Source organism: Perca fluviatilis, chromosome 10 (assembly GCF_010015445.1).
Source record: "Perca fluviatilis chromosome 10, GENO_Pfluv_1.0, whole genome shotgun sequence".
NCBI lineage: Eukaryota > Metazoa > Chordata > Actinopteri > Perciformes > Percidae > Perca > Perca fluviatilis.
In genome coordinates this window covers 30,438,548-30,726,905 of record NC_053121.1, presented here as the reverse complement: position 1 = coordinate 30,726,905, position 288,358 = coordinate 30,438,548, and the positions used below count along the sequence as shown (strand labels likewise).

The 288,358-nt window shown below is 39.8% G+C and overlaps 5 protein-coding genes across 15 annotated transcripts; 2 read left to right on the top strand and 3 right to left on the bottom strand.

Annotated features, from left to right (window-relative positions):
* Window positions 1–51,286: 51,286 nt before the first annotated feature.
* rapgef2 (Rap guanine nucleotide exchange factor (GEF) 2) lies at window positions 51,287–170,309 on the bottom strand. Of its 10 annotated transcripts, XM_039813644.1 has the most exons (30): window positions 169,642–170,309; window positions 135,728–135,798; window positions 131,877–131,939; window positions 121,000–121,083; window positions 108,713–108,788; window positions 106,317–106,484; window positions 97,478–97,495; window positions 82,264–82,395; window positions 76,679–76,856; window positions 74,974–75,110; window positions 73,917–74,075; window positions 73,092–73,244; window positions 72,248–72,412; window positions 71,862–71,969; window positions 71,556–71,759; window positions 70,137–70,245; window positions 69,387–69,663; window positions 68,139–68,296; window positions 66,642–66,882; window positions 65,608–65,991; window positions 65,286–65,497; window positions 62,866–62,989; window positions 62,396–62,419; window positions 60,807–61,030; window positions 60,119–60,286; window positions 59,331–59,480; window positions 57,478–57,679; window positions 56,850–57,379; window positions 56,038–56,447; window positions 51,287–54,296 (listed from the first exon to the last, which is right to left on the bottom strand). In XM_039813644.1, the coding sequence occupies exons 1-29, from the start codon at window positions 169,708–169,710 to the stop codon at window positions 56,074–56,076; spliced, it is 4,962 nt and encodes a 1,653-aa protein (XP_039669578.1). In that variant the 5' UTR covers window positions 169,711–170,309; the 3' UTR covers window positions 51,287–54,296; window positions 56,038–56,073. The 10 variants fall into 10 exon arrangements, with proteins under 10 accessions (XP_039669578.1, XP_039669568.1, XP_039669571.1 ...); XM_039813634.1 differs by lacking the exons at window positions 135,728–135,798; window positions 169,642–170,309 and having other exon boundaries at window positions 56,042–56,447; window positions 131,877–131,922; XM_039813637.1 differs by lacking the exons at window positions 135,728–135,798; window positions 169,642–170,309 and having other exon boundaries at window positions 56,157–56,447; window positions 131,877–131,922.
* A 1,407-nt stretch (window positions 170,310–171,716) lies between these two features.
* On the top strand, window positions 171,717–173,730 carry LOC120566929 (uncharacterized protein C4orf45). Its single transcript, XM_039813633.1, has 3 exons — window positions 171,717–171,780; window positions 172,554–172,783; window positions 173,668–173,730. Exons 1-3 carry the CDS (start codon window positions 171,717–171,719, stop codon window positions 173,728–173,730), a joined length of 357 nt encoding a protein of 118 aa, XP_039669567.1.
* A 4,768-nt stretch (window positions 173,731–178,498) lies between these two features.
* On the top strand, window positions 178,499–189,079 carry ppid (peptidylprolyl isomerase D). The gene is made up of 10 exons (XM_039813632.1): window positions 178,499–178,698; window positions 179,400–179,540; window positions 180,038–180,144; window positions 183,179–183,367; window positions 183,507–183,629; window positions 183,944–184,050; window positions 185,709–185,850; window positions 186,106–186,192; window positions 187,192–187,234; window positions 188,420–189,079. Exons 1-10 carry the CDS (start codon window positions 178,614–178,616, stop codon window positions 188,506–188,508), a joined length of 1,113 nt encoding a protein of 370 aa, XP_039669566.1. The 5' UTR covers window positions 178,499–178,613; the 3' UTR covers window positions 188,509–189,079.
* A 728-nt stretch (window positions 189,080–189,807) lies between these two features.
* etfdh (electron transfer flavoprotein dehydrogenase) lies at window positions 189,808–211,422 on the bottom strand. The gene is made up of 13 exons (XM_039813631.1): window positions 211,182–211,422; window positions 210,251–210,409; window positions 209,124–209,353; window positions 207,105–207,186; window positions 205,545–205,663; window positions 204,829–204,906; window positions 203,741–203,887; window positions 203,280–203,420; window positions 201,993–202,136; window positions 199,671–199,839; window positions 195,128–195,310; window positions 194,288–194,509; window positions 189,808–189,983 (listed from the first exon to the last, which is right to left on the bottom strand). Exons 1-13 carry the CDS (start codon window positions 211,210–211,212, stop codon window positions 189,820–189,822), a joined length of 1,869 nt encoding a protein of 622 aa, XP_039669565.1. The 5' UTR covers window positions 211,213–211,422; the 3' UTR covers window positions 189,808–189,819.
* Window positions 211,423–212,241: 819 nt separating this feature from the next.
* On the bottom strand, window positions 212,242–287,958 carry rxfp1 (relaxin family peptide receptor 1). 2 transcript variants are annotated; one of them, XM_039813630.1, is made up of 19 exons: window positions 287,881–287,930; window positions 287,664–287,790; window positions 281,288–281,425; window positions 249,381–249,464; window positions 242,536–242,641; window positions 234,538–234,609; window positions 233,678–233,749; window positions 232,305–232,376; window positions 231,931–232,002; window positions 230,212–230,280; window positions 230,020–230,091; window positions 229,751–229,822; window positions 226,845–226,916; window positions 225,533–225,604; window positions 225,199–225,270; window positions 223,561–223,790; window positions 215,966–216,376; window positions 215,534–215,752; window positions 212,242–214,696 (listed from the first exon to the last, which is right to left on the bottom strand). In XM_039813630.1, the coding sequence occupies exons 2-19, from the start codon at window positions 287,704–287,706 to the stop codon at window positions 214,299–214,301; spliced, it is 2,346 nt and encodes a 781-aa protein (XP_039669564.1). In that variant the 5' UTR covers window positions 287,707–287,790; window positions 287,881–287,930; the 3' UTR covers window positions 212,242–214,298. The 2 variants fall into 2 exon arrangements, with proteins under 2 accessions (XP_039669564.1, XP_039669563.1); XM_039813629.1 differs by having other exon boundaries at window positions 287,664–287,958.
* Between the last annotated feature and the right edge of the window lie 400 nt (window positions 287,959–288,358).

The window sequence follows — 288,358 nt, the reverse complement described above, 5'->3', positions numbered from 1 at the left end:
TTTACTAGGGCTGCTCCCTCTTAGTCGATTAGTCGACTAATCGGTTGTTTTGGTCTTAGTCAACTTAGATTTCTTTAGTCGATTAGTCATGTTTTATGCTTTTTTTCATGCTGAATGACTTATTTCCAAGAAACGTACGAGCACATCTCTGGTAAACACAAGAATTAAAGTGGTGCTTTTGCATGACTCTTTGCGGAGAATCTCAGATTTACAGATCTGTCGATTAAATCAACTAATCCATTAGTCGATACAATTGAATGAGTGTTAGTCGACTAAGAATTTCTTCAATTGAGCACAGCCCTAGTGTTTACGGTGAGTTGGATTTACTTTTTTAAGTGTTTGTTACTTACTCATTTTATACACATAAAATGTTACTGTTTTGGCCCTTGTTGCCGCAATGCTAATGAAGGAAATCTAAAGCAACACTAGTCCAATTGTCATAATTATTATCTTAAGACAAAACCCTGAAATAGTCTGGTGTACAGATGATCAAAAACTGGACTGGCAGTTCAATTGTGATGTTTGTTAAGTGTGCATTGTTTCAAAAGCCCAGAACAGAAGGGAAGATGGATTATCTAATCAGTATGTATTCTAATTTAAGCAATATTACACAAGAAGGTGTGCTTTTAGGGCTGCATGATGTGAAGAAAATATCTAATTGGGATTATTTTGACGGATATCGTGATTGCGATATTATTCACGATATTGTAGGGAATGATGACTTTTTTAATCACTCATTGAAAAACATTAAAATAAAAAAAAAAATATTGTAGTGTTTTATTTGCCAGGATCTGTACCAAACAAAGATTTTTTTCTTTAGTCTGTAGGATACGGTTTGTAGGCCGGACCGTCTCTGCAGAACAATACTTAATTCAGGAGTTTGACACAATTTGCTTTCAACAAATATTGCCCCCCAAATATGTGCAGCCTTATGTGCTTTAACGTCATTATTGGCATGACAGTGATGCATACGGACCTCTGCTTTAAAGCGCAACCTCTTGTGTAATATTGCAATTATACATACAACGGTTACCAACAAAATAAAATATATAATCGAACTGTATTCATATTGCGGGGGCAATGTGCTAAAAACCTTTAGTCCTTGGTGAGTCAACCTCTGCCAGCCAACTTAAGCTAACATCAGCTTTGTAAATTTCCCAAACTGATACCGCACATATAAAACACAAAACTGCCTTGCTAGCTCAGTTTGTGGACTTTCTTTAGTATTGTTTGAAAGTGTTTACTGTAACAGTCTGGATCCAAGTCCTACAAAACCCTGAACACATTGCACGTCAGAGATCTGGCAATTGGTGTGAATAATGATTGACTTACTGTGATGCGTGTGTATGTTTTATATATATATATATATATATATATATATATATATATATATATATATATATATATATATATACATACATACATACATACATACATACATATATACATACATATACACACACACACACACACACACACACATATACACATATACACACACACATATACACACACACACTGTGTGTGATTTTGCAGTTTGACATTTTTATAATCTTTTATAATCTGTGCTCTCTGCAATAAAGTATATTTCATTCACAAGTTCTGTTTATCTTCCAGTTGTCATAAGTTTTAAGATGGTGTTTGGCTGCCTGTCAGTTGAGAGGTACTCAAGTGTAATCATCGCAAAAAGCTGACATAGCCCTACTATATCACAATCAAAAGCAATTCCCTGCAACACAAAAAAAAGCAGTATGTAGATGTTGGAAACATTAATAAAAGCCGACAGAGGTGGCCACTGCAATACAGGATTTTGTTGAAGTCTGTAACATATATTTAATGTACAACAAAAACATGTTTTTGGTAATATCTTAAAAGGACATGTTAAAGTGTGTGTAAGATACTGACATTTTATCATACAAACATAAAAGATGACAGCAGTGAGGAAGAAACTGCTTATAAACTCAGGCCTTGAAATGAACTGACGCCGAGTCCAGAGAATGAAAGGAGTTTCAACAATGAGTTGTCAGGGTCTCAGCAGCCACAGTCTGTACTCTTCACAAATCATTTTAAAAACCTCATTTTATAAACCTCAAGGTTCTTCAATGTGGCCATAGCCTTTATTTTTAGACTTTAAACTTGATAGAATAGAACTGATTGTCTATAATTACTTCACAATAGAGGATCTTATGTGCATCCACAGTCACAGGGAATATGAGTGGTCCCCAATCTGCAATTTTCCCATGATCCTTATCTTTATTAGCTCATTATTTTCAGTGGAGCCAGCAGTGGCTGCTGATCTGTGGCATTTATCCGGGCGAGCAGAAACAGCCAATTAGTGAGAGCTTATCTTATCACAGATATGGAGGTGCAATAAGAATGAAATAGCACAGTAAATTCTAGCTAAACTATGATTTAAATTGCATTACTAATGTGTGTGTATATTGTTAAAATGTGGTATTGCAGTAGGGAGTAGAGCTGATTGCCAAATCTCTGAGCAATATACAGAATCTGATGCAACAATTATTTTACAGTTTTCTTTCATTTAAAGGGGTGATAGAATGCAAAACCGAGTTTACCTTGTCATAGTTGAGTTACGACAGTTTGGTGGGTAAAATAGGCATACATAGAACCTCAAACTCCCATTGACACCTCTTTCCTCTGCAAATCTCACAATTTGAAACTGCTGCTGAAAACGGACGAATCTCAACCAAGCTAAAAGTTGACGTCAACTCCTCAACTCCTACCTTATTTGGCTCTACCTTCTATCTTTGTAACGCCCCAAAATTTACATAGGCCACTGACTGATCTGAGGTCAGTTAGTCTTCTGAATAGGTCGCACAGATCTCAGAAATTGTTCGTCTGCTATTTCATTACTAAATTCACTTCTGAGACTTTATGCGAGAAATCAATTATGTAGAGCTCAAATATAGGCCGTTTTACTAAAATTGATGGCTAATTGCAAATTTTGAATGACTGTTCCAGACTTCAGGAGCTCCACAATCCCCCGTGACAGGCGGCGACTGCCTGCAGGGTTTGATGCCTTCCCGGTCGCACTCTCCCCCTTCACAGACCCGCTATATGAGCTGGGGCTCTGTCAGGATCTCTCACATGAGATCACACACTGTGTACTTTAGAAAGAAGAAAGTTTGGAAGTTTTTCAAGGATATTGAAAAGGAACCACGGTCGTAAATGCAGTGTTCCAGGCTGTAAAATGGAATACTGGCCCAGAGAAAAGGGTTTAGAACGTGTATATCTGACAATGGAGCGGGAGTTGTGGATCTAACGCAGCGGCACAGAGGACATGCCTGCAAGGCTTCACTCGCCGCTAAATTTCCCTGTGCTGACTAACTACAGGGTGAGTTGTGATTCCTTGGTGGAGGTTTTTTATGTCCCAAGGGTAACATTACAACAACACTAGTTGTAATGTAAGTGTCGAAACTTTGCATTTTGTCTTGGCTGTTTTAGCCGTGCTGCAGCCGCTGCTCGTGCCCGGGCATGTCTTACAGTACTTTTGGAAGTATGTCGGAGCTCATCTAAATATTCATGAGCATACCATATTTGGAAGAAAATCTGTCGTTCCAAATAGGGCCATATTCACAGGGTATTCACAGACCCATAGAATAGCACCTGGGCCATTTTCAGCCCAACCAATGTTACATACCCTATTAGGAGACCTTAATGAACAGTGTGAAATACCCTATTTAACCATTCTATCACCCCTTTAAGTGCATGCATAGAGGTATATTTTCTGAGATGTAGGCTATGGATGTTCCATCCCATAATATACAAATATTACAATTCATCATTCATCTCCACAAGTTTAACTGCATTAAAAGTCCCCGTACTCACTCAGAGTACTAATCTAACTCCTATAGAACAATGGGAAAACATTATTTCCATCGCTTTCAGAAGCACAAATCAATAGGTTTAAAAGACCAGACTGGTGAGAGGGAGTAAACTGGTCCTGCAGTGGTAAAGTTTCGGAGTAATAAGATGAGACTTAAAGCTGAGCGACTTGTCTCCGTTTAGATTCTGTCTCTCATTCACTTCAATTTCAGGATGCATTCTTTACAAATTCGAGGATGGGTTTCCTGTTTTATAGCTTAGAACAGTTCCAACAGATTCGTAGATCAGAGGTCACATTTGTTCAAGTGTTGATGCATCTTGTTTGTTGGAAATTAAGCCATTATTCTAGAGATGTGCCATCATGTTTGGTACAATAGCTAGGGCTGCTCCCCAAACATTTATGATTCAACTAATCAGTCGAGCAGCCCCAGGAGTCATCTCGCATTTTGTCAGTCAAACCACTTTTTCTTAGCTTTGTATACAGAGCAGTGCAGGATGGCAGGATGGAATGGAGTCTTGTCTCAAAATTACCTTACTGCAACACTAAGTGTGACTGTTTTGCGACCTCAACGTTCTCAGCTCCAGTGAATGTTAGCCAAGTTGGATAAACTACCTTTGAAGCAGATGCTAGTACAACTTCCTCTATGGCCGTCAATGTCAACAACACATGAGCAGCATGATGGCAGTCCCTATTCTACCGCCATATAGGTTTACACTGGTTTTTGTTTTACTTTGTCTTTAAACTGGGCATTCAAAGTCAAGCACCAAGTATCAAAATATAGAAACAAATACATCATTAATATGGTGAGCTATATGTACAGTACAGGCCAAAAGTTTGGACACACCTTCTCAATTAATGCGTTTTTTTTATTTGTTTGGAATTATGTACTTAAGAAAAAAGTGTGAAATAACTGAAAACATGTCTTATATTTTAGATTCTTCAAAGTAGCCACCCTTTGCTTTCTTTTATTAATAAGAGAAAAAATTAACCCTGACAAAGCACACCTGTGAAGTGAAAACCATTTCAGGTGACTACCTCATGAAGCTCATTGAGAGAACACCAAGGGTTTGCAGAGTTATCAAAAAAAACAAAGGGTGGCTACTTTGAAGATTCTAAAATATATTTTCAGTTATTTCACACTATTTTGTTAAGTACATAATTCCGCATGTGTTCATTCATAGTTTTGATGCCTTCAGTGAGAATCTACAATGTAAATAGTCATGAAAATAAAGGAAACGCATTGAATGAGAAGGTGTGTCCAAACTTTTGGCCTGTACTGTACAATCTTACTAAAAGACCAATTACCAAACCATTGACATTTGACTGGTTATAAAATAATTTTAGCATTGTGGGTTATACAGTCCTTAATCACAAATCTAAATATCTCTTCAGTACTATTTTAACCTATGTAAGAGGTACAAGCAATATGATGAGATTTTTTGCTCTCCCTTATAAAGACCGTTGGTTGTTTTTTCGTTGACCTGAATGCAGTTTTTATTTGTCTGCTTATTCTCAACGCCCCTACAAGCCACTCCAATAGTGCATTTGTTTCATCTCCACACATAAATGTGGGGTCATTACTCAACTGCTGGATGAGGATTTGTATTGAGCAAATAATGAGTTACCATGCTATTATATAGGCTTTGTTCAGTTTGTTTCTAGGCTATGTCATTTCATTTTGTAAGGATTTAATTTTTTTTCTCCAGTCATTTGCATTTTAGTTTAGTCAAAAATTAAAGTTTTCATGAGAACATTGACATGACAGGAGCTTTTCTGAAAGCAAGAATGGTTGTTTATACCCTCACCACTGCAAGATAATGGTTAGGGGCTTAGAACTGGTCCAAATTCAATATAAAAAGAACAAGCAGGATTCCACCGTTAACTGGAACATCATCCATTATATCCCACCTGCCAACCAAACAAAACAACACAGTCAGCAAAATGGTAAATTTGCCTTTAAAAAAAGCTATTTACTTCCAGTCTATGTTTGAAGTACTGCTACTTGAGTGCTTGAAGCATCTGGTCTAAACTGTGGGAAAATAGAAAAGGTACAGAAACCCCTTAAATGCTGAACATTAATACATTTATTCAGGCTCAACTGCAGATAAGACTGTTTAAAAGCTGTGTAGCCTCATATGGCTTATTACGGGGCAAATCCTGACAACACACTGACAACCTGTGCAAAAGAATCACGCAACAGAGAGTCTGAACAAACTGTACAGACCAACTAATATTCTGTTTTCATAGGGCAAAGCAATATGTGCTGATTTTACTAATACAACACTATTCCTTTAGCTGATAACAATTGGCTCTCCTTATGCTAATACCTTTTGTTAATTTGCATCAAAAGATTAGTTCAAGTTATCTGGTTCCCAATAAGGTCAATCGTGTCATTTTACAAGATTAGATTCTTGGTTGGGGATTATTTTATTGACCATTTGAGTGCTTTCCCTTTATTGACAACCAGTGTTGGTGTGGAATTATAGTTTCCCCTATATTTACTTAATTGCTAAGGCTCAGTATTTGTTTTGATGGTACAGACTGAAAGTAAAGCCAACAAAGATTCTGTTTGTATTCTATTTCTACTTGCACGTTATTTTATATTTGAAATCCCGTCAACGACTGCAAGCAGCAAGACCTTCGTAACAGTCAATGAATGTTGGACTGGGGTTACACGTCTTCTCAATAATTCATAATAACACATACAGTACAACCAAACTGGTATATCACAAGCAAGAACCTGCTATATTAAGCCAATGCTAGGGAATATGGATTTATTCAACAAAACTTCCCAAAAACGTCTCTAGACCGCACTGCTCAGATATTAACTTAAAGCTGAAATGGGTTACATTTATTTTGTCTAAATGTTGAATAGATTCCATCATCTGCATGGTAGAGTGTTGTTGGAAGTTCACACTGGCACATTTACTGTGGCTTTACTGCTGCCACTGAGTTATATTGCTCTGGGTTGTGTTTGGGTGGAATAACTTTCATATTGCAAAACATACATTGTTTAACTTTCATCACTTTGGCTGACTAAATTGGTTGGTCAAAGACATTTTTGGTCAACTGGTTAGCTGTTTACACACAACAGTGTGAAACAAAACCACAAGTGCAGCTCCGGATGCTCGGTCATCTTTAGACATCATTCAAATGAACTATTATCAACACTGTAGCAAGCAAATGCATTTTTACTATGATTTTTTATTTTTTACCGATTTACTTAATGGGAGGCAAGAGGAATGAGGTGTAACCTTTTTAAAGTGAAAAATAATTTGTCTGAACTGCTCCAAAATGTAATGGGACCTTTCTTGGGGCCCATGCTAAACCCTTTCACCATTTTCATGAAAATCTGGACAGTAGTTTTTTTTTTTTCCATAATCCTGCTGACAGACAAACCAACAACAAACCAACCAACAACCAAAAACATGACCTCCTTGGCAGAGGTTAGACATTACTGTATAACCTATGGAACTGTCTGCCAACCTGGAGCACATATCTGGCAAAGGAGTTTTTACAGTAGAGCAACCCAATTAATTTTTTGCATGTCTGATGTCTGCAGTAGCTGCCAACTGCTATTTAGGCATTACATTCATGAGGAAGACACTGTGCCCCTGTGTGTTTGGCCTATGATTGGCTGGCATCAGTTGGACATGTCCTATTACTACCACATCTGGGGAACTGGCAGCAGCAGTAGTGCAGCTCCCAGACACTGCCAACAGATTATCGTAAACAGATCTGAGCCAGAACAGCGACACAACTGCATAAAGCACATATAAAGGGATATTTGTACTGAATTAATGGGGATCAATGGGTACTAAAAACACAGACAGGCAGCATGAATACATGTGTGTATGTTCACAATTGCTCAGTGGGTGTCATTTGTCAAACTTTCAAACAAGCAAATAGGATCATAAATCTTGTCAGGGTAACCGTTCTCATAAACAAAAAAAACTTAGATGCCAAGGGCTTAAAGTTTCACTTAATTATGTGAGGGCCAGTTTTTATTTTTGTTCATCTTTTGATATGGGTGGGAGTTAAAGAGTGCTGCTTTTGGAAAGACGATAGGTTATATAAATGACTATTAGGGGGGAGTTTTAGAAATGAATGTTAATTACACCAATGCTCTCCAGATTCACCGTTTAGGATGATGATCCAGGAAGCCTGACAGAAGGTACTAAAGCCAAGCCTGCATGACGTACAGCATCACAGAACTGTAAAATGAAGATGAAAGAAAATCCTTCTGTATTTAGGAAAAATGTAATTGCTCATCTAACTTGGTGCTTCAAATTAAAACCTGTTCTACATTCTTTAAAGCAGGGTATCCAGAATATGTCTGCAAACGGTAAATTCAAGCTTTAAAACTGTTAGATTGCTTCTAGAACACTGAATACTGCTTAAACTATCAATTTATGTTTGATTAAAAACAATTTTGACAAGCAATACATATTTTGAGTAATTTCTCAGGCAAATATTTACAGATTCCAGCTTTCAAAAATGTGAGGATTTGCTGCTTTTCTCGGTTTTCTATTATCGTAATTTGTTTAGTGAATCTAATCATCTAATCTGATCATAATGCTTTGAGTTTCAGTGGTGTTAAAGTGATGGTAGCCGTGTCAGCCCGGAGTAATAAAGTTCTTCACAGGTCCAACATTTGGACCTGATCCAAAATGGAAACCTGAAATACCTATTCAAACCTGCCATGTATGAATTCATTTTCAAAAGAAGAGACTCGGTCAGAAAGAGACCAAAGCACAGTCAGAGACCAAAATAGCATGATGTGCCACCATTTAACAAGCATTAGCAGTTGAAACAACTAGCAACACATGCCATATTTCCTTCACTTCCCAATTAACACGACCAGAACTGACAGCTTGTCCACTCGGATTTTAAGACATATCGCGGACCTGAGAACTGCAGCATTTACAACTGGACTAAGACCAACGCAGTTACACTGAATTAATTTGGGTTTCACATACTAAGAACCGAGAAGACTTCTAATGAGCAACAGCACAATATCTGAGTAGCAAGTAGCAGAAAACCATACTACAATAATAGTGTAGTAATAGTATAGTAAAGTATCATATGATTGTAAGTGTAAGATGCTTTAAATTGTGTTCATCAAGTACTGCTTTTGTGAGCTCATAATACACAGTATGTGTGCTCATGTATGGTAACTGTATGAGGTTGCAGGCAAGCGGTCAGGTGTGTGTGTGGGTGTGTGCAGCTGTGTCTGGTATAAAAGAGCAACACTTCAAGTAATACTGGACAATTAATACAACAGAGGATTTATGTTTATGAACAGGAATTCTCCTGGTGTATGTCATGAGACAAAAAAAACAACAAAATAAATGCAAAGTTGGAAGAAGGAAACAAAAATCTTATCTCTCAGAGGTACAGTGGAAGTCTCATTAACAAATCTATTTGTAAACTTCCTAACCTTTGCTAGTGCACACTACCAGCATTGAAGGAGTGTACAGTGAGGAGTAGGTCCATTTAAAGTGGGTTCCCAGGAGCCTTGGAAAGTCCCCAGGCAGTGATTGCTTCAGCTAGACAGCAGAAGAAGTTACAGCTTTCGCTGGCCAGAGGCAACAGCAAAAATCACTACAACTGCAGCTGGACTGTCTCTTTTGATGACAACCACCCCAAACCCTTCGTCACACACACACTCTCACACACATACCCACACTTTGCCAACGTAGCCCATGGCTGTATGGACAGCGGCGCAGTGGGTTCAGAAGGGCTGTTCAGCAGGCAGCCTCTCAAATTCATGAAATCTCAAATTGTGTTGTTTTTCGTCTGTCACACTGGGCAGTGATGACTTCAATATCAGCTGTAGTTGAACACAACATTATGGTGAAAGGAAATCCCAAATACTGCTTTGCTAATGTTAAATCATGCAGTGGATGAAACATAGTTCTACCTTTCTAGTTACCAATTACAGTTAGTTGCTGCACATACAATATGATTATGGTTTGTTTTCCCACACACTTTATTACATGTGGTAAACCAAGTGACCGCATCTTCTGTTGTTTCATTATACCATGCGATTGTGCAACTCCCAGACAAAAATGTTATTTTCTTACATCGGAAAAAAAGCTGGAGTCTCCTCTTAATAAGGTGTGCCACTTTCATCATGAACTATTGTGACCATGAGCTGTGGAAAGATCATCGACATCCTTCTAATTACATCACACTTTACCCAATTCTAGTGCTGCTGAGTACCTGGGTGCATGCTGCACTTGAACATGAATGAAAATATAAGGTTCAATATGCCCTCGCTGCCCATTTGTACACAATGAAGCACCTGTACTGGTATTAATAATATTTTTCTATAACATGTTTTTTTTGCCCACAGTAATCAGTTGATAGAGGACCAGTTTGTGTTGTCAAATTCTTCCTACAAATATAATTGCAGGTTACACATATCATGTTGCCATATTCACAATGAAGGTATTTGTGAAAACCCCACTTACGCAGTTTTCACGAAGATCCTGGCATTGATCAGTTTTCGTATTTGGGATTTGTTCTTACGTAAGAACAGAATCTACGCACACTCAAGAGCACTCTAATGCACAATTCAGAGCCGACATGTTAGCGCAAATAAGTAGTTATACCGTTTGTCAGTTCTAATTTAAAACGTAATATTTCTCCCCTTTATAATTTTGTAACTAATTATTTTCATTATTTTACACATAATTATATGTTTGTTTGTTCTAGAGTGCTCATATTATGCTTTTTGGCTTTTTTTCTTTACTTTGTGTTATATGTTTTTGTGCATGTTCACAAAGTGAAAAAGCCCAAAGTCCACCCCAAAGGGACTTACCATCTTCCAAAGAAACCACTGTTCACAAACTGCTCCAAACAGCTCTATTGTAGTCCAGCCTTTACTTCCATAACAAACGTGCGTCACTTTATAACACACGTTATAAGGCTCGCCTAGCTGCTAGCGTGGCACGCCCTCATACTCTGCTTCTGACTGGCTAGTAGTCCTTACCTAGGTACTGCTCATGTGCAACTCCCAACAAAGACGGAATAGAAGGGAGATGCCTCACTCTGTAGCTAAAAAAGATAGCTCAACACACAGGGTGAAAAGAACAAAAATATGGTGTTCTTAGAAAATTAAACCATGTAAACCTATTATGGTACAACCTCTAAATACAATTATGAACCTGACAATGAGCATAATATGAGCACTTTAATAAATACAAACTACACTCACACTTCTGCTCATTTGTAAAGCACTTTGAATTTCCATTATGTATGAATTGTGCTAGGCCTATATACACACACTTAGTTTTGGGCCCTCCTCCGGATACAGCGTTCACTGCATGAGTAATTGCATTCCATGCATCGATTTTATTTGCTGCTTTGTATCCACTGCTGACGCTACGAAAAATGTCTTTTTTTTCCGCCAACTTCTTGCAGCAGTACCTCCACTTCAGAATTACTAAAGGTTTTTCTTTTCTATTGGAGTTGAGGCCTCTGCCGTCTTTACCACATCTTTGACATTTCTCTAAGTGTGCACATGGCCCTGCCCCTTTTATGGGAATTAACGGGGCGTTTATCTTTGCTAAATAGGAGCAACGGGCACAAGCTTTCAATTTACGAAGACATTGAGATACATCCTTCTAAGAACACACTTTTTCCACACACCCAATTCTGCTGTTTAAGAACAAATCATGAATCAGATGTGGACTTTTCTTAAAGATCATTTGTTTTGGGCTTTTCCACCTTTAATTTGACAGGACAGCTAGGTGAGAAAGGGGAGAGAGAGGGCAGGAAATCATCACAGGTCGGATTCTAACCCTGGACCTCTGCGTCAACGCATAAACCTCCAAGTATACGTGCGCCTGCTCTACCCACCCAGCCAACCCGGCCACAGTTGTATACTTTTCTTAGGAACTTTAAGAACAAATTTAAGAAAAAAACGTAGGAAGATATTGGTGAATGAGACCCAGTGTCTTAATACTGCTTTTAGTTGATGGTCAAAAACTATGATAAACCTTCATTCCCTCCTATTAGAGATATCTTTTTGAAAGCTTTCAAATACACAAACCCACTTATGAGATACATTGCTGGCAGCAGATGCTCCGAGGACTCTAATTTGCTCTATGCAAGTAACTAACTCTTCATAGGAGCTTGTTTTGGAAAACAACAATTAGTAATGTTTCTAGGTCAATTTTGTTGGTGATGTATTCCTACGTCTGTTGTTAATTAGCCAAATATAGACGACATGATATGTCAAGACCTGTCTAGCACAGCTCAAGGGGAATTTAATTGCTTTAAAAACTTTAAGTTATCTAAAGCATCAACAGCAAACTTAAGAATCACAGAGCAACATGTATTTTAATGCCCAACATTACAGAGACAAATTTATAGTAGAGATGCACCGATAGACTGGCCGGTGACTGGAATTGGCCGGTTTTCACGTGCTCGGCCATGACCGGCGACCGGCAGGTCACTCTGACATATGCCGATTTCATGCCGGTCAACGCTACAATTAACTTACAACATAAGTTATACGAGTTATAGTTCTCAAGGACGTGTGCAGACACGGACGCGACAGCACAGTCTCTTTTTCCTTTCTCTCAACTTTTCCGCCGTGTGAAGTGCGTACCCGCTCGCGATGTGAAGCGCGTATCCGCGCTATTCTCGCACATGTAGGGAACCTCGTGAATTAACCAGCACCATGTCAGCTGTTTGAAAATTCTTCAGCGCGTGTGCAGAAGATAACAAGTTTGCAATATGCAACACCTGCAAGGAAACAACACCAAAAACCAAAATCACTTTTTTTTAGTTGGATATTGGATGTGAAAAGAAGGAAATGGTTCTAACGTTGCACTTTAGATGTGTGTGAATTTCCCACACCAGGAGTAATTTATATAGTTCTATTTTATAGTGTTCCATTATCTGATCAAAAAATGTTCTATGGTCTGTGCAAAATGTTCGATTAAGCACAGTACTGCAGCGTCTCCTCCTAACGTCTACAGTACTGCAGCGTCTCCTCCTGAAAAAATATTTGTGTGTGCTGTAAATTGGTTAGAAAATATGAAATCGGAATCGGCTAAAATCAGTATCGGCTGGCCTAACTCAAAGAAAATCTGAATATGCCTATAAAGTTGTAATCTGTGCATCTCTAATTTATAGAACTTTTTCACCAAAAGGTTTCCCAGAATGCAATGCGTGGTGTAGCTCACTCACTGCGTGGGGTATCTCACCCCAATAATTTTTGCTCTCGCTCTTGTGACTGTCACTTCAATTCTTTTAAGAAGGGGACAGTGCAAATTAATAAAATGCATGATTATGCGTGGGTTAAAAAAAATGCCAGAATTAGCCAAAAGGTTATTTTGCATCTGCTTCCCCTGCTTTCTTGCTTTCATTAGTTACAGCTGGATGTAGCAGGTTCAGACATGCACTTCTGGGACATATAATACATCACTGAATGAAGTAGAAGTACCAATGCAAGATGAGGTAAAGTAAATAGAAAAGAAAAATCACAAAATATCACCATAAATTAACTCCTGGAATGCACATCACACATTGATGATATCACATCTGAGTAGCAGAGAGTGACATTTCCCTTTCAGGATGACTGCAGTGATATAATCTGCTCTGTGTTTTAGCTGACTAATGATTAATTTAGCCTGGCTGCAAGCAACCAGGATACTGACAAGAAAGTTTTGACGCTGCAGTTTTCTTTTTCCAAAGATTACATTTTCTACTAACGGTACAAAAACGTTTGTCATGTCAAATGACAAGGCCAGAACCCTCTTCATTTTGTCCAGGGACTAGTCTCTTGCTGGCTGACCTCCATGTATGAAACATTTTGTTCCAAAAAAACATTTACCGGAAATACTCTTTATTTCTCTTGTTAATTTGAAGCATTTTTTTAAACAAACATGTTGTATTTTTAGCAATAAACCCTCCATTTGTGGCCAGAACGGCATAAGTAAACACAGCTTGGTTCATACTGGTTGTAAAACAGCTTGAACCCAATACTCTGAATCATTTGAGTGTGCTTTTAATTATTTAGTCTCCAATCCTGGCTGCGGTCTAGTTGCTACTTGGCCAGAAACAACACTCTCAGAGCATGCAGCTGAAAAATAGGTTTAAGCCACTTATGGCTAGTGTGATGAATCTCACTCTTCACGTACTGTGTTGCTTGAAAATGAGACAGCAAGGCTTTAATTCTGTGAAGTGAAGGGGAAATTATTCTGAAAAGACGTGCCACATGAATGATTCATGGTGTTTTTAAGAAAGCCGTGCACTCGCTTAAGTTCATTTCGGTGAAAAAAAACAAACAAAAAAAACGAATGAGAGTGTAAGAGTGACTGATGTGGGTGGATTGGAGCTACTGACTTGCACAGTTTTGATATGGCAAAGTTTAAAGGGGTGATAGAATGATTATATAGGGTATTTCACATTGTTCCTTATGGTCTGCTAATGGGGTATGTAACATTACTTGGGCTGAAAATGGCCTGGTTGATATTTTATTGGCCCTTATGCATCCCTGTGTTTTGGCCCTATTTGTAACAAGAGCTTTTCTTCCAAATATGGTATGGTCATGAATATTTAGATGAGCTGCGCGCTGCTTGGTTGAGCCTTATCCCCGCACACACACAGAGACACGCGCTGATTGGTTGAGCAAATTGCCATACACACGCATTAGAGAGGTGTGCTGATTGGTTGAGCAAATCCCCAATACACACACATTATAGAAGATACAGAATCTCATATTCCAGACACTGCAATGTTTCGTTACCAAATTCACTTCTGAGACTTTTTTATGCGAGAAATCAACTAAATTAAGCTCAAATATGGGCTGTTTTACGAAAATGGATGGCTGATTACACACATGTCACGCCACTTAGCTATACAACATACCTAAATGTCTTATAAAGCTAACGACTGTGTCCAATTTCAAGTTAATGAATATTTGTGAACTGTAAGGGTTTCGTTAGCTGCGACTGACTGTCCCTTCAAGCCTATGTGTACAAGATTGCGGCTAGTTAGCTTCATTTTTGGTCGTAATTCGAGTATATTTACAGTTTTGAATTTCGTCACGCCACTTATACAACATCTAACTAAATGTCTTATAAAGCTAACGACGTTGTCCGATTTCAAGTTAATGAATATTTGTGAACTGTAAGGGTTTCGTTAGCTGCGACTGTCCCTTCAATCCTAACTGTATGTAGCTACAAATCACGGCTAGTTAGCTTCATTTTGGTCGTAATTCAAGTATATTTACAGTTTGAATTTCGTCACGCCACTTATACAACATCTAACTAAATGTTTTATAAAGCTAACAACTGTGTCCGATTTCAAGTTAATGAATTTTTGTGAATTCCAGAGGAATTCTAAGAGGAGGCTAGCTAGCTCTCATTGATAGAGCTCCATCCAGCCGCTATCTATGAGACTCATGGACAAGCGGCGTTTATTTCCCCAATCGTTTGTTTAAATAACTCAACACATTATAATTACACACATTAAAAGAGTAACTGGAACCTGTGGTAAGAGAATGCTGGCGTAACAAGCTCGCTGACCGCGCTTTCACTCACATACACCGGGCATTTAGCTAGCAGGAAGAGGGGAGTTGGAGGCCCTGGAGCTCTGTCAGAGCAGGCGTTTCGTAGTCCATTAGCCCAAACGGTGACTTTGCGCGGGTATGGAGTGCCGTGGGCTGCCAGCCGTGACTGAGCTCCATCTACCTCACAGCAGGCCGGGGTCTGTGAAGGAAGGCAGGCCAGGCGGCGAGGCAGCAACACAGGCAGCAAAGGCCTCTGAACTCCGACACAGTCATATTTGACCTCTACATAGTTGATTTCTCGCATTAAAAAGTCTCAGAAGTGAATTTAATGGTAAAATAGCAGATGAACAATGTATACAATTTCTGAGATCTAAACGACCTAGATTCAGAAGACTAACTGATCTCAGGTCAGTTGTGTAGCCTATGCAAATGTTGGGGAGTGACAAACACAGAGACTAGAGCCAAATGAGGAGGAGCCGCAATAGTTGACGTCAACTATGGGGCTCGTTGAGATTCAACCGTTTTCAGAGGCAGTTTCAAATAGTGAGATTTGCAGAGGAATGAGGTGTCAGTGGGATTTAGAGGTTCTATGCATGTCCTAGTTACCCACTAAACTGTCATTATTCAACTATGACAAGGTTAAATCAGTTTTGCATTCTATCACCCCTTTAAACAACGGATTAGCATCTCTTTCTGCTGTGACCCTTTAGCTTTCTTCATATCAACTCATATGCATAGACAGTACAGAAAAATACATTTCATTACATACTAATTTAATTATTCGATGTGATCTTGATGTTTTGATTGCAATAGCCTTAATTTGAGAATTGAGAGTAGAGAGAAATACAGGAAATGAGGAAACATGGCCAGTTAACATAATCCAGGCTGTGATTAAGTTTCTGATTAGAACTTAATCGGGAAACCAAATTAGTAGTATGCAAACATAATTTCTAGGAGACAGGGTTGCAGGACTCAAACCGGGGATGTTAAAAGTATTTTTTAGCCATGTTAGCATCATGGCTCTACGGATGGCAATGTCTGACTGTTGGCCGGTCAGTCATTCCGCAAACTTCAGACTGAAATATCTCAAAAGCTATTGGATGGATTCCTTTAACATTTTGCACAGACATGCATGGTGCCCAGAGAATGAGTTGGTGATTCTTGACATTTCCTCTTGCACCAACACAAGGTGGACAATTATGGCTTAGTCATTCATGTTCCCCTGAAGGATGATTTGTAATTACTTTTGGGATACTCTGACATTTCACTCACCAATGGCAAAAGAATGGCATTGCCGTTAGCACCAGTGATACTTTGGTGGAAGTACTAACTGTCAAATGTTAGCATGCTAACATGTTTAACTAAAATTGTGAACATGATCAATATGACACCTGCTTACATCAGCATCTTAGCATGTTAGTCATTGTGAGCATGTTAGCATTTAGTTTAAACCACTGTGCCAGTGCAGCCTCACAGGTCCAGCATAGCTGTCTTATTATTTTATAATTATGAAAATAATTATAATTCTGACTCAAACTCAAACAGAGTAATGGGACGACCTCTAGCTCACCCAGTAGAGTGTGCGCAACATGTCGAGTCCTTTGCAGCTCCCCAGGTTAGAATCCGACCTGCAGCCCTTTCCTGTCTATTCACCATCAAATAAAAGGGAAAAGCCCCCAAAAAACAATCTTAAAAAACAAAAAACTTGCAGAGTAATCACAATTTAATATTGCAAAATGTATTACTTTCCATCTCACAATAAGACTCCTCATAAGTATAACTAAGTATTCCATAACTTATAAAAGATTCATAAAGATGATGATAAAGAGGTTTACTTCCTCATCCACCACATTGCCAAGTATTTGGTGTCTGCCTACTATCACTGAACAAGGTGCCCATCAACAAGTCACATCACCCTAAAACTGTTACCAGGGCGTTTGTCAGTTTCCTGATGTAAAATAATTAGTGTGTAATAACCACAAAAAAAAAACATAGAATGCGAGTTGATTTGTTGAGTCATAAAACAAAGCACCACCCGGATCATACCAACAGTACTAAACCCTGGCAATGCTGGTTCTTGATTCAAATCACAATTATGCTATTTGTTATGTATTTTATTTCAGAAAAGTTCTTGTATGGTTGCTTATGTGGTGTAGCTCTAAACAGAAAGGCCAGAGAATATTATATATCATTGTTTAGATCTTTAAATAGGTTTGCTCTGCAAACATTCATTAATGGTGTCATTGACTGTAGACAAGACACCATCAGGCCAGATTTACACGAGTGGAAATAAACAGCATTAAAAACTTTTAAATGGAACTGCAGACATGAATATGATCAGTGTATCTGAACTGTCTTGTTGTCGAATGCCATTTTAAAAAATATTTTACACTTTTTCATCATCAGTGATTTCTTAGACGAAATACAGTATATTCAGAAATTATAAAAATGTACATGAACAAAGGAAGCTTCACAATGAATTGTTGTCTAACACAAGTCACACTATTACACAATCCAATACAATCGCACAACAAACTTTAGTCGTAAAATGACCTTATGAGTTGAATCAACACCTCTATTTAAACCAACATTTCACAATAGTACTGTAGTATCCATTGCAAGGATATCTTATTGGTATTTCAGTGTACTAAAGTTTTTTTTTTTTTATTGTGTCCACTCTCTGTATGTCATACATTCTTTATCCAGTTAAATCCCCGGAGGGAAAGCTGCCAATTTAATTTGTGTGCAACATCCTCGACAAAATTGTATTAAAAGTACAGCGTATTTAAAAGGAAATGGATGTATAAAAAGAAAAGGAAAAAGAGGCAAAAAAGGTTTTGAATAAACTTGTCTGCAAGCATAGGCCCATCCCAAATCCTCGTACAGTGAATAGGCCAAGTCCGTATGGACGAACACTAAAGCAAGCATCGTTTTAATCTGCGTAGACGCCACATTAACTTTACACACTCTGACCAACACCAAGAAAGTAGATCACATCACTCCAGTTCTGAAGTCCTTACACTGGCTTCCTGTTTACCAAAGAATAGATTTTAAAATACTCCCGGTAGTTTATAAATCATTAAACGGTTTAGGACCAATTTACCTTTCGAATCTGCTACTACACTATGAGACGCAGAGATCTTTAAGATCATCAGGGACAGGTCTGCTTGCCATCTCCAGAGTCGGAACAAAAAAGGGGGAAGCTGCGTTCAGTTTCTATGGTCAAAATATCTGGAACAAACTTCCGGTAAACTGTAGGTCGGCACCTAATCTCAGCTCTTTTAAATCAAGGCTGAAGACCTTTCTTTTTAACACTGCCTTTTGTTAATTCATTGCACTCCATTGTGAATTTACTCTTGTATTTAATCTACTTTTAATTGTTTTTAATTTTGTATTTATTTTTGTATTAACCGCTTTCAATTTGTTATCAATTTGTATTAATTTTTGATTGTTTTAATGTTTCATGTAAAGCACTTTGAATTGCTGCTGAACTGTGCTATACAAATAAAATTGCCTTGTCTTGAATCAAGCTTACAATGCCCTCATTTATGAAACGTTATCAATTTGAACGTGAGCGTAGGCTGCACGTCTGGTCTGAACTCGTGTATGCAAGTTTCCGAGTCAGCGTGGCCTTGCGGTGCAGCATATACTCAGTTTAACAGGAGGAGGAGAAGTCATCTGTTGATCACTTATCAGCAATGGCAGATCTGGCTCTTTTAAAAGACCTGTGGAAGACCGGTGGAGCGCTCCATCGGATTGTTTAAGGGCAGATGGCTTGCATCAGTGCCTATACACGGCAGAAAAAGTCTGCAACATTGTTTTTGGGGTTCTGCACAACATCTCGCAGGAAAAGTGGGTGCCATAAATGTCGCAATGGAGCCAGATGACCCGATGCCCAGAGAGCAGTGTCCAGCACAGCCCCAACTGGGGGCGATACGAAGGAGACTTTTAAAAGGTAGCCTATAGTTTTATGTTTGGCAATGATATTCAATACAGGAAACATGACGATGCACAACATTTTTATTTATTCAGGTTTTCATTTCTCTGTCGTGAACGATTTATTTCTGCCATTGACCGAGTTATTTCAGCTTGTTTTTCCAGCCCCTCTGCTGTCAGGAGACAGGGTCGAGGTGGTGGTCCAGCACGGGGGGGCGGAGGACACGCACTCTCCCTCACCTGTTGCCTCGTTCTGACTCATGAAAAAAACCGAGTAAAATAAAAGACACTGCATAAACTCCGCTACCGTATGTTTATTTAAATATAGGTACACCATGTAGGCCTAAGAGATTACAATAGAAGCCTGTATATTACTATTAGGACTATAGAAAATGTGTCAAGGATGTATAAATTAAATTAAACTTCAGCTGGAGTCCGATTTACTACGGCAACACTGTTGACCGCATCAGTGATCTCTTTCCATCCCGCATTCTTTCTACAGCCTTTAATACCAGTTTTCAGGCTGCCAAATAGTACACACATTAGTGCAAATGAACCTGAGATATCAGGGTTTCAATCTCCACCTCTGAAAAGTGCCGCTTCTCAGCCGGATTACGTCTCCATGTCGTAAATTGTAGGGGAGAGGCCTCAAAACCGAGAATATATTGGGGCGTGATATTTAAATTACGATCGTTTCCAGCCGCTGCATTTATCAATGTACGACCATTCTTACGCTCGGATTGGTGTGATACGAACGTTTCATGAATCACACGTGAAGCCTGTCGTAAGACGATTTCTGCGCTCATATCTGCGCCGTTTTCTACGTTAGGTTGATAAATGAGGGCCAATGAGTGCAGTTAGTTCTAAAGTATGGTGATGTGTGGCAGAAAGACTGAATGCAAAATACTGAGATACTAAGTAACTCTTTGTCTGTGTGTGTGTGTGTGGGGAGGGGGGACATTTATGCTTTTCACTTGAGACTTTTAAGGATGATAATTAGTAAAGTCTAAACCATTAAACCACTGATAAAGTCTTACCATTGCAAACATTAAAACACAAATTGTGAGGCACATTCAGAAGGTGATGAGCTCGTCTCAATATCAGCTTTATTTATCATCAGCAGAGAGGAGCAGAAAACAGAGCTCCTGCTGTGACAATGTCGCCTTAGTGACAGAATCACTGCAGTTACACATCTTATTAATAAGGCAACATTATGCACAGGGGATTACCATGGTGCTGAAAATGTTGGCATATTGGCTGCAGTGAATGAAAGTATAAAGTATGAACACTGACCTGGTTGAGGCCTACACAGCACATTCAATTATTGGATTGCTTACCATGAATGAAGGACTGTAAAATGGGTCAGTCATTGCAGGGAATGAGCGGTCCGTCATCATAGCAAATTTCGCTCAGTGACAACTTAGTGCTACGTAGCTAAACCTTAGGCCAAATGTAGACTCCTGCCATGTTTTGCCAGTCCCAGACACAATTTTAAAATCATAGAAATGTACCCAATCAGTTAGCATGGAATCAGCACTGGTGCCCGTATGATCGGTTGTCTAGTTTGAGTGGAACCCCTTGGAGATTCGAAAGAGCAAAAAGGGGGACTGAGGCTGGGTAAAGAGGGAGGTGTGAAGAGGATTATTGCAAACACACACACACCTATCTGCATATCGTTACAATTATTTAAATTGTAATTTTGAAAGGTTTATAGTTTTGTAGTCTGCACCAGCTTTCACACTTCACAACGTTCAGTGTACTCTCTCTGTAAGGACAAACCTAAAAGGACTAAACTAACCCAACGGTCCCAGTTGTGTAGAAGTACACTGTCCTATCATTGGTAGTATTAGAAAAATGACTACTGTTAGTTTACCCACAGTACCTACTGTTATGGGGGTAATGCAATGCAGAAGTGAATTTAGCTATGTTCTTATTTGATGTCTTTTGAGAGGGCAAACTAATGCTTTCATGAGTGTATAACTATTGAAATGCAAGCTGTTGCGATTATCATTACTTTTATGAGATTCATGGAGGCATTAAAGAAGGTAACATGGCACAAAGACCATTTGTAAGATTAAGAAAAGTTTGAAAAATTATAAAATAATGTGAAACCGACCAGATGGAAAGGTTTTCTAACACAATTGTATGCAAATTGTTCTGCTTTTACCCGCCTTAACCAGATGTAAATAAATCTTACTGTATAAAGCATGCAAATGTTTTCTGCCCTTAGAGCTTTAAAGGTCTAAGCTTATACGAAAAAATAAGCATTTCTTTCCTGTCTTCCAACTTTTTCAAGTCTATGGTGTTCCTTGTAGAACAGCATCAAAAATTAGCTCTGAACTTGACTTCTTTCTTAAACTGTATCCATGTTTGCATTTTTGACTACAGATATTTATGAGAGAACAGAGATTAGTGAGAACAGATTCATTTAACAAATCCAGAGTGGGAGAGTTACACCAGCCAAATCTTACCAAAAACCAAAATGTCTGAAAGTGGGAAATACATTTCTAACCACCGTTCACTATGTCCAGTAAAAATACAAATGTTGTTCCCTAAATTATTATGTAGAGGAGGTGGAAGAAATCTGGATCATGAGGACTGTACTTAGCCTACAGAGTATAGGTGAGGTGTGGGTGTTTGGAAATGTGGGAATGTAGGGACCAGATGGTGGCTACATGGTTTAATGACTATAGCCCTGCCTTGGTCTGGACTGCCCGTACAGGGAATTCTTCTAAGACAGGTTGGAATTTGCTGGGAAAGAAGGACCTGGAGATTTAGTCTAAACGTCCAAGATGTTCTTGTGGGTAAGGGATGCATATGAAACAATAGTTTTAAGTAAAACAACAAATGTCCTATGTCATGGCCTCTCTCTTATCTCCCAACCTGCTGGAAGTAAATTTCACACATACATATGACATACATTGTCATATTTACCATGAAAACGTTCCTCGCTTTAACAAGAGTGCATCCACAAATTAGTGTTGTAATTGGATTATTAGCTTACATTTGTTAGGGCACAGGAAGGCAAAGAGAGACACGCAGTGCAGTGTAGTCTTGGGGTCCTTTGTGGAAGGTGGCAGGTGGTGAACAACAGCTGCCTTCCCATGCTGCTCTGGTCAGAACTGTCCTGATCCAGCTGCCCTGTCGGTCTGCCTGGCCACTACGCTTGTCTCCTTTTCAAATAAGTAAAGGCATACAAAATACTAAGGCTTGACAAAGAACGAGAAAAGTTGACTGTGCGTTTGAGAAATTACCATCAGCAGAGTTTTTTTTCATAGCTTCACTGCCAGCCCTTCTTTTCATAGTTAAAATATCAGTGTCTTCACAAGTGGAGGTCAATAGATTCAAGTTCCTCATCTTAAATCTCATCTCTAACTAGACACTGCCACATCTTAAGGCAAACACAGTACCACCCCAATTCAAAATCCTAATAGGTCACAGGAGTTGTTGTAATGCCACCATTCGGGCTGGCTTTATGGACCTCATTACTCAGAACTTCCTTTTGGCACATTTAGTTGATATTCCACAAATCACAGAGATGCCCAACGAGGCCTGAACATAGTATGTGTGAGAACCTGAATGGATTTATCACTTCCTCAGTAGAGAGATCAGAGCTGCATATGTGGCTGTAGGCAATGTTTTGGATGGGAGAATGCTGCAGCCAGTGGCAGTGCTGGGCGGTATACTGGTTTATACCGTATACCGGTATTAATTTCCCAAATGATATGAATTTTTCATATACTGTAATACCGGTGCATTGTAGCAGAGAGCGCTATGGCCAAAGTAATCAGCGAGTGAATTGAGAAGGGAGCCCTGTTAACTGCGTACCCTTCTCACTCATGGTAGTAACTTTATAACACTACAATTAATAACCCACAACTAACTCTCTTTAACAGGATAAAACACCATAGCACACAACAATTTCTAACACTAATAATTTTACATTTACACCGCCGGAGGGCATGTTGGGTAACATAATAGCTGCTAGCTAGCCAGGTAGCATAACAGTCTTAAGATGGGAGAGGCTCCGGTCGCTACTGCACATTCAAGAACAGAGAAGAAAGTTAGAGGATGAAAAAAGACCGGAGATACACCAGAACAACGTTGCGCTAACGTTACTCGGCCGTGCTAAGGTTAAAGACATGTCACTACAAGCATACAGCGGAGCAACATTATGAACGCAATAACAATCCACCTACAGTCCCATTACAGACCGTTGAGAAAGACGGTAGAAAGACGGGTTCAGAGCAATGATTAAAACACTGGATTTAAGATGGCTGAAATATGTCCGCGAACCTACTAATATTATTCAAACACCGAAGGAGGCTGACAGCGGAGCTACGTTCAGTCGCCTACTTTTCACGTTTTTGTGATATTCTATGTACTCCTGACAGTAGAATAAGCCATTGTAAACCTATATAAAAGTCTTGGCCGAAACCGAAAAAGAGGAAACCAAGACCGAAAACCGAAACACTGAAAGAAATTATGCCAATTATTATTAGCATTGCATTTATGGCTATGACTGTGTACTAACTTTACTAAAATCAAGGCATTGCAATTGTATATATTAATATTAAGTTCAATTAAAAACATGTCTAGCAGAAATATGGCTACAATCTGATAGTCACATACAGTATATAGTAGCCTAAGAACAGAATAGCTTACCTATTGTTGTTTATTATTATTATTATTATTATTATTATTATTATTATTATTATTATTATTATTATAGGCACTTTCTTGCAGGATTTCACTGAACATATCAGACAACGGTGCAGAGAGATGAGTCTTTGTTTCTGCCCTCTGATCTCCTCCTGCGCTGGGCGCTGCTCCGGCACGTATGGCGCGCTCCGTCTCCACGCGGTTTCTCCGCATCCATCGCGGCCTGGATCATTTCTCGTGCGCCCTGCTTTATTTCCGCATCCAAGTAATGGTCTTTATAACGCGGATCAAGTACAGTCGCGATGAAGCGCAGAGGATCCGAATAGATCTCAGTGAAACGTGTGCTGACAGACTCTAAGAGCGTACTTTTCATTGTTTTCACTCTGTGGTCCGTCTCAACCTCTTTGCTTAGGAGACGCTTTGCAGGTGGAACGGGTACTGACACACGTGCAGGTCACGGTTTTCTATTTCGGCCGTATTGTTTCGGTGATAAAAGTATTTCGGCCGAAAATGCCTTGGCCGGATATTCGGTGCATCCCTAGGCAGAACCTTAAACAATACCGTAATAAAAATGTTTGGTTATACCGCCCAGCACTAGTGGCAGTCCCTGCATTTTCTGCGCCAGAGGCAGCATCATATGAAAGCATCCCTTGAAGGCTTCCTCCAAGGCAATTCAAAAGTGCATCTAATTCCTACCTTATTACAGCCACACACAGAACCACTCAACATCTGACTCTAGGTTCTCCAGCCAGCTGAATATAATATCACCTCACCTGTCTGATGGACCTCCTCTACTGTTAAAATATCCCCCCTTTTCACCTTACAAGCAGAGCCCCCAGTTGATACTCATCGGTTGTGTCAGAGCACAGAGGAGCTGCAGCAGTCACTTTGAATCAAAGGCCAAAATTCCTCACCCTTCATGATTGTCATTCAAAATCAAGGTAATTTATTTATTCAGCTCTTCATCACAGGCTTGTTTGTTTCAAAGGATTGGACAAAATTAAATTAAACATTAGGGATGGGTGATATTTCATAATTAGTCAGAGAAATCGTAATTGTCTTACAAAACTAGGCCAACACACACATGTCCAAGCAAATTGTAATTGGATACTAAGAAACTTTAATTTGGGTTATGCCAAGGTATTGAAAAATTATTAAAATTTGCGTCACAAGGTGGAAGCGCTGGAAACTAACTGCCAAATAAAAAGTTGGTACTTCACATCAGACAGTATTCAAGCTTTAATAATCTCAACTGATTTCAAAGGCAAAATAAACAGACATCTCTGTCCATGACTACATATCATCCATAAAAATATGACCGTCTCCAACCTTGGCAATCAGGATCATGAGATGGATCGGGAGCAAGTCAGATTGACATGCTCTTCGGAGGCTGAATTGGGATTCATGCTTCATACCACAAAAACAGCATGATAATAGCCTGGCCATAGGCCACCTCAGCTTACTTTATCAAAAGGGGTTATTGTCCCTTCTTAAAGTAACAAGTTCAACCTAATTTTAGCCAGCCCTTTTTGTCACTATGATAGAGGTTTGTGTTGTTAAGAGAGTCATTGATACTTATGGTTTCAGAAAGTTGAATTCCATGCACTTAATGCTACACTTTGAAATACATCCAGAATAAAACTCATACAGGTTTAAACAAATCGATAAAGGACACAAACGCAGATAATTTGTGTCAGTAGAAACCTTTTGAGGTCAGGTTAAGAGGATGGAGCATTCCTGCTTCCTGAAGTTGAGAAAAAAGCTGTTTTCATACTACAATGTACACAGATTCAGAAGTTGTTTTATTTAACTTTATTTATACCACTGCAACTTCTCAGTGGCTTACTCAACAAAAATCACTTTTAGTTTCTTCTACTACTGTGTCAATGCTGTTGATTTAAAGGCGTTACTTCCGGTCCACTGGCTTGTTTAAAAAAAAAAATAATGACTTTACTGGCAGTGTCAAACCAGATCAAACAAGCCGATCAACATCTCCCAATCAACTTTTTTCAAGTTTATTTCATTACTTTGCCCTGCTACTGCAGTACTCTAAACAGTGTGTCTAGGTCAAACACTGCCTTCTGGTTAGTCCATCCTCTAGTTCAGTACAGAGGATATAGATGAACATAATAATGGTCATGATGAGATTTTCATTGAACCAAGAGATAATACAGTCCACCAGCTAACAAAGATGTCAGACACAACAAACGCACATGACTTCTGGTGGCTGCATCCTACTTGAAATAAACATTTCCCAAGCATTAGCCTATGCCTGTTAAATGTCACACATTTAACAGAAGACTTTAGACTAGGGTTGGGCAATGTCCCCTAAATTGGCAGTCGACGATGTTTACAGTAAAACATCGTGATGGACAATGATAGATCGTCGTCGGGGCCGGGGGGGTAGCTCATATCTCTTTACATAAATATTTTTTTCTACTACTATGGGCCAACAGTTAACATAGAAACGATTAGACATACACGTAAATGCCCTCTGTAAATGGTGCCCTGCTGGTAGGTTTTACAACTTGACCTACTTTCATAAGTACGGTGCAGTAAAATCAATCAGATGTCCGTGATCTGCGTAACGACAGTACAGAGGGACGTTTGCCTTCAACAGAGCGACAGTAATAACCTAATATACCATCATTACTGAGTTTAAACTACATTCTCAGTTATGTTTGCACTGAATAACGCATTCAATAAACAGAAACATAACTCTTGGAGCGCACATGAACAGATGCGCAATATTAGCTCACACATAAAATAGCACCCTCGTGAATTAGCCTACTGTTGCTAACGTATATTCATAAATCCTGCATAACATCGTCCCGTACCTACAGGACCTCAGACTTACTTATTGATGCACGCACAGAGTGGTGTCGACAAACTTAGTCCAATGAGGGGAGAAAGGAAAATGGGATAACGTTCCACTTAACACTTTTTTCTCTCTCACTCGAGACCGCTGTGTCCAACGTTACTAGAAGGTAGAGCGAGCTACAACTGACAGGGAGAGAGAGAGAGAGAGAATGTATCACTGTGACGTCACAGTCCGTGCCGATTTTGAACAGCTCACTAGGAGACTGAAGGCAGGACACATTCAGAAACTGTATCTCACTCAAAACAGCATGGATGGATTTTTTTCAAAGTTTATATGTGTGTGGAAGCACCAGAGACACAAAAGAACACCCCAAATCCCAGAAAAAGTGATTTTTTCATAATATGGGCACTTTAAGACCGACGCACTTTCCCGTCCAGCGCCCGCGACTAGGATTAGTGTGTTTGACAGGGTGGGGGGGGCGTGGCATCACGATGGTGGCTCTCCATCGTGATGTCGGCCAGCCATCACGATGGACGATGATATCGCCCATCGGCACAACCCTAATTTAGACTATACAAATAAAGAGGATCAAACAAGTCCACAATGAATTAAGTGCAAGGCTTAATCTAGTTTTTCCACTTCGTACCACCATACACAATGTGACTGATATAGGAAAATGTTGCCATCATATTTCATGTCCAATATGCATTTTCAACTTGTATTTATCCAGTATGACTCACATCCATCTTATTCATGGTTCATACAGAACAACAGATGCAAGTTGTATAACAACTGAGACACTCAAAAATGTCTGAATCATAATGATGGAGAATACACACAAAACTTCCTATTAAGATCCTCACAGCGTTCCTCTTCAAACTATCTCTTCCAGAAGTCAGTGTGGTCAGCTGGGTCTCTGGGCTTTCAATTGGACCACTCATCGATTATAGAAGGTTGCTTCACTAATGAGCGAAGGTCAGACGCTCTCTTCATCCATCACTGTCTTCCTCGCCATCCTTTCTTTCCCGTGAGTTTCTATTCCCTTCTGCTCCTCTCCCATTGTCTGGCAGGCAGCAGAATGTGGCGTAAGAGGAGGACATGTCAATGTTATCAGCATGCAACAGAAGACAGCTTGGAGGGAGACCGTTACTTTCAGCTGCTGCCCCAGTGGCTAATTACTAACACTCCTCATCGGGTGGAACCCCGCTCGCCACTTTGCAAAACAAACCAAGCTATAGGCGGCCATTTTGCATGTTGGAGCCAACGCCTGTTTTGATTTTTTCGGTGATACTTTTAAATGTTGGACATTACTAATGCTGAGGAGCTCATTAGCAATGGTTCAGGGAAGAGGCCCCAATTTAGACCACATGAGCAAAAACCCCACTTGTGTTTATTATTTCCAGGTAAAATTACCATGTTATGTATAAAAGGTTTAAAGACAAGAGAAAACTAAACAAGAGCGTGGGGAAATAGATTGATATAGCACTAACATTTTTTAAAACCAATAGGCTACTGATAGATAATTACTTAGAAAACTTAACTTTTATTTAATAACAAAACAAACTTTTATTTTCTTTTACATTTTGATATGGATCCTTTACCTTTTCTTTAACCAAGAGACGTACTGAGGGGGGGCATTTTGTCAGTACTGTACTCTGTGGTGAAAAAACTACAGTATGTAATGGCAACACTGGAAACGGAAGGCCCATTGACTCTGCCACAAATGGAAGTTTTGTCTTCCTCTTGGCTGCTGCTTCTGTTTTGTGTCTCCCTACAGGTCCTGGTAGGCAGAGATAGTATTTGCCAGTCAATTCAAAATACATCGGCCATTCCTTCTCTTTCTCACTCCATTGCTGGCTCTCACCCTTGTACCACATATTTTCTTTTGCTGGTTTAGTTGCAATCATCCGCTCACTGATTGACTATTCTGTAAATAAAATAGGATTGTTTGATCTTCCCAGTTCAACAGTGTGGCCTTCTTTTTTCATGGCCTAAGAGCTGGGTCATGTTAATATATCTTCAGTAATTTGTACTTCAACTGTTTGCTATTCATCAGCGAACAAATATGCAAATTAGGGCTGGGCGATATGGAGAAAATCAGATATCACGATATTCTTGTCCTAATATCTCGATGTCGATATTGTGGCGATATTATAGGTTTGACAATTGGTGCTTATAAAAAATATCTTCACAATGAGATTTAAGATAATCTTCAGTAATGTGGATATAATGACTAAGTGTGTAAAGGTAAAAATAATAGAAGAGCTAGAACAGTCTGGTAACACAGAAAATGACATCACTTTACTTTAATGCAGCCTTTAAAACAAGGAAAACACAACACTTTACTTCTACGATTTCCAAAATCTAAGACAATATCTAGTCTCATATCACGATATCAATATAATATCGATATATTGCCCAGCCCTAATGCAAATACTGACATATTGGCAATAACCTAATACTGGCTACTTTTCTAGTGGTTGCTGTATACCAATACAATTTTTAGCTGCAATTAAATGGAAAATAAAAGGGAATCCTTCATATAAACATGTATGTTAACACACTACTGTACTGCTGACACCATTAGTTGATTAATTAATGGATTTTAATAAATAATAAATACTTTGTTTAAATACTACTATGTTTGTGAGAAGGAAATGCAAACTAGTTTTCTATGGTTTTCAATTCTTAAAATTAAATATTTAAACAAATCCCTAACTAAAAACATAATGTGAACATGTATAATAAATGCATTAAAAATACTAGTGGCAGTAGAATAAAGAAAAAGTATGGTATATGTAAAAACAAATAGCAGAAACAGTATCAAGTGAAATTAATCACTTGGTTAGATTATTGTTCAATACCTGATTGTAAGAAAGCTAAGAGATAAAACACATTGTATTCATATAGACAGAACAGCATACACAGTGTTATTGGAGTTCTAACAAAAACAATCTATTGAGCATTTAATAACTTAAATTAGTAAAGTCACAGATGCCATTAAAATGTTTTCAAGGGGCAATAACTTTGACATTTACTGCATCAGAGCACAAGCTGACTGTAATAAGGGGTTGCTGATCAATACCAATAACTCTCACTTCACCAGGTGCGATTTCACTTTCTGACCCAGGCTGCTCTTTTCAAAACAAAAGCTCTCTGCTCACTTGAATATTAAATGGACGCTTTACCATATTGGTGTCAGTTAAAGGCCATAATAATGTATGCACAGACGATGGGTGGGTTTCATCAATGTTGTGATTCCTGGATAGCAAAAGAAGTTGATTACAATTGTAGATCACTTAATGCCCCTTTGAAAAGTTAATGTACTCAGTGTTCCTTTTCAAATTAGAATTAAATAGAATACACAAGCACATAAAACTTAATAAGCCCATATAACTGTAATTCCAAGGACATTTAATTTTAAGGAACAATGCGTGACATTGATCTCATTGCTCATTTAGCAGCCATATCAGAGGGCCAGACTAGTATCTGATTCAGTTTCCTGTCATCTATTCAGATATATTCGCAGCTTGAAATTACATTAATCAACAACGGATACACATAAATGTCAATCAAAAGCCACATTTCAGCTCTCCATAAATATCTTTGTGGTACATTCAGGCAGCTGCTTTGTGAAATGTAAGAAAGAGCCCAGATCAATTGCATTTAAATCAATATGGTGAGCGGCAACAAATGAGTTTCCTCTAGAATGGATGTGGCTGTAAAGTTTTATTCCATAGTTAGTGTTTAAGCAGCAAACAGTTATTTATACCATGATTAGAAATGGTTTTCTATTTAAAAGGGACTATGGCACAAACAAGAACTGCTGCTTTATATTAATGGTCTATGGTCAAACGAAAAGTCTAAAAAAAGGCTTTTAACTTAAATACTTGCTTGCCTAGAGTTTCAACTTACTGTGTTTTATGTGGGTATTGTATATCAAGTGAAATCTACCAGCACTAGTTTCTTTCAACAAATTCTAACACTCAAGGCTCAATTTTGATTATTGCAGCCTCAGTATCATCTGCAGCCACTGCACCTGTGGTGCTTGTGCATTTGTCGTTTTTGGTTCCCCTGCTGCACTTGAAGTAAATTTCAATCCAGTGTATACTCCAATTGACTGCTTCCTTTATCTATTATGCGACTAACTTATTGTACAATCATGTGATTTGTCTTTGTTATGGCAAAGTAGGAGTGGGCAATTTGGATAAAATCTTGCATCGTGGGCGCCCGGATAGCTTAGTTAGTGGAGCGGGCGCCCATATATAGAGGTTTGCTCCTCGGCGCAGCGGTCGTAAGTTCAACTCCGACCTGCGGCCCTTTTCTGATGTCATTCCCCCCTCTCTCTCCCCTTTCATGTCTTCATCTGTCCTGTCAAATAAAGGTCTAAAAATGCCCAAAAAATTATCTTTAAAAAAAATAAATAAATAATAATCTTGCATCGTGACACACACACACACACACACACACACACACACACACACACACACACACACACACACACACACACACACACACACACACACACACACACACACACACACACACACACACACACACACACACACACACTCTTACTTACTTACTTACTTACTTAATGGATAAAACAACCAAAAAAGGGAAGTCTTTTTTTAGCAAATTGAATACCAGATAAATCAAGATACTTGAATCCTATCAAAATAAAATGAAGCATTTGTTTTCATTGATTTGCAACGGTGTCCACAATTATAATAGAACCAGAGATATAAAAAAGGCATTGCTACCACGGTATTAACGTCATAGCAACATTATTGATGACAGCCAAATTTTGTATCATCATATTTCCCAACCATTCCGCTAAAGTTTCAGTTATTTGGTTGGGTTGCTGACCACACTCACAATTCATATTGCACAGGCCACTATAACCCTTAGAAAAGTTTAACACAAAAATAATGTGTTTAACAAAATAAAATCCTTTTAATTCACTTAAGTGTTCGCATATAATATCTCTATAAAAGTCAGTAGAGAATCTAAAATGAATATGTTCAGTGTGCAGCATGTGAGTCATTAATCTACAGCACAGTATATCACTCAAAATACAGACCAAAAAAAATTTGTTAGTAACAATATGTATCCCACTGAATGTAGGTTTAGTATACACTGGATCTTTCATTTCATTTATAAAAAATTAATAAAAATAAAAATAGTTTTCATCAATATAATTTCATCTTAAAATGTATTGTTGCATGAAATAACTCAAGGAAGTTTATATATTGTTAGAAATTAAAAAAAGGAGAAACATTGCAATGTGTTTACAGTACATTAACAGTGAAACTCTTACATTTAAGATATATCTGATGGTGTCTACTGTGTTCACTTTCTCAAGCTGCTCTCAGCTCCAGTGGTAGCTTTGATTGGACTATGAAATACAGTAAGACAGGAACCTGCCAAGATAGTTTTCGACTAATGAAGCATGAGTGTTGTCCTGTATCCAGAAAAACAAACAAACTAGGGACAAAATGTAAACCATAGACACAGGGAGCTGTCAGCTGGTCAGACTGAAGTAAATGCAAAGAAAAAAAAAAAACACTTAATAAGAACTAATGAGCTCTTTTACACACTCCGTTTCTGTGCAATTTACCTCCCTTATAATAGTCACAGCTGGCAGCAGCAGTAAAGATTAGATATGCTGTTTTCCACATGCCTGCACCCACACTGACAGAATGTGGTCTACTTTTCTATTGTGGTTTCTACATTGGTATAGGCTCAGCAGAGGTATGCCGTAATCAAAATTGTGCTGGAAAGGTACCAAATCATATTTTGGATTGTTTGTCTCTCCAAGGGTGGAGGCAGGATTACATGCTGGCTGTATTAAACAAACAGGACACACAATCCCATGCCATTACTGCAGACACCCAAAAGGTTAAGATACATTACATTTTCGGGGCATGGCAATACATTACGCAGCAAAGCAGATGCTGGCTGCGCTTTATTTCTTCACATGACAATAATGTGTCACTAAAATATCTACTGAGATATGTGAGCCCATAGAGCTGTTAGCAGCTGTATGGGTTGGGACTATTAAAATTGGATCTGAAATAAAGTTGCATACACCGAAGAGATGAGTAAAAATGTCTTTTGCCTCCCACTTTAGCCCAATTTATTTTAGTAGTTTAAATTTGTTACAGATGGCAAAAAGTAATTTTAGTATTCCACAGACGGACTAAAACCTAGAGCATTTATTTCTGCTATACTATGTCTTTGCTATAACAATACATGTGGTTGTGTTCTGAATTCCTTAAAGCTGCACAAATCAATATTTTACATGAACAGTGGCTCAAATGACAATGTGTAATTTGAGAGTGACAAACAATTCTCACCCAATTCTGCAGGTTCCTCTAAGGTTACAAAATGTTTTAGAATCTTTCTGCAGTGGTTTCAGTGGGTAAACCCACTGAACATTACCAAGCAACAAACAGCAGACAGACACAGTTAGCAACCAGCTGGTAAAGCCAGAAGAGCTTTTAGCAACTAAAAAAGGGACAGATGTTTCCCTCAGAGTTGGTGAAGACAAAAAACAGAGCTAGAACGCATTAGAAAGCAATAACATGTCAACTTTTGTTTTTTTTCTTTTCCTGTTTTGACATTGTCCTGCTCCCAAATCAAACCAATGTATGCAGCTTTACATTTTGAGAAGTTTTTATTTAGAAGAAATTATTGTAGAAGTAGATAGGTTTAATTATTAAACTGGCAGAATTAGGACGTGAACTAACAGTTAGCTACTCGGATTAGGCAACCCCTTGTTAATAGCACAATTTGGTCATACTGGTCCAAGTCTATCCCTAATACTGTAAGTCTGTAGCATACAGGCTACTTTAGAGGCCAATATCAGCATGTGACTATCGTGGTCACTATGCTTCTATTAATACTAGTTTTTATTATGTAAATGTACACTAAAATACGATCGACAACACTAATCTTACACATCAATCTTTTTCTTTTCAGAAATTAGAGTTGTAGATTTATACATTTTGTCAGTTTTTCATAGGCACTGTTGAGGAGCTGACCTCCAATATGCCTGCCAGGCGGCAGACTCACAGGGACTCCTTTGCACATAAACTCATGACAGTTAGCTGAAGGCAATTCAGTCAAATATCAAGCTACTTAGGGCCCAGTAGCCATTAGAGGGGCATGACTTCATGAATCAAACACTGAGAAATTGAAAGGTCATAAGACCTGATACTAAAACACTAACTATGCCATCACCTCTTTCATGGTGGCACTAACAGGCGACCGTTTTTTACCCTTCAAACACATAATCCGTAAACGCCCTGTGAAGGTAGTACTGGGGTTTAAATTTGAGCATTTCTGACATTTTAGAGCCACATTACTGTGGTGTGTTGCATCTCTGGATAGTTGCGTTGAGGTGGGGGTTATAGAAGTGGCAGACGGTGGTGCTGGTAATTTAGACTTTGATTAGGGGCACACAAAGTTTCACGCTGAGCCTTGAAAAACAGATATTAGGACAGAGTCAAGGACCTGCTCCTTCAGAGGCCCCCTACCATTTGGAGCTACAAAACTCCTTTGTTTAGTGTTCTCAAACTGACCTTGAGTTGCAGAAACCAACAGATACCTTTAATTTAAAAGTCATCAAATCAAAAGAACTTTATTTTTCCCGTGACGGAACTTTGTTTGTGGTCAGGCACATTCAAACAACATCCAACAATACATAGGGCCCTATTTTAACGATCTAAGCGCACGGCGTGAAGCGCATGGCGCAGGTGCGTTTAAGGCGTGTTCAAATCCACTTTTGCTAGTTTGACGATGGAAAAAAAAGAGTCCGTGCGCTGGGCGCTTGGTTCAAAAGGGCTGTACTTAGTGTCTTCATTAACTCATAGGTGTGTTTTGGGCGTAACATGCAATAAACCAATCAGTGTCATCTCCAATTCCCTTTAAAAGCCAGGCGCATTTATACTTTGGCGCATTGCTATTATGATGGCAGATTTGCACCGTAAGGTTTTTATTTGCAATCTTTTGCATTTTTGTGTGCTGCTGTTCTTCCCTGTGTGTGTGTGTGTGTAACAAGCATAGTGTGCGCTGTGCATAAACCTAGGCGCATTTTACTGATGCAGTATTAAAACAATGAAATTCTACGCTACTGACTTTAGACCAGGTTTTTGTTGGTCAATGATGCGATCACTTCCCGCTGCCTTGAGATAGAACACACCTCCCTGTAAGACCAGCTCGCCCATGGGTGCAGGTGCATTTGCTATTTAAACGACGTGGGCGCTGGACGGGAAATTGACAACTGCGTTGGTCTTAGAACTAGCAAAGACATTTGCTTCGGGCTTTGTGCTGTGCTGCGCCGTGCCGGGTGCAAGATAAGGCCCATAGTCCGTATAATCCATCCAAGGTCTTCTGGAATCTGTGCACTGGATTTGACATGTTGCCTTCACTGCCTTTCTCAGATTAAAGCTAAAACAATCACCCATACAACACAAAATATTTCACAGCAGACTGACAGGCTTCAGACATGTTCCATTATTGTGGTCACTTCATTGTTTTGTTTTTTAATCCAGTCCATTATTTGATAAGAAATGGGAGTCACATCACTTGTGTCAATACAGCCTAAACAGCTGCATCATACTGACTGTTAATGAGTGAAGCTGGAGTAACAACATGCTCCTCGCTTCAATGGATTTATTGATGCAGTAAAGAGGCATATGAGAACATTTTAAGGAGAATTACCATTTGCTTTTCCTGCAGTTGTATGTACCGTAAATACTTTATGTCAGTGTCTATACCACTATCAGTGAATAGGCGCTTTGGGTTTTCATTTCAGCGTACACCGGTATTTTGGACCATTATTAAAAATGATTTGACATATGTCCAAAATGTCAACTTTGCAATTAGCTTGGCCTTCGTGCATTTTTACTTTATTCAGATGGTTTAAAATGTCAGCTCTCAATTCATACATAGAAATCATTCATTTGGAGAATAAACATGAAAAGCTGCAAAGCTTTTAAGGCTTTTCTATGACAGCAACAGGAAGACAAATCTCAAATACCGGCCATTGGCCGGGAATGCTGGAGTCAAGTTAAAGCTGATTATTCACTATTACAACTCAACATACACTTGCTGATATTACACATTTCTACAGCACCATGGATTAATTCCGAAAAGTTTTAATATTAATGCAAAATGGTTTAATGGATTATTACAACAACATGGGCACATGGCAATAGCAGTGCTTGAGGTTATGGTTACGGCCTTTGATCTGAGAACGAACACAAAATCTGATCTCTGGCTTCAAGATCAAATCTGCTCTTTAAATCAACAATCAATACCTTAAGCTGACACGATTAATGAATTGAGGATTGACTGATTAATAAGCTATTCTTTTTTTTAATCAATTAATCATTTGTCATTTTCTTAAGCAAAATTGCTAAACATAGTTCCAGCTTCTAAAAAGTGAGAATATGCAGCTTTTCTTTGTTTTATGTTGTTGTATATGGAATACATTTGCTGTTTGGACTGTATTTAAAAATTGCTTGGACAAAACAAGCAATTTGGAATAATGTAAATAATCATTAGTTGCAGCTCTACACAATACATCCTGGATGTAAATTGTTTACAGCAGAATATAAATGTAATTCGAAGAGACAATGGGCTGAGAGTGCAACAGGGAGGTTTTTTTTTTTTTCTTCCAGTGCCTAGGAAGAAATGTGGCATGACTAACATGAATCGTCTGTTCGTGTTATTACCTCATGCTTCCCCCTTAAGTCACCCAAAACATTAGGAATTACTACATCCCAACATGGTGTTAGTGTGCAGCCTTGTTGGTTTGGTTGTCTTACCAGAAGAAACTAAACAAGACCTTGTAAAATAAGTTTAATTTTTAAACTTTGCTATTATAGTACCAGTTGCATCTGCATAATTTGTCCAGAGGTTATCTAATCATTCTGTGTTATATTGTAGAGCTGGGCAATATATTGATATTACAGTGCCTTGCGAAAGTATTCGCCGCCCTTGAACGTTTCGACCTTTTGCCACATTTCAGGCCTCAAACATAAAGATATAAAACTGTAATTTTTGTGAAGAATCAACAACAAGTGGGTCCCAATTATGAAGTGGAACGAAATTCATTGGCTATTTCAAACTTTTTAACAAATAAAAACTGAAAAAGTGGGCGCGCAAAATTATTCAGCCCCTTTACTTTCAGTGCAGCAAACTCTCTCCAGAAGTTCAGTGAGGATCTCTGAATGATCCAATGTTGACCTAAATGACTAATGATGATAAATAGAATTCAGCTGTGTGTAATCAAGTCTCCGTATAAATGCACCTGCTCTGTGATAGTCTCAGAGGTCCGTGTGTAGAGAGCATCATGAAGAACAAGGAACACACCAGGCAGGTCCGAGATACTGTTGTGGAGAAGTTTAAAGCCGGATTTGGATACAAAAGATTTCCCAAGCTTTAAACATCCCAAGGAGCACTGTGCAAGCGATAATATTGAAATGGAAGGAGTATCAGACCACTACAAATCTACGAAGACCGGCCGTCCCTCTAAACTTTCAGCTCATACAATGAGAAGACTAATCAGAGATGCAGCCAAGAGGGCGCCCATGATCACTCTGGATGAACTGCAGAGATCTACAGCTGAGGTGGGAGACTCTGTCCATAGGACAACAATCAGTCGTATACTGCACAAATCTGGCCTTTATGGAAGAGTGGCAAGAAGAAAGCCATTTCTTAAAGATATCCATAAAAAGTGTCGTTTAAAGTTTGCCAAAAGCCACCTGGGAGACACACCAAACATGTGGAAGAAGGTGCTGTGGTCAGATGAAACCAAAATTGAACTTTTGGCAACAATGCAAAACGTTATGTTTGGCGTAAAAGCAACACAGCTCATCACCCTGAACACACCATCCTCATTGTCAAACATGGTGGTGGCAGCATCATGGTTTGGGCCTGCTTTTCTTCAGCAGGGACAGGGAAGATGGTTAAAATTGATGGGAAGATGGATGGAGCCAAATACAGGACCATTCTGGAAGAAAACCTGATGGAGTCTGCAAAAGACCTGAGACTGGGACGGAGATTTGTCTTCCAACAAGACAATGATCCAAAACATAAAGCAAAATCTACAATGGAATGGTTCACAAATAAACATATCCAGGTGTTAGAATGGCCAAGTCAAAGTCCAGACCTGAATCCAATCGAGAATCTGTGGAAAGAACTGAAAACTGCTGTTCACAAACGCTCTCCATCCAACCTCACGGAGCTCGAGCTGTTTTGCAAGGAGGAATGGGCAAAAATGTCAGTCTCTCGATGTGCAAAACTGATAGAGACATACCCCAAGCGACTTACAGCTGTAATCGCAGCAAAAGGTGGCTTACAAAGTATTAACTTAAGGGGCTGAATAATTTTGCACCCCAATATTTCAGTTTTTTATTTGTTTAAAAGGTTTGAAATATCCAATAAATTTCGTTCCACTTCATGATTGTGTCCCACTTTGTTGTTGATTCTTCACAAAAAATTACAGTTTTATATCTTTATGTTTGAGGCCTGAAATGTGGCAAAAGGTCGAAAAGTTCAAAGGGGCGCGAATACTTTCGCAAGGCACTGTATATCGATATCGTGATATGAGACTATATATCGTCTTAGATTTTGGATCGTAATATCCTGATATGACATAAGTGTTGTCTTTTCCTGGTTTTAAAGGCTGCATTACAGTAAAGTGATGTCATTTTCTGAACTTACCAGACTGTAACAGTTATATTATTTGCCTTTAACCACTTAGTCATTATATCCACATTACTGATGATTATTTATCTAAACTCTCATTGTGTAAATATTTTGTGAAAGCACCAATAGTCAACACTAGATTCTCGTTGCGGTATTGATAGAGGTATTTGGTCAAAAATATAGTGATATTTGATTTTCTCCATATCGCCCAGCCCTATTATATTGTGTGATTACCGATTATGTCATGTATTAATATGGAGTGTTAGACTTCGCCTGCTATTGGTTATAATAGCGACACAACATTGCAAAGAGCTTCAAAGCCTGTACATTTTGCTATCAAAAAGAAACAACCATCCCCCTCTTCACTGTATCCCTCTGAATAATCCAAAAAATAAAACAGGGTGCTTTGTTGTAGATTAATATTTAGCTTCACTAAATTAATTCCAGCTGGTTTGGAATATCGCTGCTAAATTGCTGATTCATTTTACAGATTTCAGTGACAAAAGAAGTTCATGGTAAATACTTTTTTTTTTAATCCATTTGTCCGATTTAGAGCAACCTCAGGCCGTTTCTGGTGTAAAGATAAATGCGAACAGTAGGTATGTAGGTACTTATTTAATTGTTGCTAGAGGACATACAGTACATAATTGTATTTCATCTTTCCTTCCTTCACCTCTTCCTGTCACTCTACTTAATCTAATGATGTAGAGTTCAGGTTTAAATAGTTCTGTGTAAGTATTATTACAGGCCAAGTTAAACTCCACTTTAACATTTCACAACCTCACATCAGAGAATCAAACATAACTAATTCTGATGATGATGCTGCGAATGAGATATTTTCTGAATGGGATATTTTCTTTAGTGCAATGTTGTGTAAAAGCAGCCGTCTAGATGCTAATGGCTCTAGATAACTCAAGTGGACACCATTTAAATGCACACGTCGACTCAGATATTTGTGGGCAGCTGGTGAAAATAACACAAGGCAGGATACAGGAATACTAATATCAGGGAGCTGATTGGCTGTTCTCCAGAGGCCGCAGAAGAGATATGGGTGGGTTGTGGCCTTCCACTTCCCCCTGCTGTATGAGAGGTCATATGGCAGCTGTGTGGAAGAGCCACTGATTGCAATATGAAGCTGCAGCTAAACATGACTGATGTTTGAGGCGTGTGAGAAAAGTGAAAGGCTTGTGGGGACATTTGGAAACATGAAAGCTAACCTCAACCTTTGCAGAAACCAGGATGTCCACTCTAACCATGCAATCATAGCACTGTTCCCATGTTTCCAGTCTGCTAAGAAAAAATACCTTCCATCCAGTGGATTTGCTATACTTTGTACTACTTGTGCGTATATGTGCTACATTTCTCACAGACTACTGTAAATCTGTCAAAACTTGATTTTAATGGTTGGGTGGTCATTAGATACGACTTCGTCAATTCCTCCTGGGGCCCAGAAGCATAAACATGAAAGGAACAGCAAGAAAGCATGAAGTATAGAAGGGAAGAGCAGACAGGGCCATTGAAATATGCTCGGCCTACAATTTCTGTATTACTATCACAAGCAGGAAAAAATAAAAAATAAAAATCACTTCACAGGACAGTAGCAGTACACCTACTGAATAAATCATTAAATAAAGTACAGCCTGTGTAAAACAGAATATATATATATATATATATATATATATATATATACACACACACACACACACACACACACACACACACACACACACACACTATAACAAATGAGATAAAGAAAATAATATTCATTCACATCTATTGGTCTCCTTAACCTAATACAGCACTATATGTGTAGATTTGATGTGCATTATTGACTGACCACTAACATTAAAGATAGGTTAAAAGGCACTATGTACTTGTTTTCATTATCTCTTACGCCATTAGCACCTTATTCTGTCATTAGCACATAGTGTGTGACTTTACTGTCCATAAACAGAGCACAATCTGTAGAGATAATAAATGCAAGGCAAAGCAAGACCAAATCTTTATTAAAATGAGCTTGTATTTTACTTCCAAGCCCTATGACACAAGTTCATAAAATTGGAAACACTGGTTTAGATTATTCTACCAACGATGTAGACATTTGAGCCAAATTGTTTTGTTTCAATTGCTTGAATCATGACACTCTGACTCATTCACATCATTCAGCCACTCCACATGGATGGAACAGACTTATGAATACAGAATATGCCCAGTTGATCTAGGCTCTGACTTCATCACTCCCCGCCAGCATAGACTCAGCAATGACTTTCCACTTAAAATGATATGACACAGAGAGCCTTATGACAGCCATTATGTGGAATCTACTGTGGACACCAGCTACTGTTCGGTCTGACCATTACCCAATAAAGCATCTGCCAATTGCAAGGAAAATATATAATCTAGTGAATCAAGACCAAGCTAAACCCAGCAATTAACCACATGTGCAGCAGAATAAGGGACATCTGCTATGCAGCAGATAATTCATAACGTATGCATTTTAAAAATCAAAAACTTTCATGGCTTGAAACATACCATGATAAGCAGATGACGGCCATCAAAACATGTCAATCGGTGTGGTTTAATGTCGCAGCAGCAGGAAACCAACAGCAGCTCAGTATTTTAGATGTAATTGTGATATCCAGAATAGTAAAGTTCTCTGTAAAATGTAGCTGAATATTAACGGTTTGGTGAAAATGGGAACATGACTACCTATGCAATGTGTGACAAAAATTTCCAGGAATCCAAATATACTACATGGACATAATTGTATGAATGTGCTGTGTGTAAGACAGTGGTCATGTTTGCATCGTAAAATGCCAATATGCAGCACAATATTAGCCTCTACAAGAGACAGAGCTTGCAACCAATTCCTCAAAACAATGGTGACAACTAGAAAATATGTAAAGTCAATCAAACGTGAGAATTCATTTCCACTATGCAGACAAACAGCATGAAAGCATCATAATGCACCTGCCAAACGACCATCAATGAGCTTAGCCTCAACAAAGTAGGGTCATTCATAATTAATACCAATGCAAACAGGCACAAATAGCAGAAGCAGCAGCATCCGAACAAAAATTGCCAGCTGGAAGACGCCAATAAGATAATTGACAAAAAGCACATCTGAAACAGCCAGCAGCTTCACAACAGCACACAAACTCCACTGAACAGAGCCAAAGACATCAACTGGCAATACTTATTTAGTAAAAGCAGCAGTTACTTAGCTTGTTGAAGTGAAGCAGTGGTCTATGGTGTCGCAGGGGAGTAGAAGAGCCATGGTCCAAATGTGCAGACAGCAGGACAGGAAACTCAAAACTTTCCAGGTTGAAAGTGCGCCTTCGAGGAACTTCAGCAGTCAAACAGCCATGATTTTACTGTCGCGGGTAACAGTGCAGCAGTGTGGTGGAGTAGCAGTACATATCTGTTCCAGTTAGTTCCTTATGAGTTGGCCGGGGACAGGCTTCCCTCCAGTATAGGCTTTTAAGCTTTCATGACTTTAAAATAGGCCTACAGCACCATACATGTATAACGTTTAAAAGATAAGTACACTGGAGGATAAAAACGTAGCCTACATGTATGCAGGTGGAGCGTTGATGCCAGTGGAGGTAAGTAGGCGGTGGTCAGATGCTAGCTAAAGAGACCGCAAGTGCAGGTAATTATGCTAAAGATGAGCACGGGCACGGCAGGTGGATTATCGCGATATCACGCGAGGATCGTGGATTTATCAAATATCATATTTCAAACCATCCAAGTATTTTGCGCGTCAGGTTCATGGTCAGGTTACGTGGCTAGCCAAGCAGCCAACCAGTAAATAGACATAAAAAGGGAGCTAGAGGGAGTAGAAAGTAGGCCTATTTTAAGTAGGCCTACTTGTAGGCTACTTCTACTTGAATATTTCCATTTTTTCTACTTGATACTTAATATTTCTACAGATGCCGTCCACTACCCCCGGACGGCCTGTACTGTAGGCTAATAGTTGTAAGGTAGAAAAGAAAAGTAGAATATGAGATTGTATTTATGATTTATTGAGTTCCAGTAAACTGCAGACATATGTAAAAATACCTTCGGGGGGGGGTACCTTCTGCTGGATAACACATACATGTAACATTTTGAAGTGCTTACTTGGCTATACAGCGGTTCAAAATCCAAAGATACTGAAGTGGAGTGAAGTCATCTAATCAACTAATTGATTGATCCTTTAGCCTATATGTTGAGGCTGCATGGGGCCTTTCAAACAACCACACAGCAAGAGTTTGCTGTTATTACACAAGACCAGTTACAACACTCACCTTGCACCTTGTGATGCTGAAGCAAAGGCTGGAGACGGTCTGTAGCTCTCAGCCCACCACAGAGGGGGTGGGAGATGTTACTTAAGATGGAGTTTAGTTTAGTCGTCATCCTCCCCTCTGCTGCTGCCCCCAGGCTGTCCAGAGCTTTTTCACACCAGTTTGTTTATCCTGCCTGCCTCCCCCGCTGTGGTGCTGCCTCTCAAGCACTCTACTGCACACAACAGAAGCTGCTGGTACAAACTGCAAAGAGAAAGATTGAGAATGTCAGTCAAATTATAGAAAGAGATGTTGAATGGTGTTCCTTATTATCTGTCCACATGTCCACAAGCATCCAAGTTTGTCAAGAAATGTAGGAACAAAGTGTGATTATGGTAGGAGAACATGTCTGCACATGCTGATGCACAGGTTATATTGACTGCTTAAATTGCCAGGGGGCAGTGTAGATATTGAGTAGACTATACATGCTGCTCCATGGGTGTATTGCTCCAAAAAAATCTTTCTACGTTCAACTCACTGTGCATAACAAACCACCTGCAGGCCTCTGACCTTTTAAGCAAACTTTTGTGCAACTTATTGTGCAATGAGTCAGCACTTTTTTTTTAATTTATGTGCATTATATAAATTTGATAAGTTTATGAAATTCAGATGTGCGCTGTCACAGCTCGCTGTAAATTATGAATTATTGACCATCTGTATGAGAAGCTGGTGAATTATGAAATTGGTGCATAATGACAATTTGGTTCAGAGGCAGTTTCAGCTCCACATTACTCCTGCATGATTACATGTTGAATATTGATTATTCAAAGCCTTTTTAAATGGCATTATAGAATAAATTAGCTTTGAGGAAATCAAGACTAACCTGGACTTGTTCTGTTCTAGTCATTGACAGAAAGTTGATCTGCTGTATTCACCGTGCAGTGCATGTTTTAAAGCATGTGTGGTCATATGAATAAAACAGGTTTCACACCACTTTTTATTGATATATTTATGCAGGTAATTGTCTTAAAGAAAAGCTTACTACTACAGCAGCATCACCAAAGGCTTATGTCAAGATAGCTTCAAAAATGGGCCATAGGACATGTTTCAATTATCTATCTATGGGTTAAATATATTTTAGGTGAAGTCATTCATAATTTTTACCATTAGCTTGTACAACTATTTGTCCCCAGCCCACTACTTCTCATCTAAAAGGACCACTCATAATAGGACCTGGCTGCAATGGTTTTTGGTGTCAACAGAGAGAAACAGAAATAGTAGCAGAACTAATGCCAGCTTTATGTCATTCAGAAAGAGCCTCAGATTAATATGATCGATTGTACTAAGAAGCAGTGACAGCCAGGCCTCAGTAATGTCCCTCTGCGTGGACCAAACTCTCTTTCTAAGCACTGACGGACTTGAAAGAGCCTTCTGATGTTTTGACCTGCGAGTTTACCTTTTGTCCATCCTGAACTATGTGCTCGTGCGTGACAGGTCCTACTTTTTAGATCTGGGCTCTCAGCGAATCCGAATGAATGAATGTCCATTGTCTATCCTGTGTTTGATTTTCTCTTTTTTTGATCTATGTTTGTATATTTATAACCCTGTGGTATGAAGCGCTGAGTGAAAACCTGGTTGTTTGAAGTAAAATAAATGTGATTTGATAGCAACCACACATCATTCAATTTTGTCGTAAATGCCTGCAGCAATATGTATTTGAAAAATGGACTTAGAATGTAATAATTGAACAATAATGTGACAACCCTCTACAGTAAATTAATTATTGGGATGGCTTGCTGGATAATTGCTTTATTAAAAACTATTACAATGTGTAGCCACACTTTAAGAGATGTAGTGACGATGTTTAATGTAATAATTCAGTTCATTAATTTGTGTTTTTCCTATGGTAAGTATTATTATATCACCAGATATAATACAATAGTATAGTGCTTCAAACTGTTGTGGACTACCACTAAATATTATTTTCATCATTGATTAACTGTGAGTTATATATTAGATTAATCAATTATTTGTTTAGTTTTTAACAGTTGAGCAATAGTCCAAAACACAAATATATTCCATTTTCAATGATATAAAAACAAAGCAAAGCAGTAAAGCCTCGTATTTGAGAAGATGCTTGACAAACAATGAACTCATCAATTGATTAACAAAATTGCTGTTGTTACATTTTAAGCGAAACTATGCATTTGACCAAATGCATAGTATAGCCACAGAGAAACATAAACACACCTGAGGATTGACAGGTTTTCCTGTTTATCCCCAAGTTGCGCGGTTTCAAATATTGACCAGCACGAGTGACCTCCCCTTATGTGGGCCACTTACCAGAGCTGCAGGACAGTGTGGAGGTGAGCCGACCTACCAGAGGTGGGACGTGATGTGAGAGGGGAAGTCTCTAATAGCCAATTACTGTTTCAGAAGGGAGGTGAATGTCAGCTCATTGTTTTGATTTCTGTCACAGCAGCTGGATAATACAGTATCTCAGCCTGGGTGAGAAACACTGAATACTGGATTTCATATGTTATTGCATCTATTAGGGATGCTGCCACCCATCAGGCACAGAGAGCAATTGACTGATATTGATTATAAATGACTTGATTTTAAAATTTGCATGTAAAAAAGGATCATAAAATAGGTGTCAAGCCCGGCGTTATTGCATTGGAGGTATGTTGCTGTAGCAACTGCTACTGGCAGAGTGCCATACTGACACTGCAGCTCATCCTAACACAGAAAACGACGATATAGGTCGATTGTTGAGCAGATCATAACGACCCATTATTAAGTTTACTGTTAAACAGCGACCTCTCGTGGCTGTAGTAATTATCGAGAAAGCAAACTAGGAAGCGAGGGGATAAAGTATAAACAAAGACAGGACTTTGACTCAGGAGACCCGGGGTTCATGCCCTGTGCGAAACTGTGAGTCAGCTGTCACTTTTTGAAATCAACAACGCAATAATGTCCGAACTTTGTTGATATTTATGAAGTTCAGTTTCAGGATGTTTACTATGTGTTTAAAACTGTGCCCGTTACGTTAAATAGAATGGTCACATGACTAAAATTTCCACCGCGGTCACATGTTTAAAATGACCACCGTGCAGCAGTAAATGGAACGGTCATATCTTTAACTTAATAATGATGTTTAATCATTATGTATGACCCTATACTCAGATTGGTTGACAGCATTACTGGTTCCACCACCTCCCTTGACTATTTAGCAATACATAAATCAGATTCACAAAAACACTAAAAATGTGGACTCTGAATACCATTCTTTGTTCCCAGTCTGACATCACACCAAGGTGAAACGCTTGGTGAATGGCTATTTCATTACATATTATAAACTGTGGACAATCGTAGTTTCATGCATTCACAATTATTCAGACATTCATATTCATATCAGACAGCGAAATCCAACACAAAACCTGGCAAATGATGCTTTCCACATCCCTCCTTTAAAATGGGTGGCTGGTGTAAATGTCACTGTGGATTATCACTGAAGTTATTAATAAATTAAACATGTTTGCTTACACTGCAGTACAGTCACATTCTAGGAGAAGATTAATAGAACTTTAATGATCCCCATGAAAAAAATGGATATTATGACATTAACATTTTTACTTTTGACATTTTTAACAGAGGGTCCCTGGATACCATTGAGATATTCATGTATTTTAAACTATGCCAAAACAAAACGTTGTCATAACTCAGTAGACTGTGCCCAGTTGTAAATTATGGGTTATAGACTCCTTAAACCATTTTTTTGCATTTTTAAATATCACCCCTCAGTAGGTTGAGACCTTTTAATCACATGCTAACACACTCAGCCAATGCATTGAAATGGAGGGCCAGCCTCTTCCCTCTGCATGCCAACTAGCTTATTGTAAGTCAGGTTTGTAAGTGAATCCATGGGTGGTGGTTCCCTTAAAAGATCCATTTGAATTCAGAACATCTCAAAGCATGGCTCTCAGCTATATTTACAGCTTGGATAGTGATCAAATAGGATCCTTCAGAGTCGATGAAAAGGAGCAGAACACATCAACACAAAAGGGAATGAGTCACTTATTGACTTTCATGCTTCCTACACATTTCCCATTACAAAAAAAATGTACGTTTCCAGCATTTAATTTTTTGACTGAATGTAACGCTTTTGTTTTGATATGTTAGTGACTGGACGGTACACTGAACATAGTTGGTTAGAACTGTGTTTTGCAATGTGATCTGACTGTGGCTCTACTCTACTTAATCTAATGTTAAAATGTATTTCTGATTCCACCTTCAAAGCATATTGTTGAACCCAATCTGTAAGTGCTTATTAATAAGGCACAATACTGCATTTATTAAATCTAAAAATACAGTCATTAGAGCAACAGTTCAAATTTTGCCAAATATGTTTACATGCTCTTTGCATAAGGTTAGCTAGATGACAAGATTAATAGCCTACCACTCGTGTGTGTAGGCTAAATGCCGCCAGCAGCCAGTTAGCTTAGTTTAACACAAAGACTGGAAACAGGGAAACAGCTTGCCTAGAAATATTGTGGTAGGCTACATAACTTCGCTTCTTACAATTTTTTTGTAATTTGTTTTGTAATTTAACAAACAGCTTTAGAGGTGCTGGCAGGAAATGTTGTTACCTTCGGATAGAGGCAGCTAGCCGTTTCCTCCTGTTTCCAATCTTTGTGCTTAGCCAAGCTAACCGGCTGCTAGCTGTAAGTCTATGGTCTAAAGACTAGGTGTAAAAACGAAATATTTCTTGGTTGAGCGTGCTAGCTGTTTCCAGTTTTTGTGCTAAGTGTAAAAACATCAAGTTGTGGTTTTACAGTGGGTGATGTACTATTTCGTGACTGAGCCAGGCTAGCTATTTTCCAGTTTCCAGTCATCGTGCTAACCCAAGCTAACCGTCTCTTGACTTCATATTTAGGCTAATGTACAGATATGAGAGTGGTATTAATCTTCTGAACTAACTCTCAGCAAGAAAGTGAATGCTTGTATTTTTTTCCAAAACGTCCAACTGTTACTTTAAATGAATTTCTTATTCTTCTCCTAACTTCTTGGCCTGAAACTGTGGTATGTGAACGTTGAATGCTCGACTCTGATCTTCTCCATATAATCCCAGACCTTTATTTTACTCCACAGCAGATCGCTGAGTGGATGTTTTCCCGCTCTGTGATTTGTTCTGCGTGCACCATGAATGAAAATACTCTCATTACTGCATGAGACGACAAGTTCGAGCAAGTCACTTCTGATAGGCAGCTGGGAGCAGTCGGGCACAAAGTTATTTAGTGTGAAGAAAGACACTGGGAGCACTGGGAGGGCCTTTGCTGAAAGATGTATAGATAGATGGATAGATAGACCATACATCTAATTTGTGAATAGTATAAACCCGGACATTATCATATAGCCTATTATAGAGGCAGAAAAAGAGAGAAGGACGTTGTAGAAAGACTGAGAGTTCTGAGGGTGATGAAGCTGTGCGGCTGGTTTTTGTTCCCTGGTTATAGGGAGGCTCTATCTTCTTATCTCTGCACGTTTGCAGGTGCTCTGTCAGAGGCAGACCTCACTATCTGTTAATCTACCACAGTTGGGAGTCGAGAGCCGGAGCAGCAGCAGAGATGAGGGAACAGCAGCAGCACCGAGAGCAGAACAGAAGAAAACGGTTCCTCTCTGACAAATAATGGCATATCCGAATACTTTGGAGACGCTTATCTTCAAAATACTGTAGGTGTTGTGTGGATTTGTAGTATAGATTTTTTTTTTTTTTAAGTGTCATAAGATATCAAACTGTAATGCTTTTTTTTTTATAGCGGAAATTTGTTACTGGAGGGTGGGATTCTGGTTAGAAAAGCAGAAAGCAGCTATGAATGAATCTCTGTTGTATGAAGAAATGGGCTTTTATTCAATTGAGGAAAATGTTTCATAATAGTACCTCTTAATGACAGCAGAAATATTTCAAATATAGCTGTATATTGGAGATTGTTTCCAACTAGATATCCCAAAGCTGAGAGAATCATAAAATGTAATAATCCAGGGTGAGCACCTGCAGTAACTAAAGGACTCCATGCTGACTGACAACAATGCAGGCTCTCTGAAAGAGTGTTTAGGAGTGAAACAGCATCAATCCCTTTATGAAACATGTTGAATGTGGAAAATCAAACAAAAATCTGCTCTAAAATGCTTCCCAGCTTCCTCTCACCCCCTAACCTTCACCGGATTTTACTACAGCAAATTACGCAGGAAAGCACCTGCAGAGTAGCATACAGCTTTTAGAAATCTTTTTTTCTCAGTTCTTTGACTCTGACAGCTTTTAACTGAATTGTCTGCTCAGGCCTGCTCAGCCCTGTGGAGTCCAGACACAGGCCGGTGAACGCTGTGACATCTCCACTCCCTTCAGCTCTAGTGCTGCTGCCTTCATCCAATTTACCATGAAAGGAATCCAGACAGTCCCATAATATAACCCAGGGCAGCCTCGATTGAACATGGTCGACAACTCTGGGCCCGGGCTTCACACACATAACCAGCCGGCTATCTACAGAGGACCATTGGCGGCCTGCTACCCCTTGATAAGACCCATTGCCCAGGGAAAGAGTGGACAGGTCCATCAGGCGGCATTTCATAGTGAAGAGTGCCCCCTGGTGCCTCTGAGGGCGCAGCACAGTTACAGAGCCAAATGAGTGGTAAACACATCGCCTCAAACTGTAATCAGGGGGCGGTTTTACGGTCGGACACAAATTGTAGCAGTGTTTCCTCTCTAATTTCATGCAGCGCTCCAAATCTATCCTCATGTCAGTCACAGCTATCTTTCTACTGCAGGCGACTGCAGTAAGTATATTTTTTTCTTTTCTTAAATACTTTAATGAAAACATGATTTGTCAATGTTAGAGAGGTGTTACAGAGGGCTGTTAGTACCTCCGTTTGTTTTGAGTGGAAATTAGAAAAACAAGTTATAAAGCAATGTTCTTGTCACTTTTTTACTTGCAGTGTTGACACCGCATGAATAATGAGAAATCAACGCAGCCCATTATAATCAAGCCCCAAGTTGCTGACTGAATAGATTACATTCAAAACAAGCGAGTGGTTTCCTGGTGTACGAAAGTATGTTTGACAAATACGGATTTTGATTCTAACCCTTAACCTGTCCTTTGTCTCACTTTCCTCTCTAGGAAGAGACAATAGACACACTTAAGCAACATGTGTTCATTTTCTTCTAGTGGGTCTGTAACACAAGAGATAATAACACTGCAAAAAGTGGGAGCTTTGGTAAAACGGCTCACCAAATCAAACAGCTAAACGCTTCTGCAGAGATCTGTCCTCTTCAACTTTAAAGATTTACAAACTAATGGAACGAATAAAATGTTCTGGTGCAGGGCAACAACAGCATCCCTGTAGCCTGTTTTGCCATTTTTGACATGGACAGATTTACAATAATTCTGAATATTGGCACACATTGCGTGTGAAAGACTGAGAATAGAAACAGAAATGGAGCAAGAGACACTGAAACAGATTTTTTCTACCGTTCATTTACCAGGCTGAGAGTTTGTGTGAGTGTGAGTGTGTGTGTGTGTGTGTGTGTGTGTGTGTGTGTGTGTGAGTGTGTGTGTGTGTGTGAGAGAGGGCTGCTCCCCATTTCTCATGGTCAGAGTGTGTATCATTTTTTTGGAGAGCGTGACAAATTGGGGCCCTCGGCTCTGTGATAGAGGCAGCCAGAGCCAACTAGCTTGCATTATTCATGAGGAGTGGGAGCTGTGATATGGCGTCTACTACCATAACAGAGCTACAGTCCAAATGTCAAACTGTACAAGCAAATACATTTCTCCATCTGCACCCACGTTCTGATAAACAGGAAACAAAGGCATCACGGCACCAACTAATGAAATGTTAACTGTTTTAAGATAAGAACACAAGTAGTGATCATTTTTTGAGTATGTTTAGACCAACTACAGACAAATAAACACAACCTGTATACATTATAATGAACATATTTTCAGGTCGTAGAGTTGTTTGCAGAGAAACAGCACACTCTTGTGGTGTGAAACCAAAATAGTACAATAATTTTCTAACAAAAGCATAAACCTACTTAATCATTTTATTATCTCAGTCTGCCAACCTTTGTTGCCAGGGGTGACACTTTTTTTTTTTTTTTTTTAAATCTAATGGTATGAATGGAAATGTATCCATAGTATATTAATCTTTAAGTTATTAAAAATATAAGTAAATATCAGCAATTACGGCAAAGAAATGAGCCACAAATTAAAAGGTTTTACTTGCAGCAGAAATAACTATAACAGCATGTATCCCCGAAACATGGCCCAATCTTTTTTTTTTTGTAATGTGTATGTAGCGCACAGCGAGTTGGAGAGATTGAATTTTATTATGAAACAGCTAATTTGAGAAACAAATGAAAAAATGAAATTGGAAAAGTAAAACATGGGAGCTGGGACTTGCACTATTCTCACAGCTCTATAATAACAAGACAACACAAAACAAGTAAATAAAATCAAGGGGAGACTTCAATATCTCTTTTTTTATTAATTCTGACACACTGTGGTCAGATAGAAAAGTATGAGAGTTACACTTTTCAAGTTGCTTCCATGACTTGTGCAAACACTAGACGGTATCTGGGGGGGGGGGAAATCCTCTGAAGAAAAAAAAAAAAAAAAAAAATTGGAAAAGAAAGACATTGAAATGAATAAGTGCATTTAAACCTATGTGTTGATTCTTTATGCAGTATTTATTGATTCCCAGCTTCATATAAACTGGATGTTGAGGCATAAACATAGTACATTTGAACAAAAATATAACCAATATTTACAATTATTGTATTAAAAATACAAAAACAACTGATACGTACTCCACCAATTGTCTTTTTAAAAGACATACAGGTCAAAGTAGTACAAGAAAGAATGAAGAAAAGAAGGTCATCACCAGCTAAATGTACATTTCTCACTGACATCACACATCAAACGGAGTAGCAGTTCTACCTACTACGCTTATCTTTATGCTTGTACATTTTTGTGCAACTTTTTGTTTTTCGAAGTCGGACTCGGCCCCGCTAATATGCACATTATCTTCAGAGTTGAATGAAAGTGAATGATGCATGTCACCACTGTATTACAAACAAATTATTAACAATCTATCTGCAGCCATTACAACAAAATTACAACAACAAAAAGAAACCCAGGAAATGATTAGTGTCTAGTCACAGACCACAGTGGAAAACACTGCACTCATTCATCTTTTTCTCAGTCTGTAGTTTCCAAGACTGATCAATGTGATCAGTGCGACTCAGTGATAGAAGAAAAAAAGTTACTTTTTCACAATTGGATTTCTAAGCGTACTGATTGGCAGCCTTGAAAAGGTTTTCTTCATAATGTCAACTTCTCCACCCGGAGTCCAAGATTAAAAAATAAAATAAAAATAAAACATAAAAATCTTCAGTCACTTCCTTTCATGGCAAGATACAGTGGAAAACTGGATGCAGGCGTTAGCGATTTACACACAGCATCTACGGAGCGGTTTGTCTGTAATAGGTGAGAGGAGTTTCGGGGGATGAATCTATGAGCACGACAGCAGAGGGAGAGGTCGCTCCGTGTGTAGACAAAAAGATCTACACCGTAACACGTAATGGCCACAGCAAGTCTGACGCCATGTGAAAACAATACAAAGAAAATGCTTGGTTCATCTTGTACTGAGTCTTAACATATTTAAAAAAAAAAAAAAAAAAGTCTTGGGGGGGAAAATCTTGAATAAGGCATTTCACTCCACTATTTGCTTGATTCAAGACTACTCTTGAAACAAGGTGATTTGTGATGGGAACAACCATGTAAAAGAAATGTATGCAATCATGGCATTGTAAGGCGCTTTGGACATTCACAAAATGTGGCATATGTTCACGTTGAAAAAAAGCCAAATCTGAATTTGTGTAATTTTTTTTTTTTTATCTTAAAAGGGAAATATGTGTGTTATAAGACTCTGTACAAGATCATTTGTAAAAGGTACATAGAGGTACACTCACAATTTACAGATGGCAGCTTCTGAAATACGCTGATGTGGGTTTGTGATCCCTTCATACCAAAATAAAGGAACGAGAGGCAACTTTTCTAATGTCAGTGAGTGCCCGCTTACTGCTCACAGTTTGTGCTATGACTCACAAGTTGCTGTGAGATTATAACATTTCCTGCCAGCGTCCATACCGCACATCAGCTTTTAATTTGGGCTTAAAAAGGTGAGGAAAAAAATCTTTTCTATTGCAGCTGCAGCTAAGCTTTAGTTACTTTGTGTAGCTCTGATGCACTTTTAGAGACCAACACGATGGTGTCCAACATGTTCGCTCAGTTTTCAGTCAATCACCTCTGTGCTTCTTGATATCATCTACAGGCCAGTAACAAAACCTTACACGTTCAATGTAACAGCAAGCAACATGATGAAGAAAAGACTTTGATATAACCAGACGAGCTCCAAAGTGGGATGACAGTAAGATATGGTTCACTCATACCCTGGTATCCAGATCAAATGTCTGGTAACATCTAGGATTGTGCTGAAAGTGCTATATTATTTTTTTTATTTTTTTTTTTTGAATTAATAGTGTTTTTGTGTATGTACTGGTACATAAAATGTATGTTGTGTATGCGTGTGTGCATGTAGGTATGTCAGTACACTGTGCATGTTGGTTCTGCCTACTGAGCTTTGATTTGAGCCAACACTTGATAAGCTTTCACATGTGAAACGAGATAATACTGGATTTAGAGTTCAAACACTCAACAACAGATAGGTTGTTTCAGTCCAGCCAGAGAAATGGGCTGACCTGGTTTCTCTTTTTTTCGGCCCCCAGAGTGCAATCAGTCAGAGAAAATTACAAAAAAAAAAAAAAAAAAAAAATAAATGAAATCTAGTGGGAAGTTGAAGAGTCAAGTCAATCGTGGTTTCTCTCGGTCTTCAAACGATAGTCTGTTTCCTTTTTATTTGTTCTGGTTTTTTTTTTTTCTGAAAGTAGAAAATGAGAAAGTGCAGATGAAGCTCAACACGTCTTGATGCTGTTGTGTTAACAGGTGGGTTGGGGGTTTTGTCACTGGGAGGAGGGGCGGTCTTAAGGAACCGCTCCAACATCTATGTGGTTTTGTGTGTTTGTGGCCAGGTTGACCGTCCTGGCACCAGTTAGGTTTCTGTAGTCTTTTTATTTCCAAAAAAAAAAAAAAGTGCCAGGCATTTTGTCATCGTCTTTGACCTTCTCTCCATCTCTTCTTCACAGTATTTTTTTTTTTGCATGCAGGGTCATTCAACCCCGTATGATGCTTTAAGGCAGGGGAGGGAGACGAGCAGAGGAATCCACCAATCAGGAGGGAGAGCCAAGTGGAGGAGGCAGGCACGTACGTAACTGATGATGAGTCCATTGGTCTGTCTGTCAGTCTCTTTAATCCTGCCCACCCCAAACCAGGGGGACTTCAAGTTACTGCAAAAGGACGTCCACGGTTGTCCCTCAGACCGCTGACACCTGTTCATCCTCTGTGAAAACAAACGACAGTGAAAAGGTTACATTGAATGTGGACATGCAATGTATGAACAGATTTTTAAAAGGTTAAAAAGTAGAAAAGTGTTTACTTCAGTGACAGCTGAAAACTAAAAAGAGCAGCTGCAGCAGTGTTCAGTTGGAATGTCAACCTGCCTTCTTATAGGGCACAAACCATGAATCGCGGATACTTTACTACCAAACATTTTCCCAGAGTATGCCATCATTTTTCCATGATCCATGTCAGTATGAGATATATATATATATATATATATATATATAATCAACTTGCAGGGACTTGAAACTTGACAGTTAAAAAGGAAATGTCAATTTTTTTCTGAAATAAATGAAGTTCAAAGGTATCTTATTGTCTCAGGGGGCTGAGCAGGGGGCTGTTTTGAACTCGCCGTTGTCGTTTCATATAGAGATGCACCATCATCAAATATATGACCCTGGATGTCCACTGGATGCTGATGTGTCACATTTCAGGTTGCACAGTTTCAGTGTTGACTTTAAGTGCACTGGAGCGTCTATTCTTTAGCAGCTAAGTTTGTGATATAAATTCGAGTTGACTTGCTGACATCTTTTATGTTTTACAACCATTGAATACCGGTTTGCAGCTCAATTAAATTGGGTGACAGATGTTTAATTACCCTACTACCCCATAATGTAATAACACATCAGTCATTCAGCCTGTCTTCCTCCCCCCCTTCCCCCTCTCTTTTCCTTCTTTCACCTTCTCACTCTCTTGCTGCTTACTTTCAAATAAGAAAAACTAGTTTTGCGGTTTATATTAAGACAAAGTCAGTAACAAATGAAATCCATCATTAAGTATACTTATCTCCCAATGTGAATTAATCTAGGCGTTCATATTAATTCACAAGTGAAGTTTGTACTTCAGAGATGCGAGTCTGTCGGGCAAAAAAAGCCCCCAGCCCATTAAGGTAGGGGTGGAGAAAAGAGACGTGTGAGGGGGAAGTAAGATGCTATGCTTCACATGTCCAGCAGACGTTGGCGCACTGAATAAAGGGCAGCGTGGTCACCTCCAGCAGAAGTGATGGAGCCGGAGCGCGACACAGCTACGTCCAGTGGACATTGGGGGTCAGAGTCAGGTACGCAACGGCAATGTTTTAATGTAAGAAACGTCTAAAAACTAATTGTCAAACTTCAGACTTGATTAGGATGTGAAAAACCTTTGGTAAAAACACTGGACAACTGCATGTATAAAAAAATAAATAAAAAAAGTGCTGCTACAATAACACAGAAGTCACTGTAGGCGAGTCAGGTGCGTGCTGGTGCAGGAGAATGGTGGTGCATGTTTTCAGGCATTGAGTTTGATTGCATGGGTGAGAGGATCCTGGGAGCACTGTGCCTGCTGATGGATGCTCTTCGGCACAGTGTGTGAGACGGTGAGAGACAAGAGCAGAATGTGTGGTGGCAGAGAAGTGGTGAGCTTCTGGTCCAACCAGTATGACTCATGCATGATGACATATTGTGAGATAAAGGTGATGGTCCCACTCCAAATAAACAATTCCCACATCATGAATACCAAATTCTCCGTTTTTGGTTAGGAACATTGACGGAGAATTGTAATCTGGAGTGGGACGATCCTACTGGTGCTGTGGGTAGTTGTGTGAAGGAATGGTCAGTCTCAGTCCAAGTGTGTGTTCCTGTTTACATGCAGGTTCATTGGAGTGGAGGGGGGTGGGGGGGGCAACCTGATAAATTAGTTTTTACCTGCCTTGGGGCCTGTTAACCCCCGTACACACACTCTCATGGTCTGGGAGTCTCAGGTGTATGCTGTGCCACTGGCTTTGGCTTCCTCAGAGCGATTAGTTTGGAAGACAAGGACTCACCCTCCTCTTCCTCCTCAGCTTCTTGTTCCTCGGCCGGTGAGCGTGTGCGGTGGAGGCCGCCCGTTCGCTGTTTGGCCCCCTGGTGGGCCAGGTGGGAGTCGGGCGACTGGGTGACCATGCGCGAGCGCTGCAGAGCCGTGGTGTAGTCTGGTGGCCGGCGGCCGGAGTGGGTCGCCGTGGACGTGGTAACAGACGGGGCCGGGTGCTGCGCTTCAGCGAGGTCGGAGATGGTCAGGGCGGTGTAGCCGGGGGGAGTTGGGGGAGGCTCCCGGTAACGGCTTTCTTTCCGCGCTAGAAAGACACAAAAGAAATTAAGATGAAGATGATGAGGGCACATTTAGAATACTAGTAGACTAATTTATAACATTTTTAAGTCTTTCAGGGGGGCATTTCCCCCCCTGATAGCAATAGCAAAGAAATGACCAGTGAGAAAGGAGGGATTAAATGCAACAAAGGTCCTGAGGCAAAAAATACTGCAATTACATCATACCTGCAAACTCAGAATCCCCCCCCCCCCCGATTCAAAACGGTGATTTTCGCAGAAAAGCAACTAGTTTGCAGGTATGTACATGGTGGGCATCCTAAACCCCCAGGCCTGAAATATTCTGCCTGAAGTATAACAAAATATGTTTCCTATAAAAACATCACCAATCAGCAATTAAAGCAACAGGACTGTAAAGAGTAGTCACTCACTAAGGAGGCCTTTACCCCCAGCGGTGATAGGTGATGGTGAGGGCCGGCCGAGCTGCTTGGCCTCCTCCGACCCGGTGGATGTGATGCTACTTGTTTCTGGGTCGGCGTTGACGTCCTTCCCTCCTCTCCTCTTAATGGTGCCAGTGTCTCCCTCAGAGTCCTCTCCCCAGTACGCAGCGGAGGATGAGGAGGAGCTGGCGGATGCCCAGCTCCCCCTGGCCTGGGCTGCCCACAGCGCAGCAGGCCCCCCTAATAAGGCCTCTGGTCCGCCAGGAGGGAGTCCTCCAATGCCCCCTCCGCCTCCACCTCCACCAAAGGCCAGAGTCTCCCAGCTACGCCCCTGCTGCATGGTCTGAATGTTGTCGTGGGAACCAGAGGAGCAGGAAGTCCAGGAGCCGCGGCCGCTGTCTGCAGCATCGAGGGAAACGCGGTCGCCCTGATCCTGGGTCAGCTCCTCCGAACTGGGGGAGGAGAGCACTGTAGGGCAGCCGGTGTAAATGCCTCGACAGTCCTGCATCGATGAATATGACCTAAGGAATGACCACAAAATAAAGAGATATTACTCAAGTTTGAAGGTCAGATTAACAAAACAGAACTTCACCTCAAAATAAACCACTTGAGTTCCTACCCGAGGCTGTACTGGTCGGGGTCGGTGGTGGCTCTTCGTTCCAGCCGCTGTCCTCCGATGTGCGATTCCCCGACTCCACCAGAGTGACGGAGTCTCCTCTCCTCCTGCGCCATGTCGAAAGAGGAGTTGCTGACGAGGCTGGAGCGAGAGGAGATCTCACTGTGACCGGAGTCCGAGTAGGCGTCTCCCATTCTGTTGTAACCTGGGCGAGAGAGGAAGAAATGTTCACCTATAGAGGAAAGGAGTTCTTAAAAAATGTATTTAAACCAGAGCAAGTTATTTTTTTTAATTTTTTTTTTGCGTGCAAAAAGTAAACCTCACCGATTACTTTCAAATCCCTAAAAGGAAAAGGATGATAAAGCCCTAAAGTGGCGCCCTTACATGATGACTGGGTTTCAACCACGTTCCAACACAAAGCTCCAAACTTAAAAAAAAAACTTAAAAAAAAATAACTTATGGTGGGTTAACTTTTTTCAACTCTCATAACACATCAAAAAATTGACATATCTTATCTCAGTCAGTCTTTTTAAAATGAGGCATCACACACAGACTGCGGGGATAATTGTAGAGTGGCATTTCCAAGTAAGCCATCCAGCTCTTTAGGGAACGTGCATTAGATTCTTACTGAAACAGCAGTTTGCTACAACATTCAGGGTTTCAACAGAGCGCTGAACAGTGTGGAAAAGTTTAGAGAATAAGCGTGAAGGGACTGGGAAAATATAGAGGAATCACTGGTTATGATTGCTGACACACGTAAGGACATATTTTCTAGTTATAGGCGACTGTCATTGTGGCATTTGCTGTAGCTCAGCTTTAAGGTTCGGTCGTATTCCCCAGCGACTATCAGCATAAATCACTTCAATAACCTCCTTAATCCTGTCTATACTTTTGAGTCTGACAAATGAGGGGATGTTTAAAGGAAAACGTTTAGGAGGCGTTAACTATAAAGATGTGGAGCAAACATGAGCCACTAATAGGTGACATGGTCTAAACTCAGGCCTAAGGGGAGACACATGAACTCACAGGACCCTTGAGGTTCCAGTTAAGTTAATTTAAGCAGCAGATAAAGCCAGAGTCGTGAAGTCTACAGTAAAACCACCCAGTCCAGCAGCTTCTATAGCAGCTTTTATAGCCAGTTGCATAAAGAAAAAGTAACATGTTGCATGCTTGCAAGTTTGCCACACTAACCTTTTGGGATACATTTTTACTCTTTTTGTAGCAGAGAACAATTTTAAGATTATGATAGTAATTATTTATGGTATTATATTATAAATATTTTGGTATTTTAATGTGTTTAGGTTATTAGGTTATAACTTCTGAACTGCAGGCCTTTGCACTTTAAAGTATATTGTTTTTACCCTGTCTGTCCTGTACCATGAGCACACCAAGACAAGTTTCTAGCAACATTTGTTGTAATGGCTATAGCGTTAACTCTAATGCTGTATAACCACTGACAGCCGGATCGACCAAAGATTTCTGTGAACCATCTATGTAGTGCTCAGCAAAGATGTTGCCAAAATCCTAAAACAAAGAATTATTAGCATTACAATTTAAAACGCAGGTTTACGGCTTCGATTAGTGTTGATACAGGTTTAATGCACCTGACTCAAGACTAGTTAGTGCCTTCCCATCAGGCATCTACCAATTTTATCTGTGGCTGCTGTGGTTTAAAGGGCAACATCTTTTTCTGACTCTGTGGCCTGCTAGTCACAGGATGAATACCGGTACCCAACAGCATATCTGAAACATAATGCAATGCATGCTGGCAGCCACCAGGTGGCGTTTGTGGCACATCATGACAGAAGGAAGGAGCCTGGAGATGGTGTGGGAAGGAGGGAGGATTATTGGCTTACCCTTCTTGGGTGAGCTCTGGGGGGAGATGGGAGGGGAGGAGAGCTGGGAGGAGGCGTTGGACACAGTGTCCTCTGGCTGCCTCCGGTGCCTTTCGTTCCCCTCCTCTGACAGAGACAGGATCTTCTTCAGAGACTGAGGGGAACTGGTGCCTGTGGATATTTACAAGAAGATGAGCAGAATTAGCATGAGGAAGACTGCCATTCCGCTCCGGGGGGGCTGGGATGCTAAACTGCATTGTCTGGATTTTTGTTTTGTATTTGCTTGTTGTCAGACAGCCTCCAGGTGGCAGCACTGTCATAAGGAAGCTGGCTCTGCTATTGTCAAATAGCAGGATGCGGAAGAGAAAACAGGGCAATGGCGGCACGAAGAAGGACGAATGCACAGAAGATTTATAAAGGCTTATTTTCACTTGATCCATAACAGCACTATTATTCATTCAGTCATTAAATATGATGTGACATGCCCCTCACTATAAAATACAAGTACAGTAGTAACTCTAGTGGACTGTACAGTTCAGTTGCTTGTAAGGATTGTTGGACATATTCCACAACAAGAATCATTTCAAACTATCCAATTAACTTTATTACTTTAAATGATACTCCAAGCAAACTGTCCCATGCATTGCGTTAACTAAAAAGATTTGTACACACTTCTCAATACAAATACCTTTCTAAAATATAACTTTTCAAACACAGAGAAAATGATAAAACTAAATCATGTATTAGTGTACCTCAAATGACTGGTTGTGGGAATTCTTACAAATCTCATTATTCCAAATTAATCTTACCAAAAGGTGGGAGATCCTTGACTGGCACTTTCTTTCGGGATGGGTAAAGGGCCACAGCGGGGACCTGCAGGGCCTGGTTTCCTTTGGCCAACTGGCCCCTCTGTTGGCTGGCAGCTCTGGACACGACTGGGGAGGTGTCTGGCCGTTTCCCACCGGCATTCTTGGGCACTAAGTTGGGCGAGAAAGCAAATTCCCATTACAAAGTTAGATCTGGATTTTAGGCCCTGAAACTGAAATGTGTATGTAAAAGGACGTACAGTATGAGAAGGCAGGAATGTCCTGTGAAATTTAAGAAAACAGCTGGTGACTGATAGTCAAAGCTGTTCAAAACTGTGTGTAAGGGTCTGTCTACCAATGTTTTAGCAGCAAGTAAAGTTGGCATTAACAATGAGAAACTGGCCTAGTGATTCAGTCATTTTTATTCACTGCCAGTGAGTCTTAAAGCAAGACACATTCATCCAGTGGTCCCACCCTTTCTGCGTCTGCTGTGAATCCTGGGAACATGCATGTGTCTCAAGAGAAGTATGCAGTTAAACAAAATAAAGAACTCAACGTTCAACTCTAATTACAGTATATTCTTGAAAAGGAGTGCTCTGCAGGGAGATAATGGGTTTATCTTATACATTATATTAATATGCCTACATCTGTTATGCATTTGTGTGTGTTCTAAGTTGTGTCACAAACTCACATGTACTGATGGAGGGTTCACACTGCACCGAGAGCGTCTGCAGACTCTCCTCGTTCGTTTCCAGGCTCAGGTTGGACAGGTACTGTTTGACCTTCCTGGCCATCTGGGCGTCCTCGTAAAGCTTTTTAGCGTTCAGAAAGGAGCTGCGTCGCACCCTCTTCTTGTGCCCGCCTGTCTGGTTGACGTCGAGCACTGCCGCATTGGCGCTACCCTGGCTTAGGGAGCTGGTCGCACACATAGGCCACCACACAGACATATAAACACAGAGAGGAACGCAAATGTGCAGGCACGAACGCAGACAAAGACGCACAAAAACAAATAGAAAGAATAGCAAAAGACTTATTAACATACTGCTTTAGTGTGAACATGTATAATTGTACAGGTAATACTACTGGGCTACACAGAGAGCCTGGTATTTCAACTTAGACATGCAGAGAGCAGCTTTAGGTATTTCTCTCAACTCCAAAACATTCCAGTCATTCCAGACAGCAGAGGGGGTTAGGCACGATGGATGTAGTCAAACAACAGGGCAGTAGAAAAGGGGAGTTCTACTAGTGTAGCACGATCATAGTTTTACATTTCTGTGGCTTGAGTCAGAGCTCGTAGTAGGAGTGGTAGTAAAAGCTTTACAGAGTCTCAGTCAATCGTACACAAAACAGTGTAAGTCCATGAGAAGTCACGTTTGTTCTCATCAGTGAAAATATATTCATCAGTTTTCATTTCCACAAAGTGTTTCTAATGTGGATAGTTTAAAATGTTGATTCTACGAAATACCGACTATTTACAATTTATGTTTGGTATTATGGGTGCTCATTTCATTCAATCATTTTGTTTTAAGTACTACTTTCGTAACTTGTAATTAAAACGTAGCACCTTAAGAGATTAAGATCTCGTAATTACAAGAAAACTCTCACAATTAAGAGATACAGATCTTGGAATTCCAAGATGCCTTTCTCATAATTACACATAATTACAAGACACAAAGTCATAATTACGAGATTCAGAATTCTTAATTACCAGAAAACTTCCTTTAGTGAACGCAATGTGCTTCCATATGCATCCCATTGAATGTCCAGTAAATGCTGTATGCACAGCGATGTCCAATTTGACCACAGGAATGTAAAGCATTATTAAAGAAAATACTGTATATCCAGAATCTCTGGCTGTTTGGAGCTTTGGTATACAGCTAAAACCTCAGACAGGTACAATTCTGAAACTGAAGCTGCATGCATATTGTTAGGAAAAACATGTCAAAAAAGGTCACATTTGCTAATGTAAGGCCGGAATCCAACATCAATAATATTAACGACTTGTGTGTTTAGGATATATGTATTAGTTTTAGTCTAATTAATGTTCACGTTAGGTTTACCGAATGTGAAATAGTCCAGTGTGACCAAATGTTAGCAAACGTTACCTTTGTTTCATTAAATGCACTATAGTTAGGGCCAGGCAGTGTTAGGGGGAGGATTCAACTCAAACTGGTTAATGGAAACAAGGTTTCAGAAAAGAAGAAAAGAAGCACGCAAATTGGCGGAAAAAAGGACCGTGGTGCAGGGGAGAGCAAAAGGTTGTAGGGTCACCAAACTTACCCTAAACTTCTCCATTTCTTCTTCCTAGAGGGTGCGTGCCATGAACAGAGAAGCATGGAGGGCAAAGGGTGGATGAATAGAGAGAGAAAGAGACAAAGCTTAGGACAGGAAAGACCACCAAGATCACAAAAAGAGAAGCAAATTTCACCAAAGACCCACGTGAAAGTCAGAGGAGAGGAACATTCAATGGTAACACCACTAAGAAGTGACACCATTAGACAAAGACACACTTTCACAGGAGCACTGTGCACATTTTATGCCAACAATGTGTATAAGGAAACAGTTGCCAGAGAATAGTTGCCAGAGGGAACAGCTGCTTGAAAGAAAAGCGTGATGCAGAAATCTTTTACTGAATCTATGTGAACCGGCTAACCCCAGAGTTTGGTTAGTCTGTGGAGTGCTGACTGGTCCTACAGAGAGGGTGAAGGATCATTTTCAAACTAAAATCTGGTTTTTGACAGGCGTCTTACCTGGTCCGGAACATGAGGGCCGGGTCCATGTTGACGGAGGCCATGCGACCAACGTGGCGAATTTCTTTGGCAATCATCCTCAGCTTCTCAAAGTTCACCAGGCCGTCCACTTTGGAGTCGTTACCTGAGAAATGAGGGGAGAAAGAAAGTGAACACCAATTACTCAAACATTACACAGCTGACAAAACTATTACCGATCAGGAGGGCTGCAGGAATAAAGTAAGTAAGTAAGTGAAGTTTATTTGTATAGCACCTATCACAGATAAAGATCACAAAGTGCTTCACAATAAAATGTTATACAACAAATTAAAATACAAGAAAATTTAAATACAAATAGAAAACATAAACAACCTTACAAAAAACCCTCGACTAACTAGTCTTCAATTGCTTTTTAAAAGATTCGACAGAATTCACACAACTTAGAGAGGGAGGTAAGACATTCCACAGCCTAGGAGCCACTGCTTGGAATGATCGGTCCCCTCTAGTTTTTAAATGAGCGCGGGGAACCACTAACAGCCTCTGACCCAATAACCTCAGACTACGGGTGGGAGTATGAAGCTGTATCGAGTCAGAGATGTAGCGAGGAACTAGACCATGCAGGGCTCTAAAAGTAAGGACCAGGATTTCAAATTGAATTCTATACTGGACTGGTAACCAGTGAAGTGATGCCAAAACAGGCGTGATGTGTGCTCTTTTATTAATGTGAGTTAAAAGCCTTGCAGCAGAGTTCTGAACAGCCTGGAGACGGTAAAGCTCCTTCTTACCTCAAACAGGTAAAGAGACTGTTAGAGTAATCTAAACGAGAGGAAATGAAAGCATGAATGATCATCTCCAACTCACCCTTTGACACTTAGGGCCTGATTTACTAACACTAGCGCAGTTTGCGCTGCGTCTGTTTATGCGAGTTCGGTAATAGAGCACGCTATGCTTCCACATTTTGCGTAGTATTTATCAATCAGCGTCTTTCTCCGCCCACTATACCGTAAATTGCGCTGTAGCAAAGCGGTACTTGTGCTATGATATGGCTGAGTGCAGACTGCGATATTCCCACTGCTGATGCTATGACTGTTTGAAATGATCCTGATGCCAATATTTGTAATGTAGGGAGGAGTTTAACAACTGCTGGAATGGGATGTGAACGCTGAGTGGGAGATTCAATGTCATCTTTGATTTCTTCCAGTAACTCTAATATTGCATGGCTGCTTGATCTGTAACGCTAAATGATGTTGTGTTCACTGACAAAGTGTGATTCTTGTGTTTAAAAATATATTCAGCCTCGCCTATGTCTTCGTCTTGCTCAAATTACTGTTGCCATTTCACCAGCGGCATAAAGGTCTACGAGGAAACTCGATTGCAGCTGGTTTAGACCTGCTTTTAAGAGGCAGAGAATTTCCCCCGCAGAATAGAGGCGCGCTCTTACTGACAGTCTTTGTAAATACCACGGAATATATAATTAGGTGCACTTTGCGCTTATTCTCCCACCTTTTTGGGTGGAACTCCCACTTTCCCCACGACCCTACCCGCGAACGCATATTGAAAGCGCAACTTGTCTCTTCTCGCTCATGTGGCAGACAATCTGCGATTTTACCCAAGTGCGCCCTGTTTGTAAATATGCCGCATCGGTTACGTCCGTCTTTGCGACCAATTAGCGCCTGGAAACAGGCGCAAACGGCTTGATAAATCTATCCCTCAGTGTTCTTAATTTGGAAATATTCCTCAGTTGGAAGAAACCGTTTCTAACTAATTGTTTGGAGTGGTGGTCCAAGGACATAGCTGAATCAAAAGACATGATCATAAAGACATAATACTGCCCTGCAAAGCCACAACTACAAATTTGGTTCAAATGAAGTGAGGACCATAATCTGACATTAGGTTTGTTATACCATAAAAAAAATATTACAGCAAAGAAGTATGTCTTTTCCAAGGAAACTGCAAAAACTAGCCTTTCAGCTAAGTTGGGTACATTTGTTTGAATGTTAATTGCACTGTCCCTTTTTAAATAAAATGATTATTAATATTATTATTATTTTTTTTTATAAAACAAGATAGCTAAAAGGACTTATTTCATTTTTTAAATACTATTTTTCCACATTGCATTCATTTCAAAAGCAAAAAAAAGTTTAGGCATGTAACAAAATAAACGACATTTCTGTTACACAGTCTGTCTAACTATCATATCATATCATATAAACTGTAGGGCAGTATAGCCATTGCACAGTAAAATAAATGGTATATGTACTTCTACTTACAATTGTTTTGATGTAAAATGTGACATTTATAATTTATCATATGGCTATGAAAACTATGAAGTCTGGAATAGATTCTCAGTCACTCATTAACTTACTGTAAACTTTACAAAATACTACCAGATTAGAGGAGGGATTTCTTTTATATAGACATATGCTTTTCATGCCATCTACCTTCATGTAGGAAGGTGAGGTCCTTCTTGATGACGGGGAACAGGGGGATGATTGGTGGCTGGAGGTTCTGATTGTTGAGGACATTCCTGTACTTGGCCATATTTCTTGAGGGGTCGAAGAGGTCCTGCAGGTCCCCGAACAGCTTTTCGTACTTGCTGGGCAGCTTCTCCCATGTTCCCCTCATTCTGGAGACTGGAGCCAGGTTCAGACCACTGTGAAGCAGGGAGGAGGAGGAGTGGGGGGGGACATATTAAGCATGGTCGTCGCGAAGTGGACCAAATGCATAAATCACTACACATGTATTCATTATTCCCTGTCTCACCTGATGATGGCGAACATGGAGTTGAAGTTCTTGCACTCGCGGCAGTGCAGGGCGATCTTAATGAAGTGCTTAACGGTCTTCATGCGTTTGAGCTGGTTGGGCTCCCGCGTCACCTCCGTGGCCACCCAGAAGGTCTCGTGGTTGATGGCCTCCTCGAAGCGCTTCAGGCTGGCCGAGCCCGTCTTGGAGCGCAGCTTGTACAGGTCGTCGATGTATTCGGTGGGCTCGATGGCACAGAAAAGTTCAAAGGCCCGCATGGAGAGCTGAGTGGCAACCTCCACTGTGCTGAGCTGTAACAAAGAGATCTGGCCTTCTCGCAGGAGGTCCTGAGCGTCCTCATCTGAACATAGCGTCTCTGTCTCCATGTTGCTCTTTAGGTAGTATCTGATGATAGGGGAGGATGCGGGGTTGGTTTCACTTAAATCAAGCAACAAGGCAAACATTTGCTGGTTTCAGCTTTGCTAGTTAGAGGATTTACTTATTTTCTCTATTTCTTATTCTAAACTGATAACATTCAGTTTGTCGAGTGTTTGACAAAACAAGCAATTTAAAGCCCTGACCTTGTGTTCTTCATTTTAAAGACTAAATGATCAATTAAGATTTTTTGTGGGCATTTCCGGCCTTTATTTCATAGGCGAGCTTAGACATGAAAAGGGAGAGAGAGAGGGGGGGAATGACATGCAACAAAGGTACGCAGGTTGGAATGAACCTGCGGCCGCTATTGTGTCAAGACTAAGCCTCTGTACATGGGGCGCCCACTCTACTAGGTGAGCTAGCCAGTCGCCGCAAGAAACTAATTGTTAATTGCAGCCCTAACTTATTCTTATTTGACCTTTATTTAACCAGGATGGTCTCTTGAGGTTAAAATATAAAAATATGTTGTTGTATCAGTGTCCTTGCTAAAATGGCAGCACAATTATGTTACAACATCAACATTCATGTTAGGAAGAAGAATAAGGAAAGGAGGGAAAACAATAATCCCGACATAAAAAGGTGGCACTTACAGTAGCACATCCAATTTAAGATGTTATTACCTGCCACTTAGTTGAATTCTGTCGGCTAGTTTAGACAGCTGGTCTGGCAACCGCCTCTGTTTGATGACGCCCTCAGGTGTGACGGATACTTCGCACAGTGAATAAGCCTCTGCTGCTGCAGTCAGGGCAAACTCCCTGATAGCCTGAGCCACAACCTCCTTCGCCGTCGTGTCCTTCCCGATCATAATGTATCGAGACTGCTGGTCCGCCTTGAAGACTCGTAATACCTGGTCCGACATATCTGGGGATGAACAGAACACATAATGAGGAGAACTGTTTATTTATCAGCGTTGTTTTTACTGTGAGGTTTTTCAACTCTCATTACGAAAGTAATGGCATTGATTTTTTTACATATATATCAGGTGCATATATTACAAGATATATCGAGAGCCATTCCATCTTCCCAGCATCTTTGGGATGTCACCCGCAAACCTCATTTCCCTTCATTTATTAGTTTGATCAGAAACACAACCCCACCGATCATATGACCCAAAATCACCATTAAATACAAACCAATACCCATGTGCCCTCAGAAAATTTAAAGGTCAGCAGTCAGCGCAATGCTGTTAGCCTGATTTGATTAGCATGACAAGCACGAATGCAGATTAACTTAGTTTACGTTACGTGTACAAACTAAAGTACAGCAGCTGATTAATGTCTGTAAGTCTGACAAAGATGCTGACAGCATTGACAAAAGCATGACTGTTCCAGGAGAAGCAGGAACACAGGGAGAGAAAGATACTCACTCAGTATGACTGGGACTGGAAGAACACAAACACCATGTGATAGACAGGAGTTAATGAAGATAGAAATACAGAAACCATATTTCTATCATTGGCTCTATACAGTTGGTAGGGTAACAGACTGTTTAGGCACCTATCCCATCAACATCTCTGGTTGGATTAGTCCATTACGGCCAGTGAGCAGGTCTTCTTTACAGCAATAAGGATTTACAGATTTGAAGCATCAATATGATAAGGTACCTTAATCCACGTGGTGTTTAATTACCCCACAAAGTCATTTATACCCGGTTATTTTATCTTCAAATGGCGTCTCAATTAAGTTAAGTTCATCTTTGACCTTGTAAACAGCAGTTGACAAACTGGGCTAACTTCACCTGCTGATGAAGTTCATGTGTTATGATCGAAAGCTACTACAAACAGCTACTAAACAGACATGTCAGCTGTCAGCTGGTTTCTCAATTGAGCATATCACAATCTATATCAGTATGATGTAACATAACATATCCATATTACCCCCTTAAAGGAATAGTATTCTATCATTTCATGTTTTAGGCTTCCTCAATATTAAAAAGTTGCAATTGCTGCTAATGCACATTAGCAATACAAAACTTTTAATACAGGGCATAATCATATTTTGAGGATCTTAATTGCCAATGAAGATGTCAAATGTTTAAAGGTAAGGAAATAAAAAAGTGATTTATTGCTACAAACTTGCCAGTCTCACATTATATCCACACAGCAATGTAATACACACCAGGCTGGTTGTTGAAGTCAAGGATGCGGTGGTGAGACTGCAGGAGGTCTGGGTTTGAAGACGAGAGGTTTCCACTAACGGGCAGAGCTGGTGCGATCTGTTTGGACTGCTTCATCCCCACAATGATGTCGTCCTGCGATTGGCCCACGCAAACGTCACTATGGAAACAAGAGGGAGAGCATTGGAGGGGTGAGACAGCAGTTCTGTCAACAAAAGGCAGGGGGCGATATTAGTGTTGGCAGGAGTAGGAAGCTGTAGACTCCTTTTTGGGTGAGCAATCCATAGACTATATTCTGCAAGAAATAAACCCTCTTTTTAGAAATAATATTTGGTGATGTGTGCTGTGGCAGTTTCACATTTGGGTCAGTGAACAGAAATATCAATCTGAAAGCTGAACCTGGTGCTAGATCATTAAAATTACAAACTGAACAAGAATCCCGCTGTCCTCAGGAGCTAGTTACAAAATACTCAGCATTTGCACACCTGAAAACTAAACTTTACAAACTTACTTTTTTTAATTTATAATTTATCTCAGCTCTCTACAATCAGAGTTCATGTTAAGAATTTGTATGAGCCTGTCATTATTCACAGTGGAGGCACCAGATCTCGCAAGGAATTAAGAGATATTCAGATATTTTTATAAAACATAATATTAGGCTTATTAAGCATAAGGGAAAGCGAGCATTGGCGCTACCACACACAGCAAAGGTCACATATTTTATCACTGGGGGGGGGATTGTTTAAACTTTCATCTGGTAACTAAACTGATAACGAGATGAGATGCATCAAGATCTGTCTGAAGCAGCTCAGCGGGTGATTGAGTGATTGAGTCAGAGCAGCACGTCGCAATGTCAGGAAAAACTTTCTGCGCTTTTACAAACTGGATAAGGTAGCGACAAACAGCCCAACATCAGTTCCAATCAGATGGGGATGTGTGGATCACTGCTTCCTCTCTGCACACAGCATAGAACCAATCAAAATCATCACATTTCCCTCTCTCTCTCATGCTTTTAGAATCCTTTTGATGTAAAACAATCACAGACCTGCTAGTGGGGCGAATAGGCAGCTGTGTGCAGTTTTCTGACACCATCAAACACAATTATATAGGGTACTTAAATGTTAAATCTCAAACATTTACCTCTCAGTGCCATCTAGAACGGTCAACATGAAAAGCTAGCTTGTGCAGCTTTACGATAAAGGTACACTTATTGCCCTGATAAAAAGTTAAAATCCACATGGTGTTATTACTTGTATGGTTTAGGAGGCAGGATGCTGGTGAGTGTCTTGTCGAAGATCTTCTTCAGTTTGTTGCGTCCTCCCACCGAGTTGGCCTTTGCTTTCTTGCTGACCTTCTCCAGGCCCATCACCTGCTCCACGTCCACTGCCAGGTCGGGGATGGAGTAGCGACTGGCCTTCTTGATGTCTCCGATCTTTGGAAGGTGGGGCGCACCGTTCTTTCTGTCATGTTCCTCCTCACCATCCAAATCGTGGTCTTGTTCTGGCCTGGTTAGCAGCTCTTTAAACACTGGACAAAAGGACAAAGGAGACAAACATTTGGTAAAAGGGCAAATTCTTTGTATTCAGTGATGGCTACTATAGGATTTCTTCCCCAGTCACTCACTCTCTATTCTTTCAGTCATAATAGGATTCTCTTTGTTTAAAGTATTAAGTTTGGCTATAATTGATTAAATAAATACACCAGTTCCCAAAGCACTTGGTTTGTGAGGTTTTAAAACGAAGCAATGTCTACTTGCGACCCCTCCTCACCGGTTACATGGATTCTACCAGTTGTGACCAATTCAATCAGAGTCATTTTGCTTGCTTATGCTATAGTTATTTATTTTTAATTCACAAGAAAAGAGCAACGATTTGAGAAAAGTCAGAAATAATTTTGTACTCAAGAAATAAGTTTAATCACCTTGCAACCGCTCACTCACCCCCCTCCCCTTTTTACAAAATGCTAACAAGGTGTGTCTCATAAATATGATGAAACCTTACCTAATAGGTTTGTTTTCACAGTTATGGACAAGTGGGTGTTGTTCTTCAGAATCTCATTGGCTTTGTTGAGCTGGACATTCTCAAAGTTCTGCCCATTGACCTCCAAGATCTGCAGAAATAAAAAAGAAGAAATATATCAGGTGCATTTGACCAAACAGTCCATAATATTGACCTCATTACTCTCTAATAACATGAACCAAATCTAAAGCTATGGCTACCTGGTCCTAAGATACGCATGTAGATTTAATAATCGAATTTCTGCAGTGGTGGGCAAGAAAAACCTGCCAGTAAACTACTCAATGTCTTTTCTGCCTCATTTGTCACAGTGTCACAATGAACTGCATTCCATATAGGATCTGTGCAGAAAGGTGTTGAGCCTTGAACTAATGTACAAATTCAGTAATGATCTCTAAACTATATATTTTATCCAGTGAACAAAGAGGCAATCCTCTGGCATGTTACACATCATAACATTTCGCCCAACACATGGTTTTGACATTAACGTTAATTGTCCATGTCACCTTCAAATTGCCTTAACAGTTTGACCTCTGTATGTGAGCCAGATATTTGCATTTTAACACAATCTGCTAACCAGCCTTCGCTGCTTCCTCTTTAGTGGAAGAGGAAGTCACCTTTGATTGTAACTTAAGTACAGGCCATCCTCTGTTGCTGTGGAGCCGGTTAACACTGACTTAGATGACCAAACGTCTGTTTTGGGATCAGCAGCGATTAGAAAGACGTTGCATGGAGTTTACCTCTAATGGCCTGAAGGGACTAATACTAAAGCTCGGAAATTATAAGTCCTGAGTGAATGATGATCGTAACTGAAGCTGTAAAAAAAACGGAAGGTGTGAGCAGGGCATGAGAGAGTGAATGCTTCCAAGGATGCCAGCTTCTCCGCTTCCTTTTTGGGGAAACAGCTGCAGAGGATGTTTGGAGTCAAGAGAGCTTAACTTGCATCCAGACACTCTTAAGATGGTTTCAAGGATTAAGGGACTTTGCTTAAAGCCCTGAGGCCTGCAGAGTGTGAAAATGGTTGAGAAGTCAAGTTACGAGGAGAAAGCCAACACAGGGTGCCTGCAGCTACTGGCAAGTTCAATTTAAGACTTTAAAAAAAACAACCTTTTAATGCAAAATGTAAAACCAATTTCACAACAAAAAGAAACTTCCAACATGAGAAAAAAAGATCAGTTCAAGTGCTGGTCTGTGACAAAAGTGATTTCTGCTCACAATTGTAGCCTAAAGACAAAAAATAAAAAAAAATAGAAAACTTGATTAAGTTGAAGGCTATGTGCAGCTGCATTTACAGTTTCCCTCCCTACAGTTGCCAACAGGAAGAGGAAATCCCAAGATTTTAACAAACCGCAGACACTTTCTTACAGCAGAAACAATGTATTCTGTCTGAGGAAGATATTTTACCTGATCTCCACGCTTAAGGCCGACTTCTGCTGCCTTGCTCCCAGGCTCCACGGCATCAATGAAGATGCGGAAACCTTTCTCCTGACCTCCGAGAAGGCTGAAGGCCAGTGGAGAGTCCCTGGAAGGCTTGGTCAGCGTCACCAGCCGTGGCTTGGCTTTAGCAGCACACGCTATATTTAACAGTCTGAGGTGCCCACACATTTTCTGGAAAGAAATATGACACGTGTGAGGAAAATGCAGTAAAGAGCATACACAAAATAATTTTTCTTGCATGCGAGTCATCCCTGTGTAAGTGGTTCTACTTACTTCTTTCTCCAGATTGTTTTCAAACTCTTCCAGAAAGTGAGTCATGGGAGGGTCACCCTCAAAGTCATTAAAGTGATTGTTTACCCACAGCAAGACTACCCGTGTAACCTGGAGCAATCACATCATCAACACGGGTTAATATACAGTTTACTGGTTGACTAGTAGTGCATGTATTATGTAGTTTACATCCTGACCTTAAAATGGCTATGGGTTCATGGAAGATCTCTGCTTAGGGGTGTTTGAGTGTCTACATTTTTATGCCAGTTGTCTATTCAATTATTCAATTGCATGTAATTGCAGTATATAAATAAGACATTCTGTCTCTAATTCATATTTAAATGATTTCATCAGTTCATGCAGATGTACAGTCAAACAAAAACCCGTACCTTGTCCCTGAGACTGGGGTCGTGGAACCACTCCAGGAGCTTCTTGCCCACGACCATGGGGCTGGAGAGGAAGGTCCTGTAGGTCAACAGGAAGTCCTCGATGTAGGTGGGGTCCACCACTGAGTGTTCCTCCACCAGGTGCATGGTGAGACGCTCTGATGTGCCCTGAGGTTAAAAATGATGGTGTAATTTGTTTAAAATACCCGTTCATGCAACTTGATTGGCTTGCAAAGATCTGTTTAAATATCTAGCAGTACTTAGACCAAGAATGTGGATCACATCACTCCAGTTCTGAAGTCTTTACACTGGCTTCCTGTGCCTCAAAGAATTGATTTCTGGTTTATAAATCACTAAACGGTTTAGGGCCAAAATACATTTCTGATCTGCTACTACACTATGAACCACCCAGGCCTCTCAGGTCGTCTGGGACAGGTCTGCTTGCTGTCCCCAGAGTCAGAACTAAACGGGGGGAAGCAGCGTTCAGTTTTTATGCTCCACATATCTGGAACAAACTCCCAGAAAGCTGCATGTCCGCGCAAACTCTCAGTTCTTTTAAATCAAGGCTGAAGACCTTTGTTTTTGATGTTGCCTTTGTTTAAATAACTTAATAACTAATTTCTTAAATTGCACTGTAAATTTTATACTCGTATTTTATCTGTTTTTTTAACTGCTCTTTAATGTTTTATGTAAAGCACTTTGAATTGCCCTTTTGCTGAAATGTGCTTTACAATTAAAGCTGCCTTGCCTTACTTATTTGGTTGGCTGTTGAGTGAATCTGGTCTCTTTTGAGCCCTCCTAATTCTTTTTTTTGAAAATGTAAATTTGCTGAGTGTTGATTTGTCACCTTAATGACGATATGTCCTTTCCTGGTGCCAGTGCGGTCCAGTTCGCGGTGTTCCTTCACCATAACGATCTCCCCTTCCTCTTCTACCTTCTGCATGTTCTTCTCCACCTGGTTGAGGATGCAGCAGTAGTCCTGCTGGGCTATGCACACAAACTGGACAAGACAAGATCAAAGAAGAGTTAAAAACAGATTTGACACATATTGACTCAAACTTAAAAAATATATTGATGCTACCTGCTTAATAGTATTGCAGTTACATGTATATTTGTGTTACTAAATCCCACTAATTCTTGAACCATCATTTGATCCGAGATCAGCAAATCTCCAGGAGAGCAACTGATTAGAACACAGATTAAAACTGATAACAGCTGATTAGAAAGACTGTTTGCATGGCAACTAAACTACTATCCCCACTGATAAATTATGAAAAATTATTTATCACTAATTAGAAGCAAAGATTGTCTCATCCCAACCGCTGAGCTCAGCTCCTGATGATTAGAAGGACTAAAAACATGTCATTGCTCTTTGCATGTGCTGGCCTATTTTCTTTGAAAATGATTGTTTCTTACATTTAAGTGGATGCTATCGCCCAAAGCAATTTGCATTGTCATGAGTACAAACAATGCCTGCATGAAGTGGGTCACAGTGGGATATATCATTATTTTTTTTTATTTTTTTTTAAACAGTGTTTTTCTTAATTTTGGGGATTTAATATCATAGGATATCAGGGTTCTTTGCAGGCTTTTCGCACTAAGATGCAGACGAAATTGAACTGCTAACCAATCCCATGATACTATGCAGGAACATTTACAACCAAGATCCTACCTGGCAGTCATCCACCTTGGTCTTCATCACGCCCTTCATGTATTCCTTCTCCATGGTTGGTGACACCCCAAAACTGTTCCCCATACATAGAATTTCTGTCCGGCCCTCAGGGTACGTCACCTCCACCGAACCGTTCAGAATCACCGACCACGAGTCAAGCTGGAGCCGAACAAACACGCAATTAAAGTAGTTCGGTGTTGGAAGAAAAGAGAACAAAAAGAAAAGCAACAAAATGTTGGAAAAAGGAACTGCAACAACAATAACTTTTTAGATCAGATTAAGTTCAGTCAATATTCCGAACAGCTGGTGTGCCTTAAAGATTCAAAGTTTTTTTTCAAAAAGAACATTATGCAGAAACTACAAGGGGACTGCTGCACTAACAGATGGTTTTTTACTTCCCTCAGAGGAATATAATAATAGCAATAGGATTATTAGAGCCGCCCAGCAAAACACAATCAGAATGTGAAGACGCAATCCAGTCAAAGTATTGTTACAAGTCATACACGCTTGATTGAAATAAAAAATATGTCTTATGATTTCTTATCCTTTATAAGGGATTAAGTGAAAATAAGGATGTTTTCAAGAATTCCTGAAAAGCTGACATTTAAGAGATTCACATATTTTACCCCGACAGCAACAATATGCTCATTGAACCCCTGCACTCTCTGTGACCAGACATTTAGTAAAGTGACCAGCCCTTCAAGGCAAGGTCTGCTCTTTATTGTTTGAGTGCATCGTAGCAAAAATTACAATCAAATTGTCTTCATTGTAAGTCATGTTGTGTCTTTACCACACAGAGAGAGAGAGAGAGAATAAGAATAAGTGATGCCTGCTTTAGTTGCCTAAGGGATCCTAGATAAGGGATGCTGGTTGTCTGCCATTCAGATTTAATAGAGCAGAAAAAAACATTAAATGGAAGACGAAAGATTCATTGGTGTGAAGGGGTGAGACTAAGGTTCAGTTCCTCGACAGACACACACATACATAAATATAATTAAAGGCAAGACAAAGTCACAAGACAGGGCTTATGGGTGCGTAAATATGCACCAACACACACCTCCTCTCCATCATTGAGAACGATGGTGCCGGCACGTTCCACCACAGCGAAAACCATGACGGCGCAGAGTTCCCTCCTCACTGACATGGTCATGTTGGCAAATGCTGGCAGTTGATGCATGAACTCCAGTAATTGCTCTGTGAGAGGGACAGAGGAGAGACAGCGGAGGAAGTGGAGGAGATTTAGAAAAAAAGAGCAAACAGAGTTTTGACACCCAGAGGAGAGAAAGAGGGCAGGCAGCGCTCTTGGCAAGCCTGCACTGCCCTCACATCCAGCCAATAAAGGCACGAGCTGGAGGTTAAGCATCCAAATGGATCACCACCACAGTGAATAGCCAACAGAGGAATCATTATCTGGAGAACAATAAAGCCAAATATCAATTCCATTGATATAACTTTCAAGGCAAGCCATTGCAGACACTAAAACTGAAACCACATTTAGTGCTCTGATCAAGTGTAATGGATCAGATCACCGAAATTAACAAAAAAATATATATACATATTTGTATAACTTGGAAGCATTGAAAATGACATTTAGGGCTAATCTGCCTATTATCTCCTTGATTACTCCAATCAGAAAATAGTTTAAAAAAAAAAAAAAATGCCCAAAGGACTTGTTTTATTTGACAAACAAACCCTATATATTTAGTTCATGAAAAAGACAAGCAACAAATCCTGACATTTGAAAAGCGGGAACTATGAAAGGTTTGGCATTTCTGCTGACTAACATGATTAATCAATTATTAAAATAGCCATTACCTGATTTTGGGTGAATGGCTTTAATATTGGATGTATTTGAGTGAAGGTGTCACCAAGGGAAATGCTATACATTATCTCAGGACATTCTGTAGCACCCTACTCTGAGGTCCAAAGTAGGAAAATACCTATCTCTCGCCATCTACCAACCAACTCTCCCCTGCTGGCTGGCCATCAGCAGTCTGACTTACTGGCTGACCTGTGCTTGGCATGGCAACAGCCTCGTGTGTGAAGCTGCGGAAGCAATGAAAGTTTAATGTGCTGGGAGAGGTGAGGGGAGAGGATGTGCCGGAGTGACCTAGAAAAGCCTGCTGGCAGAGGGAGGGGTGTACGAGGGGAGGGGGGGATCAGCGAAAGGGGGGAGGGGGAGAATGGTTGGCACTCATTCTCTACATCCAGTGCATCATCCTCCCCAAGTCCACATCTGTAGCTAAGCTTTGAGAGTGTGTATGTTTATTTATTTTATTTTTTTAAAACATGCCTATCATTATTATTGAAGTTGAGTCATAGCTTTAAGGGATATGATACTGCAAGCCTGATGTGGCTTTGAGAATTACTCGAAAGTCTACCTTGTAAATGAGAGCAGGAAAGCAAAATAGGCTTCAAACAAATGTAGATTTATTTTGACCGATTTAAATGACAAAGGTGGGTGTGGCTTTTACACAGCACCAAATTAATCTAAAATTGGGACAAGGAGTACTGTCCCAGCCGGCAACAACGTAGCTTGTGCTTTTTTACTGATATTTTTGAAAACACACCCGTTCTAAAGAAGTCTTGCAAAGACAGCACTCTCAGGCATGCACAAAAAATAGATTGGATATTTTTAAAGTAAACAATGCACGGCAAAATAACTTTATTCACAATAGTGCTATTCATAAGCAGCACGTATCTTACGAAAAGCTCTTTCAGAACTTACAGAACAAAAAAAAAAAACCCAACTGGGTGCTCACCTATGTCATCGTCGGTTCTGTCCATGGGGTCCTTCTCCAGGCAGTCCCGCACAATGTCACGGCTCATGAGGGGGTCAGACGCTCGCTCGATGTCCTCCTCATCGTCATCCTCCTCGGAGTCGACGGCGGTCTCTGGCAAGCCACTCAGGTCCATGTCACCTGGTTCGTTTTCTGTGGCCTGCAAAAGGCACAAAGACGAGGAATAAGTTCTCTGCGATTAAAGATAAACAAGGTGAGGGATTTGGTGTCTCCATCCAACGGAATGGAAAACATAAAACAACCAAAAAGTCAGAGTTCAGATGTCCATCTATAGCCACGTCTTTGAGCGAGACACCTACCTGAGTGCTCGTTACAAACAATGCTTTAGATCGTCAGCTAGATGTCTAAAAAGTGAATAAAAGGATGTTATCTGATGACCAAGCCAATGACCATACTCGTGTTTTTTTGTCAAAATGTGACAGTAAACTCACTTGTAAACAGCCAGTGTAAAAATAAAAAATAAAAAAACAGCATAATAGGGATGCAGAGGCAGAGGTTGCATATGCCAATACACACAGCTAAAATCATTTTACAGTACAAACATCAGCTGCGTTTCCAACAAACAGCAAAATAAAACAGAAGAAAGAGAGCCTCTGTAAAACTGCAGATTTGACCTATTTAATGAAATGGATTACAGGTATTCAGTACAGTATAGAAAAGACCGTTCGCTATGCATAGTAACAGGCTAATTAACTCTCAACTTTCCTCTCCTCTCCCCCTCAGCAAACTCCACCGCCTGCCTCAAAGCCAGATCCTGTTCTTTGAAAGCACAAGGAGGAAATATGTGCGGAGATGAGGAAAAATGAACCGAGATGAGGAGCGAAAGTAATGCAATTACTTGTGCAGGAGTGATACTAACAGAGTTCCTTCTGCCATCATCAAAGGAACTGTTTCTATAAATGACAGAAGTGCCATATTGCCTGGTTCATGCTCACACAACATGAAAAAAGGACTACAAAGCATCAGCCTTGCTACCTCGCCACAGTGTAGAAAACAACCCTTCTTACCTCAATATGGTGCCCAACCTCAAGCTTCTGAACAGAAAGAGAAGAAAAGGTTGCCTTTGCAAACTGTCCACAAAATCCCAGAGCCAGACGCATCTTCACCTCCCAGACTGTCAGTCTGCTTTGAATTTTTCAAAGCTCAGAGTCCCCGTGCCCGGTCCCTCACAGAAACCCTATGTCATCTCTCCACGCCACGCCATGTGCAAAAGGCTCATTAATGATTCAGGCCAGTGTCTGAGTGGCCATTTGGGCGTCACCGGCGCACACACCCTGGTGGGCGGGGGGCCGATGATCTGGTTGTACGAGTGAAGCTTTTTGGCAATGGAGAGTCACGGATCAAGTAAGAAGCAGTATACAATACAAGCCGTGTAGTATTTCTAGAGTGGATGCACTAAAATAGACGTAGTGTTAGAGAGGCTGTGAAAAATACTGACTTTCCGGAGCTGAAAATCTTAAAACTTCATCCATATAATTCAATAGTATTCCCTGAGCATTGCCCATTTTCTACAGATGGACAGAGGACACACCAGACCAGGTTCACCGCACTTGTTATCTGCAGCAAATATATATTTAAGTGAGGATGCATCTTCCTTCATAGATGCCACAGTGAGGTAATTTTATTTTGCATGGAGACATGGAGATGAAATCTGAGAGTGAGCACGCTGTATTTCTGGTTGCCTGTGTGGCTTTGTATCTGTGCACAGGCTCGTTTTCCTGTCATCTATGCATCAAAAATCCATCAATGGCGCAGTAAGCATTACAAGTCAGCAGGCAAGTCAGGTGTTGTTAATATTTCATCAGGGCTATTCTTGGATCAATGCTTTCAAAGGCCTTCTGAAGGACCAATTTCATGATTTATTCAGACACAAAACAGCGGCCATGTTGCCGGTGACGTGAGACTCTTCCCGGGGTGCTTCAATTGTCCAGGCCAAAGCAGGCTGTGGAGATTAGAGACAGCAGGATGGGCCAGTGGTTAAACTAGTCAATGCTTTACCATCAACAATCTGTACCCCTATCTCCAAGAAATTGAAATCTAATACCATATTTCTTTGTACCACCAAATTCCTGTGGTCTCAAGTGTAAAGAACCAGGCTTCCCCTGATCCGCTTATTCAGGAAGCACCCCCCAGTGAAGACCACAAACACCGCTTGTGATCTACTACGCCACATTATTAATTCTGAAATCTGCAGGGTGCAGCTTTAGCTCACCATAAAAAAAGTAATGTTACATAAAACAAACAGTTTGGTGGGAAGTCACGTCATGTACCCCAGGACTGTAAGGTGAGTTTGAATCCTTTTCTCCATGTTTTAATGCCTGTACATTTTATGTATTTCAACATATTTGTGTGCGGAGTCTGTGAATGCTCTAAAAGTATGTGGGGGGGGGGGACAAATATAAAGACAAATATATCCAACTGATGACGAGGGGTCACAAGTAGAAAGAAACTGCATGGTTTTAATTCATCAGAAGCTTTCTCTCAGCTAGCTGACTGCGGTTGAATTGAAACAAGGCTGCACATAACACATTATTTTCATTATTGATTAACCTGCCAATTATTTTCTCAATTAATTGATTTATCAAGGTCTATAACATGTTGGAAATGCCTCCCACAATTTCCCAGAGCCTAAAGGGCGACTTTCATATCGCTTGTTTGTCCAACTAACACTTCAAAACCCCAAAATATTTTGCTTACTAACATAAAAGTAAATAAAAGAGCTCATATAATACCTGTCCAAGAAGTAAAACAGATGTAGCACAAGCACACATACAAAGTAGATCACCAGTTAGCAGAGAAGTATGATCACATGGAGATTGAGACATGACAAGTTAAGGTGTTTGAATATATATATATATATATATATATATATATATATATATATATATATATATATATATATATATATCACTCAGAGACAGAGCAGCTGCTGCTACGAGTAGATTGAAAGCTGTCAAGAGTTGGGTCGAGAGCCTAAAGAAAAAGACAGTGTGTTTTAGAGAGAGAGAAGAGAGAGAGAGAGAGAGAGAGAGAGAGAGAGAGAGAAATCAAGAGACAGAGCAAGCAGATGGCTGCAAGACCAGGATCACAGACTGGGGACAGGAGAGCCTGTTCAACCTGACCTAGCCAGCCCCACCATGGCCAAACATATTCACACACACACACACACACACACACACACACACACACACACACACACACACACACACACACACACACACACACACAAAAACACACACAAACACACACACACACACACACACACACACACACACACACACACACACACACAAAACAGGCCTAACACGCAATTATAAAGCTGTATTACTGTAAACAATTTGATCTAATGCTCCAACACACACAAACACGAGCCAAGAAGAGGTCCAAATAAAACAAAGTGATTCTGACTGATGCCCCTGAGCACACTTACAAACACACAAATAGGCACACAGCAGGTGGCAGTATTAGGAGCCAATAGGGTGGGTGCTCGTGTTAAGAGGATTAGTTGCAGGGTTTTGGGGCACGTCGTCCACAGTCACAAGATTTTGTGTGTTCTTTTGAGCTGAGTCGTGTGTTATTTACCTCTGGGGGTGGGTGGGTACGATTGCTGCAATATAAAATTCTCTTTTCTTTCGTAAGTGTTACTTATTTATTACCTTAGTCACACTCTAACCAGAAAAACATATTCAAGTCTAATGATGCTCTCTGTGATAATGTAGCACATAAAAACAGCTCATAAAGCTCTTATTACATAGGGGTGGGGAGAAAAAATCAATACAGCATAGGCTCGCAATATTTTCCGTGGCAATACTGTATCAGTACACAGATGCCAAGTATCAATCTATTATTATGTATGTGTTGATCAGTTTGTCTGCTTGACAATCCCATTTTGCAACAATAAAATTGAAGTGAAACAAACAAAAAGAGAAATGCATCTTTTTAGATAAAACAGATTTTGGGAACATAATTTGAAATTGGGGAAAATTTGAAGTTGGGGAAAAAAGGTAATAAATTGCAATATGTCGCAGAGTATTACAATATGTTTCAAATCGCAATAATATCGTATCGTGACATAAGTATCGTGATGATATCGTGTCGTGAGGCCTCTGGTGATTCCTACCACTACCATCACACGAGATTGTACGTCATAGCTGGAGTCAGGATGTAGGCTGGACCACCTGCTCGCAGCCACCCGCCTGTCTGCTCGTCCCCCTTGTCTGCCAAGCATTTACATTCTTCCCAAATTGTCTCATCCTACTTAATGAGACTAACCTGCGGTCCCAGAGGCATATTTGTCATTGCACCAAGGAGAGTCTTGGAATTACTGATGAGCTGGGCTTCAGTTCAACCGTCTTACTTCATTTATCCACACAGGTTGGATTAGAACCATTAGCTGAAAGTTTATTATGCTCTACACTCGTTACCATGTCATGTTAGTTTTAACTAGAAAGTAAGCAAACAAATACACATGCCATTGTCAAAGGAAGTTAAACCCCAAAAAATAGATTGTCATTTGTTTCAAAAGTTTGAAATATGCTTGTTTTGCTTTGTTGCTGAGAGTAACACTGCATTCAGACACAATTTTTAGCCCGTAAGTTATGACTTTGAGTCACGACTCACGACTTGGTAGCATTCCAGGGTTCAGGTTAGGCTACCTAACGTTAACGTTAGCTAGTGGTTACACTGATGTTAGCTAGCGGCTACCTAACGTTGACGTTAGCTAGCGCTAGATGATACTAGCGATTTCTAGTCAGCGACATATTTTGGGCTTCATTTAATAAACATAACCTGTAGTAGTACACAATTGTATGTGCCTTGTTTTGATTACAATGTGCGGAATTACTTTACGTTGCCTATTTATGTATATTTATTTATATTTCACCGGCATCTGTACAGCATCAACAGGGGGTCGCCATTATTGTTTATGTGTGTGTGACGTCAAAAACTGTTACTGGTAGTACAACGATATGGTACGAGTTGACGGGTAGTAAGTTACGGGTTTGACTGCCGTTCCAGGGCACTTTCACGGGTAGGAGGTTGTGAAAACACGGGTTACGGGTTGCTTGGAACGCAGCATTACATGAGCAGTTTAAAACCACACTCATGTCTGTGTATAGTTTATAAAAAGCTAGAGGCGGCATGGTTAGCTTAGCTTCACATTAGCACAAAGACTGGGAACGGCTCTATCCAAAAAGGTTAAAAAATATATTCCACCAGCACCTCTACCGCTTATTAAACATAATAAAACTAATAAACACAGAAGTGTACAAACAACAAGCTGTGACTCCAGTCTTTCAGTTATGCTAAGCTGAGCTAACCAGATGCTGATAGCAGCTTCTTATTTACTTTAACTGTGAGCAAAAAAGACAAGAAAAGAAAACTGGCTGAAGAGCCACGACCCTAGCTAGACCGGGAGAGATTTAATCTCACAGGACCAACCTGTTTAGTGTTCGTCCGGTGATCAACCGGACCGTGACTACCACACCTACTGAACTATCCGGTGGAGTCCAAACTGGGGATCAAGGGCCAATGGGGGGCGTCCTTACCTGATAAATGTCTGACAGGCTGCTGCTTCCAGAGTCGCTGGTGATACTACATCCTGAGTGGCTGGAGGAGACGTGGGTCACCTGTGGGTGCAAGCCGTCGGCCAGGTGAAGTCTGCTGAAGTCTGCGGGGAGCTGTACATACACACACACAACATACCCACAGATGGTCAGTATCAGCCAGCTCAGCTGTCACCACTGGTCACTCACGCTAACACTCATGTTGGCTGGCAGCCAAGTAGCAACACACTTAGCAGCATGTTGTCCATCAGTTTGTCTGAAGACAGTGTAAAGAAAATGTCTTCTTTTTCTTTTCCTTGCATTTGTTTCCTATTTCATCATTTACCAGAGGACGCCGAGTCATTTCATTGAAGTGAACAGTTTTTTTTTTTTTTTTGCATGGAATTTTTTACAGGGACTACACAAAAATATTGCCCCTTTAATCTTAATTAGAAATAGCCTAAAACACTCTTCTATTCATGACTACTACGGATTATCTTTGTCTTTATTTCACAGCTGTGATTATACAAGGTTAACAGAACGAAACATATGAATTAGTCCCAGTGCAAAAGCTCAACACACAATTTCAAATCAAAGCTAAGAAAAAGGAGATGTTAATTACCTAATTCAACTTCCTAAGAAGCTGTCAGAAACGTATTAAGTTTAACACAACATAGGAGTGAATACAAAAGTCTCTGTCTTCACCCTCCCTCTATGTGTCAGTTAAAGAGCACACTAAATCCGCTGTCCATTTATCAAAAAGTCTTAAAGGGAGCCTCATGTTAATCGGTCTCATGAACTCAGCCTCATTGTCTAAGTGACAAACTAAAAGTTCAAGTGCTATAACATTTATGCAGCTCCTGATATTAGCTGTTAGCACTGGAACTTCCTTTGTATGAGTAAACCAACAAGAAGTGCTGCATACATCAAGGAAATTCCCCAATTAAAGCAGGCAACTCGCATAACCTAAATAAACACTAAGCGGAAAAGGGGGAAAACCCCTCTGAGTAATTAATACTGTATAAAGGAACAGAAAGCCCCGCTGTAATTAGCCATACTGTAAATGAGCCAACCCACTTCTCTATGGAGATGACCCTGAAATGTAACACATCAGAAAGCCCCCTGCTGACTGCAGATGATTAAAATAAAAACAAGTATAGCAGTTAGTACATCAACAGTATTTCTGTCTTTTTATTTAAGAAAATGCTGTACTGTTTTTATAGATATAGTATTAAAAGATGTTACAATACTTTTCAAGCAATAATGCCATACATTTGCAGGTGGCGACTTCTTAACTACTGTATGAGTATTTTTCTCTGTTTGCTACCATTATAAATTGAATATCTGGGGGGTTTGGACTGTTTAAAGCAAGGCCTTTTTTTAAATATTTTCTGACACTTAATTGAAAACAATTATCAATTACCTTAAAAAAAATAATTGGCACATTAATTAACTGTATACTACTGTACTATGCATCAACACTTTGGTTTGAAACGTGCTATTCTAATGAAATTAGAAGTTTTTTTAATTTTCAATCCTTGGGGAAATTCAACTATTAGATTAAATTGTACCTATAATGACAGTACATCTCAGTAATTGGCTATATGATGTCCTCTATTTAAAACATATTAACATATGTTTGATTTACAATCTGTAAATATTATGGTTTAAATTTAAACTGACCTTTCATATATTATTTTTTAAATGTGCACAATATATAGGTTAGCATTTTCAAAATGAGCCCATCATTTCTGACAAAAAAGCCACAGGGGTGAATTATGAATTTAATCAAACTGCATGAACTGGTTCATGGAGTGTATAGATGTTAATATTTTATGGCTAAATGTTTTATTTACCAATATATATTTGATACTCAGCAGGGAGACCGCCCTGAGCCGTTTTAACATCCACTTCTGGCTGTGGCAGATCATCAATATTAAATGTTTACACCTAAAAGTCAAATGTGGCTGATTTAACTAGGTTGCTTCATTCATCATATGATATCAGAGCTACATCTAAACATCTAGAGAGTAAGTTTAACAGTCTTTTACATGCTGTATGATTTCAGATGTGGATGGTACACAAGACTTTGAATTTTATTTATGTATTGTATGTTTCTTCTGGAGAGTAAAATCTTTTAACCCAGTGCCAGTAAATAAAGACCAGACTATAAAATTCAGAGAGAAAAAAAAACATTGCTCCAATAAATCCTGATGTAGGTGTGACATTACACAGATTGTGCAGCCTCTAGCCAGGTTTTTAGCTCTTCTCATCGGAGCTGTAAAAGGTAAAATGGTCTCTGAAGAAAAGTAGTCTGGGCGTCAGTGTCATCTGCCTCAAAATGCACTTCGGGCTGTAAATAACTACCCTGCCTCAGATAATTGGAGGGAAATTAGCCTCAACATTGGCAACACTATGAAGTCTTTCTTCAATGACAAATGGAATAGATTGGATAGAAATACATCTTGGGAGGTTCATTTGCAAGTAAATGGGTATGAGCCGTCATCTGCTCTTGAACATACTCTGAGAAAACGTCACAGCTTCTGAAGCACCCGTCTGCATTACGGCTTAATTAAAGAGTTCTGGAAATGGGTGGTTGAAATGGGTGGTTTTGCTGGCAGAATTATCATGTTGGAATATTGGAAACTAGCTAAGTAGTAATATAAAGGACTTCTCAATATTCATGATCTGCCCTTTGAGACAGAACCACAATAAAACTGAAGAGCGTGGAGGTGTTGTGGCACTGAATTGATTTGGCAGAATGTGTGACAAGATATTTGGAGATCCTTCTGAGCTGAGAAAATAAGAAAGATCTACTTGCAAAGCGCCTCTATGTGTCAGTGACGAGAGAGCCAGACAGTGCAGCTCCTGTGGCACTGAAGTGTGATGTGACTACACTGTGTCAAAGATTGCCATCACGTTTAATTATCTGGATGACTGCACTAACCAAAATGGTCGACCGGAGGGCCCAGTCATTCACTAACTCCCCTCAGGCTGCTATTTCCCATCCCCTCGTCTGGTCGCCTTCACTCTGAACGCCTCCAGCTGAATTCCACGTTGTTATTATTACCAGCTGGGCATTATTGTGTTAGTGTGACGAATCTCTTTGTTTGTAACTGTAGTGATAAAGCCTCATCACATTTGCTTCTGATGACTTCTGGGACCAAAACTGATTATGTCGCAGTTTATCACTCTCGTGTAATACAAACTTTAGAAGTGGAATTTATTATTACTGGAGTATTACTATTACTGGACATCTGTTGTAAGAGTGTTGTGGCTTTGAGGCCTTAACTTTATTGGGAGAGGGACTAGCCCATTTTTGGAGTTGTTGACAATCACAAAAATATAGAATATCACCAGCTTTATCCTTTCAGAATATAAATAAATCAAATTTAAAAACACCACTGCCCAATAGGAATCAAAGAAAATCTGTACAATTAAATACCTAATTTATTAACATATTCTTAACAGTTTGGTTGCACATTCAATGAATGGAAGTGCACGAGTAAATTAATTGAATATTCTCATTATTGAGAGTACATGACCGGTCCCTGTGGTGTCTATCGATATGGCCTTCCAACCAGCCACTGGAGTGGTCTGTATGTCAATAATAATACCCCCACTGGTTTCCATAACCAGCTAGAAAGGTCCCAACTCCTCCCAACAAACCCCCATAAACTACAAGCCCCTCCCCCTGGAAAGAAGGAGAGATAAAGGGAGGGCAGGAAAGAGGGATAAAGGGAGAGGATAATAAACACCTAATCCTTTCTCTCCACTCATTTAGGTCATCTGTCTGTCAGCCAATGAGCCAGCATCCATTCTGTCTATAAGCATGTGGGCCATTCTCTTTAGCCCACACCTCTTTAGCCCAATGGCATGCAAGAGACTGGGCCAAGATGGACACCAGCACAACAATAATGACACACACTCGTTGCGCTTTTCCAGTCAGTGGCACGACGACACAGCAATACATGTGCAGTGCGTTCTTAACCCAATACGATCTGCAGAGTCCGTACAAGCACGCTATTGCTTAAATCTATTAGTGATATGCTCACCACCAACCATAGCACGAAATTGTGATTTTTCTCCTACCTTATTTCGGTCTCTCTGCACTCCTTTGCTCCAAATTCAGTGCTCTCTCACAAACAAATGAAGTGAGCTCTGCAGAACCGCGAGCCTAAAATACGTACAATCAGCTGTCACAGGAGGATTAAGCGTCGCTCTAATGCTCAAGCCACAACACTCAGCTCTGCCTACATGTGAGCAGATGTGGCGCTCCTTAAATTACACTGTAGACCTAATGACCTAGATTGCTGGGTGGAAGCCCTGTGTGGAAGCGCTGGCTGGTTCTCAATCTCTTTACCGCCTTTATATATTGGGAGTGAATCTGTGCTAAACTAGATGTCCAATACTGTGGGTGGCCAAGCTCAGAAATGCAACCCTGCCTGGTGTACAAAGCATTAATGGGTCTTGAAAACACCCTCATATTTCCTCTGAAAGGAGCAAAATGTAAATTGTTGGTTACATAGGTTTAAATTACGGAGCAAAACACAACAACAAAATAATTTCTCTTTCTGATTTCAAGCATCTAAAAGCACCTGAAGATGTGCTGCTCCTTTCAACATTTCACATGTGGTTTTAACTTTGTCTACTTGTTAAAAAATGGAGAGCTGCCAATGTTGGAAGGCTAAGAGACAGCAGGCACATCCCAGAGTTTCCCCTGACCATGGTGACAGCTTCTCGTTTTCCTGAGCCTCGTGGATCAAGAGATTAAAACCCTTTCGGCAGGGTGTCTGATTAAATGGGCCTGATATGCTCTCTGGGCTTTCCCCTCCCTAGTTACAGCTCCACCAGTCAGTACCACACAGACCAGCAGATAGACAAGGGGTGATGATTACCTACAATGGAGAAATACAATCCACTTTACTGCTATTACAATCATTGCTGTTCCAGATGTCAATTTATTGTAAAAAGTAACTTCTCCTGCCTAACGAATGTTAGTGGATGCGTAACAAATCTCCAAAAAGTATGTTTGTTTATACAGTTTTCATATTACTGCCAGTGGTTAGCAAGATTATAAGGATTATGATGGACAAAACTGCAATTAAATAAAGAAAAACATGTTATATTAGTGGTAAAGAGAAGAGTTTCTGTGTCTAGTCCCCTGATTTAGCCCAGGAAGGCTAAAATATTTGGGCCTATGCCTTGAGTGCATAGACATTATTTCATTACAATGTTCAAAGATAAGGAGACAGCATTCATGGCCACACACTCACCAAAAGATAAAGCCATAAGTGCCCATAAAAACCTAATAAATCAACTTTAATTGTACTATGATGGAGTCAACGTGTGCCTTGTTGCAGTAAAGATAAAATGCAGCTATAAGAATGGAAATCACAGGTCTCCAGAGGATATAAGCAATCAGGGAAGTATACATATAGCAACCAATGGTCATGAGCCTACTGTTGTCACTACTGTAATAAGATCTGGTGGCTGTTATTGACTCTACCCATGGTGGGTTTCCCGCTGGGTTAAATGAATATTTACACAAGCCTCCATTTGTATGCTAAAAACATAAGAAAACAAAAATCAAATGAAGGGGTTAGACAGAGAAGATAAAACAGAAAAGAGACAGAAGAGGTAAACAAATCTAAAGATCTTCCCCCAAAAACAACAAGACAGCAGAATATATAGCTAATTTACACATGCTGAAAGATAATTGCAAAACAAGCCAAACTTAGATTATAGCACCCATGTCTCACTATATTTTATTTAATTGCTACTTGTGTTAACTTGCTGATTTGTCTGCTTGTTTTGTCTAACTTGAAGTGGATGTGTGTCAAGTTTTCATTGTGTTTTGGCTGTAAAAAACATTCTATCCTGCCAATAACAACAGATTTGCTGTTTTGCTTTGTTAAAAGTAGTAACCCTATGATAAATATTTTAAGGATATTTTTGAGTGTGTAGAGTAGCAACTCCTCACTTGGCCAAGTGTGTTTGCTAGAATCCTGGAAACCAGTCAAATCAACATTGAAAGATCTATTTCAATGAGGTTATTACTGAAATTACTTTAATACTATAGATTATTACAATCATACTACATTAGCAAGACATGCCAATTATGGTGACATAAAGGTATATTCAGCATCAATATACTATGGAGCACCACACTGTATGTAGTACCTAAAACCTTGTAAAAATCCCAGAGATGTTGATTATCCACATATAGAGTATCCTTTTGCATATTAAAAAAAACGTAAAAAAAATGTATTACATTGCATTTTTTTAAGTAAAATAAAATATAATTGGGTTTAAAACATGCAATTATATAGTTTTAGATGTTATGAAAAATAGCCTCTTAGAAAGAGATTATTGGGGCCCTTGGTATCCTACAGTATAAGGCCTGCCTGCTGCACAAACTGCCAGGAAGGCGGATGAGATATGTCATTAACAATGACATATCTATGACTATTATAGGAATATTAAGGGGATTTTTCGTTCAGCATCTGTGCTCTGTGAACCAGTAACCGTCTATCAGTGTGATTTACAGCCCTGCCTCTGTGTGTCTATGTGGTCCCGACTTGTGAGTGATGCCAGCAGCGCTGACAGCCGATCAATCCGGTTACCGTTCAAGTGCAGATCAGCTCAAGCCTCCGAGTGTCTGCTGGAGCTGCTTCCAGCACCACGGACAGCGCCACCAGCAGCAGCAGCACTAGATAAACTAAAGGGTCAAACTAGTTCTTCAGCTGTGAGGCAGAAACAGCCCCCCAAAAAATATCAGCTGTATTCCTGTAGTCATTTTCTGCTTTAAAGTAACTCGTTTTGCATCACGTAGCCTACGATAACGCCATACCAGGGCTGTAACAGCTCACGGAGGTGAAGAGGTGGGGATTTAGGGCAGCTTCATTTCTGCACACATGACATCACCTCCCGTCAAACCACCCTGATGTTTTGCTTGTGCAGATTTGACTTATCACCAATGCAAAAGACACCTGGCGTGATTCATTTCATGGGCACCATCCTAGGGACCTACAATCAAATATTGTCATCTCAGTGCGCCGTAAAACATAACGAGGGCAGAGACGTCGGTCGTTAAACACACATGTGCAGCGCTGGATGGGAGTGTGCGCCTTTAACCAAAAAGGGAAATTCTGTAAGAGCATCGATACAATATGCGTTTTTGAATGATTATTAGCAACACAGCCTACTGACACGGGCATTATATTTGTTCAAATACATTCAGCCTAACCTATTATTTTACTGAGAACGTGTCAGGCCTGTACGACGTACAGAGTCCTTAACATTCACGCGAGTGTGCTTGTGTCTGCGCGCGTGAGTGACAGCAAGCACATGGCGGCCGTTTCTAGTACAACACACTGACACACATCGGAGGCTCGACAGGGCAATCAGCAGCCTCCGGTGAGCCCGCTCGGGTTTCTGACGCGTCCTTGGCCTGCCCTGCGTTCATTCATCTTGTGGAGGCTCGATAGAAATCCGATGCACGTCCATTATACGGCCGGTAATCATATCTAGTGGGTCATAAATGAGGGAGAGAGAGAGAGAGAAAAAAAAAAAGAAAGATGAGGAGAAGACGTTGCACGTCGATAGGCTACTTACCGGGGTTTTATCTTGCTGGCTCGGGACTCCATTGCTGTCTGATGCTGCTAATGGTTTCATAATGAAAAAATGTTCACCGGGCTAAAATCTAACATCCCCGGACCTGCTCTACGCTACAGCACAGAGCCCCATCTTCATCCAAGCCGCCTGCCCTCTCCCCTCCCTCGGCTGCTCTGTCTCTCTGGAAGGAGGCGGCGGCTTGACAGTTTTGGGGAGTATCCGCTGTTCCTCGGCCTGATCACACTCTCCAAACCAACACCAGCTTCTGCGCTTATTCCAGCCTCCCCGCTGCTTCCCACAGAAATATCTTAAAACCAAAGAAGAAGGAGGAGGAGGAGGAGGAGGAGAGAGAGAAAAAAATCCTTTTATCCAAGCGAAGACGAGCCAGATTTGTTTTCTTTCCGTGCACTTGACAATCACATCTCCAGCCGGAGAACAGCGGCGCGCCGTTAATAAAGCAGAAAACAGGAAAAGATGAGAAAAAAAAATGGCTGACAACACTTTCACTCACGTTTGCTCCCTCCGCCTTCCTCTCTCTCTCTCTCTCTCTCTCTGTTTCTTATCTCCCTCTCTCGAAAGTAAAGCTACACACGCGCGCACACAAACGACTTCACGCACGATTACATTATTTGAAGACTGAGACGCCTGCAGACTCCACCGTGGTACTGTACGTTAAACCCAGCGGTTTGTTTGTAACGGGAGGGGGGGGTTGTGTGTGTATGTGTGTCAGGGGGTGGGGGGGGGGGGGGGGGGGTGGGGGGGGGGGGGGTTTTGGGGGGGGGGGTGTGGGGGTTTTTTTTTTTTTTTTGGGGATAAGGACCTCCTCCCTGCCAGACATTGAGAGCAGCCACTATGGTTGTGTCCCTCTGGAAGGCTTACTACACACCCAGCGCAGATAGAGAGATAGAAAGCGGAGAAGGGCGGATGAGAAAATGAAAGTGAGGAGGAGAGATGAGAGGGAGAGATGAAAGGAGGTGACACAAAGAGCAAAACGTTAGTCAAGAGCTGACACACAGTCGAGAGGTGGGAGGAAGTACATACAGTACATTCAAAAGGTAGATGGGTGATAGAGGGGTGAAGGGATGGAGGGAGGAGAGGAGCACGGTGCGGGTAATGCCATTATCACGCTCACTTCGGCACAAGACCGCGGCTGGAGCCGGTTGGCATAGTAACGGAATGGAGGAAAGCCATTTCCTGGGCGGGGAGACAGAAATGGAGACAGCAGCACTTCCTCTTGAGAGAGTGAGAGTGAGTAAAGGAGGTAGGCACACAGAAAATGGGAAAAGAGTCGCGTAATGTCTTGAGAAAATGAGTCAAAAAAGACAGAGATGAAGCTAGAAGATGGAGGAGAAAAAAAAGTATTCAAAATGAACACAGAGACTGGCAGCAATGATGTCACTCTGTCACTGTCACTCAGCTGGAATAGCCATGGCAACTGGCTGAGCACCCCCCCCACACACACACGCACACACACACATCCAGCCCCCTACACACCCTCCAGGGCTTTCAGTTGCTGTGGCGACAGAAGCAGCGAGACAAGGCAAAATGGAGGGAGGGGAGCCGTGTGTGTGTGTGTGTGTGTGTGTGTGTGTGTGTGTGTGTGTGTGTGTGTGTGTGTGTGTGTGTGTGTGTGTGTGTGTGTGTGTGTGTGTGTGTGTGTGTAAAAGAGAAGAGACACTAGAAGTGGCATTAGACCTCCACTTTAACTTCAGTCAGCTGTAGTACAACGAGCAGCAGCGTCACCAACAAATAAACAATACTGTACGTTACACCTTTCTGCTTTGTGAGAGCAAAAGGAAGAGGGAAAATGTGTATTCTGTGTGTGCTCAGGTGGCAGGCCATGCCTCTAGAGACTCTGGATACTGGATGCATACATAGATGGTCCCATATATGAAGGTCTCCTGACAGATAAGAGATATTAGGATGGCACTTTAAATGACAAAAAGACGTCACAGGGAACAATGGAGGGGTGTAAAGGCCAACCAAGACAATGAACAACAGAGCCGCTGCAGTATATATCCCCATCACAAAAACAACATCCAATTCAGTTCACAACCAAGGCACAAAAAGAATGAATATTACCAACTAGAGCTGTCATAATTTAAGCTTTATAGCTCACTTCATCAAGCAGTGTCACACCTCAAAAAGTAGTTGTCATTTTGTTGTCACACCATTTTTCTGAAATGTTGCTGGTGTCAATCATTTCTCTGCTGTCCCGTTCCATTGCTGTTATTTTCTTGTCATTTTGATGTTTAAAAAAATAAGACAATTCCCTTGAGTGCAATATAACAGTATAAAGCTGCAATACTTTGCATATTAAGAAAAAGGAGCAACTAAACCAAGCACCGCAACTACTACAAATATTTTTATGATTGACGATTTGTTTAAGTTATTAATGTAGTGAAAATGCCAAACATGTATTGATGTCAGCGGTTTTTTTCTATTTTATTTTATTGTCTATCTTTTAAGACTTTGACTGTGGGTTAGACAAAACAAGATGCCTAAAGATATCACCTTGGGTTCTGAGAACATCTCATGGGATTTTTTTTTTTTTTTTTACAATTTATTTGCCAATAGCTCAAAAATCAAAACGGGCAATAAGCTTTAAAAGAATCATGATGCTGAAACTGAGCTAAATTGGGTTTAAAATGTGAAGAAATTGTACAAACACCAGCATACAAACTCCCACAAATATAAAAAGTTTTGGATGAGTTTTTTGCACATTTTGAGCATTTGAAAGGTACATTTTTTTTTGATGTACGCAGACCAGTGAAGCTGGAGCTTTTTGTTATGCTGTATATCAAGGGCCTGGAAGCTCTGCCTCAGACAATGCCTAGAAAGCAGCATACTGTTTGCTGGTTTTGGAGCTGCTCCAGTCAAAGAAATGGGGAGCTGTGTGGGAGGAGGTGAGGGGGAGGGAAGCTGGAGACCCGCTATGACATCACCTCTCCTGCACCGAGCCATGATGTAATGTATCACCACAACAACAAAAAAAAGCTCAGGTGCTTTGCTGTGCAGCCTGTCATTAACGTCTCAGACAATCGCCAGGGGAGGGGCGAAGAGGACCGGGGCATCATTACATCACCGCGGCAACGGGGTCGTGTCTGGGGAATATCAGATCTTCCTGCCCAACCCCCTTCGCTTAAAGCTCTCTAGGAACAAACAAGCCAATTAATCTTTTTTTTTTTTTTTTACTGACTAATCACAAGCTAAACGTAAAGGGAGAGAGGCAATGGGAGCATCGATCTTAGAGGATTGTGACAGTGACGTGAAAACGCCACTTGAGAATAACAATGTACTGGTTGCTCAATAGCAGTGTGTGCTAAATGCACGAGGTGGGGGCGGTGCCTCATCTACCATTTGTAAACAGTCTGTGAACCCGGCGCGGGTGCAATTGTTCATTGCATTTGTAAGGTTGGCCATGTGATGCTGTTTTGCTTGCTGATGCGTAGCATTAGAGTCATAAAAACCTCATTACGCTGCTGGATGACACACCCGTGCACCAACACATGATACACACAGGCAAGTGTTTCAAGGGTGATAACAGAAAAACGTATCATTACATGGCAACATCTGCCATCTACCTACATTAACTCCTAAATTCTACTGGTTGCCATTTATGTTTAGAAATAGAGTATAAGCCCCCCAATTCACAGAGCACACAACCAGCAGAGCAAGATGAGATTTTTCTGCATATCGTCTGCATCGAAATCATAACACAGCTGAGATAGATCACTAAAGACTCAGTTCCTCATCAAGTATTTCAGCTCCTCACCCACAATTCTGTGTTGTGTGGGACATAAAAGCCACATTTCCACTGTATGGTATGGCTCTCCTCGAATCAACTGACTTTTTTTGGTACCAGTGCTCTTCATTACCTGCAGACTTGTTTTCCCTGAATATGCAAGTCTTTAAAAACTGGTCACAAATATGCAGGGTCATTTTTAGAATAGGTGAAAAAAAATCCTAAAACAGCTGGACACTAGTATTTAGCAAACGTTACCCATACAAGTAAATTGTGCATTTGTTAGGGACTATTTTCAGCAGCAGATGTTTGGTGCACTGGTGAGATACACAGACAATACTTGTTAGTAGGATCAATACATTTTTAGTTTTTCATGGAATTTGTTTGACAATAAGAAAAAGTGCTGCCAGTCTTCTACTTACAATTGAACATTTTACCACTGACAATTCTGCAGTGCAGAGGAGAAGATTTTCTAACCAAGTATACCAGGACATCAAGAACGCCAGAAAAAAAAAAACCTGCACTTTGAACATCTGACAGCTTGTAGGAACAACCAATCAGGATCCAAACAAACAAAAACTAAATCATATATCACCAGACAAAGAAACGTCCTACATCTGACTTGACAATGAGTGAGCCGGTAATGTTTTCAGTATCTTGCTCAAGAAGATTTCAATAGAACACGTGACTTCTCATGGACACACAGTGGCTATTATAAGATCAAACTCAACATACTCTGATCTATTGATCTGTGTCTATCCTTGTTCAGTGACTGTGTTTGTAAGCCAACAGAAGGCCTCATGTAGAGGAAATACAGCGCTCCTGACTGCCAGCTATGTGCATTAATCCTTGAAGTCAGTCCCATTACGACGGCTCTAAATAGCTTTGTTAGAACGAGAGAGAGATGATCTAATAAAGACTACATTTTCATAGCTGCTACAGCCCAAGGGATTAATTCATTTATCAAGCTGTTGTCACCTGCATGCTGCTCAGAAAATAATTTGGCAATAACACAGGCAGCAGGGCACGTTTTAAAGATTACACTTGTAGGTTCACAGGGGCGAAACATCTGTCGCTCCCCTGCTAAGGTGCATCAATCAAAAAAAAGTGAATGAAAAGAGAAGCTGTTGGAGAATACGTGGCAAAGTACGATTGTTGACAAGTGAGTGAAAAGCTGATCAGTAACTACAGGTTTCCGGTTAAGGTTATAGACTAACTGTGGAAGGTTATGAACTGGAGGTCTTTATCTGTGCAATGCTGGTGGGGGTGTGATCTTAGTGTATCAGTCAGCTACAGGGAGCAACTTTCACCTTTGTGTTTCTTGCCCAATTTTCCCGTTTCTGTCCTTTCCATATCAGAAAGAAAGGGAGAGAAAGGAAATCTGAGCTATGTTAACATCAGCATGCTTCTCACAATGACAATGCTAGCATGCTGATGTTTAGCAGGTATCATTTTGAATGGGACACATATATATATTGTAGCAACTTTCATGGCAACCCATCTATACAATAGTTGAGATATTTTGGTCTGGACCAATGTGGTAGACTGAAGGACAAACGGAAATCTCCATGCTAAAAACAGCTCCGGCTATATCTTCTAAAAGGCACTACAGGCCTTAGCAGAAGAAAAACGTTGCTCATATTTCAGAAGATAATTGGTCAAATGGAGACAATATGATAGTGTTGTATGATCTGCACTGCTTACTAAAACCACACAGGATGAAATCACAGTCTTTCATTCTGTTCTTGTCTTTCTCAACATTGACATGCATCCACCAAACTGTGCACCCAACATGAAGCAAGACAGTTCTACAATTTGTATTTTTAGTCTCATACAAAACATATTTTAACCCTTACTTAACCAGACAAGCAGAAGCAGGATCATTTGTAATACCTCAAGTATTTCCTGCAGCATCCAGCATTGTCTAACACCAGCTCACATTGAACAGATCAAACACTTCTGCTATGAGAGATTTTCATCAAATATAAGAGACACAAACAACAAAAAACAGCGTACTTTGTTATCCTCACCAAGCAGGCTCATTACCATCGAAATAAATGTCATCTGTCAACCCTATCTAAAATATTCAACTTGAAAAAGGTCTTTGAATGTCAATACTGACATGAAAAGCAAATCAAATGTCAGTAATCATGTTCTGTAACACTGGTTGAGAAATGAACCACAGCCAGTTGTAAATGAGTAGCTTGTTTCCCTCATTTGCACAAGGCACAATTTCAGCTGTGTTATCGAGAATGAACACTACCAAAAATATCTGTTCTATTTCCATCAAAGTCTGATATTTGGCTATTAATAACTATAAATACAGATATAGCTTTTGGTGTCTGTGCTGGGAAAGAGACACTTGGGTGTTCAATTTAACAAAACAAAGAAAGACACACTACAACTGAAAATAATGTCTTTACTGATTTAAAAATAATGTAAAAGCTGAAATGATTAGTCAATAGACAATAAATGTATTGGCAAGTATTTTAATGAATGATTCATCAGTCACTTTTAAGCAAAAATACCAATTATTCACAAGTTCCAGCATCTCAAATCACAGTAAATTAAATGGTTTTGGACTGTGTGTCTGGCAATTTGAATGGGTCTTTTTTTCTATTTTACGGCATTTTATGGAGAAAATGATTGATAAATTATTTTTGACCATTAATCGAAAATGAAATCGTTCGATGCAGCCCTAAAAAGCTCCTCTGAATAAATTTAAAAGGAACACCCAAAGATGAAGGAATGCAGGAAGCAAGAAAAGAAGAAAAGTGTACAATGAACCATTTTTCTTTCACCGCTACAGTTCCTACGTGTCTATTCAAAAGGCTTTTGTATCTGCACAGCTGAATCCGAGCAGGTTGTCACTAAGGACAGCTCTAAAAATAGGAGCACTGCTTTGCTGCGGCCCGAGAGTGGCAGGTTTGTTCTCTCTGCTTTCCCATTTCTCAGCAGGTCTGACTGCTCAACACCTTGAGCTCTGATCTTTTAAACCTCTTCCTCATCATCCATTTCTGCTCGGACACGGCAGGACTCCATGATGAAATACTGAGATATGATATATACTGGTTCCAGACCAATTGGGGAATGGCGATACTAGGTTTAGATGCAGCACAAATGGTGAATTCATCTTTGTAACAATTGAGCTTTGTTATGCTTGGATAAATGTCTTTCAAGGCCATCATAATCACAACACTTTAACAGGCATTAACAGCACCATGAGTAGATTGCCTCAACAGTGAGGCAAGACCCAACAGAACCACACCCACACAGCAGGAATAATATAATCCAGAGAGCCGAAAGACAGTCAATACCATTACCAAGCACATCAGCAGAGAGGCACGGTGTTTGAGATATGATGCACCTCAATCAGCTAAATTGTTGCAATTATCTCAGTTTACAGGCCCATAAGCTGTACCAGAGTGATTTTTATCGTTTCTCTTTCATCAGCCGGCGTCCATTCTCAACCAAGCGTGCTCATTTTTCAGATCAAAAACAGGATAATATGTATGAGCAGAAGACCGAGTGTTTTTAAAAGAAATTGATGTCGTTGCTGTTGAGGTAATACAATTGAGAGTGATGCAGGCTTCCCCCTGCGCCTTTATCAGCCTCAATGCCAGCAAATGGAAGGTGTTTATTAAGGGAGTCTACCAGAAGCTACAGATACCACAAATGGGGAACAGACACAGATAAAAGCACCAGCAGAAACACAAACACAGGCAGCTAGAAAATACAGAAAAGCAGAAAACACACACACACACACACACACACACACACACACACACACACACACACACACACACACACATACAGTAAACACACAACAAACAACATTGTTAATAGATACGGTACCTGAGGTTTATTGCATTCCTGGGAGCCAGGTTAAAGGAGAGAGCAATGAAAAGAAGCAGAGGAAATCAAAGTTATCAGACATGCCACTTGCCAGTCGAGGATGTGAGAAATTGCAGGTGAAAGCTTCATCGACATGTTAAAATGCAGCGTTCTGCACCAAACTGAGATAAAATGTCTATGTTAGACAAAGACTGAATGTTGCTGCATGTGACTGCATCCTATAAAATCTTGTGAGTCCAAAAACTTACATTATGCCTAGTGAGAATACCAACTTGTATTAATGACTTCCTATGGCAGACAATTCAACTCCTGTCAATGTTCAACCAACACCTTGAAACAAGTTTATTTGTACTGACAACAAATCTTATATCAACCTACTGGCAAAATCCCATTGTTCTGGGAGCAGATTGATTCATTTTCAAGGTGAAAATTCTACTTTCTAAGTGCTCTCATAGCCAAGGACAGGTAGGGAACATACAGATACGCACATTATTATTCTGGCTTGCACACACATGCATCCATTCAGCATGCCTCCAGATTACTGAACAGATCACTTTAACTTCTGAACCTCCTCATTACCACTGCAGGACATTATTCAACCTCTAAACAGACAATAAGACTCTGATTATAAGGTGTGATGTGGGGTGGTTTTAAAAAAATCACTTATCTTTTTTTCAAATTAACTTTGAAACCTCTGGCACAATTACCTTTAAACACGCGAGACAATAGTGGAGAAATCTCTGAGCCTTAAAGGTCCCATGGCATGAAAATTTCACTTTATGAGGTTTTTTAACATTAATATGCGTTCCCCCAGCCTGCCCATGGTCCCCAATTGGCTTAAAATGGTGATAGGTGTAAACCGAGCCCTGAGTATCCTACTCTGCCTTTGAGAAAATGAAAGCTCAGATGAGCCGTTCTGGAATCTTGCTTGTTATGAGGTCATAACAAGCAAGGTTACCTCCCCTTTCTCTGCTTTGCCCGCCCAGAGAATTTGGCCAACCCATGGGAGAGAGATATCATGGCTTTCAAACGAGAAAAGTGGCAGTTGGTCAAGGCCACACCCCCACCCTTCACCTTGCCCCCACTCTCTCCTCCTCAATAGCTACAGACACAAAAATGGCACATCCTAAGGAAAGATCATTGTGGGACTGGTTCTAGTGGCTGTAATTCTGCACCAAGGCTGAATTTTGGGAAAGAGACTTCAGATATAGTATTAGGGGACCACTAAGGTCTATATAAAAGCATCCAAAGAGCACCATGTCATGGGACCTTTAATCTCATTCCTCTACCAGGCATAATTTAAATTTAGCCCGTTTCTACATGAAAACAATCACACGTTGCTCGTTGCTTTGCCAGGTTAAATGATCCTACAAGAGATTCTATTTTTCAAATCAGTCAGCCAGAGAAAAGCTAACTTCAAAGTAAAGAAAACACTTGAATTTAAGCTCACATATACCAAGATAGTACTCTGCACTTTAGCTGCTTATGCTAACCGAGCTTTACGGGCCGGATGAGCTAACTCAATACACAATATTATTGAATGAATAGCTGGATATTTTGGGAAATACACTTATTTGATTTCTTGCCGACAGTTAGATGGAAAGATCAATACCATGTTAAAAAAAAAAGTCAGCAGCCGGTTAGCTTAGTGTAGCACAAAGACTGGAAACAGAAGCTAGCCTGGCCCTATAAAACCACAAAATGTTTTTATAATCTACTAATATAGATTTGTGAAGGGATTTAAAAAATGAGATATCATTTCTTCATTAGTGAGCTTTAGAGGTGCTGGTAGGCTGATTTGTTACCTTTGGGCTGACCCAGACCCTTTACGCTAACATAATCTAAGCTAACTGCCTGCTGGCTGTAGCTTTATAATATAGAAAGGAATTAAAATTGTAGCTCTTGTGCATTGAAAGTTCACTCTTCTGAATTGCAAATGCAATTCATTTCTCAGCCCTAATAGGTTAGTGAACCGTGGGAGTAAAGGGAGTGTGAAGTGAAGCTGTGCTATAAAGCAACCACATACAATAATACCCTGTGGAGACTGCCAATCTTTGCATTCATTTACTACAATTATATTGTTGTCTCAGAATCATCTCATACAGAGGTTTTATATTTAAATGTTTTAGTGCGTAACTTTTTTTTTTTATAATAATGAACGTCCGTTACTTTCAAGCCATTGCCAAATGAGTTGATACAAAGCTAATTAAGACTATCAGCTCCACACAACCCTCTATGGATTTCTCAGCATGGCTGTGTTTAGAAATTGGTGTCGTCCGGGGACTTTCGCGCGCAGAAACCTGTGTGAAAATAATTACCTCTTCTGAAGAGTCCATCATGTTTTTTTTTTTTAATCCTCCGTGTCCCCCTTGGCTACGTAGCAACTGTGTGAAGGGGGGGGGGGAGCGTGATCATGGAAGGTTTGTGTCACGTGGATGCACCGACAGAATTGTGGTCATTGCTTAGAATTCCACATGGGGGAGACCGAAACTACGCACTATAGCTTTAAGAGCTTTCAAACATAAAAAAATATTTTGTCAGTGAAGGCTGATCCTGGCTAACCAGCAGGCCGCCCGGGTGGAGGAAAAGGGTAAAAGGAGTATTGATTGTCTGCCTCCTGCTGCTTGTATAATTATATAACAGCTGTTTGGAGCCTTGGATGCCCTACTGGCCACTGAGTAAACCCAGAGAAGGAATATTACTCATGTGCTCAGAGAGTTTGGGGTATCTGGGGCTAAGGAGGAGTTTAAAAGAAAGAAGAAGAGACGAGAAGGGCCCTGGTGGCAGCCACGTCAACATTTTATTTCAAACTGAGTGACAGCACAAGGAGAAAATCTGTGTGTGTGTGTGTGTGTGTGTGTGTGTGTGTGTGTGTGTGTGTGTGTGTGTGGTAGCACAAATGGCTGTTGATATTAGAGTAAAAGATAGCATGTTTGAGATAAAGTGCAAAATTAAGAGGAACTGAGAACTTGAGCTTATGAGCCTTTGCGATGGAGAATACGCAAAGATCAAGTGTGTGTACACCACTGACAGATAGAGAGATAGAGATAGAGAGAGAGAGAGAGAGAGATGCTAGAAATAACCGCTGTCCATTCTGAATAAGGCACCCAAGTGTTAACCGACTGCTCTGAGCACACATGAAACGTGTTGAATCATAAACACTCTCCTCTTTCACTGCCCTGATTTATCCAGGACCCATATACGGAAACAGAAATGTATTTTTATATATCTATCCTAATCCTTATAAATTCCTGGATCTCTGCTTCTAATGATGGCAAACTACAAATGTAAGCTCAAACTGACAGCTGTGTTCATTTTCAGGCATTTTAGATATGAGCATCAGCTACATGTAAAACGTGACATTTTTCACATAACAAGATACATTTAACAAGAAGAAGAGCATAACTTCCTTCAGATACATGGAGATACAACTTCACTCATGGACAGAGACAGAGGTAAAAAAAATTTTTTAAAATGGACTATCCTACATCCTACCTTAAATCAAAAGCTTTCAATGTTTAGTGGTAGGTGTGGTCTTTGACAATAAATCTGACCAGTGCAATAAAAGTGTAGCCCAAACTGTCAACTTTTACCTTAGTATTTTTGCAAAGGTCTGCCTATTCCTCTGAAAATTCCACCGAAACACTAATGCAAGCTCAGGCCCCCAAAAAACCCTGCATTGTTGTAATTCAAAAACAGAAGCTTGTACAACTTCTGCCATGACTTCTGCATAAACCCAACTTTAATCGCTGCCAGCATTGACGCTGCCAACAGTGATTCACACAGGTTGGGTTTTGTGCTCATTGGTGGTGGCTGTTTTCCCGGTTGCAAAAACAACAGAGTCAATCACAGCTTTGTAGGCGGGATTAAGAATGGGGACTCCGGTGAGTTCAAAAAATGCGACTATTAACTATCAATCAACTATGGATGAGATTAACGCTGATACAGGTTGCTTTAAGTAAATTTACAGGAATGCTGTTACATTCACATATTTCTTGGACTATTGGCCTCTGTGTCAGCGAGACGGATACGTCTGTCACTATGGATTGTTCAAGGCAAAATAACATAATTTCGTAACCAGATAGTGGCTAACATGAACGCAAAGTCTTACTGAATAATCATAACAATAACACTAATAATATCAATGATGAAAAACTAAAATTCAATTAATTCTTAGGCTACTTCATAGATGCATTTCAGACAGACCCTTCATATCTTCTGGTGACCGTTCTTATCAATCTCCGTGACTACAACAAAAACAAAAGCATTTCTTTAGCATCTACTCTGGCTCTGAATAAGCCTTACAAGGGACCATGTATATGAGACTATTGGCAACAAATATTACAAAAAAAATATGTAATTGCCGTTTCATGTTGCCATTATGTTGTTGAATTGTGAAGCATGTTAATCGATTTCAAGAAAAGTTCAAGACAGATAGACATATTGAAACCTTAACCAGCCAATGAAACGGTCTATGTATCTAACAAAGACTATCCCACACTTATTCTCTCTCCAGTGATAACCAAATGAAGCCATTCATTTGCATGAATATAAGGCCAGACTCTGTACTTAAAAACGTTCAAGAAATAACTTGAATTATGTTTGAACCCTGAAAGCCAAATAATCCTCACTTCATACAGAAAATAGCAAGTGGGGGCCGGGCTGAGCTGTGTGTGTGTGTGTCAGCACTCCCAGTGGGAATTCCACCACTGGGTTACAATTACATTTATATTTTAGGTATTAAGCTGGCACTCTCCAGAGCAACTTACAATGACTGAGCATGTTCAGTGTGTTGCTCAGGGACACACAACTGCTCACAGACACTCTGCCCACAGCAGGGATCAAACCTGTGACCTTATAGTTACAGAACACTTTCTCACCAACAATGGACCTTTTTTCACAGCAGACATTTTGACTTGTCATAGTAGGAAAAGCACAGCTGAAATTGATAACCTTAACGATGGCTCAATTCCATCAAGTGTCCCAGTAAGCTATTTCAGTGAGTCAGCATGCACAATACCAGGGCCTCTCCTAAGTGGAATGCAGCCATCATTAATGGGTTTGAATACACCTGTGATTTTCCTACTGTGACATGTCAACATGTCTGCCGTGAAAAAGGTCTATGAAGGCCACTCGGCTACTGGCAAAGCATTAGCTATTTCAGGATCGAATGCAATACTAGAGGATGGAGGCTGTCACATCTTATCATGTTCACAGAAGCAGAGCTCAGCTGTTAAGTTTTAAATGAAAGTTTTCACACCTAATAATAAAATGAAGTAACCTAAGCTTCAAATAACCAACAATTTCACTTTGTTTCCTAACATGTTTTCTCTTCAAATGCAACGTTTGTAACGGAGTTCATTTGCTCAAGTACTGTAAGGATCATTTTGAGGCATTTGTAAAATATGCTGCATTGTTACTGAATTAACTACCCAACAATATGGTTAAAAGTAACAGCTACAACAATGCTATTAACATACAATATAAATGCATCAGTAATAATAATCCAATATTGAAATATTTACAACTCTGACCAGGGGCCACAATGTGTACGGCATGATGACTACTTTTAATTTGGACACATTTTGAAGATAATACTGTAGTTTTACCTAGTGACATTTTGGTTATAACAATTTTACTTGTAACATAGTATTTTTAATTTGCGCTATTTATAGCTTTACTTCAACAAAAAGATCTTCTTCCAACACTGTTTATTCTCTTTATACTAAGAAGGGTATTATGGTCTGCCAGCATCGTCCTGTCTGTGACAAGAATTAAGATAAAATCCAATATTTGAGATATGGCTTAAATAAAACAAGAGCTGAAATAATTGGTTTATTAATCAATCAGCATTAATCAACAACTTTGATAACTGATTAACAATTGAAGTCACTTATCAAGCAAAAATGCCTAGCAATCACTGGTTCCAGCTTTTAGCATCTTTCTCTGTTTTTTTTTTAGAATTGTACATTAAATATCTTTGAGTTTAGGACTGGACAAGACATCGGAGACATCAACTTGGGTTCTGCAAAGTTGTGATGAGCATTTTTCAGTATTTGATGTAATTTATAGACTAAACAATAAAAATAAAAATAAATCATCAACAGAGTCGGCAACAGAGTCAACAATGAAAATAATCATCTCAGCCCCAAATGAAACAGATTTGTCTAGAGTATTTCTCACGTTCGAAGAGCTTTAAAACCTTCAGATCAGTGGCTCCTCTGATGTTTTCGTACCTCTCATCACATCTGCCTTCATAGGAGTGACTAAGCTGAATAAAAACCTTGCCTGCTGGAGAGATTTCCTTTCTTCAATCCCAATTTTCTCCGTGGTGCATTTTTCACCTCCTAAATACGCCTTGGGGTAGGAGGGAGGAAAATCTGAGCAGTGCCTGGCATTCTAAATGCTGGAGATTAGCTTGCTATGTCAGCTTAGCATCCGCCCAGATTCAGCTTCAACGTCGCTCTGCTCCCCTCCACCCCTCTGTCAGCAGCAGCAGCAGCAGCAGCAGCAGCAGCAGCAGCAGCAGCGTACTGCACTCTTGTTAAGTTAGCTCCCTTCCCCTACTGTACTTCTAAGTGCACTCGAGCAGAGCCCATTTGGGACTGCTGGTTGCCATGGCACCCGCTCCATCCTTCCCACAGGAACGGTACTAGAGCGAGGAGAGTTGAGGGTGTGACAAGAGATGTCGGGCCATGCGAAAGTTCAGTGCAGTCTTTTGAAACAAAAACACAGCGAGTCTATATTTAGGAAACAGGGTGGGGCTGGAGGGAGGCAGGAGGAAGATGACGCTTGCAGCATTCCCCCCCCCCTTTTTAAGCGGGATTGTTGTACAATGTTCCAAGAAGAACTGGGTACACTGACCGAGCCCCCGCGGGAACGTCAGGAATGAAGGGAATGCAGTGAAATTGTGCAGAACAGGAAATGCTGTGTGTAACAACTGCATGCTGGGTATTTGCATCGTTAGTGTGAAAATGCTGTGCTTCCTATTCCCAGGGAAAGAAAGCACAGAGGGGAAGAGGCCTGGCGCAACGCAACGGGGAAACTAACTCTTTCTCTGCTGGAGTCGAATCCCTTCAAATGGTTAAAGTCAATACTCTTCCACACAAGCATGCACACTGTGATTGGATGAGGCTTCACACTGTCAGAGCACCAAACCCCATTTCTTCTTTCATTCCGTCATCCATCTATTTTTCAACTATACATAAAACAGAGTTTGCGGACTTGTCCAGGCACTAACATGCCAAAACAGGATTTAATTAGTAGTGTTGTCTAAGAACTGTTTCAAACATAGAGCATTTAGCACTGGTGCATGACTGTTGCACTGTTGAGTATGTAAATGAGAGTTTATAAGAATTGAACAGCTGTAAGACTCGTGAAAGAAGGCACCATCTGACCCCCACAATGTTCTCTTTTTTTCAACCTCTCTTCTTCCTCCTCCATTTCCTCTCTATACTTACTGTAGTTCTGATGTAAAAAACTATTAAATCACAATATACTGTATTCACATCGTCAACTGCTGTCCAAAAGAAATTGCCTGTAATTTTCCAAAGCAAGACAGTGCTACATTTCAGCATCATATTTTGTCTTCATAAATGAACAGATTATCTTTATGTAAATGACATCTTAATAGTGCTGGAAGTTAACCTGTAAATAAATGTCTTTACAAAATGGCACTACTAAAAGATATTCTTTTATAGCTTTCATTTAAATGTTCAACAGTCAGCAGAGATACACCAGTATGCATGGAGCTGTGCAGTTCTTTAAAACTGTGGTTTTCAACCTGTTTTGATTGTGACTCCATTATATAAAGCCATGCTTATGAGAATTGTGAGGTCAGAGGATGCAAAGTTGTGCACTACTTCACAAGACAGAAGCAAATATTAGAGGAAAAAGTCCAAAAACTGATTTTTATTATTTTCTACCACAAAAATCATCCTGCGACCCCTTTCATTCATCTCAGAACCCTTGTAGGTGTCCCAATTCCCACGTTGGGAACAGCTGCTTCAAAAACACAACTTTCTAGCTAAACTACTTTCTTTCTTTTCTTTTGGTTCAATGATCATCAACAGCAACATGCATTTGAGGAAAAGTTTAATTCTCTAGGGCACACTTTATCTGTAAATCCAAGGAATTGTTACATGTATAACATAATAATATAAAATACATGTTATATTATGTTATAGAACCATATGCACCTTGAATTTGCTTTGGAATATGCTGACATTTTAATCATCCTCATAACAGCAGAGACAACTTCAGACAAGTGAAAAAAACGAAGCATTGGTGAGGAGCGTGTTATGGTGCAAACGCTGAAAAGAAAAGTGCTAAAAACCTCAAAATCATTCACATCAGAAAGCTTTTCTGACAACCATGAGAAGCACAAACAGACAAACAGATTTTCGAAGTCGCACGTATAGCGCAGAGAAACTACAGTATTAAGGAAGCTTAACAAACTACAAACATGTATTACAGAGAGGGTAGATTGACACACTACAGCCAGCAGAAGGATGGGTAAAACAACAATTAAACACTATAGGGAGGACAGCTCAGTGCAAAGATTAGGAAAACAGGCACGAAAATGCACCTTTAGAGGACATGGGTACCCTTCCCCAGGAAGAAAACATAGCAAACTACAACCGAGGGCCAGCTATAGCCCAGAGAGAAAACACAAAGTCGTGAAAACAGGGAAGACACATGTTCAGCTACGATCTGAAGCAAGACTGCACAACAGGTTCTGAAGAAGAAGCACAACACACGAACAAGAGCTACGCTGAGCGCACAGCGAGCCACCGCAGCGAGGGTAAACACAGCACTGTAGCGCAGGGCTGCAACTCACCGTGTGGTATCCCCGGGCTATGGGCGGCTTTCCGGTGGGGTACGGATCCACGGTGTCGATGATTGTCTGCCTCTCCCCTTTCTGGTTGATCTTCCGAAAGCGCCGACGGGACTGTCTGTGCGAGGCTTGCCGCTGAAAGTACTCCTCATTTTCATCCATATAGTCCACCTGGAAATGATAGTGAAGGAGGGAGACAGAGTGAGGTGGGGGGAGGGAGTGGCTCTCTTCATCTTCATTCACGCCCCCCAAAACACACACACACGCGCGCACACACACACACACACACACACACACACACACACACTTCCAAAAAACCCAACCTCCTATACTCAATTTACAATTCCTCCCACCTCCACCTCTTCCCTGCCTCCCGCCCCTCTCGTTGCGTAAAAATAGAAGTGTGTGTGGGCTGCACACCTACGTCAAAGGGTGCTCGCAACACGAAAAGAGAGACAGAGGGAGAAAGAGAGCGAGGTATCTGGAGTGAGGGAGGGAGATGGTGAGATTGATTGACTAGACGGTGATGAACAGAGATGGAGTCTAATAGAGTAAAAGACGAGCTGATGAAATAGACACACTCTCAACTCTCGCCGTCTCGGTTAGATGTATTAACCACAATTAAATTATATGTTCAAACAAGATAAAAATCTATTTTTCCATTTTTAATGATTTGAAGGCAGGAAAAAAAATGAACATTTTCCAAGTGGAAACTGGCACAGAATGCCACTTCGACATAGCAGGGAGTGAAGTTATATTCTGCAGTTTTCTAAAGTATTATTGGTTAAATAGGACCACTCGGGTGCCTGGCGGCTTTGGGCCATGCAGCTGGAATGGCATATTGAAGTTTCTTTTTTTTTCTTCATCTTGGACCCATTCCTCCTCTCACTCGCCACTTTCACTGCGGCTTCACATTTCACATCGCGCAGCCTTTGGGATTACACCACAAAAATCTCTCTCTGCCGTACCAACTGCTGCCATGACAACGGCAGGGGAGCCTTGTGTGATCGAGAGCATAAGTGTGATGGTGTGTCTAATTGCAAATCGCAGAGCAACGCGCGCATGCATGTGTGTACAGTATGGACATGGGAGCAGCTTATTATTTCTTTTCTTTTGAAGTGATAGTTGCTTTGCTCATATTTGTAACTGCATGTGCGCATCATTCTGTGTGTAACTCAAACTTGCAGCAGGGGTGGGGGGGGGTTATCCATACGTATCTATATTTCAGCAGCACAAAACCCTCCTCAGTAATTACAGAGTGGGTTGGCACCTATTATAGAAAAAAGGGGTAAGTCCAGAAAGTGTCTACAGCGAGCAGAGGAGAGGGTGTTATTACTGGGGGTGTTTGTGAGTAGCTGATAAAGGCTCAGTTAACAGAAGCCCCTCGTTCTACAATGCATACTTATGGAGACACAGCAATTACAGGATGTGATGTGCTGTGGCTACAGCAGTGCCAACTAGTCGTTATTATATATAATAACGATACATGTTAAGATGATATACTGTTAAGACGTGGGTTATATTTCACGTCTTACTTTAATAAAAAAAAATAAAAAATGGCAAAGGGGCGGATTCGTATGTGCTAGAAATGGTGGAGAGTGAGTGTGTAGATGCATGCATGTGTGTGATTTTAAGGTGGCAGTATAATATGCTCTAAACCAAATCCAAAATGAACATAGAAATGGTCAGTCAGCCATCAAAATGGTCAGTCAGCCATCAAAATGGTGACACGTATTGGCTTTATTTGCCACAGTGTGCACAGTTCTGCTGGCTGAAGTAGTCACAGTATTTCAAACAGCTTTGTTCAGTCCCGCAACACACTGTTGCCTGCAGCCGGCCCAAAAATTATTTATCATGTTAATTGTGTTCTGTGTTCCTCTTTCAAGATGAATCTGTTTTAAGATGGATTTGTGAAAGTTATAAATGATAGGACACGTACACTTACAACCATGAAAATAGATTATAAAACACCACATTTTTCCCTCTTCTCTTATACTGTATCATCATTCATCTCAATCTTTCTGTTAATACAAAGTGTGGATAAGGATGACTAAATGGTTTTGGGACCAGTATTTATCTCTGGAGTTATAACAATTAGGCAATTAATTTTTCAAGGAAAAATGCAAACCATGTTTTAGTTCCAGCTTCTCAATTGTGAGGGTATGCTGTTTTTCTCTGTCTAATGTGATGTCAAACGGAATATTGTTCCAACTAGAGTTTGACACCGTAAGCAGTTAAGTGAAGGCCACTATGGTTTACAAAATAACAAAATAGGTTTTGGGGTTATAAGTGATAGAAAATTATCATTTGGGTGGGAAAAGCTTTGTCAAAATATGAATAACCATTCTCTTTCATGTGTTTGACACTTGTGTGCTAAAAGTCTGAAAAACTGGACTCACCACAATCATCTCTGAGGGTTCCAGGACGATGCACTCACATCCACGTCGCAAGCTGCCTGCTGATCGCTTCCCAAAACTGGATTGGAAAAAAGGAAAGGAATAAAGTGATGAGAAACACAATCTAGCACAAACATCTAATAAAATCGGTGCCGTCTTATGTGTATTTGAAATCTGTAAATGGTATGTTTCTTTCGAGTTTGGACTCTCTCACCGACAGCCAAGAGGCACAGACAGATCACTTAAATGTCTGAGTCTATAGGTAAGTCTCTGCCCAACAATTTAAATATGCAGTATGGAATTTCTGTATAAAATGTTGAACAGAGCAGCATTGAACAGACAGTTCCTCCTTTTAGCTGTGACCACTCCCACCTGGAGGGAAACACCCGCCTCTGGAAAAGTCCACTTTCGTGACATCACAGCTTGTACAGTATGCCTCGCTCCTAATGAGGGGAGGACCGGGGAATATTAAAAGCAGCAGAGACCGAAATGTCTAAAAGAAGGGCAGCAGCCATGGAAATTCTGAGCATGAGGAGATCCAACTTGTGGGTTTGGTGAAGAATGCAGCCCTTTGTCCAGCAACCGACCTCAATGCAGAGACACAAGGACTTCCTTGTTTGTTATTTTTAACATCTACATCTTTCCATTCAGAATGTGACCCACATCTCTTTGGTTTGTTGATTGCTTAGTTAGATAAACTCAAGTGACTCTAAAGAACAGACCACTGTCGAGTTTGTGTGCCTGCCTCGTGTTGCGCAGCGTTGTTTTGCATTATTTAGATTCACTAGCCGGGATTTTAACCAACAAGTGACACGTTCGTCTTTCTTTTTTTGGGCATTTCTTTGGCCTTTAATGACAGGACAGCTGAAGAAATGAAAGGGAAGAGAAGAGGGGAATGACATGCGGCAAAGGGCCGCAGGTCGGAGTCGAACCCCGGGACTGCTGCGTCGAGGAGTATACCTCTACACATGGGCGCCTGCTCTACCAACTGAGCTATCTGGGCACCCAGTGACACATTCATCTTTAAATTTACATTGAGTCAAGGTGGTCTGGAAGCGGAAAACATTTATTTATTCATGTTTTAGAGCTGAAATGATTATAACATACAGCATGCATACAATTGAACAAACTACTAGAACAACGATTAATCTGCAACTATTTTTTTTACTTATTTATTTCATCATTCATTTTGTATTTTCTTATTTTATTTCACACCTTCTAATTTCATTTCCATGTTCTATTTAACTGTTTTAGAGCTTCAACAAGTCAGTGATTTTTTTTTTTTAAAGATTATTTTTTCGGCATTTTTAGGCCTTTATTGACAGGACAGCTAAAGAAATGAAAGGGGAGAGAGAGGGGGGAATGACATGCAGCAATGGGCCGCAGGTCGGAGTCGAACCTGGGTCTGCTGCGTCGAGAGTAAACCTCTATATATGGGCACCCACTCTACCAACTGAGCTATCTGGGCGCCCAACAAGTCACTGATTATTCTATTATTGAGTCACAAGAAAATTAACTATTTTGATAATCAATTAATTGTTTTAGTCATTTTTTTAAGTTTTGTTGGTTCCCGCTTCTCAAATATGAAGATTTGCTACTTGTCTTTGTCAAATATGATAGTGAATGAAATATCTTTTGGACTGTTGGTGAAACAAAAGAAGCACTTTATGGACGTCTTTTCAGGCTCTGAGAAGTTGTGATCGGCATTTATCACTATAGTTCTTGACATTTAAAAGACTAAACAATAAATCCAGAAAATAAGCGGAAGATTTATCACCAATGGAAATGATCTCTAATTGCAGTCTTTATCCACGTGCCTTGGATTAACTAGCTGTTCTTTCTCAAGTTATAAACTGGGTGTGTAGAGGCCTTTTACTTCATTATGTAACTGAGACAAAATGAGTAACTGCAGGTGTAGAAAGTTCTCCTCGGTGCTCACAGTGAAGTGAGCAGGGAGTTCAGGTGTGTAGCTACCTGCGTCGAAGCTTTCATCAATCACACAGACAGGTGCGGACCTCAGGCACAGCATGGTTCTAAATGCTTTGGAGCCCAGGGCTTGTGGCTACATGTTGTGGGTGCAGCTTGGTCAGGCTGGAAAATAAATACAGCCAACTGCAAACCTGGCGATACTCCTGCCACTTCGGCAAAAAGCAAATAATGATTTGTGTGGTGCCTTTATTTTCTAAAAGTCCATTTAGCTTGCTTTGCTTTTCTCTTTCGTGCCTCCTTTCACAGACAAGCCTTTGTTGGGTTTTGTGGATTTTTTTCCTCTTTTGTCAGCTGTTGTGTTGTTTCTCTGCCAGGGCTGCAATTTTACTTGACTAATTTGTCAACTTTCTGATGCCTCTTGACTAGCCCTTTGTCAAATAAGTCCACATGATTACAGTCAACTTCTGCTGAGAAGCATAAACTGGAATCAAAGACAACGCGAGTGACTGAATTGGACCACAGCAAGCTCAGCGCATTAAAGCCAGTGAGGGGGTTAATGCTGATGGTTGCTGTTTCCTTTGCCCGAGCTTCAGTTTAATGCGTTTTAACGCTGCTTGTATCCCCAACATACACAAGCCTGAATTCCACCACAGGCTCAAACAGAGCTACAGTATGGAGAGCTCAGTATTTTCTCTCACGAGAAGACAAACGTAATTCTTTTGCAACTTATTTCCAAAAGATGATTTGTCAGCTGGGCAGCAGTTTCTCTTTTTCAGAGAAACGAGTGCTTTTGATCTGGTTTTACAGACATTTGGAGTCGGCACCAGCTCTGATCCTGTTGAGCCTCCCTCGGCTGGCTCTACTCTGGAAAAGCGAGTAGTGATTCCACCCATTACGCATCGCAAAACACGTTAGGCCACCAAATGCAAACACCAAAGTGACATGCTCAATCATGTTCCTCCATTACATTCCTGACATTACTAATCCAATCCTCCATTTTGCAGGAGGCAAATGCCACTGGCAATGTGAGATATTAAAGAAGGGATTATGGAAGTGGAGAGTGAGGGGGTGGGAGGGTTTTTCTAACAAACGTGTCTTGTTTGGAGATTAAAGCCTCCACTGCTCTATGACTAGTCCTGAGCAAATACAAAGTGTGAGATCTGCTGTGTGGGTGAATGCATATCAGACAACAAATGGGTCTAAAACGAAAATGTGATTCTCCCAGTGGATGCTTGGTTGTTTTGGGGTGTTGGCATCTTTGCAGCAATCAACACCGTAACACGTGCAAAGTTTGATCCATGCAAACACAGTATGTCATTTTTATTAGCTCTACTAATGCTGCCGAAATGTGTGTGCACAATCTACTTGCCATTAATAATTCAGCACCGAGACATTCAGGTCCACAAAATGATGTAAGGTTTGTGCTTTCTTTCCGGAGAACTACAGTGTGTGTTGGCTGACAAACTTGCAAAACCAGATAAGAAAAAGATAAGAAATGTGCCAGATGGTTGAACCCGTATGCAACTTATTTATAACAGAGCACGGCACGAGCAGAGATTCTCGCTGTCACACTCTGCACAGCAAAATACTGTTGTACATATATATGTGCTGCGTTCAAACCATTTTATATACCAATGTTAAAAAAATCTTTATCTCCACTTCACTCCATTGTCCCTTCAAGGGGAATTCACTCTGCAGAAGTTAGTAAAAATAAAAAAGACAACATGTGGTACATTAATAGATAAAGACACAGCACACAGACAGAAAACCCTCCAAAAACCACTCATCAAAAAAGAAACAACTTTGCAATATAAGAAAGGCTAGAACGTGACATAGCATTTATGTGAACATCCAAGTCGTAATTATGACTTTGATTTTTTATGAAAACTCAATATATTCAAATTGTCACTTTATGATATGGAAAGTAAAAACACAGAAATCTTTCCAAACCCATAAGACAAAACATGGTTTAGCTTTCATAGTTAAAAAGGTGAAAGCTAAACCCACTTCCTTTAAAGGGTGATTTTGACCATAATGCACCTGGCTTGTTGTAGCACTTAAAGATGACATGCAGAATTAAAAAACATTAAAAACATTTCATTTTGGCACGAATGTCTCCTTTTAGAGCTTGGCTGTTGACGGTGTTGCCAATAAAATTGGGTTTGTTACCTACTTTCAATCAATCAAACCTCATTTGCATAGCGCCTTTCATACAGGTATTGCAATCCAAGTGCAACTGCAAGTGCTTTACATGCAACTGACAAGTTAGTAGCAAGATAGTATACACATTATCAATAAAACAAGAGATTATTTAAATATCCTCTACTATTATCCTTTGAAAAGGTTTCCCAAATGTGCTGCTATCAGACACTTTGTATGAGCTGGTGTCAGACAGGCAGCCAGAATCTAATTTTCAAATTAAACGCTGAAGGTCTCTCTCAGTTGACTGACTGACATCTCCACTGCCTCAGTGGCCTCGCATTCCCCTCCCGTTATACAACAAGCTTGGGCGTCTGGAATGTCATTCCACATGCATCAACAGCATTTCACTCTCCGAGCCCATCAGCCCACCACCAAAGCCTAAGATCCATTCTGCCGTCTGACTGAACCAGTGCAATCCCTAATCTGCACCCAATGGTCTGATCTGGTAGGAGGAGGGTGGAGCGGGGGGCTCCTCACTCTGTTAATCTGTTTAACTGAGTAAGTGGTGAGAAGGCACACCGGCTTTTTTAACCCACCAGACCCTTAAGAAGGACAACGATTAAACTCGCTGGTTATGCAAGACTTTAGACCCAGCACGGAACAGGAGGGAAGGGGAGGTCAGAGGAGTTCTCAGGAGTGATTGTCAATGAAAACAGCATCCAGGCTTAAAAGGGTTTACCAACATCCCCTCTGAGCTGCAGTTGACCATCCAACCACCTCTCACCTTGCAAACATAAACAGAATTCCTTGGAGTAACCGCGTGGCTGCACCACACACATACCCCAAACCTTTGCCCCGCCACTTCTGAAATAGAAGCTGACACCAAAGCCAAGAATGTGCAAATGACTCGTGACTTTAGCTTCCCAAAATACAACTTCACTGACTTTGTAATGGCAAAGAGAAAAGGGCACTCGAGTTGAAGAGAGGGAGAGAGAGAGAGAGAGAGAGAGAGAGAGAGAGACTAGGCTAGCCGCTCGAAAACTTTTCCAAGACGTGCATCAATCAATCATCGCTGTATCTATAAACCATTTCTAACACATGCTCCCCACAGCAGGAGCTCTATCTTTGTTTTTCTTTCAAAGTTGCCAAAAGTCTTGTGTAACCCCCCCCCCCGAAAACATAAGGAACACACACCCCTTTTACTGGCAGCACACACTGCACACTGACAGATCCAAAATAACATCAACGTCGTGTTTCACATTCCAGACTTGAAGGTTTTACTGCAACCAGCTCCCGGCTCGGATACGAGTCAGATTTTTAAATTACAACCAAAAACACAGGAGGTTCTCGGCAGAGCTTCAGTGAGCCATACACAGGAGTTAAGTGCTGCTGTATTCTGAACACTCACCACTGACTCTCCAAACTGCTCCCAGAGTGACAACACCAGCAGATGAGATAAGAGGATCCCCTCTTCTAAAATATCCCCCTGTCGTTAGTCCACAGTCTGATAAGCATGGTCCAGGTCTCGAGACTTTGGTGTGACTGCGGCATATCGTCCTGCGCACACCCGAGTGTGGCTCTGAAAGTGTGTATGGATCAGCCTCTGCCCAATGGCTCTGCCCCCTTTCTCTCTCTCCCTCTCTCGCTCTGTGTAATGTGGTGGGTTGACTACAGACAGCCTTCCAGCGTACGACTCACTTCCTGCTACAGAGATAGAGTGAGTAAAAGGGTGGGGTTTGTGTTCGTGTGTGTGTGTGTGTTTGTGTGTGTGTGTAATGGAGCGGTGGGTAGTGGAAAGCCTCTGTCCTGCCTGTTTGGTAAAAGTTACTCATGACATTTTTTATAATGAATTCTGTAGACATAAATCAAGTTTGCCAGGTTTTTTAGTCAGCTGAAATATTTTATCAAAAGCTTTCTATTAAAAATTGAAATCATCTAAACCAAAGACACGATAACCCTAACGAGCTTCAGAGCCATGGAAGACATTATACAACTGTTTCCACAGGCTGTGTAAAAATCGGTGGAGTGCCCCTTTAAATCTAGTTACATCTGTGAGTCTTACATCAGAACAGCTCATGAACAAACTGAACTATTATGCACTGGTTCAGTTCAATTCACCCACAATGTTATGTCAAACCATCAAATGTTCATTTTGTACAGTGAAGCCAGATATATTTGTCAGTGGCCTTATTTTTCTGGCACCAGCACTCACGTGAGTCACTGTTGGCAACCAGAAAAGTTATTTTTAAATGTTTATCTCCAAAAAGAGGAAAACAATTCTCATGGCTTGCACAATCAGTTTTGTAATTATACGCGATTGTAGACCGACAGATTTCAACATACCGAAGGTCGCGAAAGTCACCACGAGCTTTCAATCCAAGTAGCAAAAACATGAAATTTGCCGTTATAGTAGGTGTTGTTTTCATCCATGTGAGGAGTTTAAAAAGCCTATTGCTGCCTGTCGGCTTCCACAGAACATACAGTACAGTATAAGAGCAATACTGAGAAGACATGAGTGAGATCTGTGTTTGCTTGATTACAGAATAAATTATCACTGGATCAGTTGGTCATCTAGTCATAGATGACTCTGCCTGGGCTGCTGCTGGCTGTCAAGAAATGATTCAATGCTTTACTGACCTTTTCTTCAAGCAGTTCACGCAAACAAAAGCGATGAGGCTGGCATTCCTCCGCTAACTTGAACCCTGGCTGCTGATAAGTGCTGATTCAGTTAAGAGTGGTGGTTTTTGTTAGCCAATATAAGGCTCATGATCAGGAAACTGTTCAGTGAATGACCGGAGGTAAAGTCCTGACAGCAGTCAACTGATAGTGATAATAAATGGAGGCAGCAGTATGGAGAAGGAGGGGGAAGTAAAAACCAGACCAGGGTTAATGAAGTGTATATCGTGGTGGAAGTTAAGTGTTCCACACAGTAGCAAGGTTATTGAAACTGTAACTAAAATATTTCAACATGTTCATTGCACATTTGAAAAATGGAGATCAAGAATGTGGTTGTTTTGGGGAAAAAATTATGACCGCTATTACTTGACATGTTTTGACTAATTCTGGTTCTGTCTATTGCTTCAAAAAAGTTGCTGAGTTGCAGGATAAACGCATCTCATTTTATGAATAATTCATTTTACAAATAACTCCTAACTCACTCCTACATTTGAAACTAGAGCTGGGCAATATATCAATATTATATCGATATCGTGATACGAGACCAGATATCGTCTTAGATTTTGGATATCGTAATATGGCATAAGTGTCTTTTCCTGGTTTTAAAGGCTGCATTACAGTAAAGTGATGTCATTTTACCAGACTGTTGTAACTGTTCTATTATTTGCCTTTTCCCCACTTAGTCATTATATCCACATGACTGATGATTATTTATCTAGATAAAGATATTTTGTTAAAGCACCAATAGTCAAAACTACAATATCATTGCAGTATCGATATTGAGGTATTTGGTCAAAAATATCGTGATATTTGATTCTCTCTATATCGTCCAGCCCTATTTGAAACTTTTAAAAAAAAGGAAAATGCAACCCCACGTTACCATAAACTCAAATGTTTATGGATTTAAAATCCAGAAAAATCACACTTATTTGACATAAACTTAACAATTAATGCGAAGATCAGACAACACAATACCAGCCTGATACGGCCCGACCGATGGATCTGGGGCATCTGGAAGGAAAATTAACGTCAGGTGCGACGATTGCTTATTTTTATCCCGTTTTAGTGCGTTATAGTGGAAGATGACAGACGCAACAAACAACAAAAAGACTAGTGTGTCAAAAGAATTGCCTCTTTCCATCTAGTTTGACAACTTCTACAACACGCTACTTGACAGACCAATAGAAGCACAGACAGCTCTGTAAAATATGGCGTAGCTAAGCGCAATGTTATATTTAAATTTCATTGAGTCAGAAGCATACCAAATCAATCATACCTGCGGCTACTTGTGTCACCCTCTGCACACACATGTATGTATACATACACACCGAACCGTTTTCTTTTCCTATGACACGGGATAGGCAAGACAGAGCCTGCCTTCGCTAATAAGTGATGATGAATGAATTGCAGGTTCAGCTTCATTCAAAAAACGGTTATAAACATTTGTCATTGGTGCTGCCAGGTGGAACAATCACGTCGGTCCCTTACGCCTCACTGGTGTATGTCATAAAATATGGCAGGCTATGAATGGTCTAAATCCAACAGCACCCTGCGGTGTCTGTCAGCCGAGCCCTGGCGAAAATGAATCACTCTGTGGTCGTCTAATCTGACGAAGATCATTATCATGTAGCCTGACCCTGGCCTGATTTACTGATTCCCTTTAATTACGTGTTTTACACAGCATGCATTTCTACAGGCTTTAAATCTGTCACCCGTTTACTAAGATGTATTTATTTGGGTTGTATTTGATTTCACGCTGGCCTCTGGCCTTAAATAAGGCACAGAGCTCCAGCTTCTTCACTTAATGACCGAGTCATTGCTCTTCCCCTGGATCACATCTCACTACAGCGACCAGTGATGGAAGGGGGAGGGGGGGCAGAGGGAGAAAAAGCACTGAGTGAATGATGGAGGCATATCAAGTTTTCAACCTTGCTGCCAGAGTAGATACGAGCAGCCATTTCTGGGTAGGGCCTGTCTGAAACCCAATTCCACCACATCTTTAAAAGCTTCAGGAAGTCCCGCTGGACTCCATTCAGTTCCTCGTGTCACAGCCAATTTCCCCTCCGAGCCCTCATCATTTCTACTTTTTCTTTGTCGCAATGGCCATTAAAAAACATTTAATGGCCATTCCAAGTATGAAGAAAGAAAATGTTGAAAAATAAAACTGAAAGTGATGTCACGTAGTTTAGAAATGGCACAATAGTTGAGGCTGCTAATGAGGAAATGCACACAACACGTAAACAACCAGTCAATATTCAAACATGTCACTTACTGATAAAATAACTCTGCCACACCTGTTTTAGCGGGAAGTGTAACAGTTATGTATCCTCCTGTGACGTCAGATGGCTTCCAGTTATAGATTGATGGTATCATACTACGCCGTTTTAAAGAATGTATCTGGTACTGTTACTGGTGAAAACAGTTAACACGAATGTTGTCATGAAAAAAAAAAAGGGTTCTTCTATTCCTTCTTGATTTAGAACATTTACACTGACATTCGAGTCGACATTGAGTTTCATGACCCAGAGGCCCTTGAAAACTTGAATCAGAATGTGTCATTATGAATGTGTCATTTCAAAAATGTCTTCTTGTCACTAGGGGAATAGGTCTCGCTTCATTTCCTCCCAAAGAATGATGTTTTTAATGAGGGAGCCATACACACCAAGGTCTGTGGTAGAGGCTAAGACTATACTAGAGTGCTAAGTAGAGTGCTAAAGTGTTCTATCTTTATCTTTTTACTGGACTTGCAGTATATCACGAGCCCTACTTAATATGAGTTTGCTGATAGTAATGCAAGTCCGTTCATTTTAATGAGTCTTTATATTTGCAAGCTGGGTGGGGTTGACACACTAAATTTTAGGCCACTGAAAGTACTTGATTTACAGTAGGTTATGGGAAGATTGCAGTCATGGTTGAAAGAAACCTACATTAAATGTGGGTGGGATATGGGATGCTGTTAGATACATCTAGATGCTGGAACCTTCAGTCACTTTCTTGACTGACAGTAGCTCAGGAAAGTAGGAGATGATTGTCGTTAGGTGGCTAGGTTAGGTTCAACTTATTGGACGTTGCGACCATGAACAACAACATCCTCCAGTCGGTGGGTCGGCAGTGGTGGCCGGTCACTGCCCATCTTCTCCTGTCTTCCAGCCCAGCACCTCCCGCCTGTTCCAGAGCCAACAAGAGGCTCTTTCCACTGCCTGTCAGCTGTCACTTGGTTGGTCTAGCTGTTGCTATGCTCCTTAACATTGTTCCTAAGACAAATTCTTCTGCGTTATATTGTGATTTAAGTGATTCTGATTAAAAGTTCTCAATGTGCATTTTTGTGCATCATGTAAGCTAATTATCAACCATATAGTCTCATGCAGCAGAGTGGACACAGTCTTCCTAGCAACTTATGCTTAGTAAACATTTTCAGAGCCCTCTCTTCCCCAGTGACTGCAGTTGGGCATTAATCTGCCAATACCTGCAAATCCGCTCTCCGGCATCCCACACACACATACATTTTCACCTTGGCAAAACTGAAGAGGTTATATTTAAGAGGGGAGCAGCTTTGTGGCACATTTCCAATCGAGTCTTGCGTTTTAAATGCCTCCCACGTTCATGTGAATCCGGAGAATGACCACAGCCGACCCTCGCAGTACTGCCGGGACACTAAAGTGCTCTCAGTGGCCGTAGGTGTGTGTTATGTCAAGCCTAATGGATGAAAAGATCATTGTTTTCGAGACACCCACAGATGGTTCATGCAACAGATCCACTTGTGAAATCACAGCTTTTTAACATTTGCGCCTTGGCTTCAGAGGTGGTGATCACTGCCATGAGCTGATGGCTGAGAGCTGGAGAGCGGAACATGAATCTTAAGTCCTCTGATGGTGTCGTAGATAGTTACTATCCATCATGGGGGAGGGCTCTGGTGACAAACTTGCTTTCTACCACATCTTTTTCTCACAGACTATAATATGTGTTTCTTAATACACCCTATCAGAAAAAAAGGGCTGGAATTATATGTAAATTAGGTTTAGAGTGACATCAAACACTTTTTTTAACCAACAAATACCCCCTCCAATGTTAACAACACAACAACCAAAGTAGTTGGCGGCTGCTCAGGACATAAATAATAAATTCCTGTATAACTCTTTCTTTTAAGTCGCCATATTTAGCATTTCTAAGAATACACATTTAAGAAATGGTTTGTAACCCACTATAATGTAGAGTAAACATGTCCTAATGTAGAGTTATAAGCTTAAAGAAAAATGTTCTGTTTAGTGTTTATGTTATTTTACAACTGGATGGGTCGCAATTCCACTAGCTTATTATATACTTTTTCCTGGAGAGGTGAGCATTTTCTTCGCTCGGTTTACTTTCTGTGTGTGTGTGTACCAAAAATGAATGCAGTGATATTTTAAAATTTTGAAAGCTATAAAGTTATTTATTTTTGTACATAAATCTGCTCATTGGGAGAGATGTATTTAGAGGCAGAGTAGCTTGCAATGCTAGAGTGTACTGTTGAGACTCTTTTCCGCACAGAGAGGATTTATGCAAGAGAGATCCTGAGAATTCTTTGTTTCTCTACAATTGCAGGTATGTGGGTTTCTGCGTGGCTATTTTTCAGAAAGACTGTATTCACTTTTTATTTCAAGATAATTTTATGTATAATTTTGTAACATCGGTGTTCATGTCATCTTCCTTCATTTCCCTCTTGTTCAGGACTTTTTCCTTGGGGAGGCACAGAGGGAATTTATGCAAGAGAGAACTTAAAGAACCTGTGAATGCTTGGTTTCTCCAGAATTGCAGGAAGGTTATGCTGATGCCATCTCTGGTGCCTTGCAAAAAAATGCAAAACACCAGCCCGGCATCCTTCTCTCAGCTGAGACTTTATTGATCCACTTGGGGATCAATAAAGTCTCTATCTCATCTAAGCAACTACACACTGTGTATGGGAAGCACTGGGATATCAGGCTTTTTTGGATTATACCAAGCAGTGGTAATTGAAATCATGTGTACCAATTAGCTGCAAAATATTTGAGATGTTAACACATTAACATTTTGTTCAGCAGTTTGACTTTTTTTTTTTTTAAATAAATTTGTTATTTTTCTGGAACAAAAGTTGCAAAATCACTGAGAAGGCAGCAGCGGTCACTTTCTCGTGAGTGATTTTCTTCTGTGACAACATAAATACAATTTATTTTTGTGATAGAAAGAGGAATTATCAGATTTATACTTTTCCTTTTGAGAAATCCACAACAAGCAGGTGTGCCCTTTGTAAACTTAACTCTGCAAACAATGTTAAAAAAAAGACAATTTGGGTAAAAGCCATTACCTCTGTTTACTCCTCTGGATAAAAGCAAGTTGATAAGAGGGGGAACAAACTTTTTTGAGATAATATAAATTAAAATTGGCTCTCTTGCGAGTGTAGGATTAGTTTTTATCTCCCTATGTGACTCCTCTAAATAGGCTTGGAAGGGTGAAAGCTGCTCGCAGGTTAGTGCCAAGATCAAGCCTTAAAAAAACGCTACCAGAACAAAAATGGCTGATGATCCTACCTGCTTCTGGGAAGGAACATGGACTCCTTGATGAAGACTGAGCCGGACAACAGGATGTACCAGCAGCTTCCGATGTCGTCAGGGCTGGAAGACAGAAAGAGAGACAATGAGCACAAGTTATCACAGAATGCAATGGAGATGGAGAAAATATGACTCTAAATAGTGCTTAGAGTAAGGAATTGTGTAAAATTGGCAAGATATAGGCCTTTACTTTGAAGGACAATTGTGCAATTTTAAGGCAATATCCATTCTTTCACGAGTATATACAATTTAAAAATAAATCTTGTGCAGGTACAGTACATGATAGCAAGTTAGTCATGTAACAAAATACTAATACTGATATGGAATACATAGTCTTAATTTAATTTAATCAACGTTACTAAATGATCAATTTCAGGTATAATTTTCTAACTTAATATATAGTATATTAGAAACAAAAGTACATATGTACAGGCTCTGCGACACACTGAACAACAATTATTTATTTATTTATTAACATTATGTTTTGGGCTTTTTATTTTTATTAGATAGTGCTAGTGAGAGACAGGAAAGGTGGGAGAGAGAGAGAGAGAGAGAGAGAGAGAGAAAAAAAAAAAAAAAAAAAAAAAAAAAAAAAAAAAAAAAAAAAAAAAAAAAAGGGGATGATAGGCAGCAAAGGGCCGCAGGCTGGATTCAAACCCAGGTGGCTGCCACCTTTCCTGTTCACTGTGCCAAATGCAGATTGCTGCTTTACAAAAAAGAAAGTGAAAAGAAGAAAACATGAGGGACAGAGGGACACAGAGAGAGAATGAATGAACTATGAATGAACTGAGGAATCATCACTCATCCTCCCACACCCATGGCCCTGCTGAAACACACAGACGAGGAAATTGGGCATCGCAGACAAAGTAAACTCAGACTGACCTCTGGATGACGTAGCTGCCTGTCAGCTTCTTACATGACTGGTAAACAAACACACAAGTACACATGTACACACTTATGCTACACTTTTGGCAAATTAATTTAAATTACAGAGACGTTTTCTTTTTAGACGTATTATGTGGCATAACTAGTGAACCAGAGGCCTTATTAAGGAACATCAAAGATTCTACTGAGGGGAGTTTGCCTCTAGATAAACAACTCACTGAATATGAAATTCAGAAATTAAATTAACACTTTTTAAAGGATGCCACAGTTTTAAAAAAAAAAAAAAAAAAAAAAAAAAAACGGTATCAGTTTTGTTTCCTTGCTCATCTATCTTATCTCAGGACTTTCATGGCTACCAGAGGGATTGCAAAGAGATAATCTCACAAGGCGGATATACACAGAATCTTCTATGCTCAGTACATGCAGGATTATCAAAGAGGCTGTGTATGTTAACCAACCGAGAACGTAAACAAATGCTGTGTACACGGATAGGGAAGTTAATGCTTGCTTTTATTCATATGCAACCAGCCAGAGGGCTCAAAGGATAAACATAACATATGCAATCTTCGTGCAGGTCAGTTTAAATATCACAGAGCAAACTGCTCTCTTAAAATAGCTGCGGAGTCTCATTTTTTCAAATATAGGATTCCTTGTGATACTAAATTGAATTTTGCCGTAGTTGAATACGGCAACAGTGCATGTTTTAACTAACATTTAGGTGTAGTTTTTAAAATTCCTTGATTGATAACATATTTCTCCAGGGCTGGGAATTTGACTTGAGCACTGAAGTTTCAGCACTGGTGGACAACAACAGGCACATCAGTAAACAAAAACTGCTTTAAATCTTTAAACGATTCTTAACAACCAAATCTGCATTATGATGGCAACATTTAGGATTCTTTTTGCTAGATTTTAGGATTTTAGGTCTCAGTTTGGTGCCTTTATTGCTTATTTCAGCATCCTGACTATTTTCACACAAACACAACAGACATTCAAAGTGTGTAAATGTTTGACTTATTGTCTTTTTTTTTTTTGCATGACTAATAGGAAGCTTCAGTTATTGCAGGTCTTTTAAAGTACATATAATATTCACAATTATTTTCATTATTCGTTATAGGACTAAGGAATAGGGGATTACGCTCGTTTGCTTTAGATGAGAGGATGAATACCGCTCTCATGTCTGTACAGTGTATAGAAAGCTACAGCCAGCAGCTGGTTAGCATAAGCCTGGGAACTGGCTCTGTCCAAAGGTAATAAAATAGGCCTACCAGAAGCTCTAAAGCTCAGCTTTATAAGCAAGCTTACTAACCTGTTATATCGTGTTTGTGTCATCGGTTATAGGGGCTCATGTGCCGGACTACTTCTTGACAAGGCGCTGTAAATTCCTGAAGTCTCTGCTGGTTGCCTACCAACCTCACAGAGACAATAAGACTCCAGGAAATAGTCTGGCACGCAGACTCCTGATAAACACGATGTAGCATTCTTACACTTCGGTTAAGGTTAGTCGTTGATGTTTGAATACATGAAAAGGTTTCTGACCAGCAGACTGGGGACTTTGGTAAACACCAACATATTGTGTTTGGGAAGCCGCCTCAAACTTACCTCCTCTCCCAAACTTTGAATTTATTTTAAACTATTATCAACACAATTATTTTATAAAAATGGATACAATATTTTTAAAACAAGACATAGGGATTCTGGAATTGTCATTATTTTACATATGTATGGATTAAAACTAAGATGATATAAAGTGTTAATTTGTCAACTTGAGAGGTGCCGGTAGGTCTTCAGTCTTTATGCTAAGCTAATTTTACAATGTTTTCACTCGGTTGTTAGAACACACATTACAGACAGGCCTGAAATACACACACGCTCAGTATCTATACATGCACTAATGGAGAGATGTCAGAGTGAGGGGGCCGCAGCTGTCTGTGGACAGGCGCCCCAAGCAGTTGGGGGTTCGGTGCCTTGCTCAAGAGCACCTTGGCAGTGCTCATGAGAGGAAGTGGCACCTGTTCAGCTACCCAACATGACATCATGACTTCACTTAAACATACACTTTCCTAAAGCCAAGTGGTGTGTTATCTGTACGCATTTTGAACTATCCGCGTGTATGTCTACGCTGTATACAGCAGACGGCAGTCTGCAAAGTCACAGCGTAAACATACACGCCACGTGGCACTTTCTAAAGCCATGTGTTATCGCGAGGCTACGTGTTATCGCGAGGCTACGGTTGGGTTTAGGAAAAGAAGAACGGGGTTGGGTTTAGGAAAACAACAAACGTGGAAAGGAAACATCACACGCGGGATATGATCCCCGCTCTCCTGGGTGAAAGTCCTGTGTTTTACCCATCCGCCACCCCAAACAACGTCCCTGTGCAGATTTTCGCCCTTTCATACTACTCGCTATGCCGTCAATTCACACGCAATCGCAAGGTAATGTAAGTCAATGGAGGCCAAACAGCGTTGATAAACACGCTAGAAAGTGATTATGCGTCTTGATAACACCATAACAACCATACTTTGGTCCGTCTGCCGACTTGAACCAGCGACCCTCCGGTTCCCAACCCAACTCCCTACAGACTGAGCTACTGCCACCCCCAATTTCATCAAACTTCTCATTTCCCCGAATATTGAACTATTTCTTAAATGGTAGAGGAAAAACATTATTTGCAAAAGTGTTAAAAAAAAAAAAACTGTTATTATCTTTGCTATGAAAGCACAGCATCAATTTAATGATGTTTCTCTTTGTGAAACCTCCATCTGTCTGTTCAGTAGTTGGCACTCAAAAAACGTCGCCTCATCACAGCAAAAGAACGTCTGCTCATCAAGCTGAAATCAGACCTTGTACTTGAAGGTGCTCTGGCGTTAATAAGGCAGCAGCATGTGTGATTATCACTGAACATTTTCGACTGGTCTGAGAGAGACTTTTTAATTGAAACCAGAGGGGAAAAGAAGAAGCAAAATCAATGACCAGCCAGACGTCAGCAAGGTGGGACTGGCTTTTGCTTACAGAAAGGCAAAGGATGGGTGCACTTATTACACACCCGCCCCCACACAGACACATATATTCACACCCAGCATCACTATGCTGACTGAGAACAAAGTCTCACCCCTCCTTCCTCCTCTCAACACTTTCCTTGCAGAACTAATGAGGCTGTAGACAGCACACCCTACTGACACAGTGCAAAGTCCTCCAACAGCATCCATTCTCCTTTTCCTTCTGCTGATCTCCATCCACCTGCCTCCAGACTTGTTCCTTCCTTTTATGGTTCTTCCTTGCATTCAGAGATGACTCGAATGAAATGCTCAATTATTAATTGCTGGCACGCAGATGCACCGAGCGAGGGGAGCCCCTCAAATGGCTGAGGGAGAGAAGATAGAACACCAAAAAAGTAGGAGACTCTTATGTGCAGCGACAGCTTGATTGAACTGGGTCACGCGTACTGGAAGCGGAACATCATCCACCAAAAGCCCCTCGGGAAGCCTTTAACAGCGGTCTGGTTATACGAGTGCCTTGGAGTTGGTGGAATGGGGGTAAAATAACACAGGAAGGGTGATTATAGCATCAAGAATTTGGTGAAATGGGGATTACATTTTTATGAAAATGAAAGGTTTTATTCAAGAATTAAATGCCCTTTCTGAAAATGTGAACTTTTGGCTGTCAAATGAATAGAGACATTCCCTTAAAATGTTTAACTTTTTACTTCATATGATAATTTGTCTAATATTAATACCAATCATGCTCAAGTGATTCTCTTTTTCACATGGGTGCACAGGGTTTGGACTGATGATGAACAAAAGAAGAGTGTCTGACAAGCGCATTCAGCGGGCCATTATAAACAAGCAGCTAAAAATATGACCATTTGAAGTTGTTGTTTTTACCATGAAACTCTCAAGAGACTTTCAATGTGTAGTGTTTTCACACTATGAAAAAAGCATTTATACCACTTTTGCAAAAAAAACAATTAATTTCTAAAACAACAAGGTTTCTGAGAGGTTACTGGGGACTTTGGTAAACACCAACATATTATGTTTGGGAAGCCGCCCCAAACTTCCCTCCTCTCCCAAACTTCCCTCCTCTCCCAAACTTTGAATTTATTTAAAAATATTATCAACACAATTAGTTTTATAAAAATGGATACAATATTTTTAACATTATTTTACTCAATATTTTTAACATTATTTTATATTTTTTCAGTAGTTTTGGTCAACTTTGCATTGATACTACTACCATTTACAGTCATTTATCCATTACATTCAGATATCGATATTGACTTCTCTGCTAAATTGTTGACTAGTTTTAATTGACTCTCAATTGCAGCAGGTGGTGTACAGGTGTTACACCTGACTCAGGTTGATTGGGAACTGTGCAGTTGTGTAATCTGACTCCGCCAGATGGATCGCTTCGCATTTGCTCGGCATATCCATCTGGGAACTTTCCGTTGGAGAACTTTTGGGAAGGGGCGAAAATACTGGTTAGCTGATTGGATAAACCATATGCCTATCACCACCTATGTTGGTGATAGACGGGCCAAATCAACCAATCAGATAAAACTGTTGCCTGAAACCAGTCGGGAGAAGAGCAAAAACATCTTTTCCTCCGAGAAAAGCCTCCAGTGCCGTTTTTTGCTCTTCTTTCAATGAAGGAATACTTTCTAATTCGGATAAAACTTGCGTGATAGCTGCGCCCATCTCATCAGTGGAAGCTGCCATGTTGTTTAGACTCAACAGTCGCTTCTCGTTGCGTCACACCTAAACCCGCCTCAAAACCAACGCGGATTGGTCGGTCGTTTGGTGAACGGCTCCAAATTTTCTCTTTCTCAAGATGCCAGACTGATCTGCGAGTGGAAAACTGGAGCTCACGAGATCAGGACGGTCTCAGGAGGCTAGCAGTTGTGCATTGTGACACTGAAAAACCTAGACAAACAAAATCAGCCTCATACCAGTTTGCAATCACATTTGTGTTATTATACATCCTACTAAATGCAAATATGAGATTATATACAGTATGCTTCTACTCAACTTCACAATTTATATTTATTCAATGTAGCTGAACTACTCCACAAACTTTGTATGCCCTGGCAACTGCACAAAGATATCTGGGTTATTCCTGGTTGGGAATCACTGCTTTAACACAATTAAGACAAGATCTGATCATAGTTAGATCTTTCGGTTTTCTGATGCACATTATTAAAAAGCTCCAAACTATGGATGGGTGTGCAGACTACATGACATGACATTTCGGCCATTTTCTACCAATTTAATGTGCCGCCATTCCAGATGCTTGTTAAATGACTAATGTCTTCATGTCAGCACTGTACATACTGCGTATACTGTAACTATATAAGCCGACTGGTCATTTGAATGAGGACTTTTTCAGTTCCATTTCCCACTGAGTTTCCACCTCATCTACCCTCCTGTGACATTTTTGAAGGCCAGCAGCTACACGGTGTCACGGGGAACAGGAGCTACATGGGTGGGGAGAGAAACAACTTTCCAACAGCTGCACAGGAGCTTCGCTCACTCTGAACATCGACCAGGGGTTAAAATATCACAGTTTGCGAACTGTTCTTCTTTAGTGTTGTCATGATACAGTATCACCAATGCTTTTTTTCTACATCTTTAAAACAAGAAAAATACCACTAAAAAGTAAAAAATAAAAATAAAATAAATAAAATTAAATGTATGGGTTGCCAAACCTTACTGCTGTAATGGTTCTAAGAAAAGGGTTTGTTTTTCTCTCCTGGCCACAGCTTGTTTGACTTGGACTGATGCAGTCTGCTGACCAGACAAATTCTTCTTCTTCCTCTTTTAGTAAATTTCGATTCAAACACATACGGGTAGCTCTCTGACTGTGAGGGTAAAATGGGATTTCAGCATCACAGTCATACAGGTGACGTGTGTAGAAGGTAAATTTCAGTTTTCATGGGCACACAATACAACCAACAAATTAAAAGAGTAAACGGGAATTAACCTTTAATTGTTGTGTCTATAGCTGCAGAAAATGAGAAGACATTATGCAATCAGTTGATCAAACTGCTTACTTTAATGGCGCTGACACACCAAGCCGATAATCGGCCGGTTGGACAGTCTGGCGAGGACGGTGACTAGAGTCTGTTCGGTGTGTTCCGTGCCGTTGTCCGTCCGAGGGGCCGTCGGCCTTCTTTTTGGCCGATTTGACATGTACAAGTCAGACTCAAATGACCCATCTGATTGGTAGAGTGCTAACCCGGAAACGGGGAGCGGAATGAGCGTGACTACAGTCTCTCAAAATCGGACGAAAATCTTTTAAACTGACCTTTGTTGAGCTGAAATGAAAACAGATTATAACAGATAATTCTCGCTGAAAATGTTTTCAGAAACACGTTTCGTGAACTATTTTAGTACAATATGAGATCATATTCTGAACAAGCCGCCATGACAGTCGGTCTTTGAAATTCCGGAGAAACCAGACCCACGTGACGCGTTCGTCCAATCAGCTGCCGGTTTTCATTTTGGGGCGAAAATACAGATTAGTGCCGCCTGCTATTATGGAGACGCATTACGTCTCGTTGCTTCGGTGTGTTCCAAGGCACTTTTTTGACCAACTCTGGTGAATTTTGTTTTTGATGATGATTTTTCATTAGTCAATTATCAAAACTGTTGCCAAATGCGGTTTTTGTTTTTCGGTGACTAATTGTCTCATTTTCTTCAGCTCTAACTCAATGGAAAAGGTATACCATTTGATATTTGATTCCAATGCCTGTAGTTTGACGCTAAAATAGAAATAAGACTCACAAACAAGCTAATTCTACTACTCCAGCAAAAAACAACAACAGCAAAAAAAAAAAACCTTCGCATTGCACATCTATAAACATGGAGTTTTCATTTAGACCACACAGACCAGTGGGGGTCAAAGGTCAAGGGTTGCATTGAAAGAGCTGACATGGAAGAGGGTAAATGCTGACCAGAAGGTACTAACCCTCTTCACCAGCTACTGTTTAATGTGCCAGGTCAGCCTCCATCTCAGGAGGGCTTTAGCACTATAATCTCTGGATGCTCTCACAGCATGGGGTGTTTTCAAGAGATATTGAGTGTGACTGTGTGACTGTGTGTGTGCGCACGCATGCATGTAGTGTTAGCACTCTAGCAATCTAGAGCCCCAGGCAGAAGAAAATGAGTACTGTCAGGGATAGTCAGAGTGAGACTGTGAGTGTGCGAGTCATTAACTAGGTCATTTGTATGAATCTGAGTGGTTTTATCCAACATTATGGGTGTTTGTATAATGAGAAGAAAAAAAAACAAATATGAAGCAAAGATTTAGTTTCATGTAAAATGTTCTTCTCCTGGTCTGGATGGCGTCTCAAGGGAGGAATTTCCAGAAAGATGGCTGCCATAGATTGCTAGCTTAGATTGCTGCTATAGATTAGAGAAAAGAATCGATGAGCTTCTCCACTGTAAGGATTTGATGCTTTTCTGTGTCTTATGTGATTGGGAACTAAATGTATTTTGGATCGTTGGTTGGCCAAAAAAGTGATTTGGAGTGAACGCCTCCGGCTTAAGGACAACGTGATGGGAATTTTTACATTTTTTTCCTGCCATTTTAAAGACCAAAAGATGAATTTGTCAATCAAGAAAATAAGCGTCAGATCAATCAATAAGGGAAATAATCATTAGTTTCAGCCTCAGTTTGGTCATCAGTGTTTCCTAAAGCAACCAGTGGGATTCCAACATTAGTTTGTCATATTAGTTTTAAAATAACACGACATTTGAGTATTTCAGGGACTCTCAGGGAAATATTTTGGAAACTGAATTTCCAGAAAATGTACTATATCAATTATACAGTATATTCCTTGGAATATCTAAATCACATTTACTCCCACCCTTGGGAATATCCTCCCTCTCTCCTTTGGTTTTTATCCCTTTGCTTCCACCCCAACACATAGGTCAGACAGTGTAGTTGAACTATGGGAAGGAATACCCCCTACAAATACAAATGTAGAATCTAAATGTTAAGTTCAACTTTCTGAATAGTCTCAATACCTCGGCCATTCATGATTACTCAAACCGAAACCTGACACTGATGTGTCAGCCTGTAGCTTTGCTATAAAAAAAAAAATGGTTTTCCTTCTAGGAAAAGAACTCTCTTTACAACCTTCTGACATATGACTCAATATACAGGCTATACTATTTTTACAACTTAATAGAGATACCATCACAATTAAATTCCCCCATTGACTTTTAGAGCCCTCGTTTCCCAGCAGATTACTGCCGTTGTTATAAATAGAAGAGGAAATGAAGGAAGGCTGTTAAAAGCACGTATTTTCACAAGAGAAGGTTGATTAAGATCTTGCACAGAAGGAAAGTCAATCTGATCTGCTGGCGTTTAACACCCAGCTCTCATCAGGAAGAGCCCTGACAGACTTTTTATAGGTTCACACATGCATGCAAGCAACCCCTACACATACAAACAGTTGTACCTACTGCAGACACATGCAAAATACATGAACCACAAAGTCAATAACCTGCAAAATGGCATTCCATTATTTCCAATTACCAAATAAAGTCAATGTTTCAGTTTCACTTATCTGCTCCTGTTCATTAACGCATGCTCCCTCGCGGTCTAATTTGTATGCTTTCCATTTTTATTTCATTTCATTTTGGGAAGTAGATCTAATGATGTTTATGTGTCAATATCATTACATTAATTTTCTCTGTGGCAACCAATGATGAGGAACACATTCATGCCAAAGTCCACCAGAGTCCAACCTAAGTCAGGAAGAGAAGAAGCGTCAGCTGATGCAGCTTTGACCCACGCCACCGCACTGGTCCGAATGAGGTATTAGACTGCTTCCGCAATAAGCACACAAAAAACAGTGTACATATTTAAACTGTGTGCATCCACTTTGGTGTTTTCATTTGCATACTTACATTTTGACATTTAGACTTGAACATCCAAGAAGGTTGGGCTGTGTGTGTGTGTGTGTGTGTGTGTGTGTGTGTGTGTGTGTGTGTGTGTGTGTGTGTGTGTGTGTGTGTGTGTGTGTGTGTGTGTGTGTATGTGTGTGTGTGTAGTGACTGGTTTAGGGGGACCTAGGGGAATCTTGCTGTAACTGGAGTCATAATGGTACCACAGCCTAATCTGCATTCCTATTGTTTAATCATCTCCCACACCACCGATGGGTTTCTAATGAGGTGTTGACTCTTCCCACACACACACACACACACCCACACACACGAACCAGGAGGCAGAGAAGGGACAATGCACCCTCTGTAGCCCCTCGGCTGATAACATTAATTAACAGTTTTAATCCTCACCATGGGTGTTCAGAAGACGTCAACATGTGACAGCAGTCAAACACTGTGTTCTCTCTGCTCACTACAGTTGTGGCAGCCTTTCAAAAAAAGGGTCCAAACACACTCAGAAGCTGTCAAGAATCTGTCAATACAGCTTTCCGATCATATTAACCCTCCACAGCACACAGCTGAAAGGAGGAAGCATATTAGCATTACCATTAGGGACTAACTAGCACTGAAGAAACTGCTTTTAGGCTATTATACAGTCTTTCTTTGAGGATTCAGTGTACGTACCGACTTATTGAATCAAGGTGAAATCAGACTGTAAATCCCTTCTAGGTTTGTTTCTCTCTCCAGCTGTGCTGTAGAGTGGTTTGGTGTGACATTGATACACACACACACCTTCATAAAAGGCATCGACTGACTGCTTCTGTGCTTTATGGACATTTGTTTTCATTTAAGTCACCCAGGTCGCTCCGTTGTGTGGACCCGAGATGCCTCCGCTCATCAATAACTCTGAGTAACGGCCCAGGCCAAAGTATGCTTTGATCCCACAGAACTGAAATACGGCTGTCCGCTGTTGTTTTTCATGTGTTCATGCGCCGGTAGAGATGTTAGTATTTAATCAAATATCATCAATAAGATCCATTTACACACAGGGGCGTCCACACCCGTGCGGTTCCTGGTACTTACTAGTATAGCACTTCGTTGGCCTCATGTCTCCTCGCATAACACAACGTCTCACATTCAATTATCCTACAGGGACAGAGAAAAAAAAAAAAGAGAGAGGGGGTGGGAAGAGAGAAGAGTGGCAGTCAGAAAACAATAGGAGGAAATAATAACTTTGGTTGGTTAGCAATGTAACAAAAACAGAAAACGAAAGGAAAAGATCCAGACATAGCTCTAATAAGGATGTAGCTTCAAGTACGAAATGCTAAAGAAATTCCAACCCATTTTTTTTTTTTAAATGCACCTACATTCCTCAAAATGACTTTTAATCACCTACAGTGACACGCAGTGAATGTGTGGCTGATAATAATTATACATAAAAAAAAATCGGAGTATAGTTTGGATGTGTTATTATTCTGATGCAGATTTTTGATGAGGAGAATAGAGACGTCACATTAACAGCAGAGCATGAGAGTATTGTGGTCTATTGAAGCTACTGTTCGAAAGGGGAGTCAGTTGTTCTGCCTCTTGTACAGTGGATTTGTCCTGGTTAGTTAAGTTTGTTACAAAGATGCCGTTAATATTTTATTGCAAAATGGCCAACACCAAAATCTGACATTTACTGCTAAAATGTCAGATAGTTTCTACTTTCTACTCTACTGTTGCAATGCTGTTAATATCTTGAAATGACATGGAATCAGATTGTTAACTATTTCATGGGCTATACATATATGGCATCATTACTGTTAATGAGGGCCATCTCAGTGTCTCATGAGTTAAAATAAAGGTCATTGGGGCGCCCAGTTGGTAGAGCAGGCGCCCACGTATGGAGGTTTACTCCTCGACGCAGCGGGCCTGAGTTGGACTACGACATGCGGCCCTTTGCTGCATGTCATTCCCCCCTCTCTCTCCCCTTTCATGTCTTCAGCTGTCCTGTCAAAGGCCTAAAAATGTCCAAAAAATAATATTAAAAAAATAAATAAATAAAAAACGGTCATTGATTGATTGATTGATTGATTGATTGATTGATGGTATAACCTCTTTTTTTACGCTGCAGCTCTTTCTTTTAGGTGTTACTTATAACATGTAGTGAGGCTGCTTTATGTTTTTATGGTGCTACACACCATAGAATACCCTTCCTCTTTATCTCAGAAAGGCAAACGTTCTTGTCATTTAATCTCACTTTTTTGGCGGTAAACTGTTATTGTCAGTTCTGAAGTTTTTATTTTAGCCATATTTAATTTTTCCCATTTGTTTTATTGTGTTTGTTTGTCATGTCTCATGGTGCTGTTGCCAACCTTTTTTTTTTTCCATATTCACTTTTATCGTTTGTTGTTAATGACAGCACTGATGAAAGGTTGGGAGACAGTTACTCATACACTAGTCTATATCCACAACTTTCCAAATTCCGCTGGATGCACGTCTTTCCTTCCGCTTTCTTTGTGTTGGAATTTTAAACTCCTGGATTTCTGAGGACTATGGTTAACTGCTCCTCAGATCTCTGCAGGGTAAATCCAGACAGCTAGCTAGACTATCTGTCCAATCTGAGTTTTCTTTTGCACGACTAAAACAACTTTTGAAGGTACACATGTTCCACCAAAACAAGTTCCTTCCCGAGGCTATTTTGCAGCAGCTCCGTGCGGAGCTTAGCGCCGCCTATGACGATTGCGATTGGTTTAAAGAAATGCCAATAAACCAGAGCATGTTTTTCTCCCATCCTGGAATGGTGTGTGGAGGAGGGTCTGGGAAAGCGAGACTACTCATTCACTGATAATGACAATTTGTTAATGAATTTGTTTTAGGACTGAAACAATTAACCTTACAGTCACAAGACTGTTTATGCCTCTGCTCCTAAAACAAGTGTAATTTATCCAGGTCAGATGAGCTTCCTCTGTGCAGCATCTTCTCTTCCTCAATCAGGCACAGACTCACTTTGTGCTCCCACTGCTCCCATTAGTGAAATGGTGTTTTGTTAACATGAAGTGAATCTGAAAATAATAATCATTTGAAAGTACTATCATTATTCAACCAAAGATTTAACTCATATTTTTCTCACTCAGTTCACTTGTAAGGGTAAATAATGGTTTGAATTTTTCAAATCAAAGATCTCTGATTTTCTAACCTGCTTCTCTCCCCCCAACATGAAAAGTGTAAAAAAAAAAATACAAAAAAAAAGTCATCCACATCAGGCTTTCCCAGGATGCCTCCAGAGAAGACAAATGCGCCTCAACTTTACAGACAGGCAACCATAGTAAACAGTAGCTGATCAAAACACAAAAGGCTTCAAAAATAGCTGGGGGCGGCCATCGTGTTGCAGCCCCCCCATTGCACAACGGCAGAGAAAAACAATCCCAGCTCTAAAAAACAAGTCGCTGTGAAAAAAAGATCTACAGAAGAGAGAAAAAACACATTCCTCCCAGATGAAATGTGGAGGGGAAAAAAAGAACTACAACATAATCCCATAGTTAGTGGGGTGGCTATAGCTGGCTGGGAATTGTTGGGTTTTTTTTAAGTTAAAAAAAGCAAAGTTGGCAGGGGTGGTGGATTGGTCTGTGGGACCACGGGGACATTCCTCAGGATCCAAACAGGGCAGGAGGGAGAGGGGTTGCTGTAGGGTTGGAGGCCTCTGACGGGGTCACACAATGGAATGTTCCAGCTCGCGGGTCATGTACTGCTACAGTGTTCCGTCGCCACAATAATCCACATGTATGCACACAAGGCATGCTGGGAACAGACTTCTGACATGCAGTGTTTGGAAAGTCTGCGCCACACAGAAAAGACTGGAAGGCTAACGTGGTGACAGCCAGGAGAGCAAAAAGGCAAAACCTTGTTTGGAGAACAGAACGGCATGTTCACATCAGGGCAGTTTTTGTCAAATTGAAGATTTTTATGTAAAAGACACACCTGGGATTTCAGTCTCAATCAAAAAAAATCTGCTTCAATAGAGAGAACGGCTCCATATGGACCCCATCAATTTGACTTTTACTGTGCGAATGAAAGTCTAGAGTCAGATATGGACTCCGATTCCAATAGAAAGTAAAAAGAAAACAACAGCAAGTGACAGATAAAAAGTGGGTTTTAACTAATGATTACATTCTAATGATTACAATCAAAATAAAAAAAAGTTCCTAATACCCAAGGTCCAAGTGTTCAAATTGCTTGTTTTGCAATCAGTCCAAAACTCAAAAGATATTTAAGTTACTATCATACTATCAAGAAAACAAGAGTTTGAGAGATTAGTCAATCCCCTTTCACACCTCTGCTCACCTGACCAAATGCTGTGTAACATAGGTGTGAATTTCATTTAGCTTAAAGGTAATGAAATGCCTCTTTGTGAAGAGATGGAGGTTGTTACATTTCAAATGATGTTAATGTGTACACACCTACAAGAACCAACAGATCTTCTCACTTTGTTAAAAAGAAACGTGACTAAAACACAGACTTCAACATTATCCATCCATCCATCTTCGTCCGCTTATCCGGTGTCGCGTCGCGGGGGGAGCAGCTCTTCAACATTAATCATGCTTAAAATGCGTTTAAACCAATCAGGAAAATGTATGTGCCAGTCACAATAAAAGATGGATTTCAGTCATTTTTGGCTTTTTAGCAGCAGATTTGCTTTGAAAAGAGAATAAAGTAATTAGGGCTGACGAGTGGTTGTAGGGCAGAGTGGCTGCTAGATTAGAAAACCAGACAAATTTCACCAGCATTTGTCTGGCGGCGCCGTGTTAATTTTTTCACCCCTGATTACGGCCGTTATGGAGCAGACACTGAGGAGTTGTCAGTGTTTTAATTTGCATTTGAAATTCATGTGATTGGAATATTAAGTTCTAAGTTATTTTAATTAAGTACCAGGAAAGAGTGCAGACACTAACCTCAGCTGGTGCTCTCGCAGGTTCGACAAGGCCTCCATCCCGTGGAGATACGAGTAGACAATCTCCAGGTCCTGAGGAACAGAGGGAAGGGGTTAGACACAGGAGCTCAGAGCGAGAACTTTAAAGCCACTACAATCAATATTTGTTATATGAACAATACATGAAATGGACTATGACTTCGTTTGTAACTGTTGATTCACTCTAACCACTCATCAACCGCTTTCCATCCACAGCATGTTTCATTGAAAACAAGCTCAGATAAACCTGCTATAGACCTCCTCAGCACCAAATGGCAGACAGACAAACTTGGTGAATACCTAATGAACATAGTGGAGCATTTAGCTGCTGAAGAGCAAGATATTTTGGATGTGTAAATAGGCAACTGTTTGCTAACAATTTCACCATATCAACTTTTTGAGGTGATCGTGCTGTATGTCATGTTGTGTTCACATCATGTTGCAATGCCAATAAGGTGGCCAAAATATCTGATAATGCATGGTGAAATATAACTATAGTTTTAATGGGATAGCACAAAACCGTCATTAAAGGATAAATCCGGCACAAAATGAACCTAGGGGTTAATAACACATGTGTACCGAGTCGACCGTTCTCTGGGATATGTTTTCATGCTCGTTGAATGTGACCAGTTTTAACGCAAACCGCTAATTAGCTTATAACGCTATTGTCGGGGCACGGGTAAAAAAGAAATCGCTATTTCTATACCACTAACGAGGCTCACAATAGCACCACACGTCCACGGTAGCATAAGGAGGGTCCCTACATGTAAACCAATGCATTGAGAACTTTGTAACGACGTGCTTGAGCTATGTTATTGGTTACTGCTACAAGATGGCACCCGCCTGTATACATGAACGGTACGGTCTTTCTAAACTATTCTTTTAATTACAAAGTTCTCAATGCATTGGTTTACATGTAGGGACCCTCCTTATGCTACCGTGGACGTGTGGTGCTATTGTGAGCCTCGTTAGTGGTATAGAAATAGCGATTTCTTTTTACTTTACCCGTGCCCCGACGACTAGCGATATAAGCTAATTAGTGGTTTGCGTTAAAACTGGTCACATTCTATTAGCAAGAAAACAAAAACAGTCGACTCGGTACACGTGTTATTAACCCCTAGGTTAATTTTGCGCCGGATTTGTACTTTAATCCTCGACAGGGTTGCCACTGAAGATTACTTTCATTATAGAACTTTTATTTATTTATTTATTTTTTTATTTTTTTTAAAGAAGAGCAGCAAATACTCAAAATGTGTAAGGCTGAAACCAATGAACATTTGGCATATTTATTTGACAAATGATTTGAAGATCAATCGTTTCTCAGAATTGTAAACTCATTTTCAGTCAATCAACGATCTGCTTAACACTCCTACTCAATCCCAATGAGCAAAACATGTCAACAAAAACCAACTCAAACGTAGCCCAGTAATGATTATATCGTCGCATTAATGCTTAAAATACTGATTATTCATTCTGAAGCAGACAAACTGGCTACTTATTCAACGAAAAAAAACATTTTACAAAGAGTAACACTGATTTGTGCGACGGAGCATTGGATTAGAGAGCAATAAAGCAACTCGCAGAGAAAAAAATAAAGGAACTACACTACACAACTATAAACTCCCCATTCAATTACTTTATCAAGTGACCCAGTGAGCGACTCTCAGATAGTTTGGCGTGAATCCAAGTCAGAGGTGAAACAAAGTGGCCCTCTCTGAGAGCTGGCAGCCAGTACAGCTACTCCACTGTCTATTGCTACACACTGGGGCACTGATTGTGTGTGTGTGTGTGTGTGTGTGTGTGTGTGTGTGTGTGTGTGTGTGTGTGTGTGTGTGTGTGTATTGCGGTGCAGGTTGCAGCTACTGGGATGCCTTTGTTGGCGGCAACTGGAGGTAGATGTGGTGACAGCAGAGTGGAGGGAAAACAGAGACTCTGTGTTAAGATCCCTTCCAGACATACACAAACACACACATGAAACCACATAGAATGGCAACCTTGTCTCTGGGTTATGTTTCTGAGAGCAGCAATCATGAGGTTATTGAAATTTTGATGAAATGTTGACCAGAAGAGCTGAATAACACTTTGTTGCTGCTGGTTTGGTGTCTCAATGTCTGTGTCAGAGGAGAGAATCCCTCCAGTGTTCGAAGCCTTACTATGGTTAGTTTGAGCTGATTCAAGAAATAGAAAATAATCAATAGAAACATCTGTAACACAATCAAATCAATCTTGTTTTAGTCCAACAATTCCCCCCAAAAAAAACTTGATGTTCAATTTAAGACCACTTATCATGAAACACTCAGCCACTATCTACAAACTGTAGCGTTTGACTTAAAGCCTGAGGAGTCCACGTCTGAAAAAATTATTATTAGTAGTAATGTTTTATACATATCACACTAGGGCTGGGTGATACGGAGAAAATCAGATATCACGATATTCTTGACCAAATACCTCGATATCGATATTGCGGCGATATTCTAGGGTTGACAATTGGTGCTCTAACAAAATATCTTCACACTTAGATTTTAGATAAATAATCATCAGTAATGTGAACATAATATCTAAGTGGGGAAAAGGCAAATAATAGAAGAGCTAAAACAGTCTGGTAGGTTCAGAAGAGTACATCACTTTACTGTAATGCCGCCTTTAAAACCAGTAAAAGACAACACTTATGTCATATCACGATATTACGAATCTAAGACGATATCTAGTCTCATATCACGATATCGATATAATAATATTGATATATTGCCCAGCTCTATATCACACCCTACAATGGATGCACGGAAATAAACAACATCCTACAACCAACCCGCAAATAAGTAACGCAACCAAAACACTACCTATTTGCTCAGCGTTGAAATGGTTAAAAGTTAAAATCAGAGGTTCCTATTAAAACCGACAAAGTGGAAAACATCACACTTAATAAAGTTGAAAAAAGTGTAGTAAAAGCTGTTACAAAAAAAAAACATGTAACTCTTATAGTTAACAAATATGTGACACATTACTACAGACTATGACTTAACATCCAAGCAGCGTTATGAAACTACACAACCGGCTCTTGGTCCCTTGATGTCAGCATAAGCGCTTTTTGTTATTTGGGTTTGGCCTTTATGAAGCGGACACAGAGAAAGAAAGTGTCCTCAGGGCTGCCTGGCCCTGTTACATCACACAGTGATATCCTCACTAACCAAATCCTTATGTTCTAAGTGTCTGTGGTCAGTGAAGCTGGCCACAGCACAGCGTTGCGCAGGGGCAATGTTCAGACACATAGTGCCACCTGCAGGGTAACCGAGGGACTGCAGCATCAACTGAGTACATTTTTGATATTGAGGGAGAGTAAATGGCACGTGAGACACATGTATGCTGAACTGCAAATGCAAATTAAAATGTCCTTTTCATTTACAGAAGGTTAAAACGGATGCAAACTACAGGTCGGAGAGCAATAACCTGGATATGAAGGTGACCATTCAGGTTAGTAAATGTATTTAACTGTGTGCAGGGGTAGAGCTGAATGATGACGATAAATCAATTACTTGATAGGCTCAGAATTAACTGGCAACTATTCTGATATTGATTCATTTATTAATTAAATCATATTTTAAAGCAAAGTGCCTGAAATGTAAGGTTCATTTGCAGGTTTGGTCGGATAAATCATGCAATCTAAAAAGGCATCAAAAGTAGACCAAATGATTTATTGATTCATCAGGATAATGATTGGCAAATTCATCAACAATTCTTTCAGTAAAAAAGCCCTGATTTACAAGTTGTTTTGGGTGCTACAAACTATACAGTATTCCTTACTTTAACCCTTGTGTGGTGTTCATATTTCTGTTACACAGCCAATGTTCCTGGGTCTGGTGGACCCACCACATTATTAGGCTTTTAAAATCAATACAGCCATAACAATTTATGAAAAAATACTTTACTTTAGCTCAATTACCAATGATATATACATCATTTATGGTTCATATTTGCCATTTACCCCTGTGAGATCACATTTATGATAATTGTCTTAGAACTTAAATCAGAACAGATGAAAGAGCTTGAAATGTAACCTTTTTGTAACCTTGTGTGGGAATAGCAGGTGTAGAAAGACAACATAGTTTCATATACATTTAAATACCCTCGGGTCCAGTAGTAGACCCGAACACCTCCTATGTAATCGTTTGTGTGTGTGTGTGTGTGTGTGGGTGTACCATGAAAATAAGTTATTTTTTTATGTTCTTCACAGGAAATGAGCCAAGGCCAATTAGTTTGAGTTAGAAGAAGTAATAAATAGCATACTTGACATTGAAAATGGGTCCCACAGACCCGAGCACCATACAAGGGATAAGGAGTCTCAAACTATTCCAGTAACTTTGAATACAATAAAAGTATTTTGAACTCACTTCTGGCTTTAGTAAATCTCCCTCAGAGACTTTGAAAACCTAAAACTAATGTTTAACTGAAAAGGAAACAACAGTATACATATGGGCCTACATACAACGTGATTACTATCTCTCCGTCGAGTGGAGAAGATGGAAAGAAACCACAGACAGACCAACTCTGGCTGTGGAAGGAAGAAATCCCCTAGGAGCAAGTCTCTAAGTCTCCAGACCGAAGGTCACCACTAGATGGCAGTGTTGCAGGGTTTCTTTTCCCCCCTTCCACGGTGACATCACAGGGAATAAAACAGCGCCACTCAAACGCAGCCTCACAGGGAGAAATATGCAAAACCATCAATTGTGGCTTCAGTCTCAAATATTTCAGATTGACTGTATGGAAAGAATGTAAAGGACCCCATCTTTTCCACTCCCCGGGCCCTGCATTTTCCGGTCGGATTTTCTTTCTTTTTTCTCTTTCTGGCCTCCTTAAAGATGGAGCCAAACACAATCACCACAAAGTGCACACGGGGGAGGATACATGACGGTTTTAGGACATGGACCAGATCATCAAATCACAACAAAAAAAAATACTTCACAATTTCGCTGACAGTTTCAGCGCTTTTTTTTTCATGTGCTTAAATTTGTTTATTTCTAACAATTTAACATTCAAAAAACAAAAGACCTTACATAGACTTTAATTATTCTCACAGCTGATTTTTTTTCTTTTGGTGTGCTTCTGCCTCTTAGTAGAGAGATCAAAGGCGGAGGATGTTTGATCTATGCTTTCAACATCACTTAGCCTGCTTCATATTCATTTACATCTTTGGCTGAAAGCAGGGCCAACAGCCTCCCATAGAACAGAAACAGGAAGGAGATCAGACCAAGAGTAGTGGGTAGCTATAACTAGGACATGCCGATGAAGGCTATAGCCAAAATTCTGCTCATTGTCTCTGCTGAATAAAGACAAAGCTTGTTCATAAAACAAAAACTGCTGGCTTTTGGAGGGCAGCTTAACCTCCTAGGTTACACCAGTAACACTGTCTAATCCCTCCTCTTTCCTTTTCCAAACTAATCCTTCCAAGAACACAGGTGACTCCCACGGAGGGAAAAACATACCAAGATGCTGTTCTTGATAAAACCTTGTGCCCACTTCAAAGCTGTTTGCGCACAACTACGAATGGCATTCTTCGCATACCAGTTACATACTGTCAAACAATCATCTTTGTAAACTTCCCCAGTTATTTCCTTGCTGCAACAAATATGTCATCGCTTTACACCTTTATGTGTGAGACTGGTGGTAGCAGTGCAATGCAGCCAAACGGACAGAGGCATTTCCTCTCCTGGATACAAATTAAACAATAGCAGGCATTGTCTTCCCTGTTTGGGGCCCAAACACACCGACTAAGACGTCCTCCGTTTTCCACCCATTATGTTAGGCCCCAGAAGGAGAGGGTGCAGTGTTGGGCCCGGTGCCAGCCTGTTGAGTGGCAAAGTATTCAGTAGGCAAAGAGAGGTCAAGGAAGTTGTGATGTTTTTCCGGCATTTTGTTCATGGAGACTTACAAGAAAACAGAAGAGCCTAAGGGTGCAGTGAAAACAAATACAGTTTCATGTGAAAAGCTATCGGAGTAAAAGGAAAGGATCAGTGACCTAAAGTGATAAAAAAAAAAAAAAGAATGTTGTTCGTTTTGCTGCATACCGACTGTTTGACATGTACGATGACACAAGGAAACAGGATTTATTTAAAAATTCAAATGTTCAAGATAATTTACTGCCGCATATGGCAAAGAAAAACAGAAAACAGTCACATTTGAGAAACTGGAAACAGTGTTTTAAGTTTTTTCTTGACTTAAAATATTAATCGAATATTAAAAAAACAGTTGCCAATCAACTAATTGTTGCAGCTCTGAATCTAAATTTAAAGGTCCAGTGTGTAACATGTTTAGTTGTTCATTATCAAAATCTGTGTTGCCCGTTCACAAACTTGTCCTTTTTCATGAATATTTTCCATTTGGCTTGAAATTTTACATGAACTGGGGTAGACGCTCCATATTCAAGCGTCATCTTGAAATACGTTAGCCGGTGAGGGACATACAGGACATACTGCTCCGCCTTTCGCGATTTTGCTGTCACATGATAAACTCACAGGTGCTGCTAAATGCTGCTAATGGGTATCGTAGCTTCCCGGCCCTGGCAAGTTTAAAGAAGGTTAACATGGAGGACCACACAGGAACAGGAGTCTTCTTCTTCGCCCAGAAAAAGAAAAAGGATATTGAAAAGAGCAAGAGACCGGCTTTTTGAAGCGTGAAGGCTACCGTAGCTGTAATACGTACTCTGAACTGTGTGGTGCGAGAGAGAGTTGATCTCAATGCTAGATGGGAGAAATTCCTACACATTGGACCTTTAAATGTAAAATAAATCACTATGAATTGCGTCCGACATCAACTGATTGGTCGGAGGAGTGAAAAATTCTTGCCACAATTTCCCAGAGCACAAGTTGACGTCTTTAAATCACTTGTTATTCTAGATAGATTCAAGACATTCAGCTTTCAATAAAATACCTATGTCAAAAGCTGCAAATCCTTACAATTACACAAATGATTGAATTGATAAATTGTCCTTTAATCAAAAGGTTGGCGGTTCAATCCCGCCCCCCATCGGTGTCTAAATGTGTGTGTGAATGGGTCAATGACAAGCAAATTGTAAAGCTCTTTGTCCGGTAAGGTATAGAGGTGTTATATAAATGCAGTCCATTTACCATTACTGTGATTTCAGTATTTGTTTTGATTAATTCAACAGCCCTGGATAACCCTAAACTATGAAAAGTGCCTCCGCTATTCTTATCTTTTAACACCACAGTGTCTGTTTGCCAGATAGGAAGCTTTCTTCTAGTCGGGTCCTTTCACTGCGGCACACATGGTCAATCCATTTATTCATTTGGCTCTGGCTGAGTGAAGATAGCAGACCTCTGCATGCATCTATCACCCATTGTAGACACACATCAAAGAAAGGGGCTGCAACCTTTCATAAACAATGGGACACTGTAGGAGAGATCAACAACAAAAAAGTCTCAGGTAGGGCGGTAAAGGACATTTCTGATGACCTAAACAGCCTTTGTATCTAATGGATGATCAGATACTGATATTTCAACACATCCACGAGTTTAGTTTCAATCAATACAAACTATAAATTTCACCTTTAATGTCTGCTGTTGTAAACTACTGTAAAAAACTGTTGATAGAAATGAGTATCGCTACCTTTTTATAGAGCAGTAACTCATACGGTAGAAATAATGATCTTTAAATGCGTGTCAAGGGACTGATGTAGCGTGAGGTTATGCTTTTATATCGTGTAGGAATGACCGATTAAGTGTTATAACCTCATAAAACCAGACACACGCTGGCTGCCTCAGTTATACGTTGCCCTCGCCTAGTCACCCAGCAGAGTAAATCAATGACCGTGTCTCCTTTGTTGACAAAATCAACATCTTCAGCCGTCTGCATTTGTACATGCAAAACCCCGCGCTTGTCGAGGGAATCCTTCTATCAAGTGATCCCAGTGACATGTTTGTCATTCCATGGCCGAGCTGCAAGACATGTTGTACTTTCAACTAACAAACTCTATCAGTGGAGGGTTTTATCTGCATTAATAATTTAAAAAAAGGGCTTGGGTGTGCATTGCACTGTAGACAGTTTCTTTAATACACAGGATGTAACACTGCACAAAGCTCTATAAAAAGACAATATACACTATTTAATATAAAATGATTAAATACTGATTAAATCGACCAATTGTTTCACATCTAGTTGCCACGTAAAAGTGAGACTACATAGTGGTATAAATCAAAATCAATACAATTTATCTAGGAACATTTCCTATCATTATCCATTAATAGCCCCATGCACTTAAAATCCAAAGAGTCTGTCTGCCAACTCTATTGCTATTCTCATTTAAGCCAACGGGGAGATAAACAGAGACAGTGAAAGAGAAACCAGGGTGGCTGCCTACTGTGAGGCATATGAATTCCTTCAGCACTGCCTGGCAACTTGTCTGAATGTGTTTTCACACTGAGTAACATCTCACTGGCAAATTGTGAAATTTGGCAAATTAATCCTCCCTTTTGTCCGTGGTGGCGGTCAGAAGAGCAGGCCTGTGCTCTGACGTTTGGGAGTCCAACTAGGACGAACCGTAGAGCCCGACACACTTTACACCATCAGCTACGTTTTCAATCCTTGTAAGCTAATAACAACTTCCTCATGTCTGTAACTAAATGGGAACATGACAGTGGAACATGGAAGTGCTGATACATTGCACAGATCTTTACTTGTGACTCAAAATAATGTAATTAAACATCGCGTTAAGACTGCAGTATTGACGACTGCAGTTTCCAGTTGGCGAGAGGCTGCATCTGGGGAAACAAGCTGCGACTTTCTACCAGTCGGCTCGTTACACCATCTCTGTCTAAGACGCTTACGACCTTGATCCCTGGCAGTCAGAGACGGAATGGCCGTTTTAATCACCGCACTTTGTGCGAGGAGGATTTGTTGTCTTCTGTTTCAGAAAATAGCTGCGAAAAGCACAAATTAATCCCTCGCGACTTGGGAGCCTGGACGACCTAGTTTTATAACAATTGCTCTCTTGTCACTGCGGGGGGGGGCTTTTCACTCCGTACCTTCACCCTCTGAACTTTACTGTGGCCACTTCAAGGTTGGAATCAAACAACGAGGACGTGGTGTCCAAAACCAGCTCATTAGGGTGACGCAACCATGATTAAAGAAATCCAAATGATAATTTCTGTCTGCACTACACAATGTGTGGATTTTATATATTACTTTCTCATTCATTGGTTAGCAAAAAAAAGGAGATTCTAATGCCTAACAATTTTTCATTCTAAAAGCAAATTACAACGTATTTCGGTTGAAGCAAATGTAGCCTCTTGTAATTAGGGAAAATATTTATTAATTTTTGTGCAGCCCCACAACACGGCATGATCCAGAACATTCCCTTTTGAAGGTTTGACCTTTTCCAGGTTTGCTTTTCCGCACCGACCCCTCATTCAGTGATGCGTCGGTATTCCTGGATCCTGTTACCGTGACAGCAGAGGGGCCATCTTGTGTGTCAGGCCGGGGTGAGGCATGCATTCCTCAGATGACACTGGCTAGATAATGTCTCAGTGTCCACACCAACAGACACACACATGCGGCCTTAGGAGGCCATCTCATTCGTGCCTCCCACCCCCTACTGCTCCCTAACCTATGGAAGGTACTATATGGCATACCAATGGAGTGGAGGAGCCATCTGGGTCCACTGATTAGGACCGTGCATCTGGGGGCCTGCTGGGACACTACCAGCCTTACAAGATACTAGGGCTGCAACTAACTGACTATTTTCAACATCAACTAATCGGCTAATTATTGTCTTGATGAAACAAACAATTGTTTTGTCTATAAAACATAATAAAAAAAAAAACACAAATTCTCCCAATAACAATTTGTAGTTTACTTTTGCATAAGACAAAAAGAAGAATTACTTAATTCAGGAATCAATTATAAATACAAAGTAAGTAATTGTCCGTTAATCGGCTAACAAATCAAGTGATTGGTTCAGCTCTAAAAGATATTGACACGCATTTGAATTGAGTTGCTTTTCTTAAATATTCCCTTTTACACACACACACACACACACACACACACACACACACACACACACACACACACACACACACACACACACACACACACACACACACACACACACACACACACACACACACACACACAGATTTTCAGCAGTTGCCCACAAAAAAATTATACGAAATAAAAAAGATTAAGCTTAAAGAAAAAAAGTTGTGAATGCCTCAAAGTACCTTTTAGTATAGGCCATTAAAACCATCCGTCATGATTGCTAAAATGTAATACATTTACTTGCAGTCACTACTATATTTACACTTACAATTATATTGATTAGCCGACCGAAAAGAAGAATTGGCAACTATTTTGATAATTGATTATTGGGTTAAGGAATTTTCAGGCAAAAATGCCAAAACGTCCTCATTACTAGCTTCTCAGCTGTGAGAATTTGATGCTTTTTTGTCGGTCTCATGTGAAAGTAAATTTGTGGGTGCTGGGTAGACAAAACAAGGCATCTGAAGATGACACCTGGGGGAAATTGCAATGTTGGCTATTTTCTGACATTTCATAGGTCAAAAATGTAATCAAATGAAACCACAAGGAATATAATTGTTAGTCACAGCCATAATTTACTTGACAGTAGATCAAAGCACACTGTCCCTCAGGACTTAGCAGGGGTTCATTAGTTAAACTGCTAAATGTCATTTCCATTTATACCAACCACAAAGGCACCTCTCATTTTCTAGATTCTCCACACTAGACTTTAATGCGTATTTGCATAGAATGAAATGTCAGTGTCATCAATGTCTGGCTGTCTAATAAAGAGCATATGGCTGCATCAGTGACTGAATAACAATTTAAATTGAGTGTTGGGGCATAATGAAGTGGACAGAGCTGCTGTATGAGGAGGTAAACAGCCTGTAGCCACGTAACGAGGTAAACAGACCACTGGGAGTCAGACAGCTAGTGTTGAAGGTTGGGAGGTCATGTTGCCTACGGTGCAGTATGTGCTAATGGCAATATATTGCATTATATTGTCTGTTCAGCACAAATGCCGCAGCATGTCTGTATCAGTGTGCCAAGTGGGACTGAGGAGGACCGCCCCCCTGAAGCAGACAAAACAGCAGCGACGGCAGTTTATTGCCAATGTGCACAACATTCATCATACACCTCAGGGGCCGCAGTATGATGTTCCACCAGGTGCCACTGTGTGGATGTCTGTCTCTGTTTGTGTTCATATGTGTGTGTGTGCATTCCCTTGCCTTTGTTTGTACATTCCCTGTGTTAACAGGGTGGCCGGCAGCTGTCCTTGAATCTGTATTGACAGAGAGTGTGGGATCTGCTGGGTATTTTTATCCATTAGCCTGTGTGAGAGAGCAGGTGGAGGCTTTGTGGGCTACAACAAGGTCACACGGTGACGAGCGCCGCTACGGCGCTATCTGTGGCTAATGTCGAGGTCTGAGCAACCCTTTTTACAAAGACACAGCATGTGACGATAGCCAAGGGTTTCACTGGCTCATTTCTAAAACACGACATTCATTCCTTGGGGGGAAAAAACAAAACAAAACATGAGCTGGAGTTAACCCTTCAAAAGACCTCAAAAATAAAAAGGATCCAGACAGAGTATCCGTGTCATCAAACCTGGAATGATGCTGCTTGCTGCAATCTAACAACTATTTATTCATATTTTGAACTGATGAAGAATGAGAGAATCAAGTAACGCTTTACAAACTGTTGATGAAAAAGAAGACCACGGTTTAAAAGTCCTTCATGTTTTGCCATGAGGGCTGCGTTAAAACCATGTGCCACCTAAATGAATTTGGCACATGCTTAGGGGTGTAGCGGATCACAAAAGTCACGGTTCGGATCACGGTTTGGAGTCACGGATCGGGTCAATTTTCGGATCAGCACAAAAAAGGGGGAATTTAAATGATTTATTAAAAATGTAATAACATTAACTTTCAACAATAATTACTTCTTTCCCCAGTAAATTGCATTTAAATGACATAAACAGATGAGAAAAGGGTATTTTACAATAACTTTGAATGCACCACGAGGGTTGACAACAGCAGTGACCAAGTGCTAGTTTGTGTTTTTTTAAATCCGCGTTAGATGCCGCTCGTTAAAAGGTCCCATGGCATGAAAATGTCACTTTATGAGGTTTTTTAACATGAATATTAATATTAATATGTGTATCCTGCTCTACCTTTCAGAAAATGAAATCTCAGATGGGCTGATCTGGAATCTTGCTCCTTATGAGGTCATAAGGAGCAAGGTTACCTCCCCTTTCTCTGCTTTGCCCGCCCAGAGAATTTAGCCCACCTATGAGAGAGAGACATCATGGCTTTCAAACTAGCAAAGTGGCAGTTGGTCAAGGCCACACCCCCATTCTCCACCTTGCCTCCCCCCTCCCTCTCTCCTCCTCAATAGCTACAGACACAGAAATGGCACATCCTAAGGAAAGCTCATTGTGGGACTGGCTCTAGTAGCTGTAATTCTACACCAAGGCTGAATTTTGGGAAACAGACTTCAGCTACAGTAATAGGGGACCACTGAGGCCTATATAAAAGCACCCACAGAGCACAATGTCATGGGACCTTTAGGCACCGGTGCCATATAAGCACCGGATTTTAACATGTACCGTTCACGTTAAGAGACCGTAAAAATGCATTTCACAAACTTTGCAATTCATCCGCGGTTCACATGCAATCCGAACCGTGAGTGCTGAGCCGTACGGACCAAGGATCAACTATGTTCCGTTACACCACTACACATGCTACACAAAGCTAATTAGCAGTCTTATTAACATTAAGCACTTGGTGTTAACTCAACAGGTTAAGCTAGCAGAGCACATGGCCCTCTCTCTTTCTTCCGCTCTGCCTCGGATGCTGAACTAGGTGCTGGACAAACAATCACGCTTCCACTGCCACCTGTTCAAAAGTGTTTTAGAAGAAGATGGGACTCTTTTTCTTTACAAGAAGGCTTCAAATACATCCAGCCATCCTACGACTTTCACTTCTACACAAGCTTGATGGAATTTATTGAGTAAGATTACACCCCTGAATGAAGGTGGGTGGCTGAAGTGGCCGGTGGAGCAGAACAACTTTGCAGTCACACACAAAATTTAAAAGCACTTAGGAGCTGCTGCTTATTTCCCACCATGGTCAGGCAGCTGGTGGACATGGTGACTAGCTGGAACAGGACTCAGGGAGGCATGGGAATGAGCTTAGCAGCACTTACTGAACTGCCTGCCAGTGTAAAACTCTCAAGAACTCAAGAACTGAAAGGCACTCGGTCTATTGAGCCATGCAAATTAGATGCATGCTAGACTGCACAAGTGGCATCAGAAAGTGAGTTTTAGTAATCTGTAAGAATTGTGCAGCTATTCAAGAAGATGCTGAATAATAAAAAGGTGTGCATGTTTCATAGAAATCAGAAAAAAAATTTGTCTTCACAGTAAGCATTTCAAAATGAATGCTAAGGGTTAACTGCCCTCTCCAACCCATCTGCTTCGATCAGTGCTGCAGCCAGCTGACACAGATTTGGAAGGGTATGCATACGTGTGTGTCTTTAGCCCAGCACTGCTACACTATGGCCCCCTGCCATGACTCTGACGTGACACAGACATATGTCATCTATGAAGAATAATGTAAAGAAACATGTAAGGGCCTCTCTATTTCCACAGAATAACAAAAATACTGAAGTTACTAGCTGGATTTTGTACCTGAGGAGGAGAGTTGCTCTAAGTTACGGGCTAAGAGAGGAAATTATTTATGAGGAGAATGAGGAAGGAGCTTGTGGTCAGCATTAAGGCAGAGCTGCATTGTTCGCATTACAAGTACAGAACATTTTCATTAATTCACTTAATATCAGTGGGATTTATACAAAGAACTGCACCAGCTAAGAAAGGGCGATTTCTTGCTTAGCACGTGTACTGATTACTAACTCAGACTCTGCAGTAAACACTGTAAGGACACAATGCTGCACTGTTGTCCTTGAAGGTAAAAACAAACCAAGCTGTCCTAAAAGTAAGAATTAACTTTCCTGCATTTGCCATTTCAATATTATCCAGATTGCATTAGTCACTCAAGCCACACTGACACAGGATCTCACAGCCATCTAATTGACACTGAATGATATGCTGACTCGGTCACACCCCATAATACCAGAGCACTGCCACACAGGCCAAGAAGTCAAAGCTATCAACAGCATCATACGAATAAATTAAAGTTCTGGGATTAGACTCTGAAAGTGTGTGATGAGGAAAATGAAGTTAAACACCTGCTCAGATACACCTGGTCTTGAACATGCCGTTGTTATTTGGACAGTCACTCTATCCTTAACATTTACCCAACCACCGCTGTTATTTCACAAAGCAGGTTTGGGCCACTTTTATTACCTGCAATAACTGATATTGCCAAATTGGGCCGCAGAAACAAGTTGTGAAGATGTGATTTACCCATCCTGCAATTACAGTGCAGTATGATGAATGTAATAAGTCCAATATTCACTGTCTCTAATAGCTCTGTTTTTGGTCTCTACCAACTCCTGATCAAAATATCTGGCTCTTAAGTGCTCTAATATGTTCAACAGCCAGTCACTAACTGTGTCTGCTTGCCGTTTGTTGCTAAGCAGGTAGGGAACAGTGGGTTTTTAAAGCCTTCTCACTGAAAACAACTGCCTGCTACAGCCCAAAATGACACCACAAGTGTTGTTTTTTCAAGCTGCTGTCTAACAACTAATATGCTGTCAAAATTACCTCTAAAGCTTAAGCACAGTCTGTTCTTGGATTGGATACCAGTGACATCTTTCATCCATATCTGGGCTGAACACAAGTCACAATTTTACACCAAAATCAGGGCCAGTATTTGTCACTGATGCAGACTCAATAAGGAACCTTCAGTCTGCAGCCTCGACACAGTCCATGATCACAGTGTTGCACCATGACAACCGCTGCTCTGACCACAGCCTTATTCAGAGTCAACCACTGTATCCAACTATAAACATAGCATTAGCACACAAACTGCATCCATCTACTATAGGTCTGCACAATTAATAATAATAATACATCCAGTGTTGGATTCTCAGTTTAGAGAGTGAGACAAAGATGCAATAATTGCCAATTCATAGAAAATGAAAGGTGCTGTAGGTAGGATTGTTAAGATCCAGGACTTCGCCAAAGAATTTGAACATCGACAACTTCTCATTCCCTCCCCCTTTCTGCTAAAGCCCAAATGGTCTCCTAAGCCCCTCCCCCCCCCACAAGGGAGAATGAATGCGTGTGCATAAGCAGTGATTGACACACAGTTTGACACCGCCCCCTGGCCCTGATTCGTGCATCTGAACAGGGAGCGGTGGATTTTTGCAAATCGCACTACAGGCTGTAGGTGGTGGCAGAGGAGCCAGATTTATTTATTTTTATTACCAGCTTCATATAGTTCTACTGGAACATAGGATCAGTTTCAGTAAATATGACAGAAAGTTAGTTTTATAAGTCTTACCTACTGCGTCTTTAATCATTTTCAAGTCAAGTCATTATAAGGGTCAAGATAAAATGCCAAATATTTGACATTTTCAGGTTCTCAAATGTGAGGATTTGCTGCTTTTAATTGTCATTAGCCTACATTATAGTTAGTGTTTTTAGGATTTTTAAATATTGTACAGGAATTTTTCACTATTTTCTGTTTTATAAACCAAATTATTAATTTGAAATAATAATCTGACCCTAACTAATTGATAATAGAACTTTGCAGCGCTAATGGAATATATGTCATATTTAAGATAAGAAATTTCAAATTTCTGCTTTGACAAACTTGATTTCTGGTGCATCACCAATATTGATTTAGCTTATTTTATAATAAACTATTGAAAATGGTTTATTAAAAGAGGATGTGAAAACAGCACAATAAATCTTAACATGTTTGTTTAAATGAAGACTAGCCTAACTATCATGATGTCTCAGGTAAACCACCACACTTATTTTAGCCATAAACATGCAGTCTTAACCACAACAATGGCTTAATGCGGATTTAACAGTGGATTTCTCTGACCAATACTGGACACAAAGGGTTCTCTCAGTTCTGTCATTGAACCTCATCGTAGCAGCTCCGTACCCGGGAACAAAGCCAACTGTCCGGCCAAATGAAACCCGCTCCATCTCGTTCAAACAAAGGCCTCAAAGAGGTGCAGCGCAGTAATCACAAAGTTACGCAACATCGTATAAAGATCAATTCATGAGAGCTCAAAGGGAAAACAAGGAGAAAAGGGTAGGGTGGATAAAATTGGATGGGGATGTGCTTTAATCTTCCAGGGGCAAATGGCTTGCTTGGTGGCCTAAATGATAAAAAAAAATGCTTGGTTTCAGCTTCCCCCCTTTTTTCTGTCCAATTAGCTTGATGCAAAAAGAAGCCAAAGGCTGGAGGAGAGTTATTAATGAAATCCCCCAGAGTTCCACAATGGGAGAAAAATAACACGGATTCCCAACTCTTGGGTTCAATAATTTGCTGTGTTCATTTGGTCGGTTTCCCCAACTGCACAGCCATTAATCCCATTGAAATGTTTATGGAATTTAATAATCAATCGTTTAAATGTCTGCTGCTTTCTCCTATGGCCTTCTGGATAAAGTAATTCCAGCATGACAATGCTACTCTGGCTGCTGGTTGCTAGGGAACAACCAGAGAAAGTCTTTCAATACGAAAACTGCTTTCACACAAGCTAGATTTTCTCTGTTAGGGCCTCAAGGCCACAGACACTCCCTGGTCACTAGAGGGACATTGGAGTTTGTTTGTTGCTAGGAAATCTCATGTAAAATCTGCAGTACTGTAATTTAGGAACACATATTGATGTTGTTGTCGCAGCATAAAAGGATGCGTTTTATCACTGTAAAACAATACCCACATAAGAGAAAGGACAGTCAGATAATGTTAATAGATGCTGTCTTGACAGGGACGTATTATTTTTTTGCACATTTGTCACTTTCACTATTTAAGTTAACTTATATTTAATGACATGCCTTTTTCAGTTTTTCCCCTGTGTGTGTTACTCTGGTTTTGTTCTTCATTTTTTTGTGCACAAGAAAACGGCTTAGAAAATGGTCACCTAAATAATACAAAATTACCTACATTGCCACTACGTCCTTTGTAAAATATACTGCATTGCACATGAAGGTCGTACAAAAAACATGTACTGCCAGGTTTAACAGACAAGACTGTGGCTCAAAACAAATCAACCTAAATCTATTACAGGCATAATTTGCCACATCAAAACATGTGCATGCATGATACTAAATATATAAACATATTAATCTAATATAAATTACTGTTCTCAATTTGGCAATCTGGTGCACTAAATTCCTAAATAAGGTTTAGATGCAACCTTGGCAGTGCCAGTGGTCTCATGTTTGGAGTGTTTCCAGAGGGTCTCTGGGTTGCAATACTATCGGCAAATGAAAATCATGTTCCCTTTGAGCTGGGAGCGAGCCAGCAGCGTTGCCTTTGTTCTATCTAGACAACATTGTCATCTATGCTCTTTCATGGTTTGCCATCACAATGGAGCGGGGTCTAGCACCTGCCTGTGTTAGGTGCTACTCCTCACCTTTTAATCTCAAAGGCTGTGATTGTCACACTGTAAACCTTCCATCCAAAAAGGAGACAATGACAGTGTTGTCTTCAAAAGCAAGTGACAAAAAAAACACTTCAGTCAATATGAGCTGATGATGTAGTTGGCGAGCTGCCAGTTAAGGTCACAACAGCTACAAAGAGATAGCGGTGCTGTGAGAGCCACTTACGAATATAAAGCCAACTCTTCCTCCTGCTTATACCCCTTTTACACCAACTATCAGGGTTGGGCTAGGGTTGTCTGATCAGGGTTTTTGACTATTTTAAGTAGGGATGCACCGAATATTCGGCCACTGAAAATGGCCCAAAAGGGCATTTTTGGTTTTCGGCCGAAATACTTTTCTCACCGAAACAATACGGCCGAAACTTTTGTGATGACGCAAACAGAAACCGCGACCTGCACGTGTGTCAGTACCCGATCCACCTGCAAAGCGTCTCCTAAGCAAAGAGGTTGAGACGGACCACAGAGTGAAAACAATGAAAAGTACGCTCTTAGAGTCTGTCAGCACACGTTTCACTGAGATCTATTCGGATCCTCTGCGCTTCATCGCGACTGTACTTGATCCGCGTTATAAAGACCATTACTTGGATGTGGAAATAAAGCAGGGCGCACGAGAAATGATCCAGGCCGCGATGGATGCGGAGAAACCGCGTGGAGACGGAGCGTGCACGGAGCAGCGCCCAGCGCAGGAGGAGATCAGAGCGCAGAAACAAAGACTCATCTCTCTGCACCAGATGAGGGGCATGCACCCTCGTTGTCTGATATGTTCAGTGAAATCCTGCAAGAAAGTGCCTCAAATAATAATAACAACAACAACAATAGGTAAGCTATTCTGTTCTTAGGCTACTATATACTGTATGTGACTATCAGATTGTAGCCATATTTCTGCTAGATATTTTTTTAATTAAACTTAATATTAATTTATACAATTGCAATGCCTTGATTTTAGTAAAGTTAGTACACAGTCATAGCCATAAATCCAATGGTACTAATAATTGGCATAACTTCTTTCGGTGTTTCGGTTTTCGGTCTTGGTTTCCTCTTTTTCGGTTTTCGGTTTCGGCCAAGAATTTTCATTTCGGTGCATCCCTAATTTTAAGATGAGGAGAACATTTAAAATTCCCAGTTCTAACGCTGGGTTTTTACAGGCAGTTTTGCCTGTAAAACTCCGCCACCCCTCAGCAAAAGGCAGACTAGTGAACATCCGGGCACCCACTGCCAGAAGTCTGTTCGGAAATGAATTGGATCGCTCCGCTCTGCTGTTGTTGAAGCTGCCTGTTTAAATCCTAGCTTTATACAGTCTATGGTGAAATTTATGTTGTTGTTTTTTCAAAGTGTGCGGCAAACATGCCCCAGTCATTTCCAACCAATCACCTCATTTGCCCCGCCCCTGCTGTTAGCGACCCAGGTTGTGTGCAATTCACATTGAAATCGACCCTAGTCTACCCTGATCAAACCCACCTGGCTACCCGCGTCGCGAAGCCGAGTAGATTGAGGAAGGTTACCCCATTCAAACACACAGTCTACCTGGGTAACCCTGGTACAGCCATCGCTGTGAAAAAGGTACGAGTACAATCTTGAACCATGTATTCATGTCCGTTGTGAGGGATTTGTGGTACTGCAATCTTGAAGGCCTGCTAAGGCTCTGTATGCACTATTCAGTAACTAATCATAGTTTTCTTGTGTTTAGCATCTGCACCAAATTGGTGCGCCCAGCTAGCCTAGTTTTGAATGGAGCTTTCCTGTTTACAGAGTTGCCTTATGATCCCACCCAAGGCCTTTCACTTCACTCAGACTAAAATAGGCCTAAGCTCCAGACGGACGGGGATTTCAGGCTATATCCTGAGGATGTTTTACAAAAGAAACACGGTGAACCATTGTGATCTTTAGAGACTTGTCACAAGTTAAGGTTTTCCCTTTCCTTGGCATCACTTAAGCTAGTCAAAAGGAAAAATACTGCAGAGGTTAGTTTTCCCCATTTCATTTTACATGTTTATGATCTTATGTTGGTTTTTTTAATGTAATTTAGTGTAATTGTAGATTTTTTGCAATCTGTATTTGCTATTTATTGTTTGAGTTTCATGTTTTAGCATATTGTTGCGTGTATTTTAGTGATTTTGAATTATTCAGATAAATAACCACTTAAAACCATTAAACCCCTTAAAATACATGATCACATAGATGAAAACTGGGACGTTTTAGCCCATTAAATGTTTCTTCAATAAAATCCAATATGAAAGCAACTATTAAAAAATGCCTTTAAATTCTCTAATTTATGGAATCAAATTCTTGGTTCTCTTGTTGCAATTATGAACTTTTTCAATATACTGTTCTATAAAACTAAGCTAGATGTTAGACTGTGACTCATTGGTTATTGGGCTATAATACAAGTCTTTGTTTAAGTCTACTTGGCATGAGTACAACCGCAGTTGGTACAATTTAGCTAAAACAACTATTCCCAGTGCAGCGACATAATAATTGCTGTGATTTAAACTGTTTTTGACAAGCAGAAGCTGGTTGTAACAGGGAGTCATTGTGTTGGGTCTGCACCAAACTTGTGGCTGGATTCAAAGCACCCGAGCCTATAGGGAAGCATGCATGAATGGCCTGCATCTTTCCCTCCAATTATAATCAAATACAGTCTTCACTTAGCCCAGTAATAACAAAGCCACAGGCAGTCAGCCCTACACAGGTGGACAGTGCAGTAAAAGCATTATATGAGAACGCTGTCCCAGTGTGAGTCAAATATTTTATGTGACTTAGAAAATCAACATAACAGCAAGTACTTACAGTGCAAAGTTACTCTAGAACATGACACAATAGATATGGTCACAAAAAGTCAAACTGCAAACAACAATCACATTCATCTATTTCATATTTGTCAATTCGGTCAAGCTCACTTATGATATTCCAAAAATGACTGAGTGATAAAACTATTACTATAAGAAAAACATACCATGAACTTCAAGTCACTGTGGCACTCAAGTTTGTTTTACAATGTGCAAGTATTATTTCTTTCTACCACTGATGGTGATTCAGCAAACTGAATTTCTTCCATGCATGAGGAGGATTTAGATTTCATTTTCTAGTAATCCTCTAAGCATAACATTTTTTTATGAGCTATACATTTGACTTCCCATATAGCATATTCAGTAGGTTTCATTAGAAAAGATAAACATATTACTCATCATTTAAAGTCAAACATTTCTTAAGAAATTCCTTAAATTATTTTAAATAATAAAAGGAATGTGTGAATTTAGGAATGTTTCAGTTACAATGGACTCAATTCCATTCACATTACTTTCTGTCCTTGGGTTGAATAATATCTCATCATCTTGTGTTTTCATTTCACACATACACAGCAGTGTCTGACTAATCAGCAGTAGTGAGCAAGGCTGTATAACTATTCATTCTTGACACAGAATGACATTAACAATATGCATGATGCAACTGCGAAATGCATTCAGGGGGGGCTGAGGTTTCACAGTAAATAAACTTGCAGGACCATCAGGATTCTGTCATTTTGACTAATGGTGCAAGGCTTCTTTGTTACTGGGATTGATTCTTGCCCTTTGTGCTGTGCTGTACAGTTCCAACTGAGGTCCTTTCCTCAATAATACAGTCTGATGTTCAGCTTTTTCCTGTGAATGTTTGGAGCTAATCACATTACTCACAAATAAGCGAATACTGTTATAAGAAGATTGTACTCGCAGTAGCCTCTCATGTGGCATTTTGCAATCCTATTTTTGATACTTGGCCTTTTCTCCATCAATGCTACATAACAAATAAGGTGATCTACAAACTAATCATGGCAAAAAATTATTATTGAAAATGGTTTGCTCTCAGCAGAAATGTAGAAATATAGGGCCATCTGGGGAAACGTATGGCAGTGGATGGCTGTTTGAGGTCAACCAAGGCAAGTGTCAATTAGCCCGGTCAAGGTCTGAGGCGCCGATGAACTAATTATGTTTAATAAATAATGCTGGGCTGTAACTGACATCACAGCATTTAGTGAAGAATTATTGCTCGAATGGTGTGAAAACAGCATACCACAATGTCAGAGTGAAATAAATGTCAACTGGGCTGAAAGGGGAAGGTTGCATCACAGGAATGAATGTTTCCACAAACATTTCCCAGAGGTAAGATCCCAAAATCTCTCTCTCTCTCTCTCTCTCTCTCTCTCTCTCTCTCTCTCTCTCTCTCTCTCTCTCTCTCTCTCTCTCTCTCTCTCTCTCTCTCTCTCTCTCTCTCTCTCTCTCTCTCTCTCTCTCTCTCGTTTAGTTCAGGCAAGCTAAGATAATTATCCCCTTCTTCCCAAAAGCAGGAAGCAGGGAGAAACTGTCAAACATGCCAGTTAGAATCAGATTACGTTGAGGCCTTGGGTAATAAACGGACATTTTCCCTGATGGGCAACGGAGGGACAGAGGGCTGCGGAGTTGGAAACGTGACCAGCCGCAGGTTAGACAAAGCCTCAGGGACCAATTACAAAGATAAGGTTTCAACAAGACATATATTCTACACCAATCTGCTCCACTGCGTGCAGGAAGTGGAACAACACTATTCCTAATCACTGATTTATAAATGGGGAAAACGATGTTTTGTAGGGCTATTTTCCCCCTTTTATGCTCTCTTTTTAGGCTGTCTAATAATGTTTCCACTGGCGGAACTTAAGGACTGCTGGACTGCTGCTGCAGCAGTTTTCACTTTTGACAACAGCATCCATTAGCACAGACATTACAGCTCGACACCGACTACAAAGTCTTCACAAAAGAATGTAACGTTAGCCATTAGGTCAAAGATGTCTTAGCTGAATGACATGCTGAAAAGGTTATCACAATAACTTCTAATCTGCCATGATCCCACACTTTCACTTTAAACACCACCCCTCGTCTACACTGTAGTGTGTACTTGTTTACACTGGAAGGGGGTGGATTTCCTTTGCATACGGACACACAATTGACTGGTGGAAGGAGATTAACTTTATTGCTTCAATCTGATTGTCTTAAAGGGTGGCAATTACCCAATGCTTGCATAAAGCAATGCCATTTTTCTTCAAACAAGGCCAAATGATGGATTATGGGAACTTGCAACTTGTACGCTTCCCATCCTTGTTAAGAGTTGTAAGTCGTGGGCGCCTGGGTAGCTCACCTGTTGAGCGTTCGCCCACATGTACAGAGGCACAGTCCTTGAAGCAGCGGCCCTTTGCTGCATGTCATTCCCCCTCTCTCTCCCCTTTCAAGACTTCTCAGCTATCCTATCAAATAAAGGCCTAAAATGCCCCCCAAAGCAAATCTTTAAAAAGTTGTATGTCATTATTAAAAAATGTTAAATGCTTGACTTAAGAGTGTGTTTATGTGTAATGCTATTTGTTGTGTTATTTGTTCGTTAGCGTGATGTCACCTAGTCATTTGGACTCCTGCCTCTTTACTACCTTTACGTCAAGGATGACAATAGGAATACGTCTTGGACTTTATTGTGTCATCATTTAACATTTGTAGTTGTGTGTGATATGATGTCACACTCCATGAAAAATTTTAATAAAAAATGTAACTGAACTAAACTCTGCCGTATGTTTTGTCATAAAATGATCAACAACATTATATTTAATCTGCAAGTAAGAGAAATCTTTTCCAGCACTATAGAAAACACTCCAAACACACACACACACACACACACACACACACACACACACACACACACACACACACACACACACACACACACACACACACACACACACACACACACACACACACACACACACACACACACACACACACACACACAGCAGGATATGTATGCCAACAGTCCTGTGTGAGTGACATCAAAAGGTGTAACAACACTGCTTACCTGAATACTTGCAAGTATATTAATATCCTAAAAAGGGGGAGATTGGTAGCATGCCATAGACAATACTGATATATGGGCAGCAAAACATTTGAGAGTAGTGCAGGGAGGAAGTCTACCAGTACCTCGCTGATGAATATTTTAAAGCTTTAACTCGCAGGTAGCAATCCACCAGAGGCATGGTGTTAATGAAGCTGGCTCCAGTTGCTGCAAGTGGACAGATATACGAAGAGCCGTATAATGCTAATGAGCCTGGCTGTGGTCCCATAGCCGGGTAGTAGGATGGAGACATAAGGTGCCGATGACATATTTCTGCTGATGAAACTTTTCTGATAGTAAACAGGTCTGCACAATACATTTAATTAAACAAAAAATGCTTTACTGACAACACAACCTACGCAAAACCTAAGCATTAAAGCATTCATTTCTCAATCTTTCCTTCCAATTAGTATTGAAAAGAAAAAAACTTTTTTTTTGTAAAAAGCTGTAAGCATGTGTAGCCCAACTCTTACATTAATCTCCAAATTAAAATGTCCAAATACAATAGCATTAAGAATGTTGTTAATAAGCAGCCTTTACAAAAACCCTGCCCTGATAGTGACCCTGTTCTTGCAACAGCAACCATCTTTAAGTGCCATTGTTGCAAATACTGTAAACAAGTATTAGCTGCACGGTGAACCCGTATACTGGGATTTAGAGATCTCTAATCACACAAATTAATCAGCTCTCCATCTGATCCACTTCATGTCTGAGCAGTTCACCGACAGGGAGGATTATACAGCAGATTACTCACCAGGGTGAGCCTGTACTGCGTGGGACCGAGGCTAAAAAGCAAATTCACTCAAAGAAGCCTGGGAGTTGTTTACATCAATGACATTACAACCATCACAGATATATATATATATATATATATATATATATATATATATATATATATATATATATATATATATATATATATATATATATATATATATATATAAAAAAAGAGAATTTCCTAAATATACTGATCTTTGAAAAAAGTACCAAAATATGTTTCAGATCAATCTTTTCTGTAATGTAGGTGTCACTTTTTCCAATGCTGGAATTTCCAGAATCTCATTTAGGAATGAAGCTCTTAATGACAGCCACAGAAAGTAGCGTAACTCTATAGCAGTTATGTAAATACTGCACGTCAGGAGTGGTTTGTTCTCTAAGCTCTCCAAGCAGCCAAGTGGGTCTCGGGCAAAGTTATGTAAAGATTGTGGCTGCTCAGTGGCATGAGGTTCTTCTTCTGCTGTGAAGGCCAATGGAATTTCTGCAGCCTCGACTCCAGAGCGGTTTTTCTTTGCTTCCAAAATATCTCAAGGAATGCGAACATAAGGAACTGAAACATGCCTTTGACATTATAATGTGTGTGCGATTCGGTTGCAACAAATGTACAGCGTGACCCTGAAAGCAACATCCTGGTCCATCTGATAAGTTAAAGGCTGGGGGCAATGCAACCCCAGGACTCCACATGATCTGTAGGCCATTTCACGCAGCCTGTTCAAGGCGGGACTGATGCGCTTTTACAACCGACTCGCCGTCAGTGTGAGTTACGAAGAAGGAATGGGGTACAGAGTTGTGTCTACAGTGCGCGTGAGCCGGTCTGCAACATTAATTAACCACGCGAACCCAACAGACCCACAAACTGCCAACTTTAAGCATTATAGGAGCACAATTGTCAGTAGAGAGAAGGACAGAGATGGCCGCAGCGTGTGTGTATGTTTGAGAGAGGGAATGAGCGAGTGGAAGAGAAGGTGGACTACTGCACGCAGGTTTCTGTAAGCCATTAGTAACATTGGCTACTCAAAACGCTGCTTTATCACTTTTTGACCTGCCTGTGGGTAGACTGGCGCATCACTGCTGTGTGTAGTTCCGCCCTGCCACCTGCTCCTTTCACACAGACGCTGGTTTGGCGCTGTTACGACTCTTTGAATACCTCCACTGCCGGCTCAAAGGTGCAACAACTCTGCCCCCCCCCCATTCTGTCTTTGTAACTTTCACACAGACGGCAAGGCGGCTTAAAGGCATAACAGTCCCGCCTTGAACAGCCTGTGTGAAAGGGGCTAGTGACCTTTTCATTTAAATACTGCACCAAAAGTACAAGTGGAAGATGTAGTGTTTGCTGTGTCAAAAAAAAAAAAAAGGCATGATTTTTCTTTTCCAAGTTTCGCAATAAATCAAAGCAACCAGAGCATGAATAACATAACCTGGAGTGAGCCCTAAATATATGACAGTATTGAAGATCAGAATATGAAAGCAGCAAAAACAGAGAGAAGACTGCAGAATAAGGAACTCAGAAGTCAGCATGAGGTCTCTCAAAAAAACGTTTCTGTAACTTCCTCTCACCCCTCTATTGTTTAAAAAGGAACAATGATATGATTGCGCTTAAGGATATCAAGGATACTTTTGCAAACTTCCCAAAACTTGCACCTCCTGAGGAGGTATCCACCTTAAACACTGTAGAAAAATCGTTTACTATTTGGCAGTGTATTTTCTTTTTCTCCATACTCCTCAGAATGTTGCAAATGACATATCATCTTGAGATACTTCTACCACAAGCACAGTTTAATCAAACCAAATTTGACATCGACTAGTAAATGGCAGGTTTAGTGACAGTTGCTTGAGCATTGGGTCCTATGGGTATTGACAAAATGCCAACATTTCTCTTTAATGTGAATAGTTGTTGGTCACTTTAGTGTGATATTAAGCTCAATAACCTTTGGGTTCTGAATGCTGATTGGACAAAACAAGCAGTTTGAGTAGGTCAACTTTGGCTATTTTCTGACATCAATCAAATACCTGGACGACTCATCATTCAAGAAAATAATCATAAGCTGCAGCCCTAATTTTGTGAAACAACACTTAATGATCACACGGGTAGAAATATTCTGCAGAGCAGACAGAACTCTCGAATGTCAATGCAACGCAGCCACAGATCGCATCTTTGCAGATCTCCAGCGCCATGATAATATAGACCATAATCAAGCAAGGAAGGAACATGATTACACTGACAAGTTTAGAGTTTTTTCCACCCACACTGAAACACCTCTAAACTCAAACTTGTATACTGGGAATCAAATCTGAAGCAGAAGGCGGCAAAACGCAAGGGAACACAAAGTCATTATTACTCAACACAATTATCATCCTAGATCGATATCAGGCATTCATGAGGAGAAACTGAGGCTGAAATATTGACGTTTTAAACTACATCTACACTTCAAGATGTTAATTCAAATATCCACCTACCGTCATCAGTAAAAAAAGCATATCAAATCAAACCAGTAGAAAAACACAAACGTTAGCCGACGTTGAGGAGCTTTAGCTCAGCTTTGTGCTCCACTGGTGTTAAATTATGCTTCATGGGGTGAAAGCCACAGTGTGTTTAACTTACTTGAATCTCAGTGGTGCATTTAAACACAAACTGCACTGGATTGGTCTTTTCATTATTAGATTTTAGCGAGTAACAGGCGCACAGGGCTACACAAACATCCTGGTGTATTGCAATGAGGAACCGTTTCTGGAACGCAAATGTTTTCTGGCTTGTAGTCCACCATGACACCAGACATTTGTCTGTACAATTAAACTGTAAACCATGAATGCCATCTTCCTGCAGTAAAGAGGTTAAATGTAACCTTTTCATCAGTTGCTCCCTGTACAGTCATAACACTGAAGAATCAATACTTGTAATAAAATATTTAATACCTTTTATGGGTCCGCTGACTAGCAGGCTGTGCTTTATTGCCATCATAATATCATGAAAAAAAAAAAAGCTGATGTGAAATTAAAAGCATGATGGAAATGAGCCAATCAAAAGCCGTGCTGGTATTCTGCGTGGGCATCATATGTTGGTGCATTTCTTTCTTTCTTCCTTCCTTTCCTGAAATCATCGCTGTATTTAAACTGGGAGGAATACGTCACTGACCGCGGTGTGTGTAACCACATCAGCCTGCACTCAGCCTCCACTTTCAACACAAGAATAACATGTGACATCATTTTACTTCTACAGGGTTAGCAATGCAGAGCGCTAGCAAAATGCCAAGGCAAGCAGCACCTAAATTTACAGAATGGATGGGAGTTTTAGAAACCCTGATTCGCCTGGGAAAATTACACCATTACGACTCCAGTAGAAAAAAAAAAAAATCTTGCTAAAGAAGTCTGCCTTACTTCTTGTAGCCAGCGGTGTGGAGTGTTTTTAAAATAGATGTTCACATGCTTCTGACGCCATGACAAAAATAGGAAGGCAGTCACAAAAACCACATCCAGATTCAGAAAATAAAAACAGCTTTGGGGGCATTCTGTTGTCGGGTCGTTCTTCCGGATTAAGTTTAAAAAGCATCCTGACGCTTTTCCTCTTCCTGCTACTTATACTGGGCAGGATGCCAAGAGACAGGGCAGCTTTGTGCTCATCAGTCATGTTACAACCTGTAGCAACTACTTTCTCTGCAGGTTTATAGTTACGTATACCTTCATGTGGTAGGGCTGTACAATTTAGGGTAAAAATGACAGTATTCATTAGTATCTCTGAAAGTGAATGTATTAACAGCCAACATTTAAACAAAATGGGATTCGGAAATATTGTCAATAACCTGGTTATTTTTCTTTCTGATATTTCAAATTGAATGCAGTATTACACTATTTCATATATAAAGTTCATATGCAAATGCATGCATAACTCAAGCTTTTAGAGCTCTGTATCATTCAAAGGTTATAATTCTATAATTCTTTAAATTGTTTATAAATTAAACGAGTCTTTATGAGGTTGATTATTCTTGACCCTTTTTATTTTTGTGCTTTTTTTTAATGTTCTGTAGACAAAAGGATCATTTGTTATTTTTTAATGTTTGTTGTTTTAGCTGGACTATTGAACTCCTTGCGGTTTGTTTCGAGTTTGATTAACGACCGGCTAATGGCAGAGATATTCAGATTCAAGAGGTTAAGGTCAAGAATATCAACTAAATGCCCAAAATTTGTTTTATCCCTTGTCTCTTCTAGTACAGTCACTGCATGCCTGCACTGATCTCCTGTGCTGGTGCAGAATATGTGGAAACAATGTAAAGTAGGCAGCTTGTCCCTCCAGCTACGTGACTTTGAAGCAGGGTCACCACAGCGGAGGGCGGTTGTTTGTGGCCTTTAGCTTTGCCTCCTGGCTAAACAAGAGGGAGCGATGTCCGTCTTGAGTGCAGCTACTTGCCGCAGATAAACAGACCAGCAAAAAGCAGAATCATTCATCTGTGCCAGTGGTGTAGTCTACATGATACGCAGGAATACGCAGTATAACCACTAAGAAAGCTCCAGGATTTTCATATACGCCGCTTCAAAATGTGCAATGATACACAACAACATATATTTGTGACAGAACTTTCACTTCAGATATTTGTATTCACAAATAGGGGGTTGAGTAACGTGACAGCAAACTAAACTAACACTGCAGAACACGCAGAGAGACTTTTCTCATCTTTCATCGACCCGCTCCTCGCTGAGCGCAGTGCGTAGTGTGTGTGCGTAGCGACCGGACCCAAATGCTCCGCCTACACTAACGCCAGTATCCTCCCTTCACCACACAGTTGAGACAAATATAAGTAGCCTGTTTTATTTTGTCCTCGTTGCTTTGGGGTCAACTTTTGGCCCGTTCTAAGCCAGGAAAAAAAGAAAGAAATGTGGTACAGTATACCCACTACAATACATTAGACTACACCGCTGATCTGTGCAACACGGACAGCCAAGTGTGTGCAGATTTAAGCATACAGAAAGGGACTTCACTCATTTATCCTTGATTAGGTGGTGCAGTCGTGGGTTTCCATGACCCACAGTTGAATGATGAGATGAAGAAAAGAAGAAAAAGAAATAGATGAAGAAATGAGTGCTGCATCAAAATATATAGTTCAAATCAGTGCACCTTTATGGTCCACAGCAATGACTTATGAATACAATAAGGCAGAACATAAACAAACAATACTCAATACACACAAATTACCCATCATTCCAAGTTAAAAACAGAGTTCAGTGCACAAAGAAAGCCCAACCCCGACCTAGTGACCTGACAAACAAACATGTCACTATTCGCACGTGACCTCCAGTCATTTGTAATAATTGCAGAGGTTGTCTGTGATCTTAATCCCGTGCGAATCGGTCATGTCTGTAATTTGTAAAGTAATAATTCCCCCGCAAATGACCTACCATATTTCGCCGAAAACGGAGGTCCTGTGATAATATTAGTCCCGTGCGAATCGGCATCTCTGATTTGGCCAGGATTTGGCGGGGCTTTTTTGTTTTTTTCAAGGTACCTATTTCCTTCTTTTGTGCCTTTTTATCCATCTTTCACAAAGAATGGAGGATCGTTGGAGTGTTTTGGGTGCAGTGTTTTGGATGCTGGGTCATGTCGCTATACATCATATACAATTTGCAGAAAGAGAAAGATGAAAACCACCACAAGTGCGAAGACAAAAAGAATGATTAGATGGCGATGGATGACATGTATAGCAGCATGCGGTAAGTATATCTTTTATGTTTGTATCATACATCTAGAGATAACGACAAGACATCTCCAAGCAATAGCTTATCAAATATAATGCACAATCAAGCGAGGGGGCTCACTTCATAATTAGAGGTTAATGTTACAAATAAATCAAGCGTAAAGCTTGAGCTAATAGATTTTAACCTGGTGAAATGTGTTGTTTTATCCATCTAATCGCACGCTGCTTGACCCCACCCGGAAAAAAAAGTGAGAGAAAGAAAAAGGAGAGGTCGCAGTTCGGACGATGACTGACTACCCGGTTGAGATTGTGTGCGTGTGTGTCCTCGAGATCTGACCACACACAAACACACGTAGCAGAGCTACCCACACCCATGTTTCTACTGTTGCTTAATGTCAGTAAATTCGAGTAAAATCACAGGCTTCGCTTATCCCGTTCGAATATGAAAATCAGACGTGGGTGGGTAATTTATAATTCACACAAAGTCCCTAGATAATACTTATCCCGTGCAAATAGGGCTATAGACACCACTTTCACACACAAAGCCTGTGCTCCGTGTTTGATAATGAACATGTATTCAAGCATTCATTTTAGATACTGATTAATACAATGGTCACAAATTAATGACCAATGGCCATCACAAGTTATCAGAGCCCGAAGAGATGCCTTATAACAGCTTATTTTGTAGTCAAAACAGTCCAAATTCAAGGTATTTCATTTATAATGATATGAAAAGTGATAAGGAAACAGCCGCTAAAAATGGATGAGTTGTATCAACAGAATGTTTGGTATTTCTACTAGATAATTCCATTACAGTGCATGTGTTTGATAGTCTGTACTGTCCTGCAAAATCAACGGTCATATCTTTGATTTATGTAATTTTACGTTTTAGCTAAGAATCTGCTAAAACATGACTATGCAGCACCTAAATATGGGCTCATACTAGTCCTGCTGCTGAGGCAGGCTCGCTGTCACTGTGTCGCCTGCAAATCTGATCATGTCTCCTCTGCAGTCATCTACAGAGAATAAAAAGACATCCCTATGGGGGAGGGGGGGGGGTGCTCAAGTGGAGGAGAAGCTCTTTTAAGATAAAACCCCCATGGACCTGGAGTTGATTGAGTCTACATGGTGAAATTCGTCATCCGTACAGCTCAATTAAAAAAAAATAAAAAAATCTTGTTGTAAATAGCTAAAATGTGTGGCTGGATTGGGTGAAAACAGTTGCAATGTGTGGGCTAATAGTTGGAAAAGGCACCATATAACCGTGTATAATGTTTTACTGTATAATGCTGATACATTATTGAATTTGGACATGGACATTTTGTCAAGGTGTCTTAATCATATTACAACTTCAAGCAGTGCTTTACAGAAAACAATGTGTCCGCTCCCCCTTCTGCTTCCTTGACTATCATACTACCTTATGTCCTTTGTACCCTGTCAAGATTCAGTACAGCTCCAGTTACAGTCCAAAATCATGCAAAGGAAACAGACAGAGCCATCTAGCTGTCAAGTGGTCAGTTATTTAACCTGCCATGTGACAATAGGGTGAGGCAGAGGGTCAAATCCACACTGTGGTCAGTCTTGAGCGATAAAGACAGATCCCTCTAACCGTTAGCTAATCTGACAGAGAGGCCCTGCCAACACCATTAGGATAAACTGTGTCAGCCAGGTACAGTAGCTAGACACTTGAAAAGAACACTGAGGAAGGTGCTGCTATTGAAAAGCACAGAGGAAAAGAACCACACAGGCACATGATATCCAATACCATGAAGATTAATGTTGACTGTGTAGTTATTATGAACATGTCTCTTTGCTCTTCTGCAGAACAATCACAGGAAGGAAAAAAATATATAAAAATCATATGGAGTGCAGTGTTTCCAAAGACTTTTAGGATATCACACTTTTGCCTCCTGACTAAATCATTTTCAAACAAAGTCATTTCGTCTTTGTCCTAGTTCGCCTCTCCATTCATTTTTCATAATTTCAAAGACTTGCTGGATGAAATGTTTGCATACTGACACAGTTCATACAGTATGCCTCCAGAGTGTTAAAGGATCACGGACATACCAGTATTTTTTTATTTATTTTTTTTACTAAATCTCCAAGTAGGACATATTTTATCCAAGCCTCAGTATCTTTTTAATCTGACTATTTTCCAGCTCACACATTCCAAGTACTTAGTTTCCCCTCACATATTCTTGTCAGGTTAGTAAAGTCTCACAAACAGTATTCAGACATTTTAGACGTTGATATGACACTGAAAACCTTTCTGATGTAAATTCTTTCAGATGGGTTAGCATGAAGAGGCAAGTTTTATCACAGGCGTTACAGACTGGCAGCTTTAAATCATATTCTTGCTTCCATAACAATGGAGAACACTAAAAAAAAATCTATTTAAATATGTGGATCATATCATCAAAGCTGGCAGCAACTATGTCTTACCAATCACCGGTTTTATTTATTTTTTTACACAAATTAGTGTGATATTTAGACCGTTTGAAGATGCCACTATGGGCTCAGAGCATTTAACAGTTATTTTTGAGATTTGTTTCATCATGTAGAAAAAACGATTAAGCAACTAATTGTCAGATTCATCAAAAATGAAAATGATCATTAGTTTCAGCCCTAAACAACTAATGCTTAGTCCCATTTTAGATTAGCATTGCTGCTCCTGATGCCAACCAAATTATGTATCCTAGTCACTGTTTCCATAACCATAATGACATCCGTCACTCGTACAAATTATAGCCTGCATAGAGCTGTAAAGACCATGGGCTTGTACAGCTAACAAGCCGTCGATGACACCATAATTGTTTCCTCAATGTCGGATAGACGAGGGAAGGCGGCTGTGCCACTAACTGTGGCCCGCTAGTTTAAGTGGTGGCCTATTGAGTGTCCATTGTGTGCGAAGCCTTTGCTGAAGCTGCATCCATCTGCAGTGGAAGCAGGGCTCAAATGAAATGATGCCATCTTCACAGCCATACCCGGATTTATTGACGGTATCATGCAAACCTGTGTGTGTGTGTGTGTGTGTGTGTGTGTGTGTGTGTGTGTGTGTGTGTGTGTGTGTGTGTGTGTGTGTGTGTGTGTGTGTGTACAGTGGCTCAAGTTATAACCACAGCCCACAGGATTTGAATGTTCAGAAGACTTAAAACTCCACACTTCCCAGAGGAACCTACTGGTATAGATTAAATGATACGGAGGCGATAGTGTGCATTGACAGCACTGAGCTTTAAAACAAGTAATAACAAAGCATTACTCAGTTATTTTCAGAAAAGCAATGGTACTGTCCAGTGAAGCCCTGCCCAGCAAAGACAAAACGACTTTAACAACGATAAACCTAACTAAGAAGCACTTATCTTTAAATGGTGTCCCAGTATACCAAAAATTAAAAAAATAAATAAATAAATAAATAAATAAAAAGAAATAAATGACGAGGGGTATCATCTTGTTTTGGTAGGCTGGTAAACTATTGGCTAGGTTGGGATTAGCCAGTCTGTGCCTCTCATTTAGGCTAGCCTACTCTACTTTTACCATTTTTCTATGGGTTTTATTTTATTTTATTTTTTTGCAAAATGCAATTTTGTCCTTAGACTGCGAAATTCACAAGGCATGTTAAAGCAGGATGCACAAACTTCTGCTAGTTTAGCTTGGATTCCCACCAAGCCTCCAGCTCCTGTTATGTTAAGTAACCTTGATTATCTCTGCTGATAGAGGGTTTAGCGGGATGTAGCTAGCCTATAGCCTATACGTAACACTGGAACAAGCTGAATGGCAACAGTTGCAAACAGAAACACTGCTACTTTGTTGTAGGACGTTACAAGGCAGTGGGTGTTGCAATGTTATAATGTAGCAATTGAGTGGTAAACACAGTAGATATCAGCACTTTGAGATAGCCTACAAATTACATTAGTAGTTATAATCATTAATTTCTTCCGACCTGTTGCGTCCTTTCAGCCGGATTCATCATCACAGCTTGCCGAAAGCTGTTATCCACATAGGACGCCATTGTTTTGGAAGACGTCGTCCGGAGGGAACTGAATTCCTTATCCTAAATAATTGTTTATAAATATCCAGCGCCACGGATATACAAAAAAGAAGTTGCTGTCTTGCTTTATTCTTGTCGCCTGTGGTCCAATGCTAGCGGATAAGCTGGGAGTGCCCAGAGCCAGGCCACGACTGGAGCCAGACAGCCGAGCAGTCTCCTCGGGGTGTCTGTCTTTCCGTTGCCCGAGCCGAAGCCGGCTGCCAACACCAGTCCCACCGAGAGAAAACTTGTTTTAAAAACGCGGCTCAAACTGTCTCTTTAGAGTTATTTTCCTTGTGTAAAAAATGCCCCTTTATTCAAGCAAACGTTCATCAAAGCCATTCCTTGTCTCTTCGGCATTCTGCTAGCGACGAAAAGAAATTACATGTAGGATCCAGCAAACAAAAAAAGTACAGTTATCCCGTCAACAACAACCTGGCGTCCATCATGAGAGGTAGACCCGAGTACACTCACTGATAAAATTCATTATATTAACATTTTTAATGGGTCTAAAAGTGGAAATAGGTCCGCCGCTGTGATCCGTTGTATGCCACCATGGTGACTGACACAGCAGAGTAAAGTCAGCCATAGTTAACAGTTACACTTCCTTGAAAGGTTTTCAAAATAAATCTCAAACTGTTTAACGTACAAAGAGACAATACAGGAAACGGGGTCTGTGTTAAATGCAATGCAATCCAACATTCTTTTGTGTTTTTTGCCCCAAAATGTAATTTTCTCTGCACGTATCAATGAAGTAAGCTACTATATAGCATAGCCTACAAAATGTAGCCTAATATAGCATACATGCTGGTCTTTTAGCTAAATAGACTAGCCTACACAAAACATTGGCTATTTTGAAAATTATGAAGGCTAAACAGATGATTTTAGTTGTGCATTACATCGAAAAAGTCGAATAAAACGGACGAATGCTAATTATAGCCTACAGAAGACTACCTGACATTCAATGAACTGTAGGCTAGGCTACTAGGTAGTCTACCATGCAACACAACGTAACATAATAATTTGATATCTGTTTTCGTTTATTCCTATAATCCGGTCAGTATTTCTGATTCAGTGACTCGAGTACTTACATCGTATTATGTTTGCTTACAATTATCTATATATGTTCTTCATATGACAATTTTCTTTTCTTCTTATTTTGAAGGCAAAATCATTTCATTTCCGGTTTAACAGTTGTGATCTGTGTTTCATTTGACGGAGATTTGTCACAAGGGGCGGCTCATGGGCGAGTCCATTTTACAAAAAAGAAAAAAGTGGGAATAGGAAGGGGGGAGTACAATGTGACAAACTGATGTTTTGGGACCACCTAGTGACCTAATAAGGTAATACACATTTAGATGGATACAAACCTGCAGGATTTGATCATAAATTGTTATTATATAGTTACTTAGTTATCCTTACACATTTTATCAGGAAAAGATGAAAGAGACACAATTTCCTGAGCATTATAAGCAGATTATGAAGAATATTATAGAGAATTAAATTGATGTAATTTTATCATTATCCCATGTCCAATAGGAAAACTAGATTTTGACAGTCAGCTGTATAGTGGCATTGAATTCACAAGTAAACTTTATATTGAGGAATTTGCTTTTTCAATGCAGTTCCATATGGATGCACAATGTGTCCAGGCCTTGTCTTTATTAGGCCTGCATATGTATACTATAACACTATACATGTTGTGCTGTTGAAGTTGTTTATAATTCAGTTAGGCTAATAAAATAGGATTGAGAACCATTTTTTAAAATATTTTTTTTATTTCTGCCTTCAGCAGAAGCACCCCCTGTTTTATGAATGTAACTAGGACACAACCACAACCGATGACGCCATGACAACACTGGTTGCATGACAACCGACCATGACCCCATGGACAGAGCAGACGCTGGGCTGAAGTTATCACCCAAGGGGGGGGGAATGTATATGTGTATCAAGTCTACAACTAATCTAAACATAACTGTCAACAAAATATGCAAAACAGTGAAGCAGCTGCAGGCGGGCCACCACAGCATGGACAAAGGATGATTTTTACAGGTAGGAGAAACATATGAGAGCATGTACCTCTGCATCATTCAACTGAGTGCAATTCTAGGGAGTAGTTTGTTCTAAGAAGTTGTATCTACAATATGCTGTTTGTTATTATAATTAGCCTACTACCAAAATAGCTAATTGGTGGGAAGGTCTGTAGAAAGAAGACTTCTATAACCCAGTTTCCTGAGATTATGCTGAAGACCCAAAACATGTTTAAATATGATGTCTAAGCATATGGTCTGTGTCCACACAAATATAATTGTAATTGGACACACAATGGTACTGTAACCAGGGCCAAAAGATAGCTAACATACTGCATGTGTAGATGTGTGTGCCTCTGTGAGTCTCTGTAATTGTAAAGTATGTTGTTTTGTACGCATTAGGGCAGGTCAGTGTTCATGTAGATGTCTACATAATTTTACGCTGCAATTATTTATGCATTACACCATTTAGAGTGTAATTTGCAAACATGTATGTAACATTTATGTAACTGCTATGGAAATGTTTAAAAAAAAAGAAAAAGGAACATCAGAGAGAATGCATGTTCTTAAAGAGTTTGATCCTTTGCTATAATACCTCTTAACAAATCACCTTAAGCTGAATACTGAATGGATGTACTCTTTAACGAATTAGTTTTTTTCTTTCTTTCTTTCTTTCTTTTTTATTAACTTCTCTATACTTCTGTATCTGTAGAATCTTAGTTGTGAATAACGGGTTCAGATTCATTTGGACATTTGCTTACCTTCTTTTCTCACACGCCCACTGATTCTAACAAGGCCCAGATGGAATTGGAGACTACAGGCCGAGATCAAATTATTTCCCCCGGTACATCGGTGCGGGTGCCTCATCACCTGAGGCCTCAGGTGACCTCAGTTATTTGTGCCAAGCTACACCCCATGCCCCCCCTCCTACGCCCAAGCAGAGCTATGTGGGGGAGGTTGGCTGGGGCTGGCAGTATAACCAGCTGTTGAACAGTGGGACGCTGCTCAGCAACATGCAAATTAAGGTATGGTGAAAATCCACCGCGTGCGTCTTATTTAAATGAGTAAGTAAAGGCATTGTTCCCCAGCTAAGGTGCTACAAGGTCACACTGAGCATTACTTTGAGAAAATGCTTGGATACGATACAATATGCAGGATTTTAATCAATGTTGGTATAAACAGTAGCACATTAGTAATACATGGCCAATTTAGCCGATTTATTGATCTTTTATTTTTTATTATTTAATTTAGCAAACATACCAGCTCATAACTTTTTTTTATAGCTAATCAGTGTTGAGTTGAGACTTCATGAATATTAATTTTACATGGTTTAGATGAGGAAAAACATTATTATAATTCAATTAAATGTTTTATTTAAATTCGGAATTATTCAAACACCATATACCGCAAAAAAAGACCAAAAGCAAATAAACAAACACTTCAATACAAACAATTCAAACATGTTTAATTAAGATACACCCCCCCCATTATTTATTTAATTATTTATTTTTTTTTGGGGGTGTTTATATATAAAATAATGAATATTCTTCTTCCCCTTTTATATAACAAATTATCCCAGAACTGGTAAAAATTTGCCTTTGCTATCACTCAACCTAGCTATCATCAATTCAATCTATTCATCAGCTTAACCCAGTCAGTATATTCTCTTCGAGTCTGACTCTTGCAGTGGCAAAGAATAATCCCTGCTGGAGTGATAAAGCTGTCAGTGCTAAATCTGCCTTAGATATTCCTATTGGCAAAATGTCACACATTCTTAACCAGGAATGTGCATTTTAACTTTCCTTCTCAGCACAACTACAGTTATCATAATGTAACGTGCTGGGTAGATGAAAGGAGATGACATTTCAGGGAAAAATTAAACTGAACTCAGCCCTTCCTTTTCTGACAGAAAACTGAGTTGCGGACAGCGTTGGAGGACAGAGTGACTCACAGGTTCCAGAACCAACAGTAAGACAGTGTTTGTAGTCCTCACGTTGCACACGTTGAATCCCTCAGAATCATATTACATGTGTGTGCTGGGTCAAATGGATGAGTTAGAACATCTCAGGTTTGCACAGTGTTGAGTGACTGCATTGTCGGTTATCTGCTTCCACATCCATAATGCATCACTTCCACTTTTGCAGGAACACACACCACCCCAAGCCGTAGGTAATAAATCAGCCAGACAGACATGGACTCAGTTACAGCAATGACACAAATACTGACCTAAACAAACATTTTGGAAGGTTTGTCTTCAACTTTATTGACATTTTTCATAAATAACACATATTTACAATTAACTACCTTTCATGTAATCCCTAAACAAGATGTAACAGTAAATACGAGATGCTCATTTCACACACACATAAAATATATATATATATATATATATATATATATATATATATAGCTAAACAACACTTGATGCACTATAAAATGAATAGGAGGATGTGGCTCTGTTTAGCTAAGCTGATCCTGATAAGTTGAGTTCGAGATGTCCACACTGCAGAATGGATAAACCCTTTTTAATGTCGTAACAACATTGCCTTTCCTCTGGCATCGCCCTCGTGCCAAACTGACAAATTTGGCCCCACTGTAAGGATTTATGAATGGCTAATACTGAAGAGTTAAAACTTAAAGCAAAAACTGAATAAATGAGTGGAGAAACATCACAAATGTAGATACTTCCATGTAAGGCACATGGGACGTGACTTTTGTCCTCAATGGTACTTTAGCTACAGGCTTTGTTGCATTTGTCCAGTTGATTCCCATAGACTTGACAAATCTATGCTAAGGTGCATTGAAGCTGTTTTGGTGGCCTTGTGACGGCCCAACAACTTCCTAAGACTTTTTATGGTGGTTTTTCCTTTAACTTGTGACCTGTGTGTACGTTTCCCAATTTTTCCCTTATTCAGTAATTTAGTTTTCTGTTCTCTTATGGGTATTACAACCTCATGGGACCACTTGAGACTGTGAGGTTATGGATTTTTATTTTAGTTGCAGAGACAGTGCACATTAATGTCACTGTCTCAGTATTAGCCAAACAGCCTGTTTGAAAGAAGCTGTATGACAAAAGTGATAAAAACCAGCAAAAGTCTAAAAATACAGTAGAGAAAGTAAACCAATTGGTAAGGCACACAAATAAGCTGGTAAGAAAGAAGCCTTAGCTGACAATACAGTGATGCCAGCATTGAAACGAAACATTAACCATCGAGACAAAAATAAAACTGGGGAGAGACAAAAATATTGTGACAGGCTATAGCTATGCAGAGAACAGACAGACATGCATGCAGATGCTAGTTAGGAAGACACTTCTGGCTGTATTTGAGACAGGTTTCAAACTCTCTATATGCAATGGAAGGCAGTTCCAAGTCTGGGCAGTTCTAACATAAACGGTAATCCGTGAGTGTGAATATGTCATAATAGTTATCAATTGGGCACATTGTTGAAATGGTTTGTTATTAGGCCCACAATCCCTCAGACATGTTCCGCGACACGTTTCCTGAAATCAGCCACTTCTATAACCACTCAGTCAGCACACACACTACACAATACAATAACATATTAATCCAGGTGAATCAATATTGTACAAGAGAACAGAAAATAATTCTTATATGGGCAGACACCAGGCTTTCATGGGTAGAAAAGGATTATACTGTATATAACCAGGAAAATGTTTAAAATACCCAATAACTGTGCATTATTGTTTTTAGACAAACAATAAGAATATATGCTGCAAAGGTAAAATGTGTTAGGATGTACTAACAAGGCTCATACATGATCTGATGGATAAGGGAAGAACTCAAAAACAAAATCTACTTTCAAGGAGAATTTGAGGATGTCCCACATGACAACAACAACAACAACTTGTTAACAACTTGCAACTCGTTAAAACCCAACCGATCACACTCACAATCACCAAGAATAAGTGATTCAAGGCGACCAGTCTCAGTTTAGGCAGCTACTTCATTTCTATGTAGCATCACACCCGCAGAAGGAGCCACATGCATCACAGTTTTGTAGATAGCTGTTTAAATATGCATTATCAACAGCATATAGGACCCAAGCTGTTCCACTATAGCATTAGACCCTTAAAGTATGCAGAGGCATACATAGCTGTAATACTGCTGACAACAAGCTACTCCAGGCAAACATCAGTCAAAACGTAAAGAGATTCTATGGTCTGATAAATGACTTTCTAAAGGCTGGCATTCTGGGATGTAGTTGCAATCCACATCTGTGTTGACACAGATCTATAAGCTGCACAACAAATAATAAAGGACAAACTGCAAGTGATTCCTAGGCTCTCGAGCCTCCCATCCATTACTTGTACAGTACAGTAAGTCTAAAGGGAAAAACAGGGACAGGTGCTCCCCCTTACCAGAGTCAGAAGGGGAGAGGTAGTTGGCTTATTAGTATCATGGATGGATAACTGAATATGCCTATACCAGGTACAGGCCCAGGAGCCCCTGGACCAGAGCCTCTGTATGTATGTGATTGTTAACATTTCTTGTTGGACAGTCAAGTTAACCACTACAAAGAAATGCCAAACTACCACAAAGAGACAAAAAAATGAAATTACTTTCACAGGCCACTCTCAAAATGTGGTTTAAGTGGTTACATTTTTCAAATTCCATCCTTTAAAAAAACTATTTTCAGTGCACATCCAAAGCAAAACTGAAAGTAGAAAACCTCTGCTAAGGAGGTGGACATAATTTTAAGTAGAATAGGTGCCTTTATCAGTCAGCCAGGGTCAAGTATTTTACAGTTATTGTTCTTTCTGTGAGATCTGCCAATTCATTCAATTGATATCACTTATCCTAAACTGCACATATTTGTAACAGATTTTCCTGATTTTAATCATGAGAACTACATATATGGGCGCTTTAAAGTTAAAAAAGAATGAGTTTCCTTAAAATAATAGCACTTAAAGAACACATTGAATGCCATTAGCTCTCAGTAATTCTCAAACCAAATCAATTGGTTGTTTATATCTTTTGGATATGTGAGTCATTGTGAAGGCAAGAACTAAACGACTCTCTGAAAAGTGACTCTGAAAGAACATTAAACAAATTCAAACATAACACACCCTGTATGTACACATGTAGGTCACTGATGTCAGCTGCATTTTGCCTGATTCATTCTTTGACAGTCTGTTTTGGTTTCCTCTCAGGAAGAACATGACGGATGACTCGCTCAAAGTCAACACCAAGTTTCACAGAGACAGTCAGTGCTAACTGCAGATGGCATTCTACTATCCAATGGAGGACCTGACTGTTAATGAGATGTGTGAAGTTTGAATAAACATCTTTTAATCTCTGTAACATGTTGACTTTATTACTAGTTTAATCTTTCACACCTTTCCAGCCTGAATGATTCAGGAGAAATTCACACGTTTTTTATATCAAGTATAGACTAGTATAGAGATTGTTTCCGTGCATAATTCTATACTGTGAAAGTTCATATTGAGTTCACTTACACTTATTGTAATTCACAATGGAATCTGATACGTAAACTGGGCAAACAAGGGTTGATTTGTCTCTTTGTCAAAGTTTTCACAATCTGCTCAGGGCAGCACAACATACAGTATACATATGGCACTGATTCATCCAACTGAAGATCATCACCAAAAATAACAGCGATAACCAAGTTGGTATTGTTTACAGTATCAGAGGTCCCTCTCCCCTCTCACAGCGTCACAGACCTTCAATTCCTGTATGAGAAGCACCTGTTAATCCATCCCCCCACAGCTAAAGCAATCTTATTAAGTCATGTCTGGTGCAGATAACTGTACAGATTGTTTACCACAAGAAAGACCACCAATTATCATGTAAAGAGCCACACAGACATCCATTTCTCAAGGTCAACTGCAATTTGTGGCAAAGCCATCACTATAATAGACTGGCCTCAATCTGACACCCGCCTGAAGGCATGTTGTGATGGAATGTTGTGATGGAATTCAGAGGGCATCAGTGTGGAAGGCCGAGTCAAAAACCTCTATTAATATTAATCACACCACTGTCACTTCATCAGCACCACTCACATTGTCTCCAAATGCTCTTGTATAGTTTCTATTTTGTATTCTGTTCTTATTTTAGTTTATGCACCTCTTATTTTCATGTTACTTTCTATACTTATTTGTATTTATTTTCTGTTGTAGCCTAGGCCTACTGCTGCAACAACAACCGAATTTCCCCACTGGGGATCAATAAAGGTCTTATCTTATCTCATCCTAAACCAGCAGTGGGTTCATATGGGTTACTGTTAGTTAGAACCTTTTAAAGTTAAACCGCTGATCCCCAACTTTTGGCGTGTACCCCCAAAAAAAACACATTGGAAAATGATCGTCTGTTGAATATGTCTATGCTAGGTCAACCCTAAATCTTGGAAGATTTTTTTTATTTCTCCTGTTTTATCTGAGGCACGAAGAGGTAGAAACATCCAGTTAAAAAAGCTAAGATTAGAAGAGCGTTGTAATTTGTGCAACATTATTCTTTAGATTTTAAATCCTGTTAATCAGAATCAGGAAACGCTTTTTTTTTTACTGGAATTTTGCTGTGAAAATTAAATTTTGGGGAAATTTCAATATTCGGTTTGTTGTTACCTTAACCGATTTGTAAAGCCAAGCATAATTTATTTTCTTTACCTCATAACAATGCTCATAACACCCAAAAATCCTTAAAGGCATTTTCAACAGATACTTTTATTTTGGAATTTGCTCACCGGAAGTTATTGAGTCCATTCTTCTTCGTTTAACCCTATGGTTTAACCTGCTCCAGTAACGTTACACCAGCCGGTCGGGTTTAGCTAGCTAAGTTAGCCGAAACAAGTGTCTGAAACCGCCCTGTCCTTAAAATGTCTCACTCAATACCGTCTGACAAGCCTTCAAACCCCGAAAACCCTCGCGTCTTCCTCGATGTAGTCGTTGGAGGAGAAAGAGGTCAGGACATTTTAATTTTAATTTTAGTTAACGTTACCAGTTTAACCGCTAACGTTAGCCTTTTTAGCTTAGCACAATCCGCCCGTTCTAGTGGCTGAAACGGATTCATTTATGCTAGAAGCTTCCAATAGCATTACACCTTAGAAAAAAAGACAATATGTAAAACATCGACATTAGCAGTTCGCTAATATTTAAAGTGAGTTAGCTTTGAGTCTAACAAATAGTAACGTTAATTTAGAGAGCTAGTAAACGTTAAGTTTAAACCACGTGTGTCTGTGTTGTCTAGAATGACTTGTAAATTTAGCTTTGCTGTCATAACGCTGTAAGATACCGTTCATGGTCATAGCGAAATCCTATGGTAATTGTATAGATAGCTTAATATCAGCTCAAGTGGTTTATTGATTACATAACTGGCTGCAGCCCAAAAATTGATTACTGTAACAGTTAGCCTGGCGAGGCCTATTTTGTCGGGTAGATGTAACGTTATTTAAGTCAGTTCCTGAATAATGTTACCTCAATATCCATGCTCCACTTTATCTTGCTTTTAGTACAGATAAAAATAATGATTTTATGTTGAAAGTATGTGATAACTTAGTCCATACTGTCCCATAGACTATACTGTGAGTTAGACTATACTGTAGTGTCTGTGAATAAACTTGTACAGTAATATTATACCATTTTTTTTCTTTTTCTGCCCACAGCTGGCCGGATAGTTCTAGAGCTGTTTGCTGATATCACCCCCAAAACTGCAGAAAACTTTCGGGCGCTCTGCACTGGAGAGAAAGGCACTGGGAAATCAACTGGGAAACCGCTGCACTTCAAAGGATGCCCTTTCCACAGAAGTAAAAACCCTCCACATCTTCATATAATGTGACATTTCAGTTTGAAAGGATACCTTGAGGTTTTAGTACACACACACACACACACACACACACATGTACAAGTAGATACAATGACATCCAATGCTGTGGGCCATTTGAAGAATTTGTAGTTACTTTAGTGGACTCGTTAAAAAACACATCTATTTCAGTTGTCAGTTCACCAAAATCCATTGAAATTAAAACTGCATGCTTGGCTAAATTATATAAGGGGTGAGTGGGGAAAAAAGTTAAACCAACCGCTGTTGAATATTGTTAAACTAAAAGGCACTTATTCATGCTTTTAAAGCATGAATGTCATGAGACCGTATAGTATATAATATGTAAAGTAACTAACTTGATTTTAACAGGCTTATTGAGCCTTTGGCTCTTGGCTTTTTAAATCAGGGAGTCTAAAGTACTATTGACATTCAGTCTGGTTTATCTGAGAAGTAATTTGGCTGGACGTTTGTTTTTGGCAGTCATCAAGAAATTCATGATCCAAGGAGGTGACTTCTCCAACCATAATGGCACCGGGGGAGAGAGCATCTACGGGGAGAAGTTTGAGGATGAAAACTTCCACTACAAGGTAAACTACTTTAAGGGTAACTACCGTTTTTTCAACCTGGGCCCCATTTCCCATGCATTTCTGTCTAAAAGACTGATGTGACCAAAAATCTTTGAATTTGGTCCAGTATTGAGCGAGATCGCAAAGACGAGCCGACGCGAACAGAGCTATAATGTAACCTAATGGGTCAAATGTATAATAATAATTTTTTATTTTTTTTTGCTACTGTAAGGCTCAGATTGTTACTAAAAGTGTCTGATAACATTATCGATCTCAGGACGGGACTTTTTGTCCGAAGACAGCGGTGTGGCGACTGGAACGCGCGACGAGAAAAAGGCGTCTGTTGTTATGGTGTAGTGATGGTCAAATGAAGCTTTGCGAACCACTGTCTTTATTTTCTGAGCTCACTAGATCGCGCTGTCTGTTGAAAGAAAAAGGTTAAAGGGGTGATAGAATGCAAAACCGATTTTACCCTGTCATAGTTGAATAACGACAGTTCGGTGGGTAAATAGGACATACATAGAAGCTCAAAATCCCATTGACACCCCTTTACTTTGAAACTGCCGCTGAAAACGGGCGAATCCCAACAAAGCTGGAAGTTGACGTCAACCTCCCAAAAACCGGAACCTTTGTCAGCCCATGGGTGTATTAAGAGAACAGTCACGCCCCAACATTTACATAGGCTACACAACTGACCTGAGATCAGGTAGTCTTCTGAATCTAGCTAGGTCACGCAGATCTGTTATTCCATTACAAAATTCACTTCTGAAACTTTTTTATGCGAGAAATCAACCATATAAAGCTCAAATATGGGCCGCTTTACGAAAATGGATGGCTATTTGCAAATTTTCTCCGACTGTGTGTCGGAGTTTAGTGCCGGTGTTGGTGCTGCCTGGGTTGCTACATCGCCGCCCTGACCCGAGCTTGTTACGCCCGCAATCTTTTACCGCAGCCCGCAGGTTCCAGTAAATCTTATAATGGGTATGTGTGTTGAGTTATTTAAACAATCGGTGAAATAAAGCCTCTTGTCCGTGAGTCTCATTGATAGAGCCGCGGTGAGATGGAGTCCATCAATGAGAGCTAGCTAGCCTCCTCCTAACTCTGACATTCACAAAAATACATTCAATTGAAATCCGAAATCGGACAAGTGTTAGCTAAGCTTTGTAAGACCTTGAGGAACCTGTAATATTCATGCCGTGACGAAATTCAAACTGTAAATATACTTTAGTTATGCGAAAGTGAGCAAGCTGCGATATTTCCCCATTGTAATGAATGGGACATATAGCAAGCAGCTGCTCGGTCCTACCAAAGAGGCCTTTGCGTTCATAAAAATGCCTTAAAATCAAATCGGACACAACGGTTAGCTTTATAAGACATTGGGGAATGATGTTGTATAAGTGGTGGCGAAATTCAAACTGTAAATATAATTTAGTTATGGCGACAGTGTAGCTAGCTAGCTGCGGTATTTCCCCATTGTAATGAATGGGACATATAGCAAGCAGCTGCTCGTCCTACAAAGACGCCTCGCGTCCGTAAAAATGCCTTAAAATCAAATCGGACACAACGGTTAGCTTTATAAGACATTGGGGAATGATGTTATATAAGTGGCGTGACGAAATTCAAACCGTAAATATATTAGTTATGCCGGCAGCTGGCCGCGGTCAGACTGTGTGGAGCTCCTAAAGTCCGACACGTCTTACCAAATTTGCAATTAGCCATCAATTTTTGTAAAACGGCCCATATTTCAGCTTTATATAGTTGATTTCTCGCTTAAAAAAGTCTCAGAAGTGAATTTGGTAATGAAACATTGCAGTGTCTGGAATATGAGATTCTGTCGCTTCTCTAATGTATGTGTATTGGGGATTCGCTCAACCAATCAGCGCGTCTCTAATGTCTGCGTATGGCAAGTTGCTCAACCAATCAGCGACGCAGCTCATCTAAATATTCACGACCATACCATATTTGGAAGAAAAGCTCTTGTTACAAATAGGGCCAAAACACAGGGATGCATAAGGGCCAATAAAATATCAACCAGGCCATTTTCAGCCTAACCAATGTTACATACCCCATTAGGAGACCATAATGAACAGTGTGAAATACCCTATATAATCATTCTATCACCCCTTTAAAGGAATGGCAATTCAGTGTGTTTTCAACCCTTTGTTGAACAGAGAGCGCCATCGAGTTGGCTCAGAAAATAAAGACAGTGATCCGCTAAGCTTCATTTGACCATCACTAGGCTACAGAAATTCTAGGCTGCTGTTGGCTAAAAGATTTTCAATGTTATGGCTCAATATTTGAATGATTTCGACAGTGTGGATGAGGTTGTTATAATTGGATGGCTGCCTGTATTCATTTTAGCCAGAGTTGGCTATAGTAGAGAGAGAGAGAGAGAGAGAGAGAGAGAGAGAGAGAGAGAGAGAGAGAGAGATCAGTGTTTTGTGCGGTCAATAGGCTGTAATACATCCATGGTTTTGTATTATCTAAAAGATTTTCAATAAAAACAATGGTTCGTATTTGCTCATGTCTCACCCTGTTGGTTACTGTAGAGGAGGAAACATTTTTAGATAACAAGAGCCTATCATTTCTGTACAGACTACCTAAACGCCTTTTTCAGGTTGAGGAAAAAAAACGGTAGTTACCCTTTAATACCATTATCTGGGTCCACTGCTAAAATATTTTCTACACTATTGCCTGGTTTCTTCATCCATCATGTTACCCATCACTCGTTGTTCATCATTGGTTTTTCGCTATACTAAGGAGAACAATAACACTTAATAAGTCAGACTATTTTACATATATCAAACAATAGACCTATCCTTCCAGGATGTCCCAGTGACTAATCTTTCTGAGGAGTATACTGGAATATTTGTCTCTATCTCCCTGGACTCTACCTCTATTGTGATCATCTAAATAGGCAAAAAGGCATAACACTTCAAACCTGTTTTTGAATAACATAGACATAATCAAAACGTCCATATTTGTGCATTTGTCTCTATGTGTCAGTAGTGCCTTCTTTTGTCTGTTGTAATCATTTATTTCCTTTTCAATGTAGCATGACAAAGTGGGTCTGCTAAGCATGGCGAATGCCGGGCCAAACACCAACGGCTCACAGTTCTTCATAACTACTGTGCCCACTCCACACTTAGACGGCAAGCATGTAGTCTTCGGACAAGTGTTAAAAGGAATGGGAATCGTAAAAATGCTGGAGTCTATTGAGACTAACGAGGACGTTCCTGTTAAGGTAAAGGTTTTCAGTTAAAATTTGTAGTGTTTAATTCCAAAATAATACATTTACAATTTTACAAAGTTGGCAGCTATTCTTACAAAGGGAAGTGCCAAACTGTAAGTGCTAAAACTTCTGCTAATGTCTACTTTTGCAGCCATGTGCCATAGCAGACTGTGGTGAGCATAAGGATGGGGACAGCTGGGGCACTGGACCAAGCGATGGATCAGGGGACACGCACCCAGACTTCCCCGAGGACTCCGACGTCGACTTTAAAGATGCAAGTATCTGTGATGTCTTTGATCTTCAAGGAAAGGGGTGAACTGTGGCAGATAGCAAAAAGCTCTGAGGGACTCTGTTAAAGGACCCCTTTGGCTGTTTGGGGAATGTGCACGTTACTTATCCAAAATCAGATGAGAAGATGCATGTTACATGTTAAGCATATTAAACAAATTGAAGGGCTTGTCCCCAAAATGAGGGTTGGTGGGCTTTTATTATACATTTGAGTCTGATTTGACCTCAAAATAAAGTAGTTTAGATAGTCTGCCATTTTGTTCACAACCGGTCAACCGGTTTCTTGCTGTTTGCTTTCAGGTTGACAAAGTTCTGTCTGTTGCTGAGGATGTGAAGAACATTGGAAACAGTCTTTTTAAGAATCAAGACTGGAAAGCTGCTGTCAACAAATATAGCAAAGCCCTCAGGTAATATACTGTGTCACTGCATATGACTGCAGATTATAATCGCAGACCTGCCAACCTTGAAAAACTTTTGAGTAGCAACTTACTGATTTATTGTCGAAGTTCTGGCTCAAAACACGGCGGCCCGCACGCGGAAAAAGTGTGCCATTAAATGTCAAATCTGTCTACATTTTAAACCCTATTACACTACTAATTATGTTCAAGTAGGCTACTTGAATTAAATAAAACATTTTATTTAAATTATCGGTCATATTTAATACAATTAATTGGATCATAATATAATCCAATAAAATGTATTACACTGCATAATGAGCTTTTACTTTTGGTACTTTAAGTATATTTTGATAATACTTGATGCTTTCGTTTTGCTATCAGTAGCCGATATCCCCGCTTGACATTAGAGGAAGGAACCCGACGCTGTGATTGGTCAGTCTTCTTTAGTTTTTTTTTTCCCAGCATGCTCGTGGCTGCCACGCTGTTTTAGCCGCCTACTACCATCAAGTGTTAGACTGAGACGGCTACTGCGCGTCAACTCAAAGCAGTCACCTGTTTTTTGCGTAGTTTAAAGTGACAAATCGTATCACCGTATTTTGATGTCAAAATGCGTATCTACTATGCAAAATGCGTACAGGTTGGCAGGTCTGTAATCGCCTTCATTCTATTAAAAGTGAGAATCTGAGAAGCACACCTTTTTAAAGCAACCATCCAAATTAAATAAAGTATTTCAGATAATCTACATACATTTAATAAATAAATATTACACCCAGTATCTGAAATGAACTCTGTGGCTCATGTGGTAGAGGCCGTGTGATGTCTGCTGTGGCGTAGGAGCCTCATCTTCAGGCATGTAGTTGATTATCGGTGTAGTTTATGGAGATGTACCGATCAAAAATAACCGTGTTAAATATTTTTTAACAGCTAAAACAGTGAACACGCTTAAATGAAAAGGGTATTCACTTTTGTCCATCTCCTAATACATAATGTCTTCCCGGCTTATGGCGTTTTTCCATTACATGGTACCTGCTCGACTCGCCTCTACTCGCCTTTTTTGGTTTTCCATTATGAAAAAAAGTACCTGGTACTAGCTAACGGGTACTTTTTTTTTAGAATCCACTCCGTCGAGGTTCCAAGTGAGCTGAGCCGATAACAAAAGGTGACGTGAAAACCTGCAGACTACTGATTGGTCGGAGAGAGTCGTCACTAATCACTGCGTCATCATTGCTAGCGACAGATGGGGGGTGTCCTGAACAAACCCGCCTTTTTTAAATAGTCAGAATGAACAAGAGTGCCTATGCCATTGTGTGCTATTTCAGGATTTGGCTACGGAGACGGTATTTGTTAGTAGGACTGATTCATTGTTGGTTTTGGTCTTTTAATGGGATTGGTTGACAATAAGAAAAGGATGACGAGCATTATTCTTTAAACAGAACCACACCTGTTTCCAGTGCTATTCCTGTTAAATGAAGTGCGCCTCTCAGTAGGAAGATGCATTTAAATACAGAAGTGTCACACTTGCAAAAAAAAGTAAAGATATAGAATGAAGAAACTGGAGGACAGAAACCACTTTGTGGCAGATTGCAGTCAAGCAACAATGTTTGCGAATAGGCATCAAACCGCTCCTACTCGATCACTAACAGTGAGTGTGATGTTTACGTGCTCAGGTACTTGGAGGTGAGTGGAGAGCTGCTGGAGGAGGCGGCGCAGCAGAAGCTGGAGCCCACCGCCCTCAGCTGCTTCCTCAACACAGCTGCTTGTAATCTGAAAATGCAGCTGTGGCAGGATGCTCTGGACAGCTGCAATGAGGTACATTTGTTAGTGGGGATGTGTTTGACTATTATTTGAAGCAAATTTCCCAAAACTGGCACTATTGATTTTTAAGCTACTGATAGTATACAATACATTTTGTACTTGGGACCCAACCTACCTAATCATTTTGGAATTATAGTTGAGTTAATGACAAAAAAATAAAGTCACTAACTAATTCAGCCAACCTTTTAATAAAACATTCAAGGAGGATAGCATTACATTTCTGCTGCGTATTTCTGTCGTGTCTTACAGGCTCTGGAGCTGGACCAAGCCAATACTAAGGCACTTTTCCGGAGGGCCCAGGCCTGGCAGGGGTTAAAGGAAAACAGCAAAGCCATGGTAACATCCACACAAGCGCCTCACACACACCAGTGTACATAATAAAAAAAAAAATGTACATAATTATTATTGTCTGTATGGATTATCTGGTTTGATACAGCATTATATCAGCTCAGGACTCTCCTGTTCACTATTGCCTATTGGACATATAGTTTGGATGTAGTAGAAACACGTCTTGTAAGCATTTGGCAGACAATAACTCTGCTTATTTGTCTCACTGTCACATGTCCTAGTTTGTACAGGACATACTCATAAAACGATGGATTGGAAAGTTTGTAAGCACACCAGAAGTGTAGGTAAATAACACTTGCCTGCTGGCTTCTGCTCTCTGCTGTTGTTGTTGTTATTGTTGTTGCTGCTGGCAGTTAGACGAGTGCTTAGGGCCGTCTACAAATTACAACACCGAAAAGAGATGCAACAAAAATATTTATTAATTTAATGATTAAATAAGGTAATGTCTCCAAACTTGCCTCAATTATAACTTGTCTCCTGCTAGTTATTCTACAGCACTTTAAAAACAAAAGTAAATAAATATTTTTGTTGCATCTCTTTTCGGTGTTGTAATTTGTAGACGGCCCTAAGCACTCTTACTGCCCGTTAGGTAGCAGCAGCAGCAGAGACGAGAAGCCAGCAGGCAAGTGTTATTTACATAAACTTCTGGTGTACTTACTAACTTTCCAATCCATCGTTTTATGAGAGCATAACCTATTTGTACTAGTGTAGAAGTTTGGTATCATTTCGGGCATTATTAGTGGGGTAATTTACGAGATACATCACTGGATCCATTAGCCCCTGCGCTAAGCTATTCAGCTGATAACGCTACTCTACGCTAACTCTCCCAATGTTAGACCCAGGTGAAAAAAGCTTCTGGGGGGGGTGTTTGGCTTGAGGTCATGGTGCAAAGGACCCTAGGGTGAAATTACTCCGAACCATCACTTTAAGTATTTAGAGCAGTTTGAGGTCAGTTTGACTCATCAAATTGTTTTCTGCATTTTTCAGATTGATCTGAAGAAAGCTCAGGGAATAGCTCCAGAAGACAAAGGTGGGCAGTGTGTCTTGGAACATTTTCTGTGTTTGTTTAGGCTTCAGCCCTGCCAAGAATGCTGAGAATATGTTTCTTCTTCTGCATTTGCATATTTCGATAATTTACTTTAGCATTTTATGCATAATCACATGTATTATTCAAACTTAGCATTCAAGCTCATGAAGAAAAATAGTCCAGGACTGCAGGAACGTCCTGTTTGTTTGTTGTTTACCTAATTGAACTTTTTTTTTTTTAGGGAATTGAGTAACTGTTCTGTATGAGCAGCATGCAACCAGAACATCATCATTCACAGTGTTCCAAATTATTACGTAAATTATATTTTACACTGATTTTCCAAATATTCAATGCAAATGACAGTCAGTATAATTTTCAAGTCACCAACCGTTAGGGTAAAAGTCGAATTTCATTGAACAAACCACCCATTTGTCATTTGCATAGACTATTTAGGAAAATCTGTGTAAAATATCATTTGCATAATAATTTGGAACACAGTGTAAGACCTCTCAGGAATGCAAATGAATCTAGAATTAAAGTTTAAAGAATAGAGGATGAGAATGGCCACATTAACTTCCAAAACTGTGATGATTTTTGTAGCCAACAAAAGCACTTTACCAGCTAAAGACAGACAACACTGCTTTAATGCTAAAACTCCCTCAGCTACCAGTGGGTGACATCTGATTTAGCTGCCATAAAAGGTTGTTATGGTTTATGGCCCAATTATCTGAAAGAACAGAACCTTTTAAGATTATTTTTCGGGCATTTTAGGTCTTTATTTATATAGGACAGCTGAAGACATGAAAGGGAAGAGAGAGGGGGGATGACATGCAGAAAAGGGCCGGTCGGAGTCGAGCCTGCGGCCGCTGCGTCAGTGTAAACTCCTATATATGGGCGCGTGCTCTACCAGGTGAGCTAGGCAGGCGCCCTTCTTTTGATATTTTAAGCAGCAGTTTTTGGGCTGCTAGCTAGGAGATAAGAGCTATCAGTGATTGTCATGCTTTGTGCCTTCAGGAGCAGGCAATCTTTAAAGTGAAATTGACAGTGCGCAGAAAAAACACAATGTAGCAAAGTAGACGCATGGACATCAAAACCAATGTTTGAAGTCTCAGCGCTCGAGATGAAACGGATGTAATTACATTTGATCCGTTGATTTCCTTGCTAATTCAAAGTGTTTTCTTTTGACAGCTATCAGCAATGAGATGAAGAGGGTTCATCTCAAAATCCAGGAGGAGAAAGAGAAAGAAAAGAAAATCTATGCCAAAATGTTTGCGTGAACATTTCACCTAATGATGCAATGAGTTTGTTAGTAACGTTTGTCAATATTTGAAGTCATCTCTACGTGGGAAGCTGCACTCCGATAAGGAGTCTGTAACCAGGTGAAAATATACAGTATGATTTGATGTTTTCAAGCGGCACATTTCTCACTGTCAGTGTTTTAAGGGAATAACTGTTGTAAGCTTTGGCCTGTCTTAATTCTGACAAGTGTCTTCACTGTAATGAATAGTTTGAGTGTTAGTGTGACGCACGGCTGACTCCACTGCTCTGAAAAAACTGGGTTAACACTGGCCCTTGTTCTAGGGGTTTGAAGTAGTTCAGCAAAGCAAAGTTGTGTATGTTTATATCGTTTCATGGTAGGGATTTTGATACCGTGCTCCTGGCCACATACATCCATCTATTTTTTATTTTGTTTTTTTTACAGAGGTTAAAAAAAAACAAAAGGGATAACAGTCAAGAGTTCTTTATTCATTACTGTGATATCATCTAATGATTTTATGTACAATACGGATTAAATGCTGTCCCAATATACCTGGAAGAAATGCAAAAATAAACCTTAATTTGAGAACAGCCTGTTTGCTTCTTCTATTACAGTTAATCAAGTAGTTTTTTCAAACACAAAAGAGACACTTTTAAACTATTTTAAGTGCCCAAAATGGGGAATCAGTGAGGCAAAAATGGCAAAATGTGACTCGTTTCATATATGGTCCTGTATTTACTAGGGTTGGGCATCGTTTGGATTTTAACAATTCTGATTTCAATTCCGAGTCTTCCTTTCGATTCCGATTCTTTGAGGGGTCGCGTTGAAACAGGTCACATGCCTATTTTCACAAATAACAGGAAAGTTTTATTTTGATTCAATGGTGGTTTGCAGTTTTACAGCTTTTTCAATGTAAAATAAAGCCACACTAAAGCGCCGCTTACTGTGCTCCATGGCTGCAACACACTACAGAAACCAAAACTTGCGCATGTTAAATTGGGAAGTGATGATTGGATTTGAAACCAAATCCTCCAAACGATTCCAAAACTATTCCAATGGAATGGTAATTTTTGAAACTATTCCGATTAGGAATCGGTTCTCGATGCCCAACCCTAGTATTTACCACAATTTAAAAGTTGATATTCCACTGTATAAGTTAAGTATTCATGTCTATAACAAAATGCAGTTGTATTATTAATATCTTTGCTTTTTTCTAAAACATTTTTGTTGTATACTTAGGCACATTTGCCATCACTGGCAAGTACTGCAACCCTGAATGATACTTTAGAGTTATCTTTCTAGACAAAGTCTTTTTTAAAAAAACCAAAGTTCACATTCCATTGTAGGCTGGTCCTCCGCCGCCTTCAGGCACAACCCAGTTGATGTTTTGGCTTGGGTCCTTGATATCGCAGGTCTTACAGTGGACACAGTTCTGAGCGTTTATCTGCAATCTCATCCCGTCTCCAGTTTCCAGGGGAACATACTCGTACACACCTGGGAGGGTTGGTAGAAATAACAAAAAAAAAAACTGGATGTGAAATATGTTATTTTTGTGTTCCACTTTCTCTCCTGGGCCCGTATTTATCAAGCTTCTCAAAGTGCCATTTTCAGTCTCAAGTGCTGAGAATTCTTGAAATTTACTCCTAATTTCAAACTGAAGTATAAAAGCAAGTTATCAAATTTTTTTAAAGCTAAGAATTACTCTTACTCCCAGTTATTTAAGAGGTCTCAAGTGGTTAGGAGTTGCCAGTAGGGGCTTGTGATGGCGCCGAGGAGACAGAGTGGGCCAATCTTTCAGGAGAGGAGGAATGTTTTTGAAATGTTGCACGACGAGCAGTTAATCAAACGGTATGTTGAGACAGAGCAGGCAAAATATATATATTGTAAAATCTAGGCAGCTCAGTTAACAGCATACATACAATTTGGCAAACACTTTACTTGAAGGTATCTACATAAGAGTGACATGACACTGTCATGACACATGAACCCTAACCATAACTTATGACCAAAACTTAATGACACTCGCTAAAAGAAGCGTAATGTCATAAACGTTTATGACATGTTCATGACAGTGTCATGTCACTCTTATGTAGATACTTTCAAGTAAAGTAACTACAAATTTGTAATGAGGACATGGTGGAAAACATGTTTATCTTTCGTTTCCAATGTGTATATCATAATGTATTCTCTTGAAAAAAAATTCTTTATCGTCAAATGTGTGTTGAATGTAAACTCTTAGGAATTTCGCCATTCAATGTGAATTCATCAGAATATTCTTAAATAAGGAAATCTATTCAGTGATTGGTCCATGCCTATGTGGAAAACCAAAATCCAGTTTGTGGCACAGCAAAGTGTCGTGAATGATCTCTAAGAGTGACACTTAAAACCATTGTGTTGACTTCGGGTCACATTGACCCGTTTTCAATTTTTGTTTTATAATCAGAAAATATGGGACGTAGAAATAAGTGCGGAAAATGTGTAGAAGAAAAATGTAACGATTTAAAACGTTGGAAAAAACAAACTGAAAAAAAAGGCGTCGAAAAAAAAGGTTCACGGTTGACGGGAAGACAACACAAGGGTTAACATATAGTCCTACACTTCACTTAAATTCCGACTGAGATGCTTGATAACTAACGTTTAAGCGCAGCTTTGAGCAAAGAATTTTTTTTATTGTCCTTTGTGTCATGGGGACTTGGTTAGTTTATTTACATTTTGTATCAGCCTGTCCTAACGCGTTCGATTGCAGCACGGTTCTCTGGGACCCCCCCCCGTGCCAGTTCATGTGAAATGACATCACGTAGTACACGAGGGTCAACACAACGCCAATGCAAAAACGTCAAATAAACTGAACGGGTCTCGGGGACCCGAGGGACAACACAAGGGTTATGTCAATTCTTAGCAGTGTAATTCTCAGAGGATTGATAAGTATGGGCCCTGATCAGGGTTTTTTTTTTCTTTTTCTTCCCAAGACATTAATATATGGGGAAATATCTGGAAATGAGATGAAGACTTTAAAAGCCACACGTATTTCATGACTTTGTGGTAATGTCTGAAGTTCTACCATGGACTCTTTACTGTAACATTTCTTCTGTGGAAAAAATACCTTGGTTACCTTGTTTCAAGCCATTCTAGCGTGGTATAGAAAGCCTACAGGAAGACTCAGCTCGATTTCTGCCAGTTCTCAAGCTAAGCTGTGACAAGCTAAGCTGTTTGAATCTGATTGGCTAACAGCTAGCCAATGACAGCCTGGCTGTCAGAATCCTTTACCCAGCCCAACTGGGCGAGCTCATGAATAGTAATGAGCTCAGGCAATATGATGTCAGACTGACCAGCTTTTGTAATTGGCCTGATTTCTCTGCTTATTTCTTTTCAGTGGCTAGAGCTGACAGAGGAGGTAGCAGTTCATTTTCACATTCACCACATAACACAAACAGAAATGGACATAACAGATTTGAAAAAAATGCAAGTAAAAACAATTTTGGATGGTAGGGCACCTTTAACAAATGCTGAGTACAATGAGTTCAGACTAATGCAGCTTTATTCACACAACAAACTTTCATGAAAGAGAGAACAGTTGACATGCACCAAATGTATATGCCAGGGTTTCTCTCCAAGAAAGGGAGATAACCATGTGTACACACCCCTACGAGCAGGTACCCATAGTGTCTCTACGACCATCAAAATAACTCCTCCTTTATACTTTTTGTCCTACACCTTTTATGGCCGATGCTCTTAATAGATTCGCACATTCCAATCTGTTCCTGTGGGTGAAGGATGTCCCCAGACTAACCTTCTGGTGTAGTACCCTACATACAAGATATGAAATGCACTTGAAAACCTGAATGCTGAAATATCCAACCTATCAGACGTGAACAAGGAACATTACAGTGTACAAAACACAAGTAATCAATGCAGGAATGGATGTACAATCATTGGTTCTCAGACGATACCTATGATAAAACGGAGATACCCTATAATTTCCAACCCTATTTTGCTCGGCGGTAAACAGGAAACCTGGTGTGGGAACTCTTTTCAGCAGCAGTGCGATGTGGACACATCTGAGCCTCCTCGTTTTAACCGTGGTATAAAATGAATGCCTCAATGCATTTGGTTTTAAAAGCTGAAAAGTTGACTGACTGTTGCCCACTACAGCAGCAAAATGTTTACATGAAAGATAGCGGAGTTGATTGTAGTCTGCTTTGGTCGTTGAGTGCAAAATGCCGTTTCACCGGCTCGCTTTTGAATTGATTTGATTGATTTCGCAGATGATTAAAGCAGCAGCGTGGATCATTATTGGTCTCCAAACACTTGTTTGAAATTGCCGATGACAATGGCTTTGGTCGTTGATTGCAAAATGCCGTTTCACCGGCTCTCTTTTGAACGTGCATTCTTAGATTGATCATGATTGATTTCGCAGATGATTAAAGCAGCAGTGTGGATCATTATTGGTCTCAAAACACTTGAAATTGCCGAGGACAATGGCTTTGGGATGAAGATCAATGTTCGAGCCTGATAATTTGATGCTATTTGCAAGTAAAGAAGACATCTAGGCGTCTATAAAAACGGGTACATTTAGTTGAGAAGTTAGTTTAAAAAAAAAAATAAGATAGTCATTAGTCCAGGTAACAAGTTCTACAGGATCTTGAGGACATATTTCATGGCAAAAATTGTAAAGAAGTAATTAAAACCTAAAATCTTTCCATACACTAGAGTGTTAATGCAGCTTAATTACCTCTGCCTACAGCACGGATTCGTCTGGCGACGTACTATATGCGACTCTAAATGAGTTGTAGAAGGTCAGGGTTGAAAAACAGTGAACCTACCCTTTAGGCTTTAAAAGGGAAAGTTATATATTCCAAAGTGTAGATAATATAACAGCGGTCACTTTTGCATACTCAAGTCAGTACACCATTTACAAATTTCTGAAAAACAAGTGGATTCATGCCAGCAAACAATGCTGAGCCCCTAACTAATTATAAAAAAGATTAACCTTCCAAAGCTGCAGTGTGCACTGACTTTTTGAAGTAATTGCTGTCCTGCTTCATCCAATCTCACCTGCTCTTTGTCATGGCTGACCTCTGTGGGACACAAACCGCTACATTTGTCCACGTTAGGAACGTCTGATCACTAAGTTTCCTCAGAATTCTAAAGGAAGCCAGGTGAAAAGGGTTCTTTGTCTGGAGACCTTGTGTTAAAACACATGCTCTCAGAAGGATTTAAATGATTGCAACTAATAACTAATTTCTACAGCAAACACTTTTTCTTTCTTTGCACTTTTTAAGTTTTGTTTTTAGACATTTAGAATTAGCAGCTGTTCCAGTTCATTACCTTCAGAACACAAGTAAGGTATTGCAATGTTTTCTGTTCTGTAAAAATGCAATTTAATATCTCTGCCAACAATTAGACTCTGCTGAAAATTAGGCTGTTGTCTGTAGAAGAACGTACGTGACCATGACGCATTTTCTCATTAAAAGCCAGCGTGTTCACACATGGTTGTACACGGTTTCGAATTTAGCAGAGACCTAGAAATTTAACAGCCGGCAGTTATGTTTAAAATCTTGAAAGCAACAAGAGCAAACAAGAAAGAGTCTGGAGTGACGCTCAATGTGAGAAAAGTAACTGACAATTATTCTGATTATGAATTAATCATCTAAGTCCCTGATCAAGCAAACATTCCAAAATTCCATTGTACAAGTTGCAAGGACAATAAAAAGGTATTTTATGTGGAAAAGATTGACTTTTCTCTGCACTGTAATAGACTGTGTGGGGGATGCTCTTCAGAGACCACCATGGCTTACCTGCAGGGCAGAAACGTTGCTCGGGCCCATCGTATATGGCCAGGTTCCTCTCGACCGGGACGCTGTCATTCTTTAGGGTCAGGTGGGGGGGCTGGTCCCCTCGTTGGTTGGTGCCACTCAGGGCCACAGAGGAGAGCAGGTCAAAGCTGATCTTGCCATCAGGCTTGGGGTATTCAATAGGTGTACACTCTTTAGCCGGTTTCAGCTGGTTGGCGTCAAGGCCTGAGACAGATCGAGCACAGACGATTAGGAAATGTAGAGTTTTTCTGCTGAGATAAGATGACCTCACACCTCACCTGAAGACAAACCCCTGGCATTGTGCTGTGCTGCTGATCTGCAGCAGCACAACTAAACCACATTGAAAGAAGCACAATTCATTGAACATATAGCTAAGGTAGGGATGCACCGAATCCAGATGTTTAGGGTTCGGCCGAATACCGAATCCACTGGTTAAGATTCTGCCGAATCCGAATACCGAATCCTACTCCCATCCTCAGTCCATTAACACAGTAAACACATTAATGAAGTAAACAACGTCTAGCAAAGCTGGCAATGGTCGTCTGGTTAACACACGTTTTTAGCGGTGACTGTCCTTCCTTTGCCGTACCTGAAGTTGCTGCATTTTGGCTGCCGTCTTCGCCTTCTTGTGACTGAAAGTACTGCCAAACAACACTTTTTCTGCTCACGAGTTCCATTTTCACTTTACTTTCTTCTTTCAATTTCTTTTTCTTTTTTTGTCTAATTTAGGCTACACCAGTAGAGCGATCAACAGAGAGATCCACTAAATGCATACAAATCAAAAGGTCTGAAGTTAGCACCAAGCTGTACAATGATACTGACCAGCGTGTTTGAGTGTCCACGGCTCTTTTCCTCGGAAGATCCAGTAGAAAACTCCAGTGTAGATCATGCCACCGTACAGGCCAAAGTAATTGTGGAAGGACGGCCGGATGTTTCTCACTGAATGCAGCTCTTTCCAGACCCACGAGTTCTTTAAAGCCTCAGTGTACTCGGGTACATGGAGTCCTGGGAAGATTTAAGTATTGTAATTTAATTTCTGCTCTGCCGTTTGTCATGTTAAATGTCTGCACAATTTATAGCACAAAGATTTATAAAAGAATGACAACCCATTTCCAGGAATTTGGCGGTTTAATCTTTTCCCATTGGAAAAAAGAATCCCTATGATAACCCCCCAGTGTAATTGGAGTGGTGGCAGACGTTTTCACATTTAAAACCCAAACTATCTGCACACAATACTACTAGGAGTAATGACGTCATTTGGGTGACCTAACTTTTAATATTTGTGTGTTTTTTGTTTTCCTGACTACAGACAATTTGTATTTTAAAGTCCATTCTTTTTTTTTGTTTGTCTTTGTACTAAATAAGTCACCTGCAAAAGGCTTCTTGACTGTTGTAGAAAGAAGTGGCTGATCTTTAATGCAATATCTACATTGTACGGTGGCCCTGAGAGGCCACAGCACGCAACAATAAGACAACACGTGCAAATAAGACAACACGCACAAATAAGACAACACCCACTAATAAGACAACACGTGCAAATAAGACAACACGCACAAATAAGACAACACGCGCAAATAAGACAACACGTGCAAATAAGACAGCACGCACTAATAAGACAACACCTGCAAATAAACCACAGCACGCACTAATAAGACAACACACGCAAATAAACCACAGCACGCACTAATAAGACAACACACGCAAATAGCCCACACCACAACGGAAGTGTTTCCAGGGGACATTTTTAAGTGATGCACATGTGCCTCAACCATTGGCTTTGCGGTACATAGACAGACCAACAACAGGACAATTTTCGCCATTTTATTAATCACTAAATTCACTTCTGAATACGTTTTAGGCGAGAAATGAACTCTTTAGATTTCGAATATAGGCAGTCTTGCATAAATCGTTGCCGAATTGACAATTTGTTTCAAAGTTTTCGGAATTGAGTAGCTCCATAAAGTGACGCCGACGCAAGCTAGCGCCTGCCGGGCCGGCTGCGCCTCGTCGCAACAGTCCTGCTCAGAGACCCCGCTCTAAGCTGGAGGTCTCTCAGACTGCTCTCAGTAAATAAGAGGCTTTTATTTCGCCGTTGATGGATTATTTGTTTAAGTATCACAACACTTCCATTTTAAGAGTAACCTGTGGTTAGCTGCATTTTCGAGGTTAAACTCCACAAGCTTTACAGGCTTAACAACCTCGCTGGCTGGCCGTCACGCACACACACACACACACACACACACACACACACACACACACACACACACACACACACACACACACACACACACACACACAAAAACACACCATAATAAAATGCTGAGCACCCTACATGTGCCAGACTACCAGTAGGCTACATTCATTTAAAATTAAACATAGCAGTTGGTGCTGAGTGGGCGTCTGTCATGGTGTGATTGGTTATGTTGGTGGAATTGATTCTTAATTTCCCCCGAAGCTGATCGCGGTTACGTGCCAGTTTAACTACTCATCTCATCCCTATCTGTATTTGTGAGAAGTGGCGCTGTCCTGAGTTGAAAGCCTATTTTACGGCTTTATTATCGAGGTTAATAGGTGTGTGTGTTCGCGTGGCCACTGTCCATTTCCTAACGTTCTGAAATGCAAACAATTTTTGACTCCTTTTTTTTTTTTTAAGCGCTGTGCCCGTGAGCACCCACTTTGGAAAACATAAATCCACACACACACACACACACACACACACACACACACACACACACACACACACACACACACACACACACACACACGGCAGCAGGCAGATGCGGGAGACTTGTTTAAATTATGACATAGGCTATATACATTAGATTTGATATTTAGCTCATACTTTTTTGTTGGTGTATTTTTTTTCTGATTTATTAGAAGTTGAGTTTCAGTCTGTATGATAAATGAACAGTTGTACATAAAGTGGTAACATGCTATGACATGTTATGTAGACTAAAGGGGAAACACCAACCTTTATAATTTCAATTGCTAATTTCCATCTGTTGTCCCTAGGCATTTACAGTGAACTACAATAATATATAAATGATAATTCCACATAACACGTAGGGACACCTAGGACACGCCAGTGCATAGGCCTACTTCTTTTTATAATTTAAACATAATCTAAAACACTAATACTAGTAGGGATCGCGTTCCACTCTTTTGAATAAGTTAGGGGTGTTAGAGCTAAACCATAAACAATTAAATTAAAGCTAATAATATATTAATTAATAATAAATAATTTAAACAATTCTCCTGAAGAGAAACGGGTATCTCTCCCCCCCGCGCTATGGCTGTGTGTGTGTGTGTGTGTGTGCCGATTTATGTTTTCCCCCGTGGGTGCTCACGTGCGCACGCCCTTCAAAAAAAAAAAAAAAAAAAAAGGTTTGCATTTCAGAATTTAAATAGGCTTTCAACTCAGGACAACGCCACTTCTCACAAATACAGACAGGATCGTGGGAAATTAAGAATCAATGCCACCAACGCTCCACTCAGCGCCAACTGCAATGTTTAATTTTAAATGAATGTAGCCTACTGGCAGTCTGGCACAAGTAGGGTGCTCAGTATTTTATTATTATGCATCTGTGTGTGTGTGTGTGTGTGTGTGTGTGTGTGTGTGTGTGTGTGTGTGTGTGTGTGTGTGTGTGTGACGGCCGGCCAGCGAGGTTGTTAAGCCTGCAAGCGCTTGTGGAGTTTAACTCCGAAAATGCAGCTAACCACAGGTTACTCTTAAAATGGACATGTGTTGTGATACTTAAACAAATAATCCATCAACGGCGAAATAAAAGCCTCTTATTTACTGAGAGCAGTCTGAGAGACCTCCAGCTTAGAGCGGGGTCTCTGAGCAGGACTGTCTGAGCGACGAGCTAGCGCCCTGGCAGGCGCTAGCTAGCTGTCGCGTCACTTTATGGAGCTACTCAATTCCGAAAACTTTGAAACAAATTGTCAATTCGGCAACGATTTATGCAAGACTGCCTATATTCGAAATCTAAAGAGTTCATTTCTCGCCTAAAACGTATTCAGAAGTGAATTTAGTGATGAATAAAATGGCGAAAATTGTTCTGTTGTTGGTCTGTCTATGTACCGCAAAGCCAATGGTTGAGGCACATGTGCATCACTTAAAAGTGTCCCCTGGAAACACTTCCGTTGTGGTGTGGGCTATTTGCGTGTGTTGTCTTATTAGTGTGTGCTGTGGTTTATTTGCACGTGTTGTCTTATTAGTGCGTGCTGTCTTATTTGCACGTGTTGTCTTATTAGTGCGTGCTGTGGTTTATTTGCACGTGTTGTCTTATTAGTGCGTGCTGTTTTATTTCCACGTGTTGTCTTATTAGTGCGTGCTGTGGTTTATTTGCACGTGTTGTCTTATTTGCACGTGTTGTCTTATTAGTGCGTGCTGTGGTTTATTTGCACGTGTTGTCTTATTGTTGCGTGCTGTGGCCTCTCAGGGCCACCGTAACATTGCCCATTATCAGCAACCATTCATCCAATGTTCCAAAGGCACGTTCTGTTTACTAATCTGATATCATTTTAAAAAGGCTAACTGAGAAAACATTGGGGAACCCTTTTGCAATTCTGTAAGCACATAATGTAATCTGAAAACTGTTGCCCTGGTTAAAAAAACAAACAATGCAACTGGGGCAACCTCTAGCTCACCCAGTAGGAGGGTGCACCCCATGTAGGCTGAGTCCTTTGTAGCGGCCCGGGTTTGAGTCTGACCTGCGGCCCTTTTCTGCGTGTCATCCCCCCATCTCTCTCTCTCTCTCTCACACCTTTTCTGTCTACATCCACTGTTGCTCTAAAATAAAAGGGAAAAAAGCCCCCAAAAAATAATCTTAAAAAAAAATAAATGCAACTGATCTCTGCTGGTATTCTGTCTATAATGGAGTGGAATGGAAATTTCTAAGTGACTCCAAACTTTTGACCGGTCGTGTACCTGCAAGAATTTGTCCCCTTTGGACCTCTGTTAAATCCTCCTAAAAAACTGATATTAAATGGTTTATTGCCTGACCTTTTATAGCTGACAAATGTTGCTACCTGGCATTCCATCTAGCCTTGTGTTTATTATTATGTAACTTCAGCGTAAATGTCATTTTCCCCATGAGGACGTCACTTTCTCTACACCTGGTTTCTTTTTTTTTTTATTATTTTTTGGGCATTGTAGGCCTTTATTTTATATAGAACGGCTGAAGACATGATAGGTGAGAGAGAGAGGGGGGAATGACAGCAACGGGCCGCAGGGCGGAATCAACTCTGCGTCCGCTGCGAGGTTTCTGAAATTAACTTACCTTGACAAGCTGTGACTCATCATGGAGTACCTGGAACAAAATAAAAACAGCTACTGTTGATGCTATTATGACTGCTGTACCGGTTGTCTCGGAATCCAGGCCCTCCGCAGTGAGTTTGGGGAAAATGGCCTCAGCCGCCAGCATGCCACTCTTCATGGCTGTGTGGGTGCCTTTGATCTTTGGGACGTTCATGAAGCCGGGGCTGCAGCCTATCAGTAGCCCTCCAGGGAAAGTCAGCTTCGGTATAGACTGGAGAGGAAGAGGAGAGAGTTCATGTTCATTTTTTTTTTTTTCATAATCAGTATGTCCACAATTCTACTGGATGTTATCAGCCACGAAGTAGTCTCGCTTTGCCAGACCTTCTTCCGCAGCGCTACAGAGGAGGGTCAGGCTAGTCACACAGCATTCCGGGATGGGAGAAAAACGTGCTCTAGTCATTTCTTTAAACCAATCTCAATCGTCTTGGGTAGTCCTAAGCACCGGGCAGAGCCACGGTGCCGCTGCAAAATAGCTTCGGGAAGGAACATGTGTACGTTCAAAGATTGTTTTAGTCGTGCAACAGAAAACTCAGATTGGACAGATAGTCTAGCTAGCTGTCTGGATTTACCCTGCAGAGATCTGAGGAGCAGTTAACCATAATACTCAAGTCGACCGGAGTTTAAAATTCCAACACCAAGAAAGCGAAACGGACATCCGGCCGAAAAGAGTGAAATCAGGCGGAATTCTCGGCGGCAACGGAGCAATCCCGGAAGTGGAACGTGGAGGATAGCCACAAAGCAATTATCACATGTGAAATCATATTATATATGTAAAGGTCTTTAAATTAAAACGTGTGGTTAGTGTCAATCAGCGAACAGTTGGCATTTTCTTAGATTAAATTTCGATGGCTCAGCAGCCTTCAGCTCATCCTGGACAATCCCGAGGCGTTCCCAGTACCAGGTGGGATATATAATCCCTCAAGCCTGTTTCGAGTCAGCAAATGGATCTCCTCCCAGTTGGACTTCCACTGGGGAGGAATCTAGCACATGGGCCAACTACCTCAAATTAGCTTTCAACGTGAATAAGCAGTGGCTGTGCTTACTCGTAATATGTTATTTTCAAATACATATTAACATGACACTTTTATTTTCAGTTAGAAAATTGAAACTACTCAAACTCCGATGTGTCATTCAGTATAACATCTGAATATACTGAAACAACCTAATGTTTTAATTTAATCATATTTGAAATCTAATCTAAAATCTTTGCCCAGCAAGAGTGATATTGCGTATCTGACAGATCAAAGGACGTTATCTATCCTTGCCTAAAAACTTTCACTATTAAAATGCAGTAATAATAAAATGAGGCTGACTGAGGACGCAGCAGAAACCAACACAGATTTGAGAAATCAAACTAACAATTTACAAAGCCTCACAGACACATTTGATGAATACAACAAATAAAGACTAAAAACACAGTAATTTATCAGTAGCACTGAAAACATTACAATAACTTGATTTAATTAGTAGCTGGTTTCTGTTGTCATTCTGCTGAAACAAAGTCGATTTGTTTGCTGCGTAAATTAGATTCTAAATGTAGAATCTGCTGATGGCTTTAATTAAAAATGAAAGTAGGAATACATTTAAACAATCCCTGTAGAGAAACTGGCTAGTTTAATGGAGTCATGCACAATAGTCTTCCCTGTATTTCACAAACATAAATTACAAAGGAATGTTGTGCTTCCTCCAGTGACAGAGCTGCGCTCTCAATCTTTTGACGCCTGCAGCTTGTCCAGAATGCGGCTGATAGATTGTTGCCTGGTACCAGAAGGAGGGATCATATCTCCCCGATATTGGCTTCTCTTCACTTGTTACCGGTCAAATATAGAATTGATTTTAAGGTAATGTTCCTTGTTTTTAATAAATTACATGGATTGCCCCCTTTATATATTGCTGATCTCCTTCCCCTACATCACTCCTCCAGGAACCTAAGTTTGTCTAATCAGTTCCTTTTAGCTATTCCACAGTCTCGGATGAAAACAAAGGGTGATCTTGCCTTCTCCGTTGTGGCCCAGAGACTGGAACAAACTTCCCATTCATATTAGGTCTTCCTCTACTGCCGAGATCTTTAAGTCTCGTCTTAAAACACATTTTTATTCTTTGGTGTATGATTTAGTTTAGGGACATTTGTATAGAAGTGTGTTGTTTGTATTATGTTCACTGTGTCTATATTTTTATTCTTTCTTTATTTTTATAACATAATATAACTTTGTACAGCACTTTGTTCAGCCTAGGTTGGTTTTAAAATGTGCACTATAAATAAATTGACTTGACTTGACATTTAGATTAGGTCAGCTTGTTTTAGGGTTCAAGCAAGTTAACGACAGGCATGTTTAATGAAAATGTGTAGCGTGACCTATATACCTGTATTCCTCCCTCGTTCAATGCCCTGGCTCCATATGCAATTCTGCTGCCTCCCTCCAGTGTGGGAGCTATGGAGGGATGATGTTTCCAGCGCTGGAACTCCCTAAAGGGGCTCAGGTAAGGGTTTGTGTAGTCTAGACCAACCTGGAGTTGGGGGAAAAAATGCCAGTTTAATCAAAGTCATTTAACAAAACAGGTATAATAAACCTAATAGACAAATATAAAGTAGGAAAAGGTTGAGTGATTGACTTTTCTGAAGCTATTTTGGCTTAGAAAAGAAATTAAATCCAATTAGATTTTCCATATTTCCTTTCCTACATCAATGTGACAAAACAGTGTATTTCTAGTAGTGATAAAACGGCAAGAACAAGGTTTTATTTCTCCGATTCACTGCTTTGTTCTAACGCCGCTCCCTCGCTTTAGTCACTCTCCAGCTCGCTCGACCATATAACGGCACCGTGCTCGCGGGAGGTCGTTGAGCCTCAAGTCTAAAATTGTGCCATTTCGACTACTTGACTGTTTGTAACTTAGAGAAAAAATGGATTATGGATCATTTTATTACTATAGTTCGTAGCGGACTTTACAAGCCGACTTCGCTATTGGCTGTTGAAACAGGTAACGTCCCTTACGTCCTAAAAACCAGCCTCTGGCATCTTGACCAGCTGAGTCGCAGGTGATGTAATCAGCTGGCTTGAGTCGAGCTGAAACGGGCCAGTTAAGACTGCTGCAACGTTCTTTGGTCTAAACTGGGTTTGGGATTACCTTGTGATGAGTTATAAATCTGAGGAAGCATTGGAAGACTTTTAATAGCTGGGACTGGGAGACTGGTGAAGAGACTAAAACATAGCTGAGTGCAAAGTTCTTTGAAGAAAACCAGTCCGACAGAACTCAAGAGAATCTGCGAAAAAACAGTGGGAGCGACCGGCTCAGTCCATGTGTGCAAAATGGCAAAGTGAACAGATTTAAAGCTGTAATCACTGTCAGGGGTTCTTCTGAATTTATGTGCATAAAATGCCTTTTTCTTTTAATTTATTTACAAAATATTTAAAAGTCATGCTTTTACCTTGTTATTATGGATTACTGCGAGTAGATTAATACAGAAACAAATCAATTTAAGGTTTAATTTATTTTTCATCAGCAGGATCAATAATCAACCATTATAATGTAAAACTGCCCATGACTCGCCTATTTACTCAGAAGCTCAAGCTGAGATTATTTACTGCTTGCATGGCACCCAGCCGTCACATCTGTTTATTTCATTGTCAGTATGTGTACAAAGCCACTCACTACAAAGCCCAAGGCAACTAGTGGCTCTCCTTCATTCAGGTGATACAGGAAGGATCCTCCGTATGTGTTTCTGTTCAGGGGCCAGCCCACAGAATGCTCCACTCTGCCTGGCCTCCACTTCTTCTCATCAATCACCCATACCTAAAAAACAGAGGAGATAAAAGTTATCAACAAGCAGAGGACTCCTTTAAATCTATCAATCCACACTTTCCTGCGGACACGGATTATGTTTGGCTTTGCTATAAAAGTGTGAGCATGCTATTCTGCTACTTGCATTTATGTTTTCTAGTGTGACTGAAATAAAACAAGAATTGAAAGTGTAAGTTTGTATGTGTAGAAACAAACATTACAACAACCACTTTGATCACTCTCCCCAGAATGGACTTTACTCAGTAGGAATGATCAGTCAAACCAGATTAAGGAGAAACCAAATCTTTATGTGGGCGGTACATCGTATTTACCTCCTTCAGGCCAATGGCGTAGGTCTGGGGTTCACAGTTCTCACGCAGGTTGAATTGTTTGTATAGCTGCTTGGCCAAGTGGCCATGACAGCCCTCTCCAAACAACGTGACTTTAGCATGGAGCTCCATTCCTCTCTCAAAGACATCCTGAAGCAAGTGAAGAACAGTAGTAGTAGTAGTAGTAGTAGTAGTAGTTAGTTGTTGTTGTTAGGTTAGTAGGGCAACAATCAATCAATGAATCACTTTTAATCACGTGGAGGGAAACATTTGGTATAATCAGACAAAAAGGAAAAACATTACCTGTACAAAATCATAAAATCCTACCTTCTAAATAATAATACCTTTATTTATAAAGCACTTTTCAAAAACAAGGTACACATTGTTTTTAAAAAGGTCCCATGGAATGAACATTTAACTTTATGAGTTTTTTTTTTTTTTAACATTAATATACGTTCCCCCAGCCTGCCTATGGTCCCCCAGTGGCTAGAAATGGCGATAGGTGTAAACCGAGCCCTGGGTATCCTGCTCTGCCTTTGAGAAAATGAAAGCTCAGATGGGCCGATCTGGAATCTTGCTCCTTATGAGGTCATAAGGAGAAAGATTTCCCCCCCCTGTCTCTGCTTTGCCCACCCAGAGAATTTGGCCCGCCCATGAGAGAGAGACTACATGGCTTTCAAACGAGCAAAGTGACAGTTGGTCAAGGCCACACCCCCACCCTCCACCTTTATGAGGCAATGGCTTCAGCTTGATGGTAAAAGTGTTCTTAAATGTCTGCTCATGTGGCCTCACACACAAAATCACCAGGACTAAAAAGGAGCATTAACAACTCCACCTCAGTACGAGTACGAGAAACAATTTCATTCTTTCTTTGAAGCAACTCCAGAATATGTATGCTTTATAGGTCAAAACAAGTGATCCTGTAGTTTTTCTTCCCTTAATATCTTTTCAAAAGGGCATGATGTATGCAGGCGATTCATGTTTATATGTAAAGAGTGGCCTATATTTGTGTACTTCATTAAACAATGAAGTAGTGACAAAGGGACTACAGCTGGACAGTATTATAAAATAAATGCTTTACTGCACAATACCTTTGGTGAGCCGTCTTTGGCGATGCCTACATCATTGGTGGCAATTCCTTTTACACTTCCATCTTCATGAAACAAAACCTTGACAAATGTAATACAGATAAAAGGTTAACACTAGCTGTACACATGTTAAGGGGGCACGGAACACTGGATTATATACATTTCGCCTTAACAATTGACATGTCCATTGATACAGGTTCAAATATAATCAGCCAATAATGAAAATGCCTGCATCTATGTATGCCTGTGAATGACTTTTTTTAACCCAGGATGATGGAAATGGAATACAAGGTAGTTATATGATTGTAAAAAACAATGTGGGAAAGTTTACTGTTTGACAGCAAACTGCAGAAACTGAACAAAGTAAGACAGAAATAAGAGTTTAAAGAAACTTCCTACCATTCTTCCATGAATCATCAACTTATAGTAGATGGTCTTTTAAAAGGTTTTTAAGTTTGATAATTATTATAGCACGTAAATCAGGCCAAATGGTACAATAAAAAAATAAAATAAAAAAAAGGCTTTGTAAAAATCAGACCAAAGGTGGCCGAGATACTGTGTTTCATGTACATATGATCTACATAGCCATAGTCTACCTACCTAACTACAGTGCATTTTGAGAAAGACAAAAAGGAAAAGACACAGGCAAAAAGTGTGTAAGATTGTATTGCATGCAAACCGCCATACAGTACATCAAAGAAATTCGAAGGAAGTCTTACCTCAGCTGCGGCATAACCAGGGTACAGCTCTACTCCGAGCTCCTCGGCCTGCTCGCCCAGCCAGCGCACAAAGTTCCCCAGTCGCACAATGTAGTTACCATGGTTCCTCATGGGCAGACCTACAGACAATGAGAAAAACCTAAAAATCCACAAACCAGAATCATACAGAGTGGTAATTTTCCCCCCATCTTTTTGTCAAGGTACAATTTGCTTGACAGCACGTTTCCTCGGTTTAAAACATTAGTGGTGTGGCAACCTTTGTGGTTATATTCAGACAGTGCCTTTGAAGAATGTTGCATTGTTATCTTGTAATTATTTTTTTTTTTTTGGTAAACAACAGGTTTGCTCCCTCCACACATTTCCGTTTTCCATTGACTGGAAAAAAAATGATGAGGACTGAAAATTCTCAATGGTCTCCGGTCAGAATGACCAGTGGAAATAATTCCCTCTGCACAATTTGAATTGTGTCAAAATAAGTTACAGTGATTTTAGATATTCCGTTCTATTAACAACTGTAATTATGTCAAAACCAATGAACAATCATATTTTTTCATTTAGAAATGACTGTAGACTGTGGCGTATGTGAAACAGGAAAAACTATATGTCGCGTTCTCTCTCTGATTGAATGCACAAGACTACCGTAGATTTACAACAAACGGAGATGAGCAAGCGGGAAAGTCAAAGCCCAAGCACTGGCGAAACAGGGAAATATTGTGAATTACTTTCTAAAACGGTGTAACGTAAATGAAGCCAAGAAATTGTCAGCAAGGACCAGTCTGCACCAGCTACAGCCCCTCTTATTAATGCCACAGACGCATATTAAGATAGGATTACAGCCGTCCGCGGTTGCGGATGCTTGACTTTGTCAACAGCCTGCGATGTTCATATTGGGATTACGGTGAAATCTATCTGGAGTGGGTCAAACTGGCCAAAGTAGCATGCATAAAACATGCCTCCAGTGTGCCAGCAGAGAATGGCTTCTCCCTGCGGAACTGGATCAAAACAGCACAGCGGCATCAGGCAGAGGGTTATGTGCATCGAGAGTTGCAGAGAGACACTTCTTTATAATTATTTTGATTCTAGTCGGCGCTGATAATTTTATGAGCCAGTTTGTTTGTACTGCAGTTTGTATTGTTTTATTTACTCAGCCTAGCGAATGGAAAATAGACCTATTTTAATTCAGATCAGCACAATCATGTGCATTGATTTAATTCTTTTGCCCTCTGTGCCTGTAGCAAGTAGCCTACATTTCAATAAAAATTTTATAAATCTACATCCCTTGATGGTATTATTCTTTATATATAGCCTGCCTATCTATTGTTTTTAAGGTCAATAAAACACTATTTGACCGGTAAGATTAAACCTTACAGGTCACATAACCGGCACCAATTTTGTTCTAGTGGAAACTCTGCTCTCCCAGTGGTAAATAACTAATATTTACAAATGTCCTTCTGATCTCTGATATCAATAACACACGCTCTCTGTGGGGCAGAATGTGTTAATGCCTTACCATACCAATGGTCACCATTATTATTCAAACAGAATAAAACAGGCTTTTACCTGGCAAAATGGGAACAGGGATTCTGTGTTTCTCCGTTAAAATGCTGAACACGTCTTCAGTCACTGGAGTGTTCATGGGTGCCTGAGGTATAAGAACAATGTGAACAATTGCTAAAATTTTGACTTGATTTGGGTGTATAAATACATGCATATTCCTTCATACATATAGCCAGTGTATGTACAGTATATGCAAATGTTGATGACTAATCTGGACTGTATTCCTGTGTACAGTATGTGTAGCAATGTTGGATAAACACGTAATATATTACCCAGCATATACAGTGCCTTGCGAAAGTATTCGGCCCCCTTGAACTTTTCGACCTTTTGCCACATTTCAGGCCTCAAACATAAAGATATAAAACTGTAATTTTTTGTGAAGAATCAACAACAAGTGGGACACAATCATGAAGTGGAACGAAATTTATTGGATATTTCAAACCTTTTAAACAAATAAAAAACTGAAATATTGGGCGTGCAAAATTATTCAGCCCCCTTAAGTTAATACTTTGTAGCGCCACCTTTTCCCGCGATTACAGCTGTAAGTCGCTTGGGGTATGTCTCTATCAGTTTTGCACATCGAGAGACTGACATTTTTGCCCATTCCTCCTTGCAAAACAGCTCGAGCTCAGTGAGGTTGGATGGAGAGCGTTTGTGAACAGCAGTTTTCAGTTCTTTCCACAGATTCTCGATTGGATTCAGGTCTGGACTTTGACTTGGCCATTCTAACACCTGGATATGTTTATTTGTGAACCATTCCATTGTAGATTTTGCTTTATGTTTTGGATCATTGTCTTGTTGGAAGACAAATCTCCGTCCCAGTCTCAGGTCTTTTGCAGACTCCATCAGGTTTTCTTCCAGAATGGTCCTGTATTTGGCTCCATCTATCTTCCCATCAATTTTAACCATCTTCCCTGTCCCTGCTGAAGAAAAGCAGGCCCAAACCATGATGCTGCCACCACCATGTTTGACAGTGGGGATGGTGTGTTCAGGGTGATGAGCTGTGTTGCTTTTACGCCAAACATAACGTTTTGCATTGTTGCCAAAAAGTTCGATTTTGGTTTCATCTGACCACAGCACCTTCTTCCACATGTTTGGTGTGTCTCCCAGGTGGCTTTTGGCAAACTTTAAACAACACTTTTTATGGATATCTTTAAGAAATGGCTTTCTTCTTGCCACTCTTCCATAAAGGCCAGATTTGTGCAGTATACGACTGATTGTTGTCCTATGGACAGAGTCTCCCACCTCAGCTGTAGATCTCTGCAGTTCATCCAGAGTGATCATGGGCCTCTTGGCTGCATCTCTGATCAGTCTTCTCATTGTATGAGCTGAAAGTTTAGAGGGACGGCCGGGTCTTCGTAGATTTGTAGTGGTCTGATACTCCTTCCATTTCAATATTATCGCTTGCACAGTGCTCCTTGGGATGTTTAAAGCTTGGGAAATCTTTTTGTATCCAAATCCGGCTTTAAACTTCTCCACAACAGTATCTCGGACCTGCCTGGTGTGTTCCTTGTTCTTCATGATGCTCTCTGCGCTTTTACACGGACCTCTGAGACTATCACAGAGCAGGTGCATTTAACACGGAGACTTGATTACACACAGCTGGATTCTATTTATCATCATTAGTCATTTAGGTCAACATTGGATCATTCAGAGATCCTCACTGAACTTCTGAGAGAGTTTGCTGCACTGAAAGTAAAGAAGGCTGAATAATTTTGCACGCCCACTTTTTCAGTTTTTTATTTGTTAAAAAAGTTTGAAATAGCCAATGAATTTCGTTCCACTTCATAATTGGGACCCACTTGTTGTTGATTCTTCACAAAAAAATACAGTTTTATATCTTTATGTTTGAGGCCTGAAATGTGGCAAAAGGTCGAAACGTTCAAGGGGGCCGAATACTTTCGCAAGGCACTGTACACATGGAGCACCTGATGTAACCATCCCTTATGTTATAAAAAGAGGGCATTTTACCAATCTATACTCTAAACTCAGAAATAGAGAATTGTTGAATATGACACTTACTCCTCGTTCCTTCCAGTCAGGAAAGAGTTCACTGAGGGCAGTGGGCTCCACACAGGCTCCTGACAGGGTGTGTGCTCCAATCTGAGAGGCCTTCTCCACAAGGCACACTCGCAGCTCCTTCTCATGTTCGTTAGCTAGCTGCTTCAGACGAATGGCTGCAGAAAGACCGGCAGGCCCTCCACCAACTATCACCACATCTGCCTCATCGGCAAACCTTTCCATTTCGATCCCTGGTAAAGGACCATGAGAAAGAAATATTGAGAACGAGAGAGGCTCTGCATTCTGATTTAGTTGGCAATATTTTTTAAACGATAGCTGCAGCTCTGTGCGGCACACCCAGCAAAGCCTTGCAACCAAACTGGCAGGATTAGGTAGGGTTCTATTTGCAGGGAAGCCAACCAAACTACCAAACTAATGACAAACTATGTGGTACCAAAGTTCAATAAGCAAAGGTAATACATTTTTGGGATTATTCACACGGATTCTTCACAGTGTGAAACACATTTTGGGGAAAAAAAAAAAAGTATGCTCATGGGTTTAGCTTGGATCAATCCTGTCAAACATTCCAGTGACTGCAAATCCACTCTAACATTTCTCTTTCTAAACACTAAAGGCCACAATTCAAACATATTATAGTAAAAGGAAAGGTGTAATGCAGGCTATATTTTCTTAACATATCCAGTTTTCAAGCACGTCTAACTAGCTTGAATAATTTTGTTGCAGGTATATCATAAGATAAAAGTGCACTGTAAGCAGTTTTAGTGTAGGAAAAACAAAAGTAGAAGTAACATTCCTGTACGTATACAAGCATCAACTTGGCTAATGAATCACACAGTTATATGAAGACTGGGTTACTTTTATTCAGTGTAAACATCATATTTCAAATATGGACAATAACAGGAGTAGACTCCTGACAGGGACACTAGAGTGTGGTAAAGATGGTTATTTATAGACTATGTTGTTATTGACATGACACAACACAGATCAAGCTACAAAAATATTAATCCTCTCAAGGGTGCCAGTGGATTTCTAGCCTAGATCATCTAAATGGCCAGACGAAATGTAGGTACTTATAACAACATCTAATTCTAACTTTGAAGTAACTTTAGATTAGTACAGTGTCTTACCTTCCCATCTTGAATCTTTATCTCGCGAATGGATGGTGTAGTGTGTTGTGATGCGGGGTGTTGACACCGAAGAGCATTTCCTTCTGTGTAATGTTGTGTACAGCTGAGGGGCAGCATGTTCTGTCTGTACAGTCTTCAATGCCCTGATACACTTGTGGGCTGCAAGAGAGAAAAAGGTCCCATTTAAGACCAGCTGAAACTGATAGGAATGTGGCTGTATACTAATTGTGGTCACTGGTATAGTTGAGCCTGATCTGGTTCCCAAATGTTGAACCACAAATGGAAAAGGAAAAATAAATACAAGCATTACAGGTTTAAGCAGGTGGCACACTAGCTATATCAAGGGGCTTCTTAAAACACAACACCTCATACAAACAAGAAAACGACAGATACTGTTAACGTTAGCTAATGCAGTGGAAATGAAAAGCAGCAGCTGTCACAGAGTTGCAGTAACGTTAGCTGAACCGCTAGCTAGCAGAGTTATATATGTATAACCACAGCTAAGTTGATTTCAAGTCCAAAGCTGAGAATAAACATAATCTAACACCTTCGATGACAAAACAATAAATAATAATAATATTGCTAATAACACCAGTATATTTCTGAAAAGCCATTGGATGTATAACCCAGGACAAGGACACTGTTCTTGTGTGACCTAGCTAACGTTATATGTTAGTTCAACTTTGACCTACATTTTAGCTTGATGCTAACATACATAAGCATGCTGGACTGTTTGCCTAATGATAAGGCTAGAATTTGTAGAAAGCCTAAAAACAAAGTTGTGCACAAAGAACACATATTCAGCACCCTAACAGGCTGTGGTCAGTAACGTTGTATAAATTGTGCAACGTTAGCGACATTTGACAAATCTGTCGGCAAAACAGCAGGCTCGCAATGTGCTAGCTAGTTAACAAGCCATAAGCTGACGTACCTTTAGTTGAATATCTGCTGGCTGGAAACATTATGTGTCAGCTCCAGCGGGATTTCTTCTTAAGCCAACCGAAGCGAAGTTGCGGTGTGGTGTCCTCACTTCGCTGTCAGTGAACAGTTTGTGTAACCCACTTAGCAAACAAATGTCGAGTCCTGATAGCTACCTTCCAAATCCGTCTCATAACACAGACATTCGAGCGCGTCCAAAGCTGCGCTGCTGCGCGGAGTGGTAACTGCTCAAATGTAGATCTCTACATTTCACTCTCTGGCCGAGTTATGGTGAATCCGAGCTGGGAACGTGTATGAATCAGGCAATGCATTAAGTAATCCCAGGCCACTGTACACCGGTTGTTTCCTTACAACCTTGGACAATGAATGGATGTATAAGGTGTGGACGTGTCTAGTTTAGGTTAGGTTTAGTATCTAAAAAATAATGAGAATCTTTCTCAAAATAATAGAATCTCAAATAATGACTTATAGCCTAGTCTCCAAATAATGACAAACTTGAGATACCAAGTCATTATTTGAGATAGGCCTACCAAGTCATTACTTTGAGAACGTTTCTCATTGAGATAGGCCTACTAACTCATTATTCGTAATACTATCAGTATTGTTGAGATAGGTTACTATCTCATTATTTTGAGGTTTCTCATTATTTTGACATACTATCTCATTGTAAAATATTAAGTAATTATTTTGAGAAACTAAGTAATTATTTTGAGAAAGTTTCTCATTATGACTTACACGATTTTTTTCATCACTGTGGTGGAAATGGGCTTTCAATTTTAGCGCACTGATTTCAAAGTTTTGCACATTCTTCCATGGCCAACTCCTGTTTTCAATTTTATAACCTCTATGGATATTGCTACTTTTACTTACAGTAGTAAATGATCTGAATCCTTTTCCCACCATTGTTTGCTATTCTAAATATGTCAAAATAATCAAGACACATTTTTACAGTGCTTCCTTTACTTAGAAAGTGTTTGCTTCAGTTTCAAAATCCAAACAGTGCCTAAACTAATAGGATAACCAATCTAAACCAAATAATAAACAAGTCGACATGCAGATACAAGGACTATTTATTGTGCACAAGAAAAACAAAAATAAAAAACTACCTTTGTAAGTAATTATAGTAGGACACAAGTCAATACAACAAATATTTAAACATACCTATCAATATTACATGTAAGCCTGCAGATACTATCAATATATCTCAAAGAAATTACTGGCTTCTTAGTCTTTTCAGCACGTATGGGAATGTAATGTTGACACAAACAGCACATACTATGAATTCACATATTCTAATAACTAATTTACTCTCTTGTAGTATGTTTGCTATACATTCCTACATTTACAATGTCTGAAAAGATCAATTTCCACAGGAATCATTAGTTCATTAAACAAAATATGCACAGAAGAGTTTATGGTCATTGTACAAATCTTCACTGTGCAGATCAGTGTAAAAAATGTGTCGTGTGGTGTAGTGGTTGGTTGAGTCCAAGTTTAAACCCCCAGACCAGCTGGGGAAATCTATTCTGCCCAAATTAAGTACATTCTTTGTGAATCATACCGGACATATCTCATACATTACATTCAATATTTCCATAAGATAATTTTTGGTGGCAGAGGCAACACAGAAAATACTTTTTTTATGGACTAAATACCAAACAGGTTGCATGTATTATTATCAATACAAGATTAAACTAGCAGCATGAAATGTATACTGATGACCATTCCCTTTTATAAAGAGAAATGCATAAAACTGGGTTGATTCACTCAACAATATTCTTCAGTAGACCTGTCCAGTGACTGAGGCTTCAAAGCCTCAAGCTGCAAATTTTACAGTTTTCCTTGACACATAATGTTCCCATAAGACATCCTTGCTCAGGGCCTGGAAAAGGCATTACGAACTACAATGAACTTGCTGCAAAGTTAAAAAGCAAACAAATACCAGTTGTGGTCTTTTTCAGTTTAGTGTAATTCAGATAAATAGTGAGCACTAGGCTATAAAGAGCTTTAAATACTCTCTATGTTTACTTCCTCGTGTGCTGCGATCTTAGTGGTTCCTGTTTTTGATGTTTACATAATCTACAATTACTATTCTATTTATAATTCTAAATTTTTAGGAACATCGTTGGAACATAACTTGTCGTTGCTGTGGTGTTTTGCAATGTGTCTCCCATACAATCCCTTTGCATTAGTGTCATCGGTACACCAGCATTGCACTTTACTGTCACTGGCTGCCACAACAGCATGGGCTGATTTACAGCTACTGGTATTATAATACCATGATAAGGTTTATCTTGTCCATATTACAAACAAAAAAATATTCTACTGTAGATATAAACACTTACTTTTTTATTTTTAAACTCCATGAGAAAGACCACAAGATGTGCCTAAAAAGCTCTGAAAAAAGCTGGTAAGTGAATCTTGATTTTTGTTGTTGTTGTCAAACTACAGTTTCCAAAGTCCAAAATAAAATGTACACACTCAACAATTAATTTTTTTTTTTTTTTTAGCATTCAACAACAATCTATTTAATGAGTCTTAGCCACAGAGGCGCTGGCAAAGGTTGGATTTGAACAAATTATTCTGTCTTTTATCTCAGTTAGAAGCTGTCCAAATTTTACTTGCCACTTTAATAGTAGATCAATATTCCGATCAGAATATGGACAGAATACTTTCAGAAAGAATGATGAAAGAAGCCCTCTGTGAGAAATTAAACTGAGCAATGAAAGCTAGTGAAACAAAAGCCAAACCATAAGTGGGGCATGGCTTCTGCTCTGTACTGATAGATATATTTTTGGAGCTAACATGTAGTCTTTATTAGAGGAGCTGTACTGCTATGTAAAGGTATCCACACTTTGACTTAATCCACTGCTGTGATGGCTGCTGCCCAGGAAAGACATGCATGCAGTGGAATTTCCAATGATAATAATGAATACTAATGCTGTTTTACTACAAATAAGAAATATGGGCACAAATCAAGGACTGTCCCTTTAAACAGTGTATTTTTAATTGCTTAAATGAATGAATTTGAATTACATTTAATCAGATGATGTAATGTTTTGATGAAATTACAAACAGCTCCATGTAGATCTGCTAATCCACATCCAGATCATTTGTTTGTGTATGTGTGGGTGGTGGGTGCTTGTTTCTTTGAGCATACTGACAGCACTATATGTTGCTTCTGGAATTGCTGTGTGGATGTGGTAATGTCATTGTATCCCTCATTAGTATTTTCCACAGGCGTGAGCTTAACTATCGTGCCTGTCGTTTCCAGCGGGTGCCCCGTGGCGGGGCCATGGCTGTTCTCCTGCAGGGGCCACATTTCCTGCCAGGTGAGCGACGGATGATGAGCTTGGTGACCGCTGAGCAGAGGCCTCCTTTGCCTGTAGTTAGCCCATACCTGCAGAATGGTCTCTTTGAAGGGCCGTGTGGTCAACGTGTAAAGGATGGGGTTAAGGGCGCTGTTGATGGGCAGAATAAATATGACCACCCAGGAGCTGATGGTACCTGCAGAGACAGAAAAGACACAGAGAGAAATAAAAACACAGCTGGCATATTGTCTAAAAGATTTTAAATTAACGGTTATGAGTTGGGAGAATACTTCAACATAAATTCCTTTAGTCAAACCCCTTTATATAATAAATGAAAACCCCTTTCATCCTAACAGGATACTAAGAAGCCACGGCTCACCAGGTTATGTATAAATTGGATTATGCACAACACTAATGGGTCATTTGGGTATGTACAGTGCAAACTGATAGCTGCAGTTAAATGCTCTTTATACAGTGAAAAGTACCTTTAAAACATTTAAAACCTAGTAACGATACCTGCTAGACTACTTTGAAATGTAATAACACACAGAAAATGCAATACTTTAAAGACACTCCACCACAAAAATCTCTTATTTGAGTTCATCTCCCTATAAGATGGTGGCTCTACAAAGTTAATACATAGGTCTTCTTCATTTCTGTGTCATGCTATTGAGTCATAGCTGTGGAAAGTGGCAATTGTTTTGATTTATTGGCAAAGCAACAGTTATTTGGAACATCCTGAGCATAGGAATCAACAGTAGGGAAGTGGATTATGCTGCAGTAGCTGTTGGAGAAATTTCTATGGCCATTTTGATGCATATTTTCTAACATGAATCTTGGTTGCCATCAAATTCAATTGCTGTGAAGCACACTACAGCTGCCGTTCCTGCGCAAAAGAGCAGGCTACAGGCGTATTTGATACTCAACATGCAGACTTTCAGTGGAGTATTCTTTTAAATACTCTGTAAGGTACATTTATTTTACTATTCCTTTATGAGTTTTCCTTGAAATGGTTATAGCACTTCTACTGTACCGGGAATCTCGACCTGCAGCAGTGACAGGATCTTGAGGATGAAGATGGGGATCCAGCAAAGGGAGTCAGTGATGACAATAGAGAAGAATCTTTTGGCGATGGTCACCTCTTTCTTGATGTGGTTGCTGTATTTAGTGGTCTGAGTCCCTGTTCTCTGGATGTTATAGAACATGCTTGCATAGGCTAAGACAATGATGAGAAATGCCACCAAGTTCAGACCTGCAGAGAGATATTTGGTTAGTTTCTCGCTCATATTTGAACTGTGGATGCACAATAATAACAAAGCTATAAATTCACCAGCATATACATACAAATATGCTCACTAAATAATGAGACTGTGCTTTTACAATTAGCTTTAGATAGTAAATAAAGAATAAAGAAAACAACAAATAAACACAAGAGAAAAAAGCTATTGCAAGAACAAATGCCCACCCAGGAAAATGACGATGGAGTAAACATGAGCCCAAAGGGTCTCTGGCTGCTCAGAGTGCAGTGGGAAGCAAACGCCATTGGTCCCATAGAAGTTGCGAAATAGCCCCTTGAACACCAGCGGCAGGAGGGCAACAATGAAGCCGAACACCCATATCCCAAGAAGAATGGTGACAGTTCGTCGCCAGCCAGGCGTCAAGTACTGGAAAGGGTAGACGATGCAGATATATTTCTCCAGAGTGAGGTAAGTTAGGAGAAGGACGGATACCTCAGTGGACAGCATGGCCAAAGAGCCAATGACCTGACACTGACTGCTATCCATCCAGGCCTGAGCATGTCGGTTGTACTCGCCGCGGAACTTCAAATCATATGCACCAATCATGAAAAGGTAGATGCCCATCAGCCCGTCCGCACCTGCAAGGAAGTAGAGCTGTAATTTACAATATATTAAGAATATCTCCAGTGTTGACTGTACAGATGTCTGGGTTAACTTCAAGGATACGTTCAGATCTAGCATACTATGACAGTAAGCGTCAGTGAGCCAATAAGCTCGCAGCATGCTTCTCCCAAGATCTAATAATGTTTGTGATTGGCTGTCTAACGTTACATGTCTAGGAAGGAGGCTGGAAAAACTCGTAGTAGGAGCTGAAAAAGAAATAAAAAGATTTGTGCCGTCATGTGTAATGTAATTTCTTTTGGATTTATAAAATTGGTATAAAAAAAGTGTTGTTTTTGTAAAATTTTTGAACGATAACAATGCCATTTCTTCAAGTGAGAATAGAATTAAACCAAGTATAACCCTACATGAAAAGAAAAAAAAGACAGCGGCCATCCAACGCACAAGAAAAGAAACCAAGGACAACCACGAGATTCAGCTAGGGCTTTATACATTCTGAACCGTTTTGATCAATATAAGTAAATTACAGCAGAGCGCAGAGCGCAGAGAGCATTGTTCTTTGTTTTCAAGAAAGAAAAACGGAGAAAAACAAACTCATTTCATGAGTATTGCAAGATCCAAGAAACATTCTGTACTAGGCTGCCTATTTGACATGCTCAATATTTAATATAGAGGCATACAAAAACAGCATACATTCAGAAATCAAAATTAGTACCCTCCTTGTCACGCTGCAGCGTTTGAAGTGGAATTTGATCTCAACAGCTCAATCATAATAATCAAACCCCAGCAGATGCATCTATATGATACATACACGTCTATTATCACAAAATATGAACTGCCAGGTCGTGACTGCAAAACAAGGGCCAGATGTTGTAGATGTACTTACTTCCAAATATGCTTTACTTCTACACACAGACCTTTCTATATAACAATTTGTCAAAGAGAATGAGAGTAAAAGGGGAATTTGGGCTATATTTATTTGGCTCATTCATCTTTTTAGCACAGCAAAAACGAAATGTGCATTAAAGAAAAAGACTTGTGCCAGACTTCCTGGATAATCTAGCAAGACCCCCACTAAAACAGCAAAATTCTCATTTTCAGATTTCATTTTTTGACTGTATTAAACAATCAATATACGTATTAATTTGTGAGCTTCAGAGGTACAGAAGGAACTTGGACAAAGGCGAGCTGCATCTCTGTTTTCAATGTTTATGCTAAGCTAACAGGCTGCTGGCATATTTACTATACAGATATGAGAGTGGTATTAATCTTCTAATGCAACTCTCGGCAAGAAAGGAAATAGGCTTATCAAAATGTCTTCGAAATTGCATGATTATATTCTGTTGTGAATAAATGTTGTCATACTCTAAGAAACATGGCAAAGACATGCATTTGATAATAGGTTTGACATACACATGGATATTTATGAATAATTGTAGACTAGGCATTACTCATGTGCGCATAATTACATGATGACAAAGAACAAGACTTATACAAGAGGGGTTAAGACATATTTAAGGGGGGTTTATTCTGTACATCTAGTGGAAAGACTGTATATACAGAGTTATCCTTTCATGCATAGACCGTTGGCTTTAAGGCTTTAAATCTACACAGATGTTTTTGAATCTGGCCCTGACCTTAAGTTAAAGTTTTTATACTTCAAACTCTAACTCCTTATATGGATATGGACACATAAATGCCCTTCAAAGAGCATAGTATACGCACAATATATATCCTCATTAAAGACTCGCCGTGCGAACATTGAATGGGACAGCTGAGGTGAGGCTTTGTTGTGCCTGAATGATTCTCAATTTTGAAAGCTGACACATACCCCTAAATGCGATTCAACGTAATATGTGTTTGCCTTTGTAGCTGCTTTGGTAATTGTTATTTAGTTATTTAATGTGATATACATGCAGTCTACATTTTTATACATTTCCCACGAGTACATCAAGGTGTAAAAGATTAAAGTTGACATGTGGTTAACTCAACAGGGCTCTGAGTTGAGTAAGAAAAAGGTAATCTGAGAAATAAATAATAAAGAAGGTGTTAGGTAAGAAAAAGTGAAATACAGAGAGCCTGGAAGCTCAATGTATGTTGAATTACCACAAACAAGTTCATTTCAGAAATAACCATTCTTTTACGAAAACTCTTGGCTTTAAACCACAATACCGGTGACTCAAATTTGATCTGCACGTCTCTACTTTGTTTACGACTTCCTTCTTTGTTCCACCACATTCATTACTGGATTAACAGCAACATTCAGACTCCTCCTGCTTGCACAGAGAGACATAATTCATTGTTATTATAAAGAAGCAAAGAATAAATAATATCTGAACTATTTCGCTCTTACTCTGTTTTTGTCTGGATCTCAGCCATAAGAAATTAGTGTGCTACTGAAAATCTACTGACATTCTACTAATACTTTTAAAAGGTCGACAGAAGCAAGTGAGCACCAAAATGAGATAATGAATAAAACTGCCATCCTCCGCTTGGCTTTTATTGTGGATGGAGCAGGAAAGAGCAGATATTCGCTACATCATAGAATTTCTGCTTTGCACATTCTGAGCTCTTTGAACTCCGCTGCTTGGAGACTTATAGTAAGTCCACGTAGGTCCTTTATACTTGACTTATATATGTTACATGTCTGAATAGGCATATTTCCTATATATTCTGTGCTTTTATGTTTTCTCTCTCTGTGCAGTTACTAGTCAAAGGAAATTATCTCTTTGGAATAAAGTCATTGATTTTTAAACCTGAATAGATCCATTCAATGGCTTTCTATACCAGTGATGTACTTTACAGATGGACGTGTTTGCGTTATATAGAGTTCTGCAAAAAGGACATATTTTCATAGGCCAACCTGGAAGTAATCATAGCCCTGGTTCCCTTTCTATTGGATTATTTTTTTGGGCATTTTAGGCCCTTCTTTATATAGGACAGCTGAAGACATGAGGGGGGAGAGAGGGAGAATGACATGCAGCAAAGGGCGGAGTTGAACATGCGGCTGCTGCATCGAGGAGTAAACCCCTATATATGGGCGCGCGCTCTAGCAGGTGAGCTACCCAGGCACCCCTTTTTCAATTGGATTTAAGGTTATTGTAGAAAATAAGCTCTGCGGCAAACAAACGTTTAATGAATACTAACAAGTTTTGCTAAGCAAGATAATCTTCACAAACGAACAATGCTTATATGATTTTTAAGCATAAATGCAATCGCCAGAAGTAAGAAGCTAACGTTAGGCTATAAATGAACTACACTCCGGTCGCACGACTTCAACTTCACCACCACTAAGCTTTCAACTTGTAATTTGATTTTGCGTATTCGCCCTGATGATGTTTAATGTCCCCGACAACATCTGTGGTCTCATTTAACCACTTGTTAGCAACCACCAATTTTAAGACATACAGATGCAAAATTCAAGAGTGGGGTTATTTACTGACGTATTTTATGTCATAAAACAAACGTGAAAATCCCTTATCGCTTATTTCAGGCATCTAACCAAAAACCCATTCCAAAAATCATTGACTTCGAGACGAGGAAACCGAAGTGCAAAAATGCTAACAAATTTCTGGGTTTTAGGACTCATCAGTGTTGGAAGAAATACACAGATCTTTTATGTAAGTAAAAGTAGTAATGCCACACTGTAATACTCTTTCTGTTACAAATAAATCCTGCATAGAAAATTTTTCTTAAGGAAAAGTTTGTAAGTATTAGCATCAAAATATACTTAAAATATCAAAAGTAAAATTACTCATTGTGCGGAATGGTCCATTTCAGAGTAATGTATGTTACATTATTGGATTATATTATATTATTGTATTATAAATGGCCCAGGTGCCCAGTGGATAGCACTGTGGCCTCACAGCAAGAAGGTTCTGGGTTCAAATCTCGGTCGTCCCGGGCCTTTCTGTGTGGAGTTTGCATGTTCAGCCCATGTCTGCTCATGTCTGCGTGGGTTTCCTCCGGGTGCTCCGGTTTCCCCCACCATCAAAAACATGTAGATTAGGTTCTCCAGTCAATGCCCTTGATCAAGGCACTGGCTCAGATCTGGAGTTGGTCACCGGGCTCTGTAAGTGGCTGCCCACTGCTCCCTTGAGGGATGGGTTAAAGTGCATAGACCGAATTTCGCTGTATGTGTATGTGACGATAAAAGTACCTTTCTTAATTATGAATGCATTAAAATGTACATCGCCCCTTCTGGTCTTGCCCTAAATTGACAACCTTCTGGGTGAGCATTTTTGACACCTTAAGCAGAGCGTTTAATCACACTGGCACCTAACCCTTTATCAGCCATTTTTGGCATTTCCCCTGACGCGGACCTCCCTGTTGCACTGAGGCGGGCCCTGGGGTTTACATCTCCGCTAGCCCGGAGACTGATCTTGTTCAACTGGAGGCTTGCCCGCCCCCCTACGCACGATCGTTGGATTAAAGAAGTGCTTGACAACTTGAAGCTCGAGAAGCTTAAAGCATCTATAAAAGGCTCCTTCTTGACATTCCTAAATAGATGGAACCCTTTCCTAGAATTAGTTGACTCCCTCAGCCTTTTTTCTCCCGACATGGAGGACTGAGCTGGGTCTCATTCCTACAGCACTCTATTCTATCAACAACATACGTGAAGTCAATTTCCTCCTATAACTTACACGGTGAGACCCATACTGCATGTTAATCAGAATCAGCCAAAAAGCCATGAGTGACTGCAGTTTATATAAATCCTTTACCTCTGCAGTGTCAGTGTTATTTCTCACCTTCTTATAATTATTTCTGTCTTTTCATGTCAGCACACACATCTAACCTTATTGCACACACTATACTCAGTAGACTGATTGGGATTACTGTACAACTGTCCATTTCAAACCAAAAAACTCCAGGATCTCTTTTCTGCTTTCTGCTTTATTTCCTATAGGACCTTCTCCTTGCAAACAATTTGTTACTTTAGAAGATGAAGCCCTGCAACAAACTCTCACAGCGAACCTGAATGCCATCACATACAGTATGTAAGCAGCAGATCAGGTTACATATCCAAACGCCACACTCACGCATTTATACTATCACCTAATTCATTCATGTAAAGTTGTTATTGCAACTTTCTTTTGAGTGTATATGCCATAAAAATAGCATAAAGAAAGCTACTTTTCAAAACTATATATAAACTTGGGGCACATAATGTATATAAGTCAAACTGACACAACAATACTGAATATGGATACATATGTATGCCTTTTATTATCTATCTTAGATGAATCAGTGAAAAGTGTTGTTATTTAATCAACCATAGACGTTATCCTTGAGCAGTTTCCAAAATAGGTTTCAATGTTTTGCTATGAATCATTTATTGGAGAATGTGAATCTTTTATTCAGATGGAAACTATCATATTTTAGAACGAGATTTCATTGTTTTGACATTAAAGGTCCAATATGTAATATTTGTACTGTAATAAATCCAAAAATGACACCAATGCCTCATCAGATATTAAGGAAACATGTTAAACTGAAATACTATCTTTTCTGACAACAATGCTAATTTCAGAATTTTTCTTTTTGAAATTTACATTCCGTGACGGGAATTTATGTTTATGTTTTGATCTGTGTGTTGTTATCAACGGCCCAGTTTGACAGCCAGGCTGGGTTGCCAGATATACCTGTAAAAACGTAAACCCAGCACGCTTCAGCTGTAACGGTAGTACAGCCATGAAAGCAGCAAACAAACGAACAGGATCAACAGAGATAGATTCTACCCGACCTAAAAAAAAGAAAACAGCATTTTTCTAACAGTTGCGTGACCAGAGACGTAACAACCCCCTGGTAAATATTGGAGATGGATAGAAGGATGGAGACAGCTTAGAGCCCAAAAGAACGCAGAATTGGCTTATTTCCTCCTGAACCGGAAGCATTAGCTTCAGGCTAATTTATCACAGCTACTAGGGGCATTTTTGTCATTTCAACATTTGTGTACTCACATTGAATTATATAGCGAGAGTACCGGAGTTGGTTACTTGCAAAAACAATTGAGACAGTAAAGTGATCCCGACTGGTCCTGGCTAACGCGCCCTTGCTTGCTAACCCTGCTTACTGCTAACGTTACCGGGGGACCAGGCAAGCCCATGGCTGTTTACAGCATGTAGCCTCTTCAGCGGCTGGAGCCGGACAACGGTGAGTTATTTTAAGCCACGAGGGGGTGTAAATCGGAAAGAGAGAGTGTATGAGTTTGCAGTGTGTTTAGCGATTGTTGCCGTAATTCTAAGCCAATGAAGTGTGTTCCGCGCGCAAGGTAGTGGTATATTTAGCGTTTCGTATTGTAATTCTAAGCCGAGGAAGTGTGCCTGACTGGCGTGTGGAGAGGACGGTGAGGTTGTTGTGTTTTTAGCGGTTCATACTGTAATTTTAAACCGAAAAAGTGTGTCTGTCAGTTGGTTACAGAGCCCCGAATGAGCACGGGCTTTTATGACTGTCAATATAGCCAGAATCTAACGTTAGCTACGCTGTGCTGTGGAGTAATGTCTGGCTATGTGAGACTAGCATCTAACGTTAGCTACTCTGCTGTGCTGTGAAGTAATGTCTGGCTATGTGAGAAAAGCATCTAGCAACATTGTTGTGAATGCTGCGGTCTCAGCCTGGCAACCTCCGTGAACTTCGAGTCTGGGCAGGAGGGGGCGGGGGAAACGACTCTCCAGTATTTTGAATTTGTACTGCAGTAACTATTTTAACCGCTAGCTGCCAGTATTACACACAATATTACATATTGCACCTTTAAGTCTTATTCATGAGGGTGTCTAAAAGTGTGTGCAATATGAAATCAGTGTTGATAAGCACATTGGGAACTTATTTCCCAACTTACTTCAACTTTCCTACTGAGTTTGGATGCCTGTTTACTTTACGATTAAAAAAAGTATTTATCAGAATTTGTCACTTCTGTAGTTGTATCTTCCATAATTCCAGAGACTATTGTCAGGTCTATAAACATAATGAAGTGCTAAATATAAATGTGGGTAAACTGTGAACTGGTGTTTTCATTAATTATAAAAATGTGTGTTTATGGATAGTAAATACCACACCCCCTCCTCCCTGATGACCTACAAAAATGGGATAACACTTGTTATATAATACTAGTAATAAGTAATGTACTATGATGTTAAAGAATATTCTATAAATAAAAAGCTAGTTTCTACTGAATCTCTCCTTTAAATGTATTGTGACTTACAGCAGAGAGAAATGATGCACATGGCATGGAGTTTGTTCTCTGATCGGATGTAAGAGCGCATGCAGATGACAAAGATGTTGCCGAAGCAGGTGGTGGCAGAGACCACCCACACAAAGACCCTCAGCACGATGTTGGCCAGCAGGTCCTCGAAGGACGAGATGCCATCAGTGTTGGGTTTGCAGCTGCGCACATGGGGAGCATAGCCGCAGTACTGGAATTTCTTGAAGTAGCTGTGATAATAGATTAAAGAAGAGTATCACGTTAAGCAAAATATAAGGGAGCCTGTTCATTTACAGCTGCAAGATTTTTACAGCCACACTTTTTTACAGGGTTTTTCTTTTCATTAATTGAGAAAATTGGAGAGCAGAAACAATGACTGCAAAAGCGCCAAAACAGAAGAAAATTTGGATGATATTGACTGGGGATTTGAATTTGAACTAAGGTTAGCATTGGCTAGTGGTGCTTTGAGCCAAATGCTAAAGTGAGCATGCTAAAACGCTTACAATGTCTATATTAACATGCTAATGTTAAGCATGTAATGTAACCATGGTCACCATCTTAGTTTAATGTGTTAGCATGCTATCATTTGCTATTCAGCACTAGGCACATAATACAGCTGAGGCTGATTGGAATGGCATTGCAACTGTTTTGTCATATTCTATTTAAGTATTGCAAATGTGGAACCGATGATGACACTAGAGGAAAGGTCAGGGGATCACCAAAGGCATTACAATTCTGAGGGGAACATGAAGGTCTGCACCAAACTTTATGGCAATCCTTCCCGTAGTTGTGGAGACATTTCACTCTAAATCACTGATGATGAACATTTTGTGAGAATCCATCCAAAAGCTGAAGAGATATTTCAGTCTGGACCAAAGTGGTTGACCAACTGGCCGACATTCCTAAAGCCATGTCAATAGCGTGGCTAAAATCTACGTACTACTTACTACTACTACTACTACTACTACTACTACTACTACTACTACTACTACTACTACTTACTACCAAAGAAGTAGTGTAACTTCTTACTACCAAAGAAGTAGTACCTTATGAAAACAGTTTACAGTATAATCTGATGATTATCCACAGTAACAGGGAGAATGTTTTTTGTTAAGAGATGTTGCTTTTGGAAAGGTAAATATCCTTTTTTTTAGCCTGTGAGCACCCCAAATTAATTTCCATTCACTTCCATTATGTTTCTGCAGAGGCAGAAATCCCAGAGAGAGACATCTCAAAATCTGGATATATAAAAGCAAAATTATCCATGGCTGGATAGATTCCCACCTGATTTAGATTAGATAAATATTATTTGAGCAAAACCAACCTCTTACTATCTTACTGAAACTTGAATGAAACTCTACAGCCTAAAAGGCCTAAGGGGAGATTACACAATTGTATGCAAGGCTGAAAGGGCATTGAGTTTCTCTGTTGCATCCTTTCCAGGACCAGCATGGGTGTATGCCGAGCTGTTTTACCCAGAGAGAAGATGGATTACACTAAGCTTGACTGACAGTCTCGATAAGGCTGCTCTTGGCTAACTACTAGAAATTTGTGTGAAAGGGCTACGGTCAAAATGACAGTCCAGACCAAATGATGAGGATTAACAGTACAAACATAAAGGCACAATGGAGTACTTACATATGTGTCAAGTATTTGAGAGGTTCAAACATCCTCCGTTGTATGTTTCCAATTTCTATCCCTTCTATGCTCCTAAAGAATTTAAAGACATATTGATTGAGTCTTAGCCAGGTGCCACATATAGAGATACAAATTACAGTATATTTATTAACTGTGCACTACTATAAGAGACTTCAAAAGCACAATAGGTTCTTAACAAATAGCTTTTCGAGTACTAAATGACAAACACGTCTACCAGCCCCGTTTTCATCACCCATGTTCATCACACACTGTGTTGTACATTTGCCATTCTTCTGCACCTGGAGTTATTCAGTGTGTAGCAACGTATACTTACAATGACTTCAATTTATACAACTTGTCAAAGTGGTCAACTTGGAGCTCCACAATGGGATTGTATGATATATTCCTAGAAGATAAAGATAAGAAACTCTCAATTAGATAACATGTAAATACATCCCATTCATTTATTGTTTTCTGCACATGGCCAGTTTCTTTCAACTCCCACAACTGCCTTGTACTACCTTCTGCTGCATGTCTTGAAGATGACATCTTATTATCCACCCACCACAATGTTGGGATTCAGTGCATTGACTGGCTACTACTTAAAGATATAATCCTTAACATTTTCATTAAATCCACTTTAAAATTCTATGTATGGTTTGCATTTCCTCACAAAACGGTAATTCATGTATTTTAAAAGCTGTAATTATCTCTCTAATAGTGCATACAGTGGCAGAATCCAGAATGAATAACTCACAGCATGTTATCCAATTCTCATCGATAATCTCAGCCTCACTCTTTACAGTTCACTCTCTACAATGAAACAGAACAGAACATCCTACTAAATGGGGTGAATGGTGCCTGTAGTGTAAAGTACTTTGAGTGGTGGCAAAGATTAGAAAAGTGCGACATAAATGTAGACCATTTACAGCCAATATAACCTGAGATTTCCACTACATGTGACACACATTTTTTTCTTTCAGCAGATGAAAGACTACTCCACAGCTTCGCTTTATTTCCCAAAGTTAAGACCTACTGGGTCTGGAATATTTAAAATACTTTAAATCCACTCATTATAAAGAAATATCTGATGATTTCATAAAATTAAGCAGCACCCAGCGATTGTACTTTGTATTTTTCTATCCTTTCTATCCTGTACAGTATGTAGTTTATATTTTTAGTTATTACGGTTATTCTATATACATATCTTCAAAGAAAATTAAAAAGAGCATATTGCGATCTAATTGCATTTGTATGTATATGGATGTATGTACTTGTGTGTGTGTGTATACAGTATATATATATATATATATAATATATATATATATATACACACACACTGTATACTGTATACTGTATATATATATATATCTCAACATGCTCAAATAAAAAAAGATTTTAAGGACCTGATGGCCACCATTTTGAAAATGGGGCCTTTCTTGGAGTCAAACTTTGGTAAACTTTTAGTATGTTTTTAAGTACATCTGATACTACTGTAAACCACTGAGAAATCTTTTGTTACAATTTTGTTGGGGTCAAGCCATATTTGCAGCTGACTATAAAAACAAAGATGATAATAATAATAATAGCTTTGGTTGTATATAGAACTGTATACATCCCGATGTATTTGTGTAAACAGAACTCACAGTTGGAGCAAATCCCCCAGCGAGACAAAGAGATTGGGAGGGATCGCCACCAATTTGTTGTTGGATAGATCCCTGTGCGTAGAGACAAATCCACATCAGTTCCCACAAAACACGTATTAATGACTGGGTATCTGAAAGATGCAAAGAGATCTTTACCAAAATCCAACCTCTGTAACTCTTGCTATGTACAGGGAACAGATTGCATGACATGCACACAGAAAACAACACTCCTGCAATAAATTCTGTCTCTATAACTTTATAATATAATAATAATAATAATAATAATAATAATAATAATAATAATAATAATAATAATATTAAAGCTGCGAGCAGCGATGGACGGGCCCTCGCGCCTCTGCGCGCGTCGGGGTTACCGGTGGACGCTGCTCCTTGCGACCGTGCATTTGCGCGGCACTCGGATGCCGCAAACCGTCACCAATGAAAAGGGAACTCCCCGCCAAGTTCAACGATACCTCACACAAGACTCTACGTCATACGGTTCATTAGCTGTGAAAGGGGGCGTGGCTAAAGCATAGGGGGCGGGTCCAACCATCACCAATTAAAATGAAGCCTCTGCTGAGATGAATGATACCTCACACAAGACTCTTCCTTAAATGGGTCAGCATGTATAAAAGGGGGGGTGGCTTAAACATAGGGGGCGGGCCAAACCATCACCAATGAAGAAGGAAGTCTCTGCTGAGTTCAATGATACCTCACACCAGGGTATACCTTAAACGGTTGAAACGTTATGAAAGGGGCGTGGCTTAAGCCTAGGGGGCGGGCCAAACCATCACCAATGAATAAGGCAGTCTTTGCTGAGTTCAATGACACCTCACACAATACTCTACCTTAAACGGTTCAAATGTTATGAAAGGGGCGTGGCCTGAGTAATGTGGCCCTGGTCATATTGAAGGGGGCGTCAGTATCACATGTAGACCACACATTCTGAGTTTCATGCAAATCGGATGATGTTTGTCATATAAGGCAGATTTGCTGTTGCCAGCGGGGGCCTATGACCAAAAGTCAATTTTGGCCTGTAGGTGTCCTCTGGCCTGGACCCTTGTCCATCGTGAGAAATTTCGGGCAGATAACGACAACGTACACATGAAGTTACAACAACTTCTTTGTTCATCGCTAAACACTCAAAATGGCCGCCACGCCACGCCCACACCGTCTGACGAAAAGTTTTTCTTTTAACAACTTTTCATCGTTAAGGTGTTGGGATGGTACAGACCAAGTTTGAAGTCCATCGGATGAAATCTCTAGGAGGAGTTCGTTAAAGTATAGCACCTTGACTTTTAGGCCTACTTCCTGTTGCCACTAGGGGGCGCTATGACTTTAAGTAAATATCGGCCTTTATTTGTCCTCAGGGTTGGACTCTTATGAATCCTGAAAAGTTTCGAGGTAATCGGACAACGTATACCTCGAGTTTACACCCACTTACTGTTTCGGCGGCGAAATGCACAAAATGGCCGCCCCGCCACGGCCACGTCCTATGACGAAAACTTTTTCTTTTAACAACTTTTCATCTTTAACATCTTAAGATGGCACAGACCGAGTTTGAAGTTGATCGGATGAAATCTCTAGGAGGAGTTCGTTAAAGTACGACATGTGGAAATGGCCAAAATCGCACTAATTTCGAACTTTGAGATCAAAATGGTGGACTTCCTGTTGGGTTTAGGGTATGGCTGTAATGACGTTTTCTGTACATCTTGACATGTAATATGTGTACCAAGTACGTTTGCGTGAGTCTACGTTAAACGCACTGCAGGCCCTCAATTTTTCTTAACTTTCTAGGGGCGCTAGCGAGCCATTTTTGTGCGCCTATTCCCGAAACCCTTAAAATACGTAAATGTTCACCAGACTTGATGCAACCGCCAAATTTGGTGAGTTTTTGAATATATTAAGCCCCTCAAAAAGCCAATTCATTTGACGGGAAAATAATAGAAGAAAGAAAGAAAGAAAGAATAATTCCTTCAGTTTCAATAGGGCCTTCGCCGCTGTCGGCGCTCGGGCCCTAAATAATTCCTTCAGTTTCAATAGGGCCTTCGCCGCTGTCGGCGCTCGGGCCCTAAATATGTAATTCACCTTTTTGATGCACCCACAGTTTTCATAAGTCAATGTACATGAACTTGCTATATTCAGCTTTGTGTTATATGTGTAAATAGAGATATCTACAACGATCATAGCTCCAGGAAAGTTTGAACTTTTTACAGTCACAAGGGGAAATTTTGACCTGACGAAAAGGTTGGAGGCTCACCAAAATAATCTTTATGGTAACACAAATCTAGACATAATATCTACAATCTGCCCAGAAGTTCAAAGATATGTTGTTATAGAACAAAGTGTTGGACAAACACACCCTCTAACTAAAACTTGAACAAACCAAAGACACAAATGACGATTCCTCAGGCCTAACAACTAACGGGGCACAAAAGAACAAATGGTCTTCATTAATAAAATGACATGTATTTGTTCATTGAAGTCTTTATTCTAAATGTGGGATCATTAGACTCATGTCCTTAAATGGTGTCTTTCGTTGCCTGCAGCTATGTATTTGACGTTTTTATTGCTAAGGACGTTAGTCTTAAAGCTCACACAGACTACGGATGTTAAAAAATAATTCCTTCAAGATCATTTTGGGGAAAATAAATAAAGCAGAAATCAGATTGGTCCAAAGCCTTCACAAACTTTTCTCTCGACAGTGTTTTTACTGTTTGTTCATGCAGTTTTTGTCAATTTTATTCTCTCCTGCAGATATTTCTTAAGTCACCATGTGTAGTACATCTTTAGAATAAGACACTTTCAAAATTGCCTCATACTTTAGCTTCTTATTGGCACATTCCTCAAAGTTGTGATACTGTTTCCTATACAGTTTGTTTACACAATAAAACAAATGAACTTACAATTCTCCAAGCTTTTGAAGGACAGAGAAAGCCTGTTCGTGTATATGGCTGATCCTGTTCTGCTGTAAAACACTGGAGAAAGGCAATAAATACAAAAATTAAAATCATATTACTACTTTTTTAACCAAATCCAATGAACTGCCAGCATTGATTACATGCATAAGCTTATAACTGAGGCTGATTTGCAAGCATCTCAAAGAAATTCAAGCAAAAGTCAAACATTTTAATTTGCCTTTGCAATGGTTTCAATCATGTAAATGCACACTTACAGAACTGTCAGCATACTGCACGAGCAGAATGAGACATTTCCAATGGTTTCAATTAGATTTCCCTCCAAATCCCTGCAAGCACATGTTATGAAATGCCCACAGAGAGGAAACATCAGACACATACCACACAACCCCCCCGCCCACACACAGAAAAAGTCATCAAAAGACATGTCATTTTGACATCCTACTTACAGCCAATTCAGTATCGGCATTTCCCGACAGATGTCATCCAACTCTGTCAAAGAGTTGTTCAACAAAACCCTGTCAATCAGTGAGACATAATGTAACAAGGTGTAGTGCATTTTCCTTCAATTCAATTTATAGAGTCAAATCATAACAGAAGTTATTAGTGGTGTCAACAATAATCGATTCGGCAATGCATTGCAATGCGGGGCATGCACGATTCAGCATCGATGCGGCAAAGTGCCATAATCGATTATGTCACTGTTTATTTTCTGGCCTTGAGTGGACAATAAAGTTGTGAAGTTTCTGTCACTGTGGCTCTGTCTGCTGCATCAGCACACGTCATACAGAGCGGCACGAAGCGTGTGAATGTTAACATTTCACATTTTCACCTCAGGTAATTTATAACCAATTAATTTGGATACAAGCGTTGCATTTTGGATTCTGAACAGCGATTCCGCGCTGCGCGCACACACAGCAGGGCTGAGGTGTGTGTGCGTTTACGCAGCACATGTAGCTGGAAACGTTACCGGGGATTATTTACCGACGATGGCGCAGATGAACTAACGCTACACTCGTTAGCCTACTGTAAGTAGCCTACAATAAACCCTCAATGATTACAGAGTCAATACTTATCAATACCCACCTACCTGTTGTACAGGCAGAAAGCAATATTTTAGTCTGCTCTGTCTGGCTGTCCACTCTCGTCCACCGCGCTGTGCAAACACAGCTCTGCTCTGCAAATGGCGACTTTACAAACAAGCTAAAATGAAAGATGTAGTTTGTAGTCTAAGTGTTTATCTTAATTCGCAACCAATCTTGAACTTTGGACAAACTCTTGTAAACGTAGCTGCTGTCTAACCATCCTCTCCGCTGGAGCGGTAAACCTATGGAGGTATTTAAAGACCAAAACAAATACATGTGGCTACTTAATATGCACGTGAATGACGCCGCGTTCTTTATTCTTGATGATGATGCCGGTTGTATTATTTAGCAACAACATTGTCTTATTTCAAGTGAGGCATACAGGAGGAATGCTAGCCTGCTTCTCAGTCCATTCATCATCACAGCTGCTGTTTTCCACAACTTTTCACTTCAGACTCTTGACAGTGAGATGTTTCCCTGACAACAGGCCTTTCTTTCTGTAAGCATTTTCCACCAATCAGGACACGGATTACGTTTCAGTAATCAAGTCTTTAACCATCACTCCTCAGTGAATTGCCCCCTAATCTGAGATCATTTTCTAGTTAAGTAGCCTCTCTAGTTATCATTAACTGGGGGCCAGTAGGGATTTTTTTTTAATGTTGAGACCTGCTCATGACTGATGAAAAATTTGCCTTGTGTGCAGTAGAATGTTGATGCATTGCAATGCATCGCAATGCATCGTAGAATCGAATTGAATCGAATCGTTACCTGGTGAATCGTAATCGAATCGAATTGTGAGGGCAGTGCCAATGCACACCCCTAGAAGTTATCACATATTTCATATAGAGCATAATACTTATACTTGCAATAACAGTAATAATAATAATAATAATAATAATAATAGACCACCCGCTATACAGACAAAACATTCCCCCATGAGCATGCACTTGGCGCGACGGTGCCTGTCACAGATCAACAAAGGCTCTTAGAACCAGAAAGTTTGATGATTTGAGAAGACATCACAGCAAAGCAAAACAAGAAAAAAATCTCTGCCATAGCATGAAGTATAAAATATAAACTCACAGTAAAACGAGGGAGTTCAGTCCTGAGAAGGTCATGGAGGACATTTCGTGGATATTGTTATTTTCCAGGATCCTACAACAAAAACACAGGAAAAAAAGCTTCATTTGCGGAATACTGATTCGGAAGAAAGTATTATGTTTATGAGTTATGTGTGATTTATCACCTGTATGCAATTAAAATAAAATAAAAGTAAGAGACAAAAACAAAAAGTTAGAGAACAAAAAACACTTTATCAGTAGGAATTATTTATCACAAAACTCGGCTTCTCTGCCTCAATCAATATTTACAGAAAGTAAAACATCCTTATATACTATGCATGCAGCATTTTTTATTCTTTTTTTGCAGAACTTTCTGTCAGTAGAAAATAAACATACAACCACTCCAGCTTGTGCAGGTCCTGGAACACCCCTGGCATCAGGGCAGATATCTTGTTATAGCTCAGATATCTAACAGAGGAAAGGTTTACCTGAAGAGGATGCTCTCTGAACTCACTGGATAAACTAATGCTACATTATGCTTTTATTGCATAGCTAAGTCATTTTCAAGTGTTGTAATTGCATTCCATAGATCATACGTATTGTTTCCCAGCTGTTTCTTTAACTGGTGACTATATGCAGTCTTATAATGTACATGTGCATATAAGCAAGCTCCATCTTTTAGTTTGTGGTTGCGTTAGCTGCATTATATTCATACTTACATTTATTTTTTGTGATATACTGTACATTCCATTTATCTATGAATCCTTTAGCAATTGTTACAATAATGTGAAGACAATACATACTGATATAGTAATGAGGAGGAAAGATTGTCGTTGGCTCACTCACTGTAAGGTTCCAATGGTTAACTCATTTTGAAAATAACCTGACTTACTAAAGCCATGATAACTGCAATCTTGCATTACTAGAACTAAGCATTTTATACATGAAACAAAACTAAAGCCACAGAAAAAATAAATAAGTAAATAACTAAATAAACAGGGAATGTCACTTCCAGACAGAGAATCATGGATACAAAGCCATCTTTCTTTTAGCCCATGCTTGTTCTAAAAAGTCTTCAAATAAAAATGTTTTATGTTCAAACAACCAAACTAACATATCTATATCCTGCATCATGTCTTTTACTTCAACTCTGGAAAATAATTGCAATCTTAAATCGTGCGATAATATGGACAATACAAAACAAAATGAACTACATTTTCAATTTTATGGAGATCACATAAATAACACAGTCTGTCTTCCTCACTAGTGCCGGACCACTATATACTGTATATAGCATCTCAGTCAGAAACGCTCACTCCAAGCAGTGGACTATTTATAGCAAATGGTTACACAGGTCTCGCTCGGAGAATACGAGCAGCAATGAGGATTCTGCCTAGAGAACTAAATTTTCCCTTAATACAAATGGATGGTAAAATATTAAATAATAAAGACGTTTGTGTGGTGGTGAATCTGCAGCATTGCCATTTACTGTTTTAGTGCACTTAATAAAAAACAGTGTCAGGTTATCACGGCCATGTTGCATGAATATGATTGGATGTTGCTCGTCAGGTGAGCCACACAGCTGTGAACAAGCCAGCGATTGTAAAGCATGAATGAAACAGCTGATGCCAACAAATTCCATAGCCTGAACATTTCATTTCTTTTTTTGTACATAACCTACATAGTATGATGTAGTTGTATTACCAAGGACAGCCTAAACAAGTGCTTTATTACTGCATCTTATGTGTTACAAAAATGAACAAACTTACAGTCTTGTGAGATTATACAGCCCTCTGAATGCGTGAGGACTCACATCTTGAATTCTGTTGTGTTGGAGATATCTATATAAAACAAGCACAACCCAGTTATGTTATTGTTTAATTTTTTTGTGAATCATTTTTTATTTCAAAAGAACAATGAGAGAAACATCAAATAACCCTTAAGCTTGTTGGTTTAATAATAAATGTAGCCCAGCTGCGATAAATTAGGATCTGATATCGGACAATCCAATCTGTTTAGTACCAGGATCATCTTGTATAGAACATACTGTGAGCTCAACAAACCTCCACTGACAGCTCTGTTTTGTCTGCGTATTTTTACACAGCTGGTGAATTAATTCTGTTGTTTATTTATGCATATCTCAGGGAAGTTTTCAATCGGGTCAAACCTTCAGAGCAGTGACTGAAAGCTGACAGTCTGGCACAGACAAATAGTTCCTGGTGGAGGATCAGACCTATTCTCCTGCAGCCACAGTCAGTGGCACTGTGTGAGATTGATAAACAACTTAAGTTGGCAATGAATGAATGTGTACGCTGAGGAGAGTAATCGCTTCTGGCAGTGTTCCCAGCAGTCCTTGTAGCGTTACACACTTTTTAGTTGTGAAAATCGTTTGTTGCATTTGTCACTCAAAGGCTGGTCATTATCTTGTCTCATTGGAATCACATGAAGGCATTATGCTTTAGTGAATGAACAGAGTAGGCTCCCATGCATGCCAATATTTCTCATGTATTATATATGGTGCTTTTCAGAACAAGAAAGAAGACTGAATAAAGGACAGTTAAAAAAAAAAGAACAAAAATAGGTAGAATATAATGTAAAATAAAATAGAATAAAGTCATAATAAACTCACAGTTTTTGTAGGCTCTGGTACCTAAAGAATGCGTTTGCTTTCAGTTTCTGAAGACGGTTCCTTTGTAGGGACCTGAGAGATAGAAAGAGGCTCAAAATCAGAATACGGAATGAGGTTTACACCACGAACGACAATCATGATTCAGTACTGCTGCATTTGAACAGCTGCCCAGCTCATCCCTTTAAGCCTGGTTCACACGGGACGATTTTAAAATTGTCGGCCGATTTTCCAATCCTGAGAGACCCCACACACGGCGATTAAAAAAACCAAAGGGTCTAACAGGTGTGGCTGTACAGCGTGTGCGCAGCACACGGCAAAATCAACACATCACACAAGAACCGATTTGACTGCCGAGCATTCTCAGGTCAGACGGGAAATATCGCAAAATCCCTCGAGATCAAACGCGACTTCAGAGTAAACAATCATGGCGGATGCAGTGGCGATAGTTTGTAGTTTGTTTTTAACTGAAAAAAAACGTTATCAAAAGAAAAGGCGATGGTCAAAGAAGTGGAGACAACGCGAGCATGGACTATAGACCACTTGCAAACACGTGACGACGCCATGACGGACGGCAGAATCACCGGAAGCACAAGCTAGTGTAGTCAGCCAGGCTTCTGTGATAATCATCCCAATAACAATCCATGGAGCGGTGGTGGTGTGGCTATGTCTTCCAGTTACTGAAGGCTAGCCTATAGCTTGCGCTTGGAGCAGCAAGTTCATCTGCCTATTGCCCCTCTGTCTGTCTCGTTCTTTCCAACTCTTGAGGCTAGTTCTTTGTCTGTATACTCGGATTCGAATAAATAAGGACGACCATATAACTCAAAAGGCTCTTCTGTGTGTTGTATATCTGCTATATTCTCCATAGTTACGTTACTCCAAGCTTCTTCCCTTGTAAACAAATCTCCTCTTCACTCTTCACACACTACGCTCCGATCGGCACACTACTGTTTACCTTTTCTTGCTACAACTAGCAGCTACTACTGCACTACTGTTTGTTTGTTTTTACGGGGGGAATACACTTCAATACGTGACACGACCTGTCCTCTGGAGGACATAGCCACACCACCGTGGATTGTTATTGGGATGATTATCACAGAAGCCTGTCTGAATACACTCACAGGACGGCAGCTAGCAGCTAACGGCTATCAGCTAGCAGGGCAAGCTAGCTACAGGCACGTACCGTTGTTCACTGGCTGAGCCGATGCAACTCTCTAATGGATGCCTGAACGCATCCCAGCTCTGGGAAATAATTCATCACACGCTAATCCATGCAGTAAATCACGGAGTGTCTATAATCAGTATTAACCACGCATAATGTAACATCCATCGTCTTATCTGTGATTCTATTCGCTGCTGATCGGTGGATATTTCGACAGCTAGCTGGTCGGCTAACCGGGGTAGGAGCTCCGCAGACCCGCGTTTAATTCAGTTGTTTGGCCTTTTTGAAGCTAGTTTCCGTGCCATGTCATCTTTAATTTAACCAATATTTTTTGTATGCGTGTTAAGTTAAATGATCAAGGGAACGGCTTACTTTTTGGGATATGTAGGTCAGTGAATAACCGATGATAGTTATGTGGGACCTGATAGCAGGAACAGCTGGTTAGCACAGCAGCTAGCTGGGTGAGGAAGTTTTATTATTATTATTATTTATCAGTCATTTAAAACAGAAAGGCAATACATACACATGCTTGTGTTGGTGAGGATTACTCTGCAGATTGTGTATGTGACTCGTGAGAACAAGAACAGCGAACCATACACAGTATATAAGCAGTGAACACGTTCTCGTTTGACTTGCCGTCCGTCTACAGAATAGCTCTTCCGCCGTCCGTCATGGCGTTCATAATTCGCGGGAGTAGAGTGTGACGTCACGTGCAAAGGGTCTATACTCAGCTACATCATGATATGGAGGTGAGTTGTTTTTTCTCATAGAAATGTCGTTACATACTACACAGATTAATTACCGTTGAAATACACGTTCATATAATCGTTTCCATGTACTCTGGTGGACTGCAGTTGTGGATGTAGTTATGCCCATCGACTTTATTGTATGCCACAGTCCACAGGCTGCGTGCTCGTTTGTCCCTGGGGGACACCACACACGAGGAGAAATCGGGCCAAAAAAAATCCAACATGTTGGATATCCCCGATTTGAGATCGGAGCGGTCCCGATGTCCTTCCGAGCAGACGAGAGCAGTCTTAACACACCACACACGGCAGGAATATCTGATCAGATTATTTTACGATAATCGGAGCAACCTTAAGATTGTCGGGAGGGGTGAATCGGAGCTAAAATCGGCCTAATTATCCTGCCGTCTGAACCAGGCTTAAAGTGATGGTTCGGAGTAATTTCACCCTAGGGTCCTTTGCACCATGACCTCGAGCCAAACACCCCCCCAGAAGCTTTTTTCACCTGGGTCTAACATTGGGAGAGTTAGCGTAGAGTAGCGTTAGCTGCTGAATAGCTTAGCGCAGAGGCTAATGGATTTGAAGTGTCTCTTAACATTACCCCACTAATAATGCCCAAAATGATACCAAAGGTCTACACTAGTATATATAGGTTATGCACTCATAAAACAATGGATTGTAAAGTTTGTAAGTACACCAGAAGGTTATGTAAATAACACTTGCCTGCTGGCTTCTGCTCTCTGCTGTTGTTGTTGCTGCTGTAAGACGAGTGCTTAGGGACATCTACAAATTACAACACCGAAAAGAGAAAAAATATTTTTTAATTTAACTTATTTTTTAAAGTAAGTGCTGTAGTATAACTAGCAGGAGACAAGTAATAATTGAGGTAAGTTTGGAGACATTACCTTATTTAATCATTAAATTAATAAATATTTTTGTTGCATCTCTTTTCGGTGTTGTAATTTGTAGATGTCCCTAAGGACTCTTACTGCCCGGTAGTAACAGCAGCAGCAGCAGCAGCAGCAGAGAGCAGCAAGCCAGCAGGCAAGTGTTATTTACATAAACTTCTGGTGTATTACAAAATTTTTACAATCCATCATTTTTCGAGTGCATAACCTATTTGTACTACTGTAGACGTTTGGGATCATTTCGGGCATTATTAGTGGGGTAATGTTAAGAGACACTTCGGATCCATTAGCCTCTGCGCTAAGCTATTCCGCTGATAACGCTACGCTACGCTAACGCTCCCAATGTTCGACCCATGTGAAAAAAGCTTCTGGGGGGGTGTTTGGCTCGAGATCATGGTGCAAAGGACCCTAGGGTGAAATTACTCCGAACCATCACTTTAAGATTGATCAAGGTTATTATTTTAGCATGTGGGTTTTAATTATTAAGTGTTAAAGTTTCTAATTAATGGGGTTTTTGAGCCCGGGAAAATACCTATTTAATTTAAAAGGACCATCTTAACCTTCAATTTATACAAGAAGACTGCAGAACATTCACAATCATGAGTCAATTACCAGAACATCCATAAACTAGTGCTGTCAAACAATTAAAATGATTTCTTTTTGTCCCATTATTTTTTCTCATTTTAATGCTTTTATCAACATGGAAAAGTGGCTCTGCTTGCTTTGTGCAAATGTTTTTTTATTGAAAACAACATTGGCATATACTGTAGTGTTCAATTTCACAGTAACATTCACAACGTTAACAGGCCTACATGCAGTAGCCACCCATTTAGCTATGGCTGCAGTAAGTTTGTTCTTAGTTGTGGTATCCATGTGCTTCTGTCTGAAGTCATCCATTGTCGCCTGGCTTTGACGAGGGGCCGGAGATTTCGCATCAGCTGTATGCTTGGCCATCAAGCGGTATTTCAGACTGGACGTGCTGCGACGATAGCTCAGTTCACAACGACAAAACACACACAGATCACGTTGGTCTTGTCAATGGAACTATTTGGCAACTTTATAAAAGTTAACTTTCCATTCAGAATTTCGGCGTCTCGTGCTCGCCATCCACTCAAAACGTAACGTTAGCTTACTACTCTTTGGCCGGCTCACAAGCCGAAACAAGTGTGTGCGGTGTGCCTGTTGTTTTGTTCCCGGTCTAGCTAGATCTGGTGTGGTGTTGTAGTTTTAGTTACTAGTTGTTACAACAGCATGTGAAAAAAAACTACAAAGTTTGCTAGGCCAAAAAGAACGTTAATCTCGCGATTAAAAAATGTATGCCGTTAAAATGGGTTTGCGTTAACGCCGTTAATAATGCGTTTAACTGACAGCACTACCATAAACATGACAAACTATCATCTCCTGGTCTTTATAATTCCATTTAATCATCTCAAAGTGACTCAGTTGATGAACACGTTGATTGAGCTGTTGATTCAAAAGCTTTTAACGGATTAAAGGCTGATTAAAGGTTCACACACTCGTCATGTCAAGCATTTGAAAGAGGTCAATTTTGGGACATTGTAAGAGTTTCTTAATGTTAATACTGTCTCCTTGGGCTGGCTGCTCTCTAACACTGTATGTGTTGGTCGACAGTCAGACGACTCTGGTCCATGTCTGTGCAACACTTAATGTACACTGAGGAGTATTGCTTATGCTTCTCCTACCAAAACACATTTAATTTATTACATTTTTACTTTATTGATCCCCAGGGGGGAAATTACTTTTTTTTTTTTCACTCTGTTGCACACTACACACAGGCCTGAAACACACACACACATGCTCAGGTCCTATACATGCACAAATGGAGGAAGACAGTGACAGCATAATGGTATTTAAAATTAAAGGTGTTGTATTTGCAAAGAACTAAAAACTGAAGTCCTCTGATAACAAATTGGTCCTGCGGGCCAATACCATTATGTGTAAACAGAACAGTGCATTGTGAAGCAGATTAATAGATGTCTGGGAACTGACTGTCGTAACTAAACTAAATGTTTATTATTGTTTTTTGTTTTGTATTTTAATGTTTCTAATTCACATAACACAGTAATCTAAGTCATTAATTTGACTTTGGTACTTCCAAGTTCTTCAAATTTTTCCTGAAGAAATCCCTCTAATGGAAAAGAAGTTATGTTTTTACAATTCTAGTACTACCACCATTTTTGTGTGCAAACATAAAAGCACATCAGTTACTGTACAATAAACGGAACTAGCTACATATTTCCAAGAGGATAAAAAATATTGGTAACTCTGTGACCTTTCCCGTTGAGCCACAATCATGGCAAAGTTTCAAATTTCATTTTATCACATTTGTGGCTCCAAAAAGGAGAAAGACTCCTGATTCTTTAGAGCCCAGCACAAATCCCCCTAGATCACGATCAGGCCACAAATTGGCTACTTTTATACAGCTATTTTGTCATCTACCCCGAGTCATGTTGCCTTTGAAAGTGACAAATAACTACGTAGATTACCAGCCCTGTAGAAGTCTGAACTCTACTGAGTGCTCTTTTGTTCTAAATCTAAATCTTGCTTTGGTCAGCTGCACTTTAAACTCACAGACATGCTCTTTGTAAATGTCTAGGCAATTTAGAGGTGAGAAAAAGTGAGCTGACTACAAAACATTATACAACCCAAATATGCCATGGAGCAAATGATGCTGTGCCAATGACAAAGCAGACACTTTGGAAGAGATAATGAGGACAGGCCAATCCCCAACGCCAGGTAATTAATGTGTTCTTAAATAACACATCGTGACCGAAAAAGGGTAATATACTGTCATCAAACATTGACAAACTTTGCAAAAACTACAGGGTAATATGCCCTTATAGGTCTAATTCATGTTAAAATGTCTCAAAATAATACATCTTGAATTATATACTATAGACACACACACACACACACATGGAGGGGTTGTATTAGTCACTACAGAATCATGTGAAATTCTGGCTTCAAGTATATGGAGGAAATATTTATTCATAATTCAAATTGAAAGTCCAAAGAGAAAACAAAGCGAGATGAAATTAAAAATATTATTTTTTTCATTTGGCTTTGGCTTTTGAATTTAATATTTGGCTTTTGAATTTCAATTTATCATTGGCTTTTAATTTTCATTTAATATTTGGCTTTTGAATTTCAATTTAACATTGGCTTTTAATTTTCATTTAATATTTGGCTTTTGAATTTCAATTTAACATTGGCTTTTAATTTTCATTTAATATTTGGCTTTTGAATTTCAATTTAACATTGGCTTTTCATTTTCATTTAATATTTGGCTTTTGAATTTCAAATTAACATTGGCTTTTAATTTGGACTTGACACATGTCAATGTAAATGAGGAGGCGTGGCCCAAAGGCTGGTGGGAGGGTCTGAAACGAAAGGGGTGCAGAGGCACCTTATGAACAGCAGGGGGAGCTGACTGCTGAGGAGCACACTGTTGAGCGTCTGTCTGCAGCTTCACCACCTTAGCCAGGCTTGGTCTCTTATTTCACATGATAGAAAATGATGATGTAGGCTAAACACAAACAACATTTCATGCAACAACCGTGAAGTTTTCATGTAGTTACTATAATTGGGCCCGTGTTAGTGAGGACTACATTAGGACTGTATTTAAAGCTGATTCTGGTTTCCAACTTCGCACTAGGTGTGTCTGTTTAAAACACGGACTCAGACAACTTCTTTCTTTTGATGTTATATTTAATTAAGCAACAGTAGAAACATGGGTGTGGGTAGCTCTGCTACGTGTGTTTGTGTGTCGTCAGATCTCGAGGACGCACACAATCTCAACCGGATCGTCATCGTCCGAACTGCGACCTCTCCTTTTTCTTTCTCTTTCTCTCACTTTTTCCTCCGGGTGGTGCGCGCAGTGTGAGGTGCGTGTCCAAGCTATTCTCCAACATGTACTCACAACAATCACTCCTGATTGACGGCCTTTTGTACAGCCCGTGTACTTTTTCAGACTTCCAGCTGACAGCGGTGTCTGTAAGCATCACTGGCCGGCCAGCAGGGAGGCGATCCCGGCCGCCACCAGCTGGCTGTCCCGTCAGACTGAAGCTTCTGACAACATCGGAGAAAATGTGCAGTTGGCCTTCAACGTTTGTAAAACTGCCCATATTCAAACTCTACACAGTTAATTTATCGCATAAAAAAGTCTCAGAAGTGAATTTAGTGGTGAAAAAGCAGATGGAAATTGTAAAAAGTTTCCAGTTGTTTGCTGCTGCTAATACGGCAAACTCCCGATCTAGATTATAGAATCGTTTTTTTTTTTTTTTTTTTTTTATAATTTCCATCTGCTTTTTCAGAACACACGTAGCAGAGCTACCCACACCCATGTTTCTACTGTTGCTTAATTAAATAAAAAATCAAAAGAGAGAAGTTGTCTGAGTCGTGTTTTAAACAGACACACCTGGGGTGAAGTTGGGAACCAGAATCAGCTTTAAATACAGTCCTAATGTAGTTCTCACTAACACGGGCCCAATTATAGTAACTATGAAAACTTCACAGTTGTTGCATGAAATGTCATTTGTGTTTAGCCTACATCATCATTTTCTATCATGTGAAATAATAGGCCAAGCCAGCCTAGTGGTGAAGCTGCAGACAGATGCTCCCCAACAGTCAGTTCCCCCTGCTGTTCATAAGGTGCCTCTGCACCCCTTTCGTTTCAGACCCTCCCCCCAGCCTTTGGGCCACGCCTCCTCATTTACATTGACATGTGTCAAGTCCAAATGAAAAGGCAATGTTAAATGGAAATTCAAAAGCCAAATATTAAATTAAAATTAAAAGCCAATGTTAAATTGAAATTCAAAAGCCAAATATTAAATGAAAATTAAAAGCCAATGTTAAATTGAAATTCAAAAGCCAAATATTAAATGAAAATTAAAAGCCAATGATAAATTGAAATTCAAAAGCCAAATATTAAATTCAAAAGCCAAAGCCAAATGAAAAAAATAATAATATTTTTAATTTCATCTCGCTTTGTTTTCTCTTTGGACTTTCAATTTCTCTTTGGACTTTCAATTTGAATTATGAATAAATATTTCCTCCATACAAGTAAGTCTCACTTGCTGCGACAGTCACAGCCAGCGATCGAGGCTTCCCGGGGATTGATTTAGCTTTACAATAATGAAAAAATAAAAGGTTATTTTCTACTCACATCATGGTGACATTTATCGCCACCACTGGGATGTCTTGAAGCTGTGTGCTGTCACAGTCCAGCTCCAGGTCTCGGCATTGGCAGAGCTCAGGAATAGCACCCAGCACTGGAGAGATTGAGGGGAGAGGGACATTGGAGCATATGTCAATCAACTGGTCATACTGTGCCAAAAGTGTCAACACTTGAGCTGTTTGTAAGAATTGCAACCCAGTCCTGCTGGAAGAGAATGTCAGTCCTGTGCTGAAAGCAGCAGAGAAAAAAGGAAAGCACAATTGATTAAGAGTGACTTGGAGGATGATCACAGGTTGGCAATACTTAATCAAATAACTAGGTTTCTCAAGATTGATTGTTAAATATTCCTGGGTTAAGCAAGCTTTAATTATATTTAATTAAATCCCAGTTTGGATACGCAAGATGAGTAGAAATGGAGCAGCTTGTTTAACTTTAGCTTTTCTGGCTCCAATGTAAGCAAATTGTGTTTGAGAACACATCAGAATTAGTCACAGGTGGAAGGTAATGAAAGACTCCCCTTTGATATGCAAACCTAGTTTCAATATACAGAGATTATTACACATTTAAGACAAATTATTTCAGGTAAAACGAGGTCTAGTAACTCTGAAAGTGACTCATTACAAATGTTGTGCTCCAGGTATGCCTAGTTAAATACATCCAATTTGCACTGTCTCCTAACGCTTAGAGATATACCAACACATTCTCATGAATGAAACTACAGAACACAAAGTAAATAATCCAGCAGTTTTAGGCAGTCATGATGCCATTTCTGTTTTTAAATCTCTGCAGCAGGGGCATCACACTTCGGAAGGGCTCTAAAGTACCATAATGTTCTTTTGAGTTGCTCATTAGGCCTTATTTCCTTAACATCTTAATATATTTCACCAACACGACATTTCCCATAAAACAGCAGTTATGATTTAGGGCAGGATTCTTTGAACACAACAGCCATTTACTTTTGGCGGTTAGAGGTAATCAAGAATGAGACAAAAACGATACTATATTTACTGTATGTGTCTTGAGTTCTGCATTGTGTATCCGCTGATGCAAGTACTGCTTTGCTACACTTAAGCTGAATGATTGTGTGAAAATAAAGTATGCCATTTAGGCACTACTTTTATGGGCACCCACAGTGGACATAAATGCTTAACTCTAACATTTTTATTGTAATACAGGACCAAAATCAGCTCCAAAATCATCACTCAATACAATATTATGAAAGCTCCTGGAAATAACAATAGAAAAGTGGAAGTCCTTGTAACTACATAATGATGCTGTGTCAATTTGAACTCATTCGCAAAATAATCTTGCTCTTTAGGTTTCATAGTTGTACAAGCATTGTGCTGCCATGTTGTTGGACATCTACTGCAGCTATGTGAAAAGAAAATAACAAAAAGGAAAATAGCAACATGCGTTTGTACAAATACAACATCAGCATTCAATGTTGCAGTGCCAGTTTAAAGTCATTTGAAATTCTGCAAATTAATTTCTTTTTTGGCTTTCAAAAACAGTAGTTGACACGCATTGTGCTGCCATGTTGTTGCATATCTACTTCAGCTTTGCATAAAATAACAAAATGGTAGGGAAAGCATATCAAGGTTAGAAAATAGGAACGTTTTTGTACAGATCTTACAAATCATACTGCAATGAAAGTACATCTCTTCAGTATGTATCTGACAAGAACATTTTTACTTAAAAAAAAAAATTTCTTTCAGGCTTAAAATATATGTTATGTGAGTTCGACATTAAAAGAAGATAAGAGATAAAAAGTGAGTGTAGAGGTCTCTGCTGAGGCCCACAACTGCAGTTTACACTACTGTCTTTTAGTGTAAGGAAAAAAAGGAATTTAGGAATACATCATTTAGAAATCCCCTCCATGAATAGCGACATATTTGTTGTGGAGGAGGTTTGTGTTGTTAGGGGCACAAGCTCTATGCCAGGTCACCCAAATTGGTCCAAGTGAGCCAGATTAAGTGCAATTGAAAGACCCCTCCAAATCAGCTTTGATGATGTTTTCCCTGAAGAAGGAAAACCTGGACCTACTCCTGAAACTAGGCCTGTACATATAGATAAATCCAGGTTTTTCGTGTAGACAAACTGCCATTACGGCAGTGGCCTCTTACTTATTAACCAATGTATTGGAATGTTTGTAGAGGATTTCCCCTTTTAAGGCCTTTTGCCCATAAATCTGTCCACGAAAATGCTTATATTTTGAAAATAAAGTCAATAAATGCCATTCAAATATAGGTTATAATCTACAAAATTTATAAAACGTCCAGTTTTCACAGAGGACTAGATGTCTCTTCTGTTCTGTGGCTTTTGGAAGTGGAGACTCACAACATAGTGAAAGCCACAAGCTTTTCCTGCATGAAACCAATTTTTCTTTCAGAAATCTCCACTGAATCCTCATGTTTTGAGGCCGACATCGGAACGACCAGGATCCGCTACAGACCGAGCGATCTGCCCATGGTGTACCGCCATTCGCATACCTCTTGCTAGATTGGTACTACATTCCACTTTTACAGTATGAGTTTTTTCTGATTTGTATTAAATGATGCCTTTCCTCTGATTATAATTCAAGAAATCACAGCACCTTCACATTGAGACTATGGCAGATGTAATTTTTTCCCCCCAATGCCTGATTGACAACAAATTTCAGACTGGTGCTGTGAGATTGAAAATCTTCCACATTCACACAGACCACCTTCATCTATAACTTAAGAAACAGCAAGAAGAAAGGAACAACATGTGGCTGCAGCCATGTGGCCTCAGCATCTGCAGGGGAAGAGAATGCCTTGACAAATTGATGTGTGGCTCTGTAAACTGGCTATAGCGACAGCAAAGGTCACCTTCTGTATTTATAGTAGTCAGAATGAGCAACCAGAAGTTAAGAGATAGAAAAAACGTAACATGGTTCACATACTGTAAGCTCAATAATATAATATATACAATGCACATAGAGGGACAAAGGTCTTCTTTTATTGTGCACATTCAAAGGATGGAATGGATTCTCAGTGAATGCAGCGTGGCTTAACTACTGTGACATTAGTGGGAGAGTCCAGAAACATGAGCTGAATTCAGAAGAATGTTTTTAACTGAGAGCACAAAATTCATAAAATGGCTAAATCATGGTCATGGCTAAAAACAAACTTGACAATTTAATGTCCTCTAACTTGTCTGAGTTTCCATGTTTGGGAATTTGTTATTTAATTTCCAGATGGCAATATGTAATTATGTCAACAATTAGGCCATGCACACATTATTCATCTTTACAAAGATCAATTCTGACAAACCAAAGGCCAATTAAATTTACAGCTGTCAAATAAAATGTATCTAATTGAAAGTACCTGACAAGCAGCATTAACAGACAGTAAATTGATTGTTACTTCACTGCATTTAACTTTCTAAACAAGACTTGATTGTGTTCAGTGGTGGAAGAAGTATTCAGATCCTTTACTTAATTAAAAGTACTTAGTTAACATTTTGGCCCATCCCACATGGGATTACAAGACACCACAAATTCACTTATTTAACAAACATCTTCCTGTCGCATATACAAATCATTCGGAGAAATACATGAATACAAATATAATACACATACATACATGTATATACACGTACACGTACACACATACACATACACACACACCACACACAAACAACAAATTCTCATCTACAATTCATCTCGATAAAGAGCCTTTTTCCTCTTCTCCCAAGCTTTATCTAGATAATTGGCTAATTTATAGGTTTCATATGTGGACAGCCATCTCAGTCTTTGCGCATCATCCATATTTACCAAGTCAATCTCTGCTTTTATCCTACGAAACAAAAAATCACGCTATTCACAATATAAAGGACAATAGAAAACAAAATGGAACTAATTTTCTATATCATTCAAACAATACATGGGAAAAATTCTGGGACCTGTAGAAAGGCATTTTCTATGGGCCCCTCTCCGCATCCACAGCTATTCATTCTAGCATATTTTTGGGCCCTCCTCTGGGTAATCAGTCCCCTTTCCCCCCCCCAGTCCAATGCCCCTGAGTATCTTCAGGAAAATGTACTTTAAGTATTAAAAGTAAAAGTACTTAATGTATGTACTTTAAAACTGGAATTGATCAAAAAAGTTCTGTCACTTGTTTAATTGGCTAATCATTTCAGCTTGACCTGTAGGCTGTTATATTGTTGGGTAGTTTAATTTATAATAAAACATTGTATTTTATAAACTACATGTGTTTTGTGTGCAAAAATCTTAATTTGAAAAGTAACTAGTAACTTAAGCTGACAGATGAGTGTAGTGGAGTAAAAAGTACTATATTTCTCTCTGAAATGTAGTGGAGTAGAAGTAGAAAGTGACATGAAAAGAAAAGACTCAAGAAAAGTACAAGTATCTCAAATTTGTACTTAAGTACAGTACTTGAGTAAATGTACTTCCACCACTGATTGTGTTAATGGGAAAATGTATATAAAATGGGTTTGTTAACATGCAAAAGTTGAGTAATAAAATGTAATTAATACAGAGGCCATAAGAGTCCATGGAGAACCTTCTGTCTTAATCTTTTCTCATTTGGCTTGTTATTGACAAATGTAATGTATTTTATCACTGTTAAATAAGTAAATAAGTAGAGCTTCATTGCCGCTTTTGTGTGAAGGACTATTGTAGCACAACACAGCCGCCTAACATCAACAAGTCAGCAGCGGGCATGATTGAAGGATTTGCTTATTTTCTCATTTCTTTTGCTATTTCATTTTAATACCTCGGTCGATATTTCATAAGTCATTTTCTATTTCTCCTCTGTCTTGGTTAACATAGTAGATACCATTGAGCTCCATCAGATCTGTGTATCGGATGGTCAAACAGCTTCGGAAACACCCTCACCTCACACATTTCCGAGCGTGGGGGAGCTGCGTCCAACAATTTCTGATATTGATATTGACCAGCTGTGCCAAAGTGAGAAACTAACCGTGTGTACAAATCAGGACAACACCATTAATGTTTTTCAGGAGAGACTGTAATTGCGTATCTCCCCCTCTATGATGGCCGGCTTTTCACTCTGCCTTCAACTGTGGCAGTTCGGAACAACTATGAACATGATATCAGTCAGAAAACATGTTGCACAAACTCATTCTTTTCTAGCATAACCCAGCACTTACTGTCTGATGGTTTGGATTGACTGGGCTGTGATTGACAAAAGGTTGGAATTTCTATGACTAAAAAGTTTGAATCTTCAGAAGAATACAATGAATCTGACAAGTTTAGGGAAGCCAAATTTTAGCTTTAGCTTTGCTTTCTTTACGAATAAAAAAATTGAAGCTCAAAGCTAATTTATTGTGAAGTATCCTTGACGGAAAATGTCTTTTTTGACTCCTCATTCATGGTGATGGATTACCTTAATGCTGCAAGACTGTAGTGTAAAAGCTGTTTGCAATTGAATGAGGAGGGAATGAGCCTGAAGGGGTTAGTTAAAGTAACTATGAGGAACTTTATGTTTATTAATGCCTTTGCCCGGGTCCGATTTTCCCCGCAAAGTCACAAAATGATTTACGGCAGGCAGACCGGCTCTATAGTAACACATTCTGATGGGTCACAGATTTGGTTGTAACACTGGGAAAGCCTGTGTTTGAGTATCCAGTGGTAAAAGGTCGCATATATATATATATATATATATATATATATATATATATATATATATTTTATAAGTTATTTCATCTGTTGACTGTTGTAGTTATGGCTGATACTGGGGCAGGGTCGTCCCAGAAAAAAAAATTAAAACGAAGAACAACTAAAAGCTGAAAGGTAGTGACAGAAGTCGGCTGGGCTTTCGACAGATGAAGACAATTAAGGGATTGTACGGTAAATAATTCAAAACCCTGAATTGGCCCTCTTCCTACAGGTATGTAATATGTCTATCTTATTCATAAAATAACTTCACAATGCAAGACGTGGTTGTACATTAGTAGCCTACATTAAATGACGTCCCCCTTCCATTTAGCGCCCAGTTTTTATTTATTTTCAGTCCGTGCTTGTGTTGGCCTACTATTTTATTTTTGTCCCCCTGTACTGGTGTAAAGCATTCTTTGGTTTCATGAAAGGAGCTATATCAATCTAAGTTATTATTATTATTATTTGTTATTATTATTATTACGTTGGTTGCTACAACAAACTCTTGCTAATGCTTTGGCTTGTCAAACGGTGACAGTGACACCCAGTTTAGCTCGGTTTAGCTCATGATACATCTAAAGTAATGCAGAAATGCAACAATGCATCGGTTCATCATTCATACCACAATCATTCATACCACAAGAAATAAAACTCAACATTTCACCGGTGAGTATGAGATAACACTGTCATTACCTCATTTATTACAAAATTGTATTGAAGCACAAATTGCAACACTCATATGTTTACTTGGACTACATAGTTTATATATTTTTCATTTATACTATGTATGTATGCCGGTTAAACATTTTTATTCTCTACTTGTATATATATGTTGTACATTGTTTTTCAAGTTTGCGTAGGTGTTCTGGTATTTTGATTTTATTTATTATTATTTTGTGTTATTCTGTGTGGATGTTGTGTGTCTGCTGCTGTAATACAGTAATTTCCCAGTTTGGGATTAATAAAGTCCATCCATCTATCCATCCATCCATCCATCCATCCATCCATCCAACCATCCATCCATCCATCCAACCATCCATCTATCCATCCATCTGAATGATTTTCTGTCTGAGCAAAACATTCATCACAACTATATGACCTCCTGGTAACATTAACTCAGTAATAGAGTGTTTTTAAATATGCAGTTTAGAAACAGAATAGCAGTACTTACAGCATACATTTGACTTGGTTCCAGTGTTATAGCTGGGTATTCCAAAATACTTGTCGAAAAGATGGGGCCATCCGTTATTATCCCCTGGGAAAAGAAAATAAGACAGACAAACACAGCGATTACAACCCAGAAATTATCTTTCAAAACCAGACATTTGTTATTAAGTATAATTTGAGGTAGTTCCGGTGAAATGTTCCACTCTGTCAGACAGTACAGTTTGTTCCTCTCGCTCCATGCTCTTTTATGATACACAAATCTTTTCTATGTGTAGCTGTATGCGAGATGAAGGCCACTCTGTTCCTTTAAGATGGCTATACTGTAGGTATATACACATTAACAAATATCTTGTGATTGGCTTTGCACATAATATAAGCAATTATAGACAAGATTAGTGCTTAGAATCACCCATTAATTAAATGTAATACTGACTGCTTTTGTTGCATTTAAACTTGTATTTTAATGTCCATTCAAATGTGTTAAATGTATCAAGGCAACATATAGGAAAGGACTTTAAGTTTGTGGGTGAGTCCCAGAAAACCAAATGTACAACATTGATTTTTGGACCCCCACCCCCTCCCCATAACGGTTACTTTTTGTAACTGACAATCCAACATTCATATCCTCTTTACATGGGGAGTTGCGAGCAGGGCGGAGGTGAGAAAGGAGTCAGTTTGAACTTCTCTCTCTCACTCTGTTTTTATTCTTGACACAACTATTTCTGTCACTTTTCATGGGAAAAACTGTGTGCAGCATTATGAATGCCTTCCAGGAGAGAATGTGCCATTAAGAGTCGAGCAGCGAAGCTTTTTTCTTTTGCCTGTATTATTTCTTCTTCTTCTTCTTCTTCTTCTTCTTCTTCTTCTTCTTCTTCTTCTTCTTCTTCTTCTTCTTCTTCTTCCTACGAAATCCATGTTCCCATGCACGAAAACTCACCAAATTGTGCACCTAAGTCCTGTCCTATTCTAAACTTAATCAGTCTGATTTGTGTGCTTATTGTGCTGATGGTGGTGCTACAGCAGCCATCTAAAATTTTTTAGATGAAAAAAATTCATAACACATCAGCCGTAAATGCTACAACGTCGCAACTAATGCAATACTGTAGCTCCAATAGAGCAGAAACTATGCCCTGCTGTTACCTTTTAGCAATTTTGTAGTCCATCACTCTACTTTTTGCAAAAAACTGCTAAACTTCCTAAAACCTCCTCCCACATGTTTGTTTCAATTGACAAACATGTGGGACAAACACTTCATCTTCAGACTGTCCTCCACAAATTTACCATTCAAATTTTAGCCCACAGTGCAATGGTTTACAGTATACAGTAGTGTGTACAGTAGTGTATACAAATACTGCAATTTCTTCCAAACTAAATCTTTGATGTTCATGGAAAAAAATTCACAACATTCGAAGATCATTGTAGATTTGGTGTGCAAAATATCAGAATTGTGTCCCCATCGCATTGCAGTCAATGCTAAATAGAGCTTTAAACATCAGTTTGGCATGTATTGATCTTTTTGAAAATAAATTACAGGCATCTCTATGTTGTCTTAACCAAGTACACAATTTTACAGCAGCTTTAAATTCTGCATTTTCACGCAAGCCTGCTCCTTATCTACTAGGTGTTGCGATGCCCCTTGTGACATCACCCAGATAACAGCTCCCTGAGATCCGAACCTACCTACGGCCTCAATGGTTCCGAGTTTGAGCACCTGGTATTGCAAGATGATCATACACATATCTAATCAGGCATTGTGCTGTGGCCTACCGCCCTGCATTTTTTTTATGTGTCTGCATTAACACACCTTATTCTGATTCAAAATCAGTCCAGTTCCTGTTTAGGAAAGTCATGTTATTTAGCCAACCCAGGCTGACTCAATACAATTTAGCCCAAATAGCTGGAGGATTTATTACCTTCGTTTTTTATCTCACTGAGATCAACGTTTGCCATTGGACCGGAAGATTGCGAGCTCAAAGCTCAACGGTCACAATGTCACATATTATACAAATTCAGCCACTGTGCTTTGGACAACTTCCCTGCAAGCTTAAAATGCTCGGCCCTGACCATTGCTGCGGAGCAGCTATAATTATACCAGTATTTAAACAATATTGTGCCTTGTCACGCATATTGAAACAAGTCTCGCGAAACCTCGAGGGTAAGTGGCGCTCCACCAAAGTGGAAGAATCCCGTCTGGATTGGCAAGAAAGTCTCAAAACCTATAGGAAGGCCTTAAGAAAAGCCAGATCAGACTATTACTCTTCACTAATAGAAGAAAACAAGAACAACCCAAGGTTTCTTTTCAGCTCTGTAGCCAGGCTGACAGACAGTCATAGCTCTACTGAGCCATCTATTCCTCTAGCTCTGAGTAGTGATGACTTCATGAGCTTCTTTAATGATAAAATTATAACAATTAGAGATAAAATTAATCACCTTTTGCCCTCAACTTCTAACAGTTCATCTTTAAATACAGGACCGCTAGAACGAACGACTAGTCCGGACATATACTTAGACTGCTTTTATCCTATAGACCTTCAACAATTAATGTTAAAGATATCCTCAGCTAAGCCATCTACCTGTCTCTTGGACCCCATCCCAACGAGGCTACTCAAAGAAGCGTTACCCGTGGTAAACACTTCACTACTAGATATGATCAATATGTCCTTATTAACAGGTTATGTACCGCAGTCATTTAAAATAGCTGTGATTAAACCTCTTCTGAAAAAAACGACCCTGGATCCTGAGGTCTTAGCAAACTATAGACCTATATCTAACCTTCCCTTTCTATCCAAGATCCTTGAGAAGGTGGTTGCTAATCAGTTATGTGATTTTCTACATAGCAACAGTTTATTTGATGATTTTCAATCAGGATTTAGAAAGAATCATAGCACAGAGACGGCACTGGTGAAAATTACTAACGACCTTCTAACAGCTGCAGACAAAGGACTTGTCTCCATTCTTGTTTTACTAGATCTTAGTGCTGCATTTGACACTATTGATCATACAATCCTGTTACAGAGATTAGAACACTTAGTCGGAATTAAAGGAACTGCACTAAGCTGGTTTAAGTCTTATTTCTCTGAGCGATCCCAATTTGTTAACATTAACGATAAACCCTCCAAGCACGCCAAAGTTAGCCATGGCGTTCCTCAAGGCTCAGTGCTTGGACCAATTCTATTTTCCTTATATATGCTTCCTCTAGGACATATTATTAGGAAACACTCAATTAATTATCACTGCGCTCACGACGATACCCAATTATATCTGTCAATTAAGCCAGATGAAAGTGGTCAGTTAGCAAGACTTCAAACGTGTGTTGAGGATATAAAATCCTGGATGACCCACAACTTCCTGATGTTAAACTCAGACAAAACGGAAGTTATTGTGATAGGACCAACGCACTGCCGAACTTCGTTTTCGAAAGATATAGCTACTCTGGATGGTATTGCCCTGGCCTCCAGCACTGCTGTCAGAAATTTGGGAGTTATTTTTGATCAGGATATATCCTTCAACGCCCATTTAAAACAAACCTCAAGAATAGCCTTTTTCCATCTTCGTAACATTGCCAAAATTAGGAATATCCTGTCTCAGAATGATGCTGAAAAACTAGTCCATGCATTCGTTACTTCTAGACTAGATTACTGCAATTCCTTATTATCAGGTTGCCCAAATAAGTCCCTTAAGACTCTCCAGCTGATCCAGAATGCTGCAGCACGTGTTCTGACGAGAACTAAGAGAAGAGATCATATTTCTCCTATATTAGCTTCTCTGCATTGGCTTCTTGTGAAATCTAGGATCGAATTTAAAATGCGCTCCCGGAATGCGGGGCTACTCGTGGTTCCTAGAGTCTTTGGAAGTAGACTGGGGGCCAGGGCCTTCAGCTATCAGGCTCTGCTTCTGTGGAACCAGCTTCCAGTCTGGGTTCGAGGGGCAGACACCGTCGCCACATTCAAGAGTAAACTGAAAACCCTCCTCTTTGACAAAGCTTATAGTTAGGGAGTGAGGAGTTGCAGCGTCCACCTAACCCGGCCCACCTGCTTCTCCTCGTAGTTAGTTATGCTATTACAATTCTAGACTGCAGGGGATGCTGTTTCCTTCCTATGACACACTGAGCTGCTCTCTCTTCTCTACTTGTTACTTCTGTATGCATCCTGTCCCAGAATTGCTTGTTACTAATCTAGCTCTGGGGAGTTTACTCCCCGGAGTCCTTATGTTTCTTCTTCGCAGGGCTATGCTCTGTGATTCTCTGCAAATCCGGCCGCCATCCTGCTGCATCCTGCTGCATCCGCGCATCACCCCACATGCTCTGCAGCGGCACGCTACATCCCGCAACGCCCTGCTGTGATGTTCCTATGCACAGAGTAGTCTAGATCCGGTATAGGGGACAGCACTACTCAGTATGACACAATGTGCCCTGCTATGACATGAACTTCCACGATAACCTTTGACGTCACTGTGACCTTTTAATATGACTATTACGCCACTGTTCATCACACCCCCAACCGGCCCGTCAGACACCGCCTACCAAGAGTCTGGGTCTGCCGAGGTTTCTTCCTAAAAGGGAGTTTTTCCTTGCCACTGTCGCGATAGCCACTGCTAATGCTTGCTCTTGATGGAATTACTGTAATTGTTGGGGTTTTGGAAATTACAGAGTGTGGTCTAGACCTACTCTATCTGTAAAGTGTCTCGAGATAACTTTTGTTATGATTTGATACTATAAATAAAATTGAATTGAATTGAATTGAATTGAATAACCACCTCCAAGTGTAGATGTGCGGAACTACTACTTTTTCAATTTCCTGAAACTCCATCCACTGAGGAAGACTGTGAGTATGTAGTTGAAAGCTCGTAAGTAGACATTTTCACACTGTACTTTAAATGTCTTGCTTTGTCCGGACAACAATTCAAATCACAAAGATATTTTCTTTTAAAAAAAAAAAAAAAAAAAACCTTTCCCCCCCCCTTTTTTTTTTTTTTTTTTAAAAGTAATGTTACATTTTTTTATCAAATGTTGATTAATTGACATACATGATTACTTTCCTCAACATTTCAGACCATTTACAAGAAAAAAACAAAACATGTCAGATTCTTGATCTGAACCATACAAGAACATGTCAAACTTGAGGTGTGCTACCCCCAGGACAGCACAGAAATAACTCAGCTTCTACTTCAATCCTTTTGAGACTTTGATGCAGTGTTTGAGGTGGTCAAACCAACTGCTGTAAAAGCCCTTTATCCTTCCCTGGCAGACTTGACACACATCCAAGTCCAGATTCCAAAGAAGACTCCGCTAAAGTGATTTTCCAACTGTCCATCAACTTTCCTAAAACCCTAGTGCTTTACAGTAACTTGCAACTTGAGCCAGAAATGAATCCTTAAAACACATATACTGCTAGTGTGTCTCAGGTAACTGTCACTTCATTTGTATGAGCCAGCCATTTCATGGATACATAAAGCCTCTGCTACATGTACTGTATGTACAGTATATGTAGACTATGTATTACCATAATGGTGGAAATTAATGTGTGGTTAGAAATCAATCATGAAACCTGGAAATATGCCCTTGCTGATGATATATAAAATAATACTAATAAAAACCATAGTGATAATGAGAATAATCACACCATCCCATCACTAATCAGACTCTCGTGTGGTCTGCAGGAAGGGCTTCTTCTTTTTCATAAACAAGGCTCTTGGAAAATTAACTCACTGAATGAATAATTCTGTATTGGAGATATGTATAATAGCCTAATTATTTTATCATTACAATTTGAATGTCCTACAGTCTTAACATTTGTAAGATATATGAATCCTTCAGATTCAGGGCTCATGGTGAAATACAAAGATTCGCCCCAACAATCACTTGAAATAAAGCACAATGATTGTGTATCGATTTAAAAGGCAAAGACCTTGAACAATGCTCAATAGGTGATTGAGTGTCCACATGATCCGCATTCCAATTGTTCACATGGTGCTTACAATGGACCACATGGTGTGAAGAGTGTTCTCGACACCAGTTAAGGACTGGAACTTTGAAAATTATTATTGTCTGACTGACAATGTCTTTTGAAATGTGTATAATGTAGCTTACAGCTGCATTACAATTAAATCCTGAAGTATCTATAAGGGATGGAGCTTTCCTTATCTTTGAGGTTTCAGTTTGGAAACCAGGTTAATTGTTATTTTTCACTTTTCTGAGGAGGACTTTGGTTTTATTTCAGCATTAGTGTAATATCTCTTGAATATACAAACTAAAAGTCTACAGCCACGTTAGCAGATCTGGGAGGCTGTACTGTCCTTGTACTGAGCTAACTGCTAACATTAGCATGCTAACATGCTCACAATGACAATGACAATGTTAACATGCTAATGAGTAGCAGGTATGATGCTATCAGCTAAGGCGGATGGGAATGCCATTAATGTTTCCAGTCTTTGGTCACAATTTTGAACTTACCCGAGACTAAACATTAAAGGATCCCAGACTTTATTACAATTCACCCTAAGGGGGGCATACTGTAGATATCAGAACCAAAATTATAAATAATTTATAAGAATACTTGTTGAGCTATTCCACTCAAAATCATAACTGCCAACCTCATGCTGGCACTAGAGGAAAAATGAGGGGATCTCAAAAGTCATTAGCCGCCATCGTCTAAGAAACCTGCACTGCATAAGAAACAAACAAAGTCTATTTCAATGAAAATCTTCTGTTGTACTAATTAGAACTTGGACATTGTCCAAATGGGTGTCCATGCTGAGTAGCTGGAGGAGCCTCTTGGATTTGCAGCCAAAATGCTACTGAAGTTTTTAATCATTTGCACTGTGGCCACATAAAAAATACAACACAGACCCCAAATTAGTAAGATGCCGATTCACACTGGCATAACTAACCAGATGCCCTCTTTGTGTTACTTTGGGTTATTTTCAGTGGAATGTCTATTTAACAGAGAGAGGCAACTTTGCACAGGATTAACAGCACAGATGACTTCTGCCATTATTACAAATCACAGGAGGAACCAAAGTTATAGTAGTAATACTAGTCTAGTGATTGGGTTAAAAGTAGGCTGAATTACAGTTGGAGCAATGTTTCGATGTGTGGGTGCATGTATTGTTTGTATCAGGTCTTTTATAAACACACAAGGGTGCACACATATGTCACAAGCTTGAGTCAAAAATGATGGCAGTAAAAGGTAACAATTAGCCAATAAAAGAGAAGAATCAGAAGAACGCCATTGTTGTAAAGAAAGCAGGTTTCAATACATACAAACAACAAGAAATTTCAAATGTTTAGTGGGGTACAAAACTGTTTGGTCCTCAGGATACAATGAGATTTGGTGGTACAGGTTGAAATAAAACAGTTTCTAATAAGAACAGGGTATGGTTAAAGCATGTGGAATTTGGATCTCAGTAGAAAATCAACAATATTTAGCAGCATAACATGCATCCTTATTTATTGTATCATTTAGCCATGCAAGCGGCCTGTCCCTGACGGCCCACCACTTCAGACTGAAATATCTCAACAACTGTTACATATATTGAAAATATTGAATATTCAAGCCTGCTTGAAGATAAACTAATGACTTAGGTGATTCCCTGACTTTTCCTTTATCGGATGGATTGCCATGAAACCTGGTACAAACACTCATAGTCCAGAGGATAATTTGGATAAACTTAATACCACTGACCTTTCATCTAACACCATCATCAGGTCCTAGTTTTTAGTTTGTCCAACTAATTATACTTTGATCAGCCTCAGCTTTGCTTTATGCAAAGGGGTAAGCCAGCCTCCGCAAAGCGTACCGACTATGGAGCCATTTTGATGCTAATAAGCCATCACCCGCTGTTAGCATTCCATTGACTGCCATTCATTTTGACGTCACTTTGACAGCAAATAACTTTACATCTGAAGTGTTTAAAGACTCCATTTGTCCATCGTTTATTTCTAAAGAAACATGACAATGTATAAAAGGCTCCATTACCTTGTATCTCACGTTATGGCTCCGTAGCAGGCGTTTTTGTAAAAATAGGCAATTGTGTCATAACCATGTGACTTTCTGTTGCCTAATATACAAATTACTGTACAGTACAGGAGAAGCTCGCAGGAGGTTTCGACTTACATTAGCTGTTATAGTTTAATTACTAATGTTAACAAGAATTTTAGTTAGCAATAATTTGCCTGTGCCTATGTAATTTCCTAACATATACCTACACTCTCCGTCTTTGCAAGATTGGGATATATTGAGATTTCTCTTGGCACAGCTACCAGAAGACTTACAACTTTCAGACAGATTGCTCACGTCACCTCTACGTCGTCAAGCTCTGTTGGAGTCTGCGCAGTAACGCTCCGCCATCACCGGAAAAGTGCTTCTAATAGACTTCACTGCTCTCCGTTGCAAGTCTGCTTTGTCAATTTCTTTAACTGTCTATGGTATGTAGCAAATGCTAGCATGCTAACCCTCAAAACTAAGATGGCGAACATGGTAAACATCTTTTAAACATCAGCATGTTAGCGTGGTCATTGAGAAAATGTTAGCATGATGATGAGCATAAGTACAGCTTCACAGAGCTGCTAGCATTGCTGACCTTTATTCTATTATTATTGATAAAAAAATAATGTATAGGAATACATAATTGGAGACACACACACTTTCTCCTGAGGTTTGTCACACAGTGCCAGCGGTAACTAAGGGTGCTAGGGCGGTGAAACCCTGTCCTCCCTCTGTCATTCACTGTGCATTTATTTTTATTGTTTTACAGTAAGTTCAAAAGGCAGCAGGAGGTCCCCTACAGTATGACTGTGATTTATCGCAGTGTGGGTGTAAATGCAAAACTCACAAAGGGCAGTTGCTGAGCATACTGTATTCCATCAGCTTTAAAAAAAACAAAAAAGCACCTATTATAATAAGACGGCACTCCTGGCACCAACTGATAAGCTTCCTTATGTGTTTGGATATAGGACACACATTTCAAACAGTGAGAAAAATGAGTGATACTGAGGAACTCTTTCTAGTTAATAACAATGAGAGTAAAAAATGCAGAAATCCCATTTGCAGATACAGGTCTAGGCCAATACATTATCTAATATCATACGTCCAACAGCATAATGCTGAGTTTGAAACATAGGCTATGAAAATAATAAGATAAATAATGGAGTTTGCATACAAGTGTGAATGGTTGTTTGTCTCTATAAATAAAGCTACTAGGACAGCACTCCAATTTGATAGCTTATTGCCACACAACAGACATTTTGGGCAGCGCCCTTCTTCAGCTTGTGCACGTATAGAATAGAATACACTATTGTCCCCGAGGGGAAATTTGTCTCGGACATAGTGCTACAAACTGTTGCTTCACAACATAAACATGTAACAGAAAAAAATATTCTAAAATCAACATAAACATAAGATCAACATAGTGTCCTAAGAATTAACTGTAATAATTAAAGTGCAAAGTCCAAAAATGCTGGTGTATTTATTGCACCCCTGCTCTGTTGTGCTAAGATTTACTATTGGTGTTCAGCAGCTTGATGGACGTTGGGATAAATGATAACTTTAGTCTGTTTTACATCTCGGTACACGGACTCTTTTTCTTTATGGCAGAAGTTTATATTCAGGAAAGAGAGGGTGTAGAGAATCTGCAGTGATTCTTACGGCTTGTTTTCTAACAGTTTGCTCGTACAGGCTCTGTATGGGCTTGAACTCTTTCCTCCCTATTGTCCTCATAGCTGTCTTGTGTGTGCTGACCAACCTGCTTTTTAGCTGCAGTGTTAAGTTGCCAAACCATGCTGTGATTCCATATCTGATAATGCTCTCCAGAATATTTGCATCCATGAAACCACAAGCCTGAACTGGATGAGTGAGTTTGCTCTTGAATGGTGATGACATTTTAACCTGCCCTTCCATTTCTGTCCCCCAATGGTCCCCCCCCTCCCGCCAGGTTTATGATCATGTCAGATTTTATAATGTAGTCATGGCTAATGGGATTCAGCTATTTCCTGATGATTGATGGTGTCTTTTGAAGCACATCTTCCTTTTAAGATTAGTTCTTGTTTGATCATGATAATGATAGCTCCCTGGACTTTATATTGATTTTCATATTGACTGGTGTAATCAACGATTCTTCATTTATCTCTGCATCCTGATTATAATGAAAGATATGATGGAAACTGCTATGATTAATGGATCCTCATGCTGCATGAAAACGTTCTTTCCTTTACAGATTCTATCAGTGTAGTTCTGACTGAAGCAACAATGATGCATTTTATTTGGTCCAAAAAACACCTTACTATGTGATGCAATCTAAGGCAGCACCACAACAAAGTACAGAGACTGTTGTATGTAGTGTATAGAGATCAAACAGTATCACAAGATACACAAAGAAATATCAAAGTACACAGAGATATTTTCAGACAGCACCATAATTTTATCACATGCATAATTTTGTTTTAAATATTCATGCAGCATATTGGTTCATAGGCACAGCTATTGTGTGTTAATGTCATAAATGCCAAAGCAAAATTAAACAATGGCAGCAATTCTGTTCGCTTTAAGTGCATACAGACACACATTATAATACTGTAAAGTATTGTGTGTTTATAGTGGCTATAATCAATATTTTTTATAATATTCAAATGACGATGTTTTGTCTTTTACTCTCACTGCTCTCATATCGTAATTTTCAGCCATAACAGGCAGCTGTTTTTACTGAAAAAGCTCTAAAAACTCACCACCTGATTAGCACCAAAACGCAGACACAATAAGAGTCTAGCTGGTAAACAGTGGAGCATTACGGAGCCAGATATTTCCCTCAGATGTTGGTGGAGACCAAAACAGAGCTAAGGGAAAGTGATTAATGGACTTATATTCAGAATGTAATAGAGAAACATGACTCAAAATGAATGATAATGTTGGGCAGCAACATGGCATCATGACTTTGCGTAAATATATACGCCACTTTCATAAAGCCAAATGGCGTGTTATTTTACGCCATTTTCAGCTATCCACGTGTATGATACACGCTGGAAACAGCTGATGTAAACAGTCCCACCACGTGGCCTCGCCACGTTGTGCGTTATCGCGAGAACGCGACGTACTATCGCGAGAACGCGACGTACTATCGCGAGAACAACGTCACACGCCTGGCAAGAAAAAAAAAAATGGTTGAGTTTAGGAAAAGAACACAGGGAAAGGCTTTAGTAACAAAACAGTGACAAAAACACGGAAAATAACGACTAAAACACGCTTACGACAACAACAAATGGTTGGGTTTAGGAAAGAAACATTGGGTAAGGCTTATTAAAAACAAAAAATTAAAAACAAAAAATGGCCGAAAAATCACCACACGCAAGGCACGAACCCAGCTCTCCCAGGTGAAAGTCCTGTGTTTTAACCATCTGCTACCCCAGCCTACCTCCTTACCCAATCCCTCGTTACTTTATACCACTCGCTACGGCGGAAATGGACTCGCAATTTGATTTGCGATTTGCGTTGATATACACGCAAAAATGCGATTATGCGTCTTCATAACACGCAAAAACGGAATACAAATTGGTATGACACGCCAATTCATGAGATCAGTCTGTGGGCAGTAACTTTTGGATGTGTAAATAAGCAACTGTTTGATAACAAGTCACCATATTAACTCAAATGTCAAAGGCGTGTTCACAACTGGTTTATTATGCAACTCACCTCAGATTTAGAGTGATGTTTTTGTTTATATTTTTATAAGATATTTGTCAGTTGTTGCACTAACAAGCCCCTATTTCCCATTGTTGTCCCTTAAGGGTTTCTTACAACTCAAATTACATCAGTCATCCTCTTATGTTTTGTCTCTGTTATCCTGGTCACCTAAATAGTTCATTAGGATTCAGTGTCTATGAGGATTCTTGGTCATGTTTACAAGTACATCAGACAAGAAGAGATTGCCATAGGGGTTTGATTTAATCCTTAGTGGTTTACACCTTGATGTCACGTAAGACTAATTGTGCCATTAAAGCTCCCATTAGATTGTATTACTACTTACCTTAACGTCAAGTATTTCCTGTTGAAACAGGACAGTGATGGATCAATCTTAGGTGCCAAACCAATGTTCAAACTTCCGTTATTGAGAGAAAGACATTTTGATTTGATACAACAGGCATGCTTTTCCTTTTTGGATTATTTTAGGCAAGGCAAGGCAAGGCAATTTTATTTGTATAGCACAATTCAGCAGCAATGCGATTCAAAGTGCTTTACACAAGACATATAGACAGTTAAAAATATCATACAAATTGGGAACAGATGAAGAAACAGTTATAAAAAATGAATGAATAAAGAATAAAATTTAAAATTTAAATACAAAAATGAATTAAGAAAAGGCAGTGTTAAAAAGAAAGGTCTTCAGCCTTGATTTAAAAGAGCTGAGATTAGGTGCCGACCTACAGTTTAGCGGTAGTTTGTTCCAGATGTAGGGACCATAGAAGCTGAATGCAGCTTCCCCCTTTTTTGTTCCGACTCTGGGTATGGCAAGCAGACCCGTCCCTGATGATCTCAAGGATCTCAACAGCTCATAGCGTAGTAGCAGATTCGAAAGGTAAATTAGTCCTAAACCGTTTAGTGACTTATAAACTAACATGAGTATTTTGAAATCTATTCTTTGATGCACAGGAAGCCAGTGTAAGGACTTCAGAACTGGAGTCATGTGATGTATTTTTTTTGGTGTTGGTAAGGACTCGTGCAGCAGCGTTCTGAATCAGCTGCAGCTGTTTAATAGACTTTTTATGAATACCTGTAAAGACACCGTTGCAGTAGTCAAGTCTACTGAAAATAAAAGCATGGATAAGTTTTTCCAAATCCTGTTGGCACATAAGTCCTTTTACCCTTGCTATATTTTTAAGATGATAATAGGCAGATTTTGTTACTGACCTAATGTGGCTGTTAAAATTCAGGTCAGAGCCCATAATTATGCCAAGATTTCTTGTTTTGTCTGTTGTTTTTAACATTGTTGATTGAAGATGAGCATTGACTTTCAATCGTTCTTTTTTTGGTCCAAAAATGATCACCTCCGTTTTATCTTCATTTAATTTTAGGCAATTCTGGCACATCCATTCGTTGATTTGTTCGATGCACCTGGCCAGGTGTTGTATTGGACTGTAGTCTCCGGGTGACAAGGTTATATAAATCTATGTGTCGTCCGCATAGCTGTGATAGTTTATGTTGTTGTTTTCCATGATTTTAGCTAGGGGCAGCATGTATATATTAAACAGTAGAGGCCCCAGGATGGAGCCTTGGGGAACTTCACATGTCAAACTTGTACGCTCAGATGCATAGTTACCTATTGACACATAGTAATTTCTATTCTTTAAATAGGATTCAAACCACTTTAGTACTGATCCAGAAAGGCCTACCCAGTTTTCCAGTCTGTTTAATAATATGTCGTGGTCAACGGTGTCAAATGCAGCGCTGAGATCTAGTAAAACTAAGACTGTAGTTCTGCCACTATCTGTGCTTAAGTGGATATCATTAAAATTTATCAGAAGAGCTGTCTCAGTGCTATGATGTGGCTGAAAACCCGACTGTAAGGGATCCAAAATATTCTTTTGGGACAATAAAAGGTTTATTTGTTGAAAAAACGCTTTTTCAATAATTTTACTTAAAAATGGGAGGTTTGATATAGGCCTGTAGTTGTCCATTAGTGATGTATCTAGGTTATTCTTTTTTAGTCAACCATTGGCAAAGATGTGAATGACACCTCAGTCACAATCACACCTAATTGCACCCAGAAGTGCATGCATGTCAACTCAGTGAATACAAACATCAGGTTTACACAAGAAGACACATGTTTTTTTGTGCACACCTAAAGGAATGTTAACCTGGTTATTGAAGTTTACAGGAATGTAAATCACACCTAGGGCTGGGTACCGGATTCAATACTTTTTAGGCACCAACTGAATTGGCTCTAAAGTATCGAACATCGAAAAATGCCTTTTCATTCAATACCTAAGGAGTAAATCGCTTCAGCGTCAGTGAACCTATAAGCATGCAGCATGCTTCTACCAAGATCTAATAACGTTTGTGATTGGCTGTCTAACGTTACACGTCATAGAGGCAGGCAGGAAAAACTCTATGTTAAGCACAGAGATGGGGATCACGTAGTAGGAGCTGAAAAATAAATAAAAAGATTTGTGCTGTAATTTTGTAATTTCTTTTTGTTTTATAAAATTGGTATCGAATAAAGTACCGTTTAGCAACTGTAATCAAAGCCACGGTATTGGTATTGGTACCGGTATCAACATTTTTTTTAACAATACCCAGCCCATATTTACCCCAATCAATGGAAAACAAGCTCAGGGTTACTGGACCCCTTCATTATCAGGCCAAGATTGTGCCAACATACACTGAGGCAAAAGACATAGAGAAACATACGTCTAAAAACTCACAGCAGCTCAAATTGGGTAAAAGATACAGCTGAGAAATAATGGAAGAGCAGTGTTCTAGAAACCCAGCAATCCACTAAGGCAGAAACTCACAGAAATCCACCTTCAAGACCATACACAACCCCCTAAAAATAGACCCAGACTCTAATGCCATGAGACTGCATGGCTCTGACCCGAGCTGGCTTACGTCTTGTGTCGATGCTTCTTAAGATCAATGGCATTGCAAGAACATAGCACATACTGTACTGTAGAATGGCTGAAAAAACATACATCATATTCCTAACAACGTGTTGCTTTTTTTTTTTATTACCAAACTGCTAACGCTAGCCTAGCCTTCCCACAGTGGGGAAATACTACACATTGGATGGAGCCCTTTTTAAACTTAACCTGTAACCCCACAAAATAAAGAAGTTAGTGAATGATCTCTTGGCCTTGGAAATAGCACTTGGTTACTACAGGTAGTATGCTAGTTAGCCCAACATGCTAATGATTGCAGCTTAAGTTAGAGCAGATGAACATACTGTGGATTCGTTACTTTTACTAATTTGGTTTTGGTTTCGGAAAGGCTGAAAATATACACCTGCTTCACCATGAGGAAAAAGTTTGAAAGACATGCTGTGCCAAGTTACGGTTGCTGCGATTGGACAATCTGTTTGGGGGAGGGATTTAGCTAATGGTCAATGGCATCATAGAAAGTAAAAGAGAAAATACAAAGAAAGTTTTTCCTTTTTTGGGTTTGCTTCTTTATTCATTTGTGAATCTTCAAAGTTGTAGGGTGGAAGTAATCTACATTTATGAAACCCATGCCCAGTTAAGACCCCACACAGAGAAAATATAGCTTTTTACAATTAGTCACCAACCCCCAATGAATTGCAATATTATATTTAGTTTATATTATTTTTCAGTCAACAGTGTACTTAGAGGGGAAGAAAACCATAGATGTGATTCCACGGTTTAATATACCATGGAAGTGAAATTATCAGAATTTCACTCTGTCACTTTGAACTTTGGCTTCAAAGGCAGATTAATTGGAGACTCATATTATTGTGATGATACACATAAGTTAAATAGCACAAACAGACTTATGCGCAAAAAAAAAAAAAAACACTGATTGAAAAACTGATGCTGCCATTGCGGTTCAGAGATCAACAGCCACACTGATACAAAAGGGGGAGTAGGGAGGAACAGTCAGTGGGAACACTGTGATGTAGCATTCAAATGGTGTGGTGTACCTATTTGAAGTCAAATTTAAAGAGATCCACAAGACATGCCTGCAGACAGACAGGACTTGGAGAAATAATAATTTCATTTCAATTCAACCATATGTCAGTGACTTAAACAAGGTAAAATTAGGCTTCACGCTCCTCTGAGTGCTGGCACACGTTAATGTGTTAAAATGAACACACTTCAGATCTATCAAAAGAATACAGAACTATGATCTCAAGCAATAGGTCTGACCTACATTGTTCCTACGAACATTCTAAACAGGCCCCTGCTTATTTTCATTCAAGAAATCTCATCAAGCACTACCTGGGACACCAAGCAAATGTTATTAGTTTGCTGGTAGGACAGGACAGCAGCAGGGGCTAGGACTGGTAATACAGGGGATGTGTGTAACCATGTCTTATCACAATTGCACGGTTTTAACATTTCTAGGATCCAGAGAAAAGTCGGGTTTTCTCAAGTGCAAACATGATACATGCTGCTTGAAAGAGAAACATCTGAAGATGAATTGGGCAGTATGTGGGCACATAGAGTATTCTATACTGGGAAATTGATTCATTTTCAGCCAGGAGCGAGTGAGAGCACATTTCTAACCTATAGGAAGTGCCTTTTCTTTTCCATGCTCTATTCTATTACATGCAAATTCTTATTTCTGCAGGAGAAAGCATTTGTTAACACTGGAACAAAGTAGCCCAAAGCTGTTGGATAAATCAATTCCCAGCAAACATGTCGTCCACTTTAAGTCCTTTGATGTTTAGGCCTACTTAAAAATGATCACCATGGCACAATGGGATTGAAATGAGGCAACTGTTTAACCATAGGACCTGGAAAGGATGACTGTATGGCTTTCCTTATTCTTCACTGAACCTGAGGTTCTCTAGGAGGATTAACCTGTAAAGACCAGTGTCACACCTGCAAACTGATCCACAGGCATTAAGGTTTAGCACAAAAGAGGAATTCATTTTGGAACAAATAAACAGCGGGTGTTTGCAAAGATTGACTTCAAGAGATCAGGTTTTGCACTTAAGCCCTTTTCACACATTAAGCTTAATTCAGAAACATTTTCGATGTCCATGTTTACACTGGAGTTTATATGCCACAAAATGGCAGAGTGGCAAATTCATTCTGCACAGGATTTATTTGTTCAAGAAATTAGTTTGTGAATGGGGATTTTTTGTGGGTCTCCATCTTGTGCATAAATGCGCATGCATGTATGGATGACGCAATACAAATTCCACTATGCCACTGATACATAGGTGATGATAATGCGCCAAGACATCCAGCAATTCGTCAGGGAAGATAGTAGACATAGGTGAAAACAATGATGGACTTAAGTTTAATGATGGAGATGCATTCAGCATACCAAATTATCATTAACAATGCTTCCCTCTCTGTGACGCATAAGACAACAACACACTTGTTTTATCCTAATCGCTTTGAAACTATATGAAGTGCTCTTTGCTCAGTAATTCCCAGGGGAAAATTTTTTTCAACTTTCAGATGTCTGAATGTTTTGGCTTTGATGTCCTTGCAAACTCTGATAAACAGCCAATGTTGCCTGAGTGATGATGATGCCTGAGCCATAATGGAAATTGAAAGTATATATGTTTCCAGCCATGGCCAAATATTTATCCTAAGTTTTGAATATTGGCAGTAACAATGACAAAGCGTATTTACAGAGCCATGTGAAAATGCACTAAAAAATTCTGAGCACATGCGAGCAGACTTTAAATCTAAATGTCACGTAAACCCACAGGGCTGTACATTGCTGCCCTATACATGTTGCTGTCATTCAGTTAGTGCTTGTATGATTTATCCACATTCTTTACTAACTTTTTCAAAAGCGATTTGTTTGGGGGCTACATGGTTATTTACTATGTTTTCATTACTATGGTTTGGGGGCTTGTGCAATATTTTTTGCAGAAACAGATCTCATTATTAACCACACAAACTCCCAGCGAACATTAATCAGAATAATATATATATTTTTTAAAGGCACCAGTGAAAGCAACAAACAAAGGTCTGTGGTAATAAAACGCATTAATCAAAATTTGGGTAGTAATATACTGTACAGTAATTGACCTAACAAGGCCAGTAAGCAGGTTTATACTTAAAAGATGTAGTAGAATAGAGTTGTTAAAGCAGTAACGAAAGTACAGCAGTGGTGGAAGAAAAGCACAGCACAAAACACGTGCTGCCCTTAATAAATCTATAGTTTTCACAACATCTGAAGGCCACAATAAAGGGAAAGAACAACTGCAGTGTTTTCAGTGCAACACCAGAATTTCTTAAAAAAAAGTTTGCGGCGCTTGAAGAGTGGCGTTCTACTCTAGCTTTTTTGTGCAGGAGAGTGGAATCAAATACAGAAATTGCCTTACTTGTGGGCGTATGGCAAGGTACTTCGACAAAGGTAGATACCAAAATATATTTTCGAGAGCTGATGAAACTGCAGGATTCACAACCTGTACCTCTTCTGTATTTCTGATAACATGGTTTATTAATAATATGTCTTAGACTTGTTATTAATAAAGTTTTGACTGCGTAACCACACCAGATAAAGCGTATGCTCAAGATACTTATTCCTTTAGTGCAGTTTCATACAACATTGCCACTGTATTTTTTATCTCCAGAGAGTCACTCCATATCGGGCTGACTTACCTGAGCATGCTGTTCAGTTTACAGTGTGGAGAGGGATAAATGACACTTGCCACATAATTAATACATAATTAAAGAGCAAATTAAAGGGACCACATTGAGTGTGTAAGCTTAAGGCTTAACAAATGTGTTCAATGCAACTCCTTTCTCATAAAATATTTGGAAAGGCATTTTTGTATATATTTGAAATCATGCAACATTTAGATCCATGTTTGCTTGTGGCGTTCTTCTGTCTCACCTTTCTTCAGTGCACTACGCTTCTTTGAGCATTACTGTTGTCACCTGTCAATCAGTGATATAGAGTGAAAACGTGTGGTCAAAGTACAAACAAAACAGGGAGCCACTTGTCAAAAACATTGCTCCATAGCACTACAAGGACTCCATATTTAACACCCTGCTTTTGGCTTAAAAACACCACCATCACAAATTCAATCAAATAAACAAAAAAATGCAATCAAAACCAGACACACTTTTGTACTACTTGGTTGTATGCAAAATATAACTCCAAATGACTACCAGGCAACACAGATTCTCTTTTTGGTCTACACTACTTGAGTTTTTCTGAAAGAAACTACCATTGCAATGAGGGCGGTGATTGGCTAATCATTTCTCATTGGATCGATTGCTTTTTCAACCGAGAAACAGCTGTTTCATGTCATGATTCAAAAGTACGGACCCAGACAAGTGACGGTTACACTTTACTTGGAAGTTTTCTACATAAGAGTGACATGACACTGTCATGAACATGTCATAAAACATTATAAACAAGTCATAAACATTTATGACATAACGCTTCTTTTAGTAAGTGTCATTCGGTTTTGTCATGACAGGGTTAGGGTTAGGGTTAGAGTTCATGTGTCATGACTGTGTCATGACAGTGTCATGTGAGTGTCGTGTTCATGACAGTGTCATGTCACTCTTATGTAGAAAACTTCAAGTAAAGTGTTACCCAAGTGACAGAGAGAAAGCAAAGAAAGTTAAACTTTTTAGTCCTTTGTACAATTTCCTACGCCTGATAAATTGAGGTCCAGCTCTGTATTTTGATGTTTTTGTACAAAAGGCTCAAGTAACGTGAGGAGGTATGGAAAGTGACGTTTACAACCCCTCGTGTCTAACAGCTGTTAGTTTAGTCTCGGTTTACGAAGTTAAGTTTCAGTTGGTGTTTGTGTGCGTCCATGAACGTAAGTGTTATTTTTGTATTGTAAAGATATTATTTACTGAGATTACCAGCTGTTTTGTAGCAATTTACTACCGAGTTTGTATCAAGTGGTAGCCTTTATCAGGTTGTATGCATAGCCTGTAACAATCCCATTATAGTTTAAAGGGGTGATAGAATGCAAAACCGATTTTACCCTGTCATAGTTCAATAACGACCAGTTTGGAGGGTAAATAGGACATACATAACCTCAAAATCCCATTGACACCTCTTTCCTCTGCAAATCTCACAATTTGAAACTGCCTCTGAAAATGGGCGAATCTGAACAAAGCTGGAAGTTTTGGCTCAACCTTCTATCTTTGTAACGCCCCAAAATTTACATAGGCCACTAACTGATCTGAGCTCAGGTAGTCTTCTAAATCTAGGTCGTGCAGATCTTTGCTATTCAATTACAAAATTCACTTCTGAGACTTTTTTATGCGAGAAATCAACTATGTAAAGCTCAAATATGGTCCGTTTTATTAAACGGCTAATTGCAAATTTGGTAAATCAGTGTCGGACTTCACAAGCTCCACAATCTGCCGAGACAGGCGGGGGCTGCTGGCCAGGTTTGCTGCCTTCCCTGTCGGCCTCTCCCCCTTCACAGACGCGCTGAGCTGGAGCTGTGTCAGGATCTCCCACACGAGCTGCGCTGTGTACTTTAGAAAAGAAGAAAGTTTGGAGTTTTTGCAAGGATATTGAAAATGAACCACGGTTGTAAATGCAGTGTTCCAGACTGTACAATGGAATAGCCTACTGGCCCAGAGAAAAGGGTTTAGAACGAGTATTTCGGACGAGAGGGAGTCATGGATCTAACGCAGCGCTGCAGAGGCACTGGCAGAGGACAGGCTTGCAGGGGTTCACTCTCCTCTCCCCACACTTACTAGCTAAAAAGGTGAGTTAATTCTTTGGTGGAGGTTTTTTTATGTCGCAAAAGTAACGTTAGAACAACACTAGTTATAATAAAAGTGTCGAAACTGTTTTATTTTGTCTCGGCTGTTTTAGCCGCTGCGGCTCTCGCCTGGGCATGTTTGGGCATGTAACAGACAGTGTGCCTGTGTTTGTGTGTGTGCGCTGTGCAGCGGTGTGTGAGTGTGTGTGTGACTGTGTTTGTGTGTGTGCGCTGTGCAGCGGTTTGTGTGTGTGTGTGTGTGTGTCTGTGTTTGTGTGTGTGCGCGCTGTGCGCAGGGCAGCAGTGTGTGTGAGTGTGTGTGTGTGTCTCTAATGTGTGTGTATTGGGATTCGCTCAACCAATCACCGCGTCTCTAATGTGTGTGTATTGGTTTCTCCTCAACGAAAATCAGCGTGCAGCTCATCTAAATATTCATGAGCATACCATATTTGGAAGAAAAGCTGTCATTCCAAATAGAGCCAAAACACAGGGATGCATAAGGGCCAAAAAAAATAGCACCGGGGCCATTTTCAGCCTAACCAATGTTACATACCCCATTAGGAGACCATAAGGAACAGTGTGAAATACCCTATATAATCATTCTATCACCCCTTTAAAGTCTTCAGTACCTGTTTAGCACTGTAATTAGGGAGAGTTGTTTATCCCACTTGCAAGGTTTAGGTCAGTTAACATTAATGTTTTGTTCCCCTCTAATTTCGAAACCACGCTTTTACACAGTATTATATTAGAAATAGTGCCTGTGCATCGGCATCTAAATTTAAGTTCACAATAAAACCTTCAAAGGATATCCAGCTTCCTCCCATGCCCTGACTTGACACCCAATATCGCCGACTAAATTTCCTTAGAGACCCATTACAGTTTTAATTAAAATTGTGATGCATATTCTCAAGTCATTATACAAAACACTGTGTCAAAGACACTTTTGTACTGCTGACAGGCTCATAATAAGTCCATCATCTTAGAAGATTTGCATTTTTTAAATCACATTTTCCCAATCAATTGTCTTGATGCATACTATTTGGGGAAAGCTTTTTCACAAACCAGCTTAAACTGCTGTGATGTACAGTACATCTGGCTTCCTGAAGTGGGAATTGAATCTCTAACAATGGCAACTGCTACCTTCTGTGCTTCAAGGGGAACATAGTGATTATGTACACTGTATAGACCACATGGAGGAAGGATAAAAGGTCTCTTGACAATGTGTGATCTTGAAATGTGTTCAATTACGCCATTTATTATTATTGATTCTGTGTCTTTTGTTTGCTTTGATATTGTTGAAGACATATAAAAGCCTCAAAGTGGGCAAGGAAAAGCTTATGGAACAGATAATGGCGTATATGGCAGAGAGGATTATGAGATATGGCTGAGGTATTGGCTTTATTTCAAGTCATTTGACAGAGCTTGTTAGATAGTGTTAAAGCATTTGAGCTGTGTGGTCTTAAGGACCAGGGATGTATTAAAGGCTCCTTTCGTTATTCTAAAAATATCAAAAAGAAAGAAAAAGCTCTCAGCTGGCCTGCTCACAACCAGACCAAACCTTACATTTTAACATAATGTAAGATGTCTAATGTGCTTGTTTTTAAAAGGTTCATGTCTTGCCCTGCAGTTCCACAGTACTTTGGTTTTAGCTGACCTATTTGTATTTCAGTTGATATCACTTTGACAGTTCATCCTCTCAGTCCTATTGCTGTTACGCTCAAGAGTTGAGGAGTAAGTAATACCCACAACAGCTTCTCATCTTTTGGGACCAACTGTGCCAATGCAAGTGGAGAGAGGAGCCAGTAAGGGGGAAAGTTCAGGAAGACTACAAAAGTAAAATGTTAACTGAGTATGAGCTCGCTCCAACTCATCTGAAACTTCACTGCTGCTGAAGTCAAATGGAAGGCAACAGCTGAAGCATGAAAGACCCAAGTCTGATGCTTAAATCTCCTTTCTGATATATTTTCAAGGAGGAAAGAGGACATTTTTTTGGGTGAGCCTATTTGCACCCCTGATACAATTAGCAGTGTATGCTATTTGCACCCCTGGTACAATTAGCAGTATGCTATTTGTACCCTGGTGCAATTAGAAGTGTATGCTATTTGCACCCCTGGTACAATTAGCAGTGTATGCTATTTGCACCCCTGTGCATTTACAGTACCTTGGCATATATTTACACACAGTTATCCATACTACTCATGTATTACACCTTTTTTGAATATTATTGCCCTGACATTCTTACCCTAACCATAACCATACCACTCCTCTTGCCTAAACCTAACCAACCCAACCAGAGCAGGCATATTCATGAGTCTTCCCCTACCACCCTGCAAAAAAAAAAAAAATTATTGAAAATGATCCAATCCAAATTTAAAAAAATAAGATCACCACACAGGGGAATCAAACTCCAAACTCCCATACCAAAGGCAAGCACACTAAGTCACCTAGCAGTTCTTTCAGGAAGTTGAACAACTGTTTACCACTTGGTTTCTTCAAGCCTCGGTTGCTAGGTAACCATACTGTATACAAAAAAATAGGTTCTAACTAACAAACTAACGGTTGTATGCTTTCACTGAAGACAGAAAGCGCAACTGTAGTATCCATTTTCCGCTAGAAATTCAATTGTTATAAACTTTAGAGACAAAACTTCCCTAATATGTCAGTTTCTGCAGACATGGAAGATGAACGTCCGCCATGATTTCGGTGCACGCCAGCAACGTTTTTTTGTTGTTACGTCACTGGGTGTAAATAGCTCAGCTGTGTGGCCGAGGCTATTCGTACCGGGGGTGCAAATAGACACTCCGAATTTTTTTCTGCATAATGATGAAAAGAAAGAGGTTCAGACATCAGTCACTCTGCACTGATGTTCATAGTATGGGATAGAAAATATTCGCAAACTCCTGCAAGTAATTTCCTCCCACCAATATGATGTCAACATCACAGTAGTCTATATCCATGACGTTCCATTTCCGGGATTGCTCCGTTGCCTTCGGAAATTCCGCCGGATTACACTCTTTTCAGCCGGATGTCCGTTACTGTCAGTCTGTGGAGGTCAGGGGGCAGTGACATTACACTTCCATTACACTTCCCCACATGATGGGGAGGATGTGCAGAACAGGAAGTGAGAGGTGGCATACAGTGACCAGGACGGTTGCAGTATTTTGCTGTTTCCTGTGCCTGTTTTTTCATGCTATTTATTTTTTACTACCCAAAGGCTGAACTCCTGTGAGGGGCAGAGTAGTTGATGAGGTTAAGTCACTCCTATCTTAACAAATCACAGGAACATTCTTTTATGAAAATCTGGTGCACAAAGCCAGTCAAAATAAACTTGGGCTAATGAACCATATGTACCTACAGAGCCAAAGGGGGTCCAGTGTTTCCTACACATAGACTAATGTGTGGCGGTGTGCCTCACTATCAACACACGTTTAAAACACGTTCTTCTGCATTTCCTTTCCCTGCTCTCCTCTGTCACTTGTGTCTCGCTCACACACACACACACACACACACACACACACACACACACACACACACACACACACACACACACACACACACACACACACACACACACACAGCCCCTCCCTCTGTTTGGTGTTTTTAGCCCCCAACGTCGCCTTCCAGGCAGCGCGCCAATGGTTATGTTAAGGCAGGTTTAAGGTTTTAGGTGAGGGTTAGCTGCCTGTAAGGCGACGTTGGAGGCTTAAAACACCATCGAGCCCACTGAGCACACAGCGTCTCTCTCCATCAAGGAGAGAAGACGGCTAGCGAAATTCATAAGTTCACGAAAGGTTGGTATCTATCTCGTGAACACCTTTACGCAATCACACATTCACAATCACTGACCCGACTCTTAGCAAACAAGCGATTGTAGTCCCAAGTTTGCGGTAAAATGCAGTTGGGTTGTCGAGGTCAAAACACTATATAGCAGCTGTGAATCAAATAAACGTATTATAAATAATGTTATGTCATTTTTTATTCTTACACTGAATGTTTGCTGCTTCAATCCAGATGAGTACTGTATTTTCCGCGACTGAAAAAGGCCCTTGTTGAGGATGAGGACCTGCCTGAACCGGAGGTATCAGTCTGAAACAGAGCTCAACAGTCCGACCAGTGTAATTAGTTATGTTATTAATTTGTTTACAATATTTTCAGGCTTCAACCAGTGAAAGACGGGGTCAGGGAGAGAAAGAGATAGATTTGTTAGGCATTAAAGTAGGAAAGGAGGACAGCATCCAGCGTGTCCCCAGTTTTTGATAATTGATTGTTACGAAAATAAGTTACACCCCGGTATAGTGGGCTTTCTGCGGGTTGGCCATGACGCTGATAATGCTACATTCGCAAATGTACGTACATCTGGCCCACAGCATCATACAGCAAAAAAATTAACCAAAGACACACACCTGAACTTAGTAACAATTAAAAAAAAAGTTTTTAAAGTATTTTCTGGTAGTTTGTTGTGTGCCCTGCAATGTCTCTTGAACAGAAAAATTTCCAGTAGCAATAATCAAGCCTTACTGATGGAGCACAAGTTTTATTTTGTGATCCCTTCGAATTCATTGAACCCACTTAGAAGCTTTTATCTTTCTCATCTCCTTTTGTGAGACAATTGTCTATTCTCTTTTATACTCTTCATCAAAGCTAGCAAATTATCATCCACCCACATCCCTTCATATGCATATCCCTTCAAGGGACATTCGCCACTCTGGCCCCCTGCTGCTTTGACTTTCTTTGACGTTTAGAGATTTCTCAGTCCTCTTAAGTGTCTATTATAATCTTGACAGTGAAAGGCAACATCAGGATGAGTTCTCGATGATGAGATTCTGCTTCATTTCTTTTTCCCACTGACTGTACTTAAAAAAAAGGATTTGATAAAGTTATTAAACACCTGAAACATATCCGTTTATGGTGCTTACAATACTATATATTTGTTTTCTTTGCAGTTTCATTCAAAATCTGTCCTCCCTCTGCCTCTTCCTGCATCTACACAGACTTCAGGGTCACTTGGCTTTAAGTTATTTATCAGATGGAGGCTAGCCAAAGAGAACAGTGAATACAGCAGGAGTCAAGGTGATCTAAGCACTGCTGTGGGAGGAACAGCAATATGCTTTTCAGTGGGCTCCACACCTTTATAGGAGTTATTTTCATTAAAGCCATGACGATTTGACACTTATGAGTGGGACTGTTTTTGATGTGAATTAAAATAGATGATGTTATACATTTGTTTATCCAGCTTGTTTTGTGAAGTTATAAAGTAATAAACCAAGATAACTGCGCTCTCAGCAGTGATCACATCTGACTTAGTATGTTGTCAGCCTAATTGGCGATACAGTATATTTTGGTCAACCTTCTGGCTGATGAAGCAATTCAATTGGGAAGCAAGGTATACCAGGTTCATCTAAAAAGTTGACATCATCCTATAGCTATACACACCAGTTAAAGGTCCAATGTGTAGGAATTTCTCCCATCTAGCAATGAGATCATATATCGCAATCAACTCTCATGCGCCACGCAGTTCAAAGTACGTGTTACAGCTACGGTAGCCTTCACGCTTCAAAAAGCTGGTCTCTTGCTCTTTTCAATATCCTTTTTCTTTTTATGGGCCAAGAAATAGACTCCTGTTCCTGAAATTTGGATTTTGAATACGTGTGGTCCTCCATGTTTCCTTCTTCAAACTTGCCGGGGCCGGGAAGCTGCGATACCCATTAGCAGCATTAGCAGCACCTGTGAGTTTATCGCGAAAACGCGAAAGGAGGAGCAGTATGTCCTGTATGTCCCTCACCGGCTAACGTATTTCAAGATGGCACATGAATATGGAGCATCTACCGAAGTTCATGCGAATGTCAATGTAAAATTTTAAGCCAAAAGGAATACTTGGATTTGATGGTGGTGGTAAATATTCATGAAAAAGGACAAGTTTGTGAACGGGCAACAAAGATTTTGATAATGAGCTACTAAACACGTTACACACTGGACCTTTAAGCCTGCTTTGCAAAGGTGCTGACATCCTTGGTACCAGGAATTACAATTCAGGGTCCAATTAGATGAAAAGAAAAAGTTACAATAGATCAACAACTGCTGTGATAAAATAATACCAGCTTCTCTGGGAGAAAAACGAGACAGGGATGGATATTGATGAAGTCAGAGTGTAACAATATCATAAAATTCCATATCATGACTGGAGCTCTGTGTTTAATTTATTTATTGTCAAAGGGTTTAAAATTTGTAATACAATCTACAGTAATATTACACAAATCAATGCATTCAAAGCTCATTAATGGGTTCGTAGCATAGCTGGCTAGCATTAGATAATGTATAGTTTTAATTTGGCCTGTCTAGAATGACAGAAGGACGCATGCAGGCTTCACTTGCTAGTGTTGTATGAGTTTTATTTTTGGACATTGCTGCTCCCTTTCATTGTGGCCATTTAGACTTTTTAGCACTAGGCAAAGGGCTTGAAAAAGTTTTTTTTAATATGCACTTCAAAATTCTGTAGTCTATTTTATTAATTTTGACAATTAAGGAACCCATTTTCACATATGAAATACTGACACAAAAAACAACCCTCAACTTTGCACATAAACAAGTTGCTTGTGGTTAAAAACATAAGAGAAATACCTTAGGCTACAATATAATTGAATCCTTTACAAAACCACCACAAACTGCTTTTAACCATCTTTGAATCAATACCTTCCAAATTAAACTTTAACTTGTACAAGCTCCACAAAGATAATACGTTTTTCAGGGCTAGCAGAGCTACTGTATTGAATTGTATTACACTGTAAAGGCATTTTGTTACCACCGATTGTATATATAAAAAGGTTACCCGAGGCAAGTCAATCTCCCACTTAAAATCTTATATTCACTGTTGTGTAGAATTTTCAGTCACAAAACTACTACACCTTCTCTTTGAGTCAAAGTGCACACTGAAGGCTTTGTGAAGGTGAGGCTCTGAATACAGCAGGAGCAGGATTCACCAAGCCCTGAGTTTGGCAACATTTCAGTCAATTCAAATAAAACCTAGTGCTCAAGACATAAAAACAGATTTTACTAAGCGCTACTTCTCATTGTTAACCTGATTCCAGACTTCTGAATCACCATCTACATCTCAAAATGGAGAGCCAAAGTGAAACTAAGAGTAAGAATACAACCACACTGAAATTTGCAAAAATGCTAATTACTATAATATATAGCCATGAAGCATTACCTAATAGTCTCTAATAGTCTAAGAGTATTAGTAGCTAATGTAGTAGTCTATATCCACAACGTTCCACTTCGGGGATTGTTCCGTTGCCGACTGAAATTCCAACGGATTTCACTCATTTAGGCCGGATATCCATTGCCTTGGGCTTTTTAAACTCTGGTGGATTTATGAGGACTATGATTAACCATTTCTTAGATCTCTGCAGGGTAAATCCAGACAGCTAGACTATCTGTCCAATCAGAGTTTTCTGTTGCACAACTAAAACAACCTTTGAATGTACACATTTTCCACCAAAACAAGTTCCTTCCCAAGGCTATTTTGCAGAGGCGACGTGCCTCTGTACAGCACCGCCCAAGATGATTGGGATTGGTTTAAAGAAATGCCAATAAACTAGAGCATGTTTTTCTCCCATCCCGGAATGCTGTGTGGACTAGCCAGACCTTCCTCCGCAGCACTGCAGGAGGAAGGTCTGGCAATGCGAGACTACTAATGTAGTAATGTAATGCTAAAGGATCTACAGTAAAAGTATGCATTAGGCGGCAGAATTGCCCTGAGTCTTACATTATTATTACTAATGCATTACTCTGTAAGCAGCGTTTTAATGTTTTAGCTGGATGGGGTAGACATAATTATATACCGTCTAGTAGTTCAGTCTAAAAAAATCATCATATTTTATAAGTTGATCAGATGTTTTGTGTGTATAATCTTGATCTTTAAAGTAAATATATGTCAAATATATATAGTGATAGGTTTGGTATGTGTGCATGCAAATGTTTGACTGTATCTTATCTATTCTAAGGAGTTTCTAGAGACCAGTCAGTTTAAGATGATATGGTCTCATAGTGAAGCCTAGCTTAGAATGTGTGAATCTATTATGAGTTTGGGTACAACTTTCACACAGAGGAATCGGAGCCAGGAATGTGGGAATCTATTAGGAGCATCGGCCATAAAAGGTGTAGTTTAAGAGTAAAACTTGTGTGCTGAAATAGATGTCTCATGCTGTGTAAGCACAAAAAGAGTTTAAAAGGTATTCACTATGATGTACATGTGGTTCATCCTTGGGCAGACGTGTCTGTATGCTCATGGTTGTTCCAGTGTCATGAAAGTTTGTTTACTGTGTGAATAAAGCTGCACTTGATTTGTACTCTTCGGACTGGTCGTCATCTCTGAGGTCTCCCTACATCATTTCTGAATCATCACCCGATATCATATAGTTGAGTAAAAGTACAATATTTATTTGTAGTGAAATAGAAGAATGAAGTAGCATTAAATGGTAGTATAAAGTATCTCAAAATCGTGCTTAAGTACAAGTATATGAGTAAAAGTAAAGTTAAGTTAAGTTCCTTAAGTGTGAAAAAAAGAAAAGAAAAAGACCAAAGGTTACATGTGCTGTCATGCAGCTAAAGCTTCATGGGAGCTATAGATTTCTGAATGCAAATCAATTGTTTGTTAAATTCATAAAGGGTTCAAATTCAAATGCTGTAGTCGATATATCAATTGATATTAGAATATGGTTAGTCAACCTCAGGAATAAACCATCAACTTTCTTTGTGTTTTGGACAGTTTGTCAGACAAAACAGCATTTGAACGTGTCTTTTGGGCTTTAGGCAATTGTGACAGGCATTTATCCATATTTCAGATATTAGTTTAAAATCATTTGTTGAATCCCTAAAAGAAACCCTCATGCTAGTTAGGACAGGTCTTTATAAACCTACTGTACTAAGATCATCCAGTGTTGACTGCAGCTGACATCAGACCAGCTGGATATCAAATACTCCTCCCTGAAAATTACTAGCAAGAAGGCATGTCAGACTAAATACTGGAGAGGCAACAAAATAGCAAATGAGTCTGACATATCAGGCTTATCGCACCCATGACACTCTTCCCCACGTGCATGCTGCTGACTTTTCAAGTGGGACAAGCGTATTTGCTTCTCACACCCCTGAGACAGGCTGCTATTTTCAGCAAGAGTTTATGACTAAGGGAGGCAGTGTAAGAAATCTTCAAATTACGGAATCAAGAAAGCATTGAACTCTTTTGTAGAAAGCCGATAATGACAAAATAATACTCTCCAAGCTGACTTAATCGCACCAAAATGTAAATGATGATCAGTCTGCCTGAAAAATGGAGCAAAATACAATTCAACAACTTATGTTATGTCTGGTTTAGTGCTGCGACTATAAGAATTTGACTTATTTGGTATTTTGGACTATTCTTCCTGAAGATGCATAACTTAACCTGAGGGAAATAGGGGCTTGGTGTCATGCTCAGGGATGAGGATCAGACAGAGCATGTTTTAGCAGCCTGGGGCGGCTTTTTGTAATTGTTTTCAGTGATTTTGAATAGCTGAGCGCATCACCTTTTTTTCCTACCCTGAACTTTAGTTTATTTACCATCAAATACCTGTAAACATAATTGGCTCTTTTCTTTTTTTTTTAAGATTATTCCTTGGGTGTTCTTAGGCTTTCATTTACAGGACAGCTTTAGAGTGGAAAGGGTAGAAAGAAGGGGAATAATATGCAGCAAAGGGCCGCAGGTCGGAATTGAACCCACTGCCGCTGCGGGAAGGACTGAGCCTTTGTATGTGAGGCTCATGCTAACAGGAGAGCTACCCAGGTGCTCCACAATATTTGGCTCTTCAAGTGCCCATATTGTGAATAAATCTCTTTTTCTGTGTGTCTGGTGCTTCCACACGCATACAAACTTTGAAAAAAAACATCCATGCTGTTTTGAGCAAGATACGGGTTTCTGAATGTGTCCTGCCTTCAGTCTCCGGGTGAGCTGTTCAAAATCTACACGGCTTTCTACGTAACTAGCCGAAACGAGGGGACTAAGGACTACATGAATTGTTAGCTTTTGTTCCCTCTCTGCATGGGAGCACTTTGTATGCTGTTGGCGATAAGAGTTTTGTTTTAGTCACACAATCAACCTCTAAAACAAGAGGACCATTGACTATGGAGTAAATTCATTTAACACTGTGTTAGCCAGCAATGTATTAATATTACATTTGTGATAGCAAACTAAATATGGCTGGAGACATTACTTTTTTTTTCTTCTTCTGTTCATATAAAAGGTTGTGAAATTTTTCCAACTTTAATAGGACTATATAAACCAATAGCACTTACAGGACACAAAGCTGACATCAGATCGAAATCCTTCCTGCAGGGTGTCTCAGGGAAATAGACGGAAGTGAGAGGATTTCAAAATTGTCATTATTTGACAGCTGTTTTATAAGCTGCACCTGTTTCAGCACAGGAGTCATGATTGATTATCGCCTCCTCAGGATACTCAGTCATGCATGAGCCTTTTTTCACAACCTGGAGCTCAGCAGAGGTAAGGAGGCTTCCACAATAAAAGGTTATCTTTTGTAAGTGTTACCTGTCATATTTGGGATTCTTTTTTTAAATTGAAAGTGCACTTTAATTTGTTAACAATAACAGCGTTGTTAATGGCACAATGTCCCTTTGAGTCATGCAGCTGCAGCGTCAGTGTAGTTACATAATGATATATTTTTGGACATCCTTCATACATTTATTCTGTATCTATATATAAGTAAGTTCTTTCAACAATTCTTGAGAGGTACACTAGATTCCTGCACTGAATTGGGTGCTTCGGTAACCCACAAAAGGTTTTTGTAATGGGTAAAAAATAGATTTTATCTGACGTATGGGTATAAATGTAGGGCTGTGGGTGAAATAATTGGGAGCGACTAAAGAAAATCAGAAAAAACAGTCTTTTAAATCCATATATTTACCAAAATATTGCAATTAAACAGCTTTTAGAACAGCTCACCAGCACGTAGAAAAGTACAGCTGCTATTCAATCCTGGTGTTGTGGTATAACTAAGGAAGGTATCCACACTGCGATTGTGGACGTATGAGTGCAACCGGTGATTTGAAAAAGATCATCTTGAAAAGGGAAATTTACATTTTCACTCTGTTGGTACAGTTTTTTTTGTTACACACAGGCCTGAAATACACACACATACTCAGGCGGTTTGGTGTCTTGCTCCAGGGCACCTTAGCAGTGCCACGGCACCTCTGCAGCTATCAGTCCTCACTCCGTACAGGGACTTGAACCGGCGATCCTCCTGTTTTTAGAGCCAGACACCCAGCAGCACCTTCAAACTCGTCCTTATCGAAAGACCACTGACACTCCTACCCAGACTTGAATTGATTATTCTGTAATGTTACTGTTACGAATTAAAAGAGTCCATTTGGAAACTTTGATTTTCAGTGAATTATGAAAGTGCCCCACTGGGCTGGTAAATTGCATGAGGTTAAACAGCACAAGATCATATACACATTTTTTTCCAAGTAGAAACAATTAATTACCACAGTTCTCCTCATCGGCTTGATTTCCACAGTCATTGATGCCGTTGCAGTGCAGGAGCTGAGGGAGGCACACAGTCAGGTTGCCACAGGGGAAATATCCAAGAGGACACGTCGCCTTCTCCTCTGTGATATTGAGTGCTATAAACAAAGCAGAAAATCCAAGAGTATGATTATGAATGTACAATGTCTGCCTCTTGTCTTTATTAGAGACATACTGAGAGAATAGGAGGCGCCAGGGAGGGGCTTGAGGGTGCTCTAGCTACCCCTAGGATTCCCATAGCACCCCCTTAGCACCCCTAAGAAATTGCTGTGGTATATTCATAAAAAATATTTTCGTTAATGTATAAATATTATAATTTATATTTGAAAAATGAATAATTACATTAATAAAACAAACCGATTCATTTTAGACTAAAAAACATGAAGCAAACACAGGTGATCCTATTCGGCCAATGGGCACAGCACACATTCAACTTTTGTCCTTACTTCCGCAGTAATGTATTTACACAGAAGAAGAAGAACGCAATATTTGGTAGCGTTAGGATTAGCTAAGTGAGTGTAACGTTAGCAATGGATCGTTTTTTACTCCCTAAACGTCAATGTGTGGAGACTTAACAAAACCTGTAAATGAGACTGAGAGATATGGTGAACCTGTCACCAACCAGGACAAATAAAATGACATTAGACCAGGGGATCAGTGGCTTATTTAGATATAATAAATAACTGGACTGCAGATGGAAAGTAGTTATTTTATTCTGGCATATTTACATGGTGTTTTTATACAACTATGTTCATAAATATGCACGGTCCCTGTCAAATAAATCAATAAATAACTACAGATATGTCTACATTAGTTTTACCGTGTGTTCAAGCATACTGTGTGAGGATGCCTGCGTGTGTGTTTTTGTGTGTGTTTATGTGTGGTAAGCTTTGTGTGGTGTATTTGGCATGCTGAATTAGCCTACTCTTCTGCAAATATACTGTATTCTACTGTATGAAAGCTGCAGTAATGTTTGTGTAAACCCGGCTCATTGGCTGGTGTTTGAAATACTGTATGTTCGGTGGGCTAATCAGAGTTTTATGGTGCTGTTGTATTGCAACTTTAGTGCATAAAAAACATAAATCAATCTCTCTCTCCCTCTTGTTCGCTCACTTAGAAAACCACGGCGGAGGTGGGTGCGTTATCTGTGTGTGTGTGTAACTTAGGCTATGTGTGTAACCTAGTCCATGTGCGTCAAGGGAAACTCTAAATTTCAGGGCACAATCGAGCAACCCCATAGCACCAGCAAAAGAAAATCTCTGGTGCTGGGTTTTAATCAACAGTCTTATATAGCTAATTTTCCTTTACTTCAGTCTAAATTATGCAGAGACATAGAACAAACAGTACAGACTGACAAATGTGGCGAATGTAAAACAGACATCATATGACTTGACAGCTAGAAGATGACTATTCACTCCCTTATCTGGCACTGTCTTGATAATTAACATCCCTTATTCATGTGCCATATTAAGTCAGCCTTATCATGCCTCTGGTTCCAAATACAGGAGACAGGCAAATTGCAAGCAAGGTGCAGATTACACATGTGAAGGTTGGCATCCCTGTACTGGACCCAATTAAGAACAGAATATAATTTATGAATCTGCTCATCATCTACAAGGCACTCAACACTCTGGACCCATGCAAAATTATTGATTTATCATGTCATTATGTCTTAACAAGACTTTGCACATTTCCTCACCTCAAGTCCTAATTATGAATGGCAGGCAACTGTGCCTCTTATCCCATCTACCTTATTCTGCCTCTCTGTAAATATACGTTTTGATTTGTAAAATATGAATGAGGATTATGATTACTTTTTTGGTAACATTTATTCAAAGATGATAAACAATTAATCATCCTGCCGGGCCCTTACAGAACTCTTTCCATTGAAGATGTAAGTAAAATGCTGTAGAAGATTAAAGAGTTCAGGGTCCCATTAAATCAGAATTAACTTTTCTGTGCTGTTTACATGTGTCATCATTCAGGCATTTTAAATATCAAGCTGTTAAATGGTAATATTTCCTAATTCGGCATCTTGCTCATCGGGGGCATACATACAGATAAATTCACCGATTTTAAAGGCAACCAAGCGGCCGCTTCCATCATGTAAACCTCCAAATCTACTTTAGTATATCAAATGATGCCGGGCGTATCATTCTGTTTACTGCAAAAACACCAGCAAATAATTTTTACTCTCACGGTTATTTTATAGAAAGCTTTTGGTGACCCTCGTGTTTCTGGGTTCCTGAAAATATCTGCTCAAACATCTGAAACAGCTCTATTTTTCTGTATTAACAAGATACTCAAAATCCTGCGAGAACCTCTCATCTGCATAGAGTATGCCTGTTCTCATGAACCATTTGTTCGAAAAGCTACAAAAAGTTAAGCACTGTAATTCGTAAGCAATCAATGTTTTTTTGGACTTTAAATCCAGAGAGTGGAGTTTGCTTCCCTGTGAAAACTAAATCAGGAGCAGGAAATGCGTGTTCGTTGGGAGTGTTTTAATCCAAACCACGATCTTTTTCCTAATCTTAACTGGTCATTTTGTTGCCTAATCATAACTTTTGTCGCGGCCAAATAATATATGGTCAAATATATCCCTGGCATCCACAAATCCAAACCATCAGATGATACATGATGTATTCACAGGTCTTTTCTCACACCTCGAAGATTACAACAAATAAAACTCAGAGCTTTACTCCATATTGTGACTTTTGTCTAGACAGTACTATTAGCACATTTCTTCATACAGTATGGTTTGTCCGGAGACCAATGGATTAGTAGTAAGTATCATTTCTAATATTATTGAGACAGCCATCCCTCATGTACAGTGTCTGCTATTAAATTAAACTGTGGTATTACTTTTAGGACTGTATTGGTGCTTAAACTAATTTATACGAATAATAAATAAAGAATTGATCACAAAAGAGAAACGATCAAAGTTAAATGTAACTTTACACCAACTCTTGTGGAAAGACATTCTAGGAAATCTAACTGAAGCATAAAAAGTAGCAATAAAAGAATTAAGATGACTGAAAGAAATACATACTAAAATAATAAATCTAAATCTATTTTGATTGCTATTTTTATTTTGCTATTAAGCTCAGACTTTGTGAACATGTGCAAGGCACGCTTCTAAAGGGACATGGTGTTGAATTAAAGCACAAGAGATCCATTATTGGCTTAGCTTTGCTGAAGACTTGAATCACATTTACAATTGCAAGGTTACAGTTAAGTGCCACTACTTAACTGTGTAATTCCCACCTGACAGGAAGCGTACTAATGATTTACACTAAGGCAACTCTGTTTCCAAGCCAGATGGAAAGGATGTTTTCAGATGTCTGTTCTCTAAAACAAATGGCACATAAATTACCATTCCCTGGAGGATAAACTTGGATGGTATTAGCAAACAACAAATTATTTAAGAACAAGACATCCTCTTATTGTGTGTGATACATAACGCCTGCCAATACATCAGCAAGCCAAATTTTTTCACTCTAAGGAACTCCAGTGGGGATCACAGAATACACAAGCCTAAGGAAGCAGTTGATATTTTTATGATTAGCTAAGAAAAGCAGCAAAAACCAACAGACAAATACATGTCATCATTAAGAATCTGTGCAAATATGTATCCAACAAGAAATAACTAAGACAGTCCAACAGTGCGATAAGAACCATCTCCATAGCTTTGGATCAGAAAGTCCCCATTGTTGCACGCTCCTAATTAAGCTTGTCTGTAAAAGTTGAACCTTTCCAGCAGGAAATACACACTACTGGCGCAGAGGAATCCACTCTCAACAATACATCCATGCTCTCAACCAGCTACCGCACATTGTTGGAGTTAAGAAGAAGAGACAGAAGAGACCATAAAGCTTTAAGACTTGATTGAAAAAATTATGTCTTGGATCACATTTGACTGGTCCTGCTTTACACCATGTTAAAATAAATGATATCACAAATGGATATCGTACTGTAGGTGCAGTACAGATTACATAATAAAAATGTGCAACATATTTCTATCACATCTTATGATGTGTCTTTCTTTAGTGATACTGTGTCAGTGTGCAGAGTATTCCCATACCATGCACTGCAAACATTTACATGCAGTTTGTAGCACTGCAGTTCAAATCGCAATATTCTTATAATTACATGTAAGGTCGAGACTAAGAAATATTCAGTCCACCTGAGACAGCAAAAGTGTAATTTATATTTCAAATGAAATGCTAAACTTGAAAGTGTATATTTGCTCTGTTTGAGAGCCCTGACACACCGAGCTGACATTTGGCCGTTTGGTGCTGTTGGGCCACCAGCTTCATGTATCAGATCCTGTACTGTTGGTGATTTGCTGACCAGTGCCGACAAAGACACGTAATCAAATGCTTTGCATCTTCAGTTAAAAGTTGCACTCAAACACACAGCAAAGACAAAAGCTGTTGGCCAGCTAACTTCCGACATGCATGTAATTGTGCATACGTGAGAGGAAATAGCTACTCATCTGTATTAGTATTTGAAAACGTTATGGAAAGACAAACACAAACTATTTAAGTACACTTTATTGTCCTTGTGGGAAAACTTGCTTGGCATTTATCGCATGAAGATCGACCATAAATATTAAAATTCTTACGCAACTGTTTATTTATCTTTCTTGGATGAAATAAGACTCAAACTGAGTTTTCACAAAATGTCTTTGTGAGCACTAGTCAGCATATTCATTCATTCATTTACGACCTTCTATGTATGATTTTCTCATCCTATACTGTTATTGTATTATGTTAGTTATTCAGCACGTCTGTCCGACCATGGAGAGAGATCCCTCCTGCGTTGCTCTTCCTGAGGTTTCTTCCATTTTCCACACTAATGGGTGCAAACAATGATTCGCTAGGCTGAACAGCCACCCAGCTTGCTCTCACTGACTGCCTCTGCCGCTGATGAATCAGGGTCCAAAATATCTTTGGGACACTGATCTGTGAGCTTCAGAAAAATGGCTTATCATATGTTGACTGTGACAACATAAATTGGCGCTTCCTCATGCAGGATATTCATTTTTCCCATGGCAGCACACAGTGGGGCCAGTTATGATTTCGCATTGTTTTTTTTCCTCCACAGATCTTGGGTGCAAGGCAAGATGCATGCAAACAGTTACGCAACAGATTTATGTCTTGACCTGTGCCTTACAGTATCACAAGTGCATAAGCAGTATGAACCTCAATATACAAATGTAAATTGGTCAACAGCCAACGAAATAATGCAATTAGCACGTTCTGAAGTACCAATCAGGCTACAAAATTTGTTTATTTTGTGACTTCTTCTTTGTTTAGGATTTGAAAATATATCATTCATAGCATATCTTGCTATTGAGTTCATTGTTGTGCAGAATTTACAGCTTAAATGCCAAAACTTGATGTAATTTGGGTTAAAATACACACTGGATTAAAGCTCCTGTACCTTATGGACTGAAAGCAACATTTTAAACTGACATGCTCTTGGCAAGCCGTTCTGCCCCAGCCAAGAACTGACGCTGTCAGTTTGAATTCAGTGTGTGGACACATTTAGTCCTCCAGGCTTCACACAGACCTGTTTCCCTGCACTTGCCCCTAATGCAGGATGCGCACAGAACTGGTCAGTGGCTGCATATTTACTCTTACAGTAGTGATGGATGGTCTGCTCATGCAATTCACTGGCTCTTAAAAAAGGCTTCAAGAAGGCACGAAATCTTTTCCACACAGCACTGAGCAACCTCACACAAAAAGCAAAATATAAATATAAATCTTAAAAAAAGATCTTAATATTACTCCACATTAGTGTGAAACAAGAATCCTGTCTGAGTTTAAATCCACTGAATATATGACTGATGATATCTCATAAGAACTAAGCATTGTTTGCCTCCGACTGATTTCAATCTATTCCACTTTCAGATAATTTAACAATATCCAGCCAGTCATTATGCATAGTGGGTGATTTAACGCCTTTAAAACGTTAATAGGCTACAGCTCCCTGGTGTTTTAAACCCAATTCAGGGAATATATTGTAGGCTATATCAAATATAAAATGTACAGAACCTGCTTTTACAGTGAAATGCCCTTCGACAAAAACATCTTAATCTCTCATTTCTAAAATCTTTATCTAAGTAGCCGTCCTCTCTTTCTTTTTGTCATCGGTGCGGATTTCTGATAAAGTCGCTCCGATAACCTCAGGGCCAATTCTTTGATTAACAAATATCTTATACATTTTGTTAAGACGATATAGCACATATTGTGCACGATAGTTTCCAAACGGCAAAGATTGAAGCTTAAACGACTTGGTAAATTCGTCAATATAAGAAGTTGCGGAACTTACCCGACACTCCATACGCGAATATCACAGCCACATAAACTTGCATGGCCCCTCTTGAAGTTTTTGTGAAAATCGCGCGGGTGGTGGTAGGGAAGGACCAGCGATATTCTCAAATGTCCGAATTGGGAACCTGTGCGTAAAATTAACAAAGAAAGTTTGATTGCGTGTGATAAAAGCTTAAGACAAGCGGGTGGAGAGGCTGTAGAAGAACCCGGAGAACCTGTAGCCACGATACAAGGTCGACTCAGTCTGCACCCAGTCCGACAGAGCCGAAGGTCTAAAGAATCAGTTGCCATCGTCTGACGCACGAGCAGCAGCACAGGTGCAGCGCGCATAGAAGGGTGCAGAGAGAGAGAGAGAGAGAGAGAGAGAGAGAGAGAGAGAGAGAGAGAGAGAGAGAGAGAGCGGTAGTATCTGGGACTCTGCAGAAAAGAGGAACCCAGACTCTGAAGGAAACATGTTAAAAACTAACCACTGCTCATCAATGCTCTGCTGATTTGCATTCATTAGGTGTGTCACCCCTGCAGTTGATTTGAGAGCATCACAAATCTTATCTTCAATAGTCATAACACTAAACCAGCTTCCAGGTTTTATTTTTCAAAAAAAAAAAAAGAGATCTCGCTGCAGTGCTGGATGTTGTTAGTTTGTATATATTCACAGAAATGACTTGCTGGCAGGCAAGGGCTTTGGTGTGACAG

Coding starts and splice junctions, on each gene's coding strand:
- etfdh (XM_039813631.1), bottom strand. CDS start 211,212: ATGTTTCCAGCCAGCAGATATTCAACTAAAG. Junction 205,664..207,104: donor CCCTGTTCCCATTTTGCCAG/GTAAAAGCCTGT, acceptor CATTGTCTGTAG/GTCTGCCCATGAGGAACCAT. Junction 204,907..205,544: donor CTGGTTATGCCGCAGCTGAG/GTAAGACTTCCT, acceptor ACATTTGTCAAG/GTTTTGTTTCATGAAGATGG.
- ppid (XM_039813632.1), top strand. CDS start 178,614: ATGTCTCACTCAATACCGTCTGACAAGCCTTCAAACCCCGAAAACCCT. Junction 183,368..183,506: donor ACGAGGACGTTCCTGTTAAG/GTAAAGGTTTTC, acceptor CTACTTTTGCAG/CCATGTGCCATAGCAGACTG. Junction 186,193..187,191: donor AGGAAAACAGCAAAGCCATG/GTAACATCCACA, acceptor TGCATTTTTCAG/ATTGATCTGAAGAAAGCTCA.
- rxfp1 (XM_039813629.1), bottom strand. CDS start 287,706: ATGCAAGTTTATGTGGCTGTGATATTCGCGTATGGAGTGTCGG. Junction 242,642..249,380: donor AACCAAGTCAAATGTATGCT/GTAAGTACTGCT, acceptor CAATCTCTCCAG/TGCTGGGTGCTATTCCTGAG. Junction 232,377..233,677: donor CTGTATAATCTCACAAGACT/GTAAGTTTGTTC, acceptor TTCCTCTGTTAG/ATATCTGAGCTATAACAAGA.
- LOC120566929 (XM_039813633.1), top strand. CDS start 171,717: ATGCAAAACAGTGAAGCAGCTGCAGGCGGGCCACCACAGCATGGACAA. Junction 171,781..172,553: donor ACAAAGGATGATTTTTACAG/GTAGGAGAAACA, acceptor GATTCTAACAAG/GCCCAGATGGAATTGGAGAC. Junction 172,784..173,667: donor TCAGCAACATGCAAATTAAG/GTATGGTGAAAA, acceptor CTTTTCTGACAG/AAAACTGAGTTGCGGACAGC.
- rapgef2 (XM_039813644.1), bottom strand. CDS start 169,710: ATGGCGTCCTATGTGGATAACAGCTTTCGGCAAGCTGTGATGATGAAT. Junction 69,664..70,136: donor TGTGAAAACAAACCTATTAG/GTAAGGTTTCAT, acceptor CCTTTTGTCCAG/TGTTTAAAGAGCTGCTAACC. Junction 62,420..62,865: donor GCCCTCATGTTCCGGACCAG/GTAAGACGCCTG, acceptor CGCACCCTCTAG/GAAGAAGAAATGGAGAAGTT.